Genomic DNA, 280,871 nt, shown 5'->3' with positions numbered 1-280,871 from the left:
CCTGAGCTGGGCTGGGGGAGCTGATCCCTGTGGGGATCCTGATCCCAGAGCTCCTTCCTGCAGAGCAGATCCCCATGGATATGGCAAGCCTGCAAAGCAAGGGGAAAAATCTTTTCTTTCCCTGCTTTTTACACACATTCCAAAATATTTTGGACTTTATTTGTCTCCCCAAAAAAACCACATTTTGAGCCTTCTCACATCCTCAGGTGTTGTTGTTGCTGACCTTTTCCAACATCATGGAATGGTTTAGGGTGGAAGGGACCTTAAACCTTGTCCAGTTCCAGCCCCCAACACCTCCCACTATCCCAGGTTGCTCCAAGCCCTGTCCAACCTTGGACATTTCCAGGGATGAGGAATCCACAGCTGCTCTCCCCACCCTCATTGTAAAAATTCCTTCCTTTTTTCTTGCCTCAATCTCCAATTCTTCAGTTCCAAACCATCCAAGGATGGGGTTTGGAGCAACCTTGGGATAGCAGGAGGTGTCCCTGCCCATGGCATAGATCAGGATGGGCTTTAAGGTCCCTTCCAACCGAAAAATCCCAGAATACTGTGGGGATCAGAAGGAAAGAGCCAGTCCTGCTCCCTGAGCAGGGATTTCTGGTGGGCTGCAGAGCCTGGGATTAGCCTGAGTTCCCAGGCTGGAAATACTCCTTGGGAAACTGCTGGGATGTTGAGCTGAGATCTCTGGGAGCCAGGATTGTTCCTGCTCCAAGAGTGGTATCAAAAAGATAAATTAAGGAAAAGATACCAATGCAGCCCCCACACTTTGAATTAAACAATCTGCAAAATCCTGGGATCTGCTGCAGCTCAGGGAGGGAAGCAGAGGGACAGGGGGAGATGGGATAACAAGGAAAAGACCACCCAAAGAAAATCTTGGATCTTGGAAGTCACTGAGCAGAGACAGCCAGGAAATCTGCTCTCATTTGAAGGAGTTTTAATGGCTTCTGGTTACCACAAAATTTTGGATACCTCACAATCTGCTACACCCCAGTTTTTCTCAGGAATATCCCTCTGGGCTCTGGGAGCAGCACTGGAATCTCCTTGGTGTCATCCAGACATTTTTCTTGTGGCCAAAATCCGGTGCAGGAGTCAGAACTCCCTCAAAAAATCCCCCCTCCTTGTGTTGGGAAGGTTTTTGGTTTGCAGGCCATGGAATGCTGGCTCATTCCAGCTGGGAAACCATTCTCTTTCCAACCTGCAAGGAGCCAGGGCTGTTTTCCTCACAAAAATCCGAGGAGCTGCTGAATTCTGTTCTGTGGCAGCAGCTCCCCAAGGCCAATTTTCCTGGCTAATCCTTGGAGCCTGTCAGGATGTCGGAGCCAGACCCGGCCTGGCACGGTCCCCAGGGGGCTGTGGCTGTGCAGGGAACAAAAGATCCCATGACAGAGCTTAAATCCAGGGATCTGCCTCCCACTCCAGCCTGGATTGACCTTTTTGCTGCTTTTCCTGAAGAGTAACAGGGGGAAAACCCTGCGAGGTCTGTGGGAGGCTCCAAGCCGTGCTGATAAATTCCACATAAATTCCTTTATCACAAGTGAAAGCCAACGTCTTGGGCTGCAGCTGGGTGAAGTTCGTGGCTGAGGAGTTTTTCCTGGTGCCACTGGACACATCCCAGCCCAATCATTCCCAGCTTTCTCTTGGCTCCCAAATTTCTCCAGGACACAGCAGACACAACATTTCCCTCTGTTCCCTTCCTTAACCCCTCTCTCCACAACAGGGAAATAATAATAATAATAAAAAAATAACTAATGGGACATGAGCTACTTTTGGAATCTCCTGGAGCCTGAGGTTTGGGAGAGGGAGCAATAAAAACCAGCCCTAATTATAAGTGTGCAGAGGAGTTGGCCTGGAGGAAATGGGAAGATTACATGCTGGAGGAATTGGGAAGCAGCTCCAAGATGAGCAGTCTGAAGGGAATGATGGCCCACTTGGAACTGTTTTCATTTCAAATTGAAAATAAAAACTCATCTCCCTTCCTGATGGTTGTTCGGGTCACTCCTTGCCCGAGGAGCAGAGTGGAAATTCCTGAACACAGAGGAAGATGAGGAGGGAGAAGGGATTCAGGCCTTCCTCTGGCCCTCCAGGTTAGGCAGGAATAAAGAGACCACTGGGATAGAAGGGAAGGTTATATGTCCATAAATCCTTGGGATTGGGCTGTTCTCCCTCACTCTGATCCCAGGATCACTCCTGGATCCCAGCTGGATCTGCAGCATCCTGTGGCCTCATCTCATCCCCAAATCCTCCCCACAGAGCAAACTTTGCAGCCAGCTCAGGAACAGCTAAAAACAACCTCACAGGAGGCACCTTCATGACCTGACAGCCCCTAATTAACCACCTCAGGGTCAAGCAGAGTTGGGAGCTAATTGGAGAAGACCCCAGCTAATTAGGACTTCCCTTCCAGGGTCACAGCCCCTTTAACTTGAAAATATCTCAATTTATTGTGAGCCAGAGTAGGAAAATCATTGGAATGAGACCTTGCCTCTACTTTTCCACTCCTTCCGTGCCAGTTCCTCTGCAGCACCCTCCAGCTTATCCCAATTTTTGCACTTACAGAAGAAATCCTTCTCCAGTTGGGAAAGTTGCCTTCACTTCCAGGCTTAATTTCTTTTTGGCCACCTGGTTGTTCCTTCAGAAAGAAAGGGAACAGCTCAGCCAGCAGCCTCAGTTGGGATGAGGAGCACTGCAGGAAATGCAGGAACAGCTGGGCTGCTGGATGGTATTTTTATGGCTTGCTGGGATCCTCCTTCCATCAAATCTTCCTTATTGCATGGGGTGCTTTTCCCTCCAGATGTAACTGCAATTATCAGCTCTGCCTGTGAATAAACAGATAGGGCAGGTTTGGCCTCAGAAATCACTGAAATTGAACCCAAAAAGAGCCCAGTGATGGGAGCCTTCCCAGTTATCCATGTGTATTTAAATAGGAGCTATTACCTTGACAATAGATCCAATAGCAGCTGTTTTAGGGGGAAAAAAATTCCTGAAAAAAAAAGCCAGTTGTGAGCAGAAACCACCAATTTCATGCAGCAAGAGCTGGAGGTGGAAATCAATCTTTTTCTTGCCCAAAAAGTCTCTGTCTTTCTCCAGCCAGCAGTGGCAGGGACGGGCTGAGCCAGAGGCAGCCACAGCTTAATTTATCCCATGGATTTTCCCTGCTCAGTCCCAAAAAGAAAACCCCCCATACCCTGGGCACTGCCAATGGAGACAGAGCCTTTCCAGCTCCTTGTGGGATTTTGGCCTTTGCCAGAAGCTCCACTGCACGTTTGAGGACTTGGCATGACAAAAATCCCAGCCTTGGACAGCAACCCCATTAGTGGCTTAAATATAAAGCCCAGCTTTGGGTTCCAGACTAAACCTCTGCAAGGCCTGAGGGTTTCTGCTCCATGGTGGTGTGGATTTAAACAAGGGTTAACTCCAGGGTCCACTGGTGGCTTTCCAGGACTGGGACCAGCAGAGCCAGGTGTATCTGCTGGGTGAAGAATCCCTGGGAAAATGGGATGTTTTTCTCATGGAGTGTTGGAAAACAGAGCTGGCAAGGACCTGCCCAGGCCATCCCAGCCATTCTCCTGCCTCAGGTGGTGCCTGAAGTGTTCTCCAGGAGGATGATTCCAGTGCATCCTCCAGTGGTTTTTCCCAGTGCTCAACTCCATCCTGTTAAAATTACTTTTCTACCTTAAAACTCCCAGAATTTCCAGAGCTTTTCCCAGTGGGTATAGAGGGAGGAGCAGCTCTGACACACTGCAAGACTTGAGAAGATGATGGAGGAGATTGGATTAGTAATAATAATAATAATTAATAATAACAATTATAATTGGCCTGCAATCCATCCTTTTCTCAGCATCCATCCCTCCAATGTTCCCCAGGGATCAATGTCCCAGTTTTCAGTAACAGCCTGGGAATCCCAGAGTTGGATCCCCAGGCATTCCCCCTTCTCTACCCTCCTTTGTTTGCCTTGTTATTTTTGGGGTGGAAAAGCCCAGGAATGCTGCAGAGGTGGGGTTCTTTCGGAGGTGGCAGTGCCATCTGCGTGGCCCACTAGGGTCACATTCCAACGAGGACAAGAAGGGGCCATGAGCCAGCACAGAAAAGTCATGGACTGGGGGCTCCTGAGAGCTCCAAAGAGCTGGAGATGTGGAGATCTTTGGCCTCATTCTTCTCCAGCTCAATGTGAGTTGATAAATCAGAGCCAGCTCCACACTGGGGACGTGGAGTTTGTGTTTGTTTAATTCCTGCATCTGGTTTTGCTCCACTTGGGCTCTTTGTTTTTACTTATCGGGATCCAAACTAAAGCTGGAGCTTCCCCAGGAGCCCAGGAGAAAGCAGGAGGGGTTTTTCCAGGGGAGGGAATTCCTGCAGACCCTCAGTGGAGGCTGAGCAAAGGGCTACAGCCAGAGGCAGGAGAAGGTCAGAGCCTCGTAGAAATGAGAGAGATTCTCTTCTAAATTTTAATTTTGTCCCATCCACAGCTCTACTCTGATCCATGCTGATCCCATGGATGCCAGTCCTTATTATGGAGCTGGATTTAACCCTGGAACTGCTTCATGAAATCCCAGAATGGTTTGAGTTGGAGGGACCTTAAAGCCCATCCAGGGACACCTTCCATTGTCCCAGGTTGCTCCAAGCCCTTGGGAATGAGGGATTTGCCTCCTGCTGGATGGGATGCTGAGGGCAGGGAGCAGCCTGGCTCCTGCTGAGCGGGGAGCAGGATGATTTTGGGAAAGAAAGAAGCTCTGGTGTTCCCCACGCCTCTGTCTCTCCTCATTTTTGGCCTGGCAGCCTCTCCTTTGAGTGACAGCTCAAGAAGAAAAGCAAGGCTGTCAATATTTCAAAGACTTCCTAATAGTCTTTAAGTTCCTACCAAAAAAAAACCCAGCCCCAACCCAACCACACAAACCAACCCCCAGCCCCTCCAGCTTAACAGCTTTATCAATCTCAGAGAGGGATTTTGCCAGAACAGGGCTGGGGAGGACTTGCCAAATTATTTGTTGTCATGAAAATAAATGAGGTATCAAGTTCTAAAACAATGGTGTGGTGACAGAAAGCTGGAAAGGAGGCACATCCCTAATCAGAGAGAACACGCCGCGTGTTCCGGAGCCGGGAGCGCGGAGCTGGGACAGGATCCACATCCGGAGGGGGCTGTGGGATCTGGGATCCATCTGCTGGGCCCGACGGCTGGGAATTAACTCACAGGGACTAATTACCCCAGGAATGGGAGCTGGGGTGAGAGGGGTTGTCTTCTACTGGCTTTTTGGGATCTCAGAGTGATGGTTTTCCAGGACGGTGCTGTATGTGGCTGTGGATCAGAGGGATGCAGCCAGGCTGATGAGGAGGAGGATGAAGCATCACCACCTTCTGCTTTCCAAACATCCACCACCAGGAGGTTCCAACCGTTCTGTGCCAGGAATATCCAAAGGGAAAGGAGAAGGACCAGCAAAGGGAGCTGGAGGCCGACACACCCGGACTAGAACCAGGCTGCACCACACGGGTGGGGCCCAGAAGGCTCCAGCCATGGCTGAGTTCCCCTTGCAGCTCAGAGGATTCCGGCGGGTCCAGCCCATCCTGGGGCTGGCCCTGGACTCATCCCATCCCTGCTGGCCCTGGACTCATCCCATCCCCGTGGCCCCTCGGGCGGGCAGCTGGCGTCGTGCAGCCGGATTAGGAGCGGCGCTGCTCCAGCTGTGCTGATCCGACACAGGCCCCGCTCCGAGACACGCCGGATTCCCTGCAGGGGCTGCAGAAAGGACACCCCCAGTTGCTGCCCGTGCCTCCGTCTCGATCCAGCGGCACTAATTCCCACCCTAATCCCGCTCCACAACGGGCACAGTGTTGGGGCCCTGGCAGTCCCTTCCTCCCCGGCTGACCCCGTGTCCCGGCCCTGGCCACAGCTGGAGCGTGTCCCCAGGGAGGGGGTGACGGCTGGGGGGGCTGCAGGCACAGGTGGCCTCACCAGCTGTGGGGTTTCGATTTCCCGCTGATTCCCAAACGGCCCTGGCGGTGTCGGGGGAGCGGGAAAGGCAGGGCAGGCTCAGGAAGGGCCTTTCCTCAGCCTGTGCTTATCCCTGGCTGTTGTGGTGTCTTCTGCTGCAGACCCCGTTGGGGATCCCATTATCCTGCAAAAATCCTGGATGCAGAAACACAACGGGTTTTCTCTTCTGGTTCTGTCCCAGGATTGCTCCAAACTGGGCTCCAGGGGCATCCTCAATACTTTGGTTGCTGTGCCATCTTAAAGACACTGACATTGTTGTTTTTATTCCTTTCCAAGGAACACAGCACCAATCTGTGCCCAAATTTCTTCCTAAAAGTTGTCCTGGACTGGTCAACCCTCTCTGTGCCCCTGGAATGCCCACAGGGATTTATCCAATGCATCCCTCTCTAGAAACATGTGGTAGCTACCTTTAGAACATCATCCTTGATCCAGTTCAGTTTCAGGGAAGGAGGAAGGGACTGGGCCAGCCTTAAATCCTCCTGAAACTCTCCAGCTGGAGCCTTATCCCTGGTATCCAGGGATACCTGCCATGGGATCCAGCCTTAAAAATGTATTGGGCTTGCAAGGAGCCACTTTTAACCCCTTCAACAGGGACTGAGTCATATCAATCCTCTGGAGCATGGCCCCGTGTCCAAGGAGTTGTCTGGTGGGGAGGGAGGCTGGCAGGAAGACTCATCACTTGGCATGTGGAAACAGCTTCCTGCACATTCCTTAAAAATGGGAAAGAAGAAGAAGAAAAAGAAGGAGAAGGGGAAGAAGGAGGAGGAGAAAAGGAGGAGAAAAAGAGGAAAAAATGAGGAGCAAAGGAGGAAGAGAAGGAGAAGGAGGATGAGAAGGAGGAGAATGAGAAAAAGGAGAAGAAGAATGAAAAGAAAAAGGAAGAAGAAGAAAAATGAAGAAGAAAAATGAAGAAGAAGAGGAAGAATTAGAAGAAAAATGAAGAACAAGAAGATATTGCTAATCCACACAGTTTGAAATAATAACCAAAACCAGATGGCCAATTCCCCTCTGCTTTATTAACTGGATATTCTTCCAGTCTGCAGATCAAGAGCATGTGAGGTTCTCCTTGATGAGGGAACATCTCTGGAGAACATGAAACAGGAGGGGATTTTGCAGCAGTGAAAAGAATCCCTCCAAACTGATGGATCCTTCAGCAAATTCCTCCATTTCTTCCCAGCCACTGCTGGATTTCAGCTTTCCCTCACAGAATCTTTCCTTAATTTCCCACATCCGCTGAAAACCAGAAGGAGGAAGTGAAAATGGCTCAAACTGGCCAGACCAGTTCCACTGCCCACATTAAGTCAACTTGGAGAAGTTAAACAATGTTTTTGTGGCTAAGGCAGGTCCCTGTAGATCCACACTCGGGCCCTGTGCATTCCCAATGGAATTCCGTGTCCCTGCTCCAGCCCAGGGTTGGGTTTTGACCCCAGACACGCTGCTTCCATCCCCTTCCCTTCCTTTATGCCACTGGAACACGACCTGGTTGAAGTCTTCTCTTGGAATGAGTTTTTCACAGCAGAGCAAACAAGAATGAAGATAAAGGGAAGTCGTTAGGATCCAACAATGGCTCTGCTCGGTGATTAATTAATCAAGAGAAAAGGAAAGTCCCTTTATCAAGGAAAAGAAAAGAGTTCTCAGGAATTAGATTCCCTTTGAAGTGGCTGTGGCTGAGTCACCTGCTGACCTGCAGCTTTATTCCATAAAGGATTTGGGAGATTTCCTGGTGCTGGGACACCAGGAGCATGAGTCAGATGTAGGGAGATCAGGAATTCCTTGGGAAAGGAACTGTGGAACACCTCCAGGGTCACCTTTCCTGCCTAAACAGGGGATGGTCCTTGACACTGGGGAGCTGTGGAATTCTGCTCAATCCCAGCTTGGACCTTTGCTGATGGCATCCCACCACCAGGAATCCAGGCTGATTCCCACCTGTTGTCACAAGATCTGGGACAAGCTCCAGCTCCAGCCCTTCCCAGTCCTTGTCCCAGCCCATCCAGCAGCATCTCCATCCCCCCCTATGTGGGACACAGCTCTGCTCCCTCCCTCTCCAGCCTGCCTGGTATTCCAGAGTGGGTTTGGAACCTCCTTCCCTGGAGATACTCAAAAGCCACCTGGACACAACCTAAGAAATGTGTTCTAGGTGGGGTGGGACTGGACAACCTTCAGTGTTCCCATCATCCTGAAGCAGTCTGGAATTTTGATGCTTGGCTCCATATCTGGTCCTACCCACGGAGGCCATCCCTGCCCTCCTGGCAGAGATCCCATTCCCACCTCACCCCATTCCCGCAGCACGTGGATTCCGGGTTAGGAATGAACAGCTCCCCGTAATGAGCTGAGGAATGGCTGGGGCAGGGAGTGGCAAAGCACATCCCAGCATTGTGGAGCTGTTGGAATTGTTTTGTGCCTTGGCTGGGTGGGTTTTTCTCTGTCTTTGCTCAGTGAATTTCTGTGGAATGCTCACTGGAGACAGGAATGTTGGTTTCTCTGCTGCCTTTCCCAATGGCATTCAGAGAAATTCCACACACAGCACTTTTTTAGCTCTTCTCCTGCTTTTTTGAGCTGGGGTTTGCCTTGAGTTGGACTCAAGGCAAGGCACGGCTCCTGTTTTCCCTGAGGTCACTCAGTTATAGCAATCAGCACTCCCAGCCTTCCAAAAATATTCCCTGAGGACTAAGTGGAAACAATAGGAAGTGTAAGGAATGGTTGCTGTTGTTTTTCCCATCTAACGGAAAAATTATTATAATAATTTAATAGTAATTTAATAATAATTCTTTAAGGTACCAGACCAAGAGATCTGGAGAGGGAAAATTATGAATTTTCCTTTTCTTCCCTGCTTGGTTGGCAGAAAAGGGCTGGTGATCATGGAGATATTCAGGAATCTTCATCAAGAGATCCAAGTTTTTCCTCTGCTATTCCTCCATGAACACTTGGACACTTCCAGGGATGGGGCATCCACAGCTTCCCTGGAAAACCTGTGCCAGGGCCTCCCAGGGAAGAATTGCTTCCCAAAATCACATCTAAACCAACCTCTTGTATTTGTGGTACATTCCAGGGTTTCATAGCTTCTCCCTCTGCCCCATCCCTGGAAGTGTCCCAGGCCTGGCTGGATGGGGCTTGGAGCAACCTGGGATGGTGGAAGGAGTTGGGGATGGAACTGGATGAGGTTCAAGGTCCCTTCCAGCCCAAATAATTCCATAATTCCACGATTCCCACGGGACCCAGGCTGTCCTGTGCATCCCAGCACCTCCATGGGCACTCACAGAAATTTCAGGATGACTCTGAAGCCGCTTTCCCCCACTCCAAGCAGCTCATTCCCACTTTCCCCCTCCACTCCTCCTCCCCCAAGTGATCCCATTGCTTTTTTGGAGAAGGGAAGCCCTTCCAGGGGCTCTTGGCAGAACTTTGTCCCTCGCTGGGCTCACGTTGACCCGTGGAAAGGCAGGACAGGGAGCTGGAGCTGTTGCAATCAGATTTTTCCTGCTCTCCCATCCGAGGCTGCAGCCTGCTGCTCTTCCCTGCTGGAATTTGGGCCTGTTTGGAGCAGGGGGGAGGATTTTGCCTCAGAGGTTGGGAAATTAGGGAGAGATAATCCCTGAAAAGAGGGGAACTACCCCAAGCAGCTGATTTTACATCAGCAAATGACACTGATAAACACACAGAGCTGAGGGGATTCCGGCGTCATGTGGGAAGCTCCAGGCTCCAACCCCAGCTGCTCCAGCCAGTCTGGCATCAGAGCATGACCCCAGCAAAGAAACAAACAGGATTTTTATATTCCATTTGATCCCAGAGAGGTGGATTGTGTCTGGTTTTGCTGAGCTCCTCTGCATGGCTGTGGAGTGATGCAGGCTCGGTGTTATCCCAGGAGGAAATTTCATTTCCCTGCTTTTAGGGTGGAACATCCCTGAGCTGTTCCAGCTGTCTGGGAGTGAAGGTTCTTTGGGAATGATGCACCTCAGTCATCCTCCTCCTCCTCCCCACAGAGCAGAGCTGACAATGACTCTGCAGCCTGAGGCTCTTGGAAGAAGGGAAGATCTTCCTGCTGTGGATGTTTTGGGGTGGAATGTGCTGAATCCTGTGCTGAATTCCCACGGAGCTGCTCTCCCTGCTCCTGCCATCCCTATGGAATTCTGCTCTTCTCTCTGGCCCTCACCTCCCCTACACAGAAGTCCCTTGGAGTTGTGCATCCTCCCTCCTTCAGGAATCCTGCATGGATTCATCTCCCTCCATCTTCCTCTCCCAAACCCAGCAGAGCTGATAACTTTGAACCCAATCTGATCCCTTTTTTCTCAAAGCTTTTCTTGGGAAGCTTTTCTTGAACTCTCCCAGCTCAGGGGGAGGATTTCTCTTTCACCTCCACTTCCCACCTCACAGAGCAGGGGCTGCCAGGATTCCAATCCACATTTCCAAGTCTGTCTTGTGGCTTCTAGTGGCCCTAAAATCTGCAAATAAGATCTGCTGGAAATTCCCTGGCCTTGGCCCTGTTTTTGCTGGGGAAGTCTCTGCACCTCCCAGATCACCCAGCCCTCCTTGGGCAAACAGCAATTGTGCATTTGATACTTTCATCTTTGCCCGCTTCGCCATTTTTCAGCTGCTAAATTGCATTTTTGTGGGCTTGTCTCTCCCTTTTTATTTCAGTTTACGTTGGGTTCTCTCCCTGGTGTAACCATACTCGGAGGAAGATTTTAATTACCTCCCTTTAAAGCCGAATGACAAGTGGAGCATGTCACTGGGAGCTAAAGTATCACTTGGAAATGCAAAAGGCCCGGCTTTATCGGGCTTAAAAGCTTTCCTGGAATCTGTTCAAAAACTGCTGACTGGGCAAGATTAAACATCCCAATGTTCAGTCAAAGATCTGGGCATGTGGTGTTCTTTTATTCCCCCGGGGGATCTGTGAAACTGCAGCCCTTGGGCCTTCTGCTCCAATATTCTCCAGGTTTTGTCTCCTTTGTGCGCCAGGGAGAAGCTGGGAATGGGAATCTCCAAACAGCTTTACTGGGAGAGTCAGGATTCCTTCAAATCCCTTCAGGTGTTCCTGGAGCAGCAGGAAAGCTGAGGGATGCTCCCTGTCCTCACACAGCCTCCTCAGGCTGGGCAAGGACCTGGAATTCGGGATCCCACAGGCTTTGGGAATGCCCAGCTGGGAAGGGGATTTGTTGGGAGGGGTCAGCAAACACAGCAGGGTTTAGCTTTTATATTTTTGAGGTTCTTTTCTGCTTTAGTGTTTTGGTCTGGGCTTCATATGAGGGGATGGTGAGCTCTCTGCACAGAGCAGGGAGACAAAACAATTCCTGCTCCAGCTGGGCACCAAGGAAAAATGATCCAAATCTCAGCCCAAGAGCACAAACCCCGTGGGCTGGAGAGAGAAAAACAACGAGGATGGGACTTGATAATCTAAGGCTGGAATTGGACAATTAAGCCAATATGCAAATGGAGCAGAACTTATAAAAGTGAGACCTCGAGTCCATTTTGTGACCATTTTGGTTCACCTGGGGTGCAGCCCTGGCTGGGCTCTTGTGCTGCCCAAGGTGGATCCATTGAAGCCTTTTAATAAATCCCTGCTTGCCTCTGTTCTAGGTCAGCCTTCCCAAAGCATCAGGAATGGCTGGGACAACGACTGGAAGTTGGGAGTGGCTCAAGGTGAGGCCAAGGGTGTCCTTGCCCACCTCTCCTGCTCCCCATCAGGAGCAGCACCCTCAGGATGAAGAAACAAGGAAATTAGGGGAAAAATAGCCAGAATTGACTATTCCCACTCCTCCCCCAGCAGGAGCTCCAGGCTGGATTTTCCTGAAGGCTGCAGGGAATGGGGAATCTCTTCATTTGTGGCAGCAGGATTTCCCCTCCCTGAGCACAGCGAGACCATCCCCATCCAAGAGCTCCTTCAAAACGCTTGGGAAGGAGAATTGTGGGATGTGGAGGGGAAACACTTAATGGTTTAAAAGGCACTTTGGACTTGCAGCTCCGTGCAGATTGTCTCTGAAGGAATCCTGGGGGAGCTGGAATTACTCATTTTTAATAGGAACAGGAACCACCTGCCTGCAATCACCCACAGAAACCGGGGATACTTTGCAAGGGAAGAGCAGAGTAAATGCTTTTTACTGGAATGTTTAACCCACTGTGAATTTTGGAGCTTTTTCTTCTTTTAATTGAAACCACACTTTTGGGAAGTGCAGTGTGCTCCCCTCCAGCCTTCCCAAGAAGCAGGAACAAATCCCAGTATTTGCTGTGGGGTTTGAAGAGCAAACAGAGAGCTGCTGCTCCTCCTTCCCCAAAATCCCCCAGGTTGATTGAGGGACACATCCTCATTTTTTCCTCCTGTTGGTGAAGCCTCCTGGGCTCAGATCTCCCAGGAAAAGCTCAGCCAGGAGCTGGGAAAAGCTCTGGCATCCTGTCCCACCAGCTCCTGGGCAGAGAGAGGAGAATTCCCAACAGGCACCTTCCTCACCCTCATGATTTTGTATCATTCCAAGTAAATCTGAGAAATGTACTTGGGGATTTTGTCACTTTTTAAAAATTCTTTTCAAAACCTCCTGAAAAATTCCTTTCAAAACCTCCCAAACAGTGACAGCACTGGGCAGAAGTCTGGGAGAAGGTGTCCCTGAGAGAAACCAATTTTCCTGATTGATTGACCCTGATCCCAATTCCCCAGAGCCACCAATGAAGGTTTTTAGATCACTTTCTCTTTTTTCACATAGCCAGCCCAAGCTCACCACCCCAAATTTTACCCAGCTGGGAAAACCCTGCTTTGCTTAGAGCCAAAATCCAAAATTGGGGCATTTTGCTGATTTTCCTGTTTTTTTCCTCTCCTTCCACTCAGGGAAAAGCAACATTTCTGCATCCCTGACCCCTCTGTGTGTGTGTCTGTGTGTCCTACAGCTCGGATCACCTTTTGTCCCTCTGGCTTTCTGCAGGGACTGAGAATTCCCTTCAATAAAAGGCTCCCAATGAACATCCCCTTCTCAGGGATATCACACAACCAAGCCTGCAAAAGCCTTTTATGAGGACATTCACCTCTGACGGGATAATTTTACCTATCAGATCACATAATCTCTTCCCCTGCTGCCGAGCCAGGAAATGAAAAGGGAGCAGTGGGGAGATTTCTGCCTCGAGAGCCAGTTCTGCTGTGATGACAGCCTCGATTACTCGGTCCCAGCCCTCTGAAAGGACCAGCACATCCTAAAATGACAATGCCCAACCAGACAAAAGGTGGGGCAAGGCACAGAGCAGAGACCAGACAGTTTTAGATCAAATGATCAGCGTTTAGCCCGTCCATAAATATTTTAGCAGGCTCGTTAGGAGCTCAGCGAGTGAAGAAGTCTCGTAATGTTTGATCCAAACGCAGGTGGCTGGAAAAAAACCCCGAGTTTAAGAGGATTTGGGAGAAGAGGATTGAGATTAGCGCACAAGCAAAGTGAAACGTTATCCCTGCTCTGCTCCCGGGGCTCTGGCTCATTCCAAGGATCCCTTTTCAGCGGGTAACACAATCAGAGGCAGCAGGTGATTAACAAATACCTGCCCGCAAAAGGAAACTGTTCCTGTCCCAGAGGGACCCAGCTGAGGCTCCTGCTCAGCCCTGCGGGTGCAGCTCCTCAGGGCTGGGACACCAGGGGCTGGGGGAGGCTCTCCCACCTCTCCCTGCCCCTGGAATAGCTGGTGGTGCTGCCAGGACACCTCTCCTCCCCTGCCCGTGTGGGTCTGAGGGGCAGCACTCAGCCCCTCTCTGTGCTCCCCTCAGGATGAGAATTCCTGGGAATTCCAGCTTTCCCCCAGCCCACAATTCTGTGATTCCCTGATTACTGAGAAGCAGTTCCCTGTCCCTGGAAGAGCTGGTGGTGCTGCCACAGCATCGGCCCCGGGGGTCCCTTCTGTCCCTTCCCTCCTGCTCTTTACTCAGGGGAACTTCCACAGGAGATCTGGGACAGTTCTTCCCTCTGTTCCCCTCCAGCAGCTTTCAGCAAAATTCATCCAGAGCCTGAAATCCAAGCCCTCCTTTCTCCAGCGTGTGCAGAGCTGAGCCTTCCCTCTCTTTCTTGGTTTGAGGATTGCTCTCATCTGCTTTTCCAATTCCCTTTTCCCTCATCCTTTCATTCCTCCAGCAGGCTCTTGGTTCACACTCAACTGTGCTCAACTGCAAGAATTTCAGGCTGTTTGCTGAAAGCCCCCTGCCTGGCAGGTTTGTTTTCCATCCCTCACAAAGTGCCCGTGGATTCTTCCTGCAGTTCCTGGGTTATACCTCGCATTTGTCTCTCAATAATCTCATTTTGGGGTCACTCAGCCTTGGAGTTCTGACCCCTCCCCAGTTCCTCCAGCAGAAAAGTCACCTCCTAATTTATTAAATGCGTACATGATTAGGTTATCCAAATTAATTAGAAGATGAAATAGGATCAGACCTTGGGAAAACTCCCTAAATCCATGGAGTCCAGGTGGGCCACCTCTCCCTGCCTGTCCCCACAGCTGCCCTGACACAGAAAGGCCAAATCCCAAAGTTTTGTCCATCCACCACCAGGGTGAACCCGATGTAAACAATCAGCTCTGTGCTGCCACTGCACCTGAACAATCCAGCTTTTGAAAGATAAGGCATTTCCCCCTCGGAATGTCAGTGTTTTGCTGGAAAACTTGAGCTGAAATGTCACCATTGTTCTCCCCAAATCACTTTTATGGTTGGATAACGTATTAGCAACATCCACTGAGCTTGTCAAAACACCTGGAAGGGCTGGGTCCTCTTCTTGCCTTTCCCCCCCTGAATAAAATGCCATTTTTATGGGAAAGGTGCATTGTGGCTCCAGATTTCATTGGATTCCTCAGGTAGGAAAATATCCCAGCGTGGTCTTGAGCCACAAGATCCACGTCAAAATCCTCGAGGGGATAAAGAGCTCAGGGGGGAGCAAAAAGGGGAACTCAGGGAGTCCAACCCCGATGGCAACTGGGCTGTTGACCTTGGATGGGCTCCAGAGCACTCCCCTGGCATTCAGAGCCTGATCCCACACTGACAGGATGTCATTCCATCAAAATGTGCTTTATAACTCCTGCTCAGCAGAGGAAAACCCATCCCAGGGGCAGCGCACAGACACCCTCTTTGTGCTCCCCTCAGGATGAGAATTTCTGGGAATTCCACCTTTCCCTCGCCCCACAATTCCATCATTCACCCATGATGGGGAAGCAAGGCCCTGGCTCCCACTCCTGGGGTATTTTCTGGAGGAGGAAGCTGCAGCTGGGTTGGGAACTGAGACATCTCCCCTTTGATTGCCCCCTGAGCTGCCTTTGCAGCTCCTCCACCAGCCTTCCTGGAGAGTATTCCTTGAAACAGAAGGAAATATTCCATGAAACAGAAGGAAAACCCACTTGGGATGTTCTTCTCATCCATGCAGAGCCCTGATGATCCTCACATCCTGCTCCACAGGACATTCCTTTCCATACCCAGCTCAGGAGCCCTGCCTGAGCTGGAGCAGATTTTTGGGGGAAATCTCCTTGGGTTTAAGTCTTCAGGGACCCACAGCACACCTAAATCGTTCCCTGCTTCTTCCTGCTGGTGTCTGCAGCTCACAATTCCAAGGGCACTGGTTGTTCCTATAGAATTCCTGTCCCCAGGAATGGTTAAATCTGATGGGCACTGAGGACAGCCCCCAATTCCTGGAAAAATGTGGAGATCAGGCTCATTGCTGAGCTGCATTTTATTTGCCACACAAACCCAGCATTATGAGCTATATAAATTTTTTTGGTTTTAAATTTTCTCCCTTTGAGGAAAAAAAAAATGCTCCTGAAAATTAGGATTTAAGAAAACTCCACAGGGATTTGGAAGGACTAAGCACAAAAATTCTTCTTGGGAATCATCCGTGCCAGTACCAGGGTGGCAAACCTGAACACCACCTTAACTCCACTCCCAGTTCCCTGTCCCCCTCTCGTGTCCACCCCCGGGGGTTTGGTAGCCCAGAGTTTGGGGTGGGGACTCTCCAAGAGCTGCAGCAGAGGGAGGATGCAGAGATTCAAGGATTGTGCATCCCTGGGGCAGCTCACCCCCAAACCTGGAGTTATTCCCTCCTTCTGGAACATCTCCAACCCCTTCCGGGGAGTGCCAGGTGCTGAAAGGGTTAATGGGGGCTATCTGCTGGTTCCTGGCGGAGGCTGGAGCGGCTTTGGAAGTGGCCAATTAATCAGGCCGGGCTTTGGAAGTGGCCAATTAATCAGGTCCGGCAGCTGGGCTGCGTTAGGGGGCGGAGGGGAGATAACCCCGTCCTGCCGGGCAGATCCCCGGGATCCTCCCGGAGGGAGCCGATCCCCCCTTCCCGGGGGTTCAGAGTTCAGCCTCATTAGCGAGAGCTAATCAGGGAGGGAGGGCTGATGGCAGAGCCCTGCTGGCCCTGCCCTGGGCTCCCTCACCGCCAGCAGGGTCATTAATTAGCTCCTTGATGAGCCCTCCAAGTTCTTCCCTGACCTTGCCCGGGGTGCAGGTGCCCCCCTGGATCTCCAAAAATACCTCCAGCGCCTCGGGATGTGAGAGAGGAAAGGCCACGGGTCAGCACAGGGTGGCAATAATAATAATAATAATAATAATAATAATAATAATAATAATAATAATAATAATAATAATAATAATAATAATAATAATAATAATAATAATAATAATGTGTTTTGGATGAAACAGAGGCCTTGGAGGAGCTGAGGGATGGGGTCGTGAATGTCACTCTGGGCTGCCAAATTCGTGGAAATGGCAACAAAAGTGGGATAGGAAATTGGGAGTGGATTTAGGGTGGTGTTCAGGTTTGCCACCCTGATACTCACAGGGAAGCTGGGATTCCCAAAAAGAACTTTTGTACTTGGTCCTTTCACGTCCCTGTGGAGTTTTGGAGTTTTCTTAAATCCTGATTTTAAGGAGCCTTTTTTTTTTTTTCCCCAAATGGATTTATTTACAAACAGCTCAGAACACGAAGGTCAGCAGTCACAAATCCAGGGATTTTCCAAAGGCTGGGAAAGCAGAGTCACCCTGGATCATCCCTGCAGGAAAAGGATTTCTTGCTCTGAAAATCATTAGGGAAAGTTGGCCCTGGCAAGGAGTGGGGTCTGAAACAACTTAATCCCAAAAGAGCTGCTGAAATTCCCCGTCCCAGCTGGCTCCTGGTGTCACGTTGGTCACGGTGTCACGGGGGTGGCACCGGGCAGGGATGGGACAGGGGACACCTGCCCTGAGCAGCTGGGAGCAGCCAAAACCCTCAATCTGCTGCACAGGGCAGCGATTTGGGGCTCTCACCCCACAGGCACCCCCTGGGCCACGTGTCCCAGTTTGGGAAGGACCTGGAAGGGTTGGAGAGAGCCCAAGGGCTGGAACCAGGCTGGGAGAGCTGGGGGTGCTCACCTGGAGAAGGGATGGATCCAGGGATACCTCAGAGCCCCTTCCAGGGCCTAAAGGGGCTCCAGGAGAGCTGGAGAGGGACTGGGGACAAGGCATGGAGGGACAGGACACAGGGAATGCCTTGACATCAACAGAGATTAAGATTAGGTGGGATATTGGGAAGGAATTCCTGGCTGGGAGGGTGGGCACAGCCCCAGCACAGATTCCCAGAGCAGCTGTGGCTGCCCCTGGATCCCTGCAAGTGTCCAAGGCCAGGCTGGAGCAGCCTGGGACAGCGGAAGGTGTTGGGAACTGGGTGATCTTTAAGGTCCTTTTTAACCCTTCTGTAATTCCATGCATCCACATCCATTGCAGCAGGGCTGGATTGCCCAGGCGAGCTCCAGGAGAAGCCCCACAATCCAGATCTACACTCCTGCCTGACCTGTGGCACCCCAAACAACCCCCAGTCCCACGCCAGAGCAGCCCAAGGAGCTGGGAAAAGCTGCCAGGGGAGGGCTGGGGGAGCAGCCCCTGGCTGGGCACAGATGTCCGGCTGCACCCGCACATTCCAGGCTGGATTGGATTTTCTGCTCCTCACCAGGGCCCTGCGGAGCAGCAGCTGCCTCACACTGCACCTAAGATGCATAAATAGAGGCACAATACCTTATTAGAAAGGAATGCATGTCTGAGCAGGGATACTGTTACCTTCTGAGGAGAAGGGGGAGGCAGAGCGCTGGGAAGAGGAAGGAAAAGTGACAGGGATCTGAACTGCCTTGGAGCGATGAGACAAAAAAACAACCCAGAGAAAAAAATCAAATTAACCCCCTCCCCTTCCCCTGCAGCTAAACAGGGGTGAGTCCCGTGCCATTTGTTTCCCAAATCCTGGGAAAAGAGGATGAGCCTGGTGCCCTTGGCATTCTTTGCTCTTGGGCACCAGGAGATGGAGGAAAATCTGTGGATTTGGGAAACCTGCAGTGCCACACTCCAGAGAGGCCAGGATTTCATTCCAGGGCTGAAAATTCCTTTGAGCATGGGAAGAGCAATTGGCTCCATCCAACAGAATTCTGCAACTGGGTCCATCCAACAGAATTCTGGAACTGGGTCCATCCAACAGAATTCTGGGCATCCCTGCTGTGGATGGGGAGCGTGGAGGCCACCAGGGTGGGTGACTTGGTGACACTGAGTCCACTCCCCACGCTGCTTTTGGGGCAATTTTAGGACAATGCAGCTCCAGCCTCCAGCCCTGGCAGAATCCAGGGACCACCCAGGGAAGGAGAGCCGAGCCAGATGCCCCAGCAGCCCCTGAGAGCCTGGTGGGGATTTTGGGGAGCTGGGATCCATGGCTGTCCCCACAGTGTCCCCTGGAATTGCCCCCCCTTGGCTGCCAGGTGGGTCAGAGCAGGAACAAATCCCTGCTGAGGCTGCCAGATCCTCGGCTTTGATCCTCCCAGGCAGGGATGGGAGGGAACACCTGCAGAATTCTTCAGCCACGAGGGGAAGGAAAGGCTCTCACATTAAAGGAGGTGGAGGCTCCTCCAAGCTGGAGGAGCTTGGAGCCCATCTCAGCTTTAAGGAGCTGCTTTTCCAAGGGGTTTTTCAATCCTGTTTGTTTTTCCAAGCCCTTTCCCTATTGGTTATGGCCATTCCCGTGGGGAAGGGGAGGAGGGAGAGCCTCGGACTGCGGGGCAGTGGCTGTGCCACCTGGGACATCATCCTGCTCCTCCTGGCAGCCCTGAGGTTCCCTGGGAATGTTCTGGGCCAGCTTGGAGCAAAGAAAACCTTGGTGGAGCATCTCCCCCAGAGCAAGGGCACCAAGCAGTGCCAGCAGCCAGGGAAAGCCCAGGGAAAACAACAGAAATCCGTGGTTTGGGTGGCTCCCCGGGCTGCAGGAGTGGGATTCCTGCAGGGAGAGGGAATCCAGATCTCACTGGGCACGCTGAGAACCCTCAGGCTGTGAGCTTCTGTGGATGTGAGGGGAATAAAGGCAGGGAAAGGGGGATAAAAATCCCGGGAGAGAGGGATAAAAATCCCAGGAGAGAGGGATAAAAATCCAGGGAGAAAGGGGTGTAAATCCAGGGAGAGAGGGATAAGAATCCAGGGAGAGAGGGATGTAAAGCTCTGTGCTCAGCAGTTGGCAGGGGAAGCCACAAGGCCGCATACAAAGGTTGGACATTCCTGTTTTAGGGATATTCCTCAGCAAATCCAGGCCTGGGCACCTCTGGGTTAGACAAGGACTAACTCAGCAGCAAGGGAGGAGTGGGACCTGCTCCAGTTTGGTGCACAGAATTCCCACTGGGATCAGGAGCAGGGATGGGAAAGGAGCTCAGGACCTGCAGCAGCCATCAGGGAGGCCAAACCCATTCCCCGGCTGAGCCCAGCAGAGCCAGCTCCTCATTCCCTGCAGCACCACCGGGCTAAGCCAGACCCAAACCCAAGAATTTCCAGGCCCAGACAGTGGATGGGGACTCAGAGGAGTCCCAGGAATTCTCACCATGCAAGAGATGGAAACGGAAATTCCGAGCCTGGTTTGTCTCCAGGCTCTGCGAGGAGGATTTCAGGGAGAGGAGTTGGTTTTCCTGCTAAGGATCCTTCCAGCTCTGATGATTTGTGACAGGCATAATCCCAGACTAATTAGATTTCGGGGCATGTGTTGAAAGCCCTGCACACTTTTATGTGGGCCGGGGTTTAGGGAGACTCCTGCTTGTTCTGCACTATTGTTTTCAAATTAATCCTTGGAAACATCAAGAAATCCAACAAGAACAATTAAAAAAATACTGTATTTTTGAATTCCCCCCCATCCAGTTGGGCACTGGGTTCCAGTCTCTGCCATGACCCCTCAGAAATGTGCCAGGCTGTCTCCTCTCATCCCATCACTGCCATCAGCTGTGCTGGGCTGCTCCCTGTGAGTTTTAATTCTGTTTGCTCTTGGCTAAACTCCATTCCTAATCCTATTTTCACCCCTTTCAATCCAATTTAATCCAGCTTCTGTAAGTCAAAATTAATTACTCCGTGTGCTGTCCCAGCCCCGTGGGCTGAGGGAAGAACAGAGAAATCCCATCTTGGCATTGAGGGCACCTCGTGGCTGCTCTTATCCAGGGGAGCTGAGGGGGAAAGGAATGGGTGAGAAAATCCCAGAGTTTATCTCAGTTTTGTTATCAGTGTTTCATCCTCCTGGAGTTCTCCTCGTGGGAAGGGAAAGGGAAAGGAAAGGAAAGAGGAAAGGAGAAAGGAGAGGAAAATCTGCTCCCACACCTCTCAGGTTTCTTTTCCTGCTTTAAAACTTATCCCACCTAAAAACTGAGTTTCTTCCTTCCAGGGATGCTGTGGATTGGAAATAACTGGGATTTGCAAAGTATCCCAAAGATGTAAAGCAGAATTCCAGCTAAAGTCTACAATAATTCCTTAATCCCTTGTTTGCAGGCATGTGGGAGCTCTCATCATCTATGATGAGATTTATTCTGATTTTCCCATTTCTCACATCCTTCTTTTTCTTCTTTCTCCAGAGGGATCATTCCCATACTACAAGAATTTCCCAAAAATTGGAATGATGAGGAATATATGAAAGAAAAGAGGCTGCTCTGCCTGTGAAACAGGTGAATGTCCTGCAGCTCTGACAGATCCTCACCCTGGGGACCTGCAGTGTCCCAAGGAACCAGGAAAAATTTCCAGGCCAGGTTGGACAGGGCTTGGAGCAACCTGGGACAGTGGAAGGTGTTGGGGTTGGAACTGGATGGGCTCGAAGGTCCCTTCCAACCCAAACCATTCCAGGATCCCCTGAGTATTTTGAGGAGTTGTGCTTTTCCTACATACCTGCTCCTGTAAAAAACAAATCCAGACTGTTCCTGTTCTGGAATTCTTCTCCCCCTTTAGTTCAAAGAGCAGAAGTTCACATGGCAGAGCTGACGAATTTTATGCAGGACTGGCCAAAAAATGAACGTCAGAGTTTGCTGAGCCCTTTTGATCCCCACCAAGGCTTTTGGAAATTAGCTGTGAAAACAAAACCAACCCCAAAACCACAGAGGAGAGAGAGGCACTGCTTGACCCACCCGTGCTGGCTTGGTGGGAGAGCCTCTCCCACGGGATGCAGAATTCCTGCTGGGCTCCATCTGCCCACGGAGTCGTGCCCTGAAATGCTGCTCTGGAAGTGCTGAACTGGAGCAGGCACAAAGGTGCTCTTTCATTCATGGAAAGCATCATCCTGCAGTAATTAACTGGGGATTAGCCCGGGATGATGCCCAAACAAATGAGACACGGAAGGGCAGGGAATGCTGTTCCTGCCCTGATCCCATGTGGAGCCATGCCAGGGCAAACAGCAGAGGGAAGGGGCGTTGTGGCTGCAGGGGATGGAGAGGCAGGATGGGCAGGAGGAGCTTTCCCAAAAATGGGGGTGGTGCCTTTGTCACCTTCTGGCGTCCCCAGAGCTCACCCGTGCCTGTGTCCCCCAGGGATGGCCTGGAATTGCTGCACTTCCAGGGCTGGGATTCCATGAAGGAGCAGCTCCTCCTGGGAGGTTTCCTCCTTCCATGGCTGCTGCAAAGGTCAGGAAGGGAGTGAGGATTTGCTGGCAATGAGCTGGGCCTGCTGCTCAGCCTGGTCCAGGGGAGCGAGTCCTGCTCATGGCAGGATGATCCCAAAGGGCCCTTCCAGCCCAAGCCAGGCCGTGGTTCCATGAATCCTCTCCATGGGAAGCACATCTGGGAAGTTCTTCCTCTGGAAGGAGCAAAAACTGCCCAAGGTCTCCATCCAAAGGCTGCTCTCAAAGGTTCTTTGCAGATTAAACCCTGGTCTAAACTAAGTGCAAAGCTGGTCTTAAACTCCCCCCGGAACTCAAAACATAGACCAGAGAGGCTCCCCGTGGGCAGGGACACCTTCCTCTATCCCAGGCTGCTCCAAACCCCACCCAGCCTGGCCTTGGACACTGCCAGGGATCCAGGGGCAGCCACAGCTTCTCCGGGAATCCCATCCCAGCCCCTCCCCACCCCGCAGGGAAGGATTCCTCCCCAATATCCCAAACCCTGCTCGCTCCCTGTGTCCCTGCGCTGCATCCACACTGCCCTGGGACCAAACCACCCCTCTTGGGAAGCCCAGGTGGGGCAGACGGAGCTGGAGGAGCCGAGAGCAGGAATTGAGTGTGTGTGAAGTGACTTTACGACCCCGCTGCCCCGGGAGGGCAATAAAAGGGCACAGCGCAATTACCCAGGTTTAATTAAGAAGGGAACATTTAAATGAGGTGCATCATTGTTTGCGTGGCACGTGTTTCATTTCGGTCCTTGCAGCTCACCCCTGGAATAAATCAGCTCTGGTGGCATTCCTGAGCAGGAGGGAAGGGAACAGAGCTGCCTCTGGAGTTTTCCTTCTAAATCCCCAGCCCGCTCTGCGTGCGTGCGGCGGCACTCGAGACAATTAATTCCAGCTAATTAAAGGTGTGAGTTTCCAGCAGATCAGCTCAGCCACCCTGAGCAGCCCTCTCCATTCACAGCCCACACGATCCAGCTCGGATTGATTCCCTTGGCGTGGGATGGAAGGGATGGAACTGGGGCTGTTTGAAAAGGGAATTAACGTCTGCTCCAGCCTTTTCCAGGGATTTCACTGATCCACTGCTTTTCCCGGAGCATCCCTGGCTTTTCTGCAGCTTGGGTGGGCAGCTCCACCCTCCCAAATTTCAGCTGTGTTGGGACTCTCCGAAGTTCTGCAAGTACTAAGACCCCATGGGTGGCACTGCCAGGCTCTCCATGCCCTGCTCCATCCTCTCCCAACTTTCTGCCCTTTGGAAATGGAATATCTCAGTTCCCTGCCCTGGGAGATCCATTCTGGAGCTGGTAACACACTCCAGCTGGGAAGGAATTTTCCTGCAAACTTCAGCCTCTCTGTCCAACCTGCAAATCCCTGGATGCAGCCTCTCCTGGGACCAGGAATCCTCTGGCCACTGGAAAATTTAATCTTCTGCTGCATCAGGGATGCTGCTGCACCTCTGGAGTAACAGCTCCCCTATTCCCAGCTCCCATCCCTGCAGGAGCAGGGCTTGGAGCAACATTGGGGCATCCAAACACACCCCCAGCATTCCCAACAATGCCATCACAAGGCTCAGCCTTCTCCTGGCTCGGCTCCATCCCTGTGCACACTCAAGGAATTTCTCCTTATTCCACAGGACAGCCAGGGAAGTCTCCAAGTTGGTGGCAAATCCCTCTGAAATTCCCCGCCGGAGCGGCAGGGCCAGAGCCTGGAAACACAGAGAGTTGTCCCCGCTCCAGTGGGGAAAACTTGGGATCTGCAGGCATGAAAGAGCCCCTGTGGTCCCCACGAGGCTGCTCCTTGTCATCCCTTCAACTCTGTGCGCACTTTTCCTGGGAGGGAAGCGAAATTCCTGCCCCGGGATTGGCGCCGCCGTGCCAGAACAGCAGTGACCTCTGTAACCACACAAGATTTAGTGGTTACTTGATTTCAGCTGTAATGAGGCTTTGGAAACCACCACCAGCCAAATGTTTTCTTCTCCTTTAACTCTTGGTGGATCATGGGGAATAAATAAGGGAGCAGACGGGAATAAATGAGGGAGCAGAGGAGCTGGCTGGGCGGGAATGGAGAATTCCCGGAGAATTACCCGGCGTCTGAAGTGGGAGCACGGTGGTACCCAGAGCAGGGAGGTGCTGAGTGAGAAGTTATTGGGAGAAATGAGCCCTGAACTCCTTCCAGCAGGAGCTGGAATGGCTTGGAACGTTGAGGAGAATCTGAGATTCCCCCCTGCACTGGGATCCAGGGATTCACTGAGGGCTGATTTTGTCCAGACCCTGCTCAGGCACATGGGAGAGGTCACCAGAGCCCAGGCAGCACCATCCCATGGAATCCTGGACTGGTTTGGGTTGGGAAGGGATCTTAAAACCCTCCAGTTCTAACCCAAACACCTTCCACTGTCCCAGGCTGCTCCAAGCCCTGTCCAGTCAGGCCTTGGACACTGCCAGGGATCCAGGGGCAGCCACAGCTGCTCTGGGAATCCCATCCCAGCCCCTCCCCACCCTCATAGGGGAGAATTCCTTCCCAACATCCCCCCTAATCTTCATCTCTGTTAATGTCAAGCCATTCCCTGTGTCCTGTCCCTCCATCCCTTGTCCCTCTCCAGCTCACCTGGAGCCCCTTTAGGCCCTGGAAGGTTCTCCAGGGTCTGTCAGGAGAAGCCTGTGCTCATCCTTTTGATTTCCACAGAATCACAGAAACAATTAGGTTGGAAAAACCCCTGAGATCATCAAATCCAACCTAAATTTCTGTACAAGTTGCATCTGCAGGGGATCCCTTTCCTGTAAAGTTGGTCCTGGCTGGGGTCTGCCCCACCAGGATCTGCCTTGAGCACGGGAGGCAGACACAGACCGAGAAACCTCCTCTCGGTAATAAAAACCAATTTAAAACAATCTGGGGGTTATGCTTTGGAATGAGTGCCCAAACCCTTTCCCTCCCACAGCAGAGAGCTGCAGGGGCTGCTGGAGCTGGGGTGATCTGGGCCTCCCCTGCAGTGGCAGTGTCCCCAAGCCACGGGTGATGCCACCACCGTGCCACCGGCAGCGACGGAGCCACGCAGGATCGGGCGACCCAATTAATGGGGAACAGCTGGAAACATCTTCCTGCAGGTTTGATTTGCTGCATGACTGAGTGTCAGCTGTGTGAGGGAGAGGGGCAGGGCCCCAGGCAGGGGCAGGGCACGGTGGGATGGAAGTGAAGCTCCTTTCCAGGACCCCTCAGGGTGCTGGGATCCACGTGGCACCAGTGACATCCCTCCTGTACAGATCCATTTTACAAAAAGGATCAACAATTACAAATGGGTCTTTAAAATTCTGCTGTTGAGGAGGGCAATGGAGGCTTTTTAACCAAGTTTGGGTCGGGTGAGCTTTTTCCTTTTTTCCTTTGAGGCTTCCTGAGAGCTCCCAACTGAGCCATTCTTTGGGAATACCCACTTGGAGCCTCTGGGCGGATTATCCCAATCTCAGCTACACCAAGTGAGAGAAACCAGACCCTTCCAACAGCTTTCAAACCAATCACAATGAAATTGCTGCTTGTCCCAGCTGATTCTGTGGCCAGGGGGTGGCTGTGAATTGCCTGCCCAGGGCGGGGTGGAGTCACCATCCCTGGGCTGGATGTGGCACTCGGTGCCATGGTTTGCTTGATGAGGAGGGGCCAGCACAGGGAAACTGGGGGTGCCCAGCCTTCCCCAAAGCCCAACTCCAGGGCAGTTCAGCCCCACTGCACAGCTTTGGGAATTTCCAAGCTGTTTATCCACAAAGCCAGGGCTCCCCAAGGCCGGGGATCTGCTGCATGCCAAGGGAAGGAAGGGCATCCCTGTCCCTGCTGGTCACGTAGAACTGGTAATTCCTCAGAAAACAGAGCCTGCTGAGACCCTGCTGCACCAGGGCAGCCTGTGCAGTGGAGGCAGCAGGAGCCTGCCAGGGGTGAGCTCCAAGGCAGGGATTGCTGCCCCCCAAACCCCAGCTCAGCCTGGGAAATAAAACTGAGGGAGAGCCAAGCTTTCATCAGGAGCCTGCCCCGCTCTGGCTCGGGGCAGGTGAAGAATTTCCATGAAATTCACCTCGTGGGCATTTCGTGCCCAACCCTTTGCCCAACCAGCAGCAAACTGCGGCTGAGCAGGGGCTGCTTTCAAAGGCTTGCAGGGATTCACCACATTTTTCCAAGCACCCCATCCCTTTGTTGGCCTGCTGGTGAACTAATCCAGCCTGATACTCCCATTTTTGTTACAGCCATGACCTTTTCTATCCTGATTCCCATCTAGCTCCAACCATTTTGGCAGCTCGGAGCTGTTTGCTGTAACAATAATCCTGCCTCGCTGAGTTTATAACCTTGTGAGCTGCACCAGCTTTTATTTGAATAGATAAAGCCAAATTCTCACCTGCACTGAGTTGGAGGGAAGTCAATTTATGCCATCAAAAGAGCTGGCCCCAAGTTTTAACTCCATCAAACGCCTCTTTGATCTCCTTTTGGAGGAAAGGGAAAATAGAATCACTTTGTATGTCTAGGGGGTTGTGCCCCACGTTTTATCTCCTGCCTCTGAATCTTCCCGGGTGGAATTGTGCTGTTCCTAATTAGGGACTCCCAGCATGGATTCTGCTCCATGGATGGCCAGGGGATCCCACCTTCAACTCATCCTGCAGGACAAAGCTCCTGCTGGGCTCCCACGGCGAGAGGAGAGGACTCCTGCACACTGCAGGGATTTGGGAATGGCAGGAATGGCTCCCGCCCCTCTGGGCAGTGCCAGCTGCAGGTTTGGCGCTGCATGGACAGCCTCTTATCTAATCTCATCTCTCTCAGGTCAAGCAAGGACCTGACCCTGTCACTTGTTCCTCTACCAGGAAGAACCCTCTGCTCCACACCTGTGGTGGTGCCAAACAAAGCTCCTCTGTTGGACACCCTGCACGTTCTGCTCCTCCTCCTCCTCACCTTCCTCCCAGTCCCTCCATGACCTGCCCAGGTTCCCTCTCATGATCCTGCTCTCATGCCATGGAGCAGCCCCTCAAACAACTGTCCTGTCCACATTCCCAGTGGGATTTCTCTGGGATGTGGCTTTGGGTAGCAGAGGAGTGTGGGGAGGTGTCGCAATGGGACAGGAGATGAACGACAGGCACTCTGAAACTTTCGAAGTAAGAAGAAGGAAGTTTATTTCTCCACCTCAATATATATAGAATTCCAAAAGTGACCCTGGACTGGACGATGAAATTGCTACCTCTCCAATGACACTGGTCAGACTAACAGTCCGTCGAATTTTGCCTCCTCCAGAAAAGAATGTAAATCATTATTTACATGAAATGTGCCTGAGAACTCTGTTACAAAAATGCAGACATCAGAAGGCTTAGGAGAACTTAGAGGAACAGGGCAACAGGGAGGTTTCCAGAGAGCTCTCCATGCCTCCCCTGCTGAGCACCCCGTGAGAGGCATTTGCCTGCTTCAGTTCCTGACTTTCCTGCATTTCCTTGAGCTGTGGGATCAGCCTGGGCTGCTCAGGGGTCTGCAGGCTCAGCCTGAGTCACTGTGCCAAGCTGGCATCGCTGGTCTCACCAGGGACAGCCAGCCCTGGAGCTGTCACTGTAGCCTGGCATTCCCGGCCTCCACCAGCCCAGGCTGGATCCAAAATCACAGCAGTGATGGATGCACTGCCTCCTGAACAAACCAGCTCCTGCAGGAGTCCCCACGCCGGCCTTGGAGGGAGGAATTTCATCGAGCTGGGTCTCCCTGGCCTTCAGGAGCGACTCAGGCCAGCTGGGAGGAACATGGAGCAGGCAGCCAACGTGTCCAGAAGGGAAAGGCTGTCCTTCCCCCTGTTCACTGGAGCTTTGCAGAGCACTGGAGCGTGAGAATTTATAATCTTTCCCAGCTATTGCTTCTGGGCTTTTCCTGCGGCTCTCCAGCTCCGGGTGTTTGTGTTTCACCGCTCTTCCTCCTCCCTCCCTGCTGCTCCAGCCCATCCTGAGTCACCTGCCACGGCACAAGGCCCCAGCCAGCCCAGACAGGGCTTGTGCAACGAGCTTTTGGAAAGTCTGAAAGGTTAAACCATCCTTATAAACAGAAGAAAGGTTATAAAAGTTGTGTTTCCAACCCTCCGCCTCTCCCCGCGCGCCTCGGAGTCGTTTTCTTTACGGCAAAAGAAAACAGAGCTTTTAATTCAGCGTCTGTGCCGAGACCACTGAGCACTGGGAAGAGGGCACTGGGTCCTCTGCTGCTTTTAGAGAGCTAATTAATTTTAACTAACTTTGCCATAAGCCTGCCTTTCCCTTTGTCCGGGCAGAGCGGGTCCTGGCCGGCGATGGTGTGCGAGACCATGGCCAGGCTCACCTGCAGGAGCCGTGACAGCAGCCGGGGGACCCCGGGGACCCCCTGCCCGCCCAGGGCTGCAGGAAAACCCATTGCATGAGGTCACCCCCGGCCTGGGAGACAGCGTCTGCCAGCGGGCCGGGCGGCAGCGCTCCCCACAGAAGTCCGTGCCTTGTGAAGTTGTCAAACTGTAAAGTTAATGAGGTAGAAATGAGAGCCCGGCGCAGGCGTCTGAGCGCTGGAACGGCTCCCCCGGCGGGCTCCGGCTGCAGCCCCTGCAAATGAAGTGGCTGAGGGTCCCCTTGGAGCCCGGCCAAGTCGCCAGTGCTGCCGCAGAGAGCTCCTTGTGCTCCTTCTGCAGCTCCAGAAAGGCGGGCGAGGAGGAACGTGGGGCTCCTTGGAGCGAGACAAGCAGGAAAAGCAGACAGACAGACAGACAGACAGACATTACACTGCTCCTGTCCCGGGCAGGAAACACCACAGCAGGGCAGGCACGCACTCACCCGCAGGCTGGGACAGGGCTGGGACAGGGCTGGGTGCTCCTGGAGCCTGGGGACACCGGGGGACACCGGGGCACAGCTCTGGATGGAAAAGGTTGGAGGGTTTTGTGCCAAGTAGGGATGGGGTGAGACAGAGTTTGGGGATGCTGAGGGAGATGAGGGTTCAGATCTCGATGGAAAAAGTTGGAGGGGTCTGTGGACTGAGCAGGGGTAGGGCAGGGGCATTCCAGGAGCTTGGGGACAAAAGGGCACAGGTCTGGATGGAAAAGGCTGAATGGTTTTTGGTGAGCAGGGATGGGGTGGGACAGAGCCACTGGGGACCCTGGGAGACACAGGGGCAGAGATCTGCATGGGAAAAGTGGAGGATTTTATGCTGAGCAGAGATGGGGTGGGACAGAGCAGGGGTGTCCCAGGAGCTTGGGGACACTGGGGGACACTGGGGCACAGGTCTGGATGGAAAAGGTTGGAGGGGTTTGTGCCCTGAGCAGAGGTGGGGTGGGACAGAGCAGGAGTGTCCCAGGAGGTTGGGGATGCAACAGGGGAACAGGTCTGGATAGAAAATGCTGGAGGTTTTTGTGCTGAGCAGGGATGGGTGGGACAGAGCAGGGGTGTCCCAGGAGCTTGGGGATGTGACAGGGATGGAAAAATGGGGAGATTTTTGTGCTTTGCCTCTGACAAAGGGACGAGGATGGATGGGTTTGGTCAGAGCTGAGGTGCTGGGGGGGGACAGCCCTTTGCTCCATCCTGTTCCTCCCCCATCCCGTGTTCCCCTTGCTCTGAGAGAGGAACCAGGATGCAAAGAGGGCAGGGCTGGAGCTTCCCACCTCCCTGCACACCTTCCTCCTCCTCCTCTGTTATTTCTCCACAGAACCAGGGATTTTCCACACTTTTCTTCCAAGTCACTCTTCATGCTTCATCATTCCCAGGGACTCTACACTTCCCTGGCTCCCTCTGCCACAGCTGCTGATGTTTTCCTCTCCTAGAGCAGACATGTCCCCTGCCTTCTCTCTGCACCCTTCCAGGATCCCTTTGCCTTCCCAAGCACCCACCAGGGCCTTTCTTTATTCCACGTGTCAGATCTGCAGTTTTAATCCCACTTGGTTTGTAGGAATTTCTGAGGATCAGGAACTCAGGAGAGGGATTTCAGAAGGAAGCAGGCTGCAAAGTCCCCATCAGCCCACCCTCATTCCAGCATTTTCTTGTTCCCTGCAGGGATTTGAAAGTGGATGTGGCCCTTGGGGACACGGTTTATTGGGAGAACAGTTGGACTCCATGATCTTTTCCAACCCAAATTCCATGATTCCAGGACAGTTTTCAGCAGGCAGCTCCTGCCCACCATCCCAGACAGGGCTCTGGGTGCTCATCCCGAGCCTGCCTACCCTCAGAGGGCACAGAAACCCCAGGAATATCTTTCCAGAATTTCCACACTGCAGGGCAACACTCCCTGAGAGGGTGGGAGCAGCTCCTGCTGGGCAAATCCCGGCTTTATGAGCTCCCATCCCAGCACTGCAGTTTAGGATTGGCTTTAGGATTATTAAACACAGCTTAAAAGTGCTGCCTCTCCCAGGGCTGGAAAAGCAGCAAAGTGCTTTCTTCTCTTGCAGCACCCCAGCCTTGTTTCTGCTGCACCCAAATGCAGAGTTCATGCCATGTTCCCAATTTTACATCCCCAAACCCCCTCTTTTCCCCAGTTAGGCCCAGTTTGCTGTGCCCCCAGCCTCTCCCAGGCCTGGATTTCCCCTTCCACGTGGGCAGAGCCCTGAGCAGCCTCGCAGCTCCTCGGCTGCAGATGTTGCGCTCGGATACTCCCCGGTGCTGTCACAGCTGGACATCCCATTAATAGCAGCAATATTTGGGTTGAGCTGTTTTAATTGAAACCACGGCTGGGATTTTTTTTTTAGGGGTTTTTTACCCCCCCCTAACTCAAGGCAAACGTGTTCCTGTCGTCCTTCCCAGGACAGTTATTGCTCGGAGACATCTGGTTTCCCAGTTCCAGCGGCACAGACGGATTTCCACCGTGTAGTTCCTCGCCTGTTGACAGGGCAGAATTTTTTAATATGGGGTTACTATCATCCAGACTTCCTCCACCTCCTCATTTTGGTGATGGAAACCTCTAAACAGTCCCTCAGCTCCTCCATCTTCAAGCTGCTGGCCCCGGTTTATGAGCTCACAGACACGACACCTCCATGTCTGATTTCCCTCTCCCCTCCCCTCCGAGGTGAAATCCAAACCCCAAATGTGAACCGGACCTGATGGGGCTGGTTTCTTTTTTTTGTTTTTTTTTTTTTTTAGCCCTTTTGTTGAGGTCTGCTCCATAGAAACCAGAGCAGCAGCTTGGAGCACCAGGGGAAAATCCTCCCGGTTCCATGAGGGGGACTCTGAAGGAGGGAGAGGGGTTTTTATATGGACTGATGGTGGCAGGACAAGGGGAGATGGATTTAAACTGCCAGAGGGCAGGGAAAGATGGGATTTTGGGCAGGAATTCCTGGCTGGGAGGGCAGGGAGGCCCTGGCACAGATTCCCAGAGCAGCTGTGGCTGCCCCTGGATCCCTGGAGTGTCCCAGGCCAGGCTGGACAGCACTGGGAGCAGCCTGGGACAGTGGGAGGTGTCCCTGCCATGGCAGGGGTGGCACTGGATGGTGGCAGGTCCTTTCCAGCCTGAACTGTTTTGGGATTCTGTGACCTGGAGCTGCCTCCAGCCTTTCCCTGTGACACCCATGGGAACAGCATCGCAGGATGGAGCTGAGACCCAGAATGGTTTGGGTGAGAAGGGGACTTAAAGATCACCCTGATCCACCCCCAGGGACTCCTTCCACTGCCCCAGGCTGCTCCCAGCCCCATCCATCCATCCCTGGGACCCTCCCAGGGATCCAGGGGCAGCCACAGCTGCTCTGGGCACCCCATTCCTATTTCAGCACCCAAGAGGGGTGTAAGCCCAGCTCACCAAGCTGCACTTTCCCTGCAACAATCCCACCTGCTTGCCTAAGGTGTGAGCTGGGCACTTTATTTTCTTTTTAGGCTTCACCCCCCCCCCCCCCCCCCCCACCACCCACAAAAAAAAAAAGGGACAAAACCCAGGGGAAAAAAAGAGTAGTAACTAGGTAAGGTAAAAACAAACTTTACCTTTCATTCCTGCTTTTATTGGTTACTGGAAAATAAGTTTTACAAACTATCTCTTGCAGAGGACTTGTTTGCAGCTAGTTTATATAGTAGCTTTTGTTCACATAAAAATTTAGAAAGCTCCTTTCCTCTTCTCCTTTCCCCCCCACCCCCTGCAATCCATAAGGGAGGAATTACAGTGTGAAATATATCCAGCACTAGCAGGGCTGTGTTGTGAAGCTAAAATGAACACAGTAAATTCTGAGAAGGAATTTGTTTAACCTATAACCTTAAAGTAATAAGTGGAGTGCTAAATGTTTTGGCTCACACTGATATATTTTTATAACACTTGGCAAGGCAGCTCGGAGGCTGAAAGGAGAACTGGAGTGCTGCAGGAACAGTTCCCTGCTCCTCCAGCCCCGAATCCTGGCTGGGCACCCCCCCCAAAATCCCTGTGGGCACCAGGGGCACACCAAGTCCCCACCAGCCCGGCCTCATTCCAGCATTCTCCTGTCACCTGCAGGGATTTGACAGTGGATGTGGCCCTTGGGGACACGGTTTAGCGGGAGATCAGCTGGACTCGGTGATCATTCCCAACCCAAATTCCAGCAGCGAGCCCCGGCTGCGGGGCACGGGGATGATCCGGGAAGCACCGGGATGGGAGGATGGCAGAGCTGGAGGGATGGGATGCAGAGAAGGACCGGGATGTGGAGCAGGTTTGGGATGGGGAGCAGCAGGACCGGGATGAGAAACAGGATCTATCCCATCCCATCCCTTTAATCCCATCCCTTGAATCCCATCCCATCACTTTCCATCCCATCCATCCCATCCATCCCATCCATCCCATCCCATCCCATCCCATCCCATCCCATCCCATCCCATCCCATCCCATCAAGCCTCAAAATTCCATGTTTAAAGATGGGGAAACTGAGTCAGGGCACTTTTTGCTGACTCTCTCCTTGTGGGAAGCCCAGGGCAGGTCAGGACAACACCAGGAACTTCACCCACCTCTGTCACCCTCCAAAGCTCCTGGGAGACCAGGGAGGATCCATCCTGGCACTCCAGGGTCCCTGTGGGTCCCTTCCAGCTCAGGACATTCCAGGATCCTCTGAACTGGGGCATTTTCCCTCCCAGGAAATCAGGGAGCAGCGACAGCAGGAATGTGTCACCCCCCCCTCCTCCTCCTCATCCCCCTCCTTCATTTTTTTTCCATTTTTAATTTGGCATTATTAATCTCGGGGGAGAAGGGGGTATAAATAACCTCCCTCCCCTTTCCCTGCCTCCCCTCCCAGATCATTTCCCGTGGATTAATATTTGCTAGCTCGTTTGCACAGTAGCCTGTGGATTTTCAGCCTCGTGGCAGCAGCGATGTTGACTGGCCGAGAAATTACCGGGGCTTTGCCCTGGCACAAAGCAAACAGTGTGTGCTGTAATCAGACTCAACACCTCGGCTCGCAGTGAAAAGAGATATTATGTGGCTCTAATTTCCACGCAGGATTAGGTGTTTGTCTTGTAAAGCCTTCAGGTGGGGGAGCCAGGGGGAATTTTGGGAGATGGGGCTGCAGGGGCCGGGAGTTGGCAGCTCCGAGCGGCGCTCACGGCTCCTGGGGGCTGCAGGGACTCTGCTCCTGTTCCCGCATCCCCACAGCAGATCCCCATCCAAACCCACCTCTAACAAGGATTTTCTGCTCCTCTTGTCTTGGGGTGAACCCAGAGCGCCTCCAGTGCTGTCCCAGCTGGCACCTCAGGCCACCCCAGGAGAGCCAGGATGGGCGAGGTGACGCTGGCCAGAGCCACCTCCCAAAAACACCTCTGTGCCCTGCAGGGCTGCTCTGGAGGGGTTTATGGCCTGGCTGGGGAGCTGTGAGGGGACAGCAGCACGCTCTGAGCTCCCTCCTGAATCGGCTCCTTGTTCTCTGCAGGCTGGAGAGGGCCCAGCCCTGGCTGGCCCGGGATGCCAGGAGCCACTGGAAAAACCACCAGAGGCACCGGGCTGGGAATGTCCACCCACCAGGAGACTCTGGGGTGGCAGGGGGATGGAAACCACCCAGAGTCCAGCTGGGAGCAGGGGAGAGGTGCTGCCAGAGATCCCATGGAAAAATGATGGATTCGGCAGCTCCGGAGGGATGCAGGGGGAGAGCTGCTGTGCTGGCAGAGGATCCCTCTTGGCTCGGCACACACACAACCTGGAGGTGCCTCACAGCCCGCACGGTGCCATCCCAGCCCTGGCTCTAGGAATGCCAGGAGCTTTCCCTGGAACTGGCCAAGCAGCTCCCAGCAGCCATCCAGACTCCCAGCAAGAATCCCCCGGGGCCGCTTGGTGCCCGGGCAGGGCAGTAGGGCAGCCTGGCAGGGGCTGGAGGAGCAGCCCTGCCGAGGAAGGAGCAGGGTCCAGGCTGGCAGGAGCCAGGAGTGGGATGGAAGAGGCCGGGACGGCTGCCAGGAGCGCCGGGCGCCCGGCACAGCGAGCTCCTGGAGCCACCCCGGCTGCCCAGCCTGGGGGGGCCAGGGAGCAGGACCCCCCTCAACCCCCTCGGGCATCCCTGGCTTTTCCAGACTCATCCCTGGGCTGGGAATTCCCTGGGTGTGGAGGGTGGGGGGCAGCAAGGAGCCCCCCTGGCACCTCCCCGTTCTCGCTGTCCCCGGAGCGGAGTCGCGGCTGAATTTTGGTAACGTTTTTGCAGTGGCATCCAGGAGCAGGCAGGATCCTGCCTGGAATGTTCAGGGAGCTCTGCCATGGGCACATTCTTCCATGGAGTCATTTGGGTGGCAGCGCTGGCTCTGCTCAGGATGGGCTGCAGCAGTTCCTGGGGTTTTTCCTTCTCTCTGCAGGAGATTCGCCTCGGATGTGGATTCTGTGAATTCTGTGAATATTGGACACCAAATGTTCTGCAGGAAATCTGGGGTGACGGGGCTCGGGGTCAATGTCACCCAAGAGAAAAAGGGTGGGAGAAAGGAAGAATTTGGGAAAACCCTAACAGCCCTACATGGTGAGAAATTGGAATGGGAAGTCAATATTCCAGCCTTTATCCCCAGCTGAGTACAAGTTTTGGGGCTGGATAAAGGACTTCTAAAGGTCTCTTCCAACCCAAATATTTGGATTCTATGGCTCAGCCCCTGGCATCTGCTCTCTTCCCGACCATCCATCCCTTTTTCCTTCCCGGTCCCTTTAGGGCCGTGTCCCTGCCTTCCCACTGCAGCCCACCCCACAGAAATCCAGGGACAATTCACATGAAATATTTGTCCCAGGAAAAGGGCTGTGCCCTGGCTGGGGAATGAGGAGCCACCTCCCAGCTCTGTGCCAGCCGGGTTTTCTGGCACAGAGCAGGGACAGGCAGGACATCCAGGCCTTGGTGGCCCTGGAGCACCCTGGCCCAGCGGGTTGTCCCTGCAGCCTGACTGGGAAAACTCTTCCCAGCAGAGCAGGGAGAGGTTTATTGCCCCTGTCAGGATCTGGGAGTGGACACTGGCAGCACAGGATGGAATCCAAGCCCCTGGGGATAAGGAGATGAAATAAAAGGGTTGTGCCCACCTCCTGTCCACAGGGAGGAGCAGGAGCTTCAAAGGCTGCTCTGACCGAGCTCTCCATCCTCATCCCTCAAATCCCACATCCCAAAATCCCTCGTGGCCCGGCAGGGACATGGACACCCCCAGGAGAGCTGGAGAACAATTCCCTCCTGCCCTGGGGCTGCTCTGAGCAGCATCTGCACCCAGCCAAGGATGCAAATCCCCATCCCTCTCTTTTGCATCTCATCTGCATCTCATCTGCATCGTCCTCCTGCTCCGGGATGGGCTGGGGGGAGAGCAGGAATGGGGGGGAAACTGCCTGCTGGGGGTGGGAATGGGAATGGGGAATGGGAATGGGAATGGGAATGGGAATGGGGAATGGGAATGGGAATGGGGAATGGGGAATGGGAATGGGAATGGGAATGGGAATGGGAATGGGAATGGGGAATGGGGAATGGGGAATGGGAATGGGAATGGGAATGGGGAATGGGGAATTGGAATGGGGAATGGGAATGGAGAATGGGAATGGGAATGGGAATGGGAATGGGAATGGGAATGGGGATAGGAATGACAATGGGGAATGGGAGTGGGAGTGGGGAATGGGGGGCAGCCCATCACCCGGGTGAAATGAGGATTATTGACCCAGCATTTCCCTTGCAAATCAGGAGCTGCTGCCCCAGCTGGGCTCTGCACCCAGCTCCACCCAGGGAACACCCAGCTTGTGCCAGATCTTCTGCTTTTTGGCAATAAACCACCAAAATCTGAGCTGGTAATTCCCTCTGGGATGCTCCAGGACTGAGCCAGGATCTCATTTTCTTCCTGGAGCAAAGGTAATTCCACATCCTCCACGGGCTCTGCTGAACAGGGAGTTACAGCCACAGGAGTGGGGTAATTTTTTGGCAATTAACAGCTGTCATAATTATTTTTCTGGTTATTTGCAGGCAGAGCACCTGTCCTGTGTCATAGAACAGCGCTTCCCAACTGTGGGAAATAGGTTTGTGGTGAACTTTTGGACTTTTAGTTTGGAAATAGTTAACTTCTGATTGTGATGGTGTGAATTATAACATCTGTATGGTTTCACTGTTCACATGAGATGGAAAATGGAATAAAAGCTTTTCAAACACTTCTCAGTTACCCCATCCCTGAGTCAGAAAAATACATAATCCAACACCCAACAGCCTTGGAATTCCCTGCAGCACGGCCAGGGCATCAGCAGGATGGGTTCCCTCATTCCCAAGGGAATTCCCTCGATTGGACCCAGCTCCAAGCAGATCCAAAGGGGTCTCACCCAGTGGAATCTCCACCAGGAGATCCTGTGCCTGTTGCCAGCACAGCCAGACCTGGAGGTGTGGGTTCCATGAGGGAATGGGAGCCTGGGCCGTGGAATTGGGGCTGGATTTGGAATTCCAGGCGCGTGCAGAGGGCTGGGATTTGGCTGAGAAAGGTTTGCTGGGAGAAATCTCAGGGCAAATCCTCCTTTGATTTCTGAGTCCCCAAACTTGCAGCATCCTCCTGGACGCTGGGAGTGTGACTTGGGATTGCAGAGGGGTCACAGGAGCTGAGCCTGGCCCAGGAGCATCCAAAGCCTCCAGAGCCCTGAGGGATTCATTCCAGCAGCTCCTGCTGAAACCTCCCTGAAATTAAACCACAGCCCTCGGCAGGAACTGACCTCCACGATTTCCCACCGGTGCCAATCCTCCTGGAGATTTTTGGGATGAGCAGTGCCCAACTTGGCCAGGTCCTGCAGAGCAGATGGAAGCTGGGAAACGTGACCCAGAGCTGCCTCCTGTCCCTGTCCTTTGGGATCCAGGGGACAATGGGACAATGTTTTGCTGGGAATTCCCTGTCCCTCAGCATGGTGCTCCCAAGAAAAATGGGAGTGCAGGCGTGCGAGGGCTGCCCTGGCTCCTCTGGGAATGCCAACAAGAATGGGAATTGTTGGCCATGGGCGTGGTGGGGCCCAGCTCTGAGCCTGCCGGGCTTGGAATTCTGCCCCAAACATCCACATGGCCTCAATAAGGATCCCATTCCCCTTTCCCTCCCTTCTCCACGGCCTCACCGGGGCTGGGGGGCTCCTCTGCTGCCACAGACAGAGCCTCACCCTGCCCAGGTGGCCCTGGTGACACCACCTGCAGTGACCCATCCCACAGGAGAGCCAGCTGGAATATTTGCCCATGGAAATTGGGATCATTCCTTCTGGCACCTGGTGGTTTGATCGACGCGGTGGTGATGGATCAAAGGTTGGAATCCAAGGCCTTGGAGGTGTTCTCCTGCCCAAATGATCCTGTGATTCCAGAGGAACCAGCTCCAAATGGTTCTGGTGGCACCCCCTGCAGCGTGGAGCCAGCTGGAATATTTGCCCATGGAAATTGGGATCGTTCCTTCTGGCACGTGGCACTATGGCTCAGGTGACGCTGTGCTGATGGATACAGCTTGGATTGGATGGCCTTGGAAGGGTTTTCCAGCCAAAATGATCCTGTGGTTCCATCAGGACACGGCAGGAAATCCGGGAAGCCCACGAGGAGCTTTCCTTGGGCTCCCGGTGCTGGATGTGGGATGGGACTGGGTGAAACCCCCCCAGATCAGGTTCTGACCCCCAGGCAGCAGAGCTGGAAGAGAACAGCGCTTTTCCACAGCATTTTTCCAGCACACCACTGGTCTCCAAGGAGCAGAGCCCTCATTCCCAGCCCTTCAGGTGCAGAGCTGAGCCGGGGGAATTGACTTTTGTCTGGCTCTGAGTGGGGCTGCTCCTGCTGCAGCTGGGAGGGGATTTCCCGTCAGCTGCTGGAAAAAAAAAAAAACCAAACCCTCCTGCACGGAGGGAGCTGATATTCCATGAATAAATTGAAGTGGTCAAGTCGTGTTTTGTGTGGCAAGCACGGTTCCCTGCCGGGGATCCGGCTCCTCGGGACTCTGGGGATATAAATAACTTCACAGGCTCCCTCTCCAAATAAAAGCAACATTCAGTTATTTGATTTTTTTCACTCCCCCCCCCCCTTTTTTTTTAATTTTATGCAAATGATCTTCTGTTCTGTGTTATTATGTAAACGAGCCAACTGAAATGGTAATGAGGGAACCCAAAGTATGCATATATTAACTGCTGCCATGGAGCTTTACACCTCCAGAAATGGCACCAAATCCCATTGCCAAGGGAGGCACAGGTGTCCTGAGGGGGAAGATTTTCCTCCAGGACTTGGTTATTGCTGCAGCCCTGCAGAGAACAGCCAAGCATTGGATCCAGCACTGCGATCCCAGGGTGGGAAAAGGGAGGGAATTCCATTAGCACTGGTCAGGGCAGAGGCAGATCACATCCCACCTCCCCTCCTGCAATAAATCAGAGTCAGCACCACCAGATTTCCCTGATGGAGGCAGAGCCTTGGGAATGATTCTCTCCAAACCTCCATTGCAACAGGGAATCCATGGGGAAAGGAACCACTCCAGGGCTGGGAGGAAGGATCATTCCCAGGTGGGATGAGACACCCCAAGAGCAGCTGTAAGGGAGAGGCAAAGCCCATTTCCAAAGCTCAGGGGGTCTCCAGTGAAACCCATGGCAAAACTCACTGGTTTTAAAGGAATTAGAACATTTCTGCTTCCCTGCTGCTCCACAGGATCCTCTGCTGCATGGGACACACAAAAAACATCCTGAGGGTAAGAACCCCAAAAATACCTTCATTTTCTACCTTCTTCAAGAGGTCAAAATCGTCAATTTCCCACGTTTCCAAAACTCCCTGAGAGCTGAAGCTCAGCCCACAGAGCAGAAATGCCTCAAACCCCACCAAATCTTGTGTCCAGCTGAGGTTTGAGGCAATCCCAAGATCTTTTCCCAAAAAGGTGAGGCAGGTGTTGGGCACAGAGCTGACAAGGGAGGCTGGGCTGGAGGAACCTGGGCCAAAATCCACCTCCTGGTGTCTGGTGTCGGGAATGTTCAGCTCCAAAGCACCTGGGACACAACCCCACGGATCCAGCTGTTCCCAGTTTGTGGGAGTGGGATCCTCCTGCAGGCACTGGGAGTCTTCTCCTCCATCCCAGGGCACGTGGAAGGGAAAGATCTGCAGCTCCTGGCTGATAATTAAATAAGAACCAGCAAATAATGGATAATTTGTTATAGGAAAAGCTCCCCCGAGTGTCTTGGCCTGATCCAGGAGCTCGGATCCAAGAGCCTGTGGAAGCTTTCCCTGAGCTGGCTGGGTTTGGAACAAGCCCATGGTGGTAATAAAAATAAATCCCTGCAATTAGGGAAAAGGGAAAATCCAAAGGATGCTGCTGGAGCCATTTCAGGCTGGAAATCCATGTCCTGAGCTTTGGGCTGGGAGCTCAGGACAGCCCAGGAGCTCCTGGAGCAGCCCTGGAATGGGAATTCCCAGGAGAGTTGGGGGGTCCTGAGGCTGGGATGAGGGCACAGCCCCAGTTTGGGGTCTGGCTGTTCCCATTCCCTAAGGCAGCTCCAGCTGCTCCCCCAGGCTGACCCTGCAGGACAGACCTGGCCAGGCTCCTTCACCAGCCCCAACTTCCACAGCCTCTCCTTGAGTGGATTCTCCCAGGGATTGAGAAATTCAATCCCTGGAAAGACCCAAAACCCAAGATTTGTCCTGGCTTGAGTGGATTCTACCAGAGATTTAGAAATGTATCTATGGGAAGACCCAAAACTTGGGATTTAATCTGGTTTGAGTGGATTTCCCCAAAGGTTTGGAGATTTAATCCCTGGGAAGACCCAAAACTCAGGATTTATCCTGGGAAGACCCAAAACTTGGGATTTATCCTGGTTTGAGTGGATTCTCCCAGAGATTTAGAAATGTATCCATGGGAATACCTAAAACTCAGGTTTTATTCTGATTTGAATGTATTTTCCCAAAGATTTAGAAATTTAATCCCTAAGAGACCCCAAACTCAGGATTTATCCTGGTTTGAGTGTTTTTTTCAAAGATTTAGAAATGTATCCCTGGAAAAACCCAAAACTCAGGATTTTTCGCTCACTAACTAGATATTAAAATATATTAAAAAGTCATTAAACATATAAATAAGTTTAGATAAATAGATTTATAAGGATATAGAAACGTATTAAATATTTGTAAATATATAAATATATAAATGTATGTGTATATCCATTTAAAAGATTAATATATAAAATATATAAATTGATATCTATAATATTGGAGCACAAATGGCACTAGATAGATAGAATAAAGATATAAAAATATATAAAATATATATGAAATATAAGTGTATATAAATATATTAAATATATTAGATATAACATTTTTTCTTCTTTCACACTGTTAAGAAGCTGAAGGAAGAAAAAACTCCAGTGGAACCAGTTACCTGCCCACTTTATTTTGTTTTATATTTATGTTTTATTTTATATTTTATTTTATCTATTCTGTTTGTGTTTGCCACACATCCCTTCCCTCTCTGAATGAAGAGTGCCACTCCTCAAGTAGTATTGCAGCATTTTATTGAAATATTTTTGTTTCATTGAATATTCAGTTTAACAAACATTTTATTTCACTCTCATTGCTGAGTGGCATTTTTGGTATTAATTAATTAATTAATTAATTTTTAATTTTTAACAAATGTTTTTACTTATTATTTTTGGCCTTTGGGTCCCAGCCCCAGTTTGCTTTTCCCTTTCCTCCCTTTCCTCCTTCCCATTCCCTTCCCTGACTTCACTCTGAATTGATTTTTGTCCATTTAAAGCCACCACCCCACATAAGGATGAGATTCCCTCTGTTCCCATCCATCCCAGACAGGGAAGTTTGGGATCAGAGCTGTCCCTGTGCCCTCTAGCCAGGACCCCCTGGGAGGGGTGGGAGGGTTCCTAAACCCCCTGGGCTGGGAAGGATGGGGAATGGATTGGGATGGGAGGCAGAGCTGGAATCCACCCAGTCCATCCCAGTCCATCCAAATCCATCCCAATCCATCCCAGTCCATCCCAGTCCATTCCAGTCCATTCCAGTCCATCCCATCTTGTTGGCAGGATGATCCAGAGGAGTTGGATGAGATCAATCAGCTGGAGTGAGGGAAAGGGAAAGGGAAAGGGAAAGGGAAAGGGAAAGGGAAAGGGAAAGGGAAAGGGAAAGGGAAAGGGAAAGGGAAAGGGAAAGGGAAAGGGAAAGGAAAGGAAAGGAAAGGAAAGGAAAGGAAAGGAAAGGAAAGGAAAGGAAAGGAAAGGGGAAAGGAAAGAGGAAAAAGGAAAGAGGAAAAAGGAAAAAGGAAAAAGGAAGAAGCTGTATCTCCATTAAAATCCCTTTTCCCCCCCTGAAACTCTGCAGCAGCTGCGCCCAGCCCTGACAGCAAACTGCGATCCCTATTTGTTATTCCTTTTACCAACCAAGCCCATTCCTCATGGGAATCACACCTACCCAGCGGGCCGGGCTTTTCCTCCTGCCTTTTCCCCTCCCGTGTGTGTGTGTGGGTTTTATTAAATCTCCGCAGCACCAACAACAACAGCGCGGCTGCGGCGGGAGCCGCCCCGAAGGATGCGAGCGCGAGGTGTCCCAGGGACTTCCTAGCGACCGATAATTCCACTTGGCTGCTTTTCCTTGGGCTGCATCCTCCCGGCCCGGGGCTGGGGGAGCGCCCACCGCCCCAACCCGGCGTTCGCACCACCACGGGGGCTCCGGCAGCTGCGCGAGTTTCGCCGGCTCGTTGGGAACGGGGGAAAGCCAAAAAAAAAAAAAAAAAAAAGAAAAAGAAAAGAAAAAGAAGCAGGAGAAGTTTATTCCTTCTTTTTTCCTCGTGCTAAATGAAGCTCCTTCTGGCAAGTCTAAATATTTACAGCCGGTCCTCAACACACACACACACACACACAGAGAGAGCGAGCAAAATTAATAAAACCACGCACGGAACGAGATTCTGCTTCCCCAATTATTTTGAAGTTGAAATCCAAACCCCCCCCCCCACCCCAACCTCTAAAAAAAAAAAAAAGAGAGAAAATAAAAAAAAAAATCCCAACTTTGTTTGCGCATTCTTATTGGCAGCACAATGCCAACAATGGCTAAATAGACAGCAGAATAAATAGCCCCACAATGCCGACAGAAAGGCCTTTCTGGTACTGCATACAAAATATAAACTGTGCCATGCCATTATTATTCTGGAGCCCTTGCTGCAACAGTGCAGTTGAAATTCCACCCCCAATGTGCACCTAATCAGCCATTCAGAGCCCCTTAATGACTTGTCAGTTCTTTGCCCTGCCATTTTCTGTCCAATTAATTCTTTTATTGTGCACCGGATAAAGGAAGACAAAGGCCTTCCATGCAATAATGAATCATTAAAATTCAGCAGCTCCTCTCTTGTGCTCTTGGCTCCTCACCAGCAATTCAGGCTGCTGTGCATTCGTTATGTGTGTGGTGGTTAAAATTCACTCTACCTCAAACAAGACCTTTCCAAATGTTTAACCCTTTCCCAGCCCCGCGCTGGGAATTCTGACGTGCACCAGGAAAAAAAAAAAATTGAGGAAAAGAGGAGGAGGGGGATGAGAGAGGGGAGGAGAGAGGCAGGCAGAGGTGTTTTGGGTAAATGTTTTAATGTCACTCTGACAGTCCCAATATTGCCTGAGCACACAGCCACAAACAAATCCAGGGACAGGGAGCCAAGAGCAGAGAGGAGGAGAGAGAGGAGAGGACACGGAGAGGGGTGGGATGGGATGGGATGGGATGGGATGGGATGGGATGGGATGGGATGGGATGGGATGGGATGGGATGGGATGGGTGTGATGATCTGGGATGGGATGGGATGTGTGGGAGGTGCCATGCTGGGACAGGTGTGGGGCTCCCCATCCCTCCTGGAGCTCCCCTCCCACCCCAGCAGTGCCTTTGCCTCACTTTCCCCAAACCAGCCCAGCCCCAGAGTGGGTTCCAAGCACAGAGGGAATCCCTCCTATTCTGGATTAGGAGCAGTTTGGGTTTCACCCCTAATTTGTTTAAGATAAACTGAAAGAAGGGGCTTTTAAACCTGACTCAGAGTGTCCAGCTGGCTTTTTTTAACCCAGGCTGCCCTAAATCAGGTCAGCCCCGAGCCTGCAGTTAAGCCAGTGACACAGTGGGCCTGCCTGAGCTCTGGGGCCATACAGGAGCAGTTTGACAGGGGTCAGCAGCAATGCTGGCAGCTCTTTCAAGCCTGGGAAGGGCAGAGCTGTGATTTCAGCAGCAGCCACCCCCTTTTTCCCAACTATTCCAGGGAAAAAGGCCCTGGGTTGGTGGCAGCAGCCACCCCACAGTGTCCCAGCCCTCTGTGCTGCTGGGCTGCAGCAGAAGCCGGGCTTGGTTTGGTGTCTGAGCTCTGCTCAAACTGAGTTTCCCCATGCAGACAGCATGGCTTTATGGAAAAATGGTGCCTGGAATATCATAAACTCCCTTCCCACCTCATTCACTCCGGCCTCACCCCTCAGCTGGAACCTCTGCAAATAGTCTGTGGCAGCAGCCCTGCAGCCTGACACCCATCCTGAGCCACCTGGAGGGCTCTCATTGCCAAAATCCCAGCAGGCAGCATCTCCTGCAGCCCAGCTCAGGGCAGGGATGGCCCTGCAGCCTCCCAGCTCAGCGGGCTGGGGGTGCAGGGCAGCAGGGAGTGAAGCAATTTGGAATAAACCCCATTTGCTGTGGTTTGGGTTTATCTCCAGGGGGATCATTTTTAGCTCTTGCTGACTCATTTGGGAAATGGCTTCCCCTCCCCAACCTCAGCCTGGTGCCATCCCAAATTCCTGCTTGGAACAGGCAGGAAATGAGCTGGGAATGGCACTGCCCTGGCTCAGCTGGGGCTGCTGGAGAGGGGCTGGATCCGGGGCTGGATGGGCTCTCCCTGGATCCTGGGATCCTCTGCAGGGTCCCCTCTCTGTGTTCATGTGGAGAACTCCCAAAAAACCTGGTGGAGCCTCTGCAGGGTCTCTGAGGAGGAGCAGGGCAGTGGTGGGGCCATGGCATTGCTGTCTCCTGGGGTGCTTCCATGTATCCCTCATGGACAGTCAGGAATTGATGTGAAATTCCCTCCTCCCACCCCCAAAAAGGGACTTTGGAGCCCTTGGTCAATTCGTGTTCAGGAGTTTGCCCTCAGAGCCCTCAATTCCAAACTCAGGGCCCTGGAGGCTTTTCCAGCAGTGTTGGAGTTTCCTTAAAGGTTCCCAAAGGGAAGCTCAGCCCGGCTCCATGGGGACAGGGCTGTGCCACGCTGGGGTCACCACAGTGCCACCTCCTCAGGTGGCCACAAAAACCCTCCCATGGCCACAAAAACCTTCCTGTGGCCACCAAAACCCTCCCATGGGCTGGGATGTGCCTCTCCTGCTCCCAAATCCCTGTGGCAGCTCTGCCCTCCCAGGATCAGCTGGACAAGGCTTTTCCTGGAATGCACCCTGTGTCCCCAGTGACATCACATCTCCAGGCATTTTTATTTTCTATTTCTTTTTTTTCCCCCCAAATCCCACAGAGCAGATCCAGCCCTGGGAATATAAAGGTGGCAGAGGGAAGAGGTCGGTGCTCAGGCAGGGACATTCCTGTGTGGAAGTTTATTAAAGCTCAAGGCTGTCATGAAAATGCCTTTTAATAATTTCTTTGCAAACCTACAAAAAAAAAAAAAAAGAAAAGTTTAACACGAGCTGATGTCATTCCAGAAAAAATTAAAACAAGGAGGATGGGAAGGGAATTTTTTTTCCAGCCTGCAGAAAGAATGTGGATATGGTCTATAAAATTAATTTCCTCTTTCTTGCTAACTAGCACTGTCTGAGCTAAACAGCAACACTCTTTATTCCCTGCACCAAAACTAAAATGGAGGGACTTTTCTCACCCGTGGATTCCTGCAATTATCTTGAGAAGCCTTTTTTGTTGGCAGCCAGGGGTCAAAAGGCAGCCCTGGTTTCACCTGATCTCATTGACTCTGCAGAGCCACCAGCCCCGAGCAGGGACACACAATGCTGCCATTCAGCCTGGAAAACTCCTGGAAAATCCTTCTCCTCCCTCAGCCTGGAGCAGCAAAGGGAAGAGGAGGACAAAACGTGGAAATGCAGCAGTAATTTCTGATCAAAATTATCTTTTTTTGGGTAAAAACTAATCCGTGTTTTCCTCTCAAATGGGGAATTGAGAGGAAGTGTAAATTGAGGAGTAGGGAATGAAATTTAAGGGATCTTGGGAATGTCCAGCTCCCCCTAAACCCTGAGTTTCAGCCCTGGATTATCCAAGATGCTGCCTTTTACCTGCCTGGCACCTTCCTGAACACCCATTCTGCAACATCCCTGAGTTTTCCCCCCAGCCCCACAAAAGCCAGGAGCTGTTCCCTGGAATTGCCTCCAGGAGCTCTCCAGCACCTCAGCCCTGCAAGTGTCCAAGGCCAGGCTGGATGGAGCAGTCTGGGATGGTGGAAGTTGTCCCTGCCCAGGATGGGACCAGGGTGAGCCTTTAGGTCCTTTCCAACTCAAACCATTCCAGGATTTGATGATTCCAAAGCTCCTGTCACCCCTTGAACCTATGGAATGGATCTAAAATATAGAATTATGATATCTAAAATCAGGATTGGATTTACGTGATCCTTGTGGATCCCTCCCAACCCCAGTTCCATGGTAAAATACAACACAGATCTATATTAAATTATACAATTCAATTACCTGATTTCTGTAAATACCAGTAAAAATTCAATTTATTTTTGCAAATCTTATGTGAAGTAAAACCAACTGTGGCCACAGCAAGTGGATTTAAAACCTGCCTGGTGGGAATGTGCCATCCCTGGGATGAGAGCACAGCTCCACGCTCATCCTGTCGCTCCTGGCTGGGACAGGGACGTGGCACTGGGAGAAGGGAAAGGAGACAGGGATCCATCCTGCTGGATGCACAGAGCCCCCTCCCCGTGCTCTCCCAGGAACCAGGCACGCTTCACTGCAACCTCTGATATTTTGGGCTGATTTTCTATTTTTAATGTCATTATTTTGGGTGATTCACCATTTTATCTCACCCAGATATTTTAATTTTATCAGCCACCAATGAAGCCACTCCGAGCTGTACCACCAAGCATCCAGCAGAAAGCAAAGATCATCCCCAAAACATTCCCAGCTCACCTTTTCTTTCCTTTTCCCCTCACAAACCCCAGCCTCGAGGGCAGAGCCAAAACTGCTCCATTTCCCAGGCATAAATCAGGATTAAAATCAGGGAGATCTGCAGAGTCACGGGAGGAGGAGAAGGGAGGGAAGGGAATTACGCTGCACTTTGGCTCCGGCTGGGATGAAATCCCCCTGCCAGGAGCTCTGGAAAGGAGCACGGAGAAAATGGTGTCGCCTTCCAGCCCCTCTTGGCAGAGGCTGCAAACACCAAATTCCACCCGGGATTCTGCTCCCCAGCCCTCCTTAATGGGCTGCAGCTTCATTAATTGTCATCACATTTATTCCCCTTCGTCCTCCAGCCTCTTCTCTCAAGCAGGGAGGGCTGGAATTCCCCAATCCCAATTTTTTTCCTCCCAGGTTGGGATCCCTTTGCTCGCTGAGCGGACAAAAGCAGGACAGGGAGGGGGTGTTTGCTGTAAGAAAGCAAAATAAAAGTTACAAATGTAACAATGTTAATGACCGCGTTGAAAAAAGAAATACACCAAGCCTGACGTGCAACATATAATTTGGTCGCTCTCCTAACTCAGAGGGATTTATTTACCAGGGCTCACTAAGCAGAAAAGGGAATTTCTTCCTGTAAATTCCCTACAGAAGGAAAATCAGCTGGGGCTAAAACCTTGCAAACCCAGCCTCGTGTGAGCAGTCTGCAATCCTCAGGATTATGGGCATGGAAATGCCCTTCTTAAAGGAAAAATCAAATTAATTTATCTGTATTTCAAAAAAAATCTCAAACACACAAAGCGCAGGAAAAAGAGAGCGAATTAAAAAAAAAAAAAAATCCAGACTAAAAGGGAAATAAATCCTTCATGAAAATATTTTATTCTGAAGATTCCATTGCCTTCCGAGCTGTTTTCCCAGTTTTTTTTGCCAGGCACAGAAAATAGGCTCAAGCAGAAAGAAAACAGAACACGTCCTTGATAAAAAGCACTTTTTAATTTTATCAAATGGATCTGTACAAAAGTTAGCATTGCTTAGTCAGAAGCGAGTGAAGAGAACAGATCAGTAGCAACAAAAAGTCTTTCAAACTTTATACAGAAAAATAGATTGCATAAAAATGAGTTTTTTTGTCTTTTCCCCCAGCCCAGCGTGCCCCTCCCTCCCCCGCCACGAAAGGAAATATGCAAAAAAATATTTTTTAGAAAAAAGAGTAGGAAACGTAGAAAAGGTAAAAAGATGAATAACCTCTGAAAGGTGGGTTTAGATTTACAAAGGCTTTTAAAGGCACGAGTTCCCATAAAATAGATGGTTATTTATATGCTCAGCATACAATGGAAGAAGTAGAAATATATCAATGAAATATTAGTCTAAAAACTAAGTACCCTAAACCCATTTTTTTAGTGGAGGAGATTTTAGTTTCACAGCTTGATGGATGATATCTGGTCCCTAGAAGCCAAAATTAAAGCAGAAGTCGCTCGTTTCTCATGGAATTACAGCTCCTTTAGAGTAGTCCTGGTTCTGAAAGCCTCCGAAGACTCCTGAAATCCGATTTTAACAGCCCAAAACAGGTGGCCAGAAAATCACCTGCCCTTTTCAGGCAGCATTTGAGCCTCCCAGTTGAATTAGTAATTCCCCCCCTCGTTATTTGACATTCCCACTGGAGTTTCCAGGCGGATTCCTTCAGTCCCTCTCTCCAGCACGGCTCCTGCAGCGGTTCCAAAATGAAAAAAACCCAAAAACCAAGGAAAATCTATAGACTCATAACACCAGTTTATTGTATCATCTCCACTATTTTTTTAGGCTCCCTCCCCCATCTTTAAAATCTTTTAAAAATTCTACTTTTTTTTTTCGTTTTGCACAAAATGACTTCATTAATTAAAAGACAAAATAATACAGAACATAAATACATATTTAACAGATTAAAAAAAAAAAAAACAAAAACAAAAAAACCAAAACAACCAAAAACATTTGAAGCTTCCAAAAACAAAAAAACCCAAAACAAAATGTTAATTACAGCCAAACCTTGCTTAGAAGAACTCCTGACTAAAAAAAAAAAAAAATCAACAAACACTTCAGACACTGAACTGGTTGGTCCCATCAGACTCTTCCCACGGGATTTTTCTGGGATTTTGGGGCTCATCCCTGTTGGTCCCAGTGAGTTCCTGCCCTCAAGGTTGGTCCGTTCCTCACATTGCAATAGACCCTGAAAGTCTCAAACAGCTTTTTTGTCGTTGTTTTGCCTCCCCCTCTCTCTCTCCACGTTTTGCACTTGGCCAAACTTCCAGGCCGAGCGAGTTCGGCTCAGTCCAACATTTTGTCCTTCATTTACTCAAAAGGCATCGTCGGTCCTTTTCCTTTTGTTTTCATTTTCACCTCTTGCTTTTTTTTTTTTTTTTAATTTTCTGTCCTTTATTTGGATGGTTTATTTTAGTTTTTTGAATTACTTAAATCCTACAAATCAAAGAAAATAAAAAAAAAAAAAAAAGAAAAATAGAGCTCTGTCCTTTCGGGGGGAGTTTCGAAGCAAGGTGGCGACCAGCAGAAAGTTCCCAGCGGCTCAGGAGGCACTTTGGAACACTCCACGCTCTTCCTCCTCATTCCTTCATTAGTGCATAATTCCAGGGGAGCCTCGGGAGGCTCCGGGAATCCTTTAAGGCCTGGTCAGCGTGGTGTAGACGGGCTGCTCCCAGTTGGCGGTGGGGCTGTGCGCCGGCGGGATGGACAGCCCGTTGAGGATGGGGGTGGCGTAGGGGCGGCGTGAGGAATGGAAATAGGGGTACTGGTAGAGGCTGGAGGCGTAGCCGGGGTAGGGGTTGTAGTAGTTGGAGCTCTGCAGGTCCGTGTAGTCGCACTGAGAGCTGGAGAAGGAGGCGGCGGCGCTGGCGGCCGGGGCGGCCGAGGTGGCGCAGGCCTGGCCGCCGTAGGAGCCGTAGGAGTCGGAGTGCGCCGGGGAGCCGTGGGGCTGCTCGCTGTAGTGGCTGGGGCTCAGCTGCTCCGTCTTGATGTGGGGCCGCTGCTGCTGGCCCGGCTCGGGCGCCGCCGGCGAGGCCGCGGCCGGGCTCTTGTGAGTCCACACCTGAGCGGCCGCGCCCGAGTGCGCGTACGAGGCGCCGTAGGAGGAGGCGGCGCCGGCGCCGTGCTCGGCCGGCAGCGCCGCGTGGCCGTTCAGGGGCAGGTACTGGTCGAACTCGTGCACGTCGAAGGTCTCCATGTTGTTGATGACCTCGCTGCTGAGCTCAGAGATGTCCACGTTGCTGAAGTCGATGTTCTGGCGGCCGCTCTCCACCAGGCGCCGGCCCTCGTGCTTCAGCTCCTGCTTGCTGCCGTGGTGCAGGTCGGTTTTGGGGGTGGTGGGCGGCGTGGGGGGTCCGTGGGGTTGGCCTGGGGACGAAGGGACAGCGAGGCTTCAGCAGTGACCGCAGAACACCCGACTCCTTTGCCATTCAATAAATGGCCATCACCTGTCTGTTAATGCTCTCTTTGGGCATTTAAATCTGCGGCACCGAGTCGGACGGGGGTGATGTGCACCCCTGTGACCGTGTCTCCCCTGGGATGAGCCTCCCACATGGGACATGGGATGAAGCTGGGAGTGTGCTGTGCCCATCAGGATCACCCTGGGACACAGCAGGACACCTTGGCAGCACCAACTCCCCCCAGGGTGTGCATTTACAGAGTGAAGCCCATGATGGAGCTCATCCCCTCCCTGTGGGCTGCCGAGCCCAGCCCGGCTCTCCCGAGGCAGAGGGACCCAGGACCGTGACCCAGCAGGGTCTGGGGCAGCAGGACGTTCCCAGTGCTCCCAAAATCTGTCAGCACACCAATTCCCAGTGCTGGGAAGCTCTGCCCTGGGAACCCTACTCCCCAGGCACCCTTATTAGCCCATCATACAACTAATTAGCCCAGAATAATTAATTCTCCCCATCCAGGGACGCCAGGATCCCGGTGCTTCGGCGTTCCCTATGGCACAGGCAGCTCTAAGAGCACTCGCTAAGGAAAACCATGGCCATGCTCCCAAGCACAGCTCTTGGGACAACAACTCCTGCCTCGGGCTCTGCACGGTGGGAAGCAGCGGGATGCCATCCCATCCCACCCCCCCAGGCACAGGGATCAGCGGGAAGGCCGCCTTTACCTGCGTGCTCCCCGTGGTGGTGGGAGTCAGCCATGCCCCCCAGCCCCGCGTCGGCCTTGTAGAGCTGAGTGCCGGCGTGGTGGCTGAGCTCAGCCCCCGAGTCCGAGTCGCTCTGCCCGGCTTTGACGCTTTTCCTCCTCCGGGGCTGGTATTTGTAATCCGGGTGATCCTTTTTGTGCTGCACCCTGAGCCGCTCGGCTTCCTCCACAAAGGGACGCTTCTCATTTTCGCTCAGTAAACTGGTTTTTGGGGAGTTGGTTGTTTCAGTAAGGAAGAGAAGGGGAAAAAAACAAAAGCCAAAATTAGGATCTTTTCCTTAGAAGTTTTCTTCTTGTTTTTAGACTTGCACATCCCCACTTCCCATGCATGGATCGGGGCACTCAGCGAGCTAACTACAAAATGAATTTACTGTGGTAAAAAGGAGTTAAAATCCACAGCAAAAAAAATGGATTAAAATACCAACTACAGCATGAAAAACCCGACCACTATAGACAGGGGTAACTGGGCAAAACAAAATCCCCCTTCCACATTTCTAACACAATTACAAAGCAAAATTCCCATGTTTGCCCTGCAAATGCCACCCCCTCACCGCCACAAACATTTCCAGCTTTGTTTGGTGCTTACAAAGAAACCACCGAGGCACCAGGGATGGGATTATTGCTTTCCAAACTCTCTGCCCCCTGCCCACACCTCTCTTCGCTAACTCTTGGAGAGGCTCAAACCGCAGCGGGAGCATCGCTGGCCCGAGTAGGCAGGAAAAGATGGGAATTAGGTACAGGCAGACACCACGGTATACACCACACGGAGAAACGTGGCTCGGGGAAGAGCCTTGGAAAGCAAAGCGGGCTCGGATGCTGCTCAGCAAATAAAAGTTTGCATCCCCGGGCAGCACTGAGCAGATAAGCAGGGAAATTAGGAAGCTCGTTAAAATAACTGCTAAAAAATGAGTTTAGTTGCGTTTATAGCTTGTAAAGCATCAAGAGAGCCAAAAGAAAAAAAAAGATTATGAAAAGCCATAAAACAAGTCATTAAAGAAGCCTCATCGCGTGGGGATGGAGAAGCCGCAGGCAAGGGAAGGGCTTGTGCATCTCCGTGATGGAGCAGGGAAAATCCACCCGCGGCAGGAGCGAGGGTGCCCAAGCCCCTGCTCGGGGGATTTTTCGGAGCAGGGACCGCTGTGTCCTTCGCAGCGCGCCGGGATGCTCGGGGAGGGGACGGTACCTCCCTTCGAATCGCTCCGAGAACCCCAGGTCAACAAAAACAAGGCGGGCAGAAGCCTTAGAGAAGCGCCGGGAAGGGGGTCCGGCCGCGCAGCCCCGCGGAGGACGCGGCGCGGGGGATCCGCGCGGGTCGGGTCGGGTCGGGACTCACCGCCAGAGCTTGCCCAGGGTCTTGCTGAGCTCGGCGTTGTGCAGATGCGGGTACTGGTCCGCCAGCTTCCTGCGGGCGGCCTGCGCCCACACCATGAAGGCGTTCATGGGCCGCTTGACGTGCGGCTTGGCTTTGAGCGATCCGTTGCCGCGGACGGGCATGGGCACCAGGCTCCAGTCGTAGCCCTTGAGCACCTGCGAGACGGCGTCGCGGATGCAGGCGGGGAAGCGCTCGTCCACCTCGGCCGCGTCCACCTTGGCCCCCAGCGCGGCGGCGCCCGGCGGGCGCGGGGCGGGCGCGGGGGCGCAGCCCAGCCCCTCGGAGCCGGCGGGGGAGAGCGGCGAGTCCGAGTCCGAGTCCACGTGGGACATGGAGCTGGTGGTGCCCGCGGGGCTGCACGGAGCCTCCAGCGCTTTGTCGTGCTCCTCGGTCATGTTGAGCATCGGCGGGCGGCAGAGCCGGGCCGGCCGCGCGCTGTGCCCGCCCGGGAGCGGGGGCGCGCACCCTCCGCGGGGCGCCGCGGGAAAAGGAGCAAAAACAAGAAGTTCTAAGAGGAAAAAAAGACACGAAACGCTCAAAACTCAGCTCAAAATCCGCGCTACCCCCCCGCTCCGCAGCCGGTCCTGCCGCCGCTGCCGCCGGGGCCCCGCGCTGCCCGCGCCGCGCTCCACGTCCAGTGCGAAACGGGGCCCCTGGCAACAAGTTACTTTAAGGGCAGGGCGAGCGGCCCCGCCTCCACCGCCGCTCGCCATTGGCGCAGAGGGCGCGGTTATTTGCATAAGGGGCGTGGCTCCGCACGGCGGGTCCGTGCCGCCTGCCCGCCGCCTCAGAGCTCCCGCTCCGCCCGCCGGAGCCGCCGCCAGCCGGGGGTCCCGCTGCGGGTCCCGCTGCCGGTCCCGCTGCCGCCAGGGCCCGGTGGATGCCACCCGCCGCTGTTCCGGCTCCCTGCTCCGGCTGCCTCTTTCGGCTCCTCTGTGCTTTTTCCGCTGCAAATCGTCCGGGCGCTTCACCGCCGCGCGGTACTGGCGGGGACCCCCCGACGGTGGGGATGTGTTTCACGCTCCGGTGTGCAGCCGGGGTCTCGGTTTTCTAACGGGGTACCGGGCAGCGGGTGCGGGATGGAGCGGCCGCGTCCTTTTCCCAGCGCTGTGGAACGGGGGTGGCGGAGCGGCAGCGGCTCCGGGACGGCGGAGCGGAGCGGTGCGGTGGGACCGCCGGTTATTTCAAATCCCCTTTTCCAGGGGTTTTCGGGGCGGTCGGTGCGTGGCCGGGCGGGCAGAGCTCCCTGTGTGTCTCCCGCAGCCCATCCCCGCTGCCCCCGGGCCGTGCGCTCCCGCAGCCCCGAGCGCGTCGCTCCGGCCCCGCTCTCTCCAACGGGCGAGTAAACGGAGGAAATCGGGGAATCGCTGGAAAAAAGCGACACGGGACCCTCCGTGTCCCCTCCCCGATTCTCCCTCCTCTTTTCCCGCAGCCTTTCCCGCAGCGGGCTCCATCCCGAACACCGGGAAGCGCCCGGGAGGTCCCGGCCGGAGGAGGATGCGGCACCTCGGGGTGAGCCTTTGGTTGGGGAAAAAGGGAGGGTGACCCCCAAAACCTCGCCCGTCAGTTTAAGCTGTCTCTTTCCGAGCCAGCCCCGCTCTTCCAGCGTTTCTTTGGAGCATTTGATTCTAATTATCCGCGGAATTCAGCCTTCTAATTGCGACTGGGGGGGGAATAAATGCAACTCCCCAAATTCAAGTTTTATATGCTGCTTTCCTCTGGAAAAATAGAGGGTCACGGATAAGATTGACAGGGGAATAAATAAGAAATTGGGCTTCAAGCATTCCAGCGTTTAAAAAATACCAGGAACATGGTGGTTTTTGTTTAATTACTGTGATGTGTAATAAATAAACCGTATGCTTTAAATTTAAATGTGTTTAAATGTGCCCAAACATCCGTCTGCCTTCTATGTGAAAATTAATTTATTCTCTCAAATGGCAAAGCAGGATTTAATTTTTTTTTAACCCCAAACTATAGTTTTTCCAGTTTTCAGCTTTCTGTTTGCAGAGTTACCGCCTGACATATTTGAAATACAATTTTCAAAGCGTCTTTAAAAGAAAAATTATTTTAAGTCTCAAGGCAAACTAAATACGTTGGACTTACTAATTGAAAAATTGAAATTTTCTTCTAAAATTTAATGAGATTGGGGATGAGTTTATGTTTCCCTGGGCTGTGGATTGGTGACTTTGCAATGCTGTTGGACACTTGGGAAAATCTTCTTTTTTCCCCTCTCCTGTGACCCATAATTAATGCATATTCCTATAAATCCTGTCTCATTAGGCAATTTACCTTGACTCACAGAATTCCAGTGTTTCATCTGTTTTATCCAGGGGTGAGTCCAAGCAATAATCACTATTTTTAGTCCATTTTTTCCCAATCCAGCCCCTCCTGCGGAGCACCTTCCTCGGAAGATCCCAACCTCAGTGCGTGACTGAGGCTGGGAAGGGATTTGTGGGATGCTCGGAGTTTTGGAGGTAGGAATGGGAACAAGAACCCCTTTTTTCTGCTCCCTGTCTTCAGCTCCAAAGATTCCTGCAAAAGAAGCCCCCAAGGACAGGAGGAATTACAGACTTTGGTTTTCTCCCCTGCTCGCTGCTGCCTTCCATGGCTCCCCAGCCCTGCCTGAGGCAGGGAATTGCATTTCCCAGCCCGCAGGCTTGAATTCCTCTTTGTGCAGCACAGGTAGAAGGAGGAAGGTGACTTTGGGTGGTTGTTTCCTCTTATTCTAGAGATGATGGGCTCGGGAACGAGGCCGTGCCTGGGAGCGGGGCAGGGAACGTGTCCTGCTGCACGTCCCTGATCCCGCACGAACCATTCCGCGTTCCCCTGTCGCTCCTCGGGGGATGCAGCACAATTCCCTGGCCTCACACAGCCAGAACACAGGGAAAGGAGGGAGCTGGAGCACCTGGAGGTGCTCAGGAGCTCTGCTTTCCTGAGAAGCTCACTCGGCCATGAAATGGAATGAGATAATGCTCAGGGAACAAGTGGGTTCAAGTGGGGGCCGTTTGTCCCGGGGTCTCGTGGCCGGATTTTTGTGTGACAAAGGATGGGGATGTTTGCCCAGGGATGGGCACGGGCTGAAGCTGCAGGGCAGGATCCCACAGGCTGTGTCATCCTGGCCTGACACAGCAGGCCCTGACATCAGCATTCCCAGGAAAAGGGTGCAGATTTGGGAGGGAACAACCCAGGTTCCTGTGGCCTAGTGGAGCCTTTAGGAGTGCACCCAGTTCAGAGAGGATTTGGGGGAACAGATCCAGCTCTTCCTGACAGAGTGGACATGGCAGAGGTTGATATTTGGAATATTGCTTCATTTTCTGACGTGGCCTCCGAGAAAGTTCCTGGCCAGCTCAGGCAGCGTTTCTGGGAATCAGGCAGTAAATCGAAGGTCTGTGTGCCTGGCTCCATCACGCTCCCACTTGGGAATCCTCAGCACCCCTGTGGGATGGAGGCTGCTCCACCTCTCATCCTGGTTCCTCTGTTCCATACCCCTTCCTCCTGAAGGAATAAGAGTGTGTGTGCATTGGCTCCAGAGCAGGCAGAGCCCTGCTTGTGCCAGGAAGGAAAAATTTCCTTTCCAGTGGCAGCCAGGGAAGGCATTTTTAGAGGATGAGAGCACGTGGAATCTCTGGAGCCCATGGGTGTGCTCTGGGATGCAGGATCAAAACCCTGCATTTACACGTTAAATGCCAGGTGAGGTGTTGGCAAAGGATCTCTTATTTTCTCCTGCATAGCACAGCCTGGATGCCATCTTTTCAAAATAATGGGGATTATTGTGATTAATTTTGATTATTGTGATTATTCATTGCTTGTCTTGTACCACTTAAGGATCCCTCTTCTGAACCAGCCCCTCCTCATTAACCTGCACAAATACACAAGAAAAAAAGGGTGATTCTTCCTCTAAAAATCCTTTCCAGCCTTAGTCCTGGAGTTAAAGATTAGATTTCCACAGGGAAAATTGGGGATTTTAAAGGGAAGAATTATTACTGCTGGAAAAAAATGGCTTAGCAGAAGGAAGCTCCCGAATTCCCTGTGAGGTGCCCATGCCCCCTTCAGCAAGCGCAGCTGAGTGCTCGGTGTGTGCCCGCATTATCCACAGCTGCATGTCTGTTCCCCTCAGAGCAGCCCCCCGTGCTCATGCTGCCTCCCAAGCTCCTGATTTCAGCTTTCCCTGCTCCCTTTCAACCCAAATCCTGGCAGCTAGAGGGGAGAAAGGCCAGAGCTGAATGAACACAGAGCGATTTCGGGTGCCAGGGCCAGCCAGCAGGGTTGGGGTGCTGCTGGGGACAGCTGCTGGCTGCTGTGACAGTAAAGGCTTGTTCCCCTGGCACTCCTGCAGCTGGTTTGGAACACAGCAAAATAGGGGACGTGGCGTTGGGGGCGGCTTGGTGAATGGTGATGAGCATCAATGATGCCCCTGCCCGCCTGGCGTTCATGAATTGCCTTCCCCTGGAGGTTTGAAAGGCTCCAAAGCTCGCTCTGAAATACCTCGTCTGAGTTATTTTTGCTTGGTGTTTGCACTGTTTTCTTTCCTCAAGTTGCCAGGTGAAAATAAAAGAAGAAATCGAGAAGTGAACAGAAAAGCCAGCACAGGTGATGGTCCACACCAAGGGATTCGTGCAATCACAGAGTATCTGGGCTGGGGGGGACACACAAAGATCCTCGAGTCACATTTGGGACAGAAAAGACAGAAAAGACGTCATTTGCTGTCCTAATCAACTGGTTTATCACATGTTTTTCTTTCTAGCCTGAATCATCTTCCAGGGAAGCCAGGAAAGGCTTCCACTGCCTATTATGTGAATTGAGTCCTTTTTAGTTTCACACATTTCTGCTGGTTTAGGCTTAAAATTTACGGCTTGTCCTGTTGGAAGGTGCTCCTGCTCCATGATGTGGCACATCTCAGAGTGACCCTCAGCAATGAAAACCGACCCAGCTCAGCATTCCCCTCTCCCGTTTTTGCTAAACTTTAACCTAAACCCTCCACCTTCCCGCAGTAGTTTCCTCAATTATCCAGTTTGTTTTACAGACACCCCCTTTTAACGTGGAATTTGCTGTAAAAGACCCCACAAAGGAAACCATTAGCTCCCATCTATTTAAATTTTCCTCTCCAAACCTCGTGGCCGATCCAGAACTGCAGTATTCCAGTGGCCTTTAACAAACAGCTGATTTTTCCTTCCCTATACAATGCACCATTATGTGGCATTTTTTCTATTTTTTTTTTTCCTAAGGAGAACAATGCGAGCAGCAGTGATGGGAAACTGGAAAAACAAAAGGGGCATTTAGAAGGGACTGGTTTAGAGGCTGGGAAGTGTTGAATAATGTTACACCTGATAGCAGATGCTTTCTCAGCGACCAGCACCGAGGTGTTTACTAAGGGGATACTCAATGTATGTTTATGTTCAAAAATGCTATTTACGAACTCCATGCAGCCAGGTGTTTGATGTCTGTAAATTATGTAAAGTAAAAATCATGGCAGTATCATAAGTAGTGAATTTAGATGGGATTTTAGGAGGAGATCCTTCCCTGTGAGGGTGGAAGGGGCTGGGATGGAATTCCCAGAGAAACTGTGGCTGTTTCTGGATCCCTGGAAGTGTCCAAGGCCAGCCTGAATGGGGCTTGGAGCAACCTGGGACAGTGGAAGGTGCCTAAAATTGGAACTGGATGAGCTTTAAGGTCCCTCCCAATCCAAACCATGAGAAAAACCTGAGGAATTGAACTTAAAATGAACTTAACTTCCCCAGCCCGGGCAGGGTCACCTGGAGCAGGTGACACAGGAACGTGTCCAGGTGGGTTTGGGATGTCTCCAGAGAGGGAGATCCACACCCTCCCTCTTCCACCTCCATGCAAACCAGTTTTTCTGTAAATTGAGGTGGAATTTGTGTTAATCTGTCCGGAACTCAGCCGGTCTGAGCATGGTGCTGTCAACTCCAAGGCCGTGGATTCAATGTGAGCCATTCACTGAAGGGGATCATCCTTGGGGGTCCCTTCCAAACCAGAATATTCTGCAATTTGGATTCTGATTTATCTTGGGGTATCACTGCTCATCCTGTCGCTGAGCACCACCAAACAGAGCCTGGCATCATCCTCCAAAACTCCGTGGAAATATTTTAATACATGGGATCCCCTCTCACCATCCCTCCTCCAGCCCGCTCCAGCTCCCGCAGCCTCATCGCAGAGACGCTCCAGCCCTCTCACACCTCCGCAGCCGCGCTGACCTCTTACTTTATTTCATTTTTTATTTTTTTTAAATAAAACTTTGCATTTTCTCGCCGGTTCGCAGTGTATTATCCCCGTTTTCTCCCTAGTTTTCCCCGTCCCCGCCGTGTCCCCTCACGTCCCGCCCCGCCGGGCCGCACACTGTCGCTACACCCGACACGGCGACCCCGCTTTGAAGAGCAGTCAGTTTCTCCCCATTTCTGTCAGTTTCTCTCAATTTCTGCCCTTTTTGCACCACTTCTGCGCGTTTTGTCCCATTTTGCCCCATTTCTGCCCGTTTTGCCCCGTTTCTCCCCGTCCCCGCCGTGTCCCCTCACGTCCCGCTCGCCCCCTCACGCTCGTCCCCTCACGACGCACACACTCGCCGCGCCCGACACGGCGGCCCCGCTTTGAAGAGCAGTCTGTCAGTTTCTCCCCATTTCTGTCAGTTTCTCTCCATTTCTGCCCTTTTTGCCCTATTTCTGTCAGTTTCTCCCCATTTCTGCCCGTTTGGCCCCGTTTCTCCCCGTCCCCGCCGTGTCCCCTCACGTCTCGCTCCGCCCGGCCTCACACGCTCGCCGCGCCCGACACGGCGGCGCCGCTTTGCAGCGCGTTCTCCCCGTTTCTGCCCGTTTTCCCCATTTTTGCCCGTTTCCCCCTATTTTTTCTCCCGTCCCAGCCGTGTCCCCTCACGGCCCGCCCCGCCGGGCCGCACATGCTCGCTGAGCCCGACATGGCGGCTCCCAGCGCGGGGCTGCGCCAGCGCCGCCCGGGCCGGGCCGGAGCCCCCGATGGAGCTCCCGGAGCGGCCCCCGCTGCATCCCCCGAGCCCCCCGAGGCCGGGCTCGCTGCCGCGGCCCCGCCGCTCTCCCCGGGCACCTTCTGGCTGACCCGCATCGTGCTGCTGCGCTCCATTGCCTTCCTGTACTGTGAGTGCCGGGCGGGCGCTGATCCCCCCGCCGTGTCCCCGAGTGGGGCCCGGGGACGGCGCCCAGGGAACGGCTGGAGCTGTACCAGGGAGGGCTGGGGGAGAGCAGGGAGAGGTTTTCCCGTTTTCCCATCCCCCGAGGGTGGTGGGGCACTGAGCAGGCTCCCCAGGGAATGAGCACTTTCCCAAGGCTGCCAGAGGAGCCCTTGGACACCACTCCCAAGCACGTGGTGGCATCCTTGGGATGTCCCGTACAGGAACAGCGGCAGGACCCGACGATCTTTGCAGGACCCTCCCACTCGGGAATATTCTATGATTTTATGATCATTGTGGGTCCTCTTCAGCTCTGCATATTCCATGATTCTCTACTTTCCCAGTCCCGCTTTCCTGCTGGACTGGGGATGGCTGGATGGGGTTGGTGATGCTGGAAGCTGGTGGAGCTGGAAGGAGAACTTTGCTCACACCATGAGGCTGGTACCTCTCAGCAGAGCTGCTTGGTGCCAGTCGTCCTTTCCCTTGAAGTTGCAAGCTCACAGAGCAAGAGAGGAGCTCTTTGTCTTATACAGCAGCAGGACTGCAGGGACAGATGCCATCCCTGGGTGCCAACACCACCAACAGCCAGGACCTAGAGTCAACATGACCTTAAAATATTCCACAGTGAAAGCAGTTTCCAGCCTCTGCCGTGCTCGTTTGCCTCTCGCTTTGGCACTGAGAGCTGTGCTCAGAGCCCACTGGTGCTCCGCTTAAAAATATTTACAGTGAAACCGAAACTGACAAGTAACACACTACGGTACAAATTCTAAACTTGCCCCAGATTTGTCCACAGAATCATTAGAATTTGTAGCCTGCCAGCCTGCTTAGATTATTTTGCATCAAAACCATGCAGAAGTTGTAGTTTCGTATGGCTTTGACACGTGCTCTGGTTCTAGTTTGGTTTCAGCTCTCGGTGAAATGCGAGGTTATGACTCTTTCAGTCAAAATGAAAGCGATTCTGATATTCCCCCGTGTGTAAATCCAGGCTGCTGAGTTTCCCGTGGCTCAGTTTGCAGTTTCCTTATGAAAAACTGATTAGTGCTCTGTGCTGTGCCTTCAGTGGAGGCTGCTGCTGCTGCCCAGGGGTGGATTTGGGGTGATAAATGTGCCACACCTGGGACCAAAGGGGTGTTGGGGGTGGGAAGGGAGCAGGGGTTGGCTGGAGGGGTGGGAATCGGTGGAAATCAAAGGTGTGGGACCTTGTGGTGAGTGAGGCACCTGGGACAGCGAGGTGGGGAACAAGGATCTGGTGAGGTTCAGGTGAGTTACAGGAGGAAGCGATTGAAACTGATCGGCTGCAGGAGAAAAGGAGGCTGGGAGGGCCTGAGCCAGGGGGTGAAGCTGAGTTTGTAGGTTGGTGAGTAAGTGTGGGGTGCTAAAAAAAAGAGGGAGAATTCTTCATGGTGGTTTTTTTAAGCAGGGGGAGGGGTGGGAATGGCTGAAAGTGGGGGGGAGACCCCAAAATACCTCTATAGTGTGGGGTGAGGAAACCTGGAGGGTGGGGTGGCAGAGGGTGGGTTTGGGGTACTGAAGCTGAAAGGAGCAGGGCAGGGGAATGTTTGTGTCCCTTGTTAAGGCAAGAGGTGAAGGAGAGGAAAAGTTCACCTGCTTGTTGTGCAACATGTGCTTGGCTGCGCTCAGGCCCTGGGGAGTTCTGCTGCTGGTTTGGGGTGAGCCAAATGAACCAAAGCCAGGAAGCTGGGCCTGGTTTGAGACAGGTCAGATTCCTACAGGCAGCCTTGCTGAGGCTGGCAGTGCGGGAGAGGTGCCCCACAAGAGTTTGTGGGGTGGAAAGTGCCTGTTGTGTGTGAGCTGGAGAGGTTGTGAGCGGGCAGATTCCCCCTGGATGCTCCAGCGGGAAGGAGGGTTTGCCCTTTGATCTCTTTGGAGTGCCTGGCTTTAGAAACAGCAGAAAACAATTCTGTGCCTCTGTGCCAAGCTGCTCTTGCAGGTTTTTTTCTGGAGATGGAAGCATTTACTGTGACAGCTGATTTTTCTCCCAGACGCGGCGATTCCGCGCGCGCCGAGGCTCAGACTCGCTGAGGAGACGGTTGATGCCGTTGTGACAGTTTGACATTCCTCAGCCGTGGGATGTTTTCCCCCCTTCTTTCATTTCACCCTTTTATGTGTAACCCTTTCCTTTCCCTTTCCTTTTGGGGGGGATCTGTGTTAAGGTGTTGGGGAATGTGATCGGGGCTCAGCTCTGGGAGCTGAGGGATTGTTCCTCTCCTGGGTGGGAGAGTGAAGGACCTTGAGGGTCGGGTGGAGAGAAACACGATGTGGGGTGTGCAGTGACCCCCAAAGTTTGCTCTGAGGGCTTGTCACCTCCTTCCTGCCCCCACCTATTCCCAAGGAGGTGTTCATTGCCTGCTATGGCATGAGAGCTATTTTTCCTGAGGATCTTCCTGTGTGGAAGGAGGACAGGCAAGAGCAAGGCAGGTGTGGAGTGTCCCTCTGTGTGCCCTCCCCCTTTGTTTTTACTCTCCCCTTCTTTTTTTGTGTCTTTTGAAGGGGTTTTCCAGAAGCAGCCCGAGCCTGGGAAGTCCCTGGCAAAGCAGCTGCTGTGTGAGAGGCAGGTTGGAGATGGGAGGTGGGAGAAGATCTGAGGGTTTGGAGAGGTCAGAGACCAGCCCCACCTGCTGCTGGCAGGGAAAGTGGATCCAGCTGGAAGAGCTCTGTGAGGTTTGGTCCTTACAGCATTGTCCTGTCCCTCTGTACCTTGGAAGTGGTCTCTGTTTCCTGGTGGCTCCTTCAGGACGTGGAAGGCCACAATGAGGTCACCTCAGAGCTTCTCCTCTCCAGGTGAACAACCCCGGCTCTCCCAGCAGAGCTGCTCCATCTCTCTGCTCATCCTGGTGCCTCCTCTGGCCTCCCTCCAGGGTCCTCCCTGTGCTGGGACCCTGGAGCTGGAGGCAGCTCTGCAGGTGGGGTCTCACCTGAGCAGGGCAGGTTTAGCCAAATGTCACTTGGAGATTTGCAGCTTTTCCATCCTTTTTTTGCCCTGTGTATGTTCCCTGTGACAGGGATGGGTGTTTTGGCAATCCAGAAATACTTTGAGATCTTGTTGGAAGTGCTCTTACAGGTAAATAGCTGGTCCCAAAGCTCTCGACAACAAATGTGAATTATTTGCTCCCTTCACCCTCCTTCTAAATCATTTTTAAGTGCTCTTTTTTGGGTGATTACCATCATCAGATTCCAGCTGGAGAAATTTCAGTAATTAGATACCACCCTCCCCAATCTCAGCCAGGCTCTGTGGAGAGCTTTGAAATAAAAGCTATTATTTAAATCCAGTTTATCTTCCTTCTCCTTATGTATTGTTTAATAGTATTTTCTTTCCCCAGCGCCAGAGCTACGGGAGGTTCAGGCTCCTTCTTCCTAAATCTGAAATCCAAAGCCCTCTCGGGGGGTTTGGCTTCCTGTAGGCTCCTGGCTCTCCCCGGTGTCCTTCCTCCTCTCTTTCTCTGCCATCTCCCCTGCCTTCACTTCCCTCAGCTTTATTCAAAGGCTCCCAGTAGCTTTCAGCCTGCCTGCTCAGGGTTAGAGAACATCTTCAGGCACTTTTGCTGCCCTAAGAGGTTTTATTCCAGCTCAGTGCTCCTTGGCAGGGCTGTGCAGCACCAGTAGTGCATCAGCTCTGGGTCCTCTGAGCAGCTGCATCCCCCTGGAATGGGAATAAAAAATAATAAAGGTGGAGAAGGGAATCTCTCTCCCTGTCTTCTCTTTGCCCAAAGCCCCCTTGGAGCAGAGGGATCTTCCCAGGGCATCCTCCAGCTGTGGGCTGGGGTGGTTTTGGGCAGCCTGAGACCCAAAGGGAAGCTTTTTCTATTTCCACAGCTTTTCAAACAAGGAGGCAGCAGGGAGATAAGAACTTCAAACCCCCGAGCAACCACCCCAAAATCTTCAGCTTGGCCATGAAAGGCAAGAAAACAAAAAAGGTGTTAAGGGCAGAGCACTTGGTGTGGTTTTTGTGGGGCTTGGCTTCACCCTTTTGCTCAGTGCTCTGGTGTTGTTGCTTCCATGTTGCAAAACTTTGCAGGGGAATTCATCAATTGAAAATTTATTTGATTCATTTCTCTGGTAATAAAATACCAGGAATATTCTCCTCTTTCTTCTCTCCAGCAGTGCAACCTCAGTTTGCAGCATCCAGCTCAGGGCCTGTTCAAATGCCTCATTTGGTCAAAGGGGCACTTGATAAACTGTTCCAGGCAGAGTTTTTGAGTGTGTGCAAAATGTAGTTTGGTTTTCAGGCAAGGCTCTGTGCTCTTGGTTCAGTTCCTCTTGTGGTTTGAGCATCAAGGAAAAGTTAAGACTTTTTAACAAGAGGGGGGAAGACAGAAAAAAGCCATATGACCGGAAAGTTTTGGGTTTCACATCTTTAAATCTTTCCTGAGCATGAAAAATGGGATTCTCTCATTCTCCTACCATGACAGGCTGAGCCTGGACTGAAGGAAAGGAGCTGAGGTGCCAGGGAAATCTGGATGGAGCGAATCCCTTTGGATGAGGATGCTTGGGTGGTGGTTATTGGTACCATGTGGGGTTGAACATGCTGGGTTTGGGGGGAGAGGGGAGGCTGGGAGGGGAAGGAGAAGGTGGAGAGGGGGGGAGCTAATGGAAAAGTACAGTGAAGCACCTTCTGAGGTGAGGATAAGTAGGGAAGGTCTATTAGCAGCCCTGGTAATTTGCATGTATTATGTAAAGCTCAGCTGGCATCAGGGAGAGCTCCCATGTGAGCTGTCAGAGGCGCTGCAGTGGGAGGCAGACCTGGAGCTGCTCTGTTTCCTCCACCTGCACAGCCCCAGGAATGGCACATCCAGGTGGAGCAGGGGGCTGGGCACTCCCAGATCCTGGAATTGTCTGTGGGAAGGGAAGCACAGGGGTGGTGAGGCTTGTGCCAGGTCTGGAGGCTTGGAGGGTGCAGAATCCCAGGGAGAAGCTTCAGGAGCAAGGAGAGGTGGGTCAGTGTGCCCCAAGCCCAGCAGGGTGGTGATGCTGCCAGTCAGTGCCCAAAGAGGGAGCAAAGTTGTTTGAGCTGGAAGATGCAGAGTGAAAAATCCCCAAACATGAGGCCACAGGGAGAGAGGTTCCAGAATAAGGGTTAAGGAAGAGAAAGGAGCACAGGCTTTGGGGGAAAAAGGAGTTTTTTACCCCCTGATCCAAGCCATGGTTGAAGGGAAGGTTCCTGGAGAAAGCAGCAGGGTCTGTTACACTGAATATAAGGCTCCAGTTTCTCTGGGCTTCAGGGAGAAGAAGCAATGACAAGCTGATAAATAACTTCCCTTTTTCCCTCCTGGATCTGGGCATCTCCTGTGCTGCTGAAACCCTCGCAGTTTCTTTAGTTTCAGCTCTTCCCGTGTCCAGAAGCACAGAAACTGCTGCCTGAGGGGGAAAAAACATCAGGAGACAGAGCAGGGGTGGGTGGAGGTGGGAGCTGGATGGGGATGAACCCATCCCAGAGATGCTGGGGATGGGTGCGGAGGGAGCCTGGAGTGCTCCAGAGCCTGAGCATGGGGAGTGTCCAGGAGAGGGAGCTGGATCCGGGCTGGAGCTCTGGGAGTGTGAGCATCACCTGGCAGGTGATGGATCAGATACAGGTGGAACTGTGGGCTTTGCTTTGGGGGAGGTGAATCCTCCCAAAATCAGGGCTGGTGCTGCTGGATTTTCATTGTGGATGGGGCTGTGGGAAATCCCAGCAGTGGGAAGTGGGAGCCTGAGCCTGGGCCTTCCAGAATGTGCATTTCATGGCAACTCCAACCCATTTTTTGCTGCCTGCAGGCTCAGAGAGGCTGAGCAGGATTTTGTCCATCCAGTGTGCACTTTGCTGGAATTGCTGGTGTTTGTTTTTCCTAATTTACCCTTTCCTTGTTTGTCTTGTGCACGGCACAGGGGTCTAATTTGGACTTTTTTTAGGCAAAAACCTGCTCAGCATTTATGGGTTGGGGCAGCAATTCTGGAGCATTTAGAGGTGAATTTGATTAGCACTTTTGGAAAACTCTGCAGTAAATTGCAGTGCTAATCATGGGAAATCAAGCCACGGAGTTTTAAGGCAGAACTGGCTTTCAGCTGGTTTTTTTCAGAACCAAAAATGAAGATATTAAGCTGTCTAGAGCTCAGAAGAATTTTATTTTTGCTGGTTTCATGTCAGGTTTTCTGATTACACAGTTGTGCTGAGCCGAGTGTTGGTAGAAAAATAGAAAACACTTAAATTGTGTCCCAGAACTGATCCTGTAGTGTTTGAATCAGCTTTTCTCATGTCTCTCCCTATCCATAATTGAGTAAAATAATTGAAGAAAAATGTCCTTTATTTGTAAAATCATTCACTGTGTAGAAAAGATGGATGGGAAGAGACACAACCCGTTAACTCCCAACTTTATTGTGCCATCCCTGGGGTTCAGGATCTTCTGGAATCAAAGGGAACCCTCCCAGTGACCTCTGCTGTGTGCTGATGATGACTTTTAGTGGTTTTTAAATGAGAATAAAACCCATGGCTGTGTGCAGAGAGCTGGGGGAGCATTAAGTGGAACCCACTGGAGACCTTTGTCTGGGGAATGGGACTTTCAGTTGGATTCCCTGGGGCTGCAGACTTTGGGTTGCTGCTTCAGACTTCAAAGAAATGGGAATTTGGGCTCTGATTTCACACAGTCTCTCCCCCAGTGCTCCCAGTGAGAGACACCAGATGAACACCAGGGTTGTTGTTTGCAGAATGCCAGCATTGAGATAAGGAAGGAAACAGATTTGATCATTAACTAAGGAAGATTGGGGAGGGGAACAAATTGGCTCTTTCCAGGCGCTCTGGTGCTGCTGCCCATGACGTGGCTGGTGTTTGGGTAATGTTTGAAGGATGGGTAAATTAGTGGATGCAGCCTAATCAGGAAATGTTGGCCTTCCTCATTTTTTATTTTTTTTCCCTGAGACATGGAGATTACTGGAGTTACAAACTGCAAATTGGTAACTGCAGGAGATGCCTAAAATATGAGATAATGCCTAAAAACTGCCCAACTTTCTCTGTAGGACATCAAATGCTAGGTCTATGAGCTGTAATTAAATTGCTGATGTGCTGTTAAAAAAAGCAGCTGGCTGGTCTAAGAGTGTCCAGGGCTGGAGCAGCAACACTATAAATGGGACAGCTGTAAGGACATGGAAAAGGGGGAATTTTAGGGGTGGGAAGATGGTAAGATTTTGGATTTCCAACCTTCCAGGGTGTGAGAGGATGCAGAGGGTCAGGGCTGCTGTTCTGGGCAGTTGTGGGGGTGAACCATGGACTCAAAGAATTGAGGTGCTCTGAGCAGCTTTGGGGTCCCAGCACAGAAAAGAATTGGAGCAATTCCAGAGCTGCTCCAAGGCTGGAAGAGCTGGGGTTGCTCTCCTGGAGAGGAGAAGGCTCCAGGGAGAGCTCAGAGCCCCTGGCAGGGCCTGAAGGGGCTCTGGGAGAGCTGGAGTGGGACTGGGGACAAGGGATGGAGGGACAGGACACAGGGAATGGCTCCCACTGCCAGAGGGCAGGGATGGATGGGGTGTTGGGAATTAGGAATTGTTCCCTGGGAGGGTGGGCAGGCCCTGGATCCCTGGCAGTGCCCAAGGCCAGGCTGGAGCAGCCTGGGACAGTGGGAGGTGTCCCTGCCCAGGCAGGGGTGGGATGAGAGGATCTCTAAGGTCCCTTCCAGCCCAAACCATCCTGGGATTCTATGAGCACCTCGTTAATGGTGTAGATGAGTTTAAGCTGTCCTGTTAACAATATTCTGATCTATGAGGTGTTTTCAAAATAAGGAAAAGATTCTGGTACTTGGTAGATGCCCAGGTAATGTTACATAAAGGGGGAGATCTGTTCTTCTCCAAAGCCAAGAAGGATTTATGGAATTCCTTTGTCTGCTGCATTGTGGTTCATAGAAACCACAGAGTCCTGGACTGGTTTGGGTTGGGAGGGACCTTAAAGATCCTCCAGGTGCAACCCAGGGAACCTTTTGTTGGGCACTGTAGTGACTGTGTTGGATTTTAATGGGCATAAGGACTTGGGAATAAATTCCTTCCAAGAATGACTTCTCTAGCTCTGGATTCCAATCCTCATCACTTTGGGTGATCCCTCACACAGTTTTTCCCTCTCTTTTTTCCCCCTGCAGTTGTGGCCTTCCTGGTGGCCTTCCAGCAGAACAAGCAGCTGATAGGAGACAAGGGACTGCTCCCCTGCAAGATCTACCTGCAGGATGTCAAGAAATACTTCAAGGGGAAGGTTGGCCTGGATGCCCTGAGCTATGCCCCCACTCTTATCTGGTTCCTGGACTGGTCTTCCATGGACAGCACCTTGGATTGCCTGGCCCTGGCTGGCCTGGCAGTGGCAGCCTTTGTGCTGCTGACTGGCTGTGCCAACATGGTCCTCATGTTCCTGCTGTGGCTCCTCTACCTCTCCCTGGTCAACGTTGGACAGATCTGGTGGGTTCTCAGTCCCTCTGCTCTGCTTTTCCCTCCTGCTGTTTGTGGTACACGTTGATTTTTCCTGGTGCAGGTTGGATTTCCAGTCTAATTTGTGATTGCTCCTCACCAGATTATCCATGTAGGAATAAGGGCATGTGAGATAAGGACAGCACCTGGCAGGAATGATTTATGGACACAAATGATTGATGGCAATGTGCCAGCTCTGTCTCACCTGGGAAATCTGCCCTGAGTTCTCCTGTGCTCATTGAGGCAGGGTGGGATTTGATGATCTTTATTCCATGATTCCATGGCCTTCCATGATTCCATGGCATTCCACACTGTGTTATCCCAGCTGTGCTGTGCTTCCCCTCATGGCTGTTGAAGGGAATTCCCTCAATCATTGCTTTTAGGGTGGTTTCTCAGTTTTGAGCTCTGTCCAGGAGAGAGCTGCAGTTCTGTGTTTCACACTAAGTACAGAAAGTTTGTGGGGGAAAAGGGGAAACCCTGACTCCTGTAAATCACCCTGCTGCAGGGGAGGGCTGTGGTGATACAGTAAAGGGTTTGGCTTGTCCTTGCTCTTGTTCAGGCCCCAAATACATTGTTTGGAAGAGGATGAAAACACCAAATTTCATCAGGTCACCTCCTGAGGTGCCTCTGCCTGCAGCTGAGGGAAAAGCTTCTGCCATCAAGAGGTGCCCAGGGAGATTCTTCCTAAATGTTCTGGCTTTACAACAGGGCACCTTTCCCACAGATGGGCTCAGTGGGTTTGATTTTAAGGATTTGCATGTGCTGCCCCATTCATTCCCATCCTACTCCAGCTGGAATGTCAGTGGGTGAAGGAGAGCAGCCTCTGAAAAGCTCCATTCTCTGAGCTCTTAACTCAGCACCAACTTAAAGCTGAGAGACCAAGCCACAGAGTTGGACAAATAACTCAGTGGATGGCTTTCCATTGCCTGTTCCTAAATTATTCCAGAGTTTCTTGTCTATTTTCTAGATATTTTAATGTAAAAGGGCAGGAATTCAAGCATCCTCCTGCTCTGGCTTCCAGGGATACAGGAGCAAAACTTGGCTGTGATCCTTGACTTCTTCCTCCTTGTGTTTCTGTTCAGAGGGGAGAAAGAAAAAATCCCAGCAGCCTCCCCCTGAAGCTACATGGTTTTGAGGCTGAGCTCTGGAGCTGCAGTGACTCCAGGGCTGGAGGTTTGAGCTGTTAATTCCTGGAGCAGTGGGATAATTAAGACAGGCTCTCTTCATTAGTGCCCACAGCTCTCTGGAGTGCTCCCTGTGCTGGTGCTGTGCTGTAGAGCTCTTGTAGTTTTATTAAAAAAAAAAACTACTCACCTGGAATGTGGGTTTTTTCCATGTCTTGGAGCAGTGGGTGCTGTGCTGCTCCTCTGCTCCCATTTTCCTGGCAGGGGGGTGCTGGATTCTCTGACAGTCCTGCAGAACTCTTGAGGTTTTCCCAAACTAATTCCAGTTGTGCCTGCTGAGCTCTGAGTGGCTGTTTTGGCACCTTTTTTAAGGAAGAGGCAAAGGATGGGGGTTACAGTGAGGAGCCTTTTCCTCTCCTCACCAGCCCTTATCCAAACCCCAGTTCCTGAGCAGGGGGAAGCTCAGGGATGAGTGCTGGGGTCCCCTCCCAGCTCCAGGACAATGATCCTGGCAGGAATGCACCTGGAGCCTGTTGTGCTTGAAAGGAATTGACTCCTGATAATTGAGATAATGATGGATTTTTTTCCCCCTCCTCCTTTGCTCCTTGAGATTCGGGGGATGCAGTTTAGCCTGGTGTACAACAAAAACTCACCAAGGGGGCAGGGGTAAGAGGAAAGGGGGGATTAGAGGTGTTCCCTCAGCTTTTCTCCTTAATTTCAGTGTTAAACAGAAAATTAGGTGGTTCTTGGGAAAGGCTGAGGGAGAAGACTCCAGGCAGCCCAGCTCGTTCGGCTGTGGGCTCATTTTCCATCAGATCCTCTGGAATGGGTCAAACCCAGATTATTCCTGTGCTGCCTGCAGTGTGACATGGAATTCCCTGGATAGAGGGGTGCTGGCTGCTTCTAGTGCAGGGAGACACAGAGGAAGAAACAAAGCAGGGCTCACTCAATGCTCCCTGTCCTTCAGGAGTTGTGCTGCTGCAAAGGAAGGAGCTCAGAGTGCCAAAAATCTGCATTATTTGCCTTGAAACCAAGGCTGGCTTTACAACTCCTTCTCACAGTGGTTTCTAGTTGGGGTTATATGGTGCAGTGATTGTTTTGCTCCCAGTTTGGGGCAGGTTGAGAGGTTTTGATGGGTTCTGTTGCTTCTCCAGAGCACCTGCAAGAGAGCACAGCTCTCCTGAAGTGGGAAGGACAATGCCTGGCATTCCTGGCTGGAGCGGTGAGGCAGCTCAGCAGAGAGGTCTCTGAAATGAGCAGGAAATTCCTCCTGTGGCCCAAATATATAAGAAAAAAAAATTCTTTGTGGCTCAAAAGAAAAACACTGTTTTGATTTTTTTTTTTCTTTTTTTTGTGCAGACCTGCTGTCCCTATCCACTGGCCAGCCTGGGCTCCTGTGACCCACCCCTGTGAGCTCTCCCCATCCACCAAAATCCTCTGCTGAGCCTCCCTGGGAAGCCCCTCCAGGGGAGATCCAGCAGGATCAGCAGGAATAGAGCTCTCTTCTCTAGGCCAGAGAGGGACAATTTATTCCTTTTATCGCCCTTTTGTCTATTTTAATTTTAAATGTCCCTATTTGTTTTGGGCTGCTGAAGGAGCAGCTCTTTCAACTGCTGCCCAGCTGGCTTGGGCTCAGCCAGGGGAAGCTTCAGATGAGCAGAGTGTGGCCTTTGAAGGGCAGGACACGTTCCCTGCCTGCCCTGGCCCCACCTGGCAGCTGGGGAATATCCACAGGCCTGGGGACAGCACAGCTGAGGGCTTGGAGGGTCTGAAACCCCCCAAAAAACTCCCTCTGAGCTGTTTGCAGGATAAGGAGTGTTTGGGCAGCCTAAAATCCCAAGAACCAGGCCCAGCTTGTGGCCCTTGGCTTTGCCAGTTTATTGTCCTTGACTCTCAGCAGCCTGAAATAAGATGCACTTTGGTGGTTCTCACAGTGATTGACCTTGCAGAGAAATTGATTTCTTTTGGTTCCTGGAAAGTGTGGGGTGGAGATTGCCAGTGCTTTCCACCTTGAAATGCGGTGGGTTTTGTCATTCTGGGTTTCCCAAACCAGCTGTGGGTCTGGGCAGACTAAATCTGGATGTGTTTGGGGTCAAGGCCACCCATGTGATGGTGTCACACTTCCATCAGAAGCTCAGTGTGTCTGCCTTAAAATACTGGATTTTTTTTTTTTTCTTTTTTCCCCATCTGCCACTTTGAACTTTTTCCTTTTGAAGTAGGAGACTGTCAAGAAGTTCAAAATCTGCCAGGGCAGAGGAATATTTAATATCTGACCTGTTGGGTGAAGTGCTGAATCATTATGTTCATTTTAACCTTGATTATTCCTGTCATGTTTGCAGTAGTAAAAAGAGACTAAAATGATAGTCAGTTTGAGTTGAATAGAAGCTGTTTAAAGATGTTTTAAAAAGATTTTTGTGGGAATTCCTTGTAGCCCAACATCCATTTTGCAGCTTGCCCAGAGTGCAGCTCCACTAGTCCCACACAAATGGCTTTGCCTTTTTCTCTACTTCCTCCTGAATATTCCTATCATGGGTTTTCATCCATTTAAACAAGAATATGGGAAAAGCTTGGTTGGTTTAATCAAAATCCTTGTTGCAGGTGACCCCAGGAAGGCTCCATTTGTGGTGTCACTCCCTGTGGGATTGTGTTTGTGGGGATGAGCAGGACAAGCTCTGGGGGAGAGACTTCCAGCAGGAATTAAATCAGTTTTTGTTCCAGAATCACTAATGCACTTCTAAAATGACTGAGTAATTCTGGGATAAATTCACTTTATCCCCCAGTAAGGTGTCTCCAGAGAGCTATTACATTTTCTTATAGAAACAAACTTTTCAGCTACTCTGCCACTGATCTCCTGCTTCTTCTCCTGTTGTTTCCTTCCTTCCAGCTTTTCCAACTGGCATCTGAAAACCCTTCCTTCCCCTGGGCTATTGTGTTCCCAAAGGTCATTGCCCATTGTTAGACAGCACAGATTAAAAAATGGGAAAAAAAAGCTGGGATGGTGGGAATTTAAATTTTTAAGTCCTGTTGCCTTTATGTTCCTTCTAGATTCTGGTTGAGTTGCAGGAGCTCAAGGGAATAAGTTAAACAAGGCAATAAATAAAATGTTATAGCATGAAGTGGCTGCAAGGCTCTTTTTGGTGAGTTCTTCCCATGTGGAAAAGGGTGGTGCAGCAGAGATCTGGGGGGCCAGAGAAGGGCCAGGCAGGGATTTGGGGGGGGCAGAGAAGGGCCAGGTAGCTCTTTTTTATCCTGCAAGGAATATAAAATGTGCCCTTTGAAGCCCAAAAACTTGCTCAGAGTGGAGGAGATGCCTCAGTTTCTGCTCCCAAGTTCCTGGTGGTTTTTCACCTTTAGCTGCTGGAAGAGAACAGCTTGGAAGTTTCACATTAAAGGATAGTTTGGAAGGCCAAGTGTGCAGCAGGTCAGGCAGGCTTAGCTTTGAGGCAGGTGATTTAATTGCAATTAAATGAGTGTCCTCAGGAGTTCATCTGCAGCAGAGAAAGAGGAAGGGCTGGAGTGTGCTGGAGGGTTTGTGGGGCTTATTCTCATTAAAAAGCACTTGAACCGTGCAAGATTTAATCAGGGTGAGCTGAGGGCTGGGTCAGGCTGAGCTCCAGTGGGGCTCAGGAGATGCTCAGGGAGTGTTTTCCCTCTCCATGAGCATGTGAGTGGCCATTCACTGAACCTCTTCCAGTGCCTTTTCCTCTAATTTTCTACACCTTGGGCTTCTGAGATTTTAGGTGCTTTGTCCAGAGTGGTTCAGCCTGGTAAAGGCTGCAGGCAGGTCTTCGAGTTCCTTACTCCTGGTTGTAAAGCTGCCAGGGTGTGAATCAGGGCTGGATTTGGCAAAACACTCCCATTTTTAAGCACTTTTGTTTGTGACCCTTTGATGGTGAGGGCACAAGAGCCTGGATAGGATCATCCTGCAGTGGTTGGGGTTGGAAGGGAATTTAAGGATGATCCCATTCCACCCCCTCCCAGTTTCATCCCTCTGTCCATCCTGGGGTTTCCTCTGTGAGCAGCACATGAAAAATTCCCCTTGGAGCTCCCAGCAGCCCAAGGCAGCAGGAATCAGTGGATTTTTACGCAATTTGGATAATTCAGGAAAGCTTTTTTTTTAAAAAGGGGTGTCACTCCCTGTGGGATTGCATTTGTGGGAATGAGCAGGACAAGCTCTGGAGGAAAGGCTTCCAGCAGGAATCAAATCCGTTTTTGTACCAGAATCACTAATGCACTTCTAAAATGACTGAGTAATTCTGGGATAAATTTGCTTTTATCCCCCAGTAAGGTGTCTGAAAACTCAGGGGCTGTGAAGAAAGGAAAGGCAACCTGGGTGTCCTGGGTTTTATCAGGACACGTGGGAAGTTCTCAGGGATCACAGCACAGGCAGGAATGGATGTGGCAGCTGTGCTTGACAGAGTGACCTTGGCAAGGGCTTCCCATCAGTCTCTATCCTGCTTTATCATGTCTGGAAGTGATACAAGCTTGTACTGAGGGGCTGTAATTCTTAACTGAGACCAGCTTTCCATTCAGGTTGGAAGTGGAAGCAGAAATTCCTGCTGTGCCTGAATCCAGTGTCCACTTTTGTGTGTTAAAAAGAAATATCTTTGGATAAATCTCATTAACCAAATCACCTTGGTGCCTTTTGCTAAATTGGAGGTTTTTAGAGCCTTGTAAATAGAACCCTTTTTGCAGCCTGGCTTTATTTTCCCAGCTCTCCAAAATACCCCAAAAACATCACCTAGAAAAGTTAGAATATCTTATTCCTTAATCAGGCCTTGGCAGGGAAGCTCAGGAATTTCTTTGTTATCTCAGCCTCGCATCCCTTTTGCTCGGAGCTGCCCTCCCTCTGTCCCCAGCAAGAAAAGATGATCTCTGCAAACATCAAGCCAGAGTTGCAGGATCTCAGGGGGTCATCCTTCCTGCCCAGGAAGCTGCTTTTTGGCACTTCCTCCCCGCCCAGAAGAGAGGGAATGGATCGGTTTCAAAGAATGCTGCGAGCAGCCCTGAGCGCTGGGGATGACACATTAATGAAAACAAAGATTAATTCCATGTGACACCGCTGCCTTGCAGCACAACTGGGGGCTAATGAAGCTAATGAGAACCATATTTGGGGGGAGAGATGGAAATTGAATCGTGGCTGATGGCAGAAATGAATCACTGAATGTTCCCCCCTCTCAGTGTGAGGAAGGCTTTCCCCTCCTTGCCCTGGGTTGGGGTTGGGGTGGGAGCAGCCCTTGAGAGGTCCCAGTGGGGTCTGCTCAGCTGGGGTTTGGAGTGGGTGGGCAGCAGGAGCTGGTCCATGGCTGGAATCTGGGAGGTTGCTGGTCCGGGGTGAGGTGAGTGCAGGTGGCACTGGGCAATCCCAGTCTGCAGGGGCCAGCCCCAGAGAGATCCATTAATGCAATTAAAATTATGCAATATTTATAGTGCCTAAATACATTACATCTATATAAAATATTACATATGCAATATATATGCATTTATATGGCATATATATTATATGCACTATAAATGCATATGTTTGTATGCATTTACTAAAAAATGCTATTTAATGCAATTAAAGGATTCCTCTTTTAATCAACCAATTCCTGACATCCTGTTTTCCTGGGATTTTACCTGCAGAACTTTTTTGCTGGTAGCAGCAGGATCACAGCAGTGCTCAGGAGGTGATTCTCCCTTGTTCTGGGTCCTGGATGTGTCCAGGGGTTTCCTGCTCCCAGGGTTTCCCATCAGTGTCCAGCTGTGCTCCTGCTGCTGGGGCTCATCCCAGTGCAGGGATGCTCGGCCTGGGCTCTGATCCCATTTTCCCCTTTCCCTGGCCTCAGTGTCCAGCCCAAGGAGCAGCTCCCAGTGGGATTCCCAAAGCTGCCACCTCAGCACCTGCTCATGGCCCTGGCAGGATTTGACCAAAGCAAACCCCACTGGGGTCTGTCAGACTGTGCAGTGACCCCGTGAGGGCTTTGGAGCCATTGGTGACTTGGGAAGGAGCATGGGCAGAGCTGGTGAGTGCTGGGGCTCAGCTCCATCATTCACATTTGCTCTCCTGAGCAGGCCTTGCCAGGGAAGTGATGTTTTGTATCACAGTGTGATGTTTTGGGAAGAGCCAGGTGGATGCACAGGGTGGGACATCCCATTCCTCACCCCTGCTTGGCTCCAGCCCTGCCCAGGCACCTTTCCCAGCATGAGGAGCAAACCTCCTCCTCCTCATCCTTTATTTTTAATGTTAGTCCCATTTCAATGTGGATGTTGTAATTACAGAGCACAGAATCCCAGCTTTTAGAGCTCTGTGACCACAAGAAAGTGAATCCAGAAACCAGACTGGTTTCATTTGCTCCCATTCCAGCTGATTTCCTCCCCCCACCATGGCCGTGCAGTGCTGACGGCTTGGCAGGGACCAAAACCAGCTGTCAAAAAGGTTTCTTACCCCCAGAATTTTGAGTTAATGATGTTCTGAAATTAATGGTGCACCAGACTAATCCTGGATCTCATTTTGATGGATTTTGCCAGGGATGTTTCCCAACTGGGCTGGGGAAGTGAATCCCCAGGTCCCAGGGAAAAAAAAAAAGAGGGGTATTTTTCCATCCTAAGTGTTTACAGCTTTAATTTGGTTGGTATATTGTGGTTTTCCAGCAAGCTTTCAGTAACTTTTGGAAGCTGTGGATGAGCTTTTGCACTGCTCAGGGCCAGGGAAGTGGCAGTGTCTGGGTGTCCCTTTGCTCTGGAAGTGGCTGCAGGCACAGCAGAGGCTCCAGCCTTGGCACAGGGAGGAAAAGCTGAAGGAGATGGGTTGGATTGGCTGAGGGAAAATTAAAAAAGCTAATTAAAGTAATTAGCTGAGGGAAAGGAGACAGAGCAAAGGTGTGTGAAAGAAGCAGAGAGGTTGGAACCCTGGCACAGAGGGGTTGTGGAGTCATCCCTGGAGGTGTCCCTAGACAGGGTTTGGAGCACCTGGGACAGTGGGAGGTGGCCCTGCCATGGCAGGGATGGCACTGGGTGGGATCTGGGCTCTTTCCAACCCAAACCATCCCAGGATTCTGTTCCCTGTCCTGTGTCACTGGGGAGAGGACGAGGAGCTGCTGGTCTGTGTGGTGGGAGGGAAGATCCAGGTCAGGCTTAAGGAAAAAACTCCTAAATGTCCATGTGGGATAATCCCAGGCTGGGTGCCTGGAGGAAGAGGGGAAATCTCAATTTCTGCCTGGCCAGGCCTCTGGCTGAGGTGATTCTCTCACAATCCTATCCTGGGACAGGTGCATTTCTCACATTTTCTGTACTTCCATGGCTTAACCCTTTAACACCCTGCTGGATTTGTGGCAGGTGGCTGATGCAGCTTTCCCTATCCCTGGAATTTTGGAAGGAAGCTCCCTTTGGTTGCCTGCTGTGGCCTGGGGCTGCTCCAGGGCAGATAATCCCCTGGGAAGGGGATGGAGATCCATCCCTCCCTGCCAGAGGGAAGACCTGCAGAGTTAAAATGCCACATTCCCAACCTTCCCAGGGATGGGATCCCTCACAGTGGAGCTCCCACCTTCTGGAAACTTTTTGGGGACCAAATCTTGGTGGAGAATAGAAAATATGCCTGTACCCAGGAACTCTTCCCTCATCCCAAGCTCCAGAGCCCAGGGAAGGAGAGGGATGTGTGATGGAATCATCCAAGTTGCCATCTGGGATCACTTTCCATGGGGATGTTCTCCGTGGGGAGCAGCAGTTGGAGCTGTTAACACCAGCTGCAGATTTAGGGATGAGCAGGGAATTCTCCTGCCTGTGGGGATTCAGCTGGAAGGAGCTGGTGGTGTTGGGCACTGCTGGGGTGGAGCTGGTTTTACTCTGCTTTTGTTACAAATTCAGCTGGATTTTCCTCAGAACATCCAGAATTTATAGATGTAAAACAGAGTTTATAGATGTAAAGGTAAAATCTGCCTGGTTTATCCTATTTTAATGGACTTTATTTGGAATCTTTTTTTTTTTTTGGGAGTGTTTTACAGATTTAGAGACCCCTGTCCCAAACAACCCCTGCATTAAATAGCCTGAGCAGCTCTGGGGCAGCTGAGTGGAGAAGGAAATGTGAATTTATGGGGCAAGCCTGGCTGATGAGCTCTTCCTCCAGCAAATAAAACCCATCATGCCCCATGCTTTGCATGCAGGAAAAAAGGAATTCTCTGGAAAAGGTGGCATTTTGTGTGGGGTGGGGAATTCCTGCTCCCTGGAAGGTTTTGCAGAGCTGTGTCCTCAAACCCCTGACAGCGGGATGTGTTTTCCTTGGGAATAGTGTGGGGTTCAAAGCAGGTTTTGCTCTCAGTTTTTACTTTCCAGGAATATACTGAAGCTAGAATTAATCATCAGGACAAGGTGGTGAAAACAATTGAACTCAAATATTAAATGATGTTTATGATTCCCAGCTGATCCAGGCTAAGTGGGACATGGGTTTTCCTCCCCTGACAAGTCAGGGCTAAAAATGTTGTCTCTTCCAGCAGAAAACAGCCATGACATCACTTTTGAATGGAATTTATGCAATCCAAGTGGAATATACTTTGAATCAGCAGATTTGACAATGTGCAGATCAAAAGTTCTGCTGGTGAAATTTACCCCCAAGCCTGTGAAATCAAATCTATGTTTTTCCTTATCTGTTGGTAATGTTTCAAATACCAAATTGTGGGAAAAAAAAAAAAAAACCCACATTTTAAAATAAATACTTCTGTTAACTCATTATAGCCACCTTGAAAAGGAAAACTGGTGATTAAATTCTAAACCCCAACCTGAAATCTGTGGGAATTGGGTACCTGCCCTGCTTGTACCTATTAAAATCTAAGAAATCCCTGCAAGAATTCCTGCTGCTTTTATGGATTCAGAGTGGGCCATTTGGTTTGGTTTCCTTGGCATTTGTCTCACAGGCTTCTTCAGAGAAATAAATCCACAAGTGTTTGCCTGTCATCACATGACGAGGCCGGGAGCCTGGATTGATGTAATCAGCACCAGACACACGTCAGAAAACTTCATGTGGTTCAGCAAAATACAATATTTTATTAATTCCTCATTTGGGGGGGGTGTTTTAAATGAGCCTCAGGGGGTTCTTAGCTTGTGCCAAGAAATGAGAATGGTTCCTGTGAGTTGGTGTTGAGCAGCACCAGGAGCGGGGTGGAGATCAGCAAAGTGAGGTTCCCTTAATGACAAATAACTTCATAAAAAGCTGCTTTTATTGTTCATTAAATTACAAATTATCCTGCTTCTTTTTCTCTTTATACATCAGTAAATCTGTAGGAAATTGTTGTTAAATATGGTGTAAAATATTGAGGTCGATTGGTTCAAAAAACCATCAATGATGAGTATGAAATGCAACTTATTCAGGATATTTTCAGTCATAGCAAATCCTTCCAAAAATCTTTGAAACTTGCTGTGTTTCTTAGTATTGGAGTGGGGTTTTTTTTGGGTTAGTTTAATATGCTGCAAATACAAATACATATAAAAAATTACAAATAAATGAAAATGCAAACACAAATGAGAATACAAACAAATAAAAATGCATACAAATACAAATACATAAAAATAAATACAAGTGCATATAAATAAATACAAATGCATAAAAATAAATAAATTCAAATAAATAAATACAAGTACATATAAATAAATACAAATTCCTGATGTGGGATTGAAGCCATACTGGGAATAAACACAATTTGAAGAACAGCATCTTAAAACTTGCTCAGTTTTGGGATTAAAAGTCAGTTTTAATCAGAATTGGTAATTTTACAGAAGATCCCTGTGGTGCAGCTGAGGCTGAAGGAAATTGCAGTGGGAGAAGCAGGAGCAGCCCTTCTGTGTCCCAAAGAAAGGAGACAATTCCTTGGAGTGCTGAGCAGCCCAAAAATTCAGGAATTTTCTCCTCTTCCATTTCCATGCAGCAGCATTTTCCCATTTTTTGTGCATTTTATGCAATTCAGGACTTTTCTGTACCCCCTGACAGCATTTTGAAGCTCTAAATATTGGAAGTGAGGAACAAAACCAACACAAGATGTTTTTCACTTGAATTTATCCACCCCAATTTTAATTCTTTGGCGTTCTCTTCATTTTGTTTTGCAGGTATTCCTTTGGTAAGTGACTAAAAATGAGCCAAAAGCTGCAGTGATATTTTGTTGATGCATTTGTGGGTATGTAGCTTTTCCATTATTTCAGCTTGTCTTGCTCTTCCTCTGGCATGTTTAAATTTTGATTTTTTCTTCTTTTGCTGGCATATTTAAATTTTGATTTTTTTTTAAATTTAAGGGTATTTTTATTAAGTTTATTTTTTATTAATCTTTTGATTAAACTTTACTGCATTTCTTTCTGCCCACATGCCCTTAAAGAAAGGAAATTTTGTAAATTGAGGATGAGGAGAGTTGATGGAAAGGTTGTGTTTGAGATGAAGGGAATGAAGGACATTCCTGGGAGGAAATCTGGGAATCTCTTGCTCCCAAATTCCCTTTCTACAGCTGATTTGGATATCAGGAACCTCTTACTCCTGTCATGGGCTTTTTCCTGGGCTGAGCTGCAGGTGTTGCTCTCTTGCAAGTCAGATTTTTATTTTTTCCCCAGTTGGATTTTTTTGCAGTTTTCCAGCCCATTCCTAAATGGAAGTTTACAAATCCTGCTGGAAGCATTCCTCTCTGTGGAAATATTAGGAAAACTGCTGGTTTTCTGGGAATTACTGCCATGGAATAACACCTTAAATCAGTCTTTTTGGCTGTGTTTCCTCCCTTCAGGAATGGCATGGGATAGGTGGGTGGAGAAGGACTCTGGATCATGGCTGGAAATGGGATCTGTGTTCCCAACTTGTCCCAGATGGAATCTGGTTGTTCAGAAAGGAGGCACGAGAATGGTCAGATTCCATTTGTCTGTTCCAGGGAGGTTGGGTCCCTTTTCCTTCTGGGAATTGCAGCTTGCCCCCTCATTCCCCATGGAATGTTCTGGAATTCAAGTTGCTCCTTGAACTGTCTGAGGGTTTCTGGTAGAAAGTAGAGACCAGAGTATGGAGAATTCTCCATTCTGCTCCATAAAGCATTCTAGATAATTCCTCCCTGTCAAACGTGGGTATTTAATGCAGGACAGCACAGACCCAGAGGACTGGACTGCAGTTGCTCATCCTCTGGGTGTGCTGCTGATGGGTGTAGGAAAATGGTTTGTTTTTGTTGTTTTTCAAGCGGTGTTTCATATTTTTTTGGCTTTTCCTTGTGTCCCAAGTGGAGATCCCCCTCCAAGGAGCCCTTTGTACCCAGTGGGGTCTCTCCCTTCGCCGTTTTTGGCGTGAGGGCTCCTTCGGAATGAGATGAAGGAGATGTAAATCTGCAGTTCCTTTTGTCAGAATACAGGAAAACCACAATATTTTTGTTATAATATAGCTGAAACAACAACATTGTCATCCATCGCTGGGGCAGTACATTAAATATTGCTGAGCTCTGGAAGCCTCATTCTTTGGGAGCATCTACTTCAAAGCAAGATCCTTCAAAAAAAAGAAATTCCTGGAGAGTTCTTTGTAAGTGCTGACTGTTTCCTATCCCCCTCCAGGAAGTGTGGGGTTTTTTTTTTTTTGCTACATCTCAGGATGGATTTTGGTAGCCTCTATTCTATCTCCAGGCTGTCCCTGTGAATTTTAAAGAACTCCAGAGCCTGGAAATAACAACAAGCTGTGGGATCAACTGGTATTGCCACAGGTTTTGCTCTTTGCTCTTAGTTCTGGTGGGGAAAAGTGATTAAAACTCCTCCTCGCTGGAGGGAAGGAGCAGGGAACCAGGAATGCAGAGCCCCAGGCTGGGCTGTTCATCCCTGGAAGCTGAGGAGCTGCTCTGGGATGCAGATCCTGGAGTGGGCATCAGCCAGGCCTGGAATCAGCTGAGCTGGGATCACTTTAGGCTTAGTTTATTGGTACTCTGATGTAAACCTGGCTTTGGAGCCAGCAGGGGATGGTGGTGGCACCTGGGTCCTTCCCTGCGGATGGGCACAGATCCAGGGCCACTTTTCCTCCTTATTTCTGGGAGGGCACTGTTCTGGTGAGGCTGTTCTTGGCTGGATTTTTTGGGATTGATGGATGGATGGCTGGATGTGCTGCCTGCCCTCACTGGAGCACAGCTGCAGGACCAGGCTGCTCCTCCAGAGCTTTCCTGACTTCTCCATCCTCAGCCTAAATCTCCTCCTGGAGTTTTGCTGTTCCCTCATGTTCTCCCTGGTGGAACCCCTGTCCTGCTGGCCTGGCCTGGCTCAGCTCTGCCTCTCTCTCCAGGTTCCCTCTCAGCTGCTGGGATTAGAAAGGGCCCCCAAGGCCAATTTCTGCTTTATCCTTCCTGAAAATTCAGGAGCTGTGTTCTCCTGGCTTGGAATGAGACCAGAACTGCCTCACTGGGTCTGTGGTGGTGCCACCTTTGCTGATTCTGGCCCTGGATTCTCTCCTAGAGCAGGAGGAAGCTTCTGCCCGAGTTACCCCCAAGGACTCCTTTTTTTCCCCCAGTGGAAATCTTATTTCATGTAGGGATTTATTATCCCTGCTCTAGCAGAGGCTTGGGAAAGGTGCTGCTCTTTTCCAGGCTTTCTTTTTCCTCTTTTTTTCTGCTCTGCCTTCTGGTTTTAAGGAACCCCAGACATTCAGAAGAAACTTTGAGGGTCCTGAGTCTGTCTTGGTCAAAAAAAAAGTTGCACTGGGGAGTTAAAAGCAGGAAAGCTGCAAGGATGGAGTGAGTTGTGGTGGATCTGTGTAGAGTGAAAATCCAGGGAAAAAGAGGTCACTGTCCAGAGAGATCCTGAATTATCCCAGTGGTTACAGGATCCCTGTTCCCAGCAAGGAGCAGGCAGGAAAGGCAGGAGGGCCTCTGCTGCCCTCGTGGCTATCAATGGGATCATTAAACAGAAGGGATGGAGGAGCAGCTGATCCCATTTGACTCCTGATGCTCCAAAGTGTCCTGTTTGGAGCCAAAGCAAATGTTTCCTTAGGGATCATTCCAGAGAGCCTGGCTCCTGCTCTCCTTGCAGGCCAGAATTAGAAGCACATTTTAAAAGCAAAAACAATTTTTTTTTTCCCCTCCCTCCCCCAGTAAACTTCCTCGTTAATTTTGGTGTGGAGAAAAGACAATCCCTGAAGAAACTCTGGAGGGTTTTTTTTCCCATTATCTGTAAACATGGAATGAACAAATAACTGAGTTCCTTCCCAAAATGCCCCCCAATCTGATATTGCATCTATTAGCTCAGAATTTGAGCTGAAGTGTGTTTTGATTAGAAGTAGAATAAAAAGTTGAGAGCCGAGTATTTGTAATTCTCCATCACTTGTTAAATCCTCACTCTTTGCTTCAATGCAAATTGTTCCAAGGAGGATTTTCTTTTAAAAGGTCTTCAGGGATCTCGAATTTTAGATGTGCATTGACATAAAATTAAATGTTCGAGTGCACAGCTGGGGTTCTGGGTGAGATGGAGGAGATGTTTCTGCTCTGTGAGTGTTCCCAGGGAAGGGGGAGAGTTTTCCTTTGGCTGCACCAGCCTGGAGAGCAGCTCTGTGGTCATGGAGGAAAATGAGAGAAAAATGAAACAACTGAGGTCAAACTTCACGGGTGCAGGTCCAAAGCTTGGCTTAAGATGGGGCTGGGCCGAGCTCTGCTCAGAGCTGAGCTGGAGATTGCTGCAGACCCCTCTGCAGTGGGGGAGGCTGGCCAGGAGAATTCCCTGGCAGAGAAGCTGTGGCTGCTCCATCCCTGGGAGAGTCCAAGGCCAGGCTGGAGCAGACCTGGCTTAGTGGGAAACTGCCTATGGCAGGAGGTGGAGCTGGACTGGCCTAAAGCTGCCTTCCAGCCCAGTCCAGGGTGAAATCCCCAAGCCCTGGCTGTGTGGGGAGGCCCTGGCAGCAGGATGTGGGGTTGGGCTGCTCTGTGTTATTCCCAGAGAACTCTGCTGCATTCCCAGCAGGGCACCCTGGAGCCCGGAGCCCCTGGCCATGGCTGCACACCCCGCTGGCCACGGGCTGCTCTTGATTCACCCCCCCAGCACCAGGATGGGAGGGCTGGAGCTGCTTCCCAACCATTCCTGCCTAATATTGGGATCTGCTGTTCCTATTGCTGCTGTAAGAGTGGGAAACTTTTCTCTCTGTCTTATTAAATCTATTTTTCAAGCTGTCACTTAAGCAGGTCTAGTGACAGAGTCGGATGTTTATGTGGCCCTGGACACTTGAACTCTGGTGTTTTCAATCACAACAGCACCTTTTGCCAGCCGGTCTGAATTAAAAACTCCCCCTGACCTTTTACCCCCGGCCCTCTTAAATTCATGCTTTAAAAACAGCTTAATGAGGGGTTTACTGGCCCAATTGGAAGTTTTTATTAAAACCTATTAGTGAGCTGGAGTAGCCTGCCTGAAGGAAACGATTAGGCCAGAGCAGCTCAGCTCAGAGCTGGCCCTTAGCCACTCCAGGTTTTCCCTAAACTGCTTCCAGACCCATGTTAACCCCAGTGCTGCAGCCTGCACGGAATTCATATCCTCTGCTTTAATTTATGCCTTGTCTGATTCCCTGCCCAGCCTCACCCCTGGTTGGGTTTAATGTTGTTAGGCCTGCATTAAAGGGCAGCGGTGCCTTGGCTTGATCCGGGCTCGTTTGGGAGCCTGGTGGCTGATATCTGCCATCAGAAACCTGCTGCAGCCAGGCTGCAGGAGCTGGGAGCACTGGGTGAGCAGGGCCAGAAGCCACACTGCCTCTCTTTGATTCCTCATTTCTTCCCAGTCCATTCCCTGTTTGGCATGGAGAGCTGCTGCCCGTTCCCTTGTGTGCTGACCAGCATCAAAGGCAGCTGTTCCCAGCAGAACTGGAAACAAGGTCGTGGTTCAGGGCCTGTAAAGTGGGGCTGAGAAATATTCCAGGGGAAAAACGTAAAGATGTCAGCCTCAGAGGGAGGAAAACACTGTTACTTCCCCCTGTACAGGGGAAGTGTTCCCCCAAATCTTCTGCTGGCCCAGGGAGGAGGTGTGGAGCCTGCTTGGGCAAAGCCACAAAGCTCCCCTGGTCCTGGGGAAGCTTTCCATGAGGAACATCCCAGCACCGTGGAGCTGGAGATGCACTGGTGGAGCAGCTGGGGTTTGAGGTGAAATTGGGTTTTCTGGAAGACACAGGAGCTGCAGGGTGGAAATCCCAGCTGGCTTCTGCTGTCAGCTTCCAGTTGGATCTCAGCTTGTTTTCTCTAAGTCTGTATTTTATGTTAGAAATTAGGCCAGTGGTTCTTGCCTGTCTTCAAAATAAACCTTACAAGGCTGCTGAAGCTTTGGAGATGTTATCTCCATGTTCTTACCTCGTTGGATTTGAGGAATACAGACCAGAGCTCCAAATTTTCAGGAAAAACCTCCAGTGGAAGCTGGCCCTGCCCATGGCAGGGGTTGGAATGGGATGGGCTTTAAGGTCTCTTCCAACCCAGACCATCCCAGGGTTCTGTAAAGTCAAACCAAAGGCTGAGATTGGGACTCTCCCTTCCAAAACCTGGTTTTAGCCTGGAAACGAGCCAGGTTCCCTCCTAGTAAGACAATAGTAGGAAAATTAATGGGGAAAATAATCAGGAAATTCCCAATGTACCAACCAGCCTGCTCTTTAATTGACAAATATTTCAGTTCTGGGATGCACCTTGAGCATGATAAAGCAGAAACAATCCCAAAACAAAAAGCAACTGGTCCCTCTCTGCACCCACATTCCCCCAGGGTCACCTCCTGCCTGGATTTCTCCTGGCACATGGCTGCACCGACCTCACCTCGCTGCATTTAAAAAAGAATGTTTAAGGAAAAATCTGCCATTAAAGTTATTACTGTAAAGTAGTGCCTTTGATTGCGGCAATTATGCAAATGAGCTGAAGGGATAAAATACTCCTTAACAAGGCCTGATGGAAATGGTGGTGCTGGAAGGAGTGCAGAACTTCTCCAAAGAGCTTTCCATGCCTGGAATTCTCTTCCAGCCCTTTGCCATGTTCCTGGATCTCGACCTGTGTCACTGCTGGCCGGCCTGCGGATGTGATTTTATTTTCCCTTAATCCAGGAATGTAAGTGGGTGGAATGGGAACGCTGGCCTTGCAGAAAGAGGGAAAGCCTTTCCCTGAGCAGATTGTTCCTGCTCTGCTCTTGTGACCGGCTTTTGGCCCGGCCTCGAGAAAAAGGAAACAAACAGAAATGCCTTTGGCAGGCTGGGGTTGGGTTCTTGGGAGAAATTCGGGGAGAATTCGGGTGGTCAGGCTTTGGAAGGGGCTTCCCAGCAAGGTTTGGAGTTCCCATCCCTGGAGATGTCCAAGGAATTCCTGGAGGTGGCACTCAGGGCTCTGGGCTGGGGACAAGGTGGGGATCAGGCACAGCTTGGACTCGGTGGTCCTGGAGCTTTCCCAGCCTCATTGATTATGGGGTTTGGTGGTCTTCCCCAAAAATGGACCTGGTGATCCTGGAGGGCTTTCCCAACCTCAGTGATCCTGGCATTCCATGACTTCCATCAGGAAAGGTGAATTGGCCTGGGTGACTGTCAGGAGTGGAGATCTCCTGCACCAAGGCTCAAATTGAAGCATTGCCAAGTTCATTGGAATTGTCTCCAACGTTTGTTTCAAAGCAGAGAGTTGGATCCTGGTCTCCCACAGTTTGGGAAAACGTGGCCTGAGTTAGATGGGAAGTGTCTGGTGTTGGATGTGGCTGAGGGAATTCTCTCCTGTTCCTCTCTGGTGCTTCAGCTCAGGGTTTGGCTGTTGGAACTGAGGGGTGACTTTGGACAGGGTAAAAAAGAGGGAGAGGGACTTTTTGTAGGGGCAGGTCATGACAGGATGGGGGGCAATAGTTTTAAACTAGAGCAGGGATAGATGGAATATTGGGAAGGAATTCCTCTCTGTGAGGGTGTGGAAGGGATGGAATGTCTTTCCCAGAGAAGCTGTGGCTGCCCCTGGATCCCTGGAAGTGTCCAAGGCCAGGCTGGAGCACCCTGGGATAGTGGAGAGTTTTGGAACTGGAGGGGCTTTAAGGTCCCTTCCAACCCGAACCATTTATGATTCTACACTTGGAAAAAGGCAATTAGTTTAATTAGCTGTAATTGCTCTTGGTGTTGTAGGACTGAACCTGTTCTCAGGTTCACCTGCAGAGTTTGGTCCTGAGCTCTCCTGGGCTCCTTATCAAGCCAGCACTTGTTCTTATCTTGCAGGAGCCTGTCTGTTATCTCTCCTGAGCTTTCCCTGGATTTGTGTTAAGCCTCCCATTAAACCCAGGCTTTCTGCCTGCTCCCAGTTCTCCTTCTGTGCAGGAGCAGGAACAAGCCTGGGGTTCAGGAAAGTGCCAGCTCAGTTCTTAAAAAAATATCAAAAATTTACAGCAGCCTTTTCCCAGTGAGGTTGGTCTGACCTACAGCTCACGTTTTGAGGAGGATTTGATGTCCAAACCCCCCAGCTCAGGCTGATTGCTCCCTGTTTGTGCTAAAAAAGGGATTTTTTAATGAGAAAAGCTTGTTCAAAATTCACTATAAACCAGGGAAGTGCTGCCCAGCACCAAACTGCTGGCACCACTTTGGGCTGGAGGTCAGATGGTGGGACAGGGTGACCTGGACACAGCTCCCACTTCGTTGGGCTTTAAGGAGATCCCGTGGAATTCCCCAGCTGGAATGAGGCTGGGAGGGGCTGATTTATTCCCCCACTCCTTCAGGGAGTGGGAATTTTAATGATCCTCCTCTTGTGCATCCTTCAGGAAAGCAGAGCCCCACCTGCCCAGGCTGGGATGTGGTTTGGGATGGGAGGTGTGGCACGGCCAGTGTCACCTGCAGGGTTCTCCCGTGTCCTGTGGCACAGAGGGATTTGGAAAAGAAAATCAGGGATGTGGGGCTGCTCTGAGCCTGCTCCAGCTGTGGTCACAAATACCCTGGGGGTTGTTGCTTCTCCCTCTCTTGGTTGTTCCCATTTCATTACAAAGGATGAGTTTTCCCTCTGGAAAACCAGAGCAAAGTCCCCCAGCAAGGCTGACCTGCAATACCCCCACAGAGTGCTCCTGTGAATGTTGTATTGTGGGATTATTTTCAGCCTTTTGCTCTATTTTTTAAAAAAAACCCAAACCTAGACAAGTGTTTTAAAGAGGATTTTTGGCAGGTGTGACAGCGGCTGCCGAGGACATTGGCTTTATTTTATGGGATCATGGAGTGGTTTGGGTTGGAAGGAACCTCAAAGCTCATTTTGTTCCATGGACAGGGACACTTTCCACTATCCCAGGTTGCTCCAAGCCCTGTCCAGCCTGGCCTCCACCTGATTTATGGAATTCTGCTGGATGTTAAACCTTTGTGCTTGAAGGATCTTGGGATGCTAAGCAAGTCTGGCACTGTGTCCCTGCAGTGTTTGCCAGCTGTCCCTGGGGAAAACCCACCTGCCTGGCTTCACCTGGAAACAGCCAGCTCCAGGGGATGTTTTGTGAGCCCAGAACCCACCTAAAAGCAGAATCCCCCTCAGAAGTGGGAGACAGGAAGGTTTGCTCCTGATTTTTAGTGAGAAAGACCAGCTGGGGAGGCTCCAGTGCAAACAGTGGATCAGTGCTGGCTCCCACAGGCTGACACCTCTCAGCATGGAGCTGTCTAAATTCCCTGTGCTGTCTCCAGGCTTTGGATGGAGGCAGGATGAGTTGGGCAGAGCTGCCTTCAAGGCTTGCTTCCGTCCAAAGCTCAGGTCTGGCACGGGGAAAGAGGTTTGATTTTTATTTCTGTGTTTTCCTGAAGTTAAATAAACTTTGATGTGCAGAGTAACCCCTGGATAATCACAATAAACCAGAGGGCATCCAAGGAGCTGCTGGAGTTTTTCTTTTCCATTATCCCCTGTGACTTCCAACTTCTGATTTATCTGTGGCTCCTTCCCATTCCATGCCCTTCTTCTGCCCTGATCTACATCCCATAAAAGTTTTCTGGCAGTGATTGATGAGGGTGATTCCAGCTCTTCCCATGGAGTTTTGGAGCTCCATTTTCCCTGGGGATGATGGGTCCTGGTGGATGTTCTTTTATGGAAGAATTATTAATTAAAGGGTTGAGATCTTGGCATTGGACACCTCAGGGCAGCTGGGAGTTGTGTGGGGAGCTCAGAGGGAGGTTGGACCCTTTTTAAGGAATCCAACTCTTGGGATATTCTCCATCCTTTTAATTGATCTGGGTTGTGGAAGTTTGGGTGCAAGTCTGTGGATTTTGTTTGCTTTCCATCAGGGATATTTGATGAGCAGAGAAGAAGTTTGGGTCAGGTTAAATGATTAATTTTTTTTTCTTTTATTAATCAGTGAGAGGATTGGAAATGTGAGAGGATTGCTCTTGGTCTGGAGCACCTTCTCCCTCTCCCTGCAGGATCCCAGCTGGAAGCAGCCACAACATTGCAATAAAAATGGAAAAAAAATTTTCATTTTCCTGCCCATTCCTATCTGGTATTTTCTTTTGGCCATGGATTAAAAATCCATTGGTTTGAGCAATAAAATTAAGGCTTTTTTCCAGGACATTTGTCCTGTGTTCTTATCTATTCTTATCCTTTTTTTCCTGCAGGAAGGAGGAGAAGGAATGGTGTGGGATTGTTTTTTTCCCTTCTTTTAAGTTGTCTTCTTAGGGATATTTATTTGACAGCTTGATGCTACTGAAGGTTAAATATTGTTTAATTGTATTTATGCTGGCAGAGCCCCTTCTGGAATTCTCTGGGATTCTTCACAAGTCTTTATTTTGAGGTTTATTGCATTTTCTGTGTTCTCTTCATGCATCAAAACCGGTGGAAGTGAAAGCCAGAGGTCAAGTTTGATCTTCCTCTAAATCCAGACTCCTTGATCTGCCCAGAACAGGGAACAAACTCCATGAATGGAGCTGTCTGTGGATTTCTTCTTGAAGTTCCTTTGGCCAAAAATGTTTCCTTGGTATGATTTGTGGGAATGTGCTGGGGTTGAGCAGATTTCTGGATCCACAAAAGGAAAAGTCAGGATTTTTGGAATTGCTGCAGTTCTTTTTGCCTTGCCATCTTTAAATTAGGGAGAAGATGTGTCGTAGTTGAGAGATAAATACAAATTTAGACTTCAGTGGTAACAGAAATTGTGTGGTTTAGTGAGGTTAGTGTGCACATGAAGAACTCTTAGCAACCACATTTTCTGTCTTCCCCTGCCTCTCCTCCCTTCAAATGGGAGCAGGAGCTCATTAATTACTGAGCATCATTAAAAATCAGGTTTGGAAGGGACTTTATGGGGTTTCACTGCATCATCTGAACTCCTGATTTGGGGTTAAATCAGTCCAAGATCAAATGTGCAAAACCTGAAGGGAAAGAGCACCAAGTGCTTGATCCATGTCTCAAAACCACCAGGGAGCTCAGGAATGGAGCTGCCACTTCTCCTGCTGTCCCCAAGGTTTGTTTGTTGACAGGAATTTCCTGGGAGCTGAAATATTTTGTGTTTTTCTGTCATTTGTGGCATCTTTGCACACAAGGCTGCTTCCTGCTGAGCCCTGTGTGGGCTGCCTTGATTTCCTGAGCTATTCCCCCAGCCCTAGGGTGTCCTATGTTCCCATTCCTGATTTCAGGGCAATGCTACCTAGCCAAATATTTCTGGCCACCCCCTCACTGCATCCCTGCAACTCCTCAAGAAATGGGATTCATTTATTTATTTTAAGGCCAGGGAAATCATTTTCTCATGGGCTTTTTTTCCATCCCAGGCCGGGTGAAACCGCAGTGTTAAGCCACCCTCCTCCCAGCCATCCCTGGGAAGCTGGAGGGAGCCAAGGTACATATTTGCTGTTACTCCAAGCAGATAAGTGTCAGGATTTCAAAGCAAATTCCAGCTGAAATCTCTGCTGCACCTCAGCTCCCGTGCCTGGACTCAGAGTAACTCTAAGTTTTGTGGCAACTCTCTGGTGTTTCCCTGTTCTTTTTTAAGGGTGGGCCTGGATGTATCCCAAAATTACCTGTCCTTGTTATAGCCTGGAGGAGAGAAGGCTCCTGGGTGACCTGATTGGGGATTTTGGCACCTGAAGGAGCCCCAAGAAATATGGAGCGTTGCTGTGCTTTCTTCTCTTTATTTCCACATTTTTAGATACTGCAGAAATAATTTCTCTTTAATATCTGTGCTTATGTGGTGGCTTAGAGTGGGAGGAGGTGTGAAAGGATCCTTGGGGGGAAAGAGCCAGGGAACAGGTGAAGGATGAGGGGCAGAAGCCTCTAGGGAAATGGTTCTTGTCCCTTGGTTTGGGTTCCTGAGGGAATGCTGTTGTTTTGGAAGGGAGGATTCATGTGATGTGTCTGCCAGAGTGACAGCCACAGCCCTTTGTCACAGATTGTCACCAGAGCAGACACTGCCAGGAGCTTTTTATTCATTAAACACAGGTTGGGAGCCAGCAGGGGAAATCCCAGGTGTAAATGTGGGGCAGTGTCACTGCACTTGGATTTGCCCAGCTGTGCTGGATATCACAGCCTGCAGAGACAGAAATTCCCAGAGGGATGGAAGGGAATGCCAGGGAGGTGTCTGAGGGGATAATGAGAGCTCTGGCTCTTCCCATCTGTCCTTTGCTAAGCTTTAAAATCCCACTTTTTCACATGTAATATAAATATTTTCCATTCTCATCTCCATGGCTTCTTAATATTCCTAATAACATTCCTAATTACATTCTTCTGGCTCATTCAGCTTTTCAAACAGGCAGTGGCCAGGGAGAGGAGAAAGTCAAGATTTGGTGGTTTAGAATCAACCCTTTAAATGTGAGCTGCAGCAAATCCAGTTCTGGGATTGATGTTTGCATGGAATTGATGCCTTGGGAAGGCTGAGCTAGAACAGAGGCTGGACAGAACTAAGGAATAAAGTAGGAATTTATTAGAAGGATCTCCTCCATGGATCCACCTTGGGCAGTGCAAAAGCCCAGCCAGGTGAACCCTAGGTGAACCAAAATGGTCACAAAATGGATGAAGTCTCACATTTTTAGAAGTTTGGTCCATTCTCATATTGGAGTTAATTGTCCAGTTCCAGCTTTAGCCCCTGCAGTCCCATCCTTGTTGTTTTTCTCTCTCCAGCCCACGGGGTTTGTGCTCCTGGGCTGAGATTTGGATCATTTGTCCTTGGTCCCAGCTGGAGCAGGAATTATTTTGTCTCCCTGCTCTGTGCACAGAGCTCACCATCCCCTAATGTGAAGCCAGACCCAGACACTAAAGCAGCCCAGAATGTGAGAATAGAAAAGCCAAAACCTGAGGCATCAGGATGGCCCTGATGTGACCTGGCTGTCCCCCAGGGCCATCCCCACTCTCCTGCCCATCCCAAAGGCTCCAGGATTCCCAACTGTTTTCTGTCAGACCCCCCAAATCAGGAGTTACCCAGACCCTGGAGCAGGGATAAATCCCCATCCTGGGGGTTTGGGCCATGCTGGAGCTCCTTCTCTCTTGTGGAAAACCCTTCCTCGTGTTTGCTGTGCTGTGTCAGCCCTAGGACGTAGCTCCAGTGGTGATTTCATCTCTTTTTAAATTGATTTTAAGAGAAAGTCACTGGATGCTGATATTTTCCCCTCCAGGAACAGGGAGAGCTCAGAGATCTCTAGGGAAAATGCTCCAGTGATGGTTGAGCAGGGGAATTTGGCCAGGACTTTCTGGCACACAGCTTGGACAGTTCAAACAATTTATTAGAATATTTTCCCATCTGTTTGCTATTATTAAATATGAAGGACTGGTGTTGCACAATCTTACCTTTTGGATTTATGGCCAGGAGAAATCAGTGAAGGTTTTTATTGAGTACCTTTTAACTCTGACTCAGTTACAAACAGCATTTTGAACTTCTCCTTGGTGAGGTTTTAAAGCAAAATGAAATTAAAGCAGCTCCCAACACGTGCTGCTCTTTAAGGATCAGCACTTTCTCTTTGGAAAATTATCCTGTACAGGAATATCTTGGAGGGTTTGATTTCATTTCTGAGTCCTGGGATGCCATGGGGGCTAAAACCTCCCCTCTCTGCAGATGCATCAGGAAGAGGATCTGGGCTCTCCTTTGGAAATGCAGTTTTCCTTCCTTTGGGAAGTTTTGCTGTGCTCTCTTCTCTTTATTTCCACATTTTTAGATACTTCAAAAATAATTTATTGTTAATATCTGTGCTTATGTGCTCACTTAGAGTGGGACACTCTCACTTTATAAAGGGTTGATCTCTTAAATCCTTTTCTAGCCCAACTGAGAATTTGCAATTAGATTATTTTTAAGGTCCCTTCCAGCTCAAATCATTGTGATTCTATGAAAGAAAAAGAGATTTTTCTGCGTATAAAACCCAATACCATTTAAAAGCTGCCTGCTTAGTAATTATTTTAACAAATAACAGATATTTTCAATTTGGATTTGGTTCCCTTTCCTCATTTGAAATTATTTTTATCCAGAACATTTGTCCCTCCTCTTGCAGCCAGGGTGTCACTGGGTGCCACACGTGGCCTCAGGTGGTTGATAAATCACCAGGATAAGCAGTGCTGGTGTTCCAGCTGCCTTCCCACATGGTTCCAGTTAGGAAATCCCAGCCCCCAAGCCTCCCTGACAAGTTCCCCATCAATGATTGAACGTTTGCATCAAAGCCTGGGCAGTGATTTCTGTCCAGAAATTGAATTCATTCTTGGAGCAAGAGGTGCTGCCATCCACTTGAAATTGCAGGATTAAAGCAGGATATTTTCCCAGCTCTCAGGGTATGGATGATTATTTGTCTGGAAAATCCCTGAGCTATACCTGCTTTGTACAGTTTTACAATTCCAGGTTGGTTTTGTGTTGCTGAACACTTAAAAAAACTGCTTTTTTTTTTTGCTGGATCCTTCTGTTCTGGGGCATGTACAAGATGATCTCGACGGTCCCTCCCACCCCAAAGCGCTGTAGGATTTTTCAGCCTGATTTAATAAGTGCAGAGTGAGGACTGAAATCATTCATCTGGTTCATTTTAGGCACTGAAGTCATTTGGATTCCTTACAGGGGGAACAAGTTTTGTGGTGCTGGGACATCTGTGAGGAGCTGTTTAATATCACTTGTCACTGCCCTGGCTGATTGTTGTTTTCATGTGGTCGATTCCAGCGGTTTCCAGCGAAATGTAAAAAGCTGCTGCTTCAAATGAGAAGCAAAAATCCTTAATTATATGGCGGGGAATGCGCTCACAAGTGGCTGTGATGTCACTCACGTGGCAAAGCCACCACCCAGGCTGCCAGCAGCACAGGAAAATCTTAGCTTGTGTTATCATGGAGCTGCTGGATCCTTCCAGCTGGCAGCAGGACCCAGGGAATGGGAATTTTTGGGGGAAATGCTGCTTTTCTGCTCCCCTGCTCCCTTTACCAGCAAGGCTCTGTGGTGTTTGCAGTGGGGCTGGAGCAGGGGATCTTTGGAGCTGCCCTAGATGGATTTTTGCTGGATTATCCAACCTTGTGACTTCCTCCAGGAGCCATGAAAATGAAGCTGGAGAGGCTTTGGCACGGATACCCAGAGGAGCTGTGGCTGCCCTGGATCCCTGGAATGCCCAAGGCCAGGCTGGATGAGACTTGGAGCACCCTGGCACAGTGGAAGGTGTCCCTGCCCATGGAAAGGGGGTGCAATGAGCTGAGCTTGAAAGTCCCTTCCCACCCAAACCATCCCAGGGTGCTCTGACTAGGAATTCTCGCTGCACTCTGTGTTACTTTATGAAATGATGCTAAACTGGGGGGTTTTTTTGTGTTGTTTTTTGGGGGTTTTTTTTGTGTTGATGGTGGTGGTGGGTTTTTTTGTTTGGTTTTGATTTTGGTTTATTTTTGGTTTGGATCACCAGGCAGATTTTCAGCCTTGGCCCCTAATTCAGGTGTCTGACCATCAGCATTTCTGCCTCTCTGTGTGTGTCTGCTCCTCTTTGCACTGTGCAGGGCGAGAACAACTTCCTAACCCAGCTCATTTTTTTGCCATTAGTCCCATAATCACCAGAGCACTGCTGCTCCCTCCTCCATCTCCTCAGATCTCTTTAAAGCCAGCTTTTGAAAGCAGCTTTTTGATTTCCTAAGATCCACATTTGGTCTCCTCCCTCTTGCTCCCCCTTCCTTTGTTCCTGGAGGTTCCTGGAGGTTCAGGCTGTGGGTGTTGGGGTCACTTTGGTCACTTCTGAGCTCATGGTGTTGCAAAAGGCCTGGATGAAAGCAGCCCTGCATCACAGCAGATTTCCAGCCCCGAAGCTTCCTTGGAGCTGGTTGAGTTCCATCAGGGATGGGGCTGAATGGAGACTCCTGTTTGCTTTTGTTGCATGGAGGGATGTCCAAAAGGACCTGGCAATACCCATTTTCTTATTTAGCTGTAGTCCTGAAAAATAGCTCTGAGTGTGGACAGAGCAAATCCCTTTTTAGAATCAGAAAAATCATATTTATAGATACTGGAGTGGTTTTGTTGTGGTCTCTTGTTTAAATAGCATAGTTTTTTATTGTTGGTGTTTGGTTGGTTTGGGTTTTTTTTTAAGGTTTTGGGTGTAAAAAATGTTGCAGGAGTTCTGGGATCATTCAGATTGGAAAAGGCCTCCAAGACTATTTCAAGTCCTCACCTTGTCCCCAGTCCAGAGCTCTGAGTGCCACCTCCAGGTATTCCTTGGACACCTCCAGGGATGGGGACTCCAACCCTCCCTGGGCACGTCCAATGCCTGAAACCCTTTCTATGAAAAAATTCCTTCTGCACTGGTAAATTCCATCAGAAACCACTCATGGTCTTCTCTTAGAATGTAAGAAAAAAATATCTTCATGGAAAGAGTTGTCAAGCCCAGGGCTGTGGTGGAATTGCCATCCCTGGAATTGTTCAAAAACCACGTGGATGTGGCACCTGGGGACATGGTGAGCATGGTGGCTCTGGATTGATCATTGGACTTGATGATTTAAGAGACCTTTTCCAACATTAAATATTCCACAATTCTCACACAGACCTTTCAGATCCCACCCTTGGCGTCCCTCCTGTGTCTTTTGGGTGTTGGACAAGGATATCTGCCTCGAGGTTAATCAATTACCCAACAATTTTTACCCTATTCTGTATGCAAGCTGTGTTTTAAAAGCACCATTCAGGAAGAAAAATCAGGGAGGCAGAGATGATATTCCATGAGAGATTCACTTCAAATCCATGGGGAAAAGCTTCCCCTGGCCTGGATTTATCTTCTTCAAACACTCAGGGTGAAACCTTTGCTCACATGAGGATAAAACTGAATCTGTGCAGGGCAGTGGGGGCCTCATGTGACACAGCAGGATAAATTTGTTTAATTTGCTTTTTATTTTGAGGCTGGCTTGCTGTGTGCTGGGAAAAGTCCTTGCCAGGTACCTTCATGGTGTTGAGTTTAATTTGTTGCTGCCTGAAGAGTGTGAGTGGGGAATGGCAGTTTGGGATGGGGAGGAGAGCAGGTGGGGTTGGGGTGATGCCTTGGGAGACTGCCTGGAACAGAGGCTGGACAGGAAGGAATTAAAATTAAAGCAATAAAAAGGTTAAAGGAATGAATAGGGATTTATTTAAAGGCCTCACAGGATACACCTTGGGCAGTGCAAGGGCCTGGCTGTGGCTACACCCAAGATGGACAATGGGTCAGGAGTGCTCAGACTTTGATGAGTTTTGGTCCATTTCCATATTGGGTTCATTGTCCAATTCCAGCTCAGGTGATGCAGTCCCATCCTCCATTCCCTGCTGTTTGCACTTTTTGGGCTGAAGCTGCAGGGATGTCCTTGGTTCTGGGGCTGGAAAAGGATTGTTCTGTGTGCCTGGGCTGTGGGGAGAACCTGCTGACACTTGATATGGAGTTCAGAGTTAGGTACCAGTGCAGGCCAGAATCTGGGAAATGGGAAAGTTCAAACTGAAGGCATCAGGGGAACAGCTGCTCACGGGTTCTGAAGCTGCCAGAAAAGAATAAAGATTTAAAGCCAGCAGACACCTGTTTGGAGCAGCTCAGCTCCCTGGGCACATGGCACGGGGCCTGGCTGGGAGGAACAGATGGGATGAGTGTGGCAGGTTCTGCAAAAAGCTGGGGATGGCTGTGGGATGAGCTGCTGTATCCTTGTGTGCTGCTGAAGAGATGCCTTAGGATTTCAGCTTTTCTATTTTTCATGTATTTGTAGCTGTGATCACCTGCTCCTGGTGGTGTCACTTGTCCTGGGCCTCTCCTGCCTGGCTGTTCCCATTTCTCAGCCAGGTCCTTCCAGCCCTTCCCATTTCCCTGTGGGACACATGGGCTGTGTGTCCCCACAAGCTCTGCTTTCATTCAGGTTTGACATCCTGAAGAAATGTCCAAGCTGACATTTGGAAAGGGTGGTCAGGTTTTGGCAGGGGCTGCCCAGGGAGGTTTGGAGTGCCCATCCCTGGGGAAGTCCAAGGAATTCCTGGAGGTGGCACTCAGAGCTCTGGGCTGGGGACAAGGTGGGGATCAGGCACAGCTTGGACTCGGTGGTCCTGGAGGGCTTTCCCAACCTCTGTGATCCTGGCATTCCATGATTTCCATCAGGAAAGGTGAATTGGCCTGGGTGACTGTCAGGAGTGGAGCTCTCCTGCACCAGGGCTCAGATTGAAGCATTGCCAAGTTCATTGGAATTGTCTCCAACGTTTGTTTTAAATCAGAGTTGGATCCTGGTCTCCCACAGTTTGGGAAAACGTGGCCTGAGTTAGATGGGAAGTGTCTGGTGTTGGACTTGATGACCTTGGAGGGCTTTTCCAGCTTAAATCATGCTGGGATCCTGCCCCTTCCTTTGGCCAGCCTCTAAATCAGGGGGAACCCCAGGACTGCCCTGCCCTCTCTGGGCTCTGAGCCATTCCTGGGCTCCTTCCCCTCACTCCCTGGGATTTGAGGCACAGCTCACTGGGCATGTGAGGCTTTACTGAGATGGTCGAGATGTTGGTTTGGTTTGGGAGGGACCTTCAAGCTCGTCCAGTTCCAACCCAGCACCTTCCACTGTCCCAGAGTGCTCCAAACCCCATCCATCCTGGCCTTGGGCACTGCCAGGAATGGAGCAGCCACAAATCCTCTGGGCAGGAGGATTTCAGGGAATGCTGTTTCCCATCTCCAGGGACATCTCACCCTCCCTGGCCAGTGTGGGCACCTTCTCCTCACCTTGAGGCCAAGCTGGAGAGCTCCTGGTTGTTCATAGGAACAGGGCTGAACTTATTTTCCTTCCTTGAAGACAGAGTAATTAAACCCAGTATGTACAGATCCCTCAAATTGACAGCCGCCCACAGAGCTAAAAACAGGAAATCCATTAACTTCATTATTTAAAAAATAAAATAAAAATCCTCCCAACTGATTCCTCTGTCACTTAAAGTTCTGCATGGAAGGAGGGCTAATTTAACGCTGCATTAACTCCCAGTTATCACCCTCCTGTTACCTAAGTAGTTCCTAATGACTACCCTGGAGAGCACTTGGAAGCTTTTAAAAGTTTTTATGCTAAATTTTATTTTTTTTTCTGGGTAGTTTATACTTTAAGTACAAAAGTTCCTGCTAACGTTCTCCCAAATCTTCCAACAACAGCCAGAACTTTTTCTGGTGGCTGCAGAAATGTGAAGTATCCCCAGGCTGAGGTGACTTTGAACAAGAAATGGGAAATATTTAATAATGGTGGTTGAAGATGGGTTTGGCCGTGGGAAGCTGGGTCAGATCTTGGGTTTGTGGTGTCCTGGGGTTGGGCTGGAGGGCTGTGGGTGCTGCAAGCCTGGAGAGGTTCAATCCCAAAGTGCCATTTGGGATTTAAAGTCAGCCCCCAAACCAGGAGTGATCCAGACCCTGAAGCAGGGATAAATCCCTTGTCCTGCAGCACAGCTCAGATATTCCCAACAGGTGCTTTAGGCTCGAGCTGAAACCAAACCATGCTGGGTGTCAGGGAGGTGGGCTCGGGAGCAGGTCTGATTCCAGGGAAAGTCAGTCTGGATTGGATATCTGCCTCCCCTTGGCTGCTGGGCTGTCTGACACACAATATCCATAGGGAGACAGCTGCACTGGGAGCTGAAAAATCTGGATCTGTTGGAGCAGCATTTGTCTGTGCCGTGCAGACGCGCTCTGGGTAAATTTGGTGTGTGGGTGTTTCTGTACAAAGAGAAACAATTGGCTGTTTTCACCTTATCCCGTGTTTTAGCAAGGGGAATTAATAAGAATTAATTACGTGAGCTCTTTCTAGCATAGCCAGGTCCGAGGATTGATTTTGGCCAGGTGATATTTTTGAGTCAGAAAAACAGAAAACAAGAAAATTCATTATTCTTGAACCTAGTTTTTATCTTCTGAAGGCTTTCAGCCCTTTCGTCCCTCACTGCTTTCTCCCTGATTGTCCAGCAAGCTGGTTTGGGATGAGGAGATTGAGGGAAAGGACTGTGCTGACTCCTCTGCAGCCATGGCCAGGCTGTGGTAACTTGGGATGGTGATTTTATTTATGGTAAATAATAAAGATGAAAATTGGCCATCACTTGATGTCACGCTACAAATACAATCCCTCCTTTGCCTGAGGGGCTCGTGCGTTTGGAAGAGGCAAAACACTTGAAAACCCTAAAAGGAATAGTGGGAAGTGTATTTCGGTTTGGGGTTTGCTTCCTCCCTTCCCTCCTCCCCTCCAGCACATCCTCCTGCTCCTCCTCCTCCCCTGCCCCAGCAGAGACCTCTGGAAAATCCCAGACCATGGATTTTGCCACGCCAAGTTCCGAGCGTGTCCCGAACCCTCGGAGCGCGTGTGGGGCGGGCGCAGCCGCCATCGGAGGTTGATTTTATTCCCTTTTTTTTTTCCCCAAAAAAACCCAGCCCGTGGCTCCCTCTCCGGCTGTGCCAGAGATAACAATGGGGGGCTTTGTGCTGCCCTGCAGCTGCTGAAATTTGACGAGATCCAAGTGAGGAAAACAGGAGCAGGTGGGTCAACAACGTGACCCTTTCGTTCCCAGCAGTATCAGTGAGCCCGGGAATAAGGATGTGTTGGTTGGGGTTTGGAGGATGGGAATTGGCTCTTGGAGAGAGCCCTGATGGGGTTTGCTGCTGTTCATGGGATGGGTTTCACCCCCCAAACTCCAGGATTGGGGAATGTTACTGGAGGTTGTTGCTCCCTTCATTCCCAGCTCATTCATCGGTTTTGGGATGCTCCGTGGCTTCCATGTGGATGCTCCTGAAGCTCCCAATGTCCTGAAGCTCCAATATCTGCCTTCCCATCCCACAGCCCCAGAGTGGGGCTGTCCCAGATGCAGCTGCTCCATCCCTGGCAGTGTCCCAGACCAGGCTGGACAGGGCTTGGAGCAGCCTGGGACAGTGGGAGGTGTCCCTGCCATGGCAGGGGTGGCACTGGGTGGGCTTTAGGGTCCCTTCCACCCCAAACCATTCCATGATTCTATCCCAGTTTCATCTCTGAGTCTCCTCAGGTTATGGAGATGTCTCCTTCCTGGCTGTGTTTTTTGCCACCCTACAAAATGGCAGGGGTGGGAATTGCTGCAGTTGGAGGAGGGTTTGGGATGTGCTTCCCAGGGTGCTTGGTGCACATGGAGGATGAGGCTGTGTTCACCTCCTGGCACTGCCACTTCAGCAGACACATCTCACTGTAGAATCCTGGAATGGCTCAGGTTGGATGGGGCCTTAAATCATCACCTTCCTCACCTTCCTCACTGCTCCCATGTGATAGCAGCAAGAGGAGGGCGAAATCTGGGAGAGAAATCCAGGAGTTACTGAGCTGGGAGGATCAGTGAGGAACCCTGGAGAAATCCTGGAGTTCCTGAGCTGGGAGGGCCAGTGAGGAACCAGCTGCTCCTCGGGGCTCCCCTGGCAGGTGGGGTGACCTGGCTGATCCCTTCAGGTGTCCCAGTGTGTTTGGGCTCTGTGAACCCCTGAGTGTGACAACACTCAAACCTCAGCAGGGACGTGGCTCCAGCCTCAGAGCTGTCTAGAAATCTGAAGGATTTGGAGTCTGAGGCTTTCAGGGCAGATGTGAACAACTGTGTGTGAGTCAGCGGGGAGGAACGGGAGGTTCTGCTGATGGATTTGGTAATCTTGGGCCTGGTTTCATCTTACAGCCCAGTGAGGGTGAGCTGAGCCCAGCTCCCCCCTCGTGCAGCGAGCTGTGGATTCACTTGTGGTGTTCAACATGTTCATCTCCTCAAATCTTCCTGACTGAGCTGGAATTTTTATAAAAACCACAACACAGGAGCATCTGGGATAATCCCAGCACTCCCAGTGGCCATGGAGCAGCATCCAGCAGCAGTTGGTTTGCACAAGAGGAAGCCTGAAAGAGGAGTGGGCTCGAGGGTCTTGGAGGTCTTCTCCAAGCTAAACGTTTTTCTGGGAATGACAGACCATGGTCAGGATGAATCTGTGCTGGATGGAGAAGGGTTTGGGGAGAAAGAAGGCTTTGGCCAGGAGAGGTCCAGGGCATGGATGGATGGATGGATGGATGGATGGATGGATGGATGGATGGATGGATGGATGGATGGATGGATGGATGGATGGATGGATGGATGGATGGAAAGAAGCACAGTTGGGTGATGGATCCCAGAAAACTGATCCCACGTGGGCAGCTGTGGAGACTCCATCCCTCAGCAAGGGGGTTGTGAATAAATCAGAGCCTCTCCCAGCTCATCTGCCCCTAAACCTGGTTTTAGCAGGACCTTGAGGCAGGAGCACAGCCCCACATGCCCTCACCGGGGAGCAGCCAGAGCTGGGCAGGATTTAACCCCACACTGGGCGAGTTTTGGGCCCCAGACTGGTGTCCCAGCCTGTGAGCAGAGTTTGTCCTTGGCTGCACTTGCAGTTAAACCCAGCTTGGGGCTGGCTGAGCGGCGGAGCAGCCGGGGATGCCAGGGCTGTGCCCAGCAGCTGGCAGCGCTGTTTACTCCGTGCTGCTCCCGGCACGGCTCCATCCTGCTGTGCCAGCTGGTGCCAGGATTCCAGCCCATCCCTTTGGGATAAAAGCACAGGTGCAAGGCTGAACTCGTGGTCTGGGCCATGCCAGGAAGGCTTGGCTTGGTGCTGGGAGCATCCTCCTGGAGCCGCGGGATGTGCGGGAATTGTCCCGCAGGATGCCAGCATCCTCCCGTGCCCCTTGCTGGCAGTTGGGGTTAAAAACAAAGCAGGGGAAGCTGCTGGTGTGCCCTGCTGGGTGAGGGCAGTGCTGCTCTCCGAGGGAATGGATGCACAGGGATGCAGGAGTTTGGATCCCACCCCAACACCCATCCCCGGCAGGGCAGGGTGGTGATTTCCATATGAAAACAGGGATAACAGTGGGATTCTTGTGCAGGCAGGAATGAGGGAGATCTACGACCCTTTTGGTGCCAGTCAGCCCCGGAGCTGGGTTCAGGCACAATTAACCTTTCACTTTTGGGATGAGCCGGTGCTTTCCTGCTGCAGCTGCTTTTGGGACAATATTCCTTACTTCTCCTTCCAGAACCATTAATTTGGGCATCTGGGGGGGGGCTGTGCTGGGAACTACAGGCTGTGTAGAGGGAGGAAAGGGAATTTTAAATGGCTTTGATGTGTAATAATCTGAGTTTTTAAAATTGCATTTTGATTTAAGGTGTTTTTGCACATTAAGATTTAAAAAAAAGGAGCTTTCACGACTGTTATTTGAAATATTTTCGAGCAAATTCAAAGTGGTTTTTCCTGTGTGGCAACATCAAATCAGGGGTTGGAAAAATCTTGGGGTGAGGGATCAGGGGGCTGAAGCTGGAAGGGATGGATGGGTTTGGAATGGATTTTCCTGCCTCTTTGAGCTGGGTGAAAGGAATTGTTATGGATCAAACTGGCAAAGTGCCTGGAGAAACCTTGGGAATGAACTGGAGCCATGGACACTGCCTGGTTTAATTGGCATAGCTGAGAATATCAGTGCCTTAATGGCTCCACCAAGGAATTTTCAGGAATTCTCCTCACCAGTGTGCCATTTAATGTCTTTTTTAAAAATGGTTTCAGAGTACAATTCTATCACACAGAAATATTTGAGAATCAGAATAATTGGAGGTGGGACAAAGCTGCAGCAATTTAGTTTTGGCAGGGATAATTTGGTGCTTCCAGACATGGTGAGGGTTGGACTTCACCTGTCAAAACAGAGCTGTGTGTTCTGCCTCTCTTGGAATAATCATGGCAATATTTGTAGGCTGGGATGGAGGAGAAAATGCAAAATACAGATTTGCATGGATTAGGTGGAGTCTGTCAGCTCCAGAGGATCCAGGGAATGGATTCATGGTGGGATCCCAAGGCTCTGCCTTGAGCTCAATCCAGGGTAATTTGGTTAAATCCAGAGATGGGTAAAATCCAGCAATTGATAAAAGTGGCCTAATGGGCAATTTTGGTACCATTTTGATTTTTTTTTTTTGTGTGATTAAAATTCTGAGCTTCTCATTGCACTGAATGTTGATGATGACAAGACCTAATGGGATCTTAATTGCTATTTTTTGAAGCTAAAACTGCCCCATTTTGGCAAAAATCCAGCCCAGTCCATGGCACTGCTGGATCCATCCATGACTGGAGGAATCAGTGGCACTGCTTGCTTGTCCCATGCCACTTCCCAGGGCACCTAAATCTCTTTTTTTCTGCTTCATGGAAGTTATTAATTTTTGTAAAATCTCCCCTTCTATGCAGTTTGTGCTTGGAGAAGAACAACACAACCCCCAAGCTTCAAACCCCTGAATCCCCCCTGTGTGGGATGTCTGGTTTAGGGCAGCTGGTGCCTGATTTCCCTCAAATTAACCTTAAAAAGCATTCAAGGTGTTTTGGTTTTTTTTAATCCTTCCATTTAAATTTAATTCCAGGATAACTTCCAGCACTCTCACCATAATTATTTCCTTCTTCACTTCTCCTTGGCCCTGCAGGATGGGAATCACAGCTGCTGGAGACAGGATTCCTGGGAATATTCCTGTGCCCCCTCTGGAGCCTGTCCCGCCTGCCGCAGGGCTCTCCTCCCTCCAGGATTGTCATCTGGAGCTTCCGCTGGCTCATCTTCAGGATCATGCTGGGAGCGGTGAGTGGGGAGGTGCCAGCAGCAGGAATGGCCCATCCCAAATGCCAGCTGGGAATTTCCCAATCCAGCACTTCAGGATCTGTTGGTTTGGGAGTTTTTCCCATTTTCAGAATCATGCTCAGAGCTGTGAGTGGGAATTCCCCTTTGGCTTCTTGAAGGTGCCAGCAGCAGGAATGTCCCATCCCAAATGTCCCATCCCAAATGTCCCATGCCAGCTGGGAATTTCCCAGTCCAGCGCCTCGGGCTCTGCTGGTTTGGGAGTTTTCTCACTAACCAGGAAAAGCTTCCTGCTCTGGTCCTCAGGATGCTTCAGCTCTCTCTTGGTTTTGTTTTGGGGAGGAAGAGCAGGAGGGGATGATCTGTGTGGATGTGTTGGTGCTGCACTTGAGGGGCTCTTCCAAAGGAATTAAAGGGAACTTGGACATTGTGGCTTTTCCACAAGACTGGAAAAGCCAATCCTGTGGGTAATTCCCAGCTTTCCCTGGATTTCTTCTCCTTTGTTTTTGCTTTTCTGAGCTGTCACGTTCTGCTCCGTGCTTCCAAACTGAACAGTTGCTGCAGAACTGTCCCAGTGCCAGAGGGAATTCCCAAACAACTTGTAAGGAAATCCATCAGGAGCTGACACATCCCTGATAAAATCAAGGCATGGCAGGGATGTTCTCCCATCAGCTCCATCTGCTTCGACCTTCCAGAACATCCCACAACTTGAAAGCTGAGGATCATCACTGTAGGAGGAGTGCTCTGGGATTTTTGGAATTTTGCCTTGGAATTTTTTCAGTGATCTCAAGGTGAAGGTTTTATTTGGGTCATTTTTCACCAACAGCACAGGCCCTTCATCCCTGAGGATCCCTTTCTCCCTGGATCCCAGGATCTTGATGCTTCTTTGGATTCAGGGAATGCCTGGATGTGGCACTCAGGGCTCTGCTCTGGTTGGCAGTGTGGGGGTTGGTCACAGGATGATGATCTTGGAGGTCTTTTCCAGCCTCAGTAGTCCCAGGATTCTGTGGTCCTCAGCTGTGATGTGGGTTGTGGAGTGAATTGACACCAACCACAGCCAAACATCCCCAATTTTCTTAAAAATTTATCTGATCACCAATTTGCTTCCTGCTTTCCTTCTAAACTGGAATCTGCCTGAGATTTTTTTTCCTGCAGATGTGTCTCATAAATTCTGAATTATGGGACAGGCTGGATATGAAGGAAAACTGTGCTTCCCAAACATCTCTGTTCCCATTATCCCTGTGCTGCTCTCAGCTTTGCCAGGAGAGCAATAACTCCTGATATTTTTGGGAAGAGGCTTGTCCCTGTGTGCCTGGGACACTGATATATCACTGACAGCCACGGGACAGGAAAACATGGAAAGGTCATTAAATGGAGACCCCCACAAGCGAGTGATTGATGGGATCTTTAATGTTTTGGGGCCTGAAGTCGTGTAGGATTTCTCCTGGGCTGGGGGAACAGCTCAGCAGGCAGTGGGAAGGAGAAGGATCCTCCTGGAGCCCAGGTGCACCTGCTCCCCGTGCATCTTTGGTTTCCTCCTGAGCTGGCCAGGAGCTCAGCACGTGCAGCAGGAGTTTTCCCAGTGGGATTGGCAGGGGTGGTGCTTTCTGCAGGAAGTTTGGCTTTCCCATGTGGTTCTCTTGGGATTCTCTGGGCTGACTGGATGAGGCTTTCCTTGGGAAATCCTCCAAGCAAGCAGCATTCCCTGGGGGCAGCTGGGCTTTCCTCACCTTGTGCTGGGTGTTAGGAGAGATTTTTGGGAATGTTCCTTGGGTGGGTGAGGTGGTGTCTCCTCTCCAAATTCCCATCCCAGCCCTCTCCTGGTTTCCATGGTCCCTTCCTAAACCAGAGGGCTGATTTCACTTGTCAGCCCCTTTTCCCTCCACTGTGTCTCATATTTGGGATCTTTCTCCACGTGGAGCTCTGACAACCTGGGACTTTGCACTGAGCAGAGCTGGTCTGGTTTGGAGGAGGAAAGGTTGGAACGAGACGATCTTTAAGGTCTCTTCCAACACAAACCATTTCATGATCTGGGAGTTTTGCTGTTTCCTGGCTTAGCCTCCTCCCAAAAAATCATGTCCAGACCTTGCTGTGTTGTGCACAGGAGCTGGCTGGGTTTGTTTAGGGAGAAGTGGGATAATCCCAGCTGTGGTGGGAGGCGAGGAGCTCAGGCAGGCGCTGCTGCCGGGGTTTGATTGGCAGCGAGTGCTGGGCTGAGCTCAAATATTGCTGCCTTTTTAAAAGGCATAATTACGTGATTCAATCTATATGTTTGATGTTCCTAATCATCCATTAGAGCAGGATGTAAAGAGGGATGCTTCCCAGGAACATGCCACAGAATAGGGGCTCTTTGTGTGAGCCAGCAGCTCGTTAGGCAGTGAGTGATGCAAACACACATTTGCAGGGCTGCTTTCCCTCAGAAGAGCTCGGTGGTTTGATGGCTTCATCATTTTGTTTGTGACTCTCTGTCACTCGCATTTCCTGAGGCTTTGAAGATGCAGGGTATGGGTTTGTGATGCCATCAGAGTCACGAGGTGGGAGGCAGAGGTGTGTGCTGAGATTTCTGCCACTCCTCAGGCAGAGGGATGAAAGGACACAGCCTCAACTTGCACCAGGAGCATCAGATTAAATATTAGAATGATTTCTTTTTTCTCTGAGGAACGGTCAGCATTGGAATGAGTTCCCCAGGGAGGTGGTGAAGTCACCATGGAAGTGTTTGAGACATTGGATGTGTCTCTTGGGGATGTGGTTGCACTGGGTGGTCCTGGAGGTCTCTTCCAACCCAGATAATTCTGTGATTCCAACCACACAACACATTCTGTGCTAACCAAGCCACAGGGACTTCCCAAGAGGAGTAGCCCCACTGCCAGCAGGGTCCTTGGTGTGGTGGCACTGAGGTGTTTTGTCACCTGCAGCTGCCTGGGGACTCTGCTGTGCTCCCCAAGCCCTGTCCCTCTCTCCAGGAGCACAAATATTTCATCCAGCAGGCAGAGCTGCTTTTCCAGCTGCTCCATTCCCTCGGTGGTGGGTGGGTTTGGGGTGGTGTCAGCCCCTTCTCCCAGCCCCTTGCTGCAGGCTGGGGGTCCTGAGGGAGCTCCTGGCAGCTCTTTTCCCAAAGTGCAGAGTTTAATAACCCCTGATTCCCAAAAAAGGGATTGCTTGGAGCTGTGCTTCCCAGGACCAGCATCTCCCTGAATCCTGTGGATTCCCAAAGCCTAGTCCCACTGGTGCCAGCTCTGCCTGGAAATTTTTGGGGAGCTTCTGATTGAAGCCCATCCTGATTGAGTCCCCATCCTGTGCTTCCAAACTCTCCCAGGTGGAAGAGTTTCTGCTTCATTTTTGGGTTGTTTTGAGTTTTTTTTTTGGGGCAGCAGCCTTGCTCAGGAGCTCTCCATCAAATACACCTTGTGGCTAAAACCCCATTCAAACATTAGTCCTGGGCTTTTCCTGCAAGGCCTGAGAGTAAGTGACAACTTCACTGAGTCCATGCATTCTGGGGAATTCCCTGCTGCACGTGAGACCCACGTGCTGGGGGAGCCCAAATTCCTGCCCAGGGCTGGACTGGAGCTGATGAATTGCCAACAGCATCCTGGGGAAAGCCTGGAGTAGCTCCTTGTGCCCTGAAAGTCACCAGGGATTGTTAAAATATAACCATAAAAGAGAGTTTCTGTTTCTTCATCAGGGCAGGGGCATTGTGGGAGCTCAGAAATGTGAGAATTTGGTTGTCATCAACACCTGCCTGTAACTGCAGCAGCACTGAGCACACCTGGAAGCTGCAGGAGCACAGGAATGGGATCTCAGGGGGGTTTGGGAGGAGCCCTGGAGCAGCAGGTTCATCCTCCAGCCTTGCAGTGGGTGAGGGGGCAGTCCTGGGGGGCTTCTCCTGATGGCTCTGCCCTGGGCTGTTCCTGGTTGCAGGAGCAAGATTCCCTGGATGACCCCTGGGCTGGGAGTTCAGGCTGCATCCTGGGTGCTTGGTTGGTGTCCAGCTGCACTTCCCTGGATCTCTCAGCCCTGCTGGGATGTGCCCATCATCCAAAGCACTCCTGGGTCACTTGATGATGTTCTGTACAAGGAATATCACCCTGGAATGGCTTGGCTTGGAAAGGATCTTAAAACTGATCCAGTTCCAACCCCAGCACCTTCCACTGTCACAGGTGATCCAGTCTGGCCTTGGACCCTCCCAGGGATGGGGCAGCCACAGGAAAGAAACAGGGAAAACAAGGAATAATTCTCCCTGCTGGGGATGCACAGAGGAGATGGGGGAGCTCTGAGCATCAGGGGTGCAAGAGCACATTGGAAAACTGGGAATAAACAGGGAATGGAGGTGGAGCTGTGCCTCCCGGAGGATCCCAGCCATATGGAATGAGTTACCCGGGAAGGTGGCTGGAGCAGTGAGTGTGAGTCCGAGACATCTTGATTACTTTCTGCAGGAAAGGATTGAAGAGTGGAGTGAAAAACCAGGGAAATGGGATTTAAAGCACATTACCACTTTAATTTAAAAGTGCCCAAAGCAAGGAAATTCAGATTTAAAGCTGCCAATCTCTGCCTGGCTGCTGCAGGTGTTGGGGCTGGGAGGACTCTGGGGTCTGTGTCCAGATGGGTCCTGGGGCCATGAGGCCAATCCCAAACTTTGGGTTTGTCCCAGGAACGAGATCCTTTAATAGGTGTGTTCTGTGATCATTTTATTCTATATAACAGAAATGTATTTTTTTTAAATAATCTGCCCTGTGTGCAGTGCCCTGGCCACCTTCGCTGTGTGATGCCCTTTACGTGTTGCAGGCTCTGGGATGGGTCCCTCAGGAAGGGTTTTCTTCCCCCATTTATCCTCCCAGTTTGGAGGGCCCTTCCCAGGAGCTGCTCCCTCTGCTCCTCCTCATGTCATACACGAGATTCTGAGGAGGAATTTAGGGGCAGTTTAGGGGAATTTAGTGAATTTTGGGAAACCCAAGACCTTCTTTTCCACTTGGGATTTGTGACTTGGCCGTGCCTCCCCTTGCTTTGCTTCCTGTAAACAAAATTTCTCTCTATTTTTTTTCTCACTTCCCAGATTTCCCTTTCTGTCAGAATGGCCCCCCCTGTTCCCAAATCCAGGCTCAGCCCCCCTGAGCTGTTCAGGAGCATCTTCGGAAGTGGCTGCAGAATGGAGGAGTTGGGAGCAGTTTTTGGCAGGCCGAGACTTAAAAAATCATTTCAGTCCTTTGCTGTTTCTAATGTACACAAGAGATATTTTCCCCTTCTGCAGGAGGATAAAAGATCATTTAAAGTGACAGTTTGGGGAAAAAATAGTACAGAAAGAATTATAATAATCAAATTTTTTCCCCTTAAATTATCACAGTTTTTTTCCTGTGGATTTGTCCGTCTTTCTCCAAGAAGTCTTTTCACAAAAAAAGGATCAGTTCCTTCCAGATAATTTATACATCACTTGATATTTAATATGTTTTTAAACAGTTCTGAATTTTCTTTGCTGTTAAAAAATATTTCTTTTAACCCACTGCAGCAAATCCTTTCAGAACCTTGTGGTTCGTGTGAAACTCTTGGTGTTCCTTATTTTGTTTTTGCTTGGAGCCTGTTAAAAGTGTCAGGACGTGGGTGGCATTTGAAAGGTTACTGGAAAGGGTGGGGCTGTGATTAGCTAAGAAGGGAGATGAACTTTCTGGCAAAAATAAGGAAGACTTTGAAGCAAACAGAATCTGGATTCCTGCAGAAAAATGGAATCAAATAAAAGCTGGAATTGGGGCGATCCCGAGATGCAGAAGGGGGGAGCAGCGGCAGAATCCAGCGGATGTAGATGTCAGCTCGGTGACAGGCGTGCCCTGATCCTGGGCATTATGGCCCTGAAATGGAGAATAATTATTCTAATTTGTTTTATTACATTAGCGTGGGTAGGAGGGAAGAAAGGGAGCTTTCTTCGCTGCCTTTCTCATTATTCCTCGGCGAGCACGGCGGGGCCAGCTCCCGGCTCCCGCGCCGGCCCTTCATGGGAATTTTTGGAAAATGATGTCTGCAATGTTCTGACCTTTGCCGTCCCAGCTGCAGCCTCCTCCTCTCTGCAGGGATCCCACACTTGACTCCTTAGCAACCTCCTTTGTGCCTCTGATCTCTCTCCATTTGTCTGTAATAGCCCTTGGCAGCGGGACTTGTTGTTCCTTGGTGGCTGGAAAAGGCAGGAGCCGCCGATGCCAAGGGTTTTGCAGAATCCCTTTCACCCACTGCTCCAGCGCTGCCTTCAGAGCCCCCCAGATGCTGCTGGTGCCTTCTCAGAGGGGCTTTTTGGGGGATTTGATGGAGGGAAACAGCAGCAAATCAAAGGAAGCAAAGTCAACCCCAGGGAGTTCTCCTGCGAGGTTTCCACCCGTGCGGGGCTTTGTGGTTGTGGTGGCTCTGGGCAGGTTCCCCCGTGCTCCTGCAGGTTCCCCCGAGCTCCTGCAGGTTCACCCGAGCTCCTGAAGGTTCCCCCGAGCTCCTGGGGCCACCTCAGAGCCCCTCTGTGCAGGAGGCAGCAGGCAGGTGGGGTTTGCTCACCTGCCTGATGATGGCAGGATCCTGGAGTGGTTTGGGGTGGAAAGGTCCCTCGTGTGCAGGGACATCTGCTGCTGTCCCAGGTTACTCCAGGCTCCATCCAGCCTGGCCTTGGACACTCAGAGCGTTCTCAGGATGGTGTGGGGCTGAGCAGGGCTGGGAAGGGATGGGCAAAGTGCAGAGCAGAGCCAGCTGAGGAGCACAAAGCTGTCCTTCCCTGGCTCAGGAATTGTAAACCATGGGGTGGTTTGGGTTGGAACAGACCTTAAAGCCCATCCTGCCGTGGGCAGGGACACCTCCCACCATCCCAGATTGCTCCCAGCCCCGTCCAGCCTGGCCTCAAACCCTTCCAGGCATGGAGCATCCTGTTATTCCTCTCTTCTCATGGAAGGAGCAGCCGGAATCTGAGTTCAGTGAGGTTGGTGGGGACATCAGGTGCAGCTCTGGTTCTCACCTTTGGCTTGCTGCTGTCACAGCTGTAGCAGGGGCTGTACCTGTGTCACCTGTTCCCTGTGGGACATTCCCTGCAGAACAGAAAAGCTGGGATCCAGCTCATCCTTCTTGCACCACAGACCTTGATCCATCACAGGGAGGGATGTGGGGAAGGGTCTGGAGTCCTGGGGCTCTGAGGGGGTTTTAGACCCCCAGCTGAAGTTGGTCTCGTTGGATTCCTCAGATTTAGGTACTCCAGGAGCCTCTTCCAGCCCTGCCCTATAATCCTGAAATGCTTTTATTTTTAGATGTCACCTTGGGAAGCTCCTTCCTCTCCCACACACTGGGGTCTAAATTTGTCTCAGAATACCCTGGTGAGGGTTTGGCTTTGACAGGGATGGTGAAACCACTTTTCCTGTGGGTAGCAGAGGTGGGAAGTGCATGGAGCTGGGATTTTCCCTGGAAGCTTCCCTTATTTATAGCAGGAGTGAAATGAAAATCTAGAATTTAGTTGGGAACTCTGGGTGGGTTTTTGCCCATCTTTTTTACAGCAAAGACGCAGAGAGGTCTTTAAATTGACTCTAAATTTATAATGTGGGTGCCCCATTCCCCACCCTTCCCTCTGGAGCTGGGATCAATAGGGAATTTTGCAGACATAGCTTGAGTCACCAAGCTTTTGCTCAGCTTCCCGTGCTATTGGCCTGTCTGTACCATTTTTTTCAGAATTAATTTTGGGCTGAAAAAGTCTCAAAGAAGTGCTTTGTTCCTCCTTGACACTCACTCCAGGGAAAAAAGTAAAAAAGAAAAAAAAAAAAAAAAAAAAAAGAGGAGAAAAAGGAAAAAAAAAAAGCCGTGGAAAATCTGACATCTGCATTGTAGAGAAAAATCAATAGATAGGGAGGAATATAATTATCCCCCACTCCTGAAGGAATTTTTCAGATATTTTTTGGAACAGTGACTCATATGGGCTTAGGGCTTGAATGACATTTTAATTATTCTGGCTTTTTTTTTTGCTTTGAATCACCCAAGTACCGCAGGCTGGAAGGGGCACAGTTGGGCACAGCCATCCCAGGAAGATGAAAGGGCAGGATTTGGTGTTGGAGCTGAGCTCTTCCCTCCCCTCGGGTGGGGGCTGGATCCCCCCTGGATCTCTGATGGATCCCCCTGGATTCTGTTGCATTCTGGGAATATGGGAACACTTCCCCTGCTTTGGGATTGTTTTATTCCATCTTCCAGAGCAGGGCTGGTGTGGGGGCAAAGTGATTAAAGCCAGGAATTTTATTATCCACCATTAAAGTAAATCTAAAAAAAAAAAAAAAAAATCCTAAATGTAATTTTCCTTGCCCTGTGAGAAATGCTGCTGGATTTAATTCCCCTTAATTAATTAGGGGAGTTTGGAGTTTGGGGTTTTCCCAGTCCAAGCAGGTGCTGCATCTCCATCCTGCCCTGAGCTCCTCGGCCATGCCCTGCAGGAATTGAGCCCATATTTCATTCTGGAGCTTAATTCAATCCAGGGGCAACATTTTCTTCTCCTGCTGCTGTAAATTCCTGTGAGAAGGACCTCAAGGTCCCCCTTCCCAGGCCAGGAGCTCTCATTATCCCGAGCAGTGCCACCAGTGCCCGACCCCGTGTCCCTGCAGCCAGCAGCCAGCAGTGGGAATTTAATAATCCTGGATTCAGAGTGAGGCCACAGAGGTGAAAGGGCCTCTGCTGGTTCACTTGGCCACCTGGTTGCTTGCCTTGAGCTCAGATTTAATTTGTATTCCTGAAAAGTTCCCGATTTCCGGCAGCCCCCGGGATGGGCAGAGCTGCCGTGGGGTGCCTGGTGCTCAGAGATCTTTTCCAGCCTCAGCAGCTCCAGGATTCTGTGATTCTGCTTCTCCTTTCCTGCCCCTTCTCAGCAGAGCTGAAGCCTCAGCACACAGAGATTTTCTGTGCACGTTTCTTGGTCCAAATCCTTGGGAAAACTGGAAAATTCAGGTGCCAGTGTGGGAGTGAAGTAGCCTCGAAGACAGCTCAGGGTAAAGCTGACTTGAAACCCTTTAATGATGAGAGTGGGAGTTTTTTTATGCTGCAAAACATCTTTGATATGAAGACTTTCCTGTTTGAAAGCTTTCTAGTAAACAAAAAGGGATGAACTGCCTGAGTGAGTCATTGCAGGGAAAATCAGGATTTTCAGAGCGCTGCTTTTCCCCATCCTTGTTTTAATTGGAGTTTTAATTATCCCTGCTGGATAACAGAGCTTGATAACAGCCCCGGGAAGGGAGGAGGGAAGGTCATCAAGATAACTGTCCTGTTTTAATATTCCAGCATTCCTGCACAGAGCTTCCTCAGTGTGTGCTGGCCCTGCCAGGGCTGGAGCTGCAGCACATCCTGGGAGATGCTATCACCAGATCCTGTAATTTTAGAAAAGCTTGGAGGGCAGGACAGCCTGGGGAGGGGAGGATGGAGTGGCTGCTGACAGTGAGGGTGTCTTGTCCCTGCTCCAGGGACATGTGCTGAGCAAATCCCTGGAGACAGAACTGCTTTGCCATCCCTGAAATCCTGGGTGATGTCGCTTTGCATCCCTTTTCTGCCAGGCAGGAGTTCATAAACTGCTCTGCCCTGTGCTCTCAGCTGTCAGACAGATACACAGCCCTGGGAACTGGATATTCCTGGATATTTCCAAGGTCTGGACAGTTTTGGAGGGTCTTTAACTGGAATTTTGAATTTCTTTTGAGCTGCAAACGTGTTAAACTTTATTTAATGCTGCAAGTGAAGATTTGTTTTAGCGTGAGCAGGGATGTTGGAGCAGAGAGCCACTGTGGTCTCTTCCAACCTGTTCCAATTCTGGGAATTTAGATGGAATTCATAAATGCTGGAGTCTCCTCCTCTGAGCTCAGATTTTAGCCTGGAAGGTCACTGATCCCTTCCCTGCTGCAAATGCCAGGAAGCCTCAGGATGCTCCCAGAAACTCCCAGGGTCTTTCTCCTGGGGAAGGCAGGAGCATCACAATCAGGGCAATGTCAGAGGTAGGCACATACCCCTAATGGTATGCAGATGACAGAGCTGCTGCAGCCTTTTGACTAGTGAAGCTTTCCTCAATTTGGGATATTGTGATCCTAATCAGGGACCTCTCCCGGACATCAAAGCCGGCCTTGATTGCTCAGCTTCCTGCTCCAGCCCATCCCTGCCCAGGTGTCTTTCCTGCTCTGGCCCACTGATTCCTTTCTGCTCTTCATCTCTGAGGCAAAGAAATTCAATCCCAATATTGCTGCCAGCCCTGGAATGGACCCAGTGATTTGGAAATGTCCCCTCTCGTTGTTCTGAAGTCCCAGGGCAGGGGATACCTGCTGGCCCAGCCTCTAACTGAGGTGGGGCAGAGCTGTCAGCAGTGCAGCCAGCTGTGTTTGGGGCTGGCAGCTTCCTTCCCCTGCCCCTCTTTTGTTTCTCTAATTATTTTAATTGCATCTCTGTGTCCAGCTCCATGTCCCCACCTGGCTCCGTGTCCCCATCCCCAGCTCTGTGGCTCTGCTCCCTTTTCCACAGGCAGCAGAGGTGGCTTTGCCCGAGGGAAGCAGTTGGGTTTGGATGTTAAAATTGTGAATCTTGCTGGCTTTTGTCTGTTATCCCAGGGAGAGAGCCTGGTTTTTCCTATTGCTGCTTCCCAGGGATGCTGGAAGCAATGCCTGCTGCTCAGACCCGAGCAAAGGCTCAGCTGTGGCTGAGGCTTCTTCCTGGAAGGGGAATTTGGCATATTCCACAAGGATTTATGTCAGATTTTCAGTAACCAGGCAGTGGAATGAGTCAGATCCATTGTGTTCCCTTGGGAACAACAACTGGACCCGGGCTGTGGATGTGCCGTGGGTCTCATTCAACCCCTGCAGTTTAACCACAGAAGTTGGCACCTTGAGACACAAAACAAAGTAAAATAAAATAATTGTGACAGTATTTTTGCCCTTTTTTCCCTCAGGGGCTGATTAAAATCCGAGGAGATCGCTGCTGGAGAGAGTTAACTTGCATGGATTATCACTACGAGGTGAGTGATGTGCACACAAAACCTCATTTCTCTTGTCTGCTTTTCTTTTGTAAAACAATTTCCCCCAACCTCTCCTCTCCTGCCAGGCAGCTCTCCATGTTTTCCCTCTTTATCCCAGCCTCTGGCACTCAGGCCATGTCCCTGTGCCAGCTGGGTGATGCTGTTTTTTCCCAACCAGAGTCCTAAAAGACCAATTTCTCTCCTTCCCTCCCTTCCCCATGGTGGATCCAGGAGCAAACCTGAGATTTACTGAGAACTTCCACTGTAAATCTGCTGCAGGGCAGGGAAAGGAGAAAAGGGAAAGGAGGTTTTTGTGGTGCTGTTCCTGCTTACACCCCCAAAAAGTGGCCATCTGACAGAATCACAGCATCCCTGTGCTCTCCAACAGGCAGAGCAGATCCTTGGCAGTTCAGAACTCCGTGGGTTTATCTTTCTGACATCTGTTGCAGTGATTATGTTGCATTTTGATTATAAATTGGGGGTTTTGCTGGCTCTGGGTTCGTCTCCTCTCTGGTTCCAGAGGCAAAATTTGCTTCCCTTCTCTCCTCACCTCTATTTTTGTATTTGGTGGTAGAAAGGAAAATGCTGCATCCAGTGATGATCCCAGGGTTGGTGAAGGGAATGGTCCCAAAGGAATATTCCCTTCCCTGGATTCACCTCACAGCCACTGCGAGTTATAATGTCTCTGCTCTGAAATCTGTGGCCATCAAATATTTGGGAATACAAGTCTGATGAGGAGGAGCTGGGAAGGGGCTCAGCCTGGAGAAAAGTGGGAGAAGGAATTTCTGGCTCTGCACAACTCCTGCCAGGAGGGGACAGCCAGAGGGGTCGGACTCTGCTCCCAGGGCACAGGGACAGGAGGAGAGGGAACGGCCTCAGGCTGGGCCAGGGGAGGTTTAGATTGGAGATTGGGGGAAATTCCTTCCCTAAAAGAGTGGTCAGACATTGGAAGGGCTGCCCAGGGCAGTGGTGGAGTCCCCATCCCTGGAGGGGACCAAAACCCACGTGGATGTGGCACTTGAGGGACGTGGTGATGAGCATGCCTGGTGTTGCTGTTGTTGATGATCTCAAAGGGCTTTCCCAACTTTACAATTCCATGACTTTATGAAATAAGATTTTGCAGGTCCAAAAAGCTCTTGTTTGCCTTCTCAGCCTTAAATCTCCTTTTCTGTGTCGCTCTCATTTACTTTCACTGGGGTTTCCCCTTATGGGGCTGGGCCTGTCCAAAAGCTGCTCCTCCTTGGCTCTCACACAGCACCAAGGATCCAACTTCATCCCCAGCAAAACCTGGGATGAAAAATCCCTTCAGTGCTGTCGTTCTGATGCTGAGCATGGGGGTGGCTGCAGTAAATTTCCCCTTTTCCAGGCACCTGGCAGCACTTGGGGAAAATGCAGCTCCGAGCCAGCCCCCGGCCGGCTCCAGCGCTGACCCCAGCCCACAACAATCAGCCCCAATAATCCCAAATCAATCCCAGCATCAGTCCTGGAGCCCAGAGGGATAATTGAGACCATTCCTGTCAGATCCATAAGGCAGGATCCCCAGCCTGTGCAAGTAATTGGGACCAGGGGCAGGGGGCAGATCTCGTTATCAATATCAATTATTTTAATCCCCACAAAAGAGGCTGCGAGAAAAGGAAAATGAAAGAGGCCAAACTTTGTCCATCAGCAATAATGGAACAAAAATACCTAAAGGCTGGGATTCACCTGCTGATTCCAGCCAGAGGGAGGGAGAAAAGGGGGCAGCTGAAGAGGGAGGGAGGGAGCTGGGAATCTGCTGGTAATTAGGATGATAAAAGTGGGGATTGGAGCAGGCTGGGGATGGATTTGGGCCAGATGGGTTGTGCTGAGATGTATGTTGGCCACCCCAGCTCTCCTGCTCCAGCACGAGCTGCATCCAAGATCTACATGGGCTCCTGTGCCAAGAGAATTAATGGAAACACATGGCCTCCATCCCTGCCTGGACTATTTATTTGTAGTAGGACCTGCAGCTCTGCCCGTGGAAAAGAACATTTCCACTTTTGTCAGGAGCTGTGGATGGGACAGTTCAGTGGTGTTATGGTTAATTGGGTCATTTTCCCTTCCTCCTTCCCTTCTGGTGTGCAGGGCTTCATCCCAGCCTTGCTGGGGCTCTCTGTGTGATTTGGAGAGGGCAGTGGCGTGCTTGGCACAGGAGAGGGATTTTCCTACCAGCCTGACCCTCCTGGGTCCCTCAGGAGGAGATGGGCTCCAGGAATTCTGGATTCTCTCTGTGGGAGAGAATTCAGGCTCTGCTGGAGCTGGAGAAGACTTTGCTCAGCACCAGGCACAGCTTTGGCACCTGGAAGCTGCCTGGGGATTAATGGTGCCTGTGGGTGCCTGGAGCCCCAAACTCTAATCCCAGCTTGGCAAGACACCACAAACAGGGAATTTCACCTCCTTCTCCCTGGATTTCTGTGCTGTCCAGGCCAGGGGCTCCAAGGTGAGCACGTGGGTTGCACCTGGAGTGGCTGTGGGATGGATCCCAGTCCCTGTGGTGTCCTGGAGTTTCGTGTGTCCACATCATCCAGACAGACACACCTGGGTGACACCTGGCAGGAGAAGTCCTGGAATCTGCCATCCATGGGTTTATTTGTCCCTTTTTGGGGTTGCTGTTGTTTCACTGTGGTTACAGGGCTCTTTGCCCTGCAAGAAATGCCAGGACAAATGAGATTTCCCTCAGTGGAAGCTGTTCCTGGGGCAGCTGCTGCAGGGAGAAGCTGCTCTGGGTCTCAGGTCTGCTTGGCATCAGGATTATTCAGATTTGTCTGCTGTGGACACCAGGCTTGACAGATCCAGGATTGCAGGCTGGAGCTGGAATTCTGCCTCCACTGGAGCCTCTGGCATGGATCCCACAGTGCCTGGGACATCCATCCCGCCTGCCAGGGGAGGCAGAGGCAGCCTCAGGTCCCTGCCTGTGCAAGGGGGGACGTGGCTGAGCGTGTCCCCCTGTCCCTGCCTGCCCACAGGGATCATTCCCAGAGCCCAACAGCTCCATCCCACAGCCACTCTGGGAAATCCTGCCTTGGAAGGTTCTGAGCCGCTCCAGGCCGTTTCTGGAGCTCCAGGACATCTCCCAGGGGGGCTGCAGCAGCTTTCCAACCCTTCTTAGGAGATGCCAGGTCTGAGCCAGGACTGGGATGGGGATGGGGGAGCACCCACTCCCTCCCCATTGCCTTGTTCCAGCATGGCACAGGCACAGCAGAACAAATCCCAGGCTGGAAAATCCCCCAGCCCTGCAGAGCTCCCTGTGCCCAGATCTCCTGGCAGGGAGCAGCTCTGGTGGCACAGGACACCAAACGTGGACATTTCTGACCCAAACCACTCCAGAAGGAGCCTCTGGATGCTGGTGGGGGTTTTGGCAGAGCAGTTCAGATAATCAAAGGTGTTTTGGGATGGCAGGTCCTGCATGGTCTGGTCTCTCCTGTGCCAGCAGGGAGGTGCTCAGGGTGGGATGCAATCCACTGATGCATTTTTCCTGCTGGCTGCCAAACTGCTGCTGCTGCTGCTTTTTAATTCCAGACAGATATCTTGGAAAATTCAGCCACCAACTGGTGGGAACAGCTGTGGGAGCAGCTGCTGGGGCAGGAGCCCTGCTGGGCACCGAATCCAGGCCGAGCTGCTGGACACAGCCATGGGTTGGGTCCCTCACTGACCTGGCCAAGGAAAGAGGGACATGGAGGGGCTGGAGCACCAGGAGGGGCTGAGGGAGCTGGGAAGGGGCTCAGCCTGGAGAGAAGGGGAATCAGGAGGAATTTCTGGCTCTGCACAGCTCCTGCCAGGAGGGGACAGCCGGGGGGGTCGGGTTGTGCTCCCAGGGAACAGGGACAGGAGGAGAGGGAACGGCCCCAGGCTGGGCCAGGGGAGGTTTAGATTGGATATTGGGGGAAATTCCTTCCCTGAAAGGGTGGTCAGACATTGGAAGGGCTGTCCAGGGCAGCGGTGGAGTCCCCATCCCTGGAGGTGACCAAAACCCACGTGGGCCAGTGGTGATTCTGGTACTGCTGGGAATGGTTGGACTTGATTTCTTTAAAGGTCTTTTCCAACCTGAATTGATTTTCTGAGGCAAAGGGATAAAGGGAAAGCAAAACTAAACCCCACTCCTGGAGCAACAAATCTTGGTCAGAGCTGGAAGTGAGATCCAGGATTTGCTTCCCTGCAGGAGCTCGGGATGGGTTGGTCACCACCAAGCAGCCAAGTCTGGAGGATTTCACTGGACTCTGCTGAATCCCAGCCCATTTTAGCTCCAAAAGTGTCGCTGCTGCTTTGCTCTGTCCCCAGGACCCTGCCCAGCCACAGAGGCCACTCCCTAAGGGGACAGCTCGTCCCTAATTGCTGTGGAAGTGCAGTTCCCAAGCAGAGGCTGTCAGGCAGAGCTCCAGCCCCAGCTCCTGGAGAAGCTCTGGATGAAGCACAATGGCTTTTGTGCCTAATTAGGCCTTGCTGACTGATAGCTGTGCTGATAAGGGCGATAGGGAAGCTCAAACTGCTCCTTAACTGCCTCTTCATTCCTTTTCTCCCTCCTCTCCCCTGGATTAGACCTCGTTAAGCTTTTCATCCAGCTTTTTTCCGAGCCATTATGAAACGAAAAGTAAATAATATTTAGCAATCTGTTGGGATGAATCAGAAAATGAGCTGCTTTTATGAGCCCGGATGGCTCAGGGTGGGCTTGGTTCCAACAGTTTGCATGGCTGGAAGGGAAAATGTTCCTAGCAGGGAAAGCAGGTGCTCAGATTTCGTGCTGAAAATTCTAAAGTTGCAAATTCAGACGAGGGAAGTGGTGCTGAATTAAACAGAAAACAATAATTATTAAAGGAAGTCGCCGTGTAAATAATTTTGGGGATCTTTTTGTTGGTATTATATTATAAAATATTTTTGGAGCATCCTAAGTTTACAGTGCTTGGACCTGTGCCAGGGCCTCAGCGCCCTCACAGGGAAGGATTCCTTCCTAAATTTAATTAAATGCAGAATAATTTGTGTCTCTGCTCCTTCCTTCATGCAGGGTGTGAACTTGGAGGCTTTTGCTGGTGGGTTTTGCTGGTTCCAGCTCAGGGCTGTGTCTGAGTCTGGCACAAGAGGCAGCCTGGATGTGGGGAGATTTCCCAGATTTCCCCAAAAGTGATTTGAAGGGTTTGTGGAGGTCCAGCAGGGCTCAGGGTGAGCTGGACACGTGGCTGTGAGCTCAGGGCCACTTCTGAGAACTGACCATGGGATTTGGAACCTGGAACAGGAAAGTTCATCCTCTGGAAGCTGTTTCCATGAAAACAGGGGGGAAATGAGCTGTGCTCCATCTCTGCCCTCATGGGACAGCTCTGGGCAGGAACCAAAGCTGCTGTTGGTGAGATCTGGGTAAGGAGGGAACAAAGTTCTGCCCGTGGGGGGCTGTAAATGCAATTTATTTCCATCTCCTGGGGCAAAAGCAAACTGCTCTTTGGGTCCAGGTGACTGATACCAAAGGAAGAACACTCTGGTGTTCAGCTGGTTTATTTTTTTCCTTCCCATTTGGTCAGAAGTTTTGAGAACTGACCTTTCCAGAGGCAGAATTGCAAAACCACTTGTCTTTATTCCCATGTCTCAAAGGGCTGCTTTTGTGGGGATTGAAAGCTGAGGGTGTGGGGCTCTCTGCTGGGTTTTGGGGAGTTCCATGAGGCTGGAGGAAGGGCCAAGGGCTGAGCTGGCCTGGGATCAAGGAAATAATGAGATCCATCATAGGGTAAGTGCTTGGAGCAATAATATTGGCAGATAAATGTCAGCAGGACATCAAAAGCTTATTAGGCTGTATCTGGACTTTGTATGGGGCTGTGCAAGGAGACCTTGATCTCAGAGAGCTTTCCAGATGAATCCCAGGTCTCTGACATGGATTCAGGGGATCTTGGAGTGCAGTTTGCTGGAAAGGTTTGTTATTCCCAAGGCTGGGTTGGCTCTGCTCTTCTGAAGGTGCCCATCACTTGGAAGAAGAGGGAGCAAATGCTTTAAAAGTGGGATTTGGGGCTGGCTTGGAGGATCTGCCGTGCTGGGTTTGCACAGGTCGGCTTTGCTGGCAGAGATTCAGGGACAGCACTTCCAGCTGAGCCCTTCTGGGAAGGAGCCCCGGATTCCCAGAGTTTGGAAGCACTGCAGAAAATGAGGGCTGAGCTCTCCGAGCCCTGAATTCCCAGAAGTGAAACCATCCTGGTGGAGCTGCAGTCTGAGGAGACAGAATGATAAATACTGACAGTGATGCCCAGTTAGGGCAGCTTTAAAAAGCAGGAAGGAATTCCGGGGCTTGTGCCCTCGAAGGACGTGCCGGAAGGACGGGGGTGATTTACAGCGCTGGCCTGAGGCAGCACAAAAGCAGATTTCTGCAGGGAGGTGGTGGGGATATTTTATTCCAGGCAGAGCAGGCAGGGAAGCAGCTTTGCAGAGGCAGGTCCTGGTGGGAGCAGGGCTGGAGCAGGATCTGCCTGGTGTTCCCCGAGCGCACGGGTGGGAGACGGAGTCCCAACAGCCCCAAATCAGCATCAGTCCTGTGCCCAGGGGGACCAGGATCCTGGCAGGGAATTCAGGAGAAAGGGGGAGGAGTGTCTGGTCAGAGAATTATTAGAATAAAAGGTGGAGCTGCAAATCAGCATCAGAAAACAGCCCCGGATCTCTGGGCTGAGGAAGCCACGGCCGGCTGGAGGAAATGGGATGGAGGCAGTGCTGAGGGAGAAACTCCCCAGAGGAGGAAAATCCTGCAGGAACTTCTGCCTGGACTGCCAGGACACAGGGGATGGCTGCCCACTGCCAGAGGGCAGGGTTAGGTGGATATTGGGAAGGAATTCCTGGGTGGGAGGGTCTGGGATGGAATTCCCTGAGAAGCTGTGGCTGCTCCTGGATACCTGGAAGTGTCCCAGGCCAGGCTGGAGCAGCCTGGGGCAGTGGAAGGTGTCCCTGCCGTGGCAGGGGTGGCATTGGAGGAGTTTTAAGGTCCCTTCCAGCCCAAACCATTCCAGAATTCCAAGTAAATTCTAAGTTCCAGTGATGATCCCACCCAGACACGGCTTCCACGGGCACTGGAACACTGGATTGGGGCAGGATTTCATTTCTCTCTGTGCTGCACTTCAGATCTGCTGTTCTCTCTGTGATTGTTCACCAAAAGCGTCTGTATTTACTCAAAAACACCTTCTGGGCTCCCCCCTTTGCCACTAGAGCAGGTGGGTGACACCTGCCCCTGGTTCCCTCAGCTTTCCATGATTCCCAGCAGTACCAGGATGAACCAGTGAAGGTTGCATGGACATTTCCCCCCGGGGATCTTTGTGTGGGGAGGGTTTGGGGTGTGGGATCAGCAGCAGAGCTGTCAGTCACCCTGCCTTGGGAATATGCCAATCCCCTTTCCAGCAGTAACACAATTCCTCCTTCTGGATTCTTTGCTGTTTTTCTTACGGATTTGTTTTAAGCCTGGTGAAAGCTTCCTGTACACCTATTGGGTTTCAACTCTTCCTCACACTCTCCCACTGTTCCCAACTCGTCTGCAGACCACCCAGGACCCTCCTCACTTCCCTTAAATATTCCCTTTTCCTCCCCCCTCCACGCATTTGGTTTGATTCAATCCTAATCAGATTAATCCTCACAACAGCCACGCCACCAGCTCTGCCCCTGCAGTGGCTCCTGTCCTCCCTGGGCTCCTCCAGGGGCAGGAATGTTGGATCCCATCACATCCCCGAGCTCCCAGGCCTGTGGGGAATAGTGCACTGCTCCTGGAACGTGCAGGGCCCAGGAGGTTTGGCAGCTCAGGAGATAACACAGGCAAGGCTCTGGTAATTATTGAAATTGTGGATGTCTGAGCCTGTTAATGGGGTGCTTAAAGAAATGCGCAAAGAGAAGGAAGGTGACAAATTTTGATGCTTTCTGGAAGGCAGAAATGAGAGGGGGAAATGGCAGAAGAGCATTTCCCAGTCTTTAGAAGTAACATGGAAGGGTTTGGGTTGGAAGGGACCTTAAAGCCCATTCAGTTCCAAACCCAGGGTGCTCCAGCCTGGCCTTGGACACTTCCAGGGATCCAGGGGCAGCCACAGCTTCTCTGGGAATCTGGGATCTCCCCACGCTCTCAGGGAAGGGCTTTTTACCAGGTCTGGTTTCCCTCTTGCTTTAGGAAGGCCCAGGGGCTTCCTTGGGTGTTGTTGGCAGCTCCTTGATGCCTACAAAGGTGTCTTGGTCCTCATCCTCCAGTCTGGGGCCTTGGGACCTCCAGACCTTGCCCAGAGCCCTCATCCCAATGTATCCAGCTCTGGATTCTCCCAGGGAGAACCTCTGGATCCACCTCTGGATTCTCCCAAGGAGAACCTCTGGATCCACCTCTGGATTCTCCCAAGGACAGCCTCTGGATCCACCTCTGGATCCACCTTTGGATTCTCCCAATGGTCATAACTAGTCCCCATGGCCACCAGTAGAGTCATTTCCTCTCATCCTTCCTGGCACATTAAATAATCTCTTTCCTGGTCTCCTCCTCAGCAGGTGCAGTTTAAGGAGAGTTGTTTTTCCCGTCCATTCCCACCTTTCTCAGTGTTTGTAGGGAGTTTCCCCCCGTTCCAGGTCCCTTGCCTCAGTTCTGCTGGAGGAGCTGCATTCCCAGTGGTGGATGGGGGTGCACTTCCCTCCTTTTCCTCTTCCAGTCTCTTTTTGGGATTTTTTTTTGGAAATAAATGTAATGACCAATCCCAGTTCTCTGGGTAACATTCCTGGCACAGATTCCAGAGAAGCTGTGGCTGCCCCTAGATCCCTGGAAGTGTCCAGGGCCAGGCTGGAGCTTGGAACAGCCTGGGGCAGTGGAAGGTGTTGGGGTTGGGAGTGGATGAGTTTGAGGCCCCTTCCAGCCCAAACCATTCCATGATATTATTTTTTGTCATGCACCAAAGGTTTTAAGCTCAGCTGGAATTTTTATTCCCCCAGAATAAAACAGGGCCAGGCCAGGAGAAAATCCCACCATGGGCAGAACTTTAAAATTAGCTGAGCCCTTCCCTTTATTTGCGTGGCTCCACTTTCCAGGTGATTTCTGCCACACAATTCCCATATTTCTCCATACAATCCCCTGTGGTTTCAGCCTCTCCATGTTGGACACAGACTGAGTGGAAGTGCAGCTCACAGGTTGTGCCACTTCAGTGATCAGCTCAGATGGCCCGAGCCAATTCCCAGGCACGTCTTCCTCCTTCCCAGAGATCAGGAAGAATTCCACATATTTCTCCAGTTTTTTTCCATCTCCTGAGTACTCCAGCTCTCACAGCAAGCCCTTGTAGCTCTGGAAAAAGAACAATCCAGGGTTGGGGGGTGCAGGAACGAGTTAATTTGAAGTCTCTGCCGTGGTGTTGTGCTCCAAAGTCGTGTGCGCCAAACTGACCTTTAATCTTGGAATATAAATCACTTTCCAGTCCTATTATTTCTAAAATCCTACAGGCTTGCGAATGCACAAAAGAAGCCTTTGTCTCTTATTAATTTAATTTATAGGTTAAAGTTTCAAATCAGTGGCAAGCACAAGCTGATTTACTGTGCACTGCAGGAATTGCTGTTCTGGGAAGCGCAGCCTTTGCTCCGCTGCCTCCAAACGGGGATGTGTAATTAGGAGCTTCTGTAATTAGATATAATGTCAGATAATTTGCTTATCGTTTTTGGAATGCATTCTCCAGAAAAGCTGGGAGGGGAACTCAGGGTGGATTAGCTCTTTCAAGCCTAAAAACTCCCCAGATCAGTAAAATCATGTGTGGAGCCATCCAGTCATCTCCTGGATGATGTCATTTGTGCTGCAACAAAAACCAGCCACTCTGGGGATAAAATTCACATAAAAGCAGGAGGGAGCCTCTTCCCACCAGTTTAAAACAGGACACCCTTTCCTGTTTTGTTTTGGGTTTTGTTTTTTTGTTTTTTTTGTTTTTTTAATTTGGAATTTTTAATTATTTTGAAGCTATGAAATCCCTGTGTGGAGTGACATTGGTTTCTCATCCCAGCCTTAGGAGTATTCCCATTTTCAGACCCATTTCTTCCACTTCTGGGATTTCTAGTTATGGAATTTTACAAGCAAGTTTTCTAGTCTGCCTCCAAATAGCTCAAGACAAAGAAATTAAACTTTTTCCTTGCCCTGCTGTCATTCCCCATTCCAGGGGAAAATCTTTGAGTCCTCCAAGCTCTCTCCAGAGGCTTTTCCCTCTTGACCAATTTACACGGAAAATAGGGATTGTGACTTGCTGCCCTCGCCAAGATCGTGGAAATATCTGTATTAAAAATGGCATTTCTCTTCCTCCTGCCCAGGAATTCACTGATCTGTGTTTTCCAAGGATCAGATCCTTCCTGTTCCTTCTCAGTCTCAGTGGAAGGGCTTTTCTGGCCTCAGCATTTCCAGGACACGTGACAGGACTGAGCTGGATCGTGCCCAGTTAGCCCAGGACAAGATTGGATTTCCCACTGCCATGGTGGGTCCCTGTGGGTGGAGCACAGGCTGGGCAGGGTCTGCAGTCCATCCATGGATTTGTGGATTCTGGGATGAGGTGAGGGAGTGCCCACCTTTCCCCAGAGCTGCCCTGGGCCATGCTGGAGTTTCCATTCAGCTGCTGAGGGCAGGGAATTAAAGCTTGGTGGGACAAGCAAGGGACTTGGAATTAAAGCTTGGTGGGACTTGGTGGGAGCAGGATTTCTTATCCCAGAGCCAGTGAGTTCCATGAACTCCCCTTCCCTGAGAAAGGAGAGCTCCTGGGGTCGTGCTGCTGGTTCTGCTTTTCTCCCAGTGCAGTATTCCACACTGCTGGGGAGTTGGGACCAAAATCCTTCTGCACCCCTCCTCTCCCTCAGGAACATCTCTGCTTTTATAACTCGAGGGTGTCAGGCCACCCCTGCTCATGCAGAGGAGAGAGTGGGGAGTCCTCAGCCAGCAACTGCTGGAGCCCCTAAAGGTCCTGCAAGGCCACACTGAGGTCACCCCAAAGCTTCTCCTCTCCAGGAGAACTACCCCAGCTGTGCCAGCAGAGCTGCCCCATCCCTCTCATCATCCTGGAGCCTCCTCTGCACTGGCTGCAGCAGCTCCAGGTCCTTCCCTCTCCAGGTGGGGTCTCACCTGAGCAGGGCAGAGGGGTAGAACCCCCTCCCTGATCAGTGTCACCTGCTGGAAGAGCAGCAGTGTCCCCATGGAGGTGGCTCTGCTCCACGTGGGATCCCTCAGGGTTGGTAAATCCTTAGGGCAGGAGTTGCCATGAGCAGCCCACAATGGAAATCATGGGATGTGCTATCCTTGGCCCCGAGGCAAAGAGGGGAATATTTTAATTCCAGGAGTTAATTACAATTTGAGCAGCCTGTGGGAGCTTGGCAGGTGATGTGAGACCCCGTCCTGCTCTGATCTCAGCTGAGGGATTGGGAACAGCAGCACAGATGTGGGAATCCAACAGCAGCAGGATCAGCCTGGGAATGTTTCTGGGCTCTTTGTGTTCTTCTTTAATGATTTTTAGTGTAGGTGCCACACTTTTAAGTTGCTAAAAATCATCACAAAGGGTTTTTCCAGCAGCTCCAGCAGGAGCTCCCCGTGGGCAGGGTGGATCCTGAGGTCTCCAGGTGCCTTCCCTCCCCTCTCCCTCAGCTCTTGTGTTGGTAAACAGAGCTGATGGACACTTCCCTCCCTTTGAGCAGTGAACCTGAACTCTCTGAGTGCACAGGGATTGACAGGGCAGCCAAGGGGAGCTCCTGGAGCTCTTTGCTGTGCCAGGAGAAGGGGAAGGATAATTCAGGCACAGCCTTCAAAGGCAGGTCTCAGAGCCAGTCAAACCTGACTTTCCTCATTAAACTTTGGGTTTGTGCTGCAGACAGGAACTGGATTTGGGACTTCAGAGATTAAAGCTCAGGTGCTGGTGCCTCTCCAGACCCCTACACCCCACAGGCAGGGACAACTTTCCACTGTCTCAGGTGGCTCCAAGTCCTGGCCTTGGGCACTGCCAGGGATCCAGGGGCAGCCACACCTGCTCTGGGCACCTGTGCCAGGGCCTGCCCACCCTCCCAGCCAGCAATTCCTGCCCAATATCCCATCTGTCTCTGCCCCCTGGAAGTCTAAACCCATTTATCCCTGGCTTTGCCCTGTTTGGTGTCTGTATTTGTATCCTGTAGGAATTTTTGGGTCTCACTCTCCTTCCAAGCTGGAAGAACTGAAGGGTGACCCAGGGGAGCAGGGATTTCCTTCACTCCTGGCTCAGCACCATCTCCTGTTTATCCTCCAGGGATGAATCCAGGTTTCCTGTCCTGTGCTCCTGCCAGGCTGCAGCATCTCCCTCCCAGAGCCCTTTTTTGGGCAAGAATCCAGGATTTTAGTGGGATTGCCTCAGCATCACCATGGAGTGGGGTTTAACTGCCCGTCAGGATGTTCCTGACTTCTCCTGGGTGTCTGATGTTTCCTCTCCCCCAGGATTTATCTGTCACCTGCACAGGGCTGGGGGGTTCTGGGGGAGCCCTCTGGAATTCCTGGCTGTTCTCTGGCACTTTGGCTCCATTTGCACCCTGGACTGAAGGAAAAGTTCCCTTTAGGATTGGACAGGATGGGTTACCCACTCTCCTCTGTGGAGGAGCAAAGGGCTGCCTGTTACATGGATAAAAGTTGGGAGGTGGTGCTGCAGACAGGGGAACTTTGGGATCCATTTCACCTTTTAGGGGTGTGTGAACAGCAATAAGAACATTGCAATAAAACAGGACACAAACTCTCCTGAAATACTGGAAATGCAGGGTAAATGGGATGCTAAATCCCAGGAATGTGGCTGCAGTGGTGTTTGCAGGGAGCCAGTGGGGTTTGGGGGTCACTGCTGCCCTGGGGCTGTGCCAGGGCCTGGGAGCAGCTCTGCCCCTGCTCCAGAGCCTGCAGGGATTCTCCACTTCCATGGAATCTCTCACTGCTGATCTTCACTCACATCTCTGTACCAGATTCAGGATTTTTTGTGCTGCTGGTTAAATGTGGTCACCAAAACGGGGTGAAATCCCTTTGGGTTGTAATTCAAATTTTAATCATTTAGCCAGATCCTCATGGAGAGTTTTAGGCTTGCCTTTCCCTGAGTTGTCCCAGGAGCTCCTTGGCACATCCAGGAGCCTTTTATTGCATTTTTGGCCCCATTCCCTGCAGTGATGGGGCCAATCCCTGTGGTTTTTGTGGCAGGAGAGCCCTTTGTAGGGTGTGCTGTGACATTCCCAGACTAAACCCCTATTTATCCATACTCTGATGTATTTCCCTGGAGATTTTTAGTCCACCTCCTTTTTTAGGGCCTGCTGGAGATTCCAGGCAGGAATTTTTGTAGTGGATGAAAAGATTTGTTTTTCCTGCTGTTACTGAAGAGCTGCCTTTGATCCCAAAAAACAGAGAATTAACTTTTTTAGATCTCCTCCTTCTCTGACTCCAGTCCTTCCTTCATCCTTGGATCTCGTTGCCACTTCCCAAGTCCTGATTTCCTGAAGATGATCCCCATTTTTCCAGCTGGCAGATTTGAGCCCAAGGTGATGCCAGACCTTGGGTTTCTGTCCTGCAGTTTGTGCCATGGCTTGGGAAAAGGGAATAAGGAAAATCAAATCCCAGGAGTTGGGTTTGGGTGTGGAACCAGGAGTTTCCACAATGCCTGATGTGGTCATGAAAGTGCCAGCCCATGGGAATATTGTTTTTTTATCCAAATATTTGACTTTTAGCCAAAATTTTCTCCCCTAAGAGCATCTTGGGAAGAACTCCTTGCTGGGAATTTTCTTCATCCCAGTCCTGAGCATGCCATGGGTATGTCAGAGTTACAGGTGTCAGTGGGCAGTCATTAACTCATTTCATATTCCACATTTTTAATGGTTTTGTGGCTTTGGAGAGCCCAAAACCTTTGAAAATTAGAAACCACCCAGAGCTCCTGGATTCCTGATTTTTGTCATTGTAACCCATTAGGAAAACTTGCTGCAGGATTTGCTTTACCTGTTGAAAGAATTTATTATAGAAGATATTGAGAGCTTTGTCCTGTTTGGTGTGGGATAAATCACATCCCTGTTCCAGGACCACGGATGTGGGGCTGTGACAGCAGCTGGTTTTGATAAACTCCAAAATGTCCCTCTCAAGTAAATGAAGCACAAATTTCACCAGGCAATTCCACATCGGCCTTTTCATTCCCTTCCCTTCCCTCCAAGCTCGAATTTGATTTTATTGCTGGAGATTTAGCAGAAATTCAATACTTTATCTCCTTGTGAGCCATCCTTCCCAGGCCCAGCATTCCTCTGGCTGGATTTGGGGTTCCAAGCACAGCTGATGTTTTGCCAAATTGAAGTTGCTCCGTGCCCGAGTTTCAGGATGGTTTCAACTTTTGAAGTTTGCCCAAAAATGTGCTTTATGTTGAGTTGTCTGGCAGGAGAGGCCTCTCCTTTTCCATTTTTTCTTTTAAAGCAGCTTTTGGAGAGCCCAAAAACATCAGGAGTTGCTCCTCTCCCCAAATTCCTGCAGCAGGATCTGCTCATTCCGTAGGGATCCAAGGCTTATCTTTATGGGAATAAAAGAATTCTGAGGCTCTTTGTGGTTCCCAGCTGAGCATTCCCTGTGCTCCACAGTGGGGTTGGGGTATTCCCCCTTTTCCAGCGACAGAAATTCCATCTGGTGTCATGAACCCTCCCGTGTGGGAGAGCTGGGACAGTCCAGGACAGGGTTTTTATGGATGTTGGTGCACAAAATCTCAGGATCGTGGGGTTAAAACCAAATCTGTGCTGCTGGAGAGGGAAAAGCTGGCACAGGTGGGAGGGATGGGGCTTGGAGGGGGTGTGGGGTGGCTGAAATCCCAGGAATGCTGAGGTGCCACGGAGCTGGTGCCAATGGAAGCGTGGTGGGGCAAGGATGTTGGTGTGGGATGAGGAGGAGGAGGAGGATGTAGAGCTGGAGGAACCAGCAATTTCAGCTGCCATGGCTTTGGCACATTGTCCACGAGGGAGAGAGAGCTGGAAAGGTTTTGGGGCTGTCAGAGCCTTCAGGAGCTGCTCCTGGGTGGGACCAGATCCCAGAGGATCCTTGATGCCTTGAGGCTGCCTGGAGCAGAGTGAAAGGAAAAAAGCAGGGATTTATTTAAAGCCCTCAAAGGATACACCTTGGGCAGTGCAAGGGCCTGGCTGTGGCTACACCCAAGATGGACAATGGGTCAGGAGTGCTCACACTTTGATGAGTTTTGGTCCATTTCCATATTGGGTTCATTGTCCAATTCCAGCTCAGGTGATGCAGTCCCATCCTCCCAGACTGCTCTCCTCCATTCCCTGCTGTTTGCACTTTTTGGGCTGGAGCTGCAGGGATGTCCTTGGTTCTGGGGCTGGGAAAGGATTGTTCTGTGTGCCTGAGCTGTGGGGAGAACCTGCTGACACTTTATATGGAGTTCAGAGTTAGGTACCAGTGCAGGGAATTCCCAAGAATCTGGGAAATGGGAAAGCTCAGACTGAAGGCATCAGAGCTGCTCCTGCAGAGCCCCTGGCTTAGGCTGGGAGAGCAATCCCAAACCCTCCCACTGGGACAGGGAATTTGTGCAGAACTGGCTGCTTCTCAGCTTCTCTGGAGGCTTCATGTTGGTGCTTTCCTTGAAATGATCTCCTGGATTGCCAAAGTTGGTTTGTGAGAGGCGAACTCTGCTCCGGCAGCTGTCAGACCATGAATTTATTTGATATTATCCAACATGCTCGATCCTGGTCTTTTAGACACCATCCATGGAGTTCCCCCCAGATGTAAAAGCTGTGGACACAAACTCCTGCCTTTAGGGTTCATTTCCAGCCCCAGGGTGCTCAGGGAATGTCCTTTGTTCCTTTAAATTAAAAGGGGCCGTTTCTGTGGCAGGCTCTGCCGTGGGAGGTTTGGGGTGGGTGGAAGAATGTCCCCATTATTCCCTGGCCCTCGTGGCTGCTCTGTGTCCTCTGCAGGGACAGGAGGAGGAGGGAACAAGGGCTTCACCTCAAAGTTACCGAGGTGTTGTCGCATTTTTGAGGAGTTTGGCTCTGCTGTGACAGTCCCCAACTCCCCACGGGCAGGCTGGCAGCAGCTCTGACCGTGCTGGCTTTGGTGAATTATTTTCATGTGGAAATGTGTGTTGGGGTGTAGAAACAACAGCTTTTCCCTTTCCAGTTAAAAAAAGAAACAACCCACAGTGTTGTTTATTCCTGTGGTTTTTGTCCAGGAACTCCGGGCATCTCCTGCCCGAACGCAGCGGCTGAGGCAGCGAATCTTTTGTAATAAAACAGGATTTTTTCTGCTTCCTTATCTGAATTAATTCCATTTTTAGCGCTTTTCCATTTTCCACTTGCATTTCCGTTGCCTGGAGGATTTGGATGGATGTTCCAGTGGGAAGTGTCCGTGCCTGTGGCAGGGGGGTGGGATGGGATGAGCTTTAACCATTCCAACCAAGCCGTGCCATGGTTTGTGTGATGTCCCTGTGGCTGGCACAGGGATGATCCGATTAGGGACGAGTGCTGGGACTCCCAAAGGCAGGACAAGCCTTTCCACGTGGGGTGAGCTGGCAGGAAAGCCATTGTAAAGCCGTTGTAAAGCCATTGTAAAGCCATTGTAAAGCCATTAAAGGTGTCACGCTTCTTATCTGCTTTTTGTTTATTAAAAAAAAAAAAAAAGAAAAAAAAAGAAAAAAGAGGCTACAAATAAAGCTGTGTCACGAGATCCCCCTGGTAATTGAGGGGCCGAAATTAATTAGCCATGGTGAATGTTCTGCATGGCTCCCTCTGCCTCGGAAGAAGGAGCCCTTTGTGCATCCCAGCCAAAGGCAGGAGCTGCACACGGAGTACCTGAGGGCATCACGGGGCCTTCTCCTCCCTCTCCTCTTTTCACACTCCTCCTCCCCATCCCCTGCCTGTCCTTTCAAATTCTTTGGCTTTGTCAGGATTTCCTGACAGCTCTTTCAGCCTGGTTTCCTCTCCAGCTCCCTCCCAAGCCCTCCCCAGTGGCGCAGTCACCCCTCCTGCAGGGTTTTGAGCTCCAGGGATGGTGCCCAGGTTTGGGCAGGCTCAGGTGGAGGTGGCTGCTCTCAGCACAGGGTGACATTGTTGGCATTGTCCTGGGCAGGACCAGCACCTGGATCTGATGATCCTCGTGGTCCCTTCCAGCTCAGGAGATTTTAGGATTCTGTTTGGGCGTCTTTCTTGTGCTGCCTAATTTGGGGTTTATTGGTTATTCTTTAGATTGGTTTTTTGTAGTCTATTCAGTCTTTTTTTCAGTAAGGATTTGCACTGTTCTGCTCTTTATCTGCTGACTGAGCTCTGGCTTTTGGGGTGCTGCTGGAGCAGCTCTGGATGTCCCTAGAGTTGGGATTTTCTGCCTTTTTATTACTGAGTCTCTTCCTTTTTTATTTATTTTTTTTGCATGGCAAATTCAAGCTTACAGACAGTGGCTGTTACATGCAGTTGCATATAGAATTTATATTGCAATTCATATTTTTTTATATAGAATTAGAGAATTTATATTGCAATTCATATTTTTGTATTAATCCAATGGGTTAAATCCAGTGGGATAAATCTAGTGGGATAAATCCAATGGGATAAATCCAGTGGGATAAATCTAGTGGGATAAGTCTAGTGGGATAAATCCAATGGGTTAAATCCAGTGGGATAAATCAGTGGGGGTAAATCCAATGGGATAAATCCAATGTGTTAAATCTAGTGGGATAAATCTAGTGGGATAAATCCAGTGGGACATCCCCCCCAAACCTGGAGCAATCTGGGAGCTGCCTCTGATCTGCTCCAGTTGGAATTTCCACCCCATTCCTTTCCCTCCTTCCCTTTTAGTGCTTTTGGGGCCCTGGAAGCCAGAGCTGCTCAGCGTGAGCAGAACCTGATTTCAGTGCCCAAGCTAATTAAACTCCACCTCCTGACACTTGGGCTGGAGCAACTGCACTAAGTCAGGCTTAAATCCATCCCCAGCCAGGCCTGGCATTGGAGACATATTTCATAGGGCAGTAACGAGCCCAAATTCCAGGTATTCCTCTTCCCTGCAAACACGCTGTTCCCTCAAGGAAATTAAAGCCAGCACTGTGCATGCTGAGGGGGCTTTTATTTGGGTTTTGTGTTTGAAAAACAACAACAAAAAAAACCCCTCACAACCCTCCCAGGCCGTTAAAGTTTGTGCATGATTGATTTTGGGATTAAAAGAGCAAATTTTTTTTTTTTTTTAAATTTTTTTTTTCTCGTTTTTGCCACATTTCAAATCATCCAGGGAGACTTTTCCACCCCGGGAGCGGGGTGTGTGTTATCCCAGATTTAATTGTGGAGCCTGGGTGTGTGCAAAGTGTTCCTGAAGGTAATTGGATGAGGGTCACTGGCTGCCCTGAGATATATGGGCACAGTAATCAGAGAATAATTTCGACCCAGGTTGGAGTTGCCAGTAAAAGTTGTAAAAGTTAATTTTATAGGGGCTGGGACAAAATATGAGCGAGAGCAGGTTCGGGGTTCTGGTGTATTTGCTTTGTCTGGTGACGTTTTTATGATGTTTTATTATTATTATTTGTGTTTTAAATGCAATTTGGGGCAGAGGGGAGGGAGGGCTGAGCTGATTAGCAGCGTGTGCAGATGGATCAGGCACAGGAGGAGGAATTCAGCACTGACAGGAGCTGCCCTGGGCACCACCAGAATTAAGTTGTGGGGTGATTTATTTATTTTTACCATCATATTCCTCCCCTTGATCTCCAGCAAGGAGCAGAGCCCATTCAGAGGGTATTAAATAAGTGGCTTTTCATATTCCTGAGTGGGTGAAATCTCCCAAACCACCGTCCTGGCTGAGCCCTGAGGGGACAGAGGCAGGGATGGAATCATTCAGGTTGGGAAGGACCTCCAAGATGATGGAGTCCAGCCTTGGGACAGGGCTCAGGGGGTGGGAACAATCCCATTCTGGGATCTGCAGGGCCAGGAGCAGTCAGCTGGGTTGGAGCTCATCAGATCTGTCACAGGAGGTCATTTCTGTGAGTCCTTCCTTCATCTGCCCCTAAAAATGTCCCATTTTCCATTTGTATTGATGCATAGAAGCCCACTCTCACTGGGTATAAATTGCTTCCATTTATATTCTTATTTCAGCTGAAATCAGAGAATCCTGGAATGGTTTGGGCTGGGAGGGACTTTTAAAGGCCAGATTTTTTTTTGTTTGACTGAAGTGGGACACAAAAGTATTTCTGGTAAATCCTCAGCGTGAGGACACTTCCCTTGCTGTTGAAAATTCCCTTATCAAACATTCATGATGTGGTTCTCAGGGGAGAAGGGGAAATATTGATTATTCCCAGCCCCAGCCTTTGCAGAGTTTCTTTTAAAAAATACTGGGCTTAATTATTCCAAGTAGGAAAAATATTTGCATTATTAAAAACATCTGCATCCAGCTGAGATTGCTCTTATCAAGAGAAACCTTAATTGCTTCTGACTGACGAAGTGAATGTTTATTCAAATCTGCCTTTATGTTGATGATCTTGCTAATTAAGCCCTTTATTTTATTTAGACAATTATGTCTAAACAGTTGGGGAGTTACAGTAGCTCTAATTGGGCTTTTATTTTCTTACCTGCTTGGAAATTCCACAGGGCTTTTGGGAAGGAGGGAGAAGAAGGGCTGGGTTTGACTCCTGGGGGATTTAAAACCCCAAACCAGTCAACTTCCAGTTCCTCTTTCTGTCTGTGAAGGTTACAGGGACCGGAGAAAGGTTTGGTTTATTCCTGATTATTTTTGTTTTTAGTGGATTCTGCTTCTCCCAGGCTGGCATTGCCATTCTGGGGGTGGGGGCTGCTCCTCCCCTCTGCTCTGGGAGAGCTGGAATTGTTCACCTGGAGAAGGGAAGGCTCCAGGGAGAGCTCAGAGTCCTGCCAGAGCCTGAAGGGGCTCCAGGAGAGCTGGAGAGGGACCAGGGACAAGGGATGGAGGGACAGGACACAGGGAGTGGCTCCCAGTGCCAGAGGGCAGGGATGGATGGGATATTGGATAAATGGCACAGGGTGCCCAGAGCAGCTCTGGCTGCCCCTGGATCCCTGGAGTGTCCCAGGCCAGGCTGGACAGGGCTGGGAGCAGCCTGGGACAGTGGGAGGTGTCCCTGCCATGGCAGGGGTGGCACTGGGTGAGGGGATTTAATCTTGAGGGTAAATCCCAGGGATCCATCTCCCCCTGGGTGAGGCAGCCTTGCCTCTGCTCTCCCCAAACCCAGCCCCGGGGAGGAGCTGCCCTGGGGTGCCAGGGGGTGATGGATGTGCCTGCAGAGGGAAATCATCTGCCAGGGCAGCCTGGGGATGTGCTCTGGCTCTCCTTTCATTTGTCACCTTGGGCTGCACACATTTTGGGGATTGCTCAGTGTTTTCCCTCTGCTCTGCGCCTGTGCTGTTTATTTCTGTTGGAAACATCCCCAATTTTTTCTCCTTAAGCAGTGGCTCAAATTTGTAGAGGCTTTAAGGCAGTAGATGCCTCTGGTTTGGCTCTGCAAATAAATGAATAATCCACTTCCAAATGAATGAATGAATGAATGAATAAATAAATAAATAAATAAATAAATAAATAAATAAATAATCCACTTCAAATAAATAAATGATCTGCGTCCAAATGAATAAATAGACAAATGAATAATCCATTCCCAAATGAATGGATAAATAAATAAATAAATAGACAAATGAATAATCCACTTCCAAATGAATAAATAAATAAATGAATAATCCACTTCCAAATGAACGAATAAATAAATAAATAATCCACTTCAAATAAATAAATTATCTACATCCAAATTAATAAATAGACAAATGAATAATCCACTCCCAAATGAATGGATAAATAAATAAATAAATAAATAAGCCACTTCCAAATGAATGGACAAATAAATAAATAAATAAATTAGCCACTCCCAAATGAATGGATAAATAAATAAATAAATAAATAAATAAATAAATAATCCACTTCCAAATGAATAAATAAATAAATGAATAATCCCCTTCCAAATGAATGGATAAATAAATAAATGAATAATCCACTTCCAAATGAATAAATAAATAAATGAATGTGCAGGAAATCATCCTGATGTAGTGGAAAATGTGATTTATCACCTGTAGTGAGTCAGTGGTAATTTGTGATTGGTGTTTTCTCCCAGAAATCAGGGAATGGGTTGGGTTGGAAGGGAGTTTAGGGATCATCCAGTGCTGGGCAGGGACACCTCCCACTGTGCCAGGCTGCTCCAAACCCCTTCCAGCCTGGCCTTGGACACTTCCAGGGATCCAGGGACAGCCACAGCCTCTCTGGGAGTCTGTGCCAGGGCCTGCCCACCCTCCAGGGAGGAATTCCTGCCCAATATCCCATCCATCCCTGACCTGGGCAGAGCTGTGGACAGGGCAGTGCCACCCATGGCCAGGTGAGGGGACAGCTCCTCAATCCCTGCTGAGGCCAGGCCAACCCCACTCCCCCCTTCTATTTTAATTTTATTTTTATATCCCCTTGCTCCCAACAAAACAATCTCCTGTCCCCCCAGTGCTTGGAGCCATTGGGAAGCAGATTAAAAGTTTTCATCAGCTCTTCCTAATGGAGGCAGATAAAGCAGGCTAATGGTCATGTGTTGAGTTATTGAAGGGAATTCAGGTACTACAAAATCACCTTTAACCCTCAGCTTCCTCAGACCTCCTGCCTCGCCATTGTTTGCAGGGGTGTAAAAAACCAGAGTCCAGTTCATAAATTATTATGGAGTTCCAGTGCCCTTAATGCAGGACAGCTTTGGCAGTGTTTCATTTTGGGCTGGGAGCTAATTCTGGGCTGTGCACACCATAAAGCTCCAGTGTTCCAGGGTTAACCCTTCCTCTGCTGGCTGGAAGGGAATTATCAATATTTGTGCACTGTTTTATTCATGGCAGTGATCCCTGAGGAATTTTCTCTCTTTTTGAGTTCCTGGGTAAAACATAGCAGCAAGGTTTTGTTTAAAGAATTTTAAAAATCATCCAAGTTGTCACTTTTTAGAATTCAGCGTTCACTGTGATGATATTTGAGGATTTCAGCCTAAATTTTATGGTTAAAAGTTTTCCACCACTGATATTAGAAAAAGGCATTTTGGTACAATGTGACGCAGAATCACTGTGGGGTATTTTTTATTGATCACAAACCAGTAGATTCCATGCTCTGGGCACTTCCCTCTCCACTGACCCTGGCAATTTCTCCGGAATTCCTTGCAGCAATTCCTCCTCCTCTTCAGCAGCTGCTGTTTTCCACGGGAGCTGTGGTTTTAGGGTGAAGCCATGAGGGATGAAGCTCAGAATTGCTGTTGGACAAAGCCAAGAGGAGCTCTGTGCCTTTGGCCTTGCTCTCCAGCAGCTCCTCACGTCAGCATTCCCAGTGTTCCTCATTTTTGGGAAAAATTACTGCTCCATCAGCTCTGCAGGGCATTCCTGAGAGCTGCACTTCAGGCAGCTGAGGTGGTCCCAGTTCTTAAATCCCATTTAAATTATCCCTCTCCATGGTTTTCTGCCCTGGCTCCTCCATCCAGGGAGAAGCCACGGACTCTCCTGCCCATCCAGCCCCGAGGGGCTTCCCAGATTTGCCAGTTTGTTCTGTGTTTGTCTTGGTTTAGGGTGAATTTGGGAGAAAAGGCCAAATTTGGGAATGTTGTTATTAACACGAAGCAATGGTCAGCCCCATTCCTATTTTTTCCCTAAATGTAGGAGGAAATTGCTGGCTGTGCTGAACTAAAGATGTTTTAATGGCCAGTTCTGTTCAGGAGTTTAATTTCCTGGTGTGTTAATTTTATTTTGATTAATGCATGGACTTGAAAATAAGTTAATCACTCGTAGAGAGGTTCTAGCAGCTCTCTTTTGGGGTTGGGGTGCACTTTGGAGGCACTGAGCTGCTGTGTGGGTGAGAAGCTGCCTTTTGGAATATTTTCTGGAGGGCACAAAATCTCTGAGGTGTTTTATGTGGCAAGCTAAAGATGGAATTTAAATCCCAGCAAGACAGCTGAGGGGTTATCCAGGGAGAGTTTGTGTCTGAGCAGAAATGCTGCACAAAAAACCCCAAATCACTGAATCCCAGAATCCAGGATCATCAATCCAGCCTTTGGAGCCTGGAGCATCACCTTGTCACCAAGCAGGGCACGGAGTGCCACGTGCAGTCATTTCCTGAGGGATGGCTATGTTTGGGCTGACTGCTTTTTTTATGGAATAGTTGGATCCTGAAGTCTTTACTTTTCCCTGCTGTGTTTCTGGAGCACTCAGGCTGTGGGACATCTCCCACTGGCACGTGGCTTCCCAGAGGGGTTGGACCCAGTGGCTGCTTGGATGTGCTGGTTGTGACTGGAATAAATCCCATTTCTCTCAATCAGAACTTTCCAAAATCCCATGTGCTGGGAGACTCAGTGAAAATTCTGATTTCAGGGGTAAAAAAAAGGTAAATCTCTTACAGAAATCTCTGTATACTTTTTTTTTTTGATCCCACCAACTGTCTCCTTCTCAGCACTGAGTTAGAAGTGCTCCAAACCCTGGCTTTTCCCATTATCCTTCAGAATCATGTCTGGAGTTGGAGCTTCTGGTCCAATCCAGTAACAAAGAAAGGGAGGTTGATTGTAAATGTGAAATGATTTGTAGTAGAAATGGTGTGAAATGTCCTTATGGGGGGGCAGTGGAGGTGGTGAATCAAGAGATGGGGACACCCCTCTTCAAACTGCTGATTTAATGTCTTGTTTTAGGGCCAGCTCTTTATTTTTTTTTCTCCTTTCCTCTCATAAGTCTTTCTGTTCCCTACTCCTTGCTGTAACTGTGTCCCAGCCATGGCCAAGCTGCTCTTCACCCCAAACCAGCAGGATCCTTTGTGTGCAGACACGTTTGGGATGAGCAGACAGCTCGGAGCACCTCTCACCTCCCTGCTTGCTCTCTCCAGAGCCGGGCTGCGACCGTCGGGATAACCCATAAATTATCACCAAAAACTGTGCCCCAGTGCACGTCTGTGTGCATCCAGCTCCATCCTGACCCCAACCCTGAATCCTTTAACCCCACGGATGGGCAGGGAGGCGCCTGGGGGTGGCCTCATCCCGGCGCTGCTCCCTGCATCCCTCGCGGCCGGCGGCGCTCGCTCGGTTCCGCCCTGGGTTTCAGCTGGAAAGGCAGCCCCGACTGCATTTAATAACCACTCCTTCAGCACAGAGAGGTGCAGAAAGTAATTTGTCCCCTTGCCAAGGAGCAGGAAGAATGGGCATTTTGTTCCTGGTGATTTTACCTGGCTGGGTTCTGCAGGGAGAGCAGGACTTTGTGCTACCGTTGCCCCGCACGCTGTGTTGATTTATTGAAATTGGAGCCCGCGGGTGCAGTCCTGAGGTACCTCCTGACATGGAATTTCTAGGAGAAATATACAATTGGCTCGGTTATTATTTTTTTCCCTCCTCCCTCTGCTTGGGCGTCTTTCCAGCTTTTGCACTAAGGAACAAGATTTTAAATTAGCCTTGAATTTTAACACGGTGCAGCTTGGCCTTGCTATTCCCAGGGTTTTATTATGAAGGGTCTGACGTTGTGTCCTGGTTTCATCTCCATCACCTGCCCTGAAATGCAGAGTTTCTTCTGATTTCTTAATTTTAAATTTTTTAAAATTATTTTTAATTTTTATTTTTAGGGGAAGGAATTGAAGAGAGGCTGTGGGTCTTTGTCCTGGTTTAAATGTCATTATTCCCCTTCCCTGTGTGCCTGCAGAGAGGTTGTGGAATCTCCCTCACTGGAGATATTCCAGAGCTGTCTGGGCACAATCCCACGCTTTAGGATGACCCTGCTTGAGGAGGGAGGTGGGAGAATATTCCCAATGTGGGCCCTTCCAGCCTGACCCCTCCAGGGATTCTGTGACTTTCCAGGTGTTCACATCCAGGTAATCATCTTGGGAGGGGAGTTCCCAATGGAGCCAAAAAAAGTGATGAGAAAACCACTGGAAAGGGATGGCTGGAGATGTGGTGCTGTGTATCCATGTCCAGGATCTGTAAAAAGAGTCAATTCCCTGGTAGCAACTCCAGTTAATTCATTTCCTCTCAAGCAGTGTTAAAATATGAGTAGAAATCCTTCTCTTAATTAATAAGAAAAGCCAGAATTGATCTGTTTTTATCAGGTTTACTTTTGGGGCAGAAAAACTCAGAATTAGTATTTTATGCTGATATTTCCAGAAGTTCTTTTGCATCTCTTTATTGGACATTTAGGCTGCTTCTCCTCCTGTTTTGATTTATCTCCTGGGCAGGTTTTAGGAAGAAGCTCTGTCTGGGTGAGAACTCTGCAAACCCAGTGGGGTTATGTTGAGAACAAGCCTGGAATCTCTTCACAGATTCCCACCAAATGGAGCTGGGATTTGAGCATCAGTTTTCCATGTGCTTCACCATTAAGGGGTTTCTGTTAATTACTGTCCCTCGTAGTTATTAGCAGCATCTTTGATGGTCCAGTTAAGCACTTCCACAGGGTTTCTCCATGGGAAACAAAGCTGCCCCTTGCCGTGTGTGGTGATCCAGGAAAACCCTGGGATGCTCTGGGAGCTGCCATGTGCCACCAGATCGGGCTGGGCACGGCCACATTGATCACCTTGGAGTGATTTTGGCAAATTTTGGTAGCAGAAGAAGGGCCAGGAGCTGGAGCTGCTGCTGTGCAGAGCCCGTGGCAGCTCAGCCCAGCCCAGCCCAGCTCCTGCAAGCCCTCCTGCCCCCTTCCCGTCGGATCCGCCGGGTAATGCTGTGCAGCTGCGCTGACTGAATGTGATTGCTCATCAGTTTGCTTGATGACTTAATCTGGGGCTGATTAGCATCTTGGAGCCCGTCCAGGAGATCAGAAATGATGCACAGCTCTGCTGCAGGCCCCGGGTTATTGCACGTTTGAGCCTGGGCCCGGCTCTGGTGCGGCGGCAGGGGCTTGTCTGATTGCTCTGCGCGAGGGTTGGGGTTGGGGAGGGGGCAGTGCCAAGGCCAGGCTCCTGTCAGGGAGCTGGGCTGGCCTGGCCTCGTGTCCCAAGCACGTGTCAGCCCACCAGGCAGGGCTGTGGAGCATCCCGGAGCACTCGGTGCTCTGCTCTGGTTGAGCAGGTGCTGATCGGTCACAGTTTGGACTCGATGATCTTGGAGGGCATTTCCAACTAATTCAATTAATTTGTGATAGCCCCCAGTAGTGCACTGTGTGCTTGGAGTAACGATAAATCCATAAAAATCCTGTCCTTCCCCTAAAAACTTCTTCCTTAAAGAAGTGAGGACATTCCCTGCTCCTCCTGGTGCTTTCAGATCATCACCCCGAGATGTTTTGCTGTGGGGGGAGTTTGGGAAGCAGCAGATAGGCAAGGGCCAGGTTATGGGATGATGTGGGAAGGCTGGGCTGTGGAATCAGCCAGCTCCTGCTCAGCAAGGGTTAAATCTGGAGCAGGGACTGCTGGAAGAGTTCAGTTGTTTCACATTAGGCCGGGCAGCCCTGGCTGCCTTCCGTGCTCGGGGAGCCGGGGGCCGAGTCCCCAGCGCTAAATCTGCGTAACCGATGCCGTACAACTGGCACCAGCCTTGACCACAAGTGGCCGTTAAAATAAACATCCCCGGGCTTAACTGACAGGCAGCAGCGAGCAGAAACAGCCCAGCATGATGGGGAATATTAAACACCCAGCCAGAACCGAATTTCGGCAGCAAACCCCCCCCCAAACCCGCCCTGGCACCGCCCCGGCCCCGCGGCATCAATGGGAGCAGTGTTTGGGACCTGCTCCCGGGGGTGGTGGGGTGTGGGAGGTGGGAGAAGTCCAGCCCAAAACACAGCCTGGGTAAACACAGGGCATGAGCCCCAAGGTGGCACCGGGACAGAGAAATGCAGCCCAAAAGCTGTGCCAGGAAACGCAGGGTACGAGCCTCACAGCAACAGCGGCACCGAGAAATCCAGCCCCAAACATATCCCAGGAAAACAAGGCACAGACCAGCCCTGTGACAGCACTGGGATGGAGAAATACAGCCCCAAATATATCCCAGGTAAACTGAGGACATGAGTCCCATGGCAGCACCGGGATGAAGAAATCCAGCCCAAAACTGATCCTGGGTAAAGATGAGGCACAAACCCCACAGTGACATTGAGACTGAGAAATCCAGCCCCAGATATATCCCACAAAAATACAAGGCACAACCCCAGGTGGCACCAGGACGGAGAAATCCAGCCCAGAACACATCCCAGGTAAAGACAAGGCATGATCCCCATGGCAGCACCAGGACTGACAAATCCAGCCCAAAACCTTTCCCGGGAAACACAGGGCACAAACCCCACAGCAACACTGGCACCAAGAAATCCAGCCCCAAACCCATCCCAGGAAAACCCCGGGCAGGAGCCCCAGGGTGACAGCAGGATGGAGAAATCCAGCCCCAAACCCATCCCAGGAAAACCCAGGGCAGGAGCCCCAGGGTGACAGCAGGATGGGCTGGCACAGAGGATGGGAGCTGCCATCCCTCAGGCACTGAGCTGCTCCAGGATCTTGTCTGGCGTTAGGAAAGGAGGTAAAAGGCTTTATTAAAAACGAGCTGCTTGCCTTAGGTTGGCAGATTTATTTATAATGGTGATTTGCGAGCGCTCCAAGTTGGGACAAGAGTGAGGGCATTATTATGTCCACAGGGATAGAGGAGCGACACATTTATTGGGTGGAATTTATCTGCCTGGAGAATTTCTTGATTTCTTCGTATAAGAAAAGCATAGAAACAAGCAACACTTACAAAACAAGCGATTACACAAGGGCAGAACTTGCCAGAGCTCGAGGCAAGAGGATTTGGACATTGGTGCTGCTGGGAGAGGCTTCTTCCCTCCTGGATAGCAGCACAACTCCCTGCTCTGGCACGTGCTGCTTGAAATCCATCACGTTTTTGTGTCAGAAGGGAAACCACTGGAGTTATTAAGGGTGTGCTGGAGAACTTCCCTGAAATTGTGTCCTTTAAAATGTAGTTAATTATTGGTTTTACCCAAGGAAGGCCGTGAGCAGGATGAGGATATTTCTAACAAGTGTGGGTTTGTGTTCAGGAGTCCAAAGATGCCCGAGCCTGTTTCCTAACATTAGTAGGATTTAAAGTTCTATATCACTTGTGTGTATTATGTCCTGGAGTGTTGTTATGTTTTGTAAGAAGTCACTAATTTAAACTCTTAATTGTTTAAAAAAAGAGTTGTTGGAATGATGGCCGCAGCAGGAGATGCAGTGCCCGTATCACTGCTGGAGAGGTGCAGCTCGTGGAATCACAGGATCACTTGGGTTTGGGTTGGGAAGGATCTTAAAACCCATCCAGTTCCAACCCCAACACCTTCCACTGCCCCAGGCTGCTCCAAGCCCCATCCAGCCTGGCCTTGGACACTTCCAGGGATCGAGGGACAGCCACAGCTCCTCTGGGCACCATGTGCCAGGGCCTCCCACCCTCACAGGGAAGAATTTCTCCCTAACCCCTAATTTAATTCTCCCTTCTTTCAGTTTGAAGCTGTTCTCCCATGTCCTGTCACTCCAGGCCCTCATTCTTTGTGGAGGGGGAGCAGAACTGGATTCACCCAAGAGGGTTTGGAGACCAGCTCCTCAAGGCCAAAAGTTGTCTTGTGCCTTTTTTTGCTTGTCCTAAATTTGTCCCAGCTACATCCTTTGTTACTTGGGAGAAAGCCTAAAACAGAAACAAACTCTCCCAAGCTTTTGGCTCCATCTTTGGGACAGCAACCTGGATTTTCCTGTTGTCTTATTCTTATCCCATCCTGCTCTAGAAATGCTCTTGGATGAACTGGAGGTTCAGAGCTGGACCTGGCACGATGGTTCCTGCAGAGCCAGCTCTGGATTTAAAACCATGTGGATGTGGCACGTGGGGACATGGCTTAGTGGTGGCCTTGGACTCAGTGGTCTCAGAGGTCTCTGAACATGACTGGTTGTGCAGTTCTGTGCTGGGTGTGCTCTGCCTCCTGGGCAGCTGCAGAGTTAAACGAGTTCCCCCTCCCGCCGCCGGCGCTGGCTTTGGCTCGGAGCGCGGTGGCGTTCCAGTTCGGAGAATTCCAGTGACCAACCAGGTAGTCTGCTCCTAATGGCACAATTTACCCTTTGTGAACACATTTTATGAAAGCTCTCACTGTTTGTCTCGAGTTGTGGAGGGGGGGGAGAAAAAAAAACCCAACCCGACTGTAAATGTCCAGGCCACGGAGCTGCCTAATGCAAACACAGGCACGAGCCGGGGCTCCGTGTGTTCCTTGGCCTGGTGCTGAGCTCGTGTTTATGAGCACACACCAAAAAAAAGCCCTCTGAAGAGTCTGGGACTGGGTTTAGCACTGGACATTTTAAAGGGGAAAAAAATGAGGGAATGAGGGGCTGTGGGAGAGCAGCCGTGGGGTGTTTTGGGGTTGGGAGTGGAAGAGTAAAGCTCTGGCTCCTCTGAGTGTAACCATTGGAAAGATGTTCAGGAAGATGTTCAGGAAGATGTTTGGGAAGATGTTCAGAAAGATGTTCAGAAAGATGTTCAGGAAGATGTTCTTCCACTCTCCAAAGCCATAGGTTTGCCCTCCAAGGCACCAGAGTGTGCAAGGAGCTCTGTGGCAAAAGTTGGAAAATCCTTGAAAAGCGTTGTAGTAAAATAGCCCAGGTGACCTTGCTGAGGTGGGAATGGCCAGGGGGATGAGCAGGAGCGTTGTCAGGGGGTGCTGGAGGTGCCCAGGGCAATGGGCTGTGCCTGGCAGTCTGCTCCTGGCTGGAGTCAAGAGCACAGAAGATGCTGCTGGCCTGGGATGACCCACGTTCCTTGGGAAGAAACGCTGACATCCTTCACTTTGGAACGCTTCCCACTTGGGCACAACAAGGGGTTAATGTTGGGATTGTTAAGCTCTGTCCCCTCATTCTACTCCATGGGGGAGCTCTGGGTCCTGCAGGGATACTCAAGGTTTCTTGTGATGTCCTGGCTCCGTTTTTCCTCCTTTCCACTGCTTATTCCCATCGCTTTCCTGTTCCTTGATTTATCAGTGGGAGCTGGCAGATCCCTCACCGTGCTCATGAACCAAAGCAAAACCTCTGGCCTGCAGGAGAAAACACCAACTGAACCCCAAATAATGAGTATTAAAGGAAAATGTAAAATGGCAGAGGGCACATGGAGTAAGCAGAGGTATTTTCTGGCTGTCTGGTCGAAGGTTTGGTATCATTTTTCTCCAGGATTACAGGGGCTTTCACCTCATAAATTTGGGCCTGTTTGAGGTCGTTAATCTTTCTTTACATGTTGCCTTGCAATTTTAGAGCTTTGCCACCATCTGGGATCACATTTTAAATGGAGTTTCCACTCACTACGTCCCCTTTTCATGGAATTATTTATATATGGAGAAATGCATAATAAATACATCAGCTCTGGGTTGTTTTTAAACATTTTCAGGGCTTACCTTGTGTGGAAAAACTTGTCTTCTCTAATAGAGAGTCATAACAGTGACCAATTAAAGGATCACATTTGCAATATGCTCTTAAATGGCAATTTAAAATATTGGTGAGTGATCCGTGGGGAAAGGGAGCTCCAGGCCAGGGACCTGAACTGGAAAATCCTGGAGTGTGAGACAGAACAGCACCATCTGATGGAAACAGCAAACCTGGAGAGGGATTTCAGCTCCCCCCTTGCCTTTGGCTTGTGTTTCCCTTGAATCTTGGTTTTTCTCCACGATACGGTGGTGTTGGGTCAGATGTCGGACTTGACCATCCTGGAGGTTCTTCCCACCCTCTGATTCTTATGGATGGACCTTCCAGCCTGTCCCACTGCCTAAGCCCATCTTGCCCCATCTCTGCTGCTCTTGACAAACCCCAGAGGCAGGGAGGACCCACAGCTGGTTCCACCAGCTCTTGCTGCCCCCACCAGAGCCAAGGTGTCTGCCCCAGGCCCCACCAGCTATTTGAACGGGTTTCTGAACAAATAAATAGCCTCAACAGCTCAGTGGTTCCTTGTGTAATTTTAGCTCAGGACCTCTCCAAGAATGTCCAGAATAAATAGGTGAATCTGTAATCCATCCCCAATTAAGTGGATATTCCGGGAGCAGCTCGGAGCACGTTACGGAGGAGCAGTGTCAATAAACAGGGATGCTGCGGGCCCTGGAAATGTGGGCTCTGTTCCTGGAGAGGGGAGGCTCAGAGCAGGAGCTGGGTGCAGGCTGGAAAAGCAAACAGAAAGGAGCCTTCTGCCCCCACCCAAGTGGTTGGGGTTCCAGCCCCCCACCATTCAGTGCCCCCCAGATCCTCCTGGGGTGATTCACCCTGACCAAAACTGAACGTGGCAGGGAGGTTTCACCTCCACCCGGGACTTTACGGCGTTGTCAACAGGAAAACAACAAATTCCCCGGGATGTTTTACAGTGCTGAGGCATGAAATTGCAGAGCAGAATCTTCTCCCCAAGCCCCCTTTCCCCTCTGGCAGCTGCAGCCACCATTCCCTAAGAAACCCAACCTCCAGACGTGAAGCACTGCTGGGATTTTTCAGGCCTTTAACTTTTCCTTGGCTCAGCCGGGAGGAACGGGGACCTGCTGGAGCTCTGAAAAACCCCCGAGCACGGGCTGGCTGGGGAAAGGAGTTAAAAATGAACCAGCAGATTTTTATATATATAAAAAGTAAAAATATATGTTCTCCATCTGAAGTTTATTTAGGTCCTTTGGGAGAGTGGCGCGGCACCACGTCTCTACTAAATTGCCAACATTTTATGGCCGTGCTGGCACCGAGTCAAACACACATCTCCTTGGCTTGCTCTGCTGTCTTAAACAGGCAGATTCCAGTCTGTTTTTCTATGGACTGAATATTCCTATTGACTGGGCGAGGAGAGCTCTGCCCAGCAAGAACCTACAGGCAACTTCTCATTTTATTACTTTATCGAGGCTTGATTATTTTGATATTGCGCTGCTGAAGAGCCGACCCCTTGTGACCCACTGGATGTCAGAGCAGCGTGCATTTCAAGCCAGATCCAGCTTTTTCTTTTTTTTTCTTTTTTTTTTTCTTTTTTTTCCTTTCCCTTCTGATTTTATTTGGATTGGAATCTTATTAATAACTGGAAAGTTTTGAAGGGGCTATTTTTAACCGCTTAGCTGTCGGGAGTATTTCAGTAGCGTGGACGTGGAGCTTTGAGTGTGCAGATAAAACACCCCCAGCACGAGATGCTGCTGGGTTTAAACCCAGCTTGAGCAGTTCCCTGCTCCATCTCCTTCCCAAACCCTTCCAACATGAGAATCCAGTACAAAATCCCTCTGCTGCTCATCAGGCAAGGTCGCTGCCAGTGTGGAGCCTCTCCACGGTGAGGGAGCTCCGGGATCTCCCCCTGTTCCAAGCAGGGTGGTTTTTAGGAATCCTTGGTTGCTGCAGAACCCGAGACAGGCTGACTTCAGGCAGGACCCTCATCTGCCCACACTTCCCAGCAGCTGGGAGTGACCTCCCTGCTCTCCTCTCTGCTCGCTGCCTCCTGGCACGGGGCTGGGGAGACGTTCCCGCCGGCCTCGGGAGCGTGGGGCTTTGATCTGCAGATGCCTGAGGAGCCAGGTCAGCATCTGAGGCAGAATGGACTGGCAGGGAGCAGCCTGTTGGACCACACTGATCCAATTAGGCTCCACGATGGAGAATCCTTTTTATTTTTTGGTCCAAAGCACAGGAGAAGCGAGGGCTGTGCTTTGAAGCCGAGGAGATGAGTTCATGCCTCGGTGCTTGGGAAGCTGGAGAGCCAAGCTTTGCAGTTCATCTGGATCTTCCACAGCTCTCCAGAAAACATTTAATAAAGCTCTCAGCCTGCTTTTCCAGGGGACTGCTGCTCCTCACGCTCGGCTGGCTGTGCCAAAGGCTTTCCCCCTCTCCTGCCGGTGGGAGCCTGCAGAGCTGCTCCTGGCGTGTTCACTGACCTCCGTGGGGTCGGGGGGGAGGACAGTCCGTGGTTCCATAGGACAAGGAATGGCTTCAGACTGCCAGGGGGAAGGGTTGGATGGAATGTTGGGAAGGAATTGTTCCCTGTGGGGATGGTGGGACGCTGGCACGGGGTGCCCAGAGAAGCTCTGGCTGCCCCTGGATGCCTGGCAGTGTCCAAGGCCAGGCTTGGATCAGCCTGGGGTGGTGGAAAGTGTCCCTGCCAATGCAGGGGAGGGCACTGGATGAGATTTCAGATCCCTTCCAATCCATCTCATTCTGGAATTCTCTTTCTTTTGACCCAATAGTTGCTTTTTCTCATTATTTATTCCCATTTGTTGTTGTTCAATTCCATTCTGTTTTTCAGGATTTCTCTGCCATGGAGTGCACTTGGTTAGATTTGTTGATCTTAGAGGCCTTTTCCAACCTAAACCATTCCATGATCCCCTGATTCCTTTCCCTCCAGCTCCACACTCCCCTGCTGCTGGGCTCCTTGCATGGCAGCAGTGCTGAGAGCCCAGTAAAGAATCCCAGGGTTGGGTTGGAAGGACCTTGAGGCCCATCCCATTCCATGGGCAGGGACACCTTCCCCTCTCCCAGTCTGCCCCAGTCCCAGCCCTGTCTGAGCACTGGGTTGTTTGAGGACAATGTGGGATTTGTTTCCTTGTAGAAGGAGCTTTCCCCAGGCTGGGCTGGGCTGGGCTGGGCCCTCCAAGGCCGGGATTAAATCCTCTCTTGGAGTTTCTGGGAAGCTGTGGCAGTAACGGGGCTGGGAGGAGGGACCGTGGGCACTCACAGCCCCCAAGAAGAGCCTTCACTCCTCTGTATAATGGCCTTCTGTTGGCTTTTAGTGGGGTGCAGTTTAGTAAATTAGGAGTCTTCAGGTACTTAGCACTTTAATGGTTCTCACTAAGAACATAATTAAACCATAGACCCCGTAGGGAGAAAAAAACCAGTTTATTGTGCGTATTTTTAGACTCTGTTACCAGCCCTCATAAAACCTGCTCGATGCAAGCCAGGGAACAGGCCCGAGCTGGCGACCCAGAATTCCTGCAGCAGCACTCACACCTTACAAATCTGCCCTGTGAATTACAGAATTCATTTTCCTGCTCCCATTTCCAAAGGCGTTTGCAGCAGCCGTTCCTCCCCGGCTGCTGGAGGTGAGAGGGAGGCTCCAGGGTTATGATGTTGTGCTGAAACACAAAGCCAGGGTTTGCTAATTGTTTTTTTATTTTTTAATTTAAAAACGTTTTCAGTCTCACAGAGTTGCCCAGGAACAGAGCTGCTCTGAGCCCAGGGCTCTGCTCCCTCTCCGTGTGCATCCACCTGGGGATTGTTGAGTTCCATCTGCCCTGGAGCTGCAATTCCCATGTCAGGAGATCACAGTTCTGGGGCTAGGAGAGCTCCCAGCTGCTCCTAGGATGAAGAGATTGAGAGGGAATTTTCATCAGGCACTGGGGTGATGGGACATGGGGGAATGGCTTCAAACTGAAAAAGAGCAGGTTTGTGATGGAAGATGGAATTAGATGGATTAAGATGGAATATTGGGATAAAATCCTTTGCTGAGAGGGTGGGCAGGCCCTGGCACAGGCTGCCCAGAGAAGCTGTGGCTGTCCCTGGATCCCTGCAAGAGTCCAAGGCCAGGCTGGATGCAGCCTGGGATAGTGGAAGGGGGTGGGAATTAAATCATCTTCCAGGTTCTTTCCAAGCCAAACCATTCTGGGGTTCCATGATGCCCCTCACAGCGCAGCCACAAAGCAAAGTGCAAAGCTCCAAGTCCCAGCAGCAGGAGAGCCTGGAAAGCTTTTCCCTCCTCTCTGACACCAATACCACTGGGATGTTCCCATGGGATCAGGATTTCTCTGGAATAGCAGGTGTGGGGCAAATTCCCTCTCCAAAATCCCAGTAAAGTTGGATTTATCCAGTTGTGGGATTTCTTAGGGTGGCATTTATTAACATATCAGAATTTGGACTTGTTCCCTTTGAAAAATTTGCCATTTTCTTGTCCTGAATGGGAAAATCTGCCAGTGTCAAAAAATGTCAGGCTGACAAATGAAGGGTGCTTCCCCAGCCGTGGGTGCCTCTGGTGGACTGGGGCACAAAAAGAATCCAGGAAGTTTTCCAGCATCCCTGCTCCTGCCTCCCTGCCCCATCCCAGGGAAGCACAGCTCCCTTCCTGGGGAACCTGTGCTGTGCAGCATCTGGAAGGCATTGCAGAACACACACACACACACAAATCCTCCCCCAGCAGCTTCTGAGGCATTTCTGGGACGTGTGAATCACTGGGCTGTCACTGGGCTTTGCTTTATCCTCACATCCCAGACTGGTTTGGGCTGGAAAGGACCTGAAAGCTCATCCCATCCCACCCCACTGTGCCAGGCTGCCCCAAACACCATCCAGCCTGGCCTGGGACAATTCCAAGGGTCCAGGGGCAGCCACAGCTTTTCTGGGAATGCTGTGCTGGGTCCTGCCCACCCTCACTCCCTCCAAGCTGCCCTGGAGCTTCCACTGCAGTGGGATTTGTGGCTGGAATTTTCTCTTCCTGCCCTTCAGCAATTTGGGATGGCAAAATCTCCAGTCCCAGCTCAAACAACAAGGGGAAACAATGCACATTAATGTATTAATTACAATTATAGGTAGGTAAAAATGACATTAATAATCCTGCCTGCTCTCCCTGGTCCTCATCCCTGAGTGCTGAACATTCCAGCCTGTGGGATCGATGCCTCAGCTGGGGTAGGATTGGTTAAAGCACTTAAAAATAATAGTAATGATCATAACAACACCAACAACAATAGTTTAATATTTATAATATAATAAATAATTAATAATGATAATTATTTTGGGGATAATAATGATGAGAACGATAAATTGTAGTAATGTGATACGAATTGTGTTGATGATAATAATAAGTTTAAAATTGTGATTTATAATAATAAATTAATATTATTATAATGAGAATAATAACAATAAGAATAAGGATGACCATGATGATGATGATGATGATGATGATGATGATGATAATAATAATAATAATAATAATAATAATAATAATAATAATAATAATAATAAGCCAAAGAAGAACCTGTCTGTTTGGAGGGCTGACAGCCTTTCTGAGCAATCTGGGATCCAAACAATCCCTTTGGGAGCTTGCCTGGGAATGCTGCAAGGAGCCCAGCAGGGATGAACTGCAGCAGGTCCTGGTGGAGGGGAGGGACCCTGGGGGACACCTGGGGCTGCCCTGACCCCCCCAGGCTGGCCGGAGTGGCCCTGGCAGAGCTCCCTGACCCCAGCCTGGCTCCATCCGGGAAGGAAGGATGCGGTCTCCTGTCCTGAGGGGCCTCCAGCCCAGGCCAGGCTTTATTAATCCCAGCTTTGCTAATAAGGAATTACAATAGTTGTGGGATTTGGCAGCGGGAGCGTGCTTGGCTGCCATGCATCCTGCAGGATTTGCCCTGTTTTGTTTGTATTTTGGATTTAACTACAAATAATTTAAAGATGTGTTGTGTCTCCTTCAATTAACATTTGTGTTTTCGACCTCTCTCTTTTTTTGCTGTTGTTGTTGAAGTTTTAAAGCAATACCAGGGAATTTGAGCCTGTCAGATATGTTACGATAAATTCACATTTGTTTTTTGCTCCAGTTGTGGGATTTCTTAGGGTGGCAGTCATTAACATATCAGAATTTGGGGTTGTTCCCTTTGAACAATTTGCCATTTTTTTGTCCTGGATGGAAAAATCTGCCAGTGTCAAAAAATTTCGGGCTGACAAAAGAATAATATTGTCCCAAGGCCAGTATGTAAATACCTTAACCAGTAGAGCATGTTTAGAGGAATTACACTTTCCTCTCCCAAATTACCATCTTGGAAAGCAGCTCTACCAGCACATTTATTTGAATTTTAAACATTTTGAAAGCAGATCTCCGAGGTTTTGAAATCTGGTTTCCATTCCTGGCTCTGTTTGACCCAAGGCCTGACCCTGAGCAAATCTTAGGCTCAGTTTCTGGATCTGCTCTGAGGATCCTCATTCACTTTAACATCCCTCAGTGCTGATCTAAGTGTAAGATTTCAGTGGTAAATAATAGCAGGGCTAATTTATGATAGGGTTTGGTCACGATGACAAAAGGGAAAATTAAAGAACTTGGTTTTTAAGAGGTGAATTTGTTTAAAGATGTGTGGAATGAAGTCATTTTGTCTGCAAAGAAACGAGGATGGCAAACTTGGGGAGAGAAACAAAGAATAAGGCCAGAACTTCATAGCTCTTCATACCAGGTTTTGGAGGGGATTCATTCCTTTTTTCCTCTGATTTTGGAGGGGATTCATTAATTCCTTTTTTTCCTGTGCCATTGCAGACACAGCCAGTGCCCAACCCCATCTCGTACTTCATGCACCGCTCGCCCTGGTGGTTCCACCGCTTCGAGACCTTGGTCAACCACTTCATCGAGCTGCTGGTGCCCTTCTTCCTGCTGCTGGGCAGGAGGATGGTCATCCTGCACGGGCTCCTGCAGATCCTCTTCCAGGTGAGCTGCTCCTCATTCATGCCCTTCAGGTTCTGTCTTTTCTGGTTTTCACATTCCATGCTGCTTTAGGCTGTAGGGCTGAGATTCGTGTTGTGGTGCCTCAGGTTTTGGCTTTTCTATTCTCACATTCTGTGCTGCTTTAGTGTGTGGGTCTGGCTTCACATCAGGGCATGGGGAGCTCTCTGCACAGGGCAGGGAGACAAAACAATTCCTGCTCCAGCTGGGACCAAGGACAAATGACCCAAATCTCAGCCCAAGAGCACAAACAACATGGACTGAGGAGAGACAAACAAGCAGGGTGGGACTGCAGGGGCTAAAGCTGGAATGGGACAATTAACCCAATAAGCAAATGGAGCAGAACTTCTAAAAATGTGAGACTTCATCCATTTTGTGACCATTTTGGTTCACCTGGGGTGCAGCCCTGGCTGGGCTCTTGTGCTGCCCAAGGTGGATCCGCTGAGGCCTCCTAATAAATCCCTGCTTTATTCTTTAGCTCAGTCTAGCCTGTGTTCTAGGTCAGCCTTCTCAAGGCATCATCCTGAGGGTCCCCTCCTCTCCTGGGCTTCCCCACTCCTCCCAGGAGGAGCTGGCTCAGGGGGCAGGGTGGGATTCAGGCTCCAGGGAGTGAGGATGATTCCCAGCCAGGAATTCCTGGGTGTTTCCCACTGCTGGAGCTTTGGTTTCTGTGTGGCAGAGGAATGGCAGCCCAGGATCAGTGCAAAGGCTCTTTGGGGAATCCTTGTGATTCCCCCAGAAGTTAATTTTTATAGACATCTCTCCATCTCTGGAGGGATTCTTCTTTCTGTATTTATCATTTGAGGATTGTTCTTTATCTCTGGAAGGGGTTGAGCTGCTCTTCACAAATACCAGATTGACTGTGCTGAGGTTTAAAATCAAAATAATTCCTTGAAAATTCAATGGATTCACATTCCAGTTGATTTTTGGGGTGGTTTTTTTGGTACCTCTGCAAAACTCAGAGGAGAGAGGCTGCTGCATACATACTTCCCTAGAGCCCATCTGATTCCTCTCCTGTCTGTCCTGGCAGGGTTCAAAGAGCTCATGAAACTCCATTTCCAGCCCTTGCTGCCCTGCCTTTGTTCAGCATCATTTCAGCATCATGAAATTCATACTCAGGAGCTGTTACTGCTTCCTGTGAGTTCATGTGATGATTAAACTGAGTACAGCTCATAAAGCCCCCTGGTAAACCACAAAAATGCTGACCAGGTTTCAAAGGTCTGACAGAAACCCCGGCGGGTCTGTGCCCTCCCGGTGCCTCCTGCTGCCCAAACCCTTCCTGTTGTGTCTGGGTGCCTCTGAATGGCACCTTTTACCTGTTTGGGGCAGCTTTGGTTGGGCTGGGATGGATTTGGGCACATGGAGGGAGAGGTCTGACCCAGGGAGCTCCCAGGGTGTCACTCCAGAGGTGCCAGCTGTGATTGTGACAGTCCTGAGGTTGTTGGAGGCACTGGGAGGATTTTATTCAGCCCAAAACTCCACAGACAAAGCAAAACCTATTCTCTCCTCTGCTTAAGATGAAGGAGGGCAGGGTTAGGTTAGAGATCAGGGAGAAATTCATCCTGTGAGGGTGGGCAGGCCCTGGCACAGGTGCCCAGAGCAGCTGTGGCTGCCATGGATCCCTGGAAATGCCCAAGGCCGGGCTGGAGCAGCCTGGGACAGTGCAAAGTGTCCCCAGGGGGGTTGGAACAAGGTGACCTTCAGGGTCCCTCCCAGCCCCATCCATCCCATGCTCAATGCTCCCCTCTCCTCCCCTTCTCCCCTCGGGGCTGCTCCATCCCTGCCCCTCCCAGCCAGGAACCTGCAGGGCCCCTAACGGGGAGCAGGGCCCTGGAGGGGCTGGGGCACCTCAGACAGAGCTGAGCCCACCCCATAAATGTCCTAATGACAGCCAGCCAGGGCAGGCATCAAGCCCCTTTAATTGGCCCTTTATTGATAGCTGGCAATTACTGCCTGATCTCCATCACGAGGGGAGGCTGAGCAGGCAGAAAGGGTCCCAGTGTAAGAGGCAGCTCTGGTGCCTTTACAGCATTTCAACAAAAACCTGTTTATTTAATATTTACTGCCCTTTTCTTCATTCAGAATGACTTTTATTGACAATCCTTGTGCTCTGCAAAGGAAGCAATAAAGTTTAATGTTGATATACCACTTAATTCTGCTTTTCAAGATTTGAATTGACATTACAGACAAGTTTTATTGGACATTTTATAATTGTTATTGGAGTCATGGTGGCGAGCTGGAGTGAGTGTATTTTTCCAGATTCCAACTGGCCTGGAGAATATTGCTTTGTCAGGAACCCAAAAAAAGTTGGGCTTTAAAAGAGGAAAGAGGGGTTTTTTTCCAAGTGTGAACTTATTCTTCTTGCTTGCTTCACGTTTGTAAGGAAAAAAGCTTAGAGAGGGTGGAAACATCAGAGAGGAGGTGCTCAGCAGCCTGAGGATGGATGTGTGTCCACCAGGGGATTCCTGGTGTTGGGATTCCAGCCTGGGGTTATCCCAAGAGAGCTGGAAGCTCCACCTTGTTCCCATCCTGGACGTGCACAGGAGCTTCCTGTTGGGGTTTGTGTTGGACCCAGGTGGGATTTGGGCTGGGATTTAGGGATTTAGGGTGGCTTTGATGGACCCCAAAGCGCTGCCAGCACCTCAGTTCCCCCTGGAGGGGCCACAGGAACCCTTGGGATGAGCCCATTCCCAGCAGATCCATGAAGGGCTCGGCTGGATCTGAAGCACCCCAATGTTCTGGAGAAGTCAAATTAAAAACACGGCTGTCAGTACCTGGAGGGGAGCAAAAGATCTCTTGGAGGGTCTTGGAGACCCCAGGTGAGGTCTGGACTCTTATTCTTGGTTCTGTAGAAGCACCAGGGCAGAGCCTGCCCATACCCCAAGGAGTTTGTGGGGTGGGGGAGGTTGGAAGTGCTGCTGGGGAAGGCAAATCCTTCAGCTTGGTGGGGATTTCACTGCTCCCTGGAGCTGCCTCTTCAAAACCCTGGATTTGCCTCCTCCAAAACCCTGGATTTGCCTCCTCCAAAACCCTGGATCTGCCTCCTCCAACCCTGGATCTCCTTCCTCCAAAACCTTGAATCTGCCTCCTCAAACCTTGAATCTCCCTCCGCAACCCCTGGATCTGTGTGTTTTTCACGCTGTCCAACTCCCAGCTCACACCAAACGTATTTCTTGGCTCCTTGGAAGCCAGGCAGTAAAATCACACTGCTTGGCAAACGACTTGATGAGGGGAAGCGAGAGGGAAGCCAAAAAAAGAGGCAGGAAAAAGCCACCTTGCCCCTCAGAGCTGGCAGTTGGAGAGAGGCAGGGAAGGGGCCGGGGTGGATTTGGCAGTGCCAGGTGGGAAGGAGCTTCAGGATCAGAAAGGTGAAATCCATAAAGGAATAAATAGCATGGAAAGTGCACAGCAGGAGCACAGGGGTGACAGTTCCAGAGCACAGGGGTGACAGTGCCAGGGGCACAGGGATGGCAGTGCCAGGAGCCAGGCACAGTTCCAGCCCTGCAGAAGGCAGAGGTGAAAGCTCCAGAGCCCCTGCCAGGTTCAGAGCCCTGCAGAGGAGCCCCCAGAGGAGGCAGCTCCCAGGATCCAGCCCAGGAGCACTCAGGGATTTTGGGACCTGCTGGGAGAGGGACCCTGAGGGGGGATGTGGCAGAAACCTCCAGCTCTGTTCTGGAAAACAAGCTGCCAGCACCACCCTTGCCCAGCTGGGCACTGCACCAGGGACAGGCAGCCCCTGGGAGCTGGGCATGTGCAGGAGAGCAGCAGCAAAGTCATTTTCCTCCTCTTTTTTTTTCTTTTCAGGCAGAAAACAGTTGTTGAACAGATATTTTCTGGCTTTTTTTTTTTTTCTTTCTTCCTTGGCTTGGCCAAACCCCAACCTCTTAAAAATTTTGATGGAAAAGGACGTTTCCCTCTGGTTGATTTTGTTCCCATCTCTCCAGGAAGGCAGGGGAGGCCAAGTGGAGGTTTCCCCCCTCTTTTTTTGGGAGGGGAGGACCGAGCCCCCCGTTGTCCCAGCGCTGCCTCTGCCACACCACGAGATGCTGGAGGGATGAGCTGCCCCTGCAGCCACACACACACAAATTAAATCAGGCTGCTGCTGCAGTGCCACAGCTGCAAGAGATTGTGTTGCTGACTTAGGAGGTAGCAGAGGTCACAGCAGCAGCCTGGAGAGAGGGAACAAAAATTAACCAGCCCCCCCTTCCTGCAGAAAGTGTCTGAATCCAGTGTTTGTTTTCACTTGTCAGAGCCGAGCTGGGTTTGTTCTCCTGGCCAGGCTGGTGTAAATCAGGGGCGTCTCCAGCAGGATTAGCGGGGTTACCCCAGTGCCAGGCTGGTGGCAGCAGCAGCAGGGCCCTCCTTAGGGCTTTCACTGGGCTGGGCACTGCTGGAGGAGGTGTTTGCCTGCGTGGATGCAGAGTGGTGGTGGTGCTGATGTGTGTGAGGATAAAGCCCAGTTCCGTGGAGGATGGAGCAGCCAGAAAATTCAGGAATTATTCTGCAGTTCACACAATCCCAGAATGGTTTGAGTTGGAAAAAACCTCAAAGCCCATCCAGTGCCACCCCTGCCATGGAAGGGACACCTCCCACTGTCCCAGGTGCTCCCAGCCCTGTCCAGCCTGGCCTTGGGCACTGCCAGGGATCCAGGGGCAGCCACAGCTGCTCTGGGCACCTGTGCCAGGGCTGCCCACCCTGCCAGGGATGAATTTCTTCCTGATATGCAATGTAAATCACTTTTCTTTCAGCTTAAATCCATTCCCCTTTGTTCTATAGCTTCATGTCCCTGTAAAAAATCTCTTTCCTGCTTTTTTATCAATCCCTAAGGATGCTGGGGAGCGTGGTCCCCCAGCCCAGCAGCTCTGGGTGGGTGTCACTGCCTGGGCTGGGCTGGGCTCCCCTGCCAGAACAGAGGAAATTCAGCCTTCCCCAAAGTCCAAATCTTGTTGATTTTGTTGTGGTTTAGAAAGAAACAACAAACAGAGAGTCCCAGGAAGATGAACAGAGCAGGACTGGAGGAATGGGCCTGTGGAAAACAGTTTTGCAGTTCAGTTGTTGAAAAATCCTCTTTGGATTTTTAAATCTGGTGGGGTGTGAGATGGAAGGTGCAGGCAGAGATTCTGAGGCTCTTTGGGAACGCCGGAGCTTGGGCTGGGATTGTGGAGGTTGATGCCAGCCCTGTGCACCCATCCTGGTCCAGGTGAGGGGGGCTGGGGTGTCCCTGCCCCTCAGGCCCTCCTGGATCCCCAGATCCCCTCCCTCACCCTGGCACTGCTCCAGCTCAGCTTTTCCCCACAGCAAAACAGAAGGAATGTGAAATCAAAGCACTTACAGGGCAGATTTTCTTTTACATTTAAGCCCCCTTAAATTAAATCCTGAGCTCTACACCCCCCAACAAGAAACATTCTGAGTTAAGCAGGCAGAACCCAAACTGTTTAATCACTCTGATATTTGATTTCACATGCAGCTCGATAGGATCTGCCGTGCCAGACAGGGGAATAGCAGCACATACCACCCCAAACCCGTAAATAACACTGCTCCCATAATGGGCTCTGGGATTAGTTAGCAACAAGTTAAGTCCTTGCATTCTGCAGTAGTCAGAGGGACTGAGAAACACTCCCTGGGAGCCATAGGAGTGCATTTAATTAGCTCCTGATTCAGGGCGCTGGGGGTTTTTTTCCTCTTCTCTTTTTTTCTTTTTTTTTTTTTTTTAAATCATTAAATAAAGTGTCACCCCAAGCCAGTGCTGTAAACTCTATTTTGATTGTGGCTGCAATAACCCCTTTGGGCGTCATTCAGATTGTACTAAACAGTTTCTGGAGAGTGCTGGTTTCTCTCAAAATAAACCCAAGTCCGGCTTTGACAAGCTCTAATGAAAAACAAATTGTTATATTACTTAGAAAAATAATTTGAAGGAAGTCTGAATTAGTTGTAAAGGTGGAAAAGGTTCAGCTACTTGAAAATAGAAATTTGGAAGGTATTTATTTTAACCATTAAGCCAGTGGCCTTGAAATACAGCCTTGTTTGTTCCAGAATGCTCCTAACGAGAGCCATGAATCACGCTGTTAATCAGTATGGGAACTTGATTAATTGGAGAGGGGAGCAGCAGTGACTCCAGCAGCCTGGAGCTGGGCTCCTTCACCATCCCTCATCCTGCTGGCACCACGGGGGCTCGGGGGGCATCCCACAGCCCCGGCTTTGGCCTTTGGAGAGCTGGGGACCGACCGCGGCTCCCGGGGTTCCGTGTCTGTGCTGGCGCTGGGCTCAGGAGGGGTTGGTTTCCCGTGGAGCAGGGCTTGCAGTGCCTCTGCCTGCCCTGTCCCTGCCAGCTCACCTTTGCTGCTGCTCCTGGCCCTGCTGGTGAACTGAGAGGGAGTTTGGATGCCCAGCCGTGGAATCAGACTCGCACAGGAGCCCCCGGGATGGGAAACGCAGCAGGAAGGGCAGGGTTGGTGTTCACTCACTGGGGCTCTTGGGTTTGGGGCCAGCAGGAGCTGCAGTGCCTTTGGCCATCCAGGAGCACAGCAGGGATGAGTTCCAGCAGAGTTCCAGAGTTCTGGAAGGTGCCACGTGTGCCAGGCTGGCCCAGTGCTGGGGCACGGTTTGGTGCCACCTCTGTGCCAGTCCTTGGGAATATTGCTGAGCACTGACTGCAGAGTCACCAGCTGGATCCTTAAACTGCAAGATTTGCTGAAATGGGCAGGAAACTCACCCAGTCCTGGTGTTTTGGCCATGGTACAGCTGAACAGGGGCTCTCAGGTGCCTCTCTGTGTGCTGCTCCCTGGCTGCTCTTCCACTCTTCCCAGAGCTCGTGGAATGACGTGGCTGACAGGGAGGCTTCAACTCCTGGGGCCTGGGGTGGCTCTGGGTGCTTGGGTTCTCTCCCTGTGTGGATTTTGCCCCTGATTTTCAGAATCCCTCCGTGCTCCAGAACCTTTTGTCCCACAGCAGAATTTCCAGGTGCTCGGGCAGGATGGGGGAAATGGATGCTGAGGATGCTGTCAGTGAAATGATCCAAGCTGGAGCCTCCAACATCTGCATCTCCCAGGTGGGATTCAGGATTCAGCTCCAGGCTGGGAGATAAAGGATGTGTTGCACATGTGAGCGAGGGCATAAAACATTTCTGTCTGATGAGAGCCAGAGCAGCTGCAAACCAGAGATGTTCCTGGTGTCCATGACATGATCTTCACCATGTTCTGGCACCTTATTTCCAGGGGTAATTATTTATTTACCTTTGGGTGTAGCTGCTAAAGCTGAGTGAAACCATCACAACCCATTCCTGTGCCCAAGCCAAAGCACTCGCCCACTAAAATGTGTCAAATGTCTTTAAAGATCTGTGAATTTCAGTGCAGTGGTTTGAAGAGATGGTGAAGGTCTTCCAAGTTTCATCCCATTTTCTGTCCCTCAGTCCTTATCTGAACTGGTTCCTTTGCACTTTCCCAGCTCTTGGCTCCCACCAAGCCTTTGCTGTTCGGCAGGGGGACATGCTGGGATTTGGGATTTGGGATCTCTCCTCCCACCAGCAAGATGACAGGGCCTTTAAATAATGTTTTCTATTCCATTTCAAAAAAATAAAAAGAAGATGAAATCAGAACAGCCTAACTGGAAACAGATGGCAGATGAGAAACTTCTTTTAAAGAGGATTTTTAATACATTTATTATAAAGAAAATCATTTATTGGTGTCAGAGATGGATGTGTGAAGACAGAATGTGCCCATTCCAGGCGTGGAAGGGGCTGGAGTGGGATGGTGCCTTTGGTGTGGTGTTCTTGGAGCGAGGGGAGGATTTTGCTGCTGGTAAAGTGACTTTCCTGGCTGAAAGGAGCCTTCTTCCCATCCCTGCTCCTTCAGCTTCCCTCTGGGATGCCTGGCTGTCAGAGCAGTTTCGATTATGCTCTTACTGTGGGTTCCTGGCATGGTTTCCCTGCAATGATTTGGGTTGGAAGGGACTTTAAAGCCCATCCAGTTCCAACCCCAACACCTTCCACTGTCCCAGGTTGCTCCAAACCTGGTCTTGGACACTTCCAGGGATGGAGCAGCCACAGCTTCCCTGTGCCCTGTCCTCCCACAGGGTCAGCTCAGGGTTTTTTAAAAATAATATGCACATTCCAGTCACTTCTGCCCTGTCAAGTTAAATGTGTGTGCTTTTATGTGTGAAACCCTGCACAGACAGAGGTGTCACTTTCCCCAGTCCCCTCACACAATGACTGGCCAGCTTTAATTAAAGCCATTTAAACAAATCCCACATTATTTCAGAGGCGTGGATCTCGGTGCCTGGGCTGCTCAGGGATGGAGGTGAAGATGGATTTTCCCTTTTCCCGCTTTGATGAGCAGAACTCCTTGGCTTGTTGTGGGTTTCATGTTGCTGTGAAACCCTGCAGCCCCCAGAGAGGTTTGATTTTGCTTTGGCAGTGCTGGGACGAGGCTGCAGCCCCCAGAGAGGTTTGATTTTGCTTTGGCAGTGTTGGGGTGAGGCTGCAGCCCCCAGAGAGGTTTGATTTTGCTTTGGCAGTGCTGGGGTGAGGCTGCAGCCCCCAGAGAGGTTTGATTTTGCTTTGGCAGTGTTGGGGTGAGGCTGCAGCCCCCAGAGAGGTTTGATTTTGCTTTGGCAGTGTTGGGGTGAGGCTGCAGCCCCCAGAGAGGTTTGATTTTGCTTTGGCAGTGTTGGGGTGAGGCTGCAGCCCCCAGAGAGGTTTGATTTTGCTTTGGCAGTGTTGGGGTGAGGCTGCAGCCCCCAGAGAGGTTTGATTTTGCTTTGGCAGTGCTGGGACGAGGCTGCAGCCCTGGGATGCTCCAGCCCACACGCAGTTTACACAGCTGCACCATCCCCTTCCCCAGCTCCAGCAGGGCTCTTATCTCCATGCTGATGCAACAGCCAGAAATGGCAGGAAACCTGTGTCACTCATGGCTTTCATCTTCCTATAAAAACTGGGATCTTTGGAGCTGTGACTCAGAGAGTGGTGCAGGATCCTCTTGGAGCAGCTGGGGTTTGTTTGGTGCTGCCCTGGGTGTGGGAGGGAGATGCTGGGCTGTGGGCAGTGGTGGTCTTTCCCTGGAGAATTGCTTGCAAACCCCAATCTCACTTTCCCTTTTGTTGGGAACAACATTTCCCAGCAGGTTGTGTCCTCCCATCCCTGGAAATGTCCCAGGCCAGGCTGGACAGGGCTTGGAGCAGCCTGGGCTAGTGGAAGGAGTCCCTGCCCATGGAAAAGGGCTGGAAATGATCTTTGAGGTTCCTTCCAACCCAAAGCAATTCCATGGTTTTGACTGATCCATGGGAAAGGTCCCATGATTTATGCTGACATTGTGCAGAGCATCCTGGATTTCTGCTGCTGCTCTAAACCCTGAGCTGAGCCCCAAAAAACCTCGATCCAGGCAGGTGTTTGCAGCACGAGGTCTCACCTCTCCTGCTTTCCTCTTGGATTTTAATTCCATCTCTGCCAGGAGCTGCTTTGTCCACGTTCCTGAGTAACTTTTTCCACACGTGAAACTCCCTCTGGGGCCGGGTTAAGCTCTGCTGGAGCCACGTGGGTTTGGTCTGAGCTTGGTGTCCACACATGGAGCTGTTCAGGGACAGAAGTGGCACTTTAAATTTACACCCTGCTCCAGTCAGGAAAACTTGGAAGCAGGGAGAAATCCCAGATCAGGCCGGTTTTAGAAAGGCTGAGGAAGTCTGGGAGAAAAATGCACAAGAAGAGCAGTTTGGGAATGTTTTGTCCCAAATTTTGGCCAGTGTGGTGTGGCAGTGATGGTTGGGATGGCTCAGGGATGGATTCCCTGCACTTTGTGAGCAAAGAAGCAGAAAGGGACAGGTATTCAGTAGAATCCTGGAATGGTTTGGGTTGGAAAGGACCTTAAAGCTCATTTTGGACAGGGACACCTCCCACTGGAACAGGTTCTACATCATGGTCACCCTCAGAGAAGCTGCCAGCTCCTCTGAGATGCCAAATCCAGTAGAAAACTCAGAATGCCTCAGTCACCAGAAATTTCAACATTTCCTCTGAAAAACCGAATCAGATGGCATTGATTGTTTGGACGGGGTTGGGAATGGCAGGAGTGGGGAGTGGGAGAGACAGGGATCGTGTTTATGGCATCATTAATGTCATTTATTCCATAGCCAGCTCTTGAAAAGCAGTTGCAATCCCTACACAAATCCCTCTGAGGCAAATCTGCCAGTTCTCCTCATCCAACACAGATCATCCCTGCAGCCAGAAACCTCAGAGGGAGCAGAGCCAAGGGAAAGGGGTCAGGGGGCACCCAGAAACCCAGTGCACCCAAAGCAGCTCCACCTCGGAGGTTCCAGGGGCTGAGGGATGGTGCTGGAGACACTGCAGGGACAGTGGGGTCCTGAAGATGGAGAGAGATCATTTTCCTGGGGTTATTTGGAAAAAAATGTCACCACAGATAAGAACTGGAGCTTCAGAATGTTGTGTTCCTTCCCAGTTCCCCTTCTCCACCACCCAGGCAGGAAGGGACCAGCTGGAAAGTCCTGGCTGGGCAGTCCCAGGTGCTGGTGGCCATCAGTGAGGGCGTCCTTGGAGCTGCAGGATCCCTGCTGGAAGGATTTCCTCTGGCCCCTGAAAACAGGGAAAGGGAGATGTTTCCATGGAAATCTGCTCCTCAACCGTCTTGGCAGGCAAAGCTGAAAGGATTGGAGTCTTTTGCCCCCAGCTCCACGTTTGTGGTCAGTGTGAAGCCCCACCTGTGATCACCACAGGCAGCCTCAGCGAGGCTGCAGTGAATTAAAGCACCAGGGGGAGTTTGAGGAACACATCCTCTTCCTTCTCGGAGTCGGGTTACAGCGACCTCGGAACATCTGGACACCGCGTCCCAGGGCTCCCAGAGGTTCTGCTGCAGGCAAGGTTCATCTGCCTTTGTTCAGTTCCTGGCCTTTCCCCTTCCTCCTTGCCTCCTCCTCTGGATCCAGGGCTGCTCTCAGTGTTCCTGGCCATCTCCTGGTTGCCTGGGTGAAACGCCCCATGGAATTTCAGTGGTGTCCTTCCATGGGCAAGCACAGATCCATAGCTCCGTGGCCATTTGCTGTGCTCCTGGGAGAAGTCACTCCCAAAGCCTGAATTCCCTCTAAGCTACTGGTTTCCATCATCCTGAAGGACTGAATTTAGGGGGAAAAACGCATTCCTTAATATTCCCTAGATCCCAGGAAGGCATTTGATGGTGTGATGCTGCTTTGCTTTGGGATTCCTGTGCCTGATCTCCAGGCTGTCCTGACAGAGTTTAATTGAAATAAGGGTGTGAAGGTGGGTCCTGCTGCCTCCAGGAGCCACTGGGGTTTTTTTGGGAATCCAGAGAAGGGAGGTGCCAAAGCCATGGGGTGGCTGTGGTGGCCAGATTCATGGTGGTCCATGTTGAGAAGATGATGCTGAACTCCAGCATCTCCTGGAAGTGACCCCATCCTCCCCTTGGGAGCAGCACATCCCCATCCCACCCCATCCCACCCCTACCCTTGTGCTGTTGTGCAGAGCTCAACACCCAGAAGGAAAATGCAACTCCAGCTTTTCGTTTTTGTGCCTCTCAGGCCCAGACCTCAAGGTTTTAAAGACTTTCATATGTGCCTGACTTGATGTGCTCCAAGTATTCCCATTGAAGTGAACTAAGTGGATAAGACTTTGCAGGATTAAAGCCAAATGAGTCCTCACCCACCATGCTGGGAAGTCTTGTTGAAGTGGGTCATTGGAGGGAGAGGAGGAGGAGGCGCTTCCCAACTTGCCCCTTTCATTTTATGCTTTTATTTATTTAAAGGATTTTTTTTTTTTTAATTCTTAGGCAGCTTGGGGGGAGAAAAGAAAATAAAAAGCCCCAGGCTGTGGTGTAACCACTGCAGGCAGATGTTGTCATGACTACTAAACAAGAAACCTGATTTATAAAATGAGGAAAAACAGATGAACGTGAAATAAAAGAGAAAAAAAAGAGAGAGGCGATCTTAAAATATTAACTCTGATGTAGAGAAAAATATAAACAGACAGGGTTAGGAAATTCCATAAGGAATATGACTTGTTTAATATTAATCATAAAGGAAAAGATTATGAGAGCTCCAGAGGGTGCCAAATGAAATACTCCACACTCAGCCACTGCTGTGATAAGAGTCCTGGTGTGGCTTCCAGGGCTGCCCTTGGCCACTCTGTGGTGGAGATGTCCTGGCTGCAAGTTGTTCCAGGGATGTTCTTGTGGTTCTGCTGCTTCTGCTGCTGCTTCTCCTCCCTCTCAGCAGTTTCTGAGTGCAAAGCTCCAGCGTGTGCCAGCCACTAACCTGTACTGTTATTGCAAATGTGGGCAAGCTGGCAGCAGGGATTGTGTTTGGAGGGGTTTCTGTGGCTGGGGTGGGTCAGGAGGGGTGTGATGTGTCCCGGGGGTTCACCGTGTCCCAAAGCTGAGGTGGCTGCAGATGAGTGGCTGGGTGGGGCTCAGGTGGCTCTGCTGCCGTCTCTGTGTCACTCTGCTGCTCTTCTTGTCCCTCTGCTGCCATCCTGAGTTGTACAGCCCATGATGATCCTGCACCGGAGAAGCGCCAATGTCACAATTCCCTCACCAGCGCTCCCAGACCATTCCCTGTCCAGGACAAGGCTGAAACCAGGAGGGTGTTCAGGACCAGGAGACACCTCTGGGCAGGCTCCAAAGGCTCTCACTGCAGTCCTGCCAGTCCCCTTTGTCCCTTGGGCTGTCCCCACAGGTGTTCCTGGTGGCACTGCCCGATGTGGCCCAGCTCCCCCAGCACGGTGACAGACGCCAGAAAGGAGCAGAGTGACCACAGCAGGGAGGGCTGGGGGATCCCTCCCTGGGCTCCCCCAGGTAAATCCTGGCCAGAGCTGCCGTTTGCTGCTCCATTCCCTTCCCTCTGTGCTGTCTCACCGCTCCCAGCTCCGGCCCAGGTGGGACAGGAATGCCTTGTGGCACAGCCTGTGCTCCAGCAGGGAATTCTGCAGCTCCCAGCCCTGCCTTTGGCACTGGCTCCCAAACAGTTCGGTTTGCAGAAACCTTCCTCACTGTCAGGAGGAATTAAGCTCCAAAGCCAGACAGAAACTCTCCTAACAAGTCTGTGCCTGAAGGTCCAGGATGGAGATGCCCACCCAACAGCACCTTCCAGGGCTGCTGAGCAGGTTCCCCTTGCACAATCCATCCAGGACACCTGGGCAGATCCACTCTCACCCCTCCAGGTGCCTCTGCCTGCTCCTGATCCGTGTCCTGGCCATGCACCCATTGCCAAAGCTCTGACCACTGTGGGGATGGTGCAGGAAAACTGAACAGCCAAGATTTCTGCATCTTTCCCCAGCTCCCTGCATTTTTCCCAGCTCTGTGCATTTTTTTCCCCCCAGTTCTCTGCATCTTTGCCCAGCTCCCTGCATCTTTCCCCAGCTCCCTGCATGTTTTTCCCCCCAGTTCTCTGCATTTTTCCCAGCTCCCTGCATTTTTTCCCCCCAGTTCTCTGCATCTTTGCCCAGCTCCCTGCCTCTTTTCCCAGCTCAGCAGCCTGGGAGCATTCAGATCTTTGCTCCTTCTTATCAATCCCTCTCCAGTGCTCCTCCAGCAGCACCAGGCAGTGCCTGGCACTGGGTGTCTCCTTCCCAGTCTCTGTCCCAGTGTCACTCCAGCACCTGGCTCCTTATCCACGCTGCTGGATGAGGCTGTTGGACTCACAGGATGAGGCAATGATGGATTTTTGCTCTTCCCCTCTGCTGACAAACCCAGTTTGTGGGTGAATAATGAGTAACCCTTGAAAGCGAGCCCCGTGGCTGATGTGGATGCCCTTGGGTTTTGTGGGATGAGTCACTGTGGAGAGCAGGAACTTCCTCACAGACAGGCAGCTGCACTTCATCCTCTGCTGCAGATTCCATGGAGCTGGGAAGCCTCTGGCCCTGGGCAGCATGATTCCAGGGGAGCATCTCTCCCTGGGTGTTTGCAGGGCAGCGTTCCCCCTCTGGTGACAGCCCTGCCTGGGATATTTTCATTCCCCTTCCAAGGGTTCCTCTCATATGTAAGCCATCAGTGCAGCAGCCTGAGCAGGGATCTTGCAGCTGTGACCTTGCAAGTGGGTGGCATTTTCTGCTTCCTCCTCAGCATCCTCTGGGATCCACAGCTCATGTGATCCCGTCTGCCACGGGCCAAATCCGGGCTGGGAAAAGCAGGATGAGGCTACCAGGAAATACCCACTGCCCTCATCTCCTCATGGCTGGGATCTTCAGAGCTCCCACGAGGAGCCAGGCTCCTCAGGCAGCCCTGAAATCCTCCTTTGCCATTAGTGCAGGCAGCAGGCTCAGAGATAAATAACTCAGGTTTATTAAATCCCATCCCTTTGGAGCACCTTGTCTTCCTCTGCAAAGCTAAAAGCAGGATTTGGGCTTCTGTTCTTATCTAGGGCTGAACAGACTCCATCAGTCCCTGTGTTGGAGGTTTCTTTCAGATTCCTACAAGTAAATAAATCCATATAAATAAAATAAAAGCCACCCCCAGCTGGGCTGGAGCAACGAGCATCCCCATCTCTCATGATCTTCCCTGCCTCCATCCCAGCATCATTTTGTTCCCACATGGAACCAGCTGCTCAGGGAAGGAGAAAGCTGAAAACGCTATTTTTTAAAAAATTATTTCATCATTTACACCTCGCTCCCATTGTAATTGGAATTATGAGTAAGGCTGAAAAGAAACTGCTGCAGATGGCAGCATAAAAATGTGATTTTTAACACATTTTGTGTTTTCTTAAGCATCTCTGGTTTTGCCCAGGGTACATTTCATTTGCTATTTATTTAGTCCCCACCTCTGACAGCTCAGGGATTGCTAAGCTGCCATCTGGGATGGAAGGAAAATGGGAAAATGCCTTTTTTTCCTGCTTTTTCTTCTTTTGACCTCAGAAAAATTTACCAAAAATTAATAAAATTTAAGTGTTTTAGTGAGCTGCGTGGTTACAACAAGGAGTTGGGCTTAGAATCCCTGAACCCTGGAGTGGTTTGGGCTGGAAGGGACCTCAGTGACCATTCCCAACCCCTGCCATGGGCAGGGACACCTCCCCTCTCCCAGGGCGCTCCCAGCCCCTTCCAGCCTGGCCTTGGGCTCTGCCAGGGATGGAGCAGCCACAGCTGCTCTGGGAAACCTGTGGCACGTCCTCACCAAGGACCTCAGTGACCCTTGTGGGTGTCTCCCAACTCAGGATATTCCTTGATCCCAGATTTGTCACAGTTTGGAGCCATTTTCCAGCAGAGCTGAGGGAAGGATTTGGGACAGAGCCTTGCTGCAGAGACACCGACAGAGATGCCAAGGCATGGTGGCTGTTCTGCCCTTCCTTCACATTTCTCCTCTTTTTTTTTTTACCATTTCCATTAAATTTTTACATCTAGTCCTTCACTTTTTTTATCCTCCAGGCTTTTGCAGCCTGGCTTTATTAAAATCAAATGCTGCCCAGCCCCAAACACAGCACCAGGCTGGGTTTTCCTGGTGTTTTTCAGTCACAACTGTTTCCCATTTCTGCTGGGCTCTCAGGAGCCCACGGGCTCAGGGCTCAGGGATCAGCTCCGTGTGTTCCCCCCTAAATGTGCTCTTGGTTTGCTGGAAAAATCCAGGTCATCCCAGAGCTGGAAACTCACCCAGCCTTGGCTTCCAGTGACACCGAGTAGCCAACCCAAGTTAAATATTTCACTGCAGATGTTGCTGAGAGCTTAAAGTTACCCAAAATTAGGGATTTAACGAGGCAAGGAAAGGAGCTGCAGAAAGATCCAAATCAGGGAAGCCACCAGTGCTCTCCAGCCCGCTGTCAGGCTGATCAGATGTGACATCCTTGACTTTTTCCTTGCGTTTTCCCTGGGCCTGCGGATGTGGTCACGTCCTTTCCTTTTAGCTGGAAAAGGCAGAGATGGGTTTGAATCCGTGCTGGGCTTGAATCTGGGGAGCAGAGTCCCAGCCCAGCTGCTGCAGATGTCTCCATTTGTGAATTGGTGGAACCAAAACCTTGGATTTGAATTCTTTTGGAAGGGGATTGTGACACAGATCCCTCTTCCCTGTGCCAGGGCTGTCTGAGATTGGCCATGCTCAGCATTCCCATCAATATTTATTCCCAAGAACATTGTTTTCCCCATACTCTGTCTTTAATACCAACTTCATCCAAATTTTACCAAGACCTGGACTAGAGAAGATGTTCACTATCAGAATAGATTTTTTCTGATGTGTTCTCTTTCTCTCCTTCCCAAAAAAATGGGTTTGCTCTGACTTTGCCAATTGTTAAATACCTCTAAATATTGCAGAAAAAGTGATTTTCAAAGGAGCCTGCAGCGCCTGGATGGTGAAAGGGAATAGAAGCATTTTTGCCAGAAGTGTTTTAGCATTCGTTCAATCAAAGAATATAAACAGTTCCATGTGACTTTGGGCTGATCCAGGATTTGAGAGCAGGGTTTAATTCACATCATTTCTCGCAGAGGGAATTTCGAACCCACATATCTCCTAAAAATGTCCTAATTAGTAGGGAGGAGGATATTCTGGGAAAGGCTTTCACTTTCTACTCTTGATGGTGTTCCACTTTATTACTGATCACTCAATAACCATCCAGTGTTAATTACAGGGGAGCTCTGTGTGACTGAGTTATTGATTGGTGCCTATTGACAGCCCGTTCCAGGCTGTAATTAAACCTCAAACCAGCATTATTTCTACAGGGCTGGAAAATGCTTTTCCTGAATCCCTCTTTTCCTGTGTGTTGCTATTAGGGGATAATCCTGGCTCTGAGGCATAGATGGCAAATGAAAACGGTGTTTGTGGTTTCACCAAATCCAGAGCTGCTCCTTGCCATGCCTGGTGGGAAAGGAGCTGAGGGCTGGTTCCACCCTCCATGGCTGGAGCCTTTTGGGAAGGACCAAGGTGCTGGGAATGCCTAGGGTGGGATTCCTCATCCTGGCTGCTGTCTAGAGCTAAAGAGCCCTCATTTTGCCACTGGAGTAAGTGACCCTCTGCTTTGTGTTTGGGTTTGCACCTGGTTGGAAATCAGGGAGGAATTCCTTTATGGAACGGGCTGCCCAGGGTGGAACCCCCATGCCTGCAGGGATTTCAAAGCCATGTGGATGTGGCACTTGGGGACACCTGGGGCCAGTGGTGGCCTTGGCTGTGGTGGGGGAATGGTTAGACTCAATGATCCAAGAATCAGTGATTCCATTATTCCAACCTCAGTGATTCCATGATTCCAGCCTCAATAATTCCATGATTCCAGCCTCAATGATTCCATTATTCCAACCTCAGTGATTCCATGATTCCAGCCTCAATAATTCCATTATTCCAACTTAGTAATTCCATGATTCCAGCCTCAATGATTCCATGATTCCAACCTCAGTGATTCCATGATTCCAACCTCAGTAATTCCAACCTCAGTGATTCCATGATTCCAAAGAACACCCACCCCAGGGGGGTCACAGGGACAATCCCCCAGCCCCTTTTGCCATCCATGTGGTTTCCCACAGGGTTGGTCTTTGCCATGGATGTGTCCTGGCTGCATCCCACAGCTCCTTAAAAACTTAAAACCCATCCATGGGCACTTTTTCAGGTGCAGTCTGTGCCTCCCTACGTGGGAGTGTTTTTATCTGTGCCTATGATAAATTTTTGGGGAAAACTACATACCTGAATATTTTTCTAGGAGTAGTTTAACAAACACACTCCAGTGCAGGTACACACTCTACTTTGACTTTTAGACTCTACTTTGGGGCAGCAGGAAGGACTGGATGGTTCTTGAGGTTTCCTTTTTCCCTTTAAATGATTTATAATCCTTCCACACATCCCAGTTTTGATTTTTCTGTGCCAGTGGCTCGATATCAGGGATCCCCAGTGAGGTGATCCTGTCTCCATGCTGTGGACAAGCTCCACATAGCCCTCACCTGTGTTTAAGAGTTTCCAGCTTGTTTTTGTCCCTCCTGGACAAATATCCAGCCTGTGCCATGGAATTTGAGCTTCCTCTGCCTACTGGATTTTTGTAACAATGTGGGGTTTCAAAAAAAAAAAAAAAGAAAAAAACACCAAACCCCAGCCAAACAAAGAAACCCAACCTGTAAAAAAGTTACGGCTGGAGGTGCCCATTTTCTGACAGAGGGGTTTGGTAACGGGGCAGGGGACAGAAATGGGAGCAATAATTGGTTTTGGGCCTAGAACCAGGAAAACTACTTTTCCAAATTAATCCAGCGAGAGCCATGAATCCACTGTATTTCATATCACACTTCATAAAACTCCAGTCATAATCCATAAAAGTGACATTATTAGATTAAAACCCTCAGTTCCTCCTAGAAGGAGCTCGCTCATTAGACATGCTGTAGTTTTATAACCTCAAAGTTCCTCCCCAATTACCATGATTAATACTGGGCTTTAATAAAAAATTTCTCCCAATCACCACAGGGGTTGATCCCATCTGGTTGGTGTAATTGGGATTTCAATATTGTCCAGCAAGGGAAGGACGCTCCGGGAGCACAAATCAAGGCTGAGGATGGATGAGGATGGAGGTCTGGAGATCCAGCTGGGTTTGGTGCTGGTTGGAGCCTGGAAAAGTCCAGGTGATGTGAGCCAAAGGCTGGGATTGCTGGGGGAGGTGTGGGTGAATTCTCCCTCCTCGAGCAGCTGATGAAGGATCAGGGAAGCTCCCTGTGCTCTTCCAGCAGGGATCTGCCCTGGGAATCCATCCTAAACTGAACATCCAACTGGAGCCAGCACAGTTCTGCTCTGAGGGAGCAGCACATGGAAGCTGCAGAGCAAAGGCAGGATTTGGGGAGAAATACGTGCTGCCTGCTGGGCTTTGGGTGGCAGTGGATCCCTAAATCCTGGGAGGTGCTGCTCCAGTGGGATCCTGGGAGACACCAGGGCTCAGCTTCACCCACGGTGCCATGGACACGTCCATCCCTCTGCTCTGCTCTGCTCTGGTGGCTCTCACTGCAGCACTGCCACCAGCATGAGAACGTGGAGCTGCTGCAGCAATTCCAGAGGAGGCCACAGGGATGCCCTGAGGGCTGGAGCCAGGCTGGGAGAGCTGGAATTGCTCACCTGGAGAGGAGCAGGCTCCAGGGAGAGCTCAGAGCCCCTGCCAGGGGCTCCGGGAGAGCTGCAGAGGGACTGGGGACAAGGGATGGAGGGACAGGACACAGGGAATGGCTCCCACTGCCAGAGGGCAGGGATGGATGGGATGTTGGGAATAGGGAATTGTTCCCTGGGAGGGTGGGCAGGCCCTGGCACAGATTGCCAGAGCAGCTGTGGCTGCCCCTGCATCCCTGCAATTGTCCAAGGCCAGGCTGGACAAGGCTTAGAGGCACCCTGAGATACTGGAAGGTGTTGGAGGTGGAACTGGAGGAGTTGGAGATCCCTTCCCAAACCATTCCATTCCATGATGATGATGATGATGATGAAATAACATAAAAGTCACTCTCAATGGCCACAAGGCCACGTGCTGGGACACCACCCCCCAGCATGTTTGACAAACCCCATGTTTTGGCTTTGCAGCAGGAATTCCTTTGAGGTTTGTCCTTCAGGTCCGAGGGGTCCATGGTTCCATCAAGCCCTGTGTGAGCAGGAGCTGGTGTGAGCTCCAAGCCTCAGCCAGAAGCGCTGAAATTAAAAATGTGTCGGCTCCGCAGTTCCACCCCAGCCCAGAGAACGCCAAACTCGTGTTATTTTTGAATCCCCTGATTTTTCAGGGCTGCTGGAAATAAGAGCTCCTGCTCCTGACTTCCAAGCAATAAAGAGAGGTGAATCACTCCTGAAAAAAAACCCTCCCATGGACCACCCAGGGGCTCCTGCAGAGCTGGGAACCAGAAGTGGCAAAGCACAGGAGGATTTTCTTAACACAACTGCAACTGCACGAGGCGAAATCACCTCGGAACAGGAGCAGAGTGAGAGGTGTGATAATGAAGCCAGGCTGATTAATATGCATGGAGCTAAATCACATTCAGGTCACAGAGCAAGCCCCAAACCTCAACTGTAACATGTTCCCCTCCAGGACCCAACATGTGTCTGGAATTCAGATAGAAATCGCTTTTTTTCCCCCTCATAATTATGCAACTCAGCATAAATTATTATTTTTTTAACTAAATAATAGTTAGGATTTTTGTTCCTTGCTGTGACTGCTCAGAGCTCTCCTTTTTTTAACAGTCTGTGACTTTCTGAAGAGTCCTGCTGGGGTTTTAAAACTTGTAACTTACAAATCACCATGTCAGAAACCATGGTGCCAATCATATAAAATATTAAATCACATGTTCTTAGCATTTATTTGTTGTCATTTTTAATGAGAAAACATGGATTTTTTCAACAGAACAGTGGCTGAAAGTCCTCAGGCTGAAACTGTCCCTGTGTTCTTGATGTTCGTACTGTGGAGTGGTATTTTGGGAGACCACATGCAAGATATTCTCCTAAACAGCCAATAAAAGCTAAAATTAAAACAAAATAACGCCTCTTAAAATGCACACTTCTATATTTAACGCTGCTCTTTAATTAGAAGTTCCAAGGTTTCCTCCTGAAGGGTTTCGGGAGCGTTGCTGTCACGGATCCCTTGGAATAAGCAGGAAGTGGGTGATTCCCATGGGAAATCAAGTCACTTTGGAAATCCAGTCACTTTGGAAATCAAGGCACTGGAAATCAAGTCGCTTTGGAAATCGAGGCACTGTGGAAATCAAGTCAAGTCACTTTGGAAATCAAGGCACTGGGGAAAATAAATCATGTTGGAAATCAAGTCGCTTTGGAAATCAAGTCACTGGAAAACAAGTCACTTTGGAAATCAAGTCACTGTGGAAATCAAGTCTGTGAAAATCGAGTCACTTTGGAAATCAAGTCACTGTGGAAATCGAGTCACTATGGAAATTGAGTCACTTTGGAAATTGAGTCACTTTGAGAAATTGAGTCACTTTGAGAAACCGAGTCACTTTGGAAATCAAGTCGCTTTGGAAATAAATCGTTTTAGAAATCAAGTCGCTTTGGAAATCAAGTCACTGGAAAACAAGTCATTTTGGAAATCTAGTCACTGTGGAAATCAAGTCTGTGAAAATCGAGTCACTATGGAAATTGAGTCCTTTTGGATATTGAGTCACTTTTTGAGAAATCGAGTCACTTTGGAAATAAATCACTTTGGAAATCCAGTCGCTTTGGAATCAAGGCACTTTGGAAACGTTGTCACTCCATGCCCTGGCTGATCCCTCCTGCTGTTAGCACAGGCAGAGCTCCCAGGCTCCCAGGAAGGCTTTGCCACCCCGGCGTGTCCTCCTCGGGATGCTCCGATCCCCCTCCGCGCCTGGGCTGGCATTTCGGGACACCCAACGCTCTCTGCTGCTTGTTCCCCATCCAGGTGCTCCTGATCATCAGTGGGAACCTGAGCTTCCTGAACTGGCTGACCGTGGTGCCCAGCCTGGCCTGCTTTGACGACGCCAGCCTGGGGCCGCTCTTGGGCTGGCGGCTGCGGGAGCGGGCGGCGCGGCTGCAGCGCCCGGCGCCGCCGGGACGGAGCCTTGCCCTGGGTGAGTCACCCCAGAGCGGGAAAAGGGGCACTTGGGGGGGCCTGGCCACAAAGGTCTCACCTTCACAGCAAAGCTCTGCTGGCAGGATGTGAGGCTGGCGGTTGGTTGGTGAGTCTGGGATTGCCAGGGTTTCTCGCGGCAGGAAGGAAATGATGAATCTGATTCTGCGTTCTTAGAAGGCTAATCTATTATTTCATTATATGATATTAAAGAATACTATACTAAAACTGTACTAAACTATACTCAAGAACTGAGAAAGGATACAGACAGAAGGCTAAAAGATAATAATGAAAAACTCGTGACTCTTTCCAGAGCCTCGACACAGCTGGACTGTGATTGGTCATTAAGTTAAAACAATTCACATGAAACGAATAAAACAACGATCAGTTGGTAAACAACGTCCAAACCACATTCCAAAGCAGCAAAGCACAGGAGAAGCGAATCAGATCATTATTGTTTTCATTTTTCTCTGAGGCTTCTCAGCCTCCCAGGAGGAGAAATCCTGGGGAAGGGATTTTTCAGAAAAAAATATGACGGTAACAGGTGAGGGTCTGTGGGGACATTGCCATGGGGACATTTTTTCTGGGACATGTCCTCTGCAGGATCAATGTCACAGCAAGTCCAGGCAGCTGCAGCTCTTAAGTCAATCCTTGCTCTGCCCCCAGTGACTCGAACTCAAAATAAGAATGTGAAGTTGCATGATTTAAGTAGAGGGGTTTTCAGTTGTTTTTTTTCTTTAATTTTGACTTTTTAAAGTCAAGGATAAAACACACAGTGGGACTTGAGGTGGGGTTGGAAGCTGTTTGCTCTCCTCACTTGCTCTCCTTCAAGAGAAGGTTCCAGAGAGAACTCAGAGCCCCTTCCAGTTCCTAAAGGGGCTCCAGGAGAGCTGGAAGGGGACTTGGGACAAGGGATGGAGAGACAGGACACAAGGAATGGCTTTAAACTGGCTGCAGGCAGGGCTGGATGGGATATTGGGCAGGAATTCCTGGCTGGGAGGGTGGGCAGGCCCTGGCACAGGTACCCAGAGCAGCTGGGGCTGCCCCTGGATCCCTGGAAGAGTCCAAGGCCAGGCTGGACACTGGGGCTGGAGCAGCCTGGGCTGGTGGAAGGAGCAGCTGCTGGTGGCCACCACTGGTAGCGTGGCCACCATCGTGGTGGGGAGAGAATTCCCAAGCCAGGGAGGAGGAAGGAGAACTCCTGCTCATCCCCTGGATGTGAAAAAACAAACACAGGGGGGTTGTAACTGGAAAAAAGGGCTCGAGGTGGCTGATTTCCCCTTCCAGGGGCGCTTTCCAAGCTGCCCCGATCCAGGAGAAGCAGCGCTGGGACGTTTCTCGTGAGGCTGCAGAACAGATGGAGAGTGGTGTGTGCAGCATTTTTATAAACCGCATATAAGCAACAAATTGCCTGTAATATCAACAACAATCACAGCTGCTGGGGTTAAATATCCCAAACATCTGTCAGAGGAAGGAAAAATGTCAACAAGAGGCAGCATCTGTCTCCAGTCTTTTCTACCAAGAAGCAGCTCATTAACCAAAAATGGGAGGTCCAGCAAGGCAGCTTCGTTAAATTTTGTCTTTTATTTCACATATTTCACTGGAATAAATCTTTTAACAGCCTTTTCCCCTCCTGCAGCTTTGCTTTAGAAGCTGTGAAAGTCTCAGACTTTCCTCCCAATTCCATTTATGCCTCCAAGCCCAAACAACACCAAGGCTGCACCTTGTTTTTGGGAGGAGAAGCCAAAGGGAGTCACTGTGAGGGGGAGGCAGATCCTGTTTTGAGGAACTTGCACCTTTTCTGTGATGTTCTCCAGAAAGGCTGGCTGAGCCAGGGCGTCCATCCCACTCTGGGTGGGGCTGTGTCCCACCCTCAGGAGGGGTGGGATGTCTGTAACATCCTGGGAATTGGAATTCCTGCGTGTTTTCTCTGCTCAGGAAGCAGGGGCTGTTGAGCTGCTGCTGGAGGGTGCCAAGGGGCTCAGGGGAACCCTCAGTCCTGGGCAAAAAAAGCAGAAGACAGGAGAGCCCCCAGCCATATCCTGATGTTCTGAGGCCAGTCCTTGAAGTGTTTGATTCCTACTGAGGTCTCCACCTCCCAACCAGATCCCATTGGTTCCTGTCCCCACGTTTTGCTCTAGCTAGGTTCTTTTTTTCCCTGAATTAACCCCTTTTTCTCTCGGATTGAGTGGCCCCCAAGGGCCTGGAGGCAGGAGGAGAACCCTCCCTGCATGGCCATGGACTGCTGAGGAGCCAGGGCAGGCTCTGTGCCTGTACCTGCTCTTGAATTACAGGGAAAGAAGTTCAGCCCATCTGAAAACACCCAAAAAATGCCCCAAAGCCTCATGCCCAGCAGCACAGGGGGCGAGGGAAGGCCAGATTCAAACGGTTCTCCAGAAATGTTCTCAGACTAAACAATTATTAATAGCTTCTGAGAGAGGTTCAAATAAACATCCCTCTCCTGCAGAGATAAGGGGAAAGCTCCACACAGTTGCTTTGAATCCGATCCTTTGGCTGTTAATGTTAAATAAATTGAAAAGGGCCATGAGGGAAGGAGCCCCTCGGGGGTCACCTCTGCTTGTTTGTGTGATCGTGGCCTGGGATCCAGCCCAGCCAACCCCATCCCACACAGCACAGCAGCACTCATCTCCTCCAGGAGCACAGGGAAAAGCCCTGAGGGTGGGGAGAGCTTGGGGCAGCAGGAGGAGGCAGGAGCAGCCCCAGGGCTCCCAGAGCAGGAGGCTGACCCCGAGCAAGGTGCAGGTGCCAGCTGTGGTTTTTCCCCTGTGTTAAAGCCATGATTGATGTCACATTCTGGACATTTTTGCTTTTAGCCCTTGCTCTGACTGTTTAGGGAAAGGGAGATGGCAGCAGCGATAGGGGCTGTGGCAAGGGGGGGCTGGCACAGGGGGAATGGAATGGGAGTGGGAATGGGAATGGGGGTGGGAATGGGGATGGGAAATGGGAATAGGGATGGGGATGGGGATGGGAGTGGGAATGGGGATGGGAGTGGGAAATGGGAAATGGGAATGGGGATGGGGATGGGGATGGGGATGGGGAATGGGGAATGGGAAATGGGAATGGGGATGGGGATGGGAATGGGGAATGGGGATGGGAATGGGGAATGGGGATGGGAATGGGGAATGGGGATGGGAATGGGGAATGGGGAATGGGAAATGGGGAATGGGGATGGGGAATGGGAATGGGGATGGGGATGGGGATGGGGAATGGGGAATGGGGAATGGGGAATGGGGAATGGGGATGGGGAATGGGAATGGGAATGGGGATGGGGAATGGGAATGGGGATGGGGATGGGGATGGGGAATGGGGATGGGGAGGGGATGGGGAATAGGGAATGGGGAATGGGGAATGGGAATGGGGATGGGGATGGGAATGGGGAATGGGGGCAGAGCAGTGACATCACCTCCCTCTGCTCTGGTGTGGTGTCCCCCACAGGCTCCTGTGTCCGCAGAGTGCTGAACATCTCCTTGGGCCTCCTCATCACCTACCTGAGCATCCCGGTGGTGCTGAACCTGCTCAGCTCCAGACAGGTCATGAACACCTCCTTCAACGCCCTCAGGATTGTCAACACCTATGGAGCCTTCGGGAGGTACCTTGGGGCCTGTCTGGCGCATCCCAGAGCTCCCTCCAGGGTATTCCAGAGCCAGACCTGCTGTGTGCCTTCAGCCTGGAGAGGAATCCTTCCAGCAGGCCTGGAACACGAAAGAGATGGAGGAAAGGGACAGGTTCCTTTCCCTGTGAAATGCAGTGTATGATATATCTGTTTATGAGAGAGACGGAGAAAAGGAGCTGGTTCCTTTCCCACTAAATTCCAATTTATGGTTTATCTGTTTATGAGAGAGATGGAGAAAAGGAGCAGGTTCCTTTCCCACTAAATTCCAATTTATGGATTATCTGCTTATGAGAAATAAGGAGAAAAGGAGCAGGTTTCTTTCCCACTGAATTTATTTTCTCTGAGCTGTCTATGAGTCAGCTCATTCCATCGACACAGCAAATGTAAGAGCAGGATGAAAATATCCATAGGAGAGTTCATCCAGCATATCTTCACCATCCCCAGACCTCTTTATTTTGGTGAGCTTCTCTTCCCCTGCATTCCTTTGCTCTCCCTCCTGGAAGCATCCACAGCAGCTCTTGGTAGCAGATTTTTCTAATGTATGGCTTGGGAAATTCATTGTATTATAAATATAAATGTAAATAGATATATAAATAACTATACCTGTAAATATAAATATAAATATAAATATAAATATAAATATAAATATAAATATAAATATAAATATAAATATAAATATAAATATAAATATAAATGTAATTTGCAGGAGGTGAAGCAGCTTGGCTGTTAAAGGTCTGGCCTCCCCAGTGAAGGGGAGGAACGAGTCCCACCACAAGCACTGGAGATGCTGAGGACACATCAAATGAATATAATCTTTTCCTCATTTTTTCAAATAGCAGAAATTTCTGTGGACAGAAAAAAACCTAGAAAAAATACAAAAAACATGAACACTAGTGGAAAATGCCAAAATTTCCTCTCTTTTTTGAGAGAGAGAAATAAGCCCTGCAGCTCTGTGAAAGCTGGAGTGGTGAAGCTCCAGGAGATTGTTTTCTTTGGGCTGTTGTCCTTTTTCTTCTCCAGCCCTTGGTTTCTGTTTCAGCAGTTACCAGGCCCTACAGAGCATGTGCTGAAATGCTGCTGTAATATGTTGGTAATTCCAGCCTATGTAAACCAATAAAAAGAGGATTGCAGCTTATAATGAGTCTGGGATGATGTGAAAGCTGACAGGTTTGGGATCACACAGTAGGAGCAGGCTTTTATTGGTAATTTGGTGTCCCTGATTTACAGGGTGTTCCTGAGCCTTGGGCAGCTGGCCACGGCTCAGAGCTCAGCCCAGGGGATAAAATGGAACTTGGCTGCAGAATCCACAGATCTCCTCAATGGAGGCAACAATTATAAGAGGAGATGCTCAGCATTCCTTAGGTTGGGAGCATCTCTCCCTGGGAGCCATCAGGGTGGAAGGTGGAGGTTGTGTGTTCCCAAATTTTCAGTTTTCTTGGGCTGGAGGAGACAAAATCAAAGTAGGAAAAAATCCCAAGGGTGCTGTAGCTGCAGAGCTTTGCCAGGCAGGGTTCTGTGGCTCTGTGTTCAGCATGGACAGCAGCTCCTGGGGCAGGTGGGTGTCTCTGGCAGCTCAGCCAGGACTCCAGGGTGGTGTTTCCATGGCCTGCAGTTTGCCATTCCCACTGCTCCGTGCTGGCACTGCAGCTGAGGCACAGGGCAGTTCTGATGAGCTGCTCTGACCCAGGAGCACGGCCCCACCTGGCCTGTAGGAATCATCCTTGTGGACCCCAGCTGGCCCTGGGGCTGGAGCAGCTGCAGGTGGTAAAAGGCAGAGGAGGGAATTTGGCTTTGCTGCCGGAGAGAGGAAGGTGCCAGGATCCAGAGAGCCTCTGGATCCAGCTGTGCCTCCAGGCCAGTGACTCGTGTTCCTCGTGGGCTCTCATGAACCAGAGCTTTAGCTGAGATAAGGGGACAAATCCTTCTCCTTCCTTCCTGCACAGGTTCCCAGAGCAGCTGTGGCAGCCCCTGCATCCCTGGCAGTGTCCAAGGCCGGGCTGGAGCAGCCTGGGACAGTGGGAGTGTTGGGGTTGGAACTGGATGGGCTTTTCCCACCCAAACCTTTCTGTGATTTTATGCCTTTCCACGATTTGAGCCAAATAACAACATCCTGCTGTACCCCGCAGCATCACCAAGGAGAGGACAGAAGTCATCCTTCAGGGAACGTCCAGCCTGGATCCCAAGGACCCCACAGCAGTCTGGGAGGAGTTTGAGTTCAAGTGCAAGCCTGGGGACTTGAGGAGGAGGCCGTGCCTCATCTCCCCCTACCACTATCGCCTCGACTGGCTCATGTGGTTTGCTGCCTTCCAGGTAGGTGCCTCTGAAAGCCTGGGCCTTCCTTGACCAGGAAAAAGCAATTACATGGATTTACTACGTGTTGGGATCACAGGGGAATGTTGGAAGCAGTGGCTGAGTTAATTATGTTTAAAAAAAAAAGGCAAGAACAAAGGTTGTGTTCCTAAAGGACTGTGCTACTGTAATGAAACTCTTGGCAATTGGATGTGAGGGGTTTATTTTTTTAAGGGTTTCTTGGCAGTGCCAAGAATCCCTGTTGGGGACACCCTTGGGGACAGCAGCTCCCATTCCCCACCTGCCCACACGTGGACACTGGGCCCTGCAAATATTGCCCCCACGTGATAGCAGCAAACAGGGGACAGCCAGAAATTAAATAAGGGGGGAACTTGAACGTTAATTCTTGTTTAGCTTATTTTGCAAATCTCACCCATGTGACATGGGCTGGGTTTTCCAGAGCTGACTGACAGCAGTGGCACGAGGAAAACCCATCTCAGAGTACCCCAGGCTTTTCTCTTTGCCCCTGCATCCTCTCCTGGAATATCTTCTTCCCTCTGCCACAAGCCCCTGGGTTTGCTGTCCCTGTGGTTATTCTCATTTTGGAGCCTTTGGGATTCCTGGGCCCTGACATCAGGCCATGGTTTGATATTTACCCTGCTGGTTTGTGTGTGCTGGAATTTCATTTAATCTGCATTAGGGCTGCTTATCCCTCAGGAAAACCTCAGCCAAGGTCCAAAGTGCAGCCAGGAGCAGTGCCTGGAATTAGGGAAAGGTGCAGGGGGTGGATGGAGCTGGGGGTTGAAGTCAGGCTGTGCTCTGGGGAGAAATCAGCTCCCCCAGGTTTGTTTCTGAGGTGTGAAAAAAGCTCTGCCCAGGGCAGAAATGTCCTGAAGGTTTTAAATAAAGGGATCTGAGGTTTGGAGCTGAAGGATGGGACTCGGGTGCTGCTGTGCAGAGCAGAGTGTGGGCTGCACTGAGGGGTGCTGCTGTACCTGGGAGGAGGAAGAGGAAATAACTCAGCCTCTTTGCATCCTCACTGTTAGAGTCAATATTATTGGTGTTTAATTCGTCATTTGTAGTGCCTAATTCATTCTTATTCGTGTGTAACTCACTACTATTACTGTTTATTTCATTATTATTAGTGTTCCATCCATTATTTTTAGTGTTCAGTTCACTGAAAGCTTTCCCCCAAGTGTTCCCATTCACCTGTTGGGAGTGTTGGTCTCTCAAGGTGTGTCTCTCCACAGCAGCTAATTAGCAGCAATTAGTGTGGAAGGTCTCTTTGCTGTGGCAGGCTGGAAAGTGGGAATGGGAATAACTTGTGGAAAACAGTGGGAATGGGGAATGGAAAGCAGTAGGAATGGGATAACCTGTGGAAAACAGTGGGAATGGAGAAAATTGTTGTGGAGATGAGTGGGAATGGGAATAACTCTTGTGGAAAGCAGTAGGAATGAGGAGAACTGTTGTGGAAAACAGGGGGAAGGCGAGTTGCCCGGGCAGGGCAGTGAGCTGGGATGCTCAGGCATGTAAATACCTGCTTAAGCAGGGAAGAAAATCCCGTTTGGAATGGCCACGGCTCGGCTGGAGCTGCAGATCTGCTGCCAGCTGCCTCCCTGGGCTGCTTGTCCTGCCCAGGCAGAGAAACCCCTGGGTGTTGTTTGGACCCTGAGTCCCCCGGAGCAGCAGGAAGGAGGAGAAGCAGGAGCTGGGAGGGCAGGAGGAGCTCGAGAAGCCGGAGGAGTTGTGTAAAACCCGCCTGGGAGCTCACAGAGCCCATAAAGCCGAGCGAGCCCAGCCTCTGGATTAGCCGGAATTTGTTCCCAGAAGTTCTGGGATGTTTCTCTGGCACCGCTCTCCCGCGGCTCCAGGGCTGTCTGCGCCTCCCTGGCAGTGGCCAGGTCCAGGGCTGACATTCCCAGCTCTGACAGGCTGTGGAAAAGCCCCGGACTTGAGGGAAGGCTATTTCCCATCCCTTGTGCTGCTCCTGACAGGCTCCTCTTTGCACCTCATCAGCACCTGACAAACGAGCTCCGAATCCCCCAGGAGCTTTCCAGCCTGGGCTGGCTGCAGGATTCACTGGGAAGTTGCTTCCAGCCTGGCTTTGGGCACTGCCAGGGATGCAGGGGCAGCCACAGCTGCTCTGGGCACCCTGTGCCAGCACCTCCCCACCCTCAGAGAAGGCTGAAAAGGCAGAATGTGATTTAATCCCACAAAATTGAGGTGAAGTATTAGGAGTAACTTTTCCCCCCTTGACACTTCCATGTGTTGGTGCACAAACATGCTGGGTTATTGTTAAAGGCTTATCTGTGCTCCAGCTACTGATGCCAACCCTCCTGTAATTATTTGACTTCTGGTTTATGGTGGAATTTCAGGAATAGCCCAACACTGAGCTGGGCTGGCAGGAAAATCATTCCAGTTCCTGGCTTCAGCATTACTGATCAATAACAACCAGAAAACAAAATACTGCTCATGCTTCTGGGGCTTTGAGCTGGTCAGTTCAGCTGCTGTGGATTCTACAGAAGCTGGATGTTTCATTATACCAAAGGGTTGTTGTCCACCAGTGGAAAAGGAAAATCCAAGGGAAAGGCTTTTCCCTTCCTTATTGTGGCATGAGGGGTATTTATTCTGTTTGGGGACTGCATGGCCACCACAAAGGCACCCTCTTGGTGCTCACCAAAGAATAACTGCTCCAAAATAACAAAATATTGCTGCCCTCAGATTGGATTTAAAGCCCAGTGTTTGTTGGGTGGTTCCTTGAAGCTGCTCCAAAAGTCTGGGGATGTGAAACCTGCTGTGGAGCAGAGCTTGGGATGCTCTGGGATGCAGTGTGTGTTTTCCAGAGATGAAGATATTTATAAAAACCCTTCAGCTGCTTTCCTGAGAGCAGAGAGAGCCTCCAGCAGCAGGGTTGGTGCTCTGGGAGGTCACAGAGAGTGATGGAAACTTCAGGTTATGCATGAGCTGGAAGAGCTGAGGCAAAGTAACCCCATTTCTGGAGAAGGCAGGTCCATGTTCTCGTCAGATATTTGATTGGAGCCTCCTGTTGTCTCAGCCTTGCAGCCAGAAGGTGCTCAGAGGGAAAATCTGCCCGGGGGAGGAGGAGTGGGTGTCATCATCAACCCTCAGTGCTCCCTGCACCCAGCTCACCTCCTCCATTTCCTTCCTTCCCCTTCTCCACAGGCAGGCTCAGCTCACTTCACTCCCATCCTGCTCCCTGTGCAGGGAAGGTTTGGGTTCCTCCTTCTCCCTGGGATCTCTGTCTCCCTGTGGCCATGCAGAATTCCAGGCAGCAGCAGTGCCAGGGAAGTGCCCAGAATGCCCAGGCAGACATCCTATCATGCCATGGGTAAATCCAGATAAATCCTGGAGAAATCCTTGCCTTAGGGAACAGTTCCTGTCCAGTGGCACAGCCCAGGCACCACCCTGGAACAAAGGGACTTTTCTTCCCCCAGCCAGAGGTGACCCAGGGGCTGTGCCAGGTGTGGCCTTTCCCTGCAGAGGTGGGACCCAGGAGCTGTTCCCAAAGTCTTGCTCTGCCCTCTCCTGCAGCCTTTTATTCCTGCCTCCTTCAGGGAGCAGCTGCTTTCCCAGGGCTTTTCTGATGGGATGGATTGAGGGATGGCTTTTAGTGAGCAATGCACACTGGGCTGGAGATGTGCCTTTGGGAAACTAACAGTAAAAAGGGAGGAAAATAGGAAAACATTCTTCCCTGTGAGGGTGGGGAGGGGCTGGAATAGAATTCCCAGAGAAGCTGGGAAGCCCCTGGGTGTGCCCAAGGCCAGGCTGGAGGGGCTGGGAGCAGCCTGGGACAGTGGGAGATGTCTCCCCTTGGCAGGGTGGGTTTTGGGGTCCCTTCCAATCCAAACCATTCCATGATTCCATGGGGTTATTGGAGATGATGGAATGGACCTTCCTTGGACAGCAGGATGGGAACAAGCGATGGTGGGCTGGAATTCCATAAAGCAAAGGGTGCCATTAACTGTGGCCTCCTTTCTGGCAGGGATTGTTCCTCCTGACAGCTCACACTCCCCAAACAGCAGTGCTGAAGGTGCTTCACTGCAGCAGGGTGGCTCTGGGGTGAGAATGGTGGAATTCCTGGTGGCTCAGCTGTGACACACAGACAGCCCCTGACACCCTAGCAGGGGAAATGGAACCTGCCCTGCCCCTCTGGCAGCCCCTGACTCCGACCTGAAACCACTCAGGGCTCCCAACCACGTGAAATAACAGCCCTGGGCTCCTGTGCCAAGTTTCCAGCTGTTCCCACATGTGCATCTCATCCTGACCTCCTCCTGTGCCCGTGCCAGCCCTGAGATTCCATAAAACACCACACTAATCCCCAGCCCTTTTTCATTAGATGACCAATTAAAGCTCAAGGAAAAGCCTCCTTATTATTATTATTATTATTTCAGTTGGGAACATGTTCCCTGTAGCTCCAGAGGGGTTTTTTTGGGGGTTTTTTGGGATGATAACGTTCCCAGGGCTTTGTTATCAGCAGGGTTTGGTGCTACTGTGGCTGCTTTGCTCTGGCTCCTGGCTGGTGCCTGCCTTAGCAGAGCTGTGGGTCTCAGTTCTGTGCAGTTATTCAGTTCTGCTGGGCACAGTGAGTGTGCTCAGGGTGAGAACACCGTGTTTATTCCCTGGGAAGGTGTCGGGGTGGGGAGGTCAGGCGGTGCCAACAGCTGCAGGCAGGTCCCAGGGCAGTGCTGCTGCTGGGGAGTGGGCAGTGGAGCTCAGCAAAGCCCCTTCTCAGAGTGGCATTTGGGGTGAGACTGGCATGGAAAGGGGTGGAAGTGTCTGCCTGAGCTCTGCATGAGGCTGAAACCCATCAGGAGTTCAAAGCTTAGCAAAAAAGTGCCCCAAGTTCTTTGCTAGTCCTCTCTGCTGTGTGTGAAATAGGATTTTTGGAGGTTCTGGGTGCTGGTCCCAGCTGTAGGGCCAGCTGAGGATGTTCTGGCTGGAGAGCTGCCCCTCACCTTGCCATGGATCTGCAGGGGGTGTCCATGGACACAGACTGGCTCATGTGGGACCCCTCAGCTCTGCTGTGCTGCCCTGGCCAAGGGCTGGGTGTGTGTTCAGCTCCTGTGCTAGAACAGGATGAAAACAGGATGAAAACTCCCCAGGGATGTGCAAGGGAAGTGAGTTCCTCCCTGGGGGCTGCAGCTCCCCAGGAGTGCAGGGCCAGACAGGGATGGGGCTCCCTGCAGTGCCTGTGCAGTCACTGGTTCCCCAGTTAGCCCAGTATGGAGGCAGCCCAGGCTGGGCAGGAGCAGCTGAGGGAGTTGTGGTCCATGTCTGGATAGGGATGATGGAGATGGAGCAGCCCGGGGATCCATCCCTGTGCGGGATCACTCCCAGCTTCTCGTGCTCGTTGAAGATCCACTCCCAGGCCAGCCCACCTCCCGGCAGTGTGTGCCTCTGTCCCGGGTTCCTTTTTCTCCTGTGATTATTGCCCTGGGCTGTTCAGGCTCTGTTGCACACTCAGATCCTTCCATGCTGACCGTGCAGATCCACGGACAGAGGAGCCCCTCGGGGTGACTCTTCCCTGGGTGCAGCCCGGATCTCCCGGACTCTTTTCCCCCCCTTTTGCAGGGTATCACTTTGCAGAGTAATGAGTTAAGCAGGGTCGTTAGCCCAGCCCGGGAGGGGGCGGGGGCTGCACCGCCTGGAAATTTCTCACCGCAGACTTCACTGGGGCCAGACATGTTGTAAATTTTACAAGAAAAACACTTTACAGACCAGAAGTCCAACTCTGGTGAGCACAGAGCTGCTAATTAACAATTTGGAGGCCACGGGAGCCGATCCCACCTTCCTGGAGCCTCCTGCTCCTCAGTCAGGCTCACAAGGTTTGGGGGCCTCCTGGAGCTCCAGCTGGGGATCTCTGCTGGTTCCTGTTCCCATCCTCCTGCTGCTGCCCAGCTTGCACACAGCAGCTCCCAAACCTCCCAGGCTCTCCTGGAGACGATGTTTAACATCTTCCAGAGCCCTGGGATGGCCAGGCAGACTCAGGATGCTGAAGGTGTCGCTTGTGGTGTTTGATCCCTGCAGTGGCGCCTGTTGGGAGCTCCTCTGTCCCAGCCAGGATTCCCAGGGTGGCACCACCTTCCCAAATCCCAGCCTGAGCCCCTCCAGCGTCCCTGAGCTGCTGAGGGACAGGGACACTGGCAGTGAGTGGCCCATGGGGACACAGCCAGGCCTCGGGCAGGGATGGGGACGGTGCCAGCTCTCCCTGGGGCGTGGGTGAGGCTGGTGTGGCGCATCCCCCTCCTGCTCCCAGGGCTCACCGTGCCTCCTGCTGTGGCAGCACCACGGTGGGCTCAGCCCCACGGTGGCCTCTGTCCCCTGTCCCTCCCTGAGAACCCAGGAGGTGGCACTGGGGTCGGGAGGGAGCATCCCTGTCCCCACCATCCATCCCTGATGGATGGGAGCAGATGGAAGGAGCAGGATGGAAGCAGGAGGGGGAGAGTCGTCATTGTGAGAAGCTTTTTTGGCTGAAATAACTGTGGTTTTCCTCTCCATCGCGATGAGCTGGGGTCAGAAACCCTGCGAGGTAGAGCTGCCCCGATGGGCCCTGGTGTTTTCCACGGTTTCTCTCCCGTTTCCCTTGGCGACAGGAATAACAAACCGGGCCGGGAGGGGAGCTCCGGCAGCAGCTTTGCCTCGGGGCTGGGCTTTGCCGAGAGCCCTGCAGGTACAGCTCCCGGCTTTCCCTTTCCCACAGTGTCCCCTACTGCCTGCGCTCCAAAATCCACCCAGGAGCTCCTGCACAAAGCAGGAAATCTCGGGAAGTCACCGCGGGGAAATGCTGTTAGGGAGGCTGAAGGAGAGCAGAGAGCAGGATTCCTGCAGGGAGGGAAATCACAGAATCAGGGAGTGTCTGGAGCTGGAAGGGATCCATGAGGATCATCCAGACCAAATCCCTGCTTCCCCAGGATGAGCTGAATTCAGAGCCAAACTCTGCCACTGTGCTGCTCCAGGAGGGGCTCTGGGAGGAAGGAATTGAATGGGGATGGATCACACAGCAGGAAATAAAGAGGAGACAGGAACTGGGAATAGAGAAGCCACTTTCTTCTGTTTTCCTTTGGATAACACAAGGGAACCACCCCAAACCCTTTTCCCAGGGGTTAAAAGGATGGATGGGTTATCCATAGTAAATGGGCTGTCATGGTTCCCCTGTGGGGTTTGCTGCTAAATCAATGATGTAAATCAAATATCTGGGGGCAGAGCTGGCAGATGAGAGGAGACAAACCCAGGGAAGCTCTGAGGGTGCCAGTCTCTGTCTGGACCTCAGGCATCCCATGGGCCATGTGCTGAAACACTGGGAAATTCCCCATTTCCCACCCAAATCCCTCCCCAAGGCCAGGAATCTTTAATCCCAGTAACCCTCCAGGAAAAGCCCAGCAGTTCCTGACGCTTCCATTTCTCCTTCCTTCCCCAAGACCTACGAGCAGAACGAATGGATCATCCACCTGGCTGGGAAGCTGCTGGCCCAGGAGGAGGAGACCTTGTCCCTGCTGGCCACAAACCCCTTTGCAGGCAGAGAGCCTCCAAGGTGAGCCTGGGGTTATCCCAAGGGAGAACTTGATCCACCTTGTTCCCATCCTGGATGTGCACAGGAGGCTGTTCCTGTTTGTGTTTGACCCAGGTGGGATTTGGGCTGGGATTTAGGGATTTAGGGTGGCTTTGATGGACCCCAAAGCGCTGCCAGCACCTCAGTTCCCCCTGGAGGGGCCACAGGGAGCCTTGGGATGAGCCCATTCCCAGCAGATCCATGAAGGGCTGGGTGCTGCTGCTCCTGGCCAGGAATGGTCCCTCCTGCTGGGGTTCCTGCCCCCCAGCTCTGGGGCTTTTGCCACGTTCTCTTTGTGAGCTCAGGTCAAACCCCACCACTTCCAGGGACCTCCTGAGGTGTTTCAAAGGCAAAACAGCCCTGCAGGAATTACTGAGTTTGTGGACACACATTTTGGAATTGTTTGTGTTTTCAAGGAAGAGACAAAGCCAACATCAGCCAGGGAAAGGCACAGAGGAAAACTCCGAGGTTTTACACAAAAGGAATTTTGTCCCAAAAGCGTCTGTTTTGTTGAGGGAGTTATTTTTAGCTGAGAAAACATTTTTTGGGGCATTTTGGATCAACTCAAGCCATGTTATGCTGCTGCTAATGTTTTCCATTTGAGGCTCTGAGGATGCACTGCAAACAGGGATGCAGGCCCAGGGCTCTGTGGAATGAAATTCCCCTCGATCCCACTGATGTTTTCCAGCTTTAGGGCACTGCATCTCCCAGAGCTTCTGAGGAGAGAGACTCCTCCTCCAGCTGAGGCACAGAAAACTTCCCACTTCTACCCAAATGGTTCCTCCCAGGTGCTTTGTAAACCCCAAGATGGTAAAAATCCCAAAATCCTGGAATGGGTTGGGTTGGTAAGGAGCTTAAAGCTCATCCACTTCCAACCCCACCACCTCCCACTGTCCCAGGTGCTCCAAGCCCCATCCAGCCTGGCCTGGGGCACTGCCAGGGATCCAGGGGCAGCCACAGCTGCTCTGGGCACCCTGTGCCAGGGCCTGCCCACCCTCCCAGGGAGGAATTCCTTCCCAAAATCCCATAACTCTGCCCTCTGTGGCCTGGTGCCCTTGGCAGGGGATGGAACTGGATGATTTTTAACCTCCCTTCCATCCCAAACCATCCCTGACCCTGCAATTCCATGATCCTGGACTTTTATCCAGGTGGAGGGGAAAATTTGCTGCCCAACCTTCAGGATCCCTTCATTCCCACCACAGTAGCTGGGTGGAAAAAACTCCTAATTTTCCTCCCCTTATTCCCCCCTCCCTCCACTCCAAAGGGAATTTTGAGACTTAATTATTTTCATTCCCTGCTAGACTAAATAATTAGGGGAAGGGGCTGTTTTCCATAAGAACCTTGCACTCCATCCTCCACGGAGTTTGTTCTGTTAATGGAAACTCTACACCTTGAATAGCCAAGGGACTTTCAGAATGAGTTAATGCCTTCGAAATGAAATTTCAGAGACCAAAGTTTGGAGGGCTCTTTACAACTCAAGAAATTATAGTATTTTTTCAAGTGTGATAAACTTCAAATGAGAAACAGGTGACTGATTAAAAATGAGGGCATTGTTGAGGGCCTGGCTGAGTGGGAAGCTTGGACCTCGAGGCTGGTGATGTTTGGGGAATGTGGATTTCCCAAATATTCTGGGGCAGTGGATAGTTCATAAAAGCCCAGCCCTCATAAATCTGACCAGGAGGGCTTGGGCTGAGAAATTAAGAAGTGTTGAACACACCATGGAAAAGGCTGCAACAATCAAAGGAAAGAAAAATCAGATTTAGCCCACAGGAGGGGAGAAAAAACTCCAGGGTTTTGGGTCTGTTTGGTGTCTCTGATATTAAATCATGGTCACTTCAGGATTTTTATTCCAATTAAAGTAGCACTTTGTTGGAAAAGCCCCACCATGGGTGTGAAGAGCTGGATTTGTAGTGGTGGTGTTTGTGAGGAGCTGGTGCTTCCCTTAGGATGCTTTGGAGCACAGGGGAATGGGGCATTTGGGATCCTTTTTTATGGGATTTTATTTTATTTCCCTTTTAAAAGTGACTGGACTTGATACCTGGGCTGGGATCTGTGCAGTCAGCCCGAGCCATGGGAAGAGCTTGGTCATATTTGCACTTTGTGGAAGCCCCAGTTTGGGGTTTGGACCCTCCCCAGAGGGACAGAGGTGGCTCTGGAGCAGTGCTGGGAGCAGGCAGGGACTGGGAATTCCTGGAAAATCCAGGCCTCACTGGGATTAGGTGGAAAGGATCTCTCAGCTATTACCAGAAGTAAATTCCACAGTCCTGAAGGGAAGTTTAAGGGGTTTTCTTTGGGGAAAAAGCCCCTCAGTATTTCAGGGAAGGCAGAGCTCATCCCAAGCTGGCTGGGAAATCTGGTGGCCATGGGATCTCTCTTCCTTGGCAGGGTGAATTCCAGCCTTGGATCCATCTGGAGCCAGTTGGGTTTTTCCCCCCCACAGTTTGCTCTGCCCTTGGTGTTGTCCCACCCTTCCTACCCCATCCAGGGAGGAAAAACCAGAGAGGAAAAACCCCACTGTGCCACTTCCCAAGGGGGTTTGGAGGATCAGCTGCCCTGGGGATGCTCCAGCTCTGTGGGACCAGACCTTGCAGGAGCCTCAGAATCGGCAGCACTAAAAACCAGCCCCAAAACTGCCCCGATTCCCTCAGTTTAGGCCAAGGTGAATTAATTCATGGTGAATTAATTTATGCTCCCTCCCTCCAAGAGGCCAAGAGCAGCGCTGCTGCAGCAATGTCACCTTGATGAATTTGGCCTTCCCACCACCTGATTTACAGCAGAGCAGGGAACCTCAACATAAAACACCCCAAAAAGTCCCCCCAAAAAAGACACCCCATGTTTTGCTTTCTTTCTTTCCCTCTCCCAGCCCTCCTTGCCTTGGCAGGCCATTAATTCTAACAGAAACCACCACTGGCTTGGGTTTTTTTTTTCCCCTGGAACCCCTCAGCTGTTGCAGGGAGACAGCTGCACCCTCTGGAACTAATTACAGCTGTCTGGGAGATTTAGGCCCCCATCCCAAGCAGTGCAATATTGCTGCTAATTTTTAGCACATCCACTGGGGGCTGGCAGGAGGGGCTGATATCCGAGCGGCTCCTGAGAGCGCTGGGGGCAGCTGCTGCCGGGCATCTGCCGGGGGCAAAACCTCCCTCTGAAAATCCTGCTGGGTTTTGTGAGCTCTTCTGGCCTCTCTCCGGGGCCAGGGGCTGTTGGGGATGCCCTGAAGGGTGGTGGCAGGAGGGGTCTTGGGGTGGCTCAGTCCCCCCTCCTCTCTCAGTGCCACAGCTCTCCTGGCACCGCTGTTGGAGCAGAAGTTGCCCAAAGGAGCCTTTTGTCCCCTTTTGTCCCCTTTTGTCCCCTTTTGTCCCCTTTTATCCCCTTTTCCTCACAGCAGAGAGGGTTTTCCATCTCCTTGGAATGCCATGGGCAGGGACATCCTCCACCAGACCCCATCCAAACTGGCCTTGGACACTTCCAGGGTGGAGCAGCCACAGCTTCTCTGAGAATCTGTGCCAGAGCCTTCCCACCCTCACAGGGAGGAATTCCTTCCCAATATCCCATCAAATCCTTCAGTTTAAAACCATTTTTTAAATGGGAGCTGGTGCCAGGGATCCAGGAGGTGCCGCCAGCTTGTGTTTGCTCAGTAAATCCCCACAAGTCCTTCTCATCCTTCTCAGAGTACCTGGGACATCCTGGTGAGGTCAGGCAGCTCTTTCCTGACCTTCCAGAAGCTGTTGCTGTTTCTCCAGAGCAGGAATTAGGGAATCTCCTGCAGGCTCAGTCTCCAAGATCTGTGGATCCCTTCCAGCTGACAGGAGATCTTTGTGGAAGCCCCAAAACTGCACAAACTCTGGGAGCCCTGGAAGGATGGGAGTTTGTAGCACCGTCCCTCCCTGAATCCCAGGAAGAGGGAGCAGGAGCAGCACTGGAGGAGCTGGAAAACTCCACAATTCCAGGATTGAGGCACCCAGGCAGGTTATAAACACTGGTGGAGCTTGTAAACTCTGTGAGCCCTGAAATGAAGGGCTCCAGTGGGTATTAAACACTGCAGCTTTTACATCCTGAGCCTGGCAAGGAAATATTCCCTCCTGGCTTCCAGGTTCTCCACCTTTCTCACATTTATTTTAGGAATATGTGAAGATGGGTCCACCTTGGGAAGTGCTCTGCAGCCACTTAGTGAAGGAAAAACCCCCGAGCATCAGAGGGGCAGGTGGAGGCTGCTGGGAGCAGGAGCCTGCCAAAGAATCAGCCTCTGAAGCATTTTTGGGAGGTGGATCTGGGATTGGAGGTGGGGATGTTTTGGGAATTCCAGAAAGCAGTCAGGCAGCAATTGGGAATCTCCAATCATCCTGGAGTGGCTCCCTGGACCCCCAGGGATGAGGCTGTTCAGTAACACTCCGTTATTAACAGGAATTTTGTGCTCCTGCAAAGGAAAGCCTGTGGGAATAACACTCCAGCCCTTGTTTGGCTTTTCCCAGCCTCAGAAAGCAGGGAAGAGAGGGAGTGCAGGAATGGGCCAGGCTGGAATGAAGGCAGCAGCTGCAGGGCAGAGTTTGGGGGGGTGAGATGCAGGTTTGTGCTCCCCAGATTCCACTCAGGGCCCCTTTTCCCGTTTATCTTCCTTCATCCTCAGAGTCATTGAGTCATGGAATGGTTTGGGATGGAAGGGACCTTAAGGCCCACCCAGTGCCACCCCTGCCATGGCAGGGACACCTCGCACTGTCCCAGGCTGCTCCCAGCCCCATCCAGCCTGGCCTTGGGCACTGCCAGGGATCCAGGGACAGCCCCAGCTGCTCTGGAAAACATGATGGGTGTGATGGACACAGAATCCCAGGATCACTGAGGCTGGAAAAGGCCTTGAAGTGCAGCAAGTCCCACCTGTGCCTCATGCCCACCTTGTCCCCAGCCCAGAGCTCTGAGTGCCACCTCCAGGAATTCCTTGGACACCTCCAGGGATGGGGACTCCAGACCTCCCTGGGCAGCCCATATTCCCATGGTTTTGTAGGAGAATCCTTCTTGTGCTGCAATCCTGGGTCCCAGCAGGGCTGGAGCAGAGCAGCTGGGCAGTGCTGGCAGCCACCCTTGGGCTGGGTGCAGCTCTCTCCAGCCCCTCACCCTGCCCTGCTCCCGAAGCCCAGCGCTGGTGGCAAATCCATCGGAGCCGCCCCTCATTATTTCAGCGGCAGGAGGGACCTTCCCTCTGCTCCAGGGATCCCACAGCTGCGGTGCCCTGCTCAGTAGCAGGGTCTGTATTTTCCTAGTGGAGCAGAGCAGGTTTAAATGAGCACTGACACGACTTTGACAGTTTTATTTCGTGGGTATTTTATGGACTCGCCCGGCGACGCCGGCGATGCTCCCGGCGCGGGCGCCGCTCCGGCCCTTGTCAGCATGTCCTACATCAAGGGGGACAAACCCCCGGATCCAGCGGCATGGGCAGCTCCCAGAGTGTTTCCTGACACTGATGAATGTTTCTTTCTGCACTGCTTTCAAACCTGCTCTGCTGTCAGCTCCCGCAGCAGCCGGAAAACAGATGCGCTCAGAGCCGCGCTGAGGCTGGCTGGGCAGGGGGTGCTGGGGCAGTCACGCTCCCTGCTCCAAAATCTCCCCGGCAGAAACACTCCAGGATGGCTCTGAGAAAGGCAAAAATCCTCTTCTTCCTGCTTTTATTATTATTATTCTTTCAGATTTAGCTGTGGAAGGGTGTGGGGAGCACTCAGGGCAGGGGGTGTTAAAGCTCCTCGGCTCATGCATCATTCCCGAGGCACAGCTGGATTCCTAAATGGCATCAAGAGGAGCTTGGGAGCTTCCCAAAGCCTTCCCAAAGTCACTGCTGCTGGCTGTGGGCATCCCAAGGAGGGATGGATGGATGGATGGATGGATGGATGGATGGATGGATGGATGGATGGATGGATGGATAAAGTGATGGATATGAGATGGAAGGATGGAGTACCAGGATGTGGAGCCACGCTGATCACCCTCAAGCTGATTTCTCCACCCAGAAAGGCTCCAAAACCCCAATCCAAAGGAATAAAACCATGGTCCAAGCCTCTTCCCAGAAGTGATGGCAAGCCCTGAGCTGTTGTTCTTGTGTCCCACAGGTGGATCCGGGGGGAACACTTCAGGTACAAGTTCAGCCAGCCCGGGGGGAAGCACGCCCGCGAGGGGAAGTGGTGGATCCGGAAAAGGATCGGCCCCTATTTCCCCCCCGTCAACCTGCAGGGCCTGAGGAAGTTCTTTGAGGACAGGAATTGGCCTTATCCCGTGCAGGACTGAGGGGAAAGGATGGCCAGGACAAGAGGGACCAGCTGGGAAGATGGAGAACGGGCAGCTGCCTTCCAGACATCTCCTGCCTCTCTGGTTTTTATCCATATCCTTGTACACGGCTCTTTTCCAGAAGATTCTTCCAGAAGATTCCCAGCCAATTTGCCCATTTGCTCTGTGAGCTGCTTTTTCTCACCTCAGTGGCTGATTTCTTTTGCCAGGCTGCTCCATTCAGGAATTCCTCTGGAATTGGGAAAGAGGCAAGCAAATAACCATGGCTGGTTTTGGGCGAGGTGTTGGTGTTGCCAAAAGCAGCCGAATGTGGGGTTTGGAACAAAAAATGGGAAAACAAACCAGGAGGGATCCCTGGGGTTGTGTGGGCTGGGGATGCACAGCAATGCCCTTTTCCATGTTGCCTTGCACCTTTTTGACCACATACACCAAATGGGCACCGCTGGGAGCGTGTTCCTGGAAAGGAATTAAAGCAAACAATTCTTGAATACAAGCAGGAGCTGCACTGGGTTTTTGTTTTTCCTGGAAGTGCTAAAAAGGGAGAAAAAGAAGGAGCCTCTACCAGGGACAAGGCAGCTCCTGTGGGAATGGGGTGGCAGGGGAGGAATGAGGTGAGTCCTGGGACTGATTTGTGTTTTGGGGAGAACCCAGAATTTGGTGTCGTGTCCGAGTGTCTGTCCCCATCCTGGGGATGCAGGGCTGTGAGAGGAGAATTCTGCCTCCCCTTCTCCCCTGGCTTCCAGGGGGCCTTTGCTCAGGGCTCCCTCGTGGTTTCAGAGGATTTTCCTTCCAAGCTGCTCCTTCTCCAGCAGGTGCAGCCCTGGATGGGTGATGGGTGACAGGAGGTGGGTGACAGGTGACACCCCCTGGGCACCCCCATGGACTGGGCACCCAACAGCCCTGGCCTCCCCCTCCCCAATTTAATGAATTTCTTTTGCTTTCCAACCTCTGGGTCAGGGATAATGGATCCCAGACCAGCACTCCCATTCCTGTTTGCTGCTTGTTAAGTCTTTTTTTCAATGCAAGAGCTCTCCTCTCTGCTCCGGAGCAGTGCCTGGAAGATAAAACCCATCCAAAGGGGCAGGAGGGGATTCCACTGGAAATGTTTCCCTGGGACAAGAATTTAGAAAAGAAAAGGAGCAATTATTCCAAGGTGGGAGGAAATCAGAAGCACGTTGAGTTATCTGCTCACTGGGAAGGTTTTGTGGAGAGGATTCTTATGCCAGGGTTCAGCACTGGAAGGAAAATGCTGCAGCAGCACCAGCAATCCCTGGGAAGGAGAACTCTGTCTGGGAGCTGCTCCTGCCAGCTCTGATGTCCCTGAGATCCCCCCAGCTTCTGCAGAAGTTCTGGAGGGCAGGGTTTGGGCTGAGCCCCTGGGGTGGTCCCCTTCTCTGGGCTGTTTTCCTGGCTCATCCCAGTCCGGAGCCTGATCTCATCCCGCTCCCTCCTCCTGGTTCTCTGCCAGGTCCAAGGCAATTCCAGAGCTGAGGCAGGCAGGACATGGCCAGGTGGTCACCCCATGTCCATCCTGAGCAGCTCCAGCATGGCTGGAGACATCTCAAGGCCATTCCTGGATCAGAAATAATCTCTTTTTTTTTTTTAATTTTATTTTCCTATATGTAAGTTATTGACCCTTGGGGTACTGAGGTAGAAGTGACTTTTCCCCTTTTTTCCCAAGATTCCAGCCTTTTGAAGCAGCAGGTGCCCTCACAAGCCCAGCTGGGTTTGCATTTCTGCCCATTGGCCACTGGCTGTGGCAAGGTCAGATCCAGCTCATCCCAGCTGCTCTCCCCCCAGAAAAGAAGGAATTCTCCCAGTTTTGGTTTTTTTAATCCCACATCAGGGTCTGTTCCTGGGGGGAGCAGAAGGTGAATGTGAATGGACAGAGGGGTTTTAGCTCATCCCTTGGACACATAGAATGAGGAAATGATCTGTGCTTGCAGAACTTGGGAAGAACCAGCAGGAAGGGATGATCCCATGGTGAAGGGCTGGGGCTGTGGGAGGCTGGATGGGGCCATCCAGACATTCCAGAGGGGCTGGAAAGGACTGAAATCTCATCCCATCCCACCCCAGGGACACCTCCCACTGTCCCAGTGCTCCCAGCCCTGTCCTGCCTGGCCTGGGACACTGCCAGGGATCCAGGGACAGCCCCAGTTGCTCTGTGGAATCTGTGCAGGGCCTCCCTGGAGCCACCCTGGTTCCATTTTCAAACATTCCTCTAAAAACATGGATTTGGTTTGTGCTTTGGGAATGTGGCCCCTGTGCAGGGGTCAGTGGTGAGGAGCTGCTGGAGATGAGTTTGTGTCCATACAGGAATGCCCAGGAATTACCCCCAGCAACCCAGAGAATTCCTTATTGCTGCATCTTTTATAAATCAGAGGCATTGATTTTAAAGCAGCCAAACTCCAGGCTGGGAATTCCCAGAGGAAATACCTGCAGCCATATCCATTCCCTGCTCCCAGCTGCTTGGAAAAGCTGGCTTTGCTTTAACACATATGAAAGGGAAAAGCTTTGTTGGTTTTTTTTTCCTTCCTGGTAGATTGAGTTTGGCCAAACAATTCTGTGTGAACTGCTGGGCAGGAGGCACAAACCTGTAGGCAAAATTATCCAGCTGCTCCAAGTTTAGAGCAGCATGGGATGAATTTCAGGATCGTATATTAGTTTCCATTTAATCTGATTATTCCAGGCTGGAGTTCCTGGAGGGTCTTCAGGTTATTGTCAGTCAAAAGAATCTTTAAAAGCTTCCATTTGCACTCAGCTTTTCCCATTCCAACTCTATTTTCATTATGGATCGATTTTGATTTTAATGAAAAAATGATTCTCTCAACTCCCTGCTTCCCCCCACCTCCACTTGGGGTTAAAACTGAAGCCACAACGGGGTCTTGCCACTCAAAATCCATTTTCCAGCTTTCCTCGGGGTGTTGCTTGGTTTGAGGAGCTTGGGCAGACAACAAGGGGCAGATAATTTGGGAAGGCACCTTCTGTGCTCTGCCTGGGGCAAAACTGCAATGCCTCCAGTCCCAGGGGCATTTCCAGCTCCAGGGTCTGGAGGGAAATGCAGGATTCATTTCTGCTAAAAGCTGTGCTGTCCCTGCAGGGGCTCATTCCTGTCACCCCCTCTCACCTCCCTGGGGTGTCCACCCCGCCTCTCCCCAGGAAAAAACCAACAGAGAGGCATCCAGAACTGACCCCCAAATGCACATCCTGCATCTGCAGAGGATTTACAGGGGTGTGCCTGGCTGAGCCCTGGGGGGACACATGGGTCTGTGGGGACATCCATGTCCTGTCCCAGCCCCAAATCCTCAGCTGGGTCACATTCCCCAGGCAGGCAGGTGGGCGGGACAAAGCTGAGCTCTGGAACTGCCCCTGTGTGAGGGACAAACTCCTGTTCCATTTTCACACAGATTTAGCCCCAATCCTCCACAGATTTTACCACATTTTTCTACTGATTTTTCCCCATTCTTCCATGGATTTTTCCCCATTTTGCCCCATTTTTCCATGGGTTTTGCCCCATTTTTCCAGGGATTTTGCCCATTTTTTCTGTGGATTTTGCCCCATTTTTCCATGGATTTTGCCCCATTCTTCCACAGACTTTACCACATTTTTCTACTGATTTTTCCCATTCTTCCACGGATTTTTTCCCATTTTGCCCCATTCTTCCAGGGATTTTGCCCCATTTTTCCATGGATTTTGCCATGCCCATCCCCACGCTGCCCCCTTTCCCCAGCACAGGCTGGATCCCACTCCCTCTGCAGCAGCAGCTCGGGTAGGGTTGCACAGGGCTGAGCTTTCCCCGGGTGCTGGGACAGTTCCACTGAAATCACAGCACCTGCAAGTGGTTACTTAGAATAATAAATAACTGATAGATTATCAAATAAAGCCCTGGCTTGGGATGAGGTCATCCCTGCCCCGTGTCCTGCGTCTCCCAGGGTTTGGGAGCTGCTTTCCTGCTGCTCCTGGGCTAAATCCCTCTTGTATCAGGCAGTAAAAAACTTGTCAGGATTAAAGAATCAATTAGGAATTAGCCAAAGGGGCAAAGCCTAACCCAAACACGCTGATAAAATCCAGTAGGTGATTATGGGAAGGGCTTTGATTTCACTGGGCTTTGGAAAGGAATAATTGCTCCTTACAGAGCACGGAACAACCCGGACTGGGTGTTTTTCTAAATTTATAGAGGAGGAAATTCTGCTGTTCACTGACAAATGTGGGGACACGCCACGGTTTAGGGCTGAAGGGGGTCCTGGGTTTGAGAAGCATCATTCCCTGGCTGGAAAAATGATCTTGGGAGTCTTTTCAAGGCCAGCCCTGCCTTGATCCCACCCTGCCCCTCCAAGCTGTCACAGCTGAGCTTTCCCTGCGTGTCCCTGGTGCCACCCTGGAGCTGTGTCTGGCTCCCTCCCGCCCTCCCAGGGGATTTCTGTGCCTTTGTGGCCATTTCCAGCTGCTGCAGCTGTGCCCAGAGCTGCCATCTGCCTGCCAGGAGCAGCTGTGGGTGCCTGGTACCCACGGGCTCATCCCTCCATCCCTCCATCCATCCATCCATCCATCCATCCATCCATCCATCCATCCATCCATCCATCCATCCATCCCCCAGGGCTGGGCAGGGACAGGGGGATGGAGCACAGGAGGAGGCACAGCTCAGAAATCCCCTGGCACAGTGGGGTTGTCCCTGCAGCATCCGAGGAGGAGGAAGGGCAGGATGTGCCCGTGGGGTGGAGGGGTGGGAGCAGGGGATGATCCAGGTCCCAAGGGGTGGGAGCAGAGGATGATCCAGGTTCCAAGGGGTGGGAGCAGGGGATGATCCAGGTCCCAAGGGGTGGGAGCAGGGGGAGGCAGGAGTGACCCTTCCCAAGGGCTGATTGTTTAAGTCAGCAGTGGGATTTGTTGGGAGGTAGTGGAGGAACATTTCTTGGTGTCCTTATGGAGAGAGGCCTTTCCCAGGCAGGATTTGGGTGATCCCTGTGGATCCAGCCGAGGATTTTCCATGGTTCTGTAATTCTGTCACCTGTGACAAATGGCAGGGGACGCCAGCCTGTGCGAGTGGAGCCTTCTGGGTGTTTTTGGGTTACCTTGGTTACCTGGGATGCTGCCCAGGGCTCTGCCCCACCCTCCCCCTGTCCCCCCCGGTGCCACCACGGGCAAGAACTCGGTGCTGGCCAAGGCTCCCCAGCTCGGCCACCCCGCCCTGTCCCACCTGCCCAGGACACCCAGCAGTGACACCCAGCAGGTGCCGACCCTGCCTCTGCTCTCCCGGCGCCCACAGCAGGGTGGGAATGGGGCAGGAGGAGCGGCAGGTGCCACCCCAACACCTGCGGGTGGCACAGATGCCACCGCCCGCCTGTCACACGGGAGGTGATCAAGGAGGTGACAGCCAGGGGGGCCCGGGGACGCTGCACATCCCGCGGGTTCCAGCCCTGGGCTGCCCCGTTTTTCCTGTTTACCGCTGGTTCTGGGAAGGGAACAATAAATAATCCCCGGGCCACGGGCTGGCGCGGGGCCGAGCCGCCAGCGGCGCTGAGCTGAACCGGCCAAGTGTCAGGGCAAAAGGCCAGCGAGGGAACACAGCGGCACAATCACGAGATTAACACCTTGCTCGGCGCTCGGGGAGCCTCGAGTGGGAGAAGATTGCCCCGCTCGGGCTCTCGGGGCACGGCTGCACATTCCGCTCCCTGCACCTGTGTCCTCTGCCATTCCCATTCATCCCAGAGGAGCCGGGGCTGCGCAGCTGCGGCAGCATTATTCCCCTGGCCGTATTTGCATATCAATGAGCCCCTGATTAATATTTAAAGAGCCAGCTGTCCGAGCCACCTAGGGAAGAAAAAAAGCTCTGTGCGGTTTTTATTGATTTCTTTTTTTTTTTTTTCGGGGCTAACACTCACTGCCCTTTATCGAGCGCGCTTCATTTTTTACCCCCTCTATTCTTTTAGTTGAAATTAAGGAGAAGAGACGAGGGGGGGAAAAAGTCAGGGAAAAAATATGAAGGAGTTATCAGTGAAGGAGTTGTGCTGCTCTCAATGCTCCTCAGTCCCTTTGTGCGCGGGCGCAGCTGCGGGAGCAGGTTTGGAGGGGCAGGAGCGCCCATGGGAACTGGGTTTGGGAGCACGGGGAAACTGGGAAGGGATGGGACGGGCTGGGGTGGGATGGATTCCCATCCTCGCTGCTCCCGGGAGATGCTGCTGGTGACCCGGGGGAAGCGCGACACAAAATCCTGGCTCGAGGGGGCAGATCAATGGAAATGCCATCCAAAAAAAGCAGGAATTGGTATTTTCCTTGCCTCCCCAGCGCTGTTCGTGGCCCGGAGGTTTTGTTTTCCAGCCTTAGAAGCTGTCATTTTAACAGACCGTTCTCCTGCCCCTTTTTTTTCCTTTTTTTTTTTTTTTTTCCCTCTAGCATTTGTCAATAATCCCCCGACAGCGGCAGCTTTGTTATCCCAACTAATTGGAGTCAAGTAGGGCTGCGAGAAAAGATCCTTCCCGCGCGAGCCCTGGGAAAAATGCGAAAGGATTTTAATTTTCAATAAAATATGCAGATAAGGAGAAATTACCGGTGGGGAAAGGGGCCGGGGAATGCTCAGATAATGGTGCTGCTCAGACAGCGCCGGCTCCGGGGGCTTAATGAGCGATGCCGGCGGCTCTGCGGGCTGGGGGGCATGGGGCTGCCCCCACACCTGCACTTTTTCGGGTTTAAGGGGTATTTCAGGGGCTGTGGAGGTGAGGGAGTTGTTTATCCGAGCTGCAGCTGGGGGCGGTTATTTCAGGTCACGCTCCGTTGTTTTTATGCACAAATGTGGGAAGTGTGGGCATCCCTTTGGGGATGGGGTCGCTGGGGGATGCCGAGGCTGTGGTGAGAGCGGGGATGGGGATGGGGATGGGGATGGACCGGGAGCCTCTCGGGCTGTGCCCCCGTCCCAGCCCGAGCCTGGTGCCGGCAGCGGGATGCGGATTTTGGCCGGGATGCTCCGCACGCCCTGCCCGTCCCTTTGCCCGGCTGGTGGCAGCGAGCTGCTCCCTTCTCCTGAAATAAAACCCCCTCCAGCTTCCCCGCGGGCTGGCATTGCCGGATTTGGCTGGGTTTGCCAAAAAATCCTCTCCCGGGGCTGAGTTTGCCCAAAAAGCCCCTCCTGGGGCGGCTGCTGGGTGCTGCGGAGGGCACGGGCACTCCGGGATGCTGTTCCAGGCGGGTTTTCCCAAGTGATGCCATAAAACATGTCCTGCTGAGGGGCTGGTGTCACCTCCTGCCCCGGAGGGGATTCCCGCAGGAATCTGCCCCGAGTCAGGGCTGGGAAGCGCCGCTCCCGCCGTGTCCCTGCGCTGCTGGAAGGTTCCAGAACAGGGCAGAGCCTCCAGAGGCTGCTGGCAGGGCCTGGGTGCTGTGTCCGTGCAGGATGGGTGAGCCCCGCCTTTCCCCAGGTGAATTTCTCATTTCCCCAGGTGAATTCCTCCTTCCCCAGGTGTACCCCACCTTTCCCCAGGTGTACCCCACCTTTCCCAGGTGTTCCCCGCCTTTCCAGCAGCCGGGAGCGCTCTCAGGAGGATTTTGCCCACCGGGTCCCTCCCACCCCTGCCGTGTCCATCCCGCCGGGAGCAGGCACGGGGCACACGCCCGGGAGGTGTCCCCAGGGCAGGACGGAGCCTTGGGGACCCTGTGTCCCCCCAGGACCCCCGTGGGGAGGGGACAGCTGAGCTGTCACCTGTTGGAGCTCGGGCACCGCAGCTGCGCCCGGCAGCTTTGAAGGGCGGATTAGGGAGAGGAGAGGAGAAGAGAGAGCCCCGCACGCACTTGTGCTCCACCTGCCAGCGCCCTCCCCTGCTCTTCCTCCTCCTCCTCTTCCTCTCCCGCAGCCTCCGGGCCCCGCTGCCCTCGGCTGAGGTGGGACGATGCCCAGGTGATGGCCCAAAGCAGCTGCAGCCCTTGGCACACCCGGGCCAGCCCTGCTCAGCTGCAGCCTTTTGATCCCAACCAGGTTAAACCGTAGGAAAAGAAACAGGTAAAGCCATGGGGAGGGAGGAAAAAAGGTAAAAATTACAGGAGAAAAAAATCCCAAACCCCAACAGTCTTTAATTTCTGCTCATGGACACAGCCTGGTGCCCATCCTGTCCCCCACGTCCAGAGGGACCCTCCCAGGAGAGGAGCGGGTGGCTGCTGCTGTCCCCTCTGGGGGCGCCTCTGCTGGGACCTCCCTCCCACCTTCTGGGGCTGCTGGGACCCCAGTTTGGGCAGGATGTCCCCAGTTTGGGAAAGGGAGCCCCAGTTTGGGAAAGGGAGCCCCAGTTTGAGAAAGGGAGCCCCAGTTTGGGGAGGAGCTGCCCCGGGGCAGAGGGTGGCTCCTGTTGGGTGCCTGTGACACACAGGGGTGGCCCCGCTGCCATCCCAGCTGGTGTTGGGGTGCTGTTCCCCATTCCCAGGATGGATGGGGACATTGCAGGGTCACTCCCTGCTGGATTTGCCCAAAGCTTGGACTTTATGAGCTTTTCCAACCCTTTTCCAATGTTTTTTTAACGATTCCCTGGTTGGGTGGTGACACCCTCTGAGCACCATCCCCATCTCTGCTCCCACCCCGTGTCCCCTCAGTCCCAAACCCCACAGGCTGTCCCCAAGCTGTCCCCAAGCTGTCCCCAAGCCCTCCCCAGCCCCTGAGCTGGCAGGAGCAGCAGCAGGGCTCAGCCTCGGGGAGGGGAGGATTTGCCCTCTGCCTTTGGCAGGGAGTGCTCTGGCTCTGGGGTCACTGTGATGAAATCAAAGCTCTCTCCCTGTCCTTTTCCACTCAGCCACTTTCCCTCTCTGCTCTTTTGGGGCCGTTTAAGAGCCAGGGTGTAACATTAAGGTGATTTACAGCGCCCCTGGAGTGGAAGGGCACAGACTCAGGGATTTTTTTTTCTCTTTTCCTCAGGTGAAAGAAAGCCTGGAAGGTGAACTCCCAAGACATTACAGCAACCACCCCATCAATCCCTGATTTACAGGCTCAGATTTATGGCTCCAGAATTATTATTCCTCTCGCAGATCTTTTTTTATTTTTTCTTCTTTTTTATTTTTTTTTCTCCCTGGGCTGTTTTAGTGCTTGTGAAAGGTGAGGGCTTTGACAGCTCCTGGAAACAAAAGCCTTTAATATCCCCTGGAGTGGGGCTCTCCCAGGGAAGAGCAGAGAGGCCACGAGGGCTTTTCCTCCCTGCTGCAGATTGGCTCACTCCAGGCCGGGTTTAACCAAACAGAGCACAGAGTTAAGCCAGGACTAATGAGCAAAGTCCTTTCCTGGTGCCTGTGGAGTGCCCTGGGATCACCCCTGGGGGCTGGAGCAGTGCTGGGGGTGGAAGCTGAGGGTGCTCATCACCCCCAGGATGTTTTCAGACCCTTCCCAGATTTTTTGGGACATCTCCAGCCTTTCTAGGAGAACACAGCAGACTCAGGCCTGCCCTGAGGTTATTTTTAAGCCCCTCCCCACGTGTGCCCTGCAGTTCCACCAACATTTTGGGGGTCTGAACTAAACTGGCAACAGCCTTTAAAACACAGCATCCATGAAATGCCAGGGAGTAAAAATCTCCTCCTTAAAGCATATGTGGCTTAGAGAGGCAGGGATTAAACCTTGCTGGAGCTTGGGAAATGATGCCAGAGCCCTGCTGCACTTCATTAAAGGACATTTCTGACCCAGCCTGGCTGATTCAGGAACGATTTAGCCCAGCAAAACCCGAGTGGGAAGGGACAGGAAACTGCAGGATTTGTTGCATTTTCTATTTCAGCGTTTTTCTCAGGTCACTGTGCCAGCAGCTGTCTGGCCAAGCCCTGAGCCCTGCAGGGTTTGTGTGTGCATCCCAAAAAACCATGGGATGGAGCTGGGCTGGATGCTGAGGGTCCCCAGCAGCTGCCCCAGGGCAAGTTCAGGTTGGATATTTGGGAAAATTGCTGGGTGGAAAGGCACAAATCCTGGAAAGGCACGGGGCAGGGATCCCCATCCCTGGAGGGATTTAAATCCTGGGACATGGGGCAGTGGTGGCCTCACAGTGAAGGGTTGGACCCAGTGATCCCAGAGCTCTTCTCCAGCCTGAATGATTCCATGATTTTTAATTCCTGATTCCTCAAACCTTGCTCAGCCTGAAAACCCCACTCAGGGCTGGTTCCTCCACCCCCACCCAATGCCCGTGGTCAGGGCAAAGCCCAAACAGCTCCAAAACCATGGGAGGGTTCCCTGCTGCTCCTGGGGTCTCCACCCGACCCTGGAAACAGCCCCGGGGCTGGAGGGTCCTGCAAATCCTGGTGCTCCCCTGGGGTGGCACACCTGGCACCAGGACAGGGTTATGGGGTCAGGAGAGTTATGGGGACCAGGATAGAGTTATGGGGTCAGGATAGAGCTATGGGACCACAACAGGGTTATAGGGTCAGGACAGAGTTAATGGGACCAGGATGGAGCTATGGGATCAGGACAGGGTTATGGGATCAGGACAAAGCTATGGGACCAGGACAGAGTTATAGGATCAGGACAGACTTTTGGGTCCCACCACGACTGGGGTGCTGCTCCCGAGCTCAGAGCAGGCAGGAGAGGTCCCAGGGGAGCTGGGCAGGCAGCTCCAAGCGTTCCCACCACGTGTGTCACGCTCCCCTGGATAACCAAGGCGCTGGGACAAACAAAACACAGCCCTGCCTCTCTCCCTCCCTGCCTGCCTCCCTCCCATCTCTGAGCAGCCCCAACCTGGCAGCCAGGCCAGGCCCTTGGATGAGTGAATCACTCAGCCAGCTGGGGATGGAGCAATTTGGGTCAAATCTGCCCCCTGGCCTGGTGCCACAGCCTTATCTCCTGCCCACTGTTCCCCTCAGCTCTGGGGTTGTTTTCAGTGCAGGGTGAAGGTTTTGGGGCTGGAGGCAGTACCTGCTCAGGAATCAGCAGTGCTGCCTTTAGTGCTGTTTATTATGAGGTCATTTTTTATTCCTGGCTAATTTTTCTTGCAGCTGAACACAAAAGGACAGAAAATGGAATTAGCAAAGAGCTCTGCTGAGCTATTAATGTTCCCCGTGGGGGCAGGGGGAATTCAGGCACTCAACAAGTGCATAAATGGGGCCATAAAAACGTGCCCAGGGTGCTGCAGGGGTGCAGCTCCGGGGGGCTCTGGGGGCTGCCCACCCCCAGTGCAGGAATGGGCTGGGAGCAGCTCCAGCTCCCCAGGCCCAGGGGATTTTCCTCCAGGATTACATCAGTAGCATGAGGATGCTGAGTGAACTGTCTGGGAATCTCGAAGGCGAGGGGATTTTTTTTTTTTAATAATAATTTTTTTTTTCTCCTCCTTGTGATTATGTAGAAGATAAAATATGTTCTCAGGCTGCCTGTGAGCAGGGATGTGCTGCAGGAAGGGATGTCCTGGTTTTCCAGGATCTGGGAATGGGAGCAAAGTGTGGGGCTGGGCTGGGGTTATTCCCTGTCCCTGACCTCTCAGTGGTGCTGCCAAATGGGGTCCAAAATGCCCTGTTAGGGTTCCCCAAGTCCCTGGGCTCTTCTCTGGGGATGTGTCAGGGCCCTGCACCCTCCCAGGGGTCCTGACCCCTCAGGGATTGTCCCACAGGGGGGGATTTTCCATGAGGATGCTCTAAAGAGCAGGAAGCTCCCCCAGAGCAGCTTTATCCGTGTTGTCCCTTCCTCCTGGGCACTGCCCGGGGAGTCTGGCTGCTCTCAGGCAGCTGAGGGATGCAGCTCTGCAGGACAACAAATCCTGGAGCTTCCAGGCCTTCCTGACAGGGGATTGCACCCCAGAGGAGATGTGGGGTGGGGATGCTGCTGGGAACCTTCCCCAGGCTGTGGGGATGTGTGGAGCTCAGTCCAAGGACTGAAGGAGCGAGCTGGATCCTGTGGGGATGGATCAGGTGTGCTCAGCAGTGCAGCTCCTTTTAACTTCTTCCCCCAAATTTACTCTGATTCAATATTCTACCAAAACAAAAAAAAAAAATTAATATTGGGGAAAGGAGAATTCTAATTAGTGGGGGTCTCCAGTAAATCTTTGTGATGCCACATCCTCCCCCAGCACGGAGGAGGCTGGAGGGGCTCCAAAACTCCAGTTTGAGCCAAAAGAAGCTAAAAAAGAAACAAACAAAACCACCAAAAAAGCCAGAGTTGGCCGGGGTTTCTGTCACCCCTTCCCCCTCCTTTTTGATCGTCTCTGTCTCGTACAAGGCTGCTGAGGGCAGATAAGGGAGGATCTCACCCAGCTTTTCAAAGTGGTGGGGAGGAAGAAAGCAGCTTTTGTGAGGGGCTTTCTGAAGGTCTCTGTTCTGGGAAGGTTGGAAATAGCACAAAAACATCCTTTCTCACTGGATTGTGGCGCTTCCAGCTCCCAGCTCCACCACCACCCAGATGTTTGGAGGCTGATGCTGAGAAGGAAAATAAGAGGCAGGGCAAGAAATGCTGGGTGGAACTGGCCCAGGGAAACCTGCACTGGTTTGTGTCTTTATTTTTGAAACAGGGAAAGGGTTGGAGAAGGAGATTCAGAGATATAATAAATATCTTAATTAGGTCCATTTAGTTATTATCATTTCTTCATCAGCTTGAGCTTTAAGGCAATATTCTGCAAGTTCAACCTGGAATATAGCAGGGATTTGGTGCTATCCATTTTTTTCTGCTTTTTGACCTAATTTTCCCTTTTTTCACTTCATTGCTCCCAAGTTCTCCCAACCTTTGGTCAATTATTGGTGCGAGTTCATCGCTCTGCTTTTAAAATTGCCTTTATTCAGGAGGAGGGGGGACCTCCTTGGGAGCACGGATGGATGGAGTGACCCTGTTCCTCCCTAACTGATTGGACAGGGGAGGTTAAGTGTGAAACTCTTCCTTCTTGTCCGTATCCTCTCCCTAATGACCCCGAACGTGCAGGCCCCGTTCTGCCTCAGCCGGAATTCCCCCAAACCTCCCGATGGGCTGCTCGTGCAGAGGGCGCTGGGCACGGCCTCTGCCAGCAGCCAGAGCCCCGCAGAGCCCCGCAGGTGCGGCCAGGGGCTGCCCCGCCGCTCCCCTCCAGCCGCGGGGATGCGCGGCCAGATGTGGAGGCACCGCTGGCCCCGCGTCCCGACAGCTGTGCCGGGCACGGGGCTGGCAGAGGGGGGGTCCGGGCACCGCTGCCCCCAGCCCAGCGCCGCGGCTGCCAGAGCACGGCCAAACCCCGGGCTTTGGGGTGGGAGCTGGATCGCCCCTGCTCCGGCTCAGCCCAGCCGCTCCGGGCGGGTTTTGCGGAGCCTCGGCGCGGATTTTGCGGGGTCTCAGCGCGGATTTTTCGGGTCCACAGCCACCTCGCAGGACAGGGGGACGTTCCGTCCTGCGCCCTGCTGGGCTGGGCCGAGCAGGGGTCGGAGCGGGGGGAAAGCGGAGCCCGGAGCCCGCGGAGCCGCCGCGGGGCTGAGCCGCTCTGCGCTCACCGGAGCGGCTCCAGGAGAGGAGCCGGACCCAGGAATGGCCTGGGCGGGTCCCCGGGCACCTGTGCGGGGTGACCCGCGCGGTGACATCGCCGGGCTGGGTTGGGGGCCCGGATTCCAGGGGTCCCCCCCGCCCGGCTGCTCCGCAGGGGGGACAGCGCCGGCGGCTCGGCTGTCCCCGAGGGGACACCGCCATTCCGGGGCTTCGGGGACACCTTTGTGCTGCAGGACCCTCGCCATCACGCTGTCCCCAAGCCCCCGCAGTGCCACCCGCCCTCCCGCGGGCTGGAGACCCCCCAGCCACATCCCCGTCCCCGCTGCCGCCCTCCCTCCTCCTTGCTCTAATTCGATTCTCCTCTCCCCGCGCAGCTCCCCGGAGCTTGACCATTAACAAATGGACTTGGCCGGAGGCCTGGGCGACCATTTGGATGCTGAGGCTGCCGCGGGCGCTGCTGCCAGCCGGGCCGGGCACCGCGAGCCGCCGGCGCTGCCAGCATCCCTGCCCGGCATCCCGGAGCGCTGCCAAAGCGCCGCGGTGCCCGTGCCAGCTCCGGGAGAAAGGGCCGAGGCAGCCGCGCACAAAGAGGGGTTTATAGCCCGGCCGGGCACCTGACACGGGGAGGAGGGAGGGCTGAGACGTGCTTAGCCCCGCTAATCCCCAGTTTGAGTTTAATTTTTTTTTTTTTTTTAATCAAAAGCACAGCAACAGCTGGGGCTGAGGCTTTCCAGGAGATGAACTCATGAACAACTGTTCAAAATAACTTTATTCGTGCTGCTATTAGATCAGGCCACTGGGGAGCCACCAATTATTTGTGATTACTGCAGGCAGATAAGGCTGGGGCAGAGCTGAGCGTTGCCAGGGATCGAGGGCACCTCGGGCTTTGGGCACCCTGGCTGGGCAGGTCCAGCAGCCAGGGGAGCCCCCAGCAGCCAGCCCAGCCCCCTGCACGGTGCCTGGGGGAAGCACAGCAGGTTTGGGCACCGTGGATGTGCAGCAGGAACTCGAGTGCTCCAGGCAGGGCTGTCTGCAGGGAGAGCTGAGACATTTCTGCCCCAAAACCAATTAACAGCAGTGCTGCAGCTAATTAGCCTGTCCACATTTGGGCTGCCCATCTTGTTCACAAGCACCAGGGGTGGCACAGCAGTGGGGAGGGCCGGGAGGTTAGAACACGACAAGTCCCTTCCCAGCAACTCCCGGGTTCCTGGAGCAGCACTCCAGGTCCTGTGTCCCCCATGGTCCAGGCAGGGCAGTTCCCAATCCTTTATCCCATCCCACAGATCAGCCTCAAAGCCCTCAGTCAGCTCTGGACCTTTCTCCTTTCCAGCATGCCATCAGCAAAGAGCTGGGTGTGAGCTCTGCCCCCCAGCAGGAAAAGCTCCAAGGGAGCCCGAGGAGGAGCTGAGCTGGGGGAGCTGCAGGCCCCGGGCTGCCCTGGCCAGCAGACAGACTCCATGAGCTCACAGGTCTTCTCCACTCCTCACTCCTGTGATTCAACCATTCTGATCCCCGGGGAATTTTTAAAAATAACCTGGATGAAGCAGGGAGCAGGCCTGCCTTGGCTGGGAGGTCGGGCTAACAGCACTTTTCCATGGGGCTGTTCCATGATTAATCGAAAAGAAAAGAGCAGAAAAGAAAAGAGAGGAGGAAATTGATAAACACAACGGTAATTCCAGCCAGGATTTGCCTCAGTCAGGTTATTAGAATCCTGACATCATGTCTTGAAAAGAAGACTGGAAATAAATCTCCGCGAGATAAGATCTGCCTGGGGGAGTGGAGGTGCACCAGGATGACCCAGCCATGGGGGGGTCCCCAAAAAGTTGTTTTTCCCATTTCTCCTGGGTCTCAAAGCAGCAGCAGGAGCCTGTGGAACCTCCCACCTCGTTCCTGTGCTCCTGAGCCCGCCCTGCTCACCTGGGAAAAGCTGTTCCCAAGGCAGCCCCAGGTGGGGGGAGCTCATTTCCTGCCAGGTGATTTCACCAGAACAAGGGCTGGGAAGTTTGGGATGGGCTCCAGCAGGCTGGGGGCTGCTGAGGGATGCGGGGCCTCCCCCACACCCTGAGCTCTCCTGGGGCTCTGGATCCAGAGCTGGAGCTCTCCCAGAGGGGCAGCTCAGCTGGGATGGGATCTTTGGGATCCACAGCCCGAATTTCCCTGCCTCTTTGGCCCTCCTGGCTGCTCCTGGGGCAGGTGTGGAGCAGGAGTGAGTCACCCAGGAACCTGAGGTCACCCAGGAACCTGAGGTCACCCAGGAATGCGAGCCCAGACCCCTCTCCAGCCTCACCAGTGGCACTGGGAATTTGGGAGTGGCTGTTTCAGGGAAAGGAAATATTTCCCCCTTTTTTTCCCCTAAAGTTCCCACTCGTGGTTGGTTTCAGTCTGGAATTAGCTCCAGCCACAGAGCTGCTGTACCTGGGATGTCATGGGAGTCCTCAAGGCTTTAACCCTTCCCTCTGCAAGCAGAGATGATGGATCCCCAAATCCTGCCCAGTCCTGGGCTCCAGGCTGAACTCCAGGTGAGGAATTTCTCTTCTGTCTCCACATCCCCACAGCTTCAGCCCTGGAAAGGATCAGAGCTGCTCCCAGCCCAGCCCAGCTCCCTGCCCTGGGAAGGATCTGCTGCAGGGGCAGAGTTCCTTTTTTCCTCATTTATTTTCTTTAACAAGTGAATTTTTACCTGTGAGCACTCACTCCAGGACTTTTCCCTAGGCAGCCCCTGTGCCTTCCTCCCCTCCCACTGCTCCAGAGCAAAAACCCAAAGAAAATCCCTCCTGGGAGGAGGAACCCAGGGCAAACACCCTGCCAGAGGTCTGACCCTCTGCAGCCCAGGAAATCCCTTGGCTACTTTTGGAGCTGGCCCGAGGCTGAGCAGGTTGGAAGATGTTAAAAATCCCATTTATTGCAATATTCAGGGAGAAAAGGTTTGGGTATTGCACCCACAGATCCCCCACAGCATCTCCCAGCAGCCTGAGAAGGTTTTATTTTTAAATATATGATACTGTGGTATTAAATACCTGATAATAGGAGGTATATGTTGAAATAATAATTATTGTTGTTGTTACTATTATTATATTTTTTATTTTATTTTATTTTTACAAATACTGGGTTTTCTGGCCCAGTCTCTCATTCCAGAAGTCGGGATGCAGGGCTGGGATCTCGGGATATCTTTCAGAATCCTCCCTGTCCCGATCTGCAGGCGACAGTGCCCTCTAGTGCCCCCCACCCCTGCCCATCCCCTGACACAGGAACCAGTCCAATCCCCAAATCTTTTAGGGTTTCTGGTGTTTTCCAGCCCTCTGGATGCTGTGATTCCATCCCAATTCATCATTCAGGCAATGCTTGGGGATGTTTGGACAGCCGAGGTTATCACTGCAGGGGATTTCCATCTTCCTGTGGCTGATGGGGATTTTTTCCATTTTCATTCTATTTTATTCCTTGAAAAAAATATATATAAAAAATGCATATATACATTACATAATATATATTAACTATTCTCTCTATTAATGTATTTTATCTATTAATATCTATTATTTATTATTATTTCTTGAGGATGAGGATCCTGCAGAGGCATGGAGCACATCCTGAGTGCCTTCTCCAGCTCCAGGGACCATCAGGTGCTCCTCACCTGCCCTCAGTCATTCCAGGCTCAGAATTCCATGGACTCTGTCATCCCTGGATGACATCCCAGCTTTAATAGCACTTAATGAATTAACCCTAACTACTTACAGCTCCCACTGGCACTGCCTGCCTGCCTTCACTTCCCAAAGTCTTGCCTGGGGATGAGAATCCCAGAATATTTTAGGGTGGAAAAGAACTCCAAGGTCATTGAGTGCCCAGTGCCCACCTTGTCCCTATCCCAGAGCTCTGAGTGCCACCTCCAGGAATTCCTGGGCACCTCCAGGGATGGGCACTCCAAAGCTCCCTGCCAAGGCCTGAGCACCCTTTCCATGGGGGATTCCTGCTGACGGGATGGGGCAGCTGTGCCAGCACCCACAGCCACCCCAATCCTCACCAAATTCCTCCATCTTCTGCTCAGGGAAAGGCTCCCCATGAAAACCCTCTGGAATTGGGGGCTGGACATTCCTGGCATGTTCAGGTGGGAGCTGGGAAGGGGCTCAGCCTGGAGAAAAGGGGGATCAGGGGGGCCCTTGTGGCTCTGCACAGCTCCTGCCAGGAGGGGACAGCTGGGAGGTTGGGCTGTGCTCCAGCTCCAGGCTGGGCCAGGGGAGCTCAGGGTGGATATTTGGGAGAATTTCCCCATGGAAAGGGTGCTCAGGCCTTGGCACTGCCCGGGGAGGTTTGGAATCCCCACCCTGAGGTGTCCCAGGAATTCCTGGAGGTGGCACTCAGTGCTCTAGGCTGGGGACATGAGGGGATCAGGCACAACTTGGAGTTCTTTTCCAACCTCAGCGATTCTGGGATGGAAAACTCCTTTTCCCAGAGCATCCCTGCACTCCCCACCTGGAATGGCAGAGGGGGCAGCTCCAGCAGGGCCCTAGGTGCAGCTCTTTAACACCACCATCGGTGCTCCCACGTGCACGTTTGTGTTCCTTGGCTCTGCCAGGGAAATCTGCTCCTCCAGGGCTTCTCATTAAGCAAGGAATTGCAGAGGGAGGGTGAGAGTGGAGTTTTGTGTCTGAGCTCTGGGGCAGTGCAGCCGTTTTGAGCCGTCCAGCTGGGGAGGACGGGGGGAATTTCTCCGGTGAAACACAAAAATTTCACTTTCCCATTTGGAGAATCCGTCAGCACGTGGAGCAATGCCTGGAGTAACAACCTGATCCCTGTGGATGCAGAATAAAAGGGAAACACCTCAGGATTTGTGTCCAGTGAAAAACAACGTGTCCATGATGGAAAACCTTGTGGGGTTTGATGCTAATTTTCGTGGTCACCTTGGCTGCGCTTGAGGAAGTGGCCGGCGCTGCCAAGAGCGAATTTCCCTGATGATGGATGAGGAATCAGAGCAGAAAATAAATAAATATCAGCAACACCTTTTCTTTTTCCTGCTTTTCTGGCAGATTGGTGTCATCCAAGGTCACACATTTGGGCGCTGGAAGTGCAGCCAGAGCTCGGTGCTTTCAAATCATGTTGAAGTCAGAGCAGCTTCTTTAAGGGCTGGGTTTAAAAAAGCAAGAATAAAGTAGAGACTCCCAAAAAATTCCTGTTCATTAATTTTCAGCATTAATTGTCTTCTCTCCTTGTGTTCAGGCTTGGAAGAAGCTCCCCAGTGGGACAGTGGAAGGTGCCCTGCCCATGGAAGGGGTGGAATGAGATGATCCTTAAGCTCCCTTCCAACCCAACCATTCCAGGACCCTGCAAGAATTCCTTGTTTTCCTCCCGCAGCCACTCCTGCATCCCCCACACCAGGTACTGACCCCTCTATGGTTGATTTTTTTATTCTGTTCGTGGAAAAAATTGGAGGAAAAGGAGGAATTTTGGGCAAAACGCTACCAATCCCAGCAAGCAGGGAAGTTTTGTTCCCCTGAGCAGCTGTGGAGCACAGCCTGGGGCAGGGAAGGGAGGGAGAAGCTCCCTGCGATCCCAGAACAGCCCCGGGCAGGGGAGCGGCTCCGGGCTCTATCGAGATGGATTCGGGACTGCAAACCCCGGGAATTGCAGCCATTCCCACGTTTTTCTGATTTCTTTTCATTATCCCGTGAAGGACTTCAAAAGGAATAATGTTGTCAGGCACGTGGTGCTGCAGTGGTGGGACGCAGAGCATGGGATGAGCTGTTTTCTGTGTGCTCCCCACCAAAAAAAAGGGTGAAAATTAAAAATCTTTGGTAAATTAATCTAGAAAACACCTGGGATAAAACAGGCAGGAGGCTCCTGAAGTGATGGCTGATCCCACGGGCTCTGAAGACAGCCAGTGTCACTCCTGCCTCTCCAAGCTGCTGCTAATTCCTGGGGAAAAAGGGGGAAAATCAGGAAATTCCACTGTAAAACCCCACCAGTTTTATTTGTGTGGAACTCCAGCCATTCTGCAGGTTTGGAGATTTCAGGATTGGGGGATTGTTTTGGTTTGTCTGGGATTTTTTTTTGTTTTGTTTTGTTTCTTATTTCTTATTTTTATTTCTATCTCCCTCTCCAAAAGGAAGGAAGGAGGTGTGTGAGGTGACAGCAATCACACAACCCCAGAGGGAGGAGGACAGAGCTGGTGTGAGGTGAGGGAGGGATGGAACAAACAGAATTTATGGGAGCCTTTGGAAAAATGATAAATGGAAGCTGTAACTTTTATTGGGAAAGGGGAGCAGAGCACGGGTGAGGGAACAGAGTAATCAAAAAAGCATAAATTAGGAATGGGGTTTGACAGGAGCACACAAAGCTTTTGGCTCGTGGATAGGGGGATTTCTCCTGGAGTAAGACCCAGGGAAATGCACAGGAATTACCCTCAGGCAGCTTTTCTGGGGAGTCACTCTGAGGTGAAATCCTCTGTCATGGTTCCATGGGGCTCCCAAACCCATCCTGCAGCCTGGGCAGGGCTTGTGCCTTGGGTTGGAAATGGGGGTGTGTATTCTATTTCCATCTGTTAGAGGTGGGGCAGTTATCCTCTGTTCTTTGGGCAGTTTTCTTTAACTCCTCCATAACCAATCCTTCCCCCTGGAGACATCTTCTGTTAATGAGCCATTATTAATTACCTTAACAGATAATCAACATTAACAGAAGATAATTATTAATTATCTTCTGTCCATGGCCAGTGAGTGTCCCTGCAGGGCTGATCAAATTCCACCATCCCATGGGAGATGCTGTGCCCAGGGCAGGAGCCAAGCATTCCTACCTGGATACAATCTGACATTTCACACATTCCTACCTGGATACAATCTGCCCTGGAGCAGCACAGCAGCCTCTGCCCCCTGCATTCCCAGAGGAGCAGCTTTCTCCTGCCCTGCATTCCCAGAGGGAGAGCAGGCCCATCTCCAGCAGCCCTGGAGCTGCAGAGGAAAACTCCCCCCTTGTGCAGGATCCTGCTGCAGCAGAGCCACAGCTGGCACTGCAGGAGGGCTGAGCCCCCATGGGATGGGGCTGTGCCACCCCCTGGGACTGTGCCACCCCCATGGGATGGGGCAGGGACTGCTCTCACTCTGGCAGTGGGGATTTTTTTGTTTGTACTATTACATTTGCATTTTTAATTTCCCTATAAAGAACTGTTATTCCTATTCCCATATCTTTGCCTGAGAGCCCCTTAATTTCAAAATTGTAATACTTCAGAGGGAGGGGGTTTGCATTCTCCCTTTCACAGGAGGCTCCTGCCTTCCTCAGCAGACACCTGCTTTCCAAACCAAGGCAGCTCGGAGCAGCCTGGGGGAGTGGAAGGGGCAGGAATGAGATGAGCTCCAGGCTCCCTCCCATCCCACAGCATTCCCTGCCCTGAGGATGAGCATTCCCAGAGGATTCCATGGCTCACCGTGGGCAGGGAGTGATTCCAGGTGTGCAGGAGCAGCCAGGAGCAGGAATGCCCTGAGCATCTCTCCAGGACATGTTCCACCCCACTTCTCACCCCCCAGCCTGACCAAGCCTTGCCCTGGGCGATTTTTTCCCTAAACCTGCGGGGTTTTTTTTTTAGCTTTGAATCCATCTGCAAATCCCTTTTGATGGCAGAAACGAGCCAGATTTCCTTGGGAATTGTCCTGTGGATTAGTTCAGCAAAGTGCCTGAGCCCTGAGCCGGAGCAGCCTCGGGATCTCGGCGGGGCAGAGCCGGAGGAGCTGGGAAAGGCAGGGATGGAGCAGATGTTGAGTGCAGGGAGAACACCGGGAGCCTGGGAGGATAAATCTGAAAAATTAACACGTGGGAGGCCGCAAAAAGGAGCAATGTGTTTTGGTAATCACTGGGAAGTGCCGAGCCCTCCTCCCGCAGCTCCCAAACCTCGGGCACCGAGCAGATGTCACTCAGCCCCTGATTAACACGTTACCGAATTTCTGCCGGCGTTTAATAAAAGTTTTACGTAACATGCAGGTAATTGCTTCCAAATGGCAGGGGAACAATGTGGCCCTCTGTGCATGGCATTGTTTCACATCAGGTGAAAACTCCTCTTGTTGCCTCCACATCAGGGGAAATCCCCCAGCCGAGACCCCGCAGCTGCTTTTGCAGCCGCTCCAGAGACAAAGGAACGCCCTGGGATGAGCAGAGCCTTCAGCCCGGAATATTTGTTCCCTGGATTTGTTCAGATGTCCACGTGAAGGGAGTCTGCATAAAAACGGGGAGATGCTGTCCCAGGAGCATGGAGCAGCAGGCAGAGGGGGAATGGATTTAAACTGCCAGAGGGCAGGGTCGGATGGGATATTGGATTCAGGAATTCCTCCCTGGGAGGGTGGGCAGGCCCTGGCACAGATTCCCAGAGAAGCTGTGGCTGCTCCTGGATCCCTGGAAGTGTGCAAGGCCAGGCTGGACAGAGCTTGGGATGTGGAAGGTGTCCCTGCCATGGTATCTGGTCCATTATGAGTCTCCTGGAGATATCAGGGTGCTCCAATGGCTCTTTGCTGTCCATCCCACCAGGACAAATCTCCTCCAGACCAAAACCCCCCAGCCCAGAGCAGTGAGGGAAGGTCTGGACAGGAGCCAGCCTGGGGGAAATGGAGCAATGTCTGGATAAAGCTCAGGGAATGCTGACGCCTTGATTTTTTGTTTTTGCCTTCTCTTCCTGCAAAAATCTGGTTAAGGTGTGTGGGTATCACCTGTGCATGGAATGGGACTGGGGTCTGAGGATTTGGGACACAGGAACAGCCTGGCAGGGCTGTGTGAGCATCACCTGGCCATGGGATTGGGATCTGAGGAGCTGGGACAGAGGAACAGCCTGGCAGGAGGGCTTTGCCTCGTTCCACATCTCTGTGCTGAAAAGCAACACCTGCTGAGATGAAACCCTGTGGCTCCTTCCCCCTTCTCCAAGGCAAACACAGGCAGTTCCATTCCCACTCCCAAGAAATCCATCCCCCAGCATTTCCCTGGGTTTGTGTGTGCTTTGTTTCATCCAGTGCTGCAGAGCTTGGACGCCTTTTCCATCTCACATTGAGCTTTGGATGCTGCCTCTTTTCCTCTCCTGCCTCCATAAAGAATAACAGTGGCCCTTGCTGTGTTTTCCCTGGATGATGAGCTGCTGGGAGCCAAAGGGAAGCTTTGGAGCAGGAGGAGGAGGGCAGGAGGATCCTCTTCCCCAGCAGAGCTGCAGGCCAGGCTCTTTGGCCTCCTCAAGCCTTCATGGTGAGCAGCAAATTGTTCTATAAAAATTTTCCTCTTGAGTTTTATTTTGCTAAGGATCGAGGCCCAGCTTGGAAATTTGGGATTTGAATGTCCTACTTTTTAACTGGACAGCAAATCTAAGAGAAAAGGGCTGAAATCCAGTGGGTTCTGCCTCCCCCTGAAAACAGAAGGAAAATCAGGACACCATGTCCAGACCAAGAGGGAAGAAAGGCTGGGGAGACAGCTGGGCATCCCCCTTTTCACTTCTTTTTCCATTCTCTCCTGTTCCAGCCTGTCTCTGTGGACAACATCCGGGGAAATGTGTGTTTGGGGCTCCCTGAGATGCCTCAAAAAATCCCCAGAGTTTGGAATGACACAAATCCTCCCATTTTAGTGATTTCCACACTAATTATAAATAAGGGGCTGAGCAGAAATTCCTTTCAGAAAGGAATTTCTTCATCTTTCAACCTCTGGGCCCTGGTTCCCAATGCTCCAGCTTGGATTGTCTCCTAAAAAGAAAGCTTCAAACCACAACCTCCCTTCCCTGTTGGATCCGTGGTGCTTTCCAATGACCTTGGGAATGCTGAGTAACCTGGGACAGGGGAAGTGTCCTGACCATGGCAGGGGCTGGAACAGGGTCATTTTTAGGGTCCCTTCCAACCCAAACCATGCCAGAATTCTATGCTGGAATCACTGGGCAATATTTTGCCTTTGGACCTTGAGTTGGGAGTCCCGGGGGTTTTAAGGGATTTGAAATCTGTGCCTGAGATTTGTGGTTGGTGCCCCTCTCTGAGGTGAGAGCTTTGAGCCGGAGTAATCCAGAGCAGCTTTCCTGGGATCTGAGACACCTGGGAGGCAGTTCCCAACAATATCCTTCCCAGCTGGCCCTCCATGGCCAGGCACACCCCATCCCCTCTGAATTCCTTAAACACATCAGCCTCTCTCAGTCCTGGGCTGCGAATCTGCCCCAAAGCGGGGCCAAAACTGCTCTGACTTTGGTTTTCTCGGTGGCAAAGTTGGAGCTGCAAACCCAGGGTGGAGGATTTGGGATGGGCAGGGCTGGGAACAGCATCCTCTTGGCCACAGGAGCATCTTCAGCTGCACAGAGCGTGGAGACAAATGAACTGGAGGAAGCGTTTCCTCTGCCGAGGGCTCTCACCCGCAAGCTCCCTGCTCCAGCAGGGGTCAAGAGTTGAAAAATGAAGAAGAAAGGAAAAGGGATAGAAAGATCCATCTTCCCTCATGAAATCCCCAGAGCAGGGGGCATTTGGAAGTCATTTTTCACTGGGCTGAGAGCTGTTTCTGGCCCTTTAGCAGACATTATTTTCTCCTCAAACCTCATAGATTTGGCTGTTGGGAAGTGTTTCCCCCAACCTCAGGGGTGTTGGAAGAGCAGCATTACCCTGGGTGCAGGGCTGAACTTCCACACTCTGGTTTGTGTTTTAGGCTAAGAGGGAGCCAAACTCCCACTGCAAATCGCTCTGGTCCTCAAAAGTCCAAGATTTTTAAGGCATTGGGGCTCAGATGCAAACAGGAATGAGTGGTTTGGATTCGCTGGGAGGGCTCTGATACAAACCCATGCAAGGAGAGGCAGGAGTGGTTCTGCCTGGCTAAAGGAAATCTAAATAAAATTCCTTTCTGGAAGGAAGTCAAGAAAATTATTTTCTTTCTGTGTTTCTGTCTCTCTTCTTTTGGCTTATAAAAACACCTTGGCTGGGATATTCCACCAGCTTTGCCTTTTATGAAAAACCCCTGCTCAGGCTGTGCAGATTTCACGCTGTTCCATGAAAGTAAAATTTTATGACCAGAAGCTGAAATTAGGAAGGAACTTTTTTGCTGTTGTTTGTTGTCGTTGTCATGGCTTGGATTTTGTTGGTAGCCAGGAGAGTTTGTTTATTTCTGCTTTTTCTACAGCTCAGCCAGGTCTGAGCTCTCCAGGGTTTTTCAGGATGCTGCTCCAAACAGGTGCTGATGGTGGGAAGCTGAGCAAGGGCTGGTGATGCCTTCCCTGGAGCAGGAAGGCATCTGAGGCTCTCTGAGGACAGATGTGTGGGAGAGCAGTCATCCCATTGCAGGGGACACAGGTGAGCAGCCTGGAGCAGCTCCATGGGGTGACAAAGTGACTGTGACAAAGTGGGAGTTATTCCCTCCTCCCCTCTGGAAAGCCTGTGGATCACAGCTTGCTCTGAGCTCTCATCCAACACCAGCTGCTTCTTGGCTGGTGAGTGCCAGCAGGCTTTTTCTGCCATTTCTCACTTGAAGTGGAGCACTTCTGGTTTTCCATTAATTCCTCCTCCTCTGCTAAAAAAATCCTATGGAAAGGAGGAAAAAACCCCATTCTGAGAGGTCACTTGGTCCTTTACTGGGTGAGTTCCAGTGACCCTGAGGGGCTGTGACATCTGAAGGGGTTAAGGGAGAGTTGCTCAGGGTTAGATGAAAGTCAGAGCCATTAACTCCAGTGTTGGTTCCTCCTGCTTTCCATCTCCAAGATCCATCCCTGCATCCCCTGGGACAATTCAGAGCCCCCTGGTTTGGTGGGAACAGCGACCTGGGACCATCCACCCACCCCAGCTGTGACTCCAGGCTCCTCTCCCTGCCCAGAGCAGCACCCCAAGGGGTTCCAAGGCATGGACACCCCATTGGGATGGGGGATACAGGCCAAGCCCTGAGCCCTTCGTTTCCTCCCAGCCCAAATGTCTGTGCGGCCTCGGCAGATTTACGGGGCAGCCGTGAGTATTTCACCAGCTCTTTGTTAATAATGCAGCCAGAAAAAGGGGCAGCCTTTCTTTCCAGGGCCTTTCCAGGCCCAGGATAATCCCAGGAGGGATTTGGCTGCCCCCAACAGAGGGTTTCATGGAGGGCAGTGCTTTACAGCCCCTTTGTTGGAGTGGGGCTGTTCCCCAACATCAAACGGAGGCTCTGGGATGGGCTCTCCATAAATCTCTCCCCTCTAATCCTTCCCTTCCCACCCTCTGCAAACTGGGGGAAGCTGGAAGGGCAGACTGGATAGAGTTTAACCTTTTGTGCTTTGGGGCATCTCCTTGGGAGGAGAAGAGGCCATGGGTGGAAGGAGAAGCAGGTTTGGGTTGTGCTCAGCAATGAAATCCCAGAGGCAGATCAAGGAGCTCCTCTGGATATTTGCTAATTCCAGCACTGGATATCAGGAATAAATCTGGCTGCATCACAGTCACTTCAAGCTGCTGAAGCCACAAATGCAGAACTCTGAGGGTGATTTTGGTGTTTGCACCAACACCTTTGTCAAGGCTGGGTTTTGTTAGACTGGACTGACCTATGTTGCCAGCAGTTCCTTGGTCATGCAGGGATTTTTATGCTCCCAGTGCCACTGGAGGTCAGGAACAGGTACCGGGCCCAGCAGTGATCACCTGCGAGTCACAGCTTGAGCAGACCTCGTGTGTCAGGGATCCCCACCCTCCTGGCCCTGTTCCCGTCAATATTCCCAGTCTGGGATATCTCCCTGGCCAGGAGAGCACCAGGAGCAAGCCCAGGGGCACCGAATTCATCTCCTCTTCCCCCATCTCCATCTTTCAGGCACCGAGAGCTGAACTTTGTGTCCGTGTGGCCATAAAAGAGCAGGGTTTTTTCAAGGCAGCTTTCCAGCAGCGATGAAAGGTCCTGCAGCGGGCAGAGGCTGCTCTGGGAATGGAACAAATTGTGGGTTTATGGCTCCCGTGTGTGTGGGGGGCTGTAAATCTCCCAACTTTTAACGCATCTGTTCTTTCCCGAGCAGGCTACCAACGGCTCAAGGAGGAGAGGGAGAAATATCCGACATTTCCTGACATGGGCTGCCCTCGGGAGTTCCTCAGGAAGGTTTTTAAAGGAATATTTATGGATGATCCTGGTGAATCAGGCCCTAAAAGGTACCGAGAAAGGGCTGGTGTTCATTAACATTTGGGAACTGTGCATTGAGGATTTCCCTGTGGAGGGGCAAAAGAAATGGAGTGAAAGTGAAGGAGCTCTCAAGTTAATCCCGTTCTTTTTTCAGGTTATTGTTGTTGCTAAAAATCAGAACCTTACTTTTGATGAAGGGAAAAAAATTACTCAGTCCATTTTTGACACAATTTTCCTCAGAAGTTTCTTTCCAGAATTCCATACTGAGAAAAATAACAGAACTTTGAGATTTGTGAAATCCCTCAGAGGTTACTCACTATTAATTACTCTGGGTTTAGTAATAGGAAAATTAGCACAGGATGGGTTGGTGGAAGAGCAAAAACTTCCTGGGAGAAGCAGCTGGGCCACTGCTCTCTGTCAGGGGTGATGTGCAAAATTCCAGGAACAACCAGGAAGTAAAAATAAATTCTTCCTTCTCCTCACAAGCTTTGGAGCTGTGGTACTTCAGGTGTCCCTACATGAGGACAATGGCATTCAGAAGGACCTTGGTGAACATTTTCATCCATGAAAAAATGCTTGGATTTGGCTCTGCTCAGCTCTGGGTGCTCCTGGAATGAGGCAGGAGGTGAAGAGCTCAGCCCAGGCAGAGCAAACCTGTCCCCAAGCCCTGAGATCAGGGCCTTGGAGAGGCACCAGGCAAGAACAGGAGGATTTTCTGCCCTGAGACTGGAGTCCCAGAGAGGCACTGGACAGGAACAGCAGGATTTTCTGCCCGATGAGCTGAGCTGAGCTGCTCTGCTCCATCCTCCGAGGAGGGAGACAAGGAGGGGGTGCAGAGGCTGGATGACTCCAGCAGCAGGACAAGGACAGGCTGGTGTCCAGCTGATCCTTGCAAAACAGCCTCTGGAGCGTGCTGGGAGCTGTTCCCAGCCCCGAGCGTGCCCAGCCCTCGCTCGCTCACTTCTAACCCAATACTGCCTTCTTACCACAGGCATGGAAAAGGAGGCTTTTTGCTTCTTGGTGACCTCATGAATGCAAGACACTGCCAATTCTCCATCCATCTTGGCATTTAAAACATCAACACCTCCCTCCCAAATGGAAAGGGAGTCAAAGGTCCTGTGCTTCCCTGTGCCCTTTGCTCTCCCTCTGTCCTCAACTGGGGATTGGCCTTTAGGGAAGCCCCCTCTGCTCCACTAAACTGGATTTGCAACTGTGGCCTTGTGATCCTGCACCCAGAGCTGCAGTGGGACTGGGAGCAGCTCTGAGGGAGGCCCTGGGGATCTTTGGATTTGTCACTCCAGCTCAGGAGCTACTGTGGGACAGCTGGGTTGGTCCGTGGCTGTGCATTCCCAGCCCCTCAGAGTGCACGCTCCAACTCTTCGCTCCCACGTGTTTCCAACATCTCTGCTCAAAAGAAAGCTCCATCTCTCCCTCCTGTCTCCTTTTTGCTGAGACTCTGCTTGGAACTTGCACAAACCCTCCCCAAAAATAACCCTGGCGCCTCTCCCAGCCGTGGGCGTCAGGACTCCAGCACGGGGAAGGGGACGGCTCAGATCTCACTCCTTTTTGTGGCACATTTTGGTCACCTCTGGCACTGCTACCAAATTTACAAGGTTCCCCCCCTTTCCAGCTTTTGCCTCCTCTCCTGGGTTCACCTCTGTCCCTCAGAGGTCTCTGGAAGCACCAAGGGCTTTCTTGGTACGGTCGCCTGCGGAACGTGGCACCCACAAAGCCATAAAAGGGGTCAATAAATCCTGGGAGTTTTCCTCCCTTTGCTGCTTCCTTTGGGATGACACGAAGGTGCAGCAAAGAGGATGAGGCTGGGATCCTGTTCTGTTTGTTCCCAGGCCTGTGGGTATTTTTTCTTCTGGCCTGAGAAGAGTTTTGAGAATTTTTTTACAAAGGAAAATAGAGGGATAACAGCCACGGCTGCTCGTGGGCTCTTCCTGGGGTCATCACCCTGGGAAGCAGCTCTTAGGTCGGGGTGGATAATCAAATTGGGGGCAAAACCAAGGGCCTGGTGCCCAGATGGTACAAATTGGCCAAATCCTCAAGATTTTAATGAGTTTCACTCCCACAGTCACCTGTGTAACTCCCTCACATGCTCCTGGGGACAGGCATTACAAGGAGAAGGGGACGTTATTCCTCTTGGAAATCTCTTCGCCTTCTCTGTGCAGAAGGGAAGCTGAGTCCTGGCTGATCTAGGCAGGCTGGAGGAACTTTGAGACAAGGATTTGGCTTGGCTCGGTGCTGGTGTGGGATATCTTCCTATTTAAGTACATAAATCACAGGAAAATGTCCCAAAATGGTGGGAATGAGCCCTGAGCAGCCTGTGCTGTGGGGAAATACCAGCAGGAGAGGTTCGGGGTGGCTGGAAAGGCAGCCCTGGCTGTGCTCTAAGGACAATCCCCTGTCCTGGGGGTCTGCACAAGCCCAGGACCCACCTGCAGTGCCCAAGGGGTGACCAGAGCCTCCTGGGCTGGGGACAGCCCTGCCTGGGACATCCTTTGAGGTAAGTGCTCAGTGGGACCCTGCCCCAATTTGAGCCATGGGGACCCCCATGGCCAGCGATGACTTGTGTTAATCCAGCTGCAATCCTGCTTTTCTCCCTCCCCTGGGCAAGGCTGCTGATTCCCTGGGCTGTGGTGAGAAGCAGGAACACTTCCCAGCCCTGGCCATTCTCTGGATTAATTTAAGATGCTGTGAAGTGCAAGGTTTGGGGGTGGGAGATGCTGTCTAAAACTTGTTTGGAGGCCTGGCTGGATAAATCCCTGTGGAATTTAATTTAACTGAGCTGACACCAGTATGAATCACGGCAGCATTCCCAGCTCTTGGACACTTCCTACCAACTGCCTGCAGGGCTCTTGCTTTTTCAAGGGGAGACTAAAAGCATCTCAAAACTATTAAAGTCCTAAAATAATAGTGGGGTTTTTTTTTAAATTTCACTGAGGAAAAAACAACATCTGCTATAAAAATCTGCTGGCCAGGGGCAGCGGGAGCAGATCCCACTTCTCAGGGTTTGGCTGGTGGAGGCTGGAAGTGCCTCAGCCCCGTGATCCCAGCACATCCCAAAGCTGTGCCTCATCTGTCTGCAGGATTAGATGGACACAGAGAGGCTGGAGAAGTCAGGATAAAAGAAAGGACAGAGGGAATTTGATGGAAAGAGGAAGGAAATGAAAGAAAGGCTTCCAGGAAAGGGAAGGAGACAACGCTGTATTTATAAATACTGGGTTGAAGTGAAGGCTCTGGGACACAGTCAGGCTGCTGCACAATGAAATTCATGAGGTAGCTGTCTGTTCCTGGGATTTAACTGAAGAGTGACATCTCTTCAGAGGCAGGAAAGTGGTCAGGACTAAGCATGAAACATGTAAGATGGCAGAATTCAAAAGGATAAACATTATTTGATACCTTATTTATAGGGCACCACAGGGGAAAGGTAAAGGTTTCAGAAAAGAAAGAAGCACTTTAATTTTATCTGGAGATTTTCCAACAATAAAATCTAATCCATCATTCTCCGTGTGTGACTGCTCTTAATGAAAATTTAGAGGCTGTGAGTGAAATTTAGAATTCCCAGGGGATGCTATTAGGAAGATGTCTAGCAGCTATGCAAAACCTGTTAGATCAGAGCCCTGCCAGAGGCTGGCCAGGGCTGCAGTGTGAAAAGGACACCTCGGATTTCGGGGAGCTGAGGCCCCGCCAGCCTCTCCCGCTGGGATTCCTCAGATGGACACTCATGCCAGGGCTGCCCCTGGGATCAGGGACACCAAGATCCAGCCACAGCAGCTGTGCTGATCCCAAAAGAGAGGGATTTGGGCCATTTGTGTTTGTTTTTCACCCGAGGCACCTCATGGTGCTGAGAGTTGTGGATTTCTCTCATGCACTCCCCAAGTTTTTTAACTGATCCCAGTTAAGAGCTCTCAAAAGAAGCAGAGAGAAAATCTATTTAATCAGGGAATCCTGGAGTGGTTTGGGGTGGAAGGGAATTTTAAAGCTCATCCAGTTCCAATCCCAACACCCTCCACTATCCCAGGGTGCTCCTAGCCCCATCCAGCCTGGCCTTGGGTACCTCCAGGAATCCAGGAGCAGCCACAGCTTCTCTGGGAATCTGTGCCAGGGCCTGCCCACCCTGCCAGGGAGGAATTCCTTCCCAGTGTCCCACCTAAACCTACCCAAGGTTGCTCCAAGGCACATCCAACCTGGCTTTGGACTCCCCAGCCCATCCTGGAGCTGCACAGGGCCACAAAGTGCTTCTCATCCCTGCTCATTTCCAATCCTCTGCACTTTATTTTTAATTAAAGCAGATCACCAGACTGTTTCCAATAGTTTTTAATGATCAAAAAGGGGCTTTATTATAAAGACAATAATGTTCAATTATTGAAGGGCCTGCATGTACATCATGAATCAGTTTAATACCAAAGTCACTGCCAATTATTCAACTGATTCAAAATGAGGCTCCATCAGAAAATGTTAAATCACAGGATAAATCTGTCCTGGGCAAAGCTTTGGTAATCAAAATTCTCTCAAAGCAGAAAAGGCTTTTCTAAAAGCAAGGGGGAAAAAAGGTTACAGCTTAAGCCAGACATTAAATAGTAATGCCAGATGTTAAGCACTTGACTGAAATTATTGGCAACTATCAAATGCGAGATACTACTGGGTGCAGAGCTCTGCCACCGAGTTTGTAATGGGCAATGGACTTAAATATTCTTGTCATTTTCTGCCTATGGATAAGAGGCAATTTGGATTATGGGATAATAACCTCCTAATTCTCAGCAGATGAGAATCATCCTCCTGCAACATCAAAAACCAACCCAAGTTTAATGGGGAACCTTCAATGAGAGATGGTCCTAAATTCTATAATTCTGCTGGATCTGTGGAATTAAGCACAAGGCACTGCTGGGACCCCTGTGCCTGCAGACCGCAGTGGGCACCTCAAGAATTCCTAAAATGCAGAACAAAACACCCCAAAAAGGGCTCACAGATTTTTATGTCAATCTTTTTCACCCTGAAATTTGCTTTATTTCAAATTTTCCATGAATTTCTGTGCTGGAGAACTCCAGTAGCCCAGGATCACTCAGAGCAGGTACTGCTGCACATGTGGGGGTCTCAATTCCTTGGGTGGCTCTGCCATTCCCCCTCTCCTTCCCCTCTCCTTCCCATCCCATCACCCATTGTCCAGCAGGATTTGGGGGCCTGCACTGGCATTGATTCATTGTGCTGCACGTGGGGTGTGGGATCCTTTAGAACTCCAGCCAGGTGTCCTGCACCAACCCCTCCTGTGGCAGCAGCCACTGCTGCCATCCATGGGGGAAAAGTGGGATCTGGCTCAGGCCAGGTGAGTGCCCGTGCCCAGGAGGATCAGTCAGGGATCTTTTCCCAGCACGACACTGAGCACCTCCTGCTCTGCAGGATGAGATCTGCTCTCTCTCCACGCTCAGCTTGGGGTATGTCAGAAATAACTTCTGTAGGAACAGGACCAGGGAGAAACTGAAAGAGAGGCAGTTTAGGTGGGAAATTGGGAAGGAATTCCTCCCTGGGAGGGTGGGGAGGCCCTGGCACAGTTTCCCAAAGCAGCTGTGGCTGTCCCTGGATCCCTGGAAGTGTCCAAGGCCAGGCTGGACGGGGCTTAGAGCACCTTGGGACAGTGGAAGGTGTTGGGGGTGCAATGGGATGGTTTTTAAAGCTCTTTCCAACCCAAACCCTTCAGTGATTCTGAATTTCTATGAATGGAGCTCTCCACAGTCACAAGCACAGCCCCAGCCTGTCCCACTCACTGCACCCCATAATAAATTGTCCCCCACGCCCGGGCTGAGGCTGAAGTAACAAAATTCAGCTGCTCAGACGAGCCAAACCTCACATTTGCTTTAATTTTTAATCTTTTTCTCCCTCCTTCCTTGCCACAGAGCTGAGACCTGGACAGCAGGGCTGGGTTTGTTCCTGCCTCGGCAGCAGCAGGAACATCCCAGCTCCAAGGCTGGAGGATGGGCGAGGAAAGGGTCAGGACACATCCCCTGACTGCGAGCTGAGGAAAAATGTTGGCAGAGCAAAGCTTGCCACAGGAAGAAAAGGTTGTCCTGGCTGTTCATATTCCTCCACATGGGGTGAGTAAAACTGTCGGTCAGACTGAAGCGTCTGATGCACAGAGGGGAATAAAAACTCATTAAAGGGCCAAAAGGAAACCCTATTAAAATATCAAATATAAACCGGAGGAGACTTGATCACCCAAGTGCTGGAGGAGTGTCAGGGGTTGAATGAATCCGACTTTTTTCCCCCTGAAAGCAGAGGAAATGCGTTTTGTGGAAAGCCAGGTGGGATGAGGGGCAGGTAGGGTGTCAAAGAGCACTGATAATATTTCAGGGCCTCGCTCAGAGCCGGGAATACGAAGGGGATTTATCCGGTTTTCGGCGGGGAGGAGAGTGCTGGCAGATTTTTGAAGGAATTCCAAGGAGGTTCAGACTCATCTGGTTCTTAAATCGAGAGCTCTTGGCCGCCGCTGTGCCGAGGCAGGAGCATCTCCACTGCTCACTGCTGGGACACTGCCTGGCTCGGGAAGCAGCGCCGCTGGCTCCACGGGATTCTCCTGCCCTGGCCTGCCTCTTGTCCTGCTGAAAAGCCAAAAAAAAGAGCATTTCATGTGTTCTGAACTACCCAGAGAACCATCCTTCTCACAGCATCTCACTTCTGCTTTATGTGGTCTTGAGAGAGGAAAGAAATTACAGGGGGAGAGAGCAGAGCAAAACATTTTCTTTCAAGCACTGAAATCTGTGTTAGTCCTGTCAGTGCTGGAAGGGATGGAGCCTGGTGGCCAATGGATTTGTGCCTCAGGGCTAATGGACATTTAAACCAACTGAACTGGGGTTCTGTCAGGCTTTCACCCCTTCCTACACACCAGGAAAACCACATTGGGGGAAAAAACCCAGGATTTATACCTCACCCAGAGCAGCTCTTGCCTGGTCAGCTACCCAGAGTCCTCTTCTTGGGGGTTTTCTCCTGTGTGGACCTCTGATATCTCATAGGTGTGAAGGCTTTTCCATGGTTTGGGAATGTTTCTCCCATTTCTTCCTGGATTTGAAGTTTTTTGGTTGTGATTAAACTCAGAGAAGGAAAGAATGAAGAGTTTCTCTCTCTCACACATCTGGTAAATGTGTTACCTTTGAGATTTGGAGCTGTTGTCCAGTTGGTTGGCACTAGAATTCAGGAATGACATTGGGATGAGGTTGTGAGGGGAACATTACTGGGCCATCACCCCAGAAATTTCATTCCCTCACAAAATCAGGATCCAGGTAACAACTTGTTTCTAATTTAGGTGGAACAGACCCCTACTGCAGGCCCTGAGCTTCACCCATGTTGTTTGCTCTGCTCCCATTTCCCTCCCACACAGCGAGACACGTTCTTATCCCAAGCCTTCCTCCTGAATCCAGGATTTTTTTGACACCTGGGCTGGTTTCCTCCCATCTCAGCAACACCAGGGTACAAACATGGCTCATCATTCCCTCACAGACACATTAGAACCACCTAAATCCTGTTTCCTCCTGAAACCTGAGCTGGTCCCATACAGCAAAGCATTGAGGGGCTCCCCAGAGGTGAAAAGGGGGGACATGACCTCACAACCCCACAGAGAAAGCTTGAAAACCCCACAACTCTTTCCCAAAAAAAGCTCAGTTAGTTCTAAGAATCTCTTCCATTTCCAGCTCTGAACATCATTTTTGGGGCCAAGGATGCCCAAGAGGCATGACAGGAGTCAGCTGGGGTGGGCTCAGCTGCTGGATTAGCACTTGCCCAGGTGGGACTGGAGGTTTCGACCCTCAGAGCCTTTTCCATTCCACTGATCTATCCCAAACCTTTCACCAGGTACAAACTGTGCAGCAGAATGAAGTAGCAGTGAATGTAAATGGGACGTGGAAAGGTTTTGGAACAGATGTTTTAATGGTCTGTTTGCTGTTGTGGTCAGAGAGAAATTCCCTTTGACTTCAGGAGCTGGAGGGCAGAATCCCACTCCTCTGGCCCTCAGCTGCTCATTCCCAAGGAGATGCAGTCTCCAGGTGATGTCCCACCAGCTGCAGGGTCTCCTGGAAGCAGGGATGTGGGAATCACCTGTCAAATATATGAATCTGTTTGCATTTCTAGCTGTGGTTTGAGATGATTCTGGCACAGAGCAGCTGTGGCTGCCCCTGGATCCCTGGCAGTGTCCAAGGCCAGGTTCGACAGGGCTTGGAGCAATCTGGGACAGCGGAAGGTGTTGGGATTGGAACTGGATGAGCTTTAAGATCCCTTCCAGGATCCTCTGATTCCATTATGTCAGCCCCAGACCTCGAGCTTGGCTGGATCTGGGCACAAAACCCACCAGGGCAGAGCAGACCGAGCTCAGGCGATGTGAAATTCAATATTTTACACCCACACCACTAAAAATAAGCTGCCGCCGCCAACTCTTCATCTGGAAAGAGGAACCACCGATGTCACTGTGTCTTGGACAAGGCACAGCACTCAAGTCTTGACCATATTTAGCCATAAGATCATCTCCCAGGACTTCACAAAATCATGGAATCACAGGATGGTTTGGGTTGGAAGGGACCTTAAATCTCATCAAGTCCCAACCCCCTGCCATGGGCAGAGAATCAGGAATTTCTGCATGAGAGCAGAGTTTTAGAGAAAAGTCTTCTGGCCAAGGGCCAGTTCTGCTGTTGTTATTTCTTTCTCCCTGCTATCTCCATACTTCATTTCTTCCCCCAGATTGCTGGGTTGAGTTACTCAAGGTTGCTAAAACCTTGTCGTGCTAAGGAGGCAGCAAAAGGGAGGAAATTGTGCCTCTAGAAAATGTCCCACACAGCTGAAATCAGGCCACCTCTTTAGGTGTCAGGTTTAGATTTTGTCATTGTAAGCAGAGAAACTTGAAACATTTTGCCCAAATGTGTTGAAAGCCATGAAGACATTAAAGATTATTCATGGAATAAATATTCATTTGCAGGAAGAGGGATTTTTTTTTTAATGCATGAATATTTTAGGCAGGGTGTGCAGTTGCTTGAAGGAAAAGGTGATCATATTCTGAGTGCTGTTTAATATTAAGGACATCAGGAATTAAAGGTGTCAGGGCACTTCATTTTTAAGATGTAACCATGGAAGAGAATTCCAGAATGGTTTGAGTTGGAAGGGACATTAAAGACCATCCAGTTTCAACCCCCTGCCATGGGCAGGTTCTGCTTAAGTTAAAATCCTTCCTAGATTTTCTTTAACTGATTCTTATTAGTGAAAAATTCCCTCAGAATCGGTCCTCAAACTTTCCCTCACAGGTGCTGTAACACCATCACTCTGCTGAACAACTTTAACCACAAACACATTGCACTTGTAGCCCTGAACACCAGAAAATATCTTTATTTTATTCCCAGGTCCCGTCGGCTTTTTCCCTGCGAAAACTCGATTCCCTGTGCCAGCAGCACATTAAGACATCGCAGCTTCAGTTCTCCGTGCTTCAGAATTCCCATTTTTTTGAGGTCGAGTCCTGGCTGAGCCTGTGTGGAGCTCTGGTACCACCTAGTGTTACTGGGGGAAGCCTCAGCTGCTGGATGCGGCTTTTCCTCGCTGATGTCGCGACAGAAGGTGGCGACTGCGGTGAACGACTCAGAATCACAGAATCGGGGAATATTCTGAGCTGGAAGGGACCCCACAGGGATCATCCAGTCCTGCACAGAACCGTCCCCAAAAGTCACATTTCCCTGGCGAGGAAACCCTCAATGGGTCTCCTCTCTGCTGTGCTGGGTGCTCCTGCTCTAGCTAGAGTAACTGAAATATTGTGATTATCATGAATTATTGTGATTGTCTGAAAGATTACGATTATCGTGGAATTCCGGAATGGGTTGGGTTGGGAAGCACCTTCAAGACCGTCTCATGAATTATTGTGATTATCATGGAATTATTGTGATTGTAATGGAATTCTGGAATGGTTTGGGTTGGGAAGCACCTTCAAGACCATCTCATGAATTATTGTGATTATCCTGGAATTATTGTGATTATCATGAATTATTGTGATTGTCTGAAAGATTACGATTATCGTGGAATTCTGGAATGAGTTGGGTTGGGAAGCACCTTCAAGACCGTCTCATGAATTATTATGATTACCATGGAATTATTGTGATTGTCACGGAATTCTGGAATGGGTTGGGTTGGGAGGCACCTTCAGGACTACCTCATGAATTATTCTGATGATCATGGAATTATTGTGATTATCATGGAATTCTGGAATGGGTTGGGAGGCACCTTCAAGACCGCCTCATGAATTATTGTGATGATCATGGAATAATAACCGCAATTATGAATTATTGTGATGATAATGGAATTATTGTGATTATCATGGAATTCTGGAATGGTTTAGGTTTGGAGACACCTCCAAGAGACCGTCTGCAGCTGCTCCTCCTATGGCTTCACCTCAAGGTGCCACCTTTGCCTCACTCCTTTGGATGCTCTCCCACAGCTTAATAACTTGTGCTCTGGTAACCAAAACTGCTCCAAGTATTCCAGGTGGGGCCAAGCCCAGTGCAGAGTGTGGTGTTGTAGTTTTCACTAATGAAAAATGTAACTAATTATCTGTAAGACCCAATCAGGTCCTGGCAGAATGGGTGTGGGGGTGTTCCCAGTAATTAGATGAGCAATTGGTCTAAATGTGGCAACTAAATGTGAAAAAATTAATTGGTCACTGGTTGAAAGGGTGTGGGGTCTAAGTAATTACAGGAGAAATGGGTGTTAATGATTTCTGTAACGACTAAATTTGAAAGAACCAATGAAGTTCTGGAGGAATGGGTGTGGGGATTTAAGACCCTCAAACTGTTTTAACTTCACGGAAAAACGTGGAGGCTTAATAGATCTGTGAGTATGAACTTCATCCAGGGTCAGTTTAAATCGAATATTGATGGTCAGACAACGGGTGATGGAGGAATTAATGTTAAATGGGGAATATGTAGTATTGGGACTGTACCTCCCTCCTGCCTCGGCCAAGGGGGAAAAGAGGAGGGAAACGTGGTCAGGAAATGAGGAGAAACGGAGGCTATGCCTTCCAAAAACTCCAGAGAGACCCCCCCAGAGGTATGGCGCAGTGTTGTGTCTCTGTTATCCGAACAAAGTTGATTTTTGCAGGGTTCCTGTGTCTCTCGCTGGACACTGCCTCGTCCCAGCGGCATTTCCCGCACAGCTTGGCGGGGCGTGCAGGGGCCACCATGACGGACACGGCGACACAGGGGACGGCCCCCCACAGGGCGCTGCGCTGATGCCGATTTCGCGGAGAATAAAGCGTTGATTTAACGTTTTTACTGAAAAAAAGAGCTTTATTTAACGCGTGGCAGCCCGCAGCCCGTGCCCTCACCCAAGATGGCGGCGGCCCGCAGCCCTCAGGCGGTGAGGGCGGAAGGGCGCGCGGCCGGCCCGGAAGCGCTCGGGCCTTCAAAGAGTGGCGGGCGGCGGGAGCGGGGCAGCGGCGAGCGGGAAAGCGAACGCCGGGAAAAGGCCGGGAATCCCGGGAAAACGCCGGGAACCCCGGGCAGAACGGCACGGCTGGAAGGGCTGAGCCGCCTCCGGAGCTGCTCTGGGGGAGGTTGGTCGGGGGGTGCGTTGGGAGGAGGCGGTTTGGGGCTGGGGGGCGAGCGGCGTGTGAGGCGTTGGGGGTGTCGGAGGGAGGGGAAGGAGCGGGAAATTAAAGGAAGGGACTTTAAAGACCATCCAGCTTCGAATCCCTGCCGTGGGCAAGTTCGGCTTCAGTTAAAATCCTTCCTAGGTTTCCTTGAATTGATTCTTGTTAGTGAAAAATTCCCTCGGAATCAGTGCTGAGATTTTCCCTCCCAGGTGCTGTAACACCATCACTTGTGGGGAGGAATGAGATGGGGGATGTGGGATTTCGGGAATGGGGTGAGCTGGAGGATGTTGGAGTTTGGGAAAGGGAGAGAGTAGGGTTTATGTTGTTATTCTGGGCGTTTGTGGTGTGGGTGGGTTAAGGGACAGCTGAATCGTTGCTAATAGGAGTTGTTGTAATGGAATTTTGGAAGGTTTCGGGATGGGAGGAACTTTAACAGCAAAATTCAGGAAGGATAAAGATAAACTAACCTCCCCCCCAAGCACTACCTAGTGATAGAGAGTGAGGCTTTGCTTTATTTTGGCCAGGATGTGCCATGGAAGATATTCCATATACAGATGGCTCTTAACTGGACAGCTTGCAGATTTATACACACGAAACCCAAAGCAATTCCCATTCATTGGTCCCACATTTAATGTTGTATCATTTCCAACAATCCAGTCCCACCACTTGCTGTGGGCAGGAACACCTTCCCCTCAATCAGGATGCTCCAAAGCTCATCCAGTCTGGCTTTGGACACTCCCAGAGATCCAGGAGCAGCCACAGCTTCTCTGGGAACTTTGCCAGGGCCTCCCCACCCTCCCAGGAAAGGATTGTCCCAAAATCCCCTCTAACCCTTCCCTGTCAGTGGGAGCTCATTCCCTTTCTCCTCATTCCACAGCCATTCCCACCAAACCCATGGGAAGAACAGCTCATCTCATATTTTAAAGTTTATTCTTCTCCTTATTTTCAGGGTTCCTTGAGCTCTGGATGGAAGCTCCAGTGGGTTTTGAGGTGCTGAGTGCACTGAGGATGACACATCTCTGTCTCTAGTGTAATTAACCCAGTAGAGAAGAAGAATTTGGGTCTCAGAGGAGTCTTTTTCTTCCCTTGTTCAAGAAAACACCTTAAAAGTCCAAATGGACAGCCAGTGTTACCCTAGTGGCTGCCAGGTGGTTCCAATTTGGAAGTTGGTGACCATGTGGCCCTCAGAAAAGGAGGAGGACAACGTAATCCTGATCAGTGATGATGATGATGATGATGAAGGGGAGGACACCCAAGGCAGTTCAGTCCTGTTTGTAGAGCCACAGGGTAAGAGCTGTTCCCTTGCTGCTGCTGGAGTTCCCTGAAAGATTTGGGGAATAAACGGAATTAATTCTGTGTTATGCTTGAAATCCGTCCTTGTGCTGCACAAGTGAATAAAACCAGGAGGAAATCTCCAATTTTTAGGGATATCTTTGATGGCACTACTTCAAAGGGTGCTGCTGTGTAGTTTTAAAATACTTCAAATTGAGCTCAGACTGGGTCTTTTCAGCTGGGTCCTTTTTGATTTGGTTTAATAGTTCACGGAAGTTTTTTTGTGCCATTCTGTCAGATCCCAAAAAAACGTGCTGCAAAGTGTTCAAAAAGTAAATCTCAGTAATTTCTAACACTGATTTACACCTCATGCTCTCTCTCCTGCAGAGGAGTCTCCCCTGGAAGAGAAGAAATCGGAAGAGCTGGTGGATGAGGAGGGGGATTTAGTGGTCACCTACTGCAGACAAGCCAACGTGATGCCTCACGCCCGGCACGACTGCACCACGCAGCCCTTTGAGTATGTCCAGGGCTGGGCAGTGCCCTTTGGGCTCCCATTTCCCACATTTCCCTTTGTAACAGCTGCAGGCAGCAGCAGAGCTGGGTAAGGATGGGATTTTCCTAATTAACCTTCTGGTTTTCGACCCTGCAGGAGGAGAGAGAGTGAGACTTGCTTCCCCCTTGGGAGAAATGCAGATATTTGTGACCAGTGCTACTGCTACATCTGTGACAAACTGGCTGCTGAGGTAAGGGCAGGGCACAGCTTGCAGGAGACAAAATTGTGGGTCAAACGAGAGCTTTAGCCAAGCCCTGCCTTAGGCTCAGATTTTTGGCAGCAGCTCTGCTCAGGTGACTGTGCCTAAACCACTCTGGCTCATGAGTTCTTAAAGTCAGGTCTGATATCAGATGAGTTATTTATAGAATAGGCAGGAGGCAGCAGGGAAAGGGCTTTTAACAGTTATTTGTTACACAGATAGAACAGAGCACGTTACATAAAGCAGTGCACAATAAGAAGGTACCTGTATCAAAGCTGGCAAAGAATTAGGATAGATTAGGGGTCAGTAATTCTACATTCCCAGGAAAGAGTTAAGGGCTCTAAGAGAATAATACAGGAAATTTGATTAACAGTTCCTCATAACTACTAAAAGTGTGGTTCTGTTGGGGTTTATTCCTAGTCCAGGCAGTTGTTGAGGTAAACATACATTTATTTATATGTCCTGTTTGTTTTGGGCACACGGTGCATTTCATAAAATCAGATTACTAAATCAGACATTTTTTAATGAATTGGAGAAATGCCAGCTTTCTGGACTGTCCCCACTGGAGTTAGGAGTGGAGGGAATTCTGTGGGGGTGGTTTATTTGCTTGGACCTTTTTGAATTTCAGAAGACTTTGAGCTGTGGGCAAAGTTGGGGTGAACATGCAAAGACAGGGCTCTGTTCCCAGTTTCCAGTGGGGAGGGTGCCAGCCCTGAGGCTCTCTGAAGGGCTCAGCAATGACAGGTGATCAATGAGGGGCTTTTTTGAAATAGCTGCCTGTCAAAATACTTACTCAGATGCAAGGGGGATAAAAGGAATTGGAACCCCTTACTCAGTGCTGAGGGGAAAACACGAAAACCCAGCAACCTCTCCCTTTTCTTGTATTTTCTGAAACAGTGCCAGCTCTGGACAGTCCCTTCCCTGTGCCACTGCAATGCCCACAACAAGAGCAACTTCTGGAAGGCACAGAGGAACTTTGCCCTGGCTGGAGTCCTGGCCACCTTCAACCTGGAGCTGCTGGAGCTGGACACAGAGCTGCGGCGTGGGGGTGGGTGCTCTGTCCCCAGGTGGCTGTTCAGGTCTTGTCCTGGCTGCTCTGTCCCCAGAGACCGGGAGCTGTTCACTCTCTGTCCTGGGGGACAGCTTGGCTGCTCCACTCCCAATTCTTGGGGAGTTTTTAAGGAGCAAATTGTTGTGCTTGCTTTCTTTTTCCATGCTTGGACCAGGGATGGGTTTGCAGGTGCAGATTCCTGCTTCTCTCCATCTGGAAGAATCACAGAATGGTTTGGGGTGGAATGGAGCTGGGAAGATGATCTCCTTCCAACCCCTTTCCTTGGGCAGGGACACCTCCCACTATCCCAGGGTGCTCCAAGCCCTGTCCAGCCTGGCCTTGGACACTTCAGGGGCAGCCACAGCTTCTCTGGGCACCCTATGCCAGGGCCTCCCCACCCTCACAGGGAACAACTCTTTCCCAGTATCAGAATCCCACCTAAATTTCCCCTCTTTCAGCAACAAAGCTTTCCTGATCAATCAAACTGGATGCAAACAATTTCCTAACTAATTTCACATGGAGACCTTTCTCTTTTGATTTTGAAAAAACATGCAAAATTCTTTGTGCAATTTTTTTTTTTTTTTGTCCTGTCTCTTAGGAGATCTCCTAGAAAAATTCATCAGGGATCTTTCTGTAGCCTATAACAAATACCTGATAGGAGAAAGGATCTGTCCCCCAGGACATGAATGCTACTGCCAGCCAAAGCTGCCCCCGGGGCAGTGCAGTGTCTGCAGCTCACGGAATATGGAGGTGGTGTACAAGTAAGTGACAACAGATTTGGGTTTGTCAGGGCAACTTTGGGTCATTTAATGAGTTATAAGCAGAATTGTGGCACCTGAGACAGCAAAAATAGAGTGGAGAGAACTTACTTGGTCAGCAAGATAAGTTGCACTTGGCTGCAGTTTAAAATCCTTCTTAAATGTGTCTTTAAATCTCCTGTGCTGTGCAGGACGTTTGATGATGTTTGATTATTATAACCTGGAGCCTGGGCTTTGGGGTGGCTTCAGGTGGGATATTGGGAAAGAATCCTTCCCTGGGAGGGTGGGCAGGCCCTGGCACAGATTCCAGATTCCCAGAGGAGCTGGGGCTGCCCCTGGATCCCTGGCAGTGCCCAAGGCCAGGTTGGGCACTGGGGCTTGGAGCAGCCTGGGACAGTGGAAGGTGCTGAGGTTGAAATTTCAGGTTCCTTCCAACCCAAACCATTCTGGGTTTTTCTTAGTAATTTCTTTCTTAGAATGGTTTCACCTTTTCACTGGTATCTTCAAAATATCCAAAGTATTGGTTGTGCCAGCACCTCCTCAGTGTGCTGGAGATCTCTGAAGGCAAGGCTGGGCTCTTGATTGCTCTCAAGCTGTGGGATGGCCACAATTACTACTTGTTTAGGAAATGCGTTCTTGCAGACCCTTGATCTTACAGGCCACTTGACTTTCTCAGGTATTCTGATGTTTTCGAGCTGGTAACAAGATTTTTAAATCAGGCAGAACAAGAAAGCCCCAAAGCTGCCGCTGTCATGCTGCTGGGAGCAGCTAAACAGATTGCCCTGCACAAAGACCCTGCTCTGTAAGTACCTGGCCCACAGAGAGTGGGGGATCTTCCTTCCTTCCTCCAGGGGAGGGGAATTAGTGAGACAATCCTGGGGATTTGTTTATTAGGGGTGAGGAAAGTGTAAAAATCCCAGCCGGGCCTGCAGCACAGCAGGAGGAAGAAGAACACACTGAGGGAGAAGTGGGATTTGGAGCAGGAGGGACTGGGGGGAAATGTTCGGCAGGAATGAGAGTTTGAGATCTCTCTCAAAAATCCCTGCCACGGGAAAGGCAAATTTAATATTAAACAACAAAGTTGGTTGGCAAGATTTGCTCCAGTGCTTACAGGAGAGCTTAGGCACAACAAAGGAAAACAAGCAGCAACAAAACCGAACATAATCCAGGCATTCAGAAAAGGAAACGAACCGAGAACCACCGAGGGCAGTGTGGGACAAAGGGAACAGCAAACATAAAAAGGAACTCGGCCTTAAAAGCTTAACAGTACTCCCACTTAACCTTACTTTAAATTATACCTTAAGCTTAACAATTCAACAAAGAAGCAGCACTTACACCTAACTTAAGCTCACCTTAAAATTTAACCTTAACGATTTTAGGGGAATAACAAGTTAGCAACATTTAACCTAACTTGGAACTTCGAAGTTACACTTAGCAACTCAGCAAAACACTTTTCAACAGCACGAGGAGCTTTGCTTTGTGGAACCTGAACATTTTGGGGTTTAAATTCGGGGGTTTTGGTAAAAGAGAAGGAAATTATGTCTGGGTTGGTTTGAAACAGCAGCTCCCCTGCAGTTCCTGCTGAGGAGAGATCTAGATCTGCAAGGAGCAGGCTGCATTTGTTATCTGGGATTTTTTCAGCATGCCAGCTTCCAAGATTTTTCCTTGAAAAGAGTTTTCCTCAACAGTTGAGTACAGAGAAGGGGAAAAGGCAGGAAGGGGAGCCAGGCATTAATTAGTGTTGGTTTTTTCCAGGCTTAGGAGCTGTCAGAACCTTAGCCACACTGCTTCCCTGAGGATTGCTGTCCCATTTCTGTTCCAGAGGTAAGATTGGTTTCCTTGCTGGCTGCAGACTTTCTGCTTGGCTTTAAAATGTGTTTCAGGTGACAAATCCTCTCTTCTGAGGCCAGAGCAGGTTGTGGTTGCTACACCAAGGAGTAAATAGTGGCTGGGAGAGGTCACAGCAGCAGCCTGGCAGGAGTCCCCTGGGATGGAGCATGGAAAAGCTCCCCCAGAGGCTGGAGAATGAGGACACCCTGCTCCCTCGGCTTAATTCACTTCCCATTTTAGCTCTATCCTTCACCTTTTCCCCCAAATTCACCTGCCACAGAAGGTTGATGAGTGAAGAATTCAATTCTTTCCAACCCAGTTCTATATTCTCACCTTCTCTGGAACTAATGACAAGTACAACCCAAATCCTTTAGCAGTTCTCATTTTAAATTGCTATTCTTGATTTTTTTTTTTCATTTCTTACTTGGAACAAAAAAGGGAAGAGTTTGTCTTTACCTCCCTGCCAGAATTTTAGAGTAAACTCTTCTTTTTTGTCTCCACTTATCAATTAGTACAAAAATGGTTGCAGTAGCAGGAAAGGTGCAGGAGCTCAGGCCCAGCACAGTATGAAGTGTTTTATGTACACATTTCTTGAAGATCTTTGTTTTAAAGCTTAAACCCCACAGAAGCTTGGTTTTAAAAATAATAACAGCACAATAATAATTTCATTTTTCACTACAGAACTTAAAGCAGAAATTCACAATCAGATCCTAACAAAAAACCCCAAACTTATGCAGTTTCCCATATGATTAACAAAGACAACTTGTTAGTAACTCACCTCATTTTAAAAGACCCTTTAAAAATTGTTTTTCTTTTCAAATCACAGGATCATAACCCGACTTCAGAGGATGCTGGTGTTGTGTGACTTCCCAAAAATTCTGTATGAAAAGTTTGTTGAGTTTTTCCAGTCCATCTCCCTTCCGTGCCACTGCTATGCCTTCTCAAACAGGTGAGTTCTGGGGCCTCTGAGTATTCAGTTTGGATCCATTTGCCTGTGGAATGTTCTTTCCCTGATAATAAAAGTGGGAGCATTTTAGAGGAATATTTCAGTATTTGCTGCTTTCCCTGTTTGTTGTTTGATGCCATGACTGAGCTGTTCTCCCTTTTATTCCTTTTCCCCCAGAACTGAGCTCTAAACCCCAAAATGTTTTGTTAATCAAACTTCACAATCCTTAAAGGAGCTAATTAGTGATGTACAACAAAACACAGTTAAAAATTTCTTTATTTTTGTCCTTCCAGCCTGAATGTTTTGTCCTGGGACCACGTGTTACTGACCACAGTTTTAAAAGGCCAGAACATCACTGGGCAGAGGAGACAGAAAGGAAGGAAAATGTACCTGTGGGAAGCACTCCCTGTTGTGGAGGCTCGAGTGGAGAAACTGCTGGAGAAAAAGAAGTGAGATTGGTTTGGCTTTTTCACTTTGAGAACTCAGTTCATATATTTTGACTGCTCCAAACCTCTGCATTTTGGTATAATGGGGAAACACAAAACAAACTCTTTTTTTTAATATTTTTTTTTTCTTCTCAACAAGGCCAGGAGCTTTTTAAAGTTTCTCAAAGCCCTTTGAATGCCTCAGGACCAAAAAAAGATTGCTGGGGTGGCTCATTTCTGTGTCTCCAAAAACCCTACAGGTTTTACATGTTGATTTTCCAAGCAATTCCTCTTCATCAAAGGCTGACAAGTGGAAGGCAGCCAGAAGAGTCTGTTCTGAGTCTTCAGAGGGCTGTGCTCCAGAAAATCCAATATTCCAAAGAATCCAGTCCACTTAAAGAATTCTGCTGCAAGGCAACCTCTTATTTTGCCAGAGCTGAGATAATCTGGGAACCTCTAGGAATTTATTTCCAGCTGTATTTCTGTCCTGCTGTGCCATGTCCCCTGTGTGGGAAGCTCTCCTGGTTTGCTTCTTTCATTGTAGGAAATGTTTGCCCCGTGCACAGTTCTGCACTTCCCTTCCTTCTCACCTTCTGGTTTTCTCCCCAGGTATAAGGAAGTTGTTCGATACCTGAGAGCTGTGAAATGCAATGAAAACCAAAGGTAAATGGCTTTTCCCCTTCTCCCTCTCTTTTCTGCTTTTCCCTCTCTTTTCCCCTTTTCCTTTTCCCTCTCTTTTCCCCTATTCCCCTCTCTTTTCCTCTTTTCCTTTTCCCTCTCTTTTCCCCTATTCCCTTCTTTTTCTTCCCTTTGCTTTTTCTCTTCTTTTTCCTCCCTTCTTTCATTTTCCCCTCTCTTTCCTCCCCTCTGTAATGGTCAAGCCCAGTCAGATCTCTCCACAAATCCTACAAAAACCCCATCCTAATGAACCCCAAACCTTCATTTCCTCTTCCCAGGCTCCGAGACCTTCGGGATCTGATCCCGTTCTACCTGTGCAAAACTGGGAATTTCCTGGATGCTGCCCACTCCCTCCTGTTCCCTGTGAACAGCCTGGCCTGCTGCTCAGCCTGCAGGATCACCCCCTGCCAGTTCAAGGTCTACCTCAAGATCTTCAGGACGGGCTGTGTTCCCTCTGGGAATGACATGCTTGAGACAGGGCCCTGGATTACAGCTGGCAAGTGTCACTTCTTCCTTCCTTCACTGAGAACTTCATTCCAGCTCTTCCCTGGCAGTCAGAGGAGTGGCACCCTGAGCCCAGCTGGGAACTGGGTGAGGGTGGGGAGGCCCCTGCATCCCTGAAAGTGTCCCAGGCCAGGTTGGACAGGGCTTGGAGCACCCCGGGACAGTGGGAGGTGTTGGGTTGGAACTGGATGGGCTTTGAGGTTCTTTCCAACCCAAACCATGAAAACAGCAGGATAAATTTGTACTGGAGCATGGATTAATTCACTTCACTTAAAACACTCATTTTGTCAGCTCATTTTCTGCTGAAAGCAAAGCAAGAGAAACTATTGAAAGAAAATCCAATTCATTCCCTCCCAGCATTGCCACTGTCAGTGGGGGACTTGGCTTTATGTCTCAGCCATGACCTTGAGGAGCAAACCTCCTGATGGGAGATGTTTCATCATCAGAATCATGAGCTCAGCCTCTGATAATTGCCATCATCTGTCCTGGGCTTTGTCACCTCTCAGGGTGTCTTCTGCCATGAAAGATTTATTTGGGAGTTGTTCCCTACTGACAGAATTCTTGGAAGTGTGAGATCCCTCAGTGTGCTGTGATGTCCACAGCAAACACTTCCTCTGGGATCACCTGGCTCAGTCTGGATGGTGTCCAGACTGTGCAGCTTTCCAGAGTTGTTTTGTAGCTGATGTTTATCTGTTCCACCAACAAACCTGTGTAGAACAGCTGTAAACACCTGCTGGCTCTGCAGAAACAAGCCTGTAACCAAGTGAATATCCTGGTTGAGTTCCTGCTGTGGAGTTACTTGGGCTGTGTAGGATCTGGGTTTGATAATTTTCATTTCTATCCCTGCAGGCTCTCCCCTGAGGAACGCTGTGCTAATTAAGCAGGCACTCAAACTGCTCTACAGCAGTGAGGCACTCTACAGGAATGTGAGTCAGGCCAAAATTCCCTCTTCTCTCCTGTTCCCACTCCTTGAGAGGGCAAGGACTTGCTCTGACCCCTTTTTTCTCTGAATAATTCACCCCTCTGCACAGATTTCACTTTGTAACACAAACATTCTGTCGGTTTTTAGGCCAAATGTTGGAGTTCCTTCATCATGATTTTGGGGAGCAGCAATTTGTTGGAAAAGAGGGGGCACCTGCTCCCCTTAGTCCTGGGAGAGCCCCCCCTTGGCTTCCAAGAGGTACCAAACAGTGCTGGGAACTGGGAGAATCTCCTGGCTTGGGTTTGGACAAGATTCCACTGGATGTGGGAATTGGCTCCTTCTGCCAGCTGCCAGAGTGAACTCCCAGTGCCTCATCTGGTGCTCCTGTGCCAGGGTGGCTCTGCAGATGTGGGGGGTCAGGAATATTAAAGGCAGCTGGAAATGGGTTCATTCTGCTCCCAGCTCAGGCCTGGCACTGGTTCTGGATCTGTTCATGGTGAGGTGGATCAGATCAGAAAGGGCCTGGACAGGGGGAATGGCTTCCCACTGCCAGAGGGCAGAGCCTGATGGGAGATGGGGAAGGAATTCCTGGCTGGGAGGGCAGGGAGGCCCTGGCACAGGTGCCCAGAGCAGCTGGGGGCACCCTGGGACAGTGGGAGGTGTCCCTGCCATGGCAGGGCTTGGCAATAAAGAGTTTTTGATAGGGGTTGGTTGGTGCTGCAGATCCTCAATTCCCCCTGAGTGTGATGTGGAGCAGGCACCATCCTCTGCAGAAATGCTGTAGAAGTCAGTGGAAAGCAATTAAGCCCCCATTTCTGGCATGGTTTGGGGTTTGTCTGGGGAGGATCTGCCATCCTTGTCCCTCACTGTCCCCTTGCAGAATGTGCTGGCATCCAGTGGCAACTTCCTGGAGGATCTCAAGTCTGGAGTTAATGTCTCTTTACCATCTTCTATTTTCTCTGGTCAGGTGAGTGATGACAACAAAGGAATTTATCCCCAGCTGTGAAAAATGCTGGGTTATTAAGAAAAGCTTTCAAGAGAGAGCTGGAAGATTTTTTTGGGGGTGATCACCTTAAGTTCAGCGCAGTCTAAACTCTGGAGCAGATATGGAGGTAGAGAACTGAGGGTCTCTTCTGCTCTGCCCATCTTCAGGCCAGGAGAAATCTTTTTCCCTGTCCAAATTGATGGATTTATAAAGGAGGAGGGCTGGGAATAATTGATTGTGTCCTAACTTCTCCCAGGGTTTGACTCAGACAGGACACTGGGGCTTCTCAAAACTCAGTATTGCCCAGAAGTTCTGAATTTCTTTTAAATTAAGTGTTTGAACTTGTTTGAAGGTAGCAGGAAAAGCATTCCATATTCAATGCAGTCATCTAAGGAGCTGCCTTACTCTTTTTTTTACTTTTTTTGGAGGAAATTTCAGTTTATTCTCCAAAGATGTTACTCCTGAGCTGGATTTTTTCCCCCTTTTTTTCCCCTTCCTTCCCTATTTCTGCTCCTGTGTGAGATTTCACTTTTATGTGAGCACTTTGAGAGCACCAGAAATAAAATCTCTGTTCCATTCCCCTGTGTTTAACTCTTGATAAGGTTCTTGTGGATTTGTTGTGTGCCCTCCAAGCTCTCTGGCTGACCTGGAATAACTCAGTGCTGGTTTGAGTGGATAAATAAAGGGAAAGCAGCTGTCAAATGCATTTCTTTCCTTGTTGCTGTCTCTTGTGTAGCTGCACCACGAGGCTTCTCTCATCCTGGCAGTGCAAGCAGTGCAGCAGATGCTTTGTTGTGACCTTCCCCACTTGGCTTCCTTCTTAGAGATAGTCCTGGCTTTTGGGGTGAGTCCTAGAAACTGGTTTCTGTTCTAAGAGATGAAAGCAAATGATGTTTAAAATCTCTGTGATGATGAAAACACCGTCCTGAAGTTTTAGCCACGTTTAATTTGACTTTGCTTTGATCTTTATTCTTTTTTTTTTTTTAATTTATTTTAAGGAATGACTGGCACTGAGGTTAAATCATATTTTGTCCCTTCTTAGAAAAACTTCTGGGCTCTGAGGCTGTTGCTGGACCAGCTTTGCTGTGAGGAGCACATCCTGTGTGGCACTGCCAACCTGCTCTTGAGGGACCTGAGTCGGGAGGAAGGCACCATGCTGAGAGTGTGAGTGCAGCCCTGCTCCCTGGCTGGCCTTGGGAATGCAGCAGAGGGATAATGGGGGCTGCAAATCTGGGCAATGCACAGCTGGAGTGAAGTTCCTTCATCATGGCTCTGGGGAGCAGTGATTTGCTGGGAGAGAGGGGGCACCTGCTCCCCTTATCCCTGGGAGAGCTCCCCTTGGCTTCCAGCAGTGCTGGGAGCATCTCCTGCCTTGGCTTTGTGGGAATTGGCTCCTTCTCCCCGGTGCCAGAGTGACCTCCCAGTGCCTCAGCCCTTGTGGTTTTGTTGTGCAGGTGGCAGAACCTTGGCCCCCAGTACGTGGGGGAGTTCCTGTGCCTGTTCCTGACCTGCAGACACAAGAGGATGCAATCTGTGGGGCTCTTCAGCCTCAACGTGGTCATCGAGAACCTGCACCTGTGAGTGACTGGGGACTGCCCCAGGGCCCCCTGAAATCAGTCCTGGCATTGTCCCCCTGGGAACTACCCCAGAGCCACCTGAAATAAATCCTGGCATTGTCCCCCTGGGAACTACCCCAGAGCCCCCTGAAATAAATCCTGCCATTATCCCATTGGGAACCACCCCAGGGCCCCCTGAAATTCTGGCCTTGTCCGTCTGGGACTGCCCTAGAGCCACCTGAAATAAATCCTGGGACTGTCCCCCTGGGAACTAACCCAGAGCCACCTGCAAATCCTGGGGTTGCCCCCAGTCATTCTCCTGTAAATCTGGAATCACCTTGGCTTGGAGCTGTGACCTGTTGGATTTTTGTAGGTTTTTGAGTCATGCAAAGCCAGGGCTGGCTGCACCTGTGGCCAGCTGGGAGGGAATGAGTGGGAATTTCTCTCTGTTTCAGGTGTCCCTGGGCCAAGCAGCTGTGCACCTTTTTCCACGAGTCTGTGAGTATCCCAGTGTTTGTAGGATTTAGCAGCAAAGCAGATCCCTGATAGCCCTTCCCAATTAAATCCTGAAATGGTTTTTGTATTAAAAAAATCATTCCCAAAGGGGATTAACTGTGTTTTGTCTCTTCCCAGGGGTTGGGGCGGCTCCCTTTTGGCACCACAGTTTACCAGGAAGTTTCCAAGTTCGTCAGTGCTTTTGAGAAGCTCTAATTGGGACCAAATCCTCAGGAATATTTTCCAGTTGGTTTTTCATCTAACCAATCTCTTCCTGGAGAGTTCCTTGAGTTTGCTTTGGTTGTCACCTCCAGGAAGAGTCAGCTAAAAACTGACTTCCCTGGCTCTGGAGTGGGAACAGAGCCACATTTTGGGAGTTTCTTGCAGTTCCACATATTCAGGAGTTGTTGGAAGAGGCAGCAGGTTGGAGTTGGTTTCAGAAGCTGACAAAAGCAGGGAAATACGGTTGGAGCAGGAAGCAGCAAAGAATTTTTCCTCCTGTTGGGACACAGACCTTGCAGAAGGCAACTGCTGAGAGGGAAAAGCTTAAACCAGGAAACCAGGGAGCTGAGACCTCCCTCTGCAGCAGTCTGGGGTCATGTGCTGTTTGCACAGCTCTGATTTTGGGTTCCATTCTAAACCAAGAGGCTGGAAGATAAAACTGAGCTTTTATTTTCTTCAAACAACCCCAGTGTGGGGCAGTGGAGAGCTGATTTTATTTGGCAATAATCCAGTTTCAGGCTGGCCTTTTTTTTTCTCCTGAAAATAAGTTTTAGGTTGGTTCAAGTGGCATTTCCCACATCCTAATTCTGGGGGAAATTTGGAGTTCACTCTGACCTGGGCAGGTGAAAGAGCTCTGGAGCCTGGGCTGGGCTCTGCCCTTTGGGATCCCTCTGTGCACTACTTGGGCAGGCAGGAAAACAAACCTCAGTGTGTTCCCAGGGGCACTTTGCACATTTCAGCAGAGCTTTGGGGGCTTCTGCAGCTCTTGTTATCCCAGAGTTCCCTCCAAAAATGCACCTGGATGGAAATTTGACACCTTGTTCATTAAAACTGTCCAAGTTCCATTGTTACATTGACATTTTGGGTGGTTTTTTTGTTTACTTGGTTTGGGGTGGGATTTTGGGGATTGGATTTTGTTTTGGGCTTGGGGTTTTAATTTTGGCTTTGGTTTCTTTGGGGTTTTTTATTTTGGGTTTTTTCATTGGGTGTTTTGGTCCTGGTTTTTTGGGAGGAGTTGGAGTTTTTTGGCTTTGAGGGTTTTTTGCTTTGGGTTTATTTTCTTGGGGGATTGGGGTTTTGGATTTTTTTGTGGGGGGTTGGTGTTTTAGGAAACTGAGGGTTTGATGAGTGTTGATGGTTTTCTTAGGAAGTTGAGGTATTTTAGGAGGTTGGGGTTTTTTTTAGGATGTTGAGAGGGTGTTGGGTGAGGGGTTTTTTGAGTTGAGAGGGTTTTTAGGAAGTTGAGGGATTTTGGGGGTTTAGGGTTTTTTTTGTGGAGTTGAGATTTTCCTTTGAGTGTCAGGTTTTTTTGTTTGGGTTTTTGGGGTTGTTTTTTGTTTTGTTTTGGGGTTTTTTTGGGTTTTTTTTTTAATGTTTGAATTTTTGCCTTGTGGTTGGACTGGGTCAGGCTGAGTCTCCTCCAGATCCCCCATCCCAGGACCCCAGAGAGGGAGTGGGAGCAGATTTAGGGCAGGGGCTTTGTGTCCCCTTCCAGCCTGGATTTCTCCTCCTTGGCACAGGAAATCTGGGAAATGCTTCTTTCCTGTAAGTAAACCCTTCTCCAGTATTGATCCCTGCTCAGTTTTAATGCCTTGGAGCAGCCCTATGGATCCTCCAGGTAATGATTTAATCTTTTATGGATGAGGAAAAAGCCTTTTCTGGAGCTCTGCACTTCCCTTTGGGCCTGGAGTGGTCCTGGAGGAAGGCTGAGCCCTGCTCCAGGTCAAATGGAGAGGAACAGAGCTCATTAAAAATGGAAAAGTGGCCTTTGGAGCAGGAAATGGGGCCCTGGAGCTGCCTCATCCCAAAGCTGGAGCAGACACAGCTCTGCTGCTCCAGCAAGGCTGCCAAGCAGGAGGGAGCAGAGCTGCAAGGAAGTGACAGCACCAAAAATGACATTTCACCTGGAAAGTTGTGAGTCTGCATGGAAAGCTGTCAGTTTCACCTGGGAAATGATGAACAGGGGCAGGAGGAGAGGGAGCTCAGGTTCCCCTGGGTTGGATATTTGGGAAAATTCCTTCATGGAAGATCTGGAAGGGGCTGCCTGGGCAGGGACACCCCCAGGAGGGTTGGGGACAGGAGTCAGTGTGGGCAGTGACCGGGCAGGGATCCATTAAAGGTTGGATTTGGGCATCTTGGAAGGAATTTTCCAACCCGAGCCTCCCCTGGCCCAGCCTGAGGCTGTTCCCTCTCCTGTCCCTTGTCACCCCCTGGGTGTCCCCTCCTGTCAGGAGCTGTGCAGAGCCAAGAATTCCCCCTGCTCCCGCTTTTCTCCAGGCTGAGCCCCTTCCCAGCTCCCTCAGCCCCTGCTGGTGCCCCACTCCCTCCCCCAGCCCCTTTTCCCTGTCTCTGTCCCTAAATCGGGCAGGGCCAGCTCTGAGGATCCGGGTTGAGTCCCCGCACAGCTCCCCTGGGATCTCAGGGACTTTTCCAGCTGCTCTGCCAGCCAGAAATCCCGGCTTTAATGCCAGGCCTGTGGAGGAAGGGATGAGGGAAGGATGAAGGGATGGAGGCAGGGATGAAGGCAGAGATGTGGAAAGGGATTCGGGCAGAGATGAGGGAAGGGTTTGGGGCAGGGATCCGAGCAGGGATCCAGGGGCTCCCTGGGGATGCCCCCTCCCCTCCCCTTCTCCCTGTGCTCCTCAGGACCGGGGGGCAGCCGGGATAACCCAATTCCAGAGCCCAGCCGGGGAGCAGGAGGTGCCTCCATCCCGGGCGCTCCAGCGGAGCCAAATCCCCCGGGAGCGGCGGGGGGAGGACGCTGCCGTGATCCATCCGCACCAGCCGTGCAGTCACAGCTCATCCCGAGCCTTTGGGACCGCCGGGAGCCGGGGGAGGCTGCGGGAGGAGCGCGGGCAAGGCCGGGCCAGGGCTGCAGACGCGGCCCCGTTTCTCTGCTGCCGGAATCCCCAAGCCAGGTGCGAGCGGGACGCGCTGGGGTCGGGGCTGCTCCCGGGCCGGGGAAGGGGCTGAGCCCGCTCCCGGCTGGAGCTCGGGGATGCCAAAGTGGGATGGTGGGATGGAGCGGGGCTGTGAGGGAGCTGTGCCCGAGGGAGGGTCTCGCCCTTCCCTGCCCGTTCTCCCGGAGCCGCGGCACCCCTGGGGTTCATGGCCCCGGGGCTGGGCTGGGCTGGGGGACAGGGAAATGCCTCCTTGTGCCACCAAGTTCTGGGGTGGCACGGGGGCCACCCCACTGTGGGCACTGCTTGAGCCCCCTCGGCTGCTGTGCCTCAGTTTCCCCATCACGCCCGTCCCCCCCAGGGTCACTGCTGAGGGTTGCAGAGGGGTTTGCTTTGCTCCCCAGATCTGTGCTGGCCGCCCCCTGAGCCGTTTCCAGCACTCTTGAGGCAGCCCCAAATCCCTCCTGGTCCCTTCAGAGCCGTGGCCGGGCAGGACAAGGACAGACAGCCCCTTCCCAAAGAGCCTCGGGCTGCTCCGTGCTGCTCCCCACCCAAATTCCAGTCAAATCTGCCTCAGTCCCCGTGTTTTGCATGAGAGGAGCACCGAGCAGCCTTTGCCTCAACCAAAACAACCCCAAAAGCTCTCTGAGCCCTCGGATGCTCCTCTGTGGGCTTGGAGACCTCCCCGAGAGCCTGGGACACGCTGTCCCCATCCTGGGGGAGCCTTTGGGGTGCAGTTGAGGGGCCAGGGCAGGACAAGGCACCAAAATCCCCATTCCCAGCCCAACGGAGCCCTCGGAGAGCGCGATGGACGAGTGGGATCTCCCACAATGGAAAAAAGAGGTGGAAAGCCTCAAGTACCAGCTGGCCTACAAGAGAGAGATGTCCTCCAAGACCATACCTGAGTGAGTGGGGGCTCCCTTCCCTTCCCTTCCCTTCCCTTCCCTTCCCTTCCCTTCCCTTCCCTTCCCTTCCCTTCCCTTCCCTTCCCTTCCCTTCATTCTATACATTATATGTTATCCATAATGCCTAAAAAATAATAAATCTGGTCTAAAAATGGTATCCTATCTACATAAACACCTATGTGTAGTATGAATTTATTTTCCACTGCAATTTGATTAAAATTAAAATATAGATTTGATTTTATATGTAATTTGGGATGTGTAAGTATATATATACATGCATTCTCTTATATATATATGTGTGTGTGTGTGTGTGTATATATATATATACATATATATATGATTTATTTTTTTATTATATATAAAATTGTGGGCCTGGATGGTCTTTAAGGTTCCTACCAACCCAAACTATTTCATGATTCTCTTTTATATATATATTTTTTAAATTTTTAAAATACATACATTCTACTATATAATATTATATGATATAGTAGAATCTGCACCCAGGGTGCAGATCCCCCATTCCCAGAGCTTTCCAAAGCTCAAACTACTTTAAATCACAGATGGCTCTGTTCCCTGCCTGCTTTGTGACAGAGCTGGGGACACCTCCAGGTCCCCCCCGGGCTGTGCCCACCCTCCCTCCCCTCTCTGCAGGTTTGTGAAGTGGATCGAGGACGGGATTCCCGAGGATCCCTTCCTGAACCCGGAGCTGATGAAGAACAACCCCTGGGTGGAGAAAGGCAAATGCATCATCCTCTGAGGCTCCTTCCCCCTGCAGGACGGGCTTGGCAGCCCTGAGCCCCGGTTCCAGCACCAGAACCTGAACAAAGCCCTGCCCTCGCCTCCTTTCTTCTCTCGTAGCTGTAGAAGGGGTTTTAGAAATGGGGGGACACGGGGAAACCTCCCAGGATGGGCAGCCTGGGGAGGAGGAGCAGCCAAGGCTGCTGCAGCTTCATCTCAACACTTCTGCCACCCAAAAAAGGCAGATTTTTGCAACTTGTAAAGAAGCTTTTTATAAACCCCCCCATTTTTAGTGATTTTAGATACTTTTGTACACCGTAGGATATCGATTCGCAGCAAACAGGCAGAACCTGGCACCTCGAATTATGTCTGAAATAAACAGAGCAATACTTCACCACTGATTTTTTTAGATCCATTTTATTTCCTTTTTTTTTAACAAAATAAGAAGGTAATAAAAAGATCATGGGCACATGGCCCAGCCATGGGTTGGAAAGACAAACCCAGCTGATCCTGCAGCTGCAGCTGAGCACGGCCCTAGAGCAGGTCCCTGATGTAGAGGTTCCTCCGGACAGCGTTGGAGAAGCCCTCGTTGAAGCGGAACCAGACATCGCTCCTGCCCACGGCCTTTCCCATCTGCAGCTCCAGGGACTCCTCCTTGGAAACCTGGGGGGCTGCAGCAGGAAAATCCACCTTAAAAACCTTCAGACTATCAGCTGGGCCCTGGCTGGAGCGGGGGATTGGGGGAGGCTCTGGAAGGGCAGAGCTGACGCTCCCAAAGCCCGGATGCTGCGACCAAAACTTCCCCCCAAATTCCCTTTGGATGGGGCCAGAATCCATGGATGTGCCCACAGGAACTCCCTGCCAGCTGGGCTGGGCTTGTCCCTGCTGCTGTCCCCTGGGGATGGGGCTGAGGGACAGGAGCCCCTTTGGGAATGGGGAGAGCCCCCAGTGGCACCCAGGGCCACCCTGTCCCTGTGCCACCCACCCGGAGCTCAGGGACACTTTGTCCCTGTGTCACCTACCCGCGGCCTTGGCTGCCTCTTTCCTCTGGAGTGGCCTCCCAAAAAAATCCAGTTCAGGCTGTGGGGAGCAAGAAGCAGGAATGGGGGTGGCCCTAGGACACCTGCACTTCCAGCTGCTGCTCAGAGAGGGACAAAACCTCGGCAGGGTCGGCCCTGGGCACGGCTCAGGCACCCCAAGGTTCTTCTGAGCAGAGCAGGAGCCAAATGCAAATCCTGCAGGAAGGGCCAGAGGCCTGGGAATGCAAACAGCATCCAAATTTGGGGCAAAGGCAAAATGTGAGGCTCAGGTGGGGTTTTCTAGCCAGGAAAGGGCTGGCAGCTGAGCCCTGGAGAGGGGCAGTGCCAGGGAAGGATCCCAGCTCCTCTTGGAGAGGTTGGGATCATTCCAGAGAAGCTTTTCCAAGCTGCTTTCCCACAGAGCCCAAGTCCAACTATTTCAGCCCAAATTCCAACAGCTCCTCCCTCCTCCAGCCCTGAAAACTCCCCAGGACCCATCCAAAATGTCACCCAGCTCCAATTCATGCCAATCCCAGCGATGCCTTTATGTGACACACGGAGCTGGGCCGGGCTATTAAAGGAAACTGGACTAAAAATCCAAATTCCAGGGGAGCCAGGGAGTGCCTGGCAGCCCAGGAAGAGCTGGTGGGAAGTGGGGCAGGAATTGGGGCAGGAACTGGGGCCTGACCTTGTCCTGCAGTGCTGCTCTCCTCACGATGTGCTCCAGGCGCTGCTGGTGGTTGGGGGTCCCCGCTGGCTCCGCGTCCCCTCGCTCCTCCCCGGGGCCATTCCCGGGATTCTGTGGGGAGGACAGAGCTGAGCCAGGCTCCCCTCGGGCTGCCTGAGCTCCAGGCTTGGGCACTGAGCACCTGCCAGCCCCCTGGCCCAGCCCAGCCAGCCCCTGCCCGCTGCCAGGTCTGACTGCACTATCCCAAAGATTTTTCCATCATTTTCTGCCTCGTGGGATCAGCCCCAGCTGAAGCCCCTTTCCCTGGGATTTCACATCCATACCATGTAAACAAGGAGCCTTCAGAGATGTTTTTGCAGCTTCTCTTTGTCCCACACATCTCCCAGGAGCCCTTCTCCTGCTCCAAGGGGCTCCCAGGGATTAATTATCCCACTGGCACCAGGGCAGGGCAGGCATCAGCTACACCCAGGCTGTTTCTCCACCTTTTCCACCCCTTCCCATCTTTTCCTGCCTCCAAGGGAGTGGGCAGAGCCACTCTGCTGCTCCTGGGGGCTTTGGGACCTTTGGAAGTGGCAGCAGCCAGACAAGGGGAGGCAGGGAAGAGTTCACCTCCCACACGGCCAGGTACAAACAGCAGCCAAAAATTCCCACCTAAAATTCCCACCTTAAAGTTGCCACCTCCTCACACCCCTCACTGGAAGGCCTCAAAGCTTGAACTCCCTCCAGAATTCCTGCAAAAAGCTGAGCCCTGCAGCCCAGCCCAGCTGTGCAGGGGAACAGCTGCAGCCAGGGGGGTTAATCCTGGATTTCCACTCCGCAGCCAAAGCCAGCTTTGGGAAAACACATCCCTGGGGATTTCCTGCACATCCAGAGCCCTGCCAGCCCTCTGGGGATGCCCACCTGGGCCAGGCTCCGTGCCTCTGTCCTCCTCATCTTCTCCAGCTCGATCTCCCTGGCAATGAGCTGCTTGGCCTGGTAGCTGAGCTGCCTGCGGGCCGGCAGCTCCGGGAAGCGGCACACGGCCTCCACGTTCCTGCAGCAAGGAAAACAGGGAACCAACCCCAAAAATCACCCAGCTCCGGGCAGGCTGAGAGCCCCAGCACCTCCCAGCCCTGCCCTGGGTCACTGCAGGGGCAACCAGCCCCAAAAATCACCCAGCTCTGGGCAGGCTGAGAGCCCCAGCACCTCCCAGCCCTGCCCCTGGGTGGTTCCAGCCACGCTGCCTCGGTTTCCTCCCCCATGCAGGAATGGGAATGGGAATGCAGGAGGGATTAGAAGGGTTTAATCCTGGCTTGAAAGCAAAATGAGGAGATTGGACAGATTGCCCTGAAAAGCTCAGGGGCACAGAACAGCTCAGGCACAGCAGCAGCACGACCTTCAGAGCCACCCTGAGGTGCCCCCCCGGACAGGTTTAATGGGAATCCAGCCAGGAACAGGAATTTGGGATCATCAGAGCAGCTGGATTCTTAACAAGGCTGGGGCACCAGCTCTGGAGTAAGGCTGTTTCAGTTTCCCCAGCAACAAGAGGCCACCAGTCCCTCTGCCAGCTCTGAATATTTCATATCTATCCACTATTATTTTGCTATTTATCCACTATTTTTTTTGCTACTTATCCACTATTTATTCACTATTAATCCACTATTTATTCACTATTTATCCACTATTATTGCCCCTAAAATACAAGGAGCAAAGCCCTGAGTCAGGTGGCTCTGCAGTCATTCAGAAATCAGTTGTCAAACCAATGCTTTAGAAAGTTTTAAAGAAATAAAGGCCAGGTTTTGCTGGTGACATCAGATTTGTTTGCCAGAGATGCTAGGTGCCACAGGGCCCTGTCCTGCCACCTCCTGGTGACAGCCACAGGAAGCTGCTCCCTTGCCTTTAATCCCATTAAACCCAACCTGCTCAGCCCCAGCCCAAGGGAGGGATGAGGCAGCTGATCTGGGGATGGAGCAAAGCCAAAAGTCCCAACTCCTTCCTGAGGATCACCACAGAATCCTGGAATGGTTTGGGTTGGGAGAGATCTTAAAATCATCCAGCTCCAACCCCAACACCTTCCACTCGCTCCAATTCCCATCCAGCCTGGCCTTGGACACTTCCAGGGATGGGGCAGCCCCAGCTTCTCTGGGAATTCCATTCCAGGGAGGGATTCTGACTCCCACTGCCCTCCCCAGCCCCGGCACTCACGGATCCAGCTTGAAGACGTACTGGCCCTCGGGCAGGCGCTCCTGCAGGTAGGTGAGGTTGTAGGTGAGCATGGTGCTGATGAGCTCAGCCAGCTGCTGCTTCTCCTTCAGGCTGTAGAGCTGCGTGTTCACCTGGCCAGGGGACAGCAGAGAACTTGGAAACCCCAAACAACCCAAGCACGGCTGCCACTGTCACATTTTCTGGAAAATCCCTTTGCCAGGATTTCTCTCCCGGGAAGCTGAGAAGCCTCAGAGAAAAATGAAAACAATAATTATCTGATTTGCTTCTCCTGTGTTTTGCTGCTTTGTAGTGTGGAGATTGCTTACCCACAGGTGGTTGTTTCATTGGTTTCATGTGAATTGTTTTGACTCAATGGCCAATCAGAGTCAGGCTGTGTTGGACTCTGAAGAGAGAGTCATGAGTTTTTCATTATTATCTTTTAGCCTTCTGTAAGCATCCATCCTCTATTCTTTAGTATAGTTTTAGTCTAGTTTAGCATTCTTTAACATAATATCATAAAATAATAAATTAGCCTTCTAAGAACACACAGTCAGATTCATCATTTTCCTCCCAACGACTGGGGACTCAGAAAATGCCACATGCAGGGTTTGCTTGTTTGTTTCTGGGTGAGGAAGGACCCAGATCAAATTTAGTTCTCTCTTAGGGACACATGTCCTTCCCAGAGCAGGGACAGACCCTCTCCTGGGTGGGGGTGACTCTGAGAGCTCCCCAAAGCCCTGCTCAGCCAAGCCCAACCCAGGTAGGGCACAGGACCCCTCCACACAGCTGGGCACCTCAACACCCCAACTTCCCTCCAGCTTCTGCACCAGCTGCGACACCAAACCCAGCCAGATTGGGGACACAAATGCAGGCTGGCTCATCAGGTGGGGCTTGCAGAGGGCTCAGGGGGCAGAGCCAGGGGCTGGGGGCACTCACAGGCCGCAGTTTGGGGGCGATGATGTCCAGCAGCAGGCACAGCACGTCCAGCACCAGCGCGCGCTGCCCCGCGCGGCTCCGGGCGCCCGGCGCGATCCCCGACACCATGGACAGCACCAGGTTCTGCATCTGGCTCAGCTTGGCCGCGGCCTGGGGACGGCACGGGGACGGTCAGGCAGGTCCTGCAGGCAGAGCTGGCTGGCAGCTGGCCCTGCTGCACTTGCCTCGGGCTGGCTGCTGGGGTAGGCCAGCCGGGGGACGGCGGCGGCGGCGAAGAGCAGGTGGAAGGCCACGGGCAGGAAGGGCAGGTAGCGCAGCAGCTGGAAGCTCTGGCCCTGCAGCACGGCCCGGCCCAGCAGGTCAGAGAAGCCCAGCCACTCCAGGGCCAGGCACACGGAGCCCAGGCTGGAATCCCGCACCTTCGTGTTCAGGAAGTTCTCAAACAGGCCCTGCGGGAGGGTGCGGGATCAGGGGGAGCCCACCTGGCTGGGGGTCTGAGCTTCCCTCCGGCCCCCCTGGCTGCTCTCACCTGGGCCAGCTTCTCCTGCTCCCCCGAGGAGATGGAGAGCTGCAGGATGTGGTGGAAGCGGTGGGAGGAGGAATTGAAGCCCCCTGAGCCCCCAGGGTGGGACAGGTCCTCGTCCCCCAGCAGGAGCTGGGCTGGCAAAGAGGGGTCCATTCCTATCCTGTGCCTGGGGGAGCCCAAAGGGAAGAGCTGAGGGTTTCCCTGTGCTGGAGGAATATTATTTGGATCCTTGGAAACTGGACTGGAGGCAATGCCAGTGCTGAATTATTGGGAGCTACGTGGAATGGTAGCAAAGCATCTGGAATGGCTTTAAACTCAGAGGAAAGGTTTAGAAGGAATATTGGGAAGGAATATCCCCTGGGAGGGTGGGCAGGCCCTGGCACAGGTGCCCAGAGAAGCTGTAGCTGCCCCTGGATCCCTGGCAGTGCCCAAGGCTGGGGCTTGGAGTAGCCTGGGACAGTGGGAGGTGTCCCTGCCATGGCAGGGGTGGCACTGGATGGGGCTCTGAGGTCCCTTCCAAACCCAAACCATTCCAGGATTCTATGATGGACACAAATCTCCTCAAGAAGCTGCTCTCCAGGACCTTGCAGGTCCCACCCAGCCTCCCTTGAACACTCCAGGGATGGGGCAGCCTCAGCTTCTCTGGGAAATGGGAATACCACCCCCCAGGCATCCAACAGATGCAAAAACCCCCTCCTCCTACCTCTGGGGCCTGGGCAGCTGGAAGATCTCTTGCCAGACGGAGAAGAGACCCTTGTTCTGGTCTTTCAGGCCAATCCTCATGGTCTGCACCATCTGCACACTCAGCTCCTTCTGCCCTCGGCCGTGCAGGAACTGCAGCAGGAGCCAGGGGATGGAGGGGATGGGGATCCCAAAGCCCTTGGGAACAGCTGGACACAGCCACCCCCCTCTTCCTCCATGTGTAGGGCTCAAAATACCCCAGGGGACCGGGAGATGCTTCAGGGACCTGACTGGAAGGGACTTTTGTCTCCTCTGTCCCTGTGTGAGCCTGGAGCTGCAGCAGAAACGTGATGCCCGCGTCTGCGGGGCCATTGCTGTGTCCCCAGGGCCATTCTCGTGTCCTGATGCCCATCCCTGTGTCCCTAGGGCCATCCCCATGTCCCCAGAGCCATGCCCATGTTCTGATGGCCATCCCTGTGTCCTGATGGCTATGCCCATGCCCCCAAGGCCATGCCCATGTCCCCAAGGCCTTCTCTGTGTCCCCAGGGCCATGCCCACGTCCCCAGAGCCCTCCCTGTGTCCCCAGGGCCCTGGCAGTGTCCCCAGGACCCTGACAGTGTCCCCAAGGCCCTCCCCATGTCCCCAGCACCTGCAGGGTGTTGATGCAGGAGCGGATGTCGCTGTCGGTTTTCTCACAGAGCGCTAGCAGCGCGCTCGTGTCCGCCCGCATTCCCTGCCGGAGCGCGATCTGGGGACAGCACAGGGCTCAGCGGGGAGGGGACACCCCTGAGCCACGGGGACAGGGGACACCCCTGAGCCACGGGGACAGGGGACACCCCTGAGCCACGGGGACAGGAGCCTGGGAGAGCGCAGACCTCGCTGAGGCGCTGGGCGAGGCGGGAGGGCGCGGTGCGGGGGAAGCTGAGCAGGAAGGATTGCTGCCGCAGCGGGCGCAGCGCGGGCACGAACCTGGGGGAGGGAAACACAGGGGGTGAGAGAGCCCAGCACGGAATTCCCTTCTTAATCCTGGACTCGTTGAGGTTAGGAAAGAGCACCCAGAGTGCTGAGTCCAACCGTTCCCCCAGCACCGCCAAGGCACCGTGAAATGATGTCCCCAAGTACCACATCCACACAGCTTTGAAATCACCTCAGGGATGGGGACTCCCCCCTGCCCTGAGCAGGACCAACCAATACCTGGCTGCCCTTTCCATGAAGGAATTTTCCCAAATATCCAACCTGAGCCTCCCCTAGCCCAGAGGCTGTTCCCTGTCCCTGTTCCCTGGAGCACAGCCCGATTCCCCCCGGCTGTCCCCTCCTGTCAGGGACTTGTGCAGAGCCATAAGGTCCCCCCTGATCCCCCTTTTCTACAGGCTGAGCCCCTTCCCAGCTCCCTCAGGAATTCTCCAGCCCCTTCCCAGCTCTGTTCCCTTCCCTGGCCATACTCCAGCCCCTCAATGTGAGGAGCTGCACTCAAACTGAGACACTCCCAGCAGCCACGTCCTGTCTGGGCGCAGGGTTTGGTGTCCCTGTCCTTGCCCAGGCAGGTGACACTCACTGGTCATTGCAGATGCAGATGATGGGCCGGAGCAGGAGCCCCCCCTCGTGCCGCCGCCGCCCCGCACCCGCCTCGCCGTCCTTCCTCTGGATGATGGCCAGCAGCACATTGATGGAGGCCTGGGGGGAAGCAAACAAAGATGGGAGGGATGGGTTCTTGCTCGTGGAATGGTGGGGGAGCTGTTAATGGGGTCACGTTTGAGGGGCTGGTGCCCCAGGGGTTGGGGCAGGTGCCCCAGGGGTCGGTGCAGGAGCCCCGGGCTCACCGCGGGCGCGCCGTCGATCTCGTCGATGATGAGGCAGTTGGGCCTCTCGTGGGAGCCCAGCACCGACCTCATCTGGGTGGCAGCTTCAATGCGGGTCTGGAACACCTCGGGGCTGCGGTCATCGCTGCGAGGGGACACGGGGACAGGTGACTTTGGGCGTGGGGACACCGCCAGCATCATCCGTGGGATAGCGTCATCCCCAGAACAGCATCACCACCAGCATGACATCCCGAACAGCATCACCTCCACAACACCATCATCACCTCCAGAGCACCATCACCTCCAGAGCACCATCACCTCCAACATCACCCCTGGGACAGCATCACCTGCTGCCTTTTGTGGGCAGGGCATGGGCTCACCTGGCACCCAGGGGCTCACCTGGCACCCAGGGGCTCACCTGGCACCCAGGGCTCACCTGGCATTCATCTCCACGGCGTTGTACCCCGCGTGCCTGGCGATGACGTGGGCCAGCGTGGTCTTGCCCAGGCCAGGGGGCCCACAGAGCAGGGCCACCTGTGGCACAGAGGGGAAGTTATCCCTGGAGGGCTTCATCCTCAGAGGGGACAACGCTGCTCCTCAGCTGGTGGCAGCACAGGGACCCACAGCCACATCCCCTCCTGCTCACCTTGTGTTTGGGTCTCTTGTGCTGGTCCAGCTCGGCCTCCAGCATCTCCTCGGTGAGCTGGACCTTGGTTTTCCACTTGTTGGGATGTTCCTTGGGATGGCTGGGTGGGGGAGGAGCTGCAGGGTTGGGCTTGGGCTTCTTGCCAGCCTTGTCCTTGCCGAACACCACCGTGTCCCACAGCTTGAGCCACTTCAGCAGGCAGCGGTTGGTGTACTGCAGGAAAGCAGGGAAAATCCATGGGACCCGGGAAAAATCCAGCTGAGGGCAGAGGAAAGCTCTCCTTCATGGAGGAGGCTGCTCAGGGTTCCACCTGGCATCTCCCTGGGACAAGGTGGGAATGTTTCCCTTCCCAGCTCAGGCCCCATCCCTCAGGGAAAGCCTGGGTAAGTCACATCAGCCCCATCCCTGCTGGCCCCACTCACTCTTGGACCAACTCAGCAATTCCCAGCCTCTCCTGGCACGGCACAATTCCCTACAAAACATCTAACATTCCCCCAAAAAATTTTAAATAGCCAACAATTTCTGGCTAAAATCCTCTCAATCTTTTTTGTCTCGTTTTGGTCACATTCCATGGGTTAATCTGCCAGAACATCCCCAGCCTCCAGTGCAAAGCTGCCATCCCAAGCTCCCAGGGACTCAGGACTGCTCCCAGGCAGAGCCAGCACAGACACAGCCCCCCAGCCAGTGCTTCCAAAGGCAATTCCTGATCCCAGGGCATGACCCCACCCATCCCAAGCCCCCCTTGTCCCAGCACCTCACATCATCACTGAGCAGCTCCATGTAGCGCTGGGGGGTGAACTTGTCCACCCAGAGGCAGTGGGATGCAGACTCCTCCTGGGCTGCTGGAGCTGTGTCCATGCTGGGATCCGGGCTCTCGGTGCTGGGCTCGCTCCCCAGGCAACTGCAGCATGGAATTAATGTACCCCAAAGCACCCCAGGAGGCAGGGCAGGGTGGGAACTGCACCCAGACTCCCCAAGCTGGGGGTGATGAGGGCAAAAAGGCTCCTCTGCTTACAGGTCCCCCAAAATTTGATTGTGAGGGAGGAAAATCCAGCAGCGTGGCAGGGATTGGGGAGGGATTCCATGCCAGCATCTCACCTGTTTATGATCTCTGTCAGCTGCTGGGAAGCCTCCAGAACCTGCCTACGACGCTTGAGCACAAACACACAGAGGTCAGAGACACCCCCCGTCCATGGCTGGGGACAGGAATTTGGGAGCCAGCCCTGTGGCCAGCAGGGGTGGCAGGGACAGAGGGGAAGGTCAGGGAGATGTGGTACCTCCTCAGCCACCTGCTCCTTCAGGTAGGAGAAGGGCACCCCCAGCAAGTGGAGCGGCCTGCGAGCGTTCCAGCCCAGGGAATCCGGGAGCTGCAAGGACACAGCACAGCCAGCCCCCTCCTGAGCCACCCGAAGGCCACAGAGGAGCAAAGCCAACCTTCAGATCCTTCCTCACCTCCAGCCCTGTCCTGCAGTGATCATCCCTCAGCACCAGGAAGACCCTGGTGCCCTGGGTGGATGTCACGTTGATGTAATCCTCCAGGACGGGGGGTCTCCTCAGGACCCTCTTCTTTTCCAAGGGTGGTGAGGTCTGCATGGGGACCATTCCACTCATCTCCAGGTGGTTTGAGCTAGAAAACATCAAATTCCTTCAGCAGGGGAACGGCCCTTCCCCTCTCTCCTGTTACAAATGGGGTTCAGGGTGGCCAACCTGGTATTGTGGGGAGCCAGAGGCGCCTCTGGGCCACCATCCCAGGAGACATCCGGAGCCAACTCATCGTCTGCACCGAAATCGAGCTTCTTAACTGCTTCCAGGCGCTGCCGCTTCGGCTTCGGGGCTGGAGCAAGCGGAGAGCATCACTGACGGACGGTGGTATCCAGGGGATGCTCCAGCACCCGGCACCGCTCGGGGCGGGGGCACAGGGAGCAGCAGCACACGGGGAACCGGGTCAAACCTACTGCGGGGTTCGGCTGCTGCCGGGGACACGGCGGGGACACAGTCCCGGTCCCTCTTCTTGGCGCCGGTGACGCCCGGAGAGTCCCCGTGGAGGTCGGGCTCCTCCGGCGGCTGCCTCTTGCCCCGGAACTGGGATGTTTTGCGGCCGGCGGGTGGGGATAGCTCATCTGCAAGAGGGGTCAGACCACGGTGCCGGTCACCGGAGGGGACCCGCGGCGGGACGGGCACACGCGGGCGCGCAAAGCACAGTCCCGCTCCTCCCTCCCTCCGCCGCCTCCCGTCCCGGCGCAGCGCCCACCTCCCAGCTCGGCCAGCACCTCCAGCTCGTCGGCGAAGCGCTCGTAGAAGCCATCGTCGGGCCCATCGTCGGGCCCATCCTCGGCGCTCGCCATGCGCCGCGCCCGCCCCGCCGCCGCCACCGGCCCCGCGCCCGCCGCGCTTCCGCCCGCGCGCGCCGCGGGGCCGGCGCTGATTGGGCGCGGCGCGCGGGAGGACGCGGCGGGGGCGGCGCTGATTGGACGCGACGTGAGCGCTGCCGGGAGGCGCTGCGGGAGCGGGCGGGGCCGCCGCGGCGGGGGCGCTGCGCTGGGGTCCGGGTGCCCCCAGCCGGCTCCGGGTCACCTCCGCCCCGCCCGAGTCACTTCTGCCCGGTCCGGGGTCCTCTCCGCCGTGCGTGTCTCCGCCCCGTGTGCCCTGTCCCCTCCCCTCTGCCCCGTGCCCTCCGGTGGAGCCGCCGCGCTCGCGGCCGGGCTGCAGCGGGGAGCGAGGCCGATGGCCGCCGCCGGGATGGGCAGAGGCAGCACCGCGCGGCTGCGGGGCCTCCACGCGTGACAGCGGGGCGGGCATGGGCCTTCCACGCGCGGCGCCGGGGCGTCCCGGGACAGCGGGACAGCGGCGGAGCCGTGCGCTGTGACATCGGCATGGCGGCGGCCAGAGCGCTGCCGTAGCGTCCGTACCGCTGTGGGAGCTGCATCCGCACGGTGTGACACCGGTGAGGCTGGGGGACAGGCAGGGGGACAGCAGTGTTGCAGGTGACGCTGGTCCTCGGCAGCACCGGCACTTGTCCATTCCCTGCTGGGGTATCCCACGTCCAGGCCCTGCCCGTCCCGTGTGTTCGGGGCTGCTGTGCCCATCCTGCAGCTGGCGGTTCCTCATCCCGATTCCCCCTCGCTCTCTGCTCCGCAGGGCGCTGGCCATGGAGCCGGGCACCATCGACAACCTGTCCATCCTGTACCAGAGCTCCGACTTCATCGTGGTCAACAAGCACTGGGACCTGCGCATCGACAGCAAGATGTGGTACGAGACGCTGACCCTGCAGAGCCAGCTCAAGCATCGCTTCCCCGAGCTGGCCGACCCCGACACCTACTACGGCTTCAGGTGAGCGCCTGGGCGGCGAGCCCGGCTCTGCCCTCAGCTGGGGACACTCCTGCGGTGCCCAGGATGCTCCTTTACCCCCGTGTCCTTCCCAGGTTCTGCCACCAGCTGGATTTCTCCACCAGCGGGGCCCTGTGTGTGGCACTCAACAAAGCGGCGGCGGGAAGTGCCTACAAATGCTTCAAGGAGCGCCTGGTGACCAAAGCCTACCTGGCCCTGGTGAGCCCTCCCTGCCACCTCCTGCCTTGGCCCTCTGGTGCTCCTGACCACCTCTGCCCTGAGGAAGCTGGGGGTGCTCAGCTGGAGAAGAGAAAGATTCAGAGCTGGAGCCTAAAGGGGCTCAAAGAGAACTGGAGAGGGATTTGAAAAAGGGTATGGAGGGACAGGACACAGGGAATGGCTTCCCACTGCCAGAGCGTGGGGTTAGGTTGGATATCAGGAAGGAATTCTGGCACAGGGTGCCCAGAGAAGCTGTGGCTGCCCCATCCCTGGAAGTGTCCAAGCCAGCTTGGATGGGGCTGGGAGCAACATTGAAGGTGTCCCTGCCCCTGACAAGGAGTTGGGCTTGGTGAAATGGATGGGCTTTAATGTCCTTGCATCCCCACCCTTTCTGTGATTCCATGATTCCTGCCATGGGGGGTGGGTGAGGAGCACCTGCCAGGGCTCAGTGTGCACGTTCCTGCCCCCAGGTGAGGGGCCACGTGAGCCAGAGCCGGATGTCGATCCGCTACGCCATCGGGAAGAACACCACGGAGGGCATGACCCACATGATGTGCATCGAGGGCACAGAGGGTGAGCAGCCCCATCCCCTGCTCTGCCCACGCTCCCAGGGATGTGCTGGGGCACCACAAACCCCCTCTGGCTCTCCTTGCAGGCTGTGAGAATCCCAAGCCGTGCCAGTCGGAGCTGATCGTGCTGGAACATGGATCCTACAGCGGAGACCCCGTCACCAAAGTGCTGCTGCAGCCACTGACAGGTGGGGACGGGGGCAGCTCTGCTGTGGAGCAGAGCCTGGAAAAGGATGAGGGAAGCTGAGACCCGCCGTGCTCAGGGGGACAAATGCCATTAGGTGTATTGTCACCGTGCCCTGAAGGAGGCATTCAGGAATTCCCCGTCCCTGATTCCCACTCTCCCCCCAGGGAGGACTCACCAGCTCCGGGTTCACTGCAGCGCCATCGGCCACCCCATCGTGGGGGACTTCACCTACAGCCACAGGCAGGACAGCAATCCCTACAGGATGATGCTGCACGCCTACTACCTGCGCATTCCCACCGGCAAGGAGCTGATCGAGGTGTGCGCGCCCGACCCCTTCGTCACCGCCATGGACAGCAACTGGGTGCCCCAGCACGTCACCCAGCAACTGGAGGATGTCATCCAGGAGCTCAAGGACAAGGGGACACACAAGGAGGAGGAGGAGGAGAGCCGGGAAGCTGCCAGAGAGGAGGGAGCAGGGGGTGAAGGCAGCAGGGAGGAGACGGAGGAGCAGCGGGTGCGGTGCGAGCAGTGGCTGGCTGAGTGGGCTCTGGAGTGAGCACAAAGCACATCCCTGCATTTCCAGCTCCAGCCTTGTCCCAGCGGGTCCCCATGGAGCCCAGCGCTGCCTCCACACCTGCACTCCCTCTGTGGCTTCCCTCGCTCCTGGGGCTGGCATCAGGTGGATTTTAGGAGCAGTGTAGGTGGGGTTATTTTGTGATGCCCATCCATCTGGTCACGGGATGTCCCTTTCCCAATCCTGGGCTTCAGCAGCAGAGTCAGTGTCACACTCTAGCTTAGAGTGACCCCAAAGCTTTCCATCCCTGTCCTGGGGCTCGGGCACAGCTGAGCACTGCTTTTGCATGGACATTCCCACAGCCTCTCCATGCTTGGATGCAGAATTGCAGCCCGGCACAGGAAGGGGAGAAGGTGCTGGGTGCAGCTCCAGTGTCCCTGTCCCCCATTCCCTCAGCATTCCCTCACTCCAGCTGCTGTGCCATGATTGGGGGCTGGAGCACATTCTGGGGACACTGATAGTCCTCTAGTCCCAGGATGTCCTGTGAAACTGGACTGGGATGGGCATGGAAAGGTCCCTGCACCTTACCCCCTCCCTCAGCCCACCTGGGCAGTTTTTAAAGGTTTGGTGAAGGAGTTGATACCAATGGATTTTAAACTTTTTTCAATTTTCTAGGAAGAGAATCTAGTCTTTTAGGGTTTGTAAAATACGGGTGGTCTCAGGAATGAGGTATTTTTAGTATTTCTGTGGTCAGAGAGCCAGCAGCCCAAAGCTTTTTAAATGGATTTTATTATTCCTTTTACTAGCACTGCCTTTCCTGCTTTTATCCCTGCTGAGACAGGTCAGAGGACCCAAGTCCTTTTCTGCTCACCCACTTGTGGAGGGATCAGTGTCCTGTGTAGGTCCCATGGGGTGGCTCCTGCCTGGCAGGTTTCCAGAGGGTCCTGCAGGCAGGTCCTTCAGCTGTGCAGTTTGGGAAAGCTCTGGAACGGTAGGAAAAGGACAAAGGTGAAAGAAAGGCTGTGAACTGATGGGAAGAGCAGGCAGGAGCTCAGCTTTGACAGATGCCAAGAAATTTCCTTGGAAGTGCCCTTGCTTTGCTGCTCATCCTGCTTTGCTTTCCTCTTCCCTGCTCATCCTCTGCAGCCCTTGGGGGACGTTTGGAAATGAGGAGAACAGGACAGCTGGGGAGCCACACAGCCCCATCCCAGGGCTTTCAAGGACCACGTCAGCACATGCCCAGAGTTGTTGTCACCTCACCAGCCCCATCCCATTGAAAACACACCTGATGGGGTTCACACAGCTGATATTCCCACCCCGAGGAGGAATAAAAAATCACAGCCCTTTCCTTGTGGATAAACACACCCTGCAAGTCATGAGATCCCTGGGGGAGTGGGGGGAGAATTGGATCGCTTGTCCTATGTGTCCCGTCGTGTTGTGGCTTAGTGCCACCACTGCAGGGTGGGGATGGCCTGAGGTGCCAGCCCTGGGCACTGAGCGGGCACGGTGGGCTCAGGGCTGGTGCCAGAGGGCTCGGCGGGGCTGGAGGAGCGGGAGCCCCTTGTCCTTCCTGCCATGCCCCGTGGCCGGGAGGGGCCGGGCAGGTCCAGCAGCTGGGAAGGAGCACAAGGAACCTGTTTGCCAAAGATTCGAGGGGTGAGGCGCACGGGAGGTGCTGGAAAGCGACAGCGGGGATTCGCATTGTCACAGCGGGGACCGAGCCTTGTCCGCGCTGGGAGCGGGCCCTGCCGGGAACACGGCCGGGATGAGGGCTGGGGACATGGATGGGGCTGGCACCCCGAGCCCGCCGTGTTTGTGTGGAGGAGCCCCCACACCCCAACCCAGCCTTTGCGTGCTGCTTTTCCCCAGCGCCACAGATAAAAGGGAATTTTCCTTACCGTGCAGAGGGAGTTTTCCAGGCGCCCTTCCCGGCTGCGCCGCCGGGCAATGTCCCCGTCCTGCCCCCTCCTGCCCGCGGGGCTGCGGCTCCTCCGGTGCCCTGGGGTTGTGCTGTGGCTGTGATGTCCCGTGCACTCCGCAGTTCCAGTTTTGGTGTCTTTGCTGTATTAAACGTGTCTCTGCCCTTCACTGTCCGCTCTCTGCATCCATTTCCCGGGGGCTTCCAGGAATGAGGGGAATGAGGCCGGACCGGCCCCGCGGGAGCGGCCCCGGGGCTCCGACCCGGCCGACCTGTTGTGTGAGGGAGGATTGAGTGTGAGAGGATTGTTGTGTGAGGGAGGGGATTGTTGTGTGAGGATTGAGTGTGAGGATTGTTGTGTGAGGGGGAGGATTGAGTGTGAGAGGGTTGAGTATGAGGATTGTTGTGTGGGGGGGAGGATTGAGTGTGAGGGAGGATTGAGCGTGAGAGGATTGTGTGAGGGAGAGGATTGTTTGTGAGCTGTAGGATGGTTGTGTGAGGGGCAGGATTGTTGTGTGAGAGGATTGAGTGTGAGGATTGTTGTGTGAGAGGCTGGATTGCTGTATGAGCTGCAGGATTGTTGTGTGAGGGGCTGGATTGTGTGAGGGGCTGGATTGTTGTGTGAGGGACACTCATCCCTCAGGCTGGAGCAGAGGAAAAACCGATTGAAGACCCAAGGAATTATTGCAGTCTTTAAGACTGGGAGATTTTTTTGAAAATTACGAGCCAGACAAGGGCAGAGGGCTACTGGTTAAGGGAGAGGAGCATTCCCAGCCCTCCTGGCACAGGGACCTGCAGTCAGAGCTCACAGCTGACCTGGGAATGTCCCCAGGAAGGAACAGCCTGGGGCAGATGTTCCTCCAGGGGCGGCTCCCGAGCGGGTTTCAGGGCCAGCTTTGATCTCCACAGGAACACAGTGGACCTGGTGACCTCCCGAGTGGCCCTGGTGTGTCCCTGCCCTCCTGCTGCAGCCACCTCTGTCCAGCCAGCCCGAGGCAGGGGCTGTGTCTCTCCAGCAGCCTCATAGCATTCTGTAATTTTACTGCCCCAACAGGAGCTATTTTCACAGTAAATCCTTCCAAAATAGAAACCAGCAACACCCACGGGCGTCGACCCAGCCCTGGCTGGGGCTGCAGGACCGGTTGGGGGACAGGGCTGGGGACGGGAAAGGGGTGGGGGTGACAAACCCCTCTTGACACTGCCAGCAGCTCCAGGGACCCTTGGTGAGGGCTGGGACCCCCAAACCTGGCTGAGACGGGCGTGCAGCCCTGCTCCAGCCCAGCCACCTTTCCCTTTTCCTGGGATAAACACTCAGATAAAGTTTGTGCTCACAGCTCCTCCAGGTTGTCATCTCAGGGAAGATTTGATTCCTTTGGTCTTGGTCCCCTTCGTGACACATGCTTGACAGCATTTTGGAGCAAGATCAGGGGGAAAGCTGTAAAAAAGGGAATGGGATTGGCTGTGATCCAGGGAAAAAGGAGAGGGGAGACATCTCCCAGAGGGTGCTGAGCCCATCACTGAGCTCAGTCTGTTCTGTACCCTACCTGCCCTATAAAATAACCCCTGAGCAGCTCTACAGGTTTTCCCCTCACCAGGGGCACCTTAATCCCCCTCAGGAGCACAGAAACTCCCAAATCAGAGGCTTTAACTCCTTCTGGGTTCACATTCAGTTCAGCTGAACCCAGAGCTCAGTGACACTTTCTGAGAAGTAGGAAACAGCCCCAAAGCAAAACCAGGGAGAAGGAAAGGAGCCTGACAAAACAGAGTTGAGAAACTGACCCGTCACACCCCGTGTGCGGAGCAACATCCCCACCCCGCACAGATAAAGTGCCGAGCGCTGCCCAGCCCCTGCCCTAGCCCCGCGAGCACCTTCCCGGCCAAATCCTCCCATCCCGGAGCCAAATCCCCCTGGACAAGGGGAAGGAGAACGGCTCGACACAGCCACGGTAGGGTTGCAGGGGGAAAATGAGATTTTGGAGGGGAAAATTGATATTTAGGGGGGGAAATTCCTTGCGTTGAGTTCAGATGGCGATAATGGATTGCTTTGGGCAGCCCCGAGGGAATTTCAGGAGCAGGGGTTGGTTTTCTGTCAGGGGATCGCCCCGAAGGTGTAGAAGGTTGGGGAACACCTGCTGGGCTCCCCCACTGCCTTACACTGGATCTCTCCCGGTCTGTGCTGGTGAGGAGCTGGGGGATGGAGAGAGACCCTGTCCTTGCAGGACAGTTGTGGAGTTTCTTTTATAACGGGTGGGAAAAGTCCTGTTTTCTGTTATGTGGGATTTAAAATCTCACCTGTGGTCGCTGGGGGTCTGTGCAGCATCACAGAGACGGGGTGGGCACGGTGAGACCCCTGACCCCACAGCTCCAGCCCCAGTGCTGCGTGACAGAATCAGCCCCAGGACCTCCAGCAACTCCAAGTGTGGGACACGGCTCTCCAGACCCGCTCCAAGGACGAACCCCTGGCAGCAGCACCATGGTGTGGGCAGCCCCAGCCCTGGCAGTCGTCACCCTCTGCCTCCGTGAGTCACATCCTGGGCCCAAAAACTGCCCCGGGACCCCCAGGCACCCCCTGGCACCAGGGATGCTCCAGCTGTGCCACTCCTCATCCCAATCCCGCTCGGTTCAGCCCTCCCAGGGCTCTGCCCCCTGCTCCCCTCAGCATCTGCAGGCTTTTCCCAGGGACACATCTTCCCAGATTTCCAGGGATGGGTTTATCCCTTTTTGTCTTCCACACCCTCCTGGAGGGAGCTGGGGATGCTCAAGCTGGGGGCTGCTCCCTTTATAGTGATCCGCAGCATTTCCTGAACATGAAATTAGCAAAGGAAAGGCTCTTCTCAGACTTCCAATCTGGAGCTGCTTGGAGCAGCCCCGACGAGCCGTTCATAATCCAGGGTTGTTTCCTAACCTGCTCCTGCTTCCTTGCAGGCGTCTCCACAGACCCGGTGAAAGCCACAGCGGTGAGTCCCTGCCGGCTCTGCCGGCTCCCACCGTGCCAGGGCTTTCCCAAAATCCCCCAGCTGGCGCTGGAGGTGCCACCATTCCCGCAGCGCTCAGCTCCAGGGCAGCACAGCCACCACCTCCCTGCTGTCCCCCTGTGTACAGTGTGTCCCTGTCCTTGTCCCATCCCTCACCCCCGTGCCCTGCTCCAAACCCAGCTCTAGACCCATCTGAGTGTCCCCGCTGCTGAGAGCGGCTTTGATGGCTTTAGTCCCCACAAGTCACCAGGGGCTGTTGCAGCTCCTGGCTGCTCCCACGGGCAGCAGTCTGGGTGCTGCAGCCGGGTCAGATCTCATTCCCTGCAGCTCAGATCCCTTCTTCCCTTTCCTTACCGGGGCTGAGCATCCCCCATCCTCTCCCCAGGCTGCCCTGATTGTTGGAGCCGTCCTGTCCAACGCTGAGCATCCCCAGTAAGTACCAGCCCCGGCAGGGGCTCTGGGGGGTCCCGGGGGTCCGGCGGGGTGAATTTGCGTTTATGCCACATCTGCTGCTGTGCCGGGTCACGGGGCAGGGAGGATTTACAGCCCTGTGCAGCCGGTTCCGTGCTGGGATTCCAGCGGGCTGGGCTCCTGCAGAAACACGAACACACCGAGAATTCTCCTTCCTCCGCACGGCTGCAGCGGGACCCTCGCCCCGGCTGAAACCCGGGCGCTGCTGTTTTGTCCCTCACCCAAAGCCCGGGATATGGGGGGCACTCACCCGGCTGTGGGGATGGCCGCACCCCGGCACTGATTTTAGGGGTCATTTTCATGACACCCCACGTGTACAGCCTCGGGGCGCTGGTGTGTGACCTGGAGGCGGGCACCATCCCGGCCTCGGATCCCAACGCCCTGGAGAAGCTGAAGCTCTGCCCGGCGCTGACGGAGGCACAGCAGGACGCCCTCAACGCCCTGCTCCTCTCGGGGGACACAGCGTACGGGTGAGGAGCCTTCCCGCTCCGGGAAGGGTGGGCGGCGGACAGGAGGGGTGGGCATCCACGGGGATGCTGAGCTGGTCCTGCTCCTGCTGCCGCAGGGATCCTTCACGCTGGGATTTACAGACTCTGCAAGATTTGGGGCCGCTCGTGCTGGCGTTGAACCAGACCACGCTGAGTTTGGTGGCCGAGGTAAGGTCTCTCCTCGGTGGGAGAGGACTATCAGGCAGGTCAGCTCCGAGGCTGGGGGACCCAGGATCCTGTGCCCCTGGTCCCAGCGCCCTGTGTCCCCGCAGGCAGCACGGGAGGATTTCAGGAGGAGCATCGCTGCCGCCTACATCAGCCAGGGGCGTTCCCAGCGGGAGAAATCCCTGATCCTCCTCAGGGCGCTCGCAGCAGCCTCAGCTGCCTCCCAGCCCCGGCTGCGGCGCAGCGCGGACCGTGAGTGTTTCCCTTCCCTCCGGCCAGGCCAGAGCTCTGGGAGGGGACAGTGCCCGGGGCTGGTAGGACCTGGGAGCTCCCGGCTGGACCAGACAGAAATCTGGGATTTCCATGAAGTGAGGAAATGTCCTTGAAGCACAGGGTGGGTTTGCTCTTACCTAGGAGCAAGGATGTGGTGGCAGCACTCAGGAAGGAGCTGGGACAGTGGGACAGTCCCCAGGCAGGGCCAGCGCCAGGGCAGGATGCTGCAGGAGCAGACCATGGTCCTGTAGGGGACATAGAGCAGTTTGAGCTGATTTTAACAGGACTAAGCACAAGTGGGCTGCAAAACATCACCAGGTTCTCCTGGAATGACTTTAGGGAATGACAGCAAATGAGGCACCTCCGTGGATTGGGGATCAGGGGATGGGAACAGGGTTCACCGTGGCTTGGGCCACGTTTTAGTGATTCCCTGTCCTTCACTAGGGCTCTGTGGCAGGAGCAGGGCCAGGTGGGAAGGGCACACACGAGACACCCACCCTCTGCCTGACAATTCCTTGCCCTCAGGCTGCCAGTCCAAGCCCATCACCGCCAGCAACATCGAGGACATCAGCCTCCTCTCCCCTGAGGAGCTCGACCTGTGCCTGAGCAATGATGTGTTAATAGCAAACTTGGAGGCTGTGGTGGAACAGCCAATCACCATACAGGCTTCCCGGGTCCTGAAAAAAAAGGTGGATGAGGTAAGGGGTGGCACAGGACAGGAGGCCCCCAGCAGCACGGGCCAAGCCAGGACGGGCAGGGAACAGGGCTCAGTGGGCACAGGGATGAAGGTGCACAAGTGGGTCCTTTGCGCTCATTCGTGCTCTATTTTCCCTTCCCTCTTTCCTGCCCCATGGGCTGGGCCCCACAGTATTTCCAGGGGTCAGGGATCCCAGAGGAGCAGCTGAGGCGCCTGGGGACACTGTCCCGCCTGTACACGGAGCAGGAGATCAGCCAGTGGCAGGTGACATCCAGTGACACCCTCTCAGCCCTGCTCAGCGACTCAGGAGGAGAGTGGAATGATTCCCAGGTAAACCCGTGGCAGCAGAAGGGGATGGATGGGGAGGAACCCAAACTGGGACTGCCCCTGTCCCAGCCCAGCTCGGGGTGGAGGCATTGTGGGGTTTTTGGGGGGTTGGCAGCACTGCCATCCTTACCAGGAACATCTTCCATCCCTGCGTGTGTGTCCCACGTGCCCTGTGCCCCTCAGGTGCAGCAGCTGCTCAGCAGGTACCTGGCCCTGGGGGGCTCCTTGACAGGGCCCCTGCTCCAGGAAATCGGAGGCAAACACCTGTGCAACATGCAGGAGGAGCAGATCCAGCAGATCCCTGTGGCAGCCATTGAGTGAGTGGCTTCTTGGGGCTGCTGCTCAGCCCTGAGAGGCCCTGGGCTCTGGGGAGGTGGGATGGAAGAGCCAGCTCCATTGTGGATGCCCCCAGTCCCAATCCCAGATCCTACCTGAGCTCTAGGACCATGAGCAAGGGTATCCCCCTTGTCCCTCCCAGCCACCAGAACAATTGATTTAGGGTGCTGCTGATGCCTTGAGAGGCTGCCTGGAACACAGGCTGGGCAGAGTGAAAGGAATAAAGCAGGGATTTATTTAAAGGCCTCACACGATACACCTTGGGCAGTGCAAGGGCCTGGCTGTGGCTACACCCAAGGTGGGTCAGGAGTGCTCACACTTTGATGAGTTTTGGTCCATTTCCATATTGGGTTCATTGTCCAATTCCAGCTCAGGTGATGCAGTCCCATCCTCCATTCCCTGCTGTTTGCTCTTTTTGGGCCTGGAGCTGCAGGGATGTCCTTGGTTCTGGGGCTGGAAAAGGATTGTTCTGTGTGCCTGGGCTGTGGGGAGAACTGCTGACACTTTATATGGAGTTCAGAGTTATGTACCAGTGCAGGCCAGAATCTGGGAAACGGGAAAGCTCAAACTGAAGGCATCAGAGCTGACCTGTGCTCCTCTTCCAGGACTGCTGGGTGGTTGAACATCTCTTCATGCTCCAAATCCAAGAAGGATCAGCTCTATGGGAAGGCCCGGGAGGCCTTTGCCAGCCTGGCCAGCACCCCCAGCCTCTATTACTGCCAGATCCAGCCATACTTGGGTAGGTGCTTCCCCTCCACCCTCCCTCCCACCACTAGGTTCAGGGTCTCTTCTCAGCCACAGACAGGTCTGGCAGCCTCCAGAACCTCTCCAAATCCTGCCCAGAAGTGCTGGAAGGGTTTGCACATCTCCAGGTGTCCCCTGGGCTCTCTTTAAGGTGGAGCTCCAGCAGAAGATCTGAAGAACTTGTCTAATGCTGGTGTGGCCATAAACATGGATCTGTGCACCTTCCTCACCCTAAATCCTAAGGAACTGCAGGTACAGCCCTGGGGTGCTGCTGTCCCTCTCCCCAGGGACGGGCAGGGCTGGCTGAGGGCTGAGCCCAACCAAATCACCAATTCTCTACTTTCTCACCTTTATAAATTTCCTTTAGGAAGTTTTAGTTGCTCTGCAGCCCCTTTAGCAAAGCGTTTGGAGCTGTGAGGGTGAGGGAAGGGGATTCTGTGTGTGTGTTGCAGAAACTCAGCGTCACTGACGTGAAACATTTGCTGGGGGAAAACCTCCATGAGCTGAAGGAGCACGAGCAGGAGCCCTTGGTGGTGAGCTGGGTGCAGCAGCAATCCCAGCAGGAGCTGGACTGCGTGCTGAACATCGGCCTGCAGGGAGGGCGGCCCGAGCCCACGGGGACAGCCAGCCCTGCTGCCACCTCCACAGCCACTGTCACCACCCCTGTGCCCACCACCCCAGCCAGTGCCACCTCCACAGCCACTGTCACCACCCCTGTGCCCACCACCCCAGCCAGTGTCACCTCCATGACCACTGTCACCACCCCTGTGCCCACCACCCCAGCCAGTGTCACCTCCACAGCCACTGTCACCACCCCTGTGCCCACCACCCCGGCCAGTGTCACCTCCACGGCTACTGTCACCACCCCTGTGCCCACCACCCCGGCCAGTGTCACCTCCACAGCCACTGTCACCACCCCTGTGCCCACCACCTCAGCCAGTGTCACCTCCACGGCCACTGTCACCACCCCTGTGACCACTCCGGCCAGTGTCACCTCCATGACCACTGTCCCCACCCCTCACCCCTCGGCCAGTGTCACTGTCCCCACCACCACTGCCATTAGCAGCCACTCGACCCCTCAGCCGAGCACGGTCCCCCCCAGGACCCCCACCCCAAGCACTCAGAGCCCAACCCCCCCAGGCACCCCCGCACACACTGGGGGTCCCACTGTCCCCCCTGTCCCCACTGCCACCCCCCCTGCCCGTCCCACTGTGACCAGTGCAGCGCCCTGCTCCACCCACCAGGCCCCCACCACAGACAGAGCCACCTCCCCTGCTGTCACCCTCCTCAGCACCCTCCTGGCCACCAGCAGCCCCAGTGCCACCCCAGTCCCTGCTGTCACCTCCAGGGCCACCACCAGCACTAGTGTTGGCACTAACCTGGCTGGTACCACCCACAGCACTGTCACCACTGTCCCCAGCCACTCCCCTGCTCCCACTACCACCCACAGCACTGTCACCACTGTCCCCAGCCACTCCCCTGCTCCCACTACCACCCACAGCACTGTCACCACTGTCCCCAGCCACTCCTCTGCTCCCACTACCACCCACAGCACTGTCCCCAACCACTCCTCTGCTCCAACTGCCACCCACAGCACTGTCACCACTGTCCCTAACTCCACTTCTGCTCCTACTGCTACCCCTGTCCCCAATCCCTCTTCTGCCCCCACTGCCACCCACAGCACTGTCACCCCCATCCCCAACCCCACCTCTTCTCTCACTCCCAAACCCTCCTGTGCTCACACTGCCACCCCTGTCCCTCACTCCTCTTCTGCTCCCACTGCCACCCACAGCACTGTCACCACTGTCCCCAACCCCTCTTCTGCCCCCACTGCCACCCACAGCACTGTCACCACTGTCCCCAACCCCTCTTCTGCTCCCGCTGCCACCCACAGCACTGTCACCACTGTCCCTAACCCTGCCTCTTCTCCATCTCCCAAACCCTCCTCTGTCCCCACTGCCACCCCTGTCCCTAGCCCCTCCTCTGTCCCCACTGCCACCCCAGCCCCACACACGCCCACCCCACTTCCCGGCTCCACCATCCCCACCCAAACGAGCCTCGGCTCCTCTCCGGCCGTGCCGTGCCAGCCCAGCTCCCCTCCCAGCCCTGCCCCCAGCCCCAAACCCACACCTGGGAGCGTTCCAGAGCCGGCACAGCCAACCTCCAACGGCCACATCAACCTGCAGCCTGAGCCCGGTGAGCTGGGAACGTGGGAAAGGCTCGGGAATGCCGGGGAGGACAAAGCTGGCTGATCCCCCTCCTTCCTGGTGGGATTCAGTGCTGGGGGACAGCTGGGGACGTGGCCCTGGGGCTGCCCTTGGGTCCTCAGGTGCATTTCAAGGTGTCCCATCACCTCCTGAGCCCACAGCCCTCCCCGGGCAGCAGGAGAATCCCATTCCCCGTGTTCTCCCTCCCCGCAGGATCGGGATCCAGGCTCTGCTCCTGCCTCGCACTCCTGCTGGCAGCCACCGTGGGGAACGTTCTGCTGGGGGGGCTGCTCTGAGCCCCCCTCAGCACCACCCACCCTGCACACCCCTCCCTCCAGCCCAGTGGAACTGCGCTGGGCAAGTCCCTGCTGGACAGCAGGACCCAGGAAAGGGAAGAGAATTCATCCACATTTGATGCCAGCACAGGATTTGGTTCTTTTTGAGGCTGGCCAGTGAAGGAGGACAGATTTTTCCAGCCCAGAGGAGCTCCACAGGTCCTTACTAGAGATTTACTCCCTGTAGTACAACCAGCAGTGCTGCTGACTGCTCTGCCAAGGCAAGAACTCCAGGCCCAGCTCTTGCAGGGAGTTCCTGTCCATCCCATCCCACTGGGATCTGTTAAACAGTGGGAAAACTCAGGGATCTGAAGCACTGGTGACCCTGCACTGCAGCTGAGAGATCCTCAAGAATCCTGTTTAACTTTTCTCACAAGCTGCTTTTTGATCAAGGTTTGCTCAAACCACACACAGACGCTCCTGGGATGATTAGCTGGAGATAATTTATCTTGATTACTGTTCACTGCTATACAATAAAACATCAATCTGTTTTTTCCTAATCCAATGTGTCCTTTGAGGTGTTTAGTGCTTTGTGGGGAAGCTTTTCCAGCATAAATCCAAAAGCTGCAGTGAAGGACAGACCTGCTCCCTCTCTGGAAAGCTCAGACAGTGAAGATTTATCAGACATAAAATATATAAATCCCTTTTTGCCTCCTGGACTCTCCTCCTGGAGGAAAGGGGGATGTCAGGAGCTGGATGCAGGTTTCACTGAGGCTTTTATTTTTCGACAGATATCTCCAATGAGTGGGAAAAATATATGGAAAACCTTGGGCAAAGTTCCTTTCCCTCCCCATGAGGAAGCTGAGAACAGTCTCAGCTCCTAAATGTTGAACAGCCAACCCCAAGGAACAGGAACAGGCAGATCCTGAGATTCTGAGCCTTCATTTGGGAGGATTCCTGCAGTCAGGAAGCTGAGGGCAGCCCCAAGGAAGAGCAGACACTCATCAGTTTGCTTCTGGCATTTTTACTCAGTTCCAGGATTTATTTACAAGCAGCTGGCAAACTTCACTCCCACCCTGAGGTCTTGGCAGTGTCACGAGGTCAGGCTCTGGGAAATGTAATTTTTAACCTGCAGAACTCACCCTTAAACCCAGCAGTAAGATGAGGTTTAGCAGTAGTTTGGGGCTAAGCTGGGCTTGGGCTGTGCCAAAGGAAAGATCCTGTGCCAAAGAGTCTGGGATCTTCCCTTCAGACACAACTGGGGTTTTTTTCCAAGTGATTTGAAAGACAAAAGTACCTAAAAGGGAGTCCTGGACTGATTCCAGCTGCCTGGAGCTCTGGGCACTCCTCAGGCCAGGTCTCAGAGCAGGTCACAGGCTGGTCCCTCTTGGGAGGAGATGGTCAAGAGAGGATGGACACCATGAGGAAGCTGAGGAGCAGGGCGGGCAGGAGGTGGAACGCCATGGCCACGGTGCCCAGAGGGGCTGAGGACATTGCTGGAGGACAAAGAGGACATCAGAGCAGAGGAATCAGTGACTGAACCCTGGGACATGGATTTGTGGAGATAAGATTTGTTTTAGATAAGAAATGATGACTTAGAAACGCCATGGAATGAGACAGATGTTGAGAGAGAGAAATGGAACTAGAAACAAGTTTCAAAGGATGGCCTTGCAAATAAGTCTGGATACTTTGGAGAAATAGGACTCTGAAAGATGCATTGTATTGGGACCCACGAGGGGTAATTTTAGATTATTCACTTTAAGGCATTTACAGCAAAGTGTAGGAAAAGCTGATAGGCCAAGAAATGCTTATAATAGAATTAAGAATAGTTGGCTTCTGATTGTGATGGCGTGAACTAAAACATCTGTATGGTCTCACCCTTCTCATGAGACTGAAAATGGAATAAAAGTTTTTAAAACACCTCCCAGTTACCCCATCCCTGAGTCAGAAAACAACTTCATCTGACAACTGAACCACTCCTCCATGGGGAAAACATCCCTCCATGGCCCCTGCAGGGATCCTCTTCGCTTGTCTGACCACAGCAAACACCAAGCTGAGTTTGGGGTTACAACTGGAGCATCCTCAAGTTTCCTTCAACCCCAACCACTGTGATTTTGCCCAAACCCAACATCCCTGAGGAGGAAAGCCTGAAGTGCTCCTCACTCAGCTGGGATGTTCAGCCGGGATGCCCCCAGTGGGATCCAGGATTTGCCCTGCAGGGCCTCATGCTGCTCGTCAGAGCTGCCCCACTTGCAATCCTTGCTGCAGCCCTGTCCTGGATTGTCAAGGAAATTTGCCATCTGGATGGCAGTTGTCTTCTGTTCATTGGGCAGTTTCCTTATCTCTTCCACACCCACTCCTCCCTCCAGGGAGACATCTGCTGCTAACAGGACATTGAGTGTCACTGGATAGCTGATAAGAGCTACAGCATCCCATTGGGAGATGCTCTGCCCAGAGGGGAGAGCCAAGCATTCCTAACCCAGATATAATCTGAGATTTTGGAACACCAGCACACTTCCCACTGGATTGCCCTGAGGAATAGCAGCTGCCTCTCTTTCCATTGCAGCTTCAGGGGAAGACTCCACCCTTTTCTCCAGGATCCCTGCTCCAGCAGAACCACCCCTGGCACTGCAGGAGGGCTGCGGCCACAATTCCAATGGCACTGCTGCCAGCACCCTGACCCACAGGGTGTCAGGTTGAGTTCTGACTCTGTCAGTGTTGTTTTGGTTTACTGCATTGTTTATTTCATATTTTTATCTTCTTCCCTATTCAAGAACTGTTATCTCCTGCTCCCATATTTTTGGCTGAGAGCTCCTTAATTTCAAATTTATAGCAATTCCTAGGGGGAGATTTTACATTTTCCACTTCAGGGGAGACTCCCGCCTTCCTTAGGAAACACCTGTCTTTGCAAACCAAGACAAACCCCAAAAGAGCCGTGAACCCCCCCCACCAGGGGCCCACAGTACCTGGGAATTTGGGGGTGACGAGGTTGATGTAGCCCTCCTGCACGCCCCCCGTGAGGCCGACGTGGAGCTTGTCCAGCTCCGACTGCTTCTGCCGCGCCAGCCAGTTCCGCACCGGGGCCCTGTCCTGCCACCGCGCCAGCTCGGGCAGGTGCACCCCCAGCAGCCCCTGCACCTCCCCGGGCGTCAGCAGCTGGGGAAAAACAAACACTTCTGGTTTTACTCAAAACTCCACGTCTAATTAACTCTAATTGTTTATAAAAGCGTTGGCCTTGTAAGCCAAAGATTGAAGACTACGCCCCTTCTTATTGGAGTTACCCCAGCTTTTCAGGAAGGGAGGAGTCAAACCTTCGTCACCAACTCCCAAAGTGGCATCTCAGACTAAACTGCGTCCTGACCCCCCTAAACTGCCCGAATCACCCCCCGAGATAACCCCTGCACAAGCCCCAGCACCACAACCAAAGTCAGCAACAACCCTCACCCCCAAATAAAAACGGCCCCAGTCCCTCCAAATCAAACACAGCCACCCCACAAAGTCTGACCAAACAGCAGGGGCTGGCCTGGTGTTTACAGACCAGAGATTAAAAAGAAATTAATTACTTTTTTAAAATTGATAAAATTATTTTAAATGTAATATTTAACATATTATATATTAAATAAATAAAATAAATTTAATATATTAAATAATTCTATATTATTTAATATATAAATAGAATTAATATTAAATATTAAATATTTAACATTAAATAAGTAGAAAATAATTTAAAGTAAATACAAATATTTATTTAAAAACAAACCAAGGGCTTCTTTCACTACATAAACAAGAGTATATCTTAATTTATATATTAATTTTATAATTGATAAATAATAATATAGAAAATAAATATTATATAAATATATAATTAAAATAATGAAGACTAAAAGAATGAAATAAATAATCAAAATATAAACAATAAAAATTATAATATGATAAAATATGTAATATTATATATTCTATTACATAATTATACATATAAGTTAATATGTAATATTTGATATATATTTATATATTAAATAATTATAATATATACGGTTTAATATTTAACTAGAATAAGGCTTGATTTTATAAGGATGTTTTTTTAATAAAGTTTTTACCTATATGTGACAGGGTGGGAAGGTTGGGATGGAAGGGACCCCTCTGGAAATGATGAGGTTTCCATGGGGAGAAAAAAAAATCTCCTGCACTCAGCTGGGGGTCCCACCCCTGCCCAAATCCCCGGGATTTCTGCCCAAATTGGTGCCATTGCCTTGGCTGTGGGTCATGGCCTGTCCCCTGCCACTGGGAGAGCCTGCCCTGAAGGAACTCCACCGCCTTTGCACCCATCCAGGACTCCAGATTCTATTTGAGAAGGCATTTCAGGCCCTTTCCCCACTTTCTACAGGTCTAACAGAAGAAATGTTGGGTTTGATGGAATTTGCATTTGATGGAATTTGCATTTGATGATTTCCACCAGTGGCCAACACAACCAAACCCAAGCACCGAACACAACAAAACGCAGGGAATGAAAGGACTCCCCGTCCCAGCTCACCATCAGGGAGTCTCTCCTCAAGGCCACGAAGGTGCTCACGTTCATGTTCACGTCAGCCTTGCTGAGCACCTTCAGATCTGCAGCAGGAGCCCCCCCTGCACCAAAGCAAGGAGAGCATCAAGGGATGGCAGACCCCAAAGGAGCCATCCAAAATGAGGATTTCTCCAGAGCCCAGCTGGTAACACACTGAGAGGTCCAGCTGCAAAACGTGGGCATGCTGCTCCTTTTTTTTTACTGGGAGTTATTTTGTTGGGTGAGGAGAATTTGGAAGAAATCTTGGCTTAACAGGGAAAAAAAGAAAAAAAAAAAGTGGCATGGAAAAGGGCTTTGAGACAAATCCTGAGTTTGATTTTCCCTGTGATGGTCTGGAAACAGATTTGGGCAACTTAAAGCAGGCGCAGAATATTTTGTGCTGTCTGCAAGCTGGAAAGACAAACTTTTAACAATTGGACTTTGAAAATTCCCAAATCTTCGATGGATTTTGATGCCCACTTAGTTTGTGGCTAAGAGTTCTCTGTCCCCACAGCACCCTGGATTTTAACATACCCAGGTAAGGTAAAATCAGCTCATAGTAAGCAGGTAAATGGTGCTGGTCAGAGAAAGCTTCTTTGGCTTTCTGGTACAAGAGGTTCTTCGTCTCCTGGGAACAGGCTGAAGGATCCAGAGATGCCAGTCTGCAGAAAAATAAAGATTTAGGGTGAAAAAAGCTTTTGTTATCTTCAACCTGTTCAATTTTCCCATATTCTGAGGGTTTTTCTGGGAGTCTCTGCACAGCACAGGTGATCCCTAATTCCCAGCTCCATGGAGAGAAGCTGAGAGGAAAAACAATGGCCCAGTTTCCTGCTGGGCATTTGTCCTTCAAGTAATGATGGCTCTGATGGTACCCAATAAATCTGTGTGTTTGCCAAGTGGTAATTAATTATTTTAATTTAATTTCATTCAGTCTTTCATAGGAATTCAATCTGGAAATGCTTAAAAACCACGAGGATGTGGCACTTGATGGTTTAGTGGTGACCACGGTGCTGGGTGATGATCTGAGAGGCCTCCTCCAGCCTTTAGGACTCAGTAATCCTATGAAATTCAATTTAATTAACACTTCTGCAGGTGGAAGCAGGCACAGAGTCAGATTTGCAGCCTGCTGGGCTGGAATAAAGAGAGTTGCATTGGAAATCTGAGCCCTGCCTGGCAGGATCTAAGATGTTTCCTAAATTCCCCTTCCCTGAGAGCAGAAAAAAGGAAAAGGATGTGTGGTATTCAAATTTTTTGGAAAAGTCCCTTCACCCAGGGTTTTTCTCCTGAGAAGCTGAGAAGCCTCAGAGAAAAAGGAAAACAATAATTATCTGATTTGCTTCTGTTGTGTTTTGCTCTTTTGGAATGCGTTTGGAGATTGTTTCGTTGAACAGTTTTGACTCAATGGTTAATCAAGGCCAAGCTGTGTCAGGGCTCTAGAAAGAGTCAGGAGTTTTCATTATTATATTTTAGCCTTCTGTAAGCATCCTTTAGTATAGTTTAGTGTAGCATTCTTTAATATAGGATAAAATAATAAATCAGCCCTCTGAGAACACAGAGTCAGATTCATCACTCCTTCCCGCCACAGGGCACCCCACAAATCCAATAAGGATGGGGAAGGGCTTTTGGGAGAAGCCCAGACACCCCATCCTGGGACTCACCTGAGGCTGGGGGGGTCGATGGCCTGCAGCTGGCTGGCATTCAGCAGGCACACGTACTTGGTGCCAATGGCATCCAGGGCCGTGGCATTCAGGGCATTGCCCAGCTCCAGGTAGCGTTTGATTGCTGCTGAGGCCTGCAGACACAATTCATTGGATGAGTTTAATGGCATCAGGAGGTGTGGCTTCCTCCCTGGAAGAAACTCAGTATTTTATAAATACAAAAATAAAATGGAACCATTTCAGATGGGTTCGTGCTGCTGCGAGGTTTGTGCTAGAGATAGAAATGAGACATCTGGATTTTTGTGTAGAATAGTTATTTTTCTATTGTACACCATTTTCATATTATTTTATTATTTTAAATTTTAATTTTATTCAATATTTATTATTATTATTTATTTTTATTAAAATTATTTTTATTGCATACGATTTTATATAGCATTAGAAGGCATTGTGTTTGAATTTAATTGGTTAGTAATCCAGTGAAACAGTTAATTGGTTGGTAAGGGTTACTGCTTATTAAACAATATATGCTATATATTTATATATACGTAATATATTTATATATGCTATATGTTTATTAAACATTCATAGATATGTTTATATATTTATTTAATTGATTAGTAATCTAGTGAAACAGTTCATTGGTTGGTTATTGTTTATTAATTAATATATGGTAGATATTTTTTATATATATGGTATTTCTTTATATATATATTAAGAAAGAAATACCATATATATGATATTTCTTTATATATATGGTATATCTTTATGAAACTTTAATAGATATGTTTATATATATTTTAATGGATTTTTATGGGATAGACTTCTTGTTTTTATAGGCGTGAACGTTTCTTTTACAAGAATAGATTGTTGTGCTAACTGATTTTTATTCTTATGATTTTTTTTTTAATGGGAATTTAATAGGTTGGCTTAGAACACAAAGCCTGATTTTATAAGGCCTTTCTTTTACAAAGTTTATGTTCAGTGGGCCACCAAAGATGCTTCAACCCTCTCGGAACCCAGAGCAGCCCCACAGCCAGGAGAGCACGGACCAGCTCCTACCAGGGTCTCCGAGGGCTGGGGCTGAGTTTTCAGGAGTGCAGCCAGGGTGGCAGCTGAGCTCATCTTCCAGGTGGAGATCTCCTCCGGGGTGAGCCAGGGGAGGAGAGGGCCCATCTCAGAGAGCACATTTTCGGGATAGCCATCGGGATACCTCTGTGGAGACACCGTGGGGATGGGCTCAGAGCGGGGCTCGGGGGCTGGGCTCAGCCTGGGGGGAGGTGGAGTGACTTTAGAGCTGTTTTCATCATTTATTTGGGATTGGAGGGAGGACGGAGTCACTTTCCTCTCAGAGGTGCCCTGGGAAAGGCTCAGAGCCAACAGGCCGGGAAAACTCTGATTAGATACAGAAATGAGAGATAAGAAATCAATATTTTCCCAGTAAAGGTGGGAAACCCTGGGAGAGGAGCTGAGAGACAGTGGAGTCACACCCTTGGAGATCCCAAATTCCTCAGGACAAGGCCATGAGTGATCCCATCAGTGGTGATTGGAATCACATCCTTGGAGATCCCAAATTCCCCAGGACAAGGCTCTGAGTGATTCCATCAGTGGAAATTTGAGTTACATCCTTGGAGATCCTAAATTCTCCAGGACAAGGCCATGAGTGATCCCATCAATTGAAATTTGAGTCATACCCTTGGAGATCCCAAATTCACCAGGACAAAGCCCCGAGTGATTCCATCAGTGGAAATTTGAGTTACATCCTTGGAGATCCTAAATCCTCCAGGACAAGGCTCTGAGTGATCCCATCAGTGGAAATTGGACATTTTTGGGGCTGGAATTACCTCGTGCAGGTATTCCTTCAGCACAGCCAGCTGGGGGTTGCTGAAGGGGTAGTTGAGGACCTGGGAGAGGTGACTTTCCAGGTAGAGGTGATTTTCCAGGGAGATGTTCCTGAGGCAGGCACGCAGCTGCTCGGGGGTGTAGTAGACATTCATCAGTTCATCATTCATCATCTCCTCTGTTATCTGCAGGTGAGCTGGGCAGCCTGCTGAAGCCACGGCAAACACAGGGTTAAATTAAATCCTTCCACTCCAAGCTTTGGATCCCAGAATCATTTCAGTTGGAAAAACCTCCAAGGTTGATCTGTGCCCATCCCCACTTGGTCACCGGCGCTGAGCTCTTTGGACACCTCCAGGGACAGGGACTCCAAACCTCCCTGGGAGCCTCTCCCAAGGGCTGAGGAGCTCCAGGGTGAGCCCTGTCCCAGGGGGAATGGTCAGGGGGAGCCAGGGAGAATGGTCAGGGGGAGCCCTGCTCCCAGGGGGAATGCTCAGGGGGAGCCAGGGGGAATGGTCAGGGGGAGCCAGGGAGAATGGTCAGGGGGAGCCCTGCTCCCAGGGGGAATGGTCAGAGGGAGCCCTGCTCCCAGGGGGAATGGTCAGGGGGAGCCAGGGGGAATGGTCAGGGGGAGCCAGGGGGAATGGTCAGGGGGAGCCCTGCTCCCAGGGGGAATGCTCTGGGTCACTCCCTGCTCCCAGGGGGAATGCTCAGGGTCACCCCTGCTCCCAGGGGGAATGCTCTGGGTCACCCCTGCTCCCAGGGGGAATGCTCTGGGTCATCCCCTGCTCCCAGGGGAATGCTCTGGGTCAGGGCAGCTCCCAGGGGGAATGCTCTGGGTCATCCCCTGCTCCCAGGGGGAATGCTCTGGGTCACCCCTGCTCCCAGGGGGAATGCTCTGGGTCACCCCCTGCTCCCAGGGGGAATGCTCTGGGTCATCCCCTGCTCCCAGGGGGAATGCTCTGGGTCACCCCTGCTCCCAGGGGGAATGCTCTGGGTCACCCCTGCTCCCAGGGGGAATGCTCTGGGTCATCCCCTGCTCCCAGGGGAATGCTCTGGGTCAGGGCAGCTCCCAGGGGGAATGCTCTGGGTCATCCCCTGCTCCCAGGGGGAATGCTCTGGGTCACCCCTGCTCCCAGGGGGAATGCTCTGGGTCACCCCTGCTCCCAGGGGGAATGCTCTGGGTCACCCCTGCTCCCAGGGGGAATGCTCTGGGTCACCCCTGCTCCCAGGGGGAATGCTCTGGGTCACCCCTGCTCCCAGGGGAATGCTCTGGGTCACCCCTGCTCCCAGGGGAATGCTCTGGGTCACCCCTGCTCCCAGGGGAATGCTCTGGGTCACCCCTGCTCCCATACCCTCCTCTCGCTTGTGCCGGCGGGGCAGGAGCTCCCCGGCCACGGTGGCCAGCTCCTCCCTGGACAGGTGGGAATCCCAGGCAAAGTTCCTCAGCCAGGTGGTCAAAGCTTTCTGCAAGGAAAAGGGATCGACAGAGGGATTTGGGAATGCTGGATGTGGCTCCAGCACAGCCCCTGCTCCTCACGCACCGGGCTCTGAAGGTCCTGGACCAAAAGCAATTCCTTGAATGTTTGAACTGTCCCTTTCCCCCAACCCACCAGTGACTGGAGCTCCTCACAAGGCACTGGGAGTGATTCCTGCTCTCCCCAGGTGACAGGAAAGGGCTGGCAGTGACCTGGATTTGCAGCTCCAGCCTGTCAGCTCTGATGCCTTCAGTTTGAACTTTCCCATTTCCCAGATTCTGGACTGCACTGGTACATAACTCTGAACTCCATATCAAGTGTCAGCAGGTTCTCCCCACAGGCCAGGCACACAGAACAATCCTTTTCCAGCCCCAGAACCAAGGACATCCCTGCAGCTTCAGCCC

General features: G+C 51.6%; 5 protein-coding genes across 7 annotated transcripts; 3 read left to right on the top strand and 2 right to left on the bottom strand.

Annotated features, from left to right (window-relative positions):
• Nucleotides 1-47,492: 47,492 nt before the first annotated feature.
• Nucleotides 47,493-52,357, bottom strand: SOX8 (SRY-box transcription factor 8). The gene is made up of 3 exons (XM_084216448.1): nucleotides 51,727-52,357; nucleotides 50,356-50,594; nucleotides 47,493-49,607 (listed from the first exon to the last, which is right to left on the bottom strand). The coding sequence occupies exons 1-3, from the start codon at nucleotides 52,167-52,169 to the stop codon at nucleotides 48,877-48,879; spliced, it is 1,413 nt and encodes a 470-aa protein (XP_084072574.1). The 5' UTR covers nucleotides 52,170-52,357; the 3' UTR covers nucleotides 47,493-48,876.
• A 14,705-nt stretch (nucleotides 52,358-67,062) lies between these two features.
• LMF1 (lipase maturation factor 1) lies at nucleotides 67,063-201,225 on the top strand. Of its 3 annotated transcripts, XM_084216175.1 has the most exons (10): nucleotides 67,063-67,353; nucleotides 102,175-102,323; nucleotides 113,227-113,292; nucleotides 150,420-150,587; nucleotides 171,894-172,062; nucleotides 175,518-175,671; nucleotides 177,822-178,005; nucleotides 185,424-185,536; nucleotides 191,647-191,670; nucleotides 191,768-192,314. In XM_084216175.1, the coding sequence occupies exons 1-10, from the start codon at nucleotides 67,203-67,205 to the stop codon at nucleotides 191,772-191,774; spliced, it is 1,185 nt and encodes a 394-aa protein (XP_084072301.1). In that variant the 5' UTR covers nucleotides 67,063-67,202; the 3' UTR covers nucleotides 191,775-192,314. The 3 variants fall into 3 exon arrangements, with proteins under 3 accessions (XP_084072301.1, XP_084072302.1, XP_084072300.1); XM_084216176.1 differs by lacking the exons at nucleotides 191,647-191,670; nucleotides 191,768-192,314 and adding an exon at nucleotides 200,715-201,225; XM_084216174.1 differs by having other exon boundaries at nucleotides 191,647-192,314.
• A 44,717-nt stretch (nucleotides 201,226-245,942) lies between these two features.
• On the top strand, nucleotides 245,943-246,797 carry GNG13 (G protein subunit gamma 13; the record flags this gene model as incomplete). The annotated part of the gene is made up of 2 exons (XM_084216526.1): nucleotides 245,943-246,040; nucleotides 246,692-246,797. 2 exons carry the CDS (start codon nucleotides 245,943-245,945, stop codon nucleotides 246,795-246,797), a joined length of 204 nt encoding a protein of 67 aa, XP_084072652.1.
• A 473-nt stretch (nucleotides 246,798-247,270) lies between these two features.
• Nucleotides 247,271-257,642, bottom strand: CHTF18 (chromosome transmission fidelity factor 18). Its single transcript, XM_084216505.1, has 22 exons — nucleotides 257,509-257,642; nucleotides 257,213-257,377; nucleotides 256,965-257,091; nucleotides 256,710-256,884; nucleotides 256,535-256,624; nucleotides 256,356-256,408; nucleotides 256,017-256,158; nucleotides 255,258-255,470; nucleotides 255,048-255,145; nucleotides 254,633-254,756; nucleotides 254,368-254,486; nucleotides 253,688-253,781; nucleotides 253,462-253,560; nucleotides 252,835-252,965; nucleotides 252,135-252,297; nucleotides 251,830-252,054; nucleotides 251,606-251,755; nucleotides 250,670-250,800; nucleotides 249,386-249,518; nucleotides 248,486-248,596; nucleotides 247,801-247,858; nucleotides 247,271-247,449 (listed from the first exon to the last, which is right to left on the bottom strand). The coding sequence occupies exons 1-22, from the start codon at nucleotides 257,600-257,602 to the stop codon at nucleotides 247,313-247,315; spliced, it is 2,832 nt and encodes a 943-aa protein (XP_084072631.1). The 5' UTR covers nucleotides 257,603-257,642; the 3' UTR covers nucleotides 247,271-247,312.
• Nucleotides 257,643-257,772: 130 nt separating this feature from the next.
• Nucleotides 257,773-261,896, top strand: RPUSD1 (RNA pseudouridine synthase domain containing 1). Its single transcript, XM_084216398.1, has 6 exons — nucleotides 257,773-258,201; nucleotides 258,396-258,587; nucleotides 258,680-258,803; nucleotides 259,274-259,376; nucleotides 259,459-259,560; nucleotides 259,724-261,896. Exons 2-6 carry the CDS (start codon nucleotides 258,406-258,408, stop codon nucleotides 260,113-260,115), a joined length of 903 nt encoding a protein of 300 aa, XP_084072524.1. The 5' UTR covers nucleotides 257,773-258,201; nucleotides 258,396-258,405; the 3' UTR covers nucleotides 260,116-261,896.
• Nucleotides 261,897-280,871: the final 18,975 nt, after the last annotated feature.

The sequence above is a fragment of the Fringilla coelebs genome (genome assembly GCF_963513975.1).
Source record: "Fringilla coelebs genome assembly, chromosome: 16".
Lineage (NCBI taxonomy): Eukaryota > Metazoa > Chordata > Aves > Passeriformes > Fringillidae > Fringilla > Fringilla coelebs.
Note: the sequence above shows the minus strand (reverse complement) of the source record. Positions and strands in the feature narration are given on the sequence as shown.

Coding starts and splice junctions, on each gene's coding strand:
- SOX8 (XM_084216448.1), bottom strand. CDS start 52,169: ATGCTCAACATGACCGAGGAGCACGACAAAGCGCTGGAGGCTCCGTGC. Junction 50,595..51,726: donor ACCCTGGGCAAGCTCTGGCG/GTGAGTCCCGAC, acceptor CCCAAAAACCAG/TTTACTGAGCGAAAATGAGA. Junction 49,608..50,355: donor CCACCACGGGGAGCACGCAG/GTAAAGGCGGCC, acceptor CTTCGTCCCCAG/GCCAACCCCACGGACCCCCC.
- LMF1 (XM_084216174.1), top strand. CDS start 67,203: ATGGACAGCACCTTGGATTGCCTGGCCCTGGCTGGCCTGGCAGTGGCA. Junction 178,006..185,423: donor TGTGGTTTGCTGCCTTCCAG/GTAGGTGCCTCT, acceptor TCCTTCCCCAAG/ACCTACGAGCAGAACGAATG. Junction 185,537..191,646: donor GCAGGCAGAGAGCCTCCAAG/GTGAGCCTGGGG, acceptor TGTGTCCCACAG/GTGGATCCGGGGGGAACACT.
- CHTF18 (XM_084216505.1), bottom strand. CDS start 257,602: ATGGCGAGCGCCGAGGATGGGCCCGACGATGGGCCCGACGATGGCTTC. Junction 255,146..255,257: donor ACAAGAGACCCAAACACAAG/GTGAGCAGGAGG, acceptor TCTGTGCCACAG/GTGGCCCTGCTCTGTGGGCC. Junction 252,055..252,134: donor AGCAGGAGAAGCTGGCCCAG/GTGAGAGCAGCC, acceptor ACCCTCCCGCAG/GGCCTGTTTGAGAACTTCCT.
- RPUSD1 (XM_084216398.1), top strand. CDS start 258,406: ATGGAGCCGGGCACCATCGACAACCTGTCCATCCTGTACCAGAGCTCC. Junction 258,804..259,273: donor CCAAAGCCTACCTGGCCCTG/GTGAGCCCTCCC, acceptor TCCTGCCCCCAG/GTGAGGGGCCACGTGAGCCA. Junction 259,561..259,723: donor GCTGCTGCAGCCACTGACAG/GTGGGGACGGGG, acceptor CTCTCCCCCCAG/GGAGGACTCACCAGCTCCGG.